Source organism: Heterodontus francisci, chromosome 7, assembly GCF_036365525.1.
Source record: "Heterodontus francisci isolate sHetFra1 chromosome 7, sHetFra1.hap1, whole genome shotgun sequence".
NCBI lineage: Eukaryota > Metazoa > Chordata > Chondrichthyes > Heterodontiformes > Heterodontidae > Heterodontus > Heterodontus francisci.
The window spans coordinates 57,364,762-57,653,119 of record NC_090377.1 but is presented as its reverse complement, the minus strand read 5'-3'; the positions used below and the strand labels follow the sequence as shown (position 1 = coordinate 57,653,119).

Genomic DNA, 288,358 nt, shown 5'->3' with positions numbered 1-288,358 from the left:
GATTGTAGTAAAAACCCATCTGGTTCACTAATGTCCTTTAGGGAGGGAATTCTGCTGTCCTAACCTGGTCTGGCCTACATGTGACTCCAGAACCCAGAAATGTGGATGACTCTTAAATGCCCTCTGAAATGGTCTGGCAAGCCACTCAGTTGTACCAAACCACTATAAAGTCAATAAAAAATGAAACCGGACAGACTACCTGGCATCAACCTAGGCACCGGAAACGACAATGGCAAACCCAGCCCTGTTGACCCTAAAAAGTCCTCCTTACTAACATCTGGGAGCTTGTGCCAAAGTTGGGAGAGCTGTCCCACAGACTAGTCAAGCAGCAGCCTGACATAGTCATACTCACAGAATCTTATTTTACCATCTCCGGGTATGTTCTGTCCCAGCGGCAGGACAGACTGAACAGAGGTGGCAGCACAGTGGTATACAGTCAGGAGGGAGTTGCCCTGGGAGTCCTCAACATCGACTCCGGACCCTATGAAGTCTGATGGCATCACGTAAAAGATGGGCAATGAAACCTCCTGCTGATTACCACCTACCACCCCCCCCTCAGCTGATCAATCAGTACTCCTCCATGTTGAACACCACTTGGAGGAAGCACTGAGGGTGGCAAGGGCGCAGAATGTACTCTGGGTAGAGGACTATAATGTCCATCACCGAGTGGCTTGGTAGCACCACTACTGACCGAGCTGGCCGAGTCCTAAAGGACATACCTGTTAGACAGGGTCTGCGGCAAGTGATGAGGGAACCAACAAGAGGGAAAAACATACATGACTTCGTCCTCACCAATCTGCCTGTCTGGCAATGACCATATTTGTAGGAGTGACCACCGCACAGTCCTTGTAGAGATGACGTCCCATCTTCACATTGAGGATACCCTCCTTCGTGTTGTGTGGCACTACCACCGTGCTAAATGGGATAGATTTCGGACAGATCTAGCAACAACAAACTGGGCATCCATGAGGTGCTGTGGACCATCAGCAGCAGCAGAATTGTACTCAACCACAATCTGTAACCTCATGACCCAGCATATCCCCCATTCTATCATTACCATTAAGCCTGGGAATCAACCTTGGTTCAATGAAGAGTGTAGGAGGGCATGCCAAGAGCAGCACTAGGCATACCTCAAAATGAGGTATCAACCTGGTGAAGCTGCAACCCAGGACTACTTGCATGCCAAACAGCACAAACATCATGTGATATACAGAGCTAAGCGATCCTACAACCAACAGATCAGATCTAAGCTCTGCAGTCCTGCCGCATCCAGCTGTGAATGGTGGACAATTAAACAACTAACTGGAGGAGGTGGCTCCACAAATATCCCCATCTTCAATGATGGGGGAAGCCCAGCACATCAGTGCAACAGATAAGGCTGAAGTATTTGCAACAATCTTCAGCCAGAAGTGCCGAGTAGATGATCCATCTCAGCCTCCTCCTGAGGTCCCCAGCATCACAGATGCCAGTCTTCAGCCAATTCGATTCACTCCATGTGCTATCAAGAAACGACTGAAGGCACTGGATACTACAAAGACTATGGGCCTGACAACATTCCGGCAATCGTACTGAAGGCCTGTGATCTAGAACTTGCTGCGCCCCGAGCCAAGCTTGACACCATCCAGGACAAAGCAGTCCACTTGATTGGCAACCCATCTGCAAACATTCACTCCCTTCACCACCGACACACAGTGGCAGCAGTGTGTACCATCTACAAGATGCACTGCAGCAACACAGCAAGGCTCCTTAGACAGCTCCTTCCAAACCCACAACCTGTACCACCTAGAAGGACAAGGGCAGCAGATGTATGGGAACACCACCACCTGCATCTTCTCCTCCAAGCCACACACCATCCTGACTTGGAACTATATCGCTGTTCCTTCACTGTCGCTGGGTTAAAATCCTGGATCTGCCTCTCTAACAGCACTGTGCGTGTACCTACAGCACATGGACTGCAGTGGTTCAAGAAGGCAGCTCACCTCCTCCTTCTCAAGGGGAATTAGGGATAGGCAATAAATGCTGGCTTTGCAGTGACGCCCACATCCCATGAATGACTGCATCTACCCTTCCCCACTTGGTCACCTATTGGTGTGTGTGTGTGAACTTCGAGTGTGTGTGTATGCGTGTATGTGTGTGAAAGTTGGAGCGTAGTTTATTATTTTAATTAAATCAGTTTAAGTACAATAAAGCTAACCTCTTTCTTTGTTATACGCAAGAAAACCTGTCCAATCGGTTCTTTTTATGATCATAGCATGTATATAATCAAACACTCACTGAATTGGCAAGTGCATTCACTTTAAACAAAAATTAAACCTGTTGTGGTCAAACAAGGAGAGGGAAAAGAGGGAAGCCCTTCAACCCCTCCTCACCTGACCATAACAGCATACAAAAATAAAATTGCAAGGGACACTGAGATTGCAAGGTTTTATAACTATATTAAGAGAAGGAGAATGACTAAGGGAAATATGGGGCCATCAAGTACAGACGCAGATTATACTGTAATCAACAGTGAGAAAATAACAATGGGTGCTTTGCAGCTACCATCACAGTAAAGGAAGAGGGCAAAATAGCAGTGATACAACGCAAGCCAAAAAAATCAATAAGAGGAACTGATTAGGGGTTAAATTAGACTGAGTAGCACCTGTTGCCTCGGGAAACCCCTCGAACTGTATCGTTAATATTCTCAATTGCTGTAAATGTAAAACTGTAATTGACATGACAGTTGTGAAACGGAAGGGTTGGGAAGAAACTCATGACAGTATTGAAGGAAACTGATCTTCCTTGCAATGTTTGTATTTTTTGGTGCTGTTTGGAAACTGTTTGGCAATGTAATTTTTACAGATTTTTATGAATAAAGTATATTTTGGAAATAAAAAAAAAGCACCTGTTGCCTCGGTGTTATGCGGTTACCTAAAGTTTAAAAATGGGGCCTAAGATGTGGGTGCACACCTTTGACTGGAAGTCCGCAGCCCGCCACCCTTAGTAAAAGGGTTTCTGCGCACCCACTAATGAGAGCCAACAACAAGCAGATCATGACGTGAATCAGTGTGCATTGCTGATTTGGAGCCCCCATTGTCATTTTGGAACTCCATGCTCCAGCCAATGCCCTGTCTTTACCTCGCTCAGCTAAACATGGTGTTAAATTGCATGAAGGAACTCCACTGTCACTATTTAAAAGAATCATAAGATGTTTACAGGTTAGTTGCTGGACTATGTTTTCTGGCTGCTGGTTGACTTCTAGGGGTTTTTGGACTTGGCTAAAGTTACAGTACTCTACAATGAGCGGTCTGGCAGATCTCGGAGTCCTGTTTGTGGCATTTAAAATAATCAGGTAACAGAAGCTGCCTCTGGCCAAGGGTGACCTGGTAGGACTACCACTGGGAATTGAACATGACTGTGAGAATAAAGAAAGGCCATGCAGAGCAGGACAAACAGGACAGGAGAGGAAGATCAGGGCACTCAGCAGGAGGCCATATCCACAGAGAGTCTTCGAGGAGCAATTCTCTTATCTCAACTTCAGCTAGGACCAATGTATAAGGCGCCTTCACTTCACCAAGGAGGTAATCACTGAAATCAGTCAACTGCTGAAGCCACAACTGCAGCCTCAATGCAGGGCAAGGACAGGATTGCCTGAGGCTGTCAAGTAACCGTAGCTCTGAATCTTCATGCCACTGGCTTCTTTCAGTCTGTTACTGGCAATATAAGCAACATCTCAGTTTGCAGTGCACTGCTGTACAAGACAGAGGACGAAGGCTCTGTATACAATGTGAAATATGTACATCTCTATCCCACTTACTAGAAACAAGCAAGAGAAGTGAACATGAGGTTTTGTGCTAATGGCAGGCTCACTTTGATATCACTTGTCAGATCATTAAATGCCTTCCTGCACTGCATCAGAGTTCTGGAACTAACATTGACCTCCTCTGCTATTTTCTCCTACTGTCTCCTTGCCATATGTTTTGAGGCCCTCCTGCTTCCTGCCCCTGCAGATACAGGATATTTCTCCTTCTCTCCAACTTCTGCACCAAGGCCTTCAGTGCAGCATCAGAAAACCTTGGTGCACACTCTCTTGCATGCTGAGCTATTTTTCAAAGATTTTTTAAATTCATTGATGGGATATGGGCATCTCTGATAAGGCCAGCATTTATTGCTCATCCCTGAAGGCCCTTGAGAGGGCAGTGGTGAGTCACCTTCTTGAATACAACTGAGTGGCTTGCTAGGCCATTTCAGAGTCAACTTCATTGCTGTGTATTTGGAGTTTCATGTAAGGACATTAAATTTACCTTCTTAAAGGCCATTAGTGAACCAGATGCGTTTTTATGACAATCTGTTCATGTCATGGTTTTCCTTTACAGATACTCGCCCTTTATTTCAGATTTATTTAATTACCTGAAATTCAATTCCCCAGTTGCTGTAGTGGAATTTGAACTCATGTCTCGCGATCATTAACCTAAGCCTCTGGATTACCCGTCTGGTAACAGAACCACTCTGCTATTGTACCCTATTAAAGAACAAATTAAGTTCTTAAAGGACTCACATCACTTCTTTCAGCCACAATGCACCACCCCTTTAAGAGGTGCAGGCTATCTTTAAGTAGCACTGGCCACTTGGGACATCAGCCCCCTGCTGATGTGTGCAGCCTATCAGGAGCACGGGTGATGTGGATGCATACAGAAATCAGTCAAATCAGCAAACCGCATGAATTTAACATGCTGCCTGCAGCACAATGAATGAACCGAGTTAATTGCATACTGCAATCCCCACGTCTGTCTTCAGGGGTTATTCAATTTAACCCCATTGGATTTAATATAAGTTTAAAAATATTGTATGGATAAAATAATGGGCTTAAGATGGACAAACATCCAGGGTCATTGGTTTCCACCACAGGGTGTTAAAAGAAGTAGATAAGGAACATTTAGGTTTGTTTGTCATAATCTTCTGAAGTTCTCTTAATTTGGCAATTGTGCTGCAGAGTTAGAAAATTGTTAATGCTGTTCCGTTATTTAAGAAGTGTGGGACAGAGAAACCAGGAGCCGGAGTTTTGAAGCACCTCTGCTACGTCACTCTCACAACGCTATTTTTATATGCTAACACTCTAATGGGGCAGTAGGCTTGTATGGTGCCCAATTAATGGTGCCAAGCACCTCTAAAATGTGGGAACTGCCTGCCTGGCACCAGCATCAAAGGCAAGTGGCAGCAATGATGGGGCCTGCTTCTGCTTTGCCGAAGAGAGCAGCCAGCTCCTCAGAAGGTCAGCAGCAAAAAGGGATGAGATGGAGTAGAAAAGGCCAAAACAGAGGTATTACACATGTCCTGATGCAGGATACCAGAGGGCCCGATAATTTCAAGCATTAAAAAACAGACATTTCCTTCACCCCACAGCAAACCTGACAGCTGAGCACTAACATGCACCAGATTGTTTGGGTTCACCAAATCTCCATTAAAGATTGCAGCGCCAACCTCCCCAGCCTATTAACAAGCTCCTAAAAGAGCTTAATGGGCTGTTAATTGGAGGTGAGCAGGTTCCCAGTCCCTCCCCCAGCCAGCACTTTGAATATTGCGGACAATCTGGGAGGCATCAGGATCCAGAGACGACCTCTGGGACAACAATTTTTAAATCACGCCCACACCGGGTCTCGACCTTGATGGCATTTGAAAATCTGGCGCCATGTCACTACAGACTTGTCAGTCTAACATGAATTGAAGTGAAGGTCCTAGAATCTAACATTAGGGACACAGTAAATGAGCAAATAAAAGCAAAATACTGCAGATGCTGGAAATCTGAAATAAAAACAGAAAATGCTGGAAATACTCAGCAGGTCAGGCAACATCTGTGGAGAGCAGAGTTAACATTCCTGGTCTGTGATGAAAGGTCACAGAGTAACTGAGCACTTGGACAAATATGAGTTGATTGGAGAAAGTGAATAATAAGGTGTGTCTGACTAATCTAGATGAATTTTCTGAGGAGATCACTAACATGGTGGATAAGGAAATGTCTATGGATGTTAGCCATAAGGACTTCCTGAAGGGATTTGATAAGGTTCTGTACAAGAGGTTAGTAGCAGTAATAAAAGTGTACAGTACTGGTGGCAACCTTCTAACATGGATTGGAAATTAGTTGGAAGGTAGGAGACAAAGGGTAGGGGTAAAGGGCCCAGGATATGGCAGGATGTGGCAAATAGTGTTTTCCAGGGATTTTTAGTGGGGCCTCAGATTTTAACTATGCTTATCAATGACTTAGATGAAGGAATAGAGAGACGTATACCCCAGTTTGCCCTAAATTGAGAAGCACAGTAAGTGGTGCAGATGGGACCAGGAAGTTACAAAGGGACATAGATAAATTAAGTGAGTGGGCAAAACCAACAAAGATAAATATTTTCTAAATAGTAAGAAACTGGGAGCTGTGGAGGACCAAAAGGATTCGGATGCCCACGTACACACATTATTACAAGTGTTATGACTGAGGCGGGAGGAGTGTACTGTCTTTTCAAGTTTTACTTCTCCACAGGTCACAACATATACTTAAATGTTTACCCAGTTACCGATATAGTCAATCATATACTCTACTCTTTATCCCAGAATAAAATACACCAATCAGGTTTCTTTAATAAATAACAAAATTATCAGTTTATTATAAAACAAGACTTAGCAGGTAAAGAAACAAAGCATTAACACACAGGTAGAAATATGAAAGTTCCTTTTTTAAATACCCAACACGCACACACTCACACATACACTAGTTAAAGAAAAATAAAGAAACTTTCTCTGCAGAGCTCTTTTACAAAAAAAAGACAAAGAAAAATACTTTGGCCAAATACTTGAAGAAAAGGGATGAGATATGTTGTGTCCCAAAATGGCATACAATCTGGCGTCTGAGCACATGTAGACGGGTCACTGGTATCTTTTCTAGAGCAGTTCTTTTCAGGCGGCATTGAGGAATAATTTGGCAGGCCTCCCAGGAGCGTCACGTGAGAACTGCGGCATCAGGGGTTTTGACTCTCACACACTGGACCTTTGCAGGGTTTCCACAGAAACAGGAGGAAAGAGATGAGCTGGATGGTTTTCTCTTTTCGGCAGGCTGATCTCCAACTGATTTCAACTGCATCAAAACAATATCTCAGAAGTGAAACCAACTTCTGACCCTCATAAATCGTGACATGTCGCTTCTCTGTAAACATCTCCCTCGAGTCACCAAGGTTTCTGTTGTTTATTGAGCTTAAGACATGTGATATTCAGCAAAGGTTTGTTTTCAAACAAGACTTCTCAGTGACCCTTGTAAAAAACATCCATGGACAGCCATTTTTAAATGCGTTTCATTACAAAGAATGGAAAAACAGAAGATGAAAAAATATTAGAACACATTTACACAAACATTCTCATTCACCCTTTACCTGTAGCTAATACAGTTCTGCTTTGTACTATCTTTGCACTCAGATAACTCAAAGCAAAGGTAAATCCTAGATAAAGCATCTGCAATTACATTATTTTTCCCCACATTGTGGATCATCTTTAAGTGATAAGGTTGCAATAGTAAACTCCATTGGAATAGATTGGCATTTTGGTTTTTGAATTTTGCCACAAAAGCTAAGGGGTTATGATCAGTATATATCAGTGTCTCTCTGTAGTTGTGGCGGACATAAACTTCAAAATGCTTAAGAGCTAGTGATAAGCCCAGGGTTTCTTTTTCCACTGTTGAGTATCTCTTTTGGTGTCAATTTAGCTTTTTGGAAAAGTATCCACTGGCCTTTCTATACCCGATTCATCATCTTGTAACAGGACTGCACCAACCCACAGGTCACGAGCATCAATTGCTCCCTTGAAGGGCTTATTGAAATTTGGAGCAGCCTCAACACTGCTTCATTAATAAAAATGGCTTTCAACCTCTCAAAAGATGTTTGACACTCCTCTGACCGCCGACCTTTTTTGGAGCAAATCCGACAGTGGAGCAGCTATAGTACTAAAATTTGGTACAAACCTACGGTAGAAACCACACATTCCCCAAAACCTCATGATTTCTCCTTTAGTCTTAGGGGTAGGAAACTCCATCAATGCTTGTACTTTTGCTGTTCTTGGCAACACTTATCCTTGCCCTACTATATGCCCGAGGTAGGTTGCTCTTGCTTTAGCAAATTAACTTTTGGCAAGGTTTATTACTAAATCAGCTGACTGTAATTTTCTGAATAGAGCCTCTAGTTTTTCCAAGTGGTCTTTCCCAGTGTCACTGTATACCAGCATATTATCAAGGTAACCCACACAGTTAGAAACACTGGCTACCACGTGGTTCATTAGTCTCTAGAAAGGGGCTGGGGCATTTTTTAGCCCGAATTGCAACACTTAGCATCGGAAAAGACCATCTGGTGATGAAGGCCAATATTTCTTTAGCTCGAAGTGTTAAAGGAGCCTACCACTATCCCTTTAACAAATCTATTTTTTTAAGAAACGTGTCACTGCCCGCTCTGTCAATACAGTCTTCCAAGCGAGGAATTGGGTAGGAGCCTGCCTTTGTTACTGTATTAACCTTTTTGTGGTATATTGTTTTGGAATTTCCATTTTTTGTGTTAAGATTTGGGAATCTATATTTTAAAAAAAAACTAAAAAAGGATTTCATGGACATTGAAACATCTGGAGATAGCTGAACTTTATGAATGCTTTTTAAAAAAAGAGGAAGGTCAACAAGATGTTCCGGGTTTTGACCAGTAAACAAATACTGGAAAACAGGTGATTTCAAGTAAGCACCACAGGGGGGTGACTTAAGAGCTATTCTTTGTCGTGACAATAGAGAATTTATGACTAGCATGAGACTTGCTTAGAAAAGTTTCGTTTCACTTTGAACTGTTAAAAGATGCTGGTTTTTGGACTAAAAGCAGGCAGTTGGAATCTTCATAAGGAACTGCCAGGAGATCAAAAGAAAAACTAGACAACTATTACGTCTCTTTAAAGAATCCCTGCTCTTGAAAAGCAAAAGCAAGTTGTATTGTTGTCTCCTGAATTTTTGAAGACATTCTGAATGCTTGCAGAAACCTTGCATCTTTAAAAGGACTTTTGCATTGAATGTGTGTGAGAATTGACACCTCTGTTGCTGCACACCTACAGTAAGACTTATGTGAAGCCTCCTTCAGTTGAATTTTTTTGAACACCTACTCCAAACAGACTGTTCATCAACCTCGCCTGATAAATTCCTCGTGGCAGCCAACTATTCGACTTTGGGACACCTCTCCAAACTTCCTTCCAGATCATTGCAGCCAAAGTGTTTTTTATTCCTTCTATTCCTTTGCAACAGCTGTAAACAAAAATCATTAACGATCTCAGCTGCCTGTCTGGCTGCTGAAACCTTCTGGTTCCCTACATGGGTTCTTACTAACGAAGGGTGTGAATTTTTAAATACGTCCAGAAGAATTATTTCCATAAGGTTCTCACACGTGGCCTCTACGTTTAGTGCCTGCATCCAACGCTCAAAGTTAATTTGCTTTACCCTCTTAAATTCTATATAAGTCTGCCCAGACTGTCTCTGGAGGTTCTGAAATTTCTGCTTGTATGCTTAAGGGACCAACTCATAAGCAGCGAGAATAGCCTTTTTTGCCATCTCATAATCTGTAGAAGCCTCCTCAGAAAGCATGGCATAAATCTCATGAGCTCGGCTCATCAATCTGCTTTGCATGAGCAGTGTCCAGCTTTCCTTCAGCCACTTCATCTGTCTGGCTATCTTTTCAAAAGAAATAACAAATGCCTCTACGTCCCTTTCCTCAAGATTCGGGAGGGTTTGCACAAATTTAAACAGCAATCCACTGGGTCCTGGGCTGCTCGCAGATCTTTCTTCACCAGAATTTTCCCTGAAGTCAAGGCCACTCTTTTATTTTAGTTGCAGATTTTTTAAAAATAGAATTCCCTTCCTTCTCTTTCTCTTTCTTTTTCTCTTCCTCTTTCCTACCACTCTGCTTGCTCCCTTTGAATTGTTAGTTCAAATTAACATTTTTTTCATTGCCAATTCTCTTTCCCATTCAAACTCTGTTTTTTTCATCTCTTTTTCCTGTTCAAGCTGCTTTAACATCAACTGAATCCTAGCTAATTCAACTGAACTATCATCTGGATTGCCTTTTTCTTCTTCCAATTTCAAATGCTGTGCTATTACTTCAATTATGTCTGCTTTCTTAGCCCCTGGTTTTAACTCTAATGCCAACATTTCTGCCAATTCTTTTAGCCTAGCCTTGGTTAAGCTTTTCATATCACTCAGGGATAAATCTTCCTTTCCCAGAAAAGTCGTAGCAACTGAAAAGTCCATTCCGGTAGTATAAACTTTACTCTAATGCACAAGAAACCTGGTTTTTTACTTTTCCTCTTTTCAATTGTTATTACCCCACTTACAATTGCATGTCCTCAGCTTTGGGGTATCCCGGATAAGCCCCCAGTTATATGGTATGACCAAGGTGGGAGGAGTGCACTGTCTTTTCGGGTTCCACTTCTCCACAGGTCACAACATATATTCAAATGTTTTCCAGTTACCTATACAGTCAATCATATACTCTACTCTTTATCCCAGAATAAAATGCACCAATCAAGTTTCTTTAATAAACAATAAAATTATCAGTTTATTATAAAACAAGACTTATCCAGTAAAACACAGATTGAAATATGGAAGTTCCCTTTTTAAATACCCAACATGCACACACTCACACATACACTGGTTAAAGAAAAAGAAAGACATTTTCTCTGCAGAGCTCTTTTACAGAAAAAGACAAAAAAAGAATACTTTGGCCAAATACTTGTGAATTCTTGAAGAAAACAGATGAGATATGTTGTGTCCCAAAATGGCAGACAATCTGAAATCTGAGTACACGTAGACAGTTTCACAGAGACAGGAGGAAAGAGATGAGCTGGGTGGTTTTCTCTTTTTGGCAGGCTGATCTCCAGCTGCTTTCAACTGAACCGAAACAATATCTCAGAAGTGAAACCACCTCCTGACCCTCATAAATCATGACATGTCACTTCTCTGTAAACATCTCTCCCAATCACCAAGGTTTCTGTTGTTTATTGAGGTTATGGCATGTGATATCCAGTAAAGGTTTGTTTTCAAACAAGACCTCTCAGTAACCCTGTTAAAAAACATCCATGGAGTCTTTTCAGTTTTCCCAAATGGAACCCTCTGTCAAAAAACTGTGGATGTTGGGTCAATCAAAACTTTCAAGACTGAGTCTGACATTTTTTTGTTTGTTAACGGTATCAACGATATGGAGCAAAGGCAGGTAAATGATTTTGAGTTACAGATCAACCATGATCTAACTGAATGGCAGACAGGCTCAATGTCTATAATTCCAAAATGCAAATTCTCAAAAAAAAAGCAAAAAAACTGAAGCACTTTCATAATACAATCTAATGGTCAAATACAAAAAGCAATCAAACCAGTGAATAGTAATGTTAGCCTTTATCGCAAGAGGGCTGGAATACAAATTCATTGCAAGCAGCCGCAAACCTGTCGATGAGACTCTGCAGGCACTCTTCAGTGTGAGATGTTAAGGCAGCATCATCAGCAAAGAGGAGTTCTCTGATGAGGACTTTCCGTACTTTGGTCTTCGCTCTTAGACGGGCAAGGTTGAACAACCTGCCCCCTGATCTTGTGTGGAGGAAAATTCCTTCTTCAGAGGACTTGAACGCATGTGAAAGCAGCAGGGAGAAGAAAATCCCAAGAAGTGTGGGTGCGAGAACACAGCCCTGTTACACGCCACTCAGGATAGGAAAGGGTTCTGATGAGGAGCCACCATGTTGAATTGTGCCTTTCATATTGTCATGGAATGAGGTGATGATACTTAGTAGCTTTGGTGGGCATCCAATCTTTTCTCGTAGTCTGAAGAGACCACGTCTGCTGACGAGGTCAAAGGCTTTGGTGAGATCAATGAAAGCAATGTAGAGGGGCATCTGTTGTTCACGGCATTTCTCCTGTATCTGACGAAGGGAGAACAGCATGTCAACGGTCGATCTCTCTGCACGAAAGCCACATTGTGCCTCAGGGTAGACGTGCTCGGCCAGCTTCTGGAGCCTGTTCAGAGCGACTCGAGCAAAGACTTTCCCCACTATGCTGAGCAGGGAGATTCCACGGTAGTTGTTGCAGTCACCGCGGTCACCTGGGGTACTGCTCCCTCGTCCCAGCACAGGCATAGCAGTTCATGTAGTGCTGAGAATATAGCAGGTTTGGCACTCTTGATTATTTCAGGGGTAATGCTGTCCTTCCCAGGGGCTTTTCCGCTGGCTAGAGAATCAATGACATCACTGATTTCCGATTTGGTTGGCTGTATGTCCAGTTCATCCATGACTGGTAGAGGCTGGGCTGCATTGAGGGCAGTCTCCGTGACAACATTCTCCCTGGAGTACAGTTCTAGGTAGTGCTCAACTCAGCGGTCCATTTGTTTGCGTTGGTCAGTGATTATGTCCCCTGATTTAGATTTGAGGGGGGCGATCTTCTTGATGGTTGGCCCAAGAGCTCTCTTAATGCCATCATACATTCCTCTGAAGTTTCCGGTGTCTGAGGCCAGCTGAATATGACTGCATAGGTGTTGCCAGTAGTCATTTGCACAGCACCTGGCTGTTCTTTGTGCAGTGCTTCTGGCTGCTTTAAGTGCTGCGGATGTTAAATCGCTGGGGGCTTTCTTGTAGTTCAACAGTGCAATGCGCCTAGCAGCTATGACAGGTTCCAGCTCTTCATTATGAGATTGAAACCAGTCTGCATTTCTCCGCACTTTTGCCGTAGGTGTTCAAAGCTGACTCATAGATGGCGTCTCTGATGTGGGCCCAATTGGTCTCAGCATCCCCTGTGGGAGAGTTTTGAAGGGCTGTTACAAGTGAATTTAGAAATTTTTGTAACAGCTGTGGGTGAGAAATTCTGCTCGTGTTGATGCGCGGGTGGCCCTTCTGCTTGGAATGATGCAACTTCTTTCGTCTGAGTCTAACCTTGCTGCACACCAGGGAGTGGTCGGTGTTGCAGTCCGCACTGTGAATGCTGCGTGTGATTTGAACACTGTTTAAGGCGGCTTGCCTTGTGACAATGAGGTCCAGCTGGTGCCAACGACGCGATCTTGGGTGCCTCCATGAAACCTGATGACAGGGTTTAGTGTGAAAGAACGAGTTGGTGATGCAGAGGTTATGATAGGTACACAACTCAAGCAGTCTCTGCCCGTTCTCATTCATCCTTCCAACACCATAGCGCCCAAGGCAAGAGGGCCATGAATCATGGTCAGCCCCAACCCTGGCATTAAAGTCCCCCAGCAGGAATAGGTGTTCGGTGTTGGGGATGCTGCTGATGATGCTATGGAGTTCCTCGTAGAACTGATCTTTAGCTTCAGGTGGGGAGCAGAGTGTTGGAGCATAAATGCTGAGTAGGTGTACTGGACCAGAGGTGGTGAGCAGTCGGATGGACAGTATGCATTCCGAGCCATTTGAGGGAGGCTCTATCATGCTGAGCAAGGAGTTTCTGATGGCGAAGCCCACTCCATGTTGTCTTGGTTCTTCAGGATCCCTACCCTGCCAGAAGAAGGTGTAGTCTTGCTCTGCTAGAGATCCACTCGCGGGGAGGCGACTCTCCTGAAGTGCTGCAATGTCCACATTGAGACTACTGAGCTCGTTGTTAATGATGGCGGTCTTCCGAGAATCGTTGATTTGTGTAAGGTCTTCCGACAGGCCAGGACACAAAGTTCTGATGTTCCAGCTTTCAAAGCGAAGAGCTGGTACCTTCTTTCCTTTTTTCGTGTTGTTTGGTGCGGTGTATCAGTCCACCTTTCGGGCAATGACCCTGAGCTCCAAGCACCCATTGAAGCAGGTAGACTGTGGCGGGACAGAACCTTATTGACCGGGGGCTGCCCGGTTTGAGGCGGGCGGTAGCTGTCCAGTGAGGTGCAATGACCTCTCCCACCGCCAAAGGCAACCCGTGGCGCCCAGTTTCTACACCAATTTATCTGGACTTATAACCCGTAACTGCTGCCTTCTGTGTTGTTTCAGTCGCTGTGAGGCAACTATGGAGTGACCTCTCCATGGCGCATGCCTGGGCGAATTTATGGAGGTTGAGCGTTGCCCAGTCGTCAAAACCCCCCTCTCGCCCTTTCTGGTGGGGTCCAAAGGAGTGCAGAGCATGACGTTTGCCACCGGTATGGCTGCAGGAACTGCCGGAAACATGCCAAAGGTGACACATGACCGCCTACGGGGTTCCGCTCCGGATTATATAGAGTAGATACAGAGAAACTATTCCCTCTGCTCTGGGGATAGAATTCCAGAACAAGGGAGCATAATCTTAAAATAAGAACTGACCATTTGTGAACTCACGAAGCACTTGTTGCCACTTTGGGTACTGCAAAACTGGAACTCTCTGTCAAAAGACTGTGGATGCTGGGTCAATCAAAACTTTCAAGACTGAGACTGAGACAAATTTTTGTTTGTTAAAGTTATCAACAATATGGAGCAAAGGCAGGTAAATGATTTTGAGGTGCAGATCAACCATGATCTAACTGAATGACAGACCAGGCTTAAGGGACTGGATTGTCTATTCCTATTCTTATGTTCCTAATCAGTACTTCTCCATGCTGAACACCAATTAGAGGAAGCACTGAGGGTAGCAAATTCACAGAATGTACTCAGAGTGGGGGACTTCAATGTCCATCACCAAGAGTGACATAGCAGTACTGTCACTGACCAAGTTGGCCAAATCCTGAAGGAGACAGCTGCCAGCCTGGGCTTGCAGCAGGTGGTGAGAGCATAACATGAGGGAAAACTTACTTGTCCTCACCAATATATCTGACCTAGATGTGTCTGCCAATGATAGATCTGGAGGACTGACTGTCCCACAGTCCTTGTGGAGACTACATCCCATCTATACACTGAGGATACTCTCCATCATGTCATTTGGTACTACCATTTGGTTAAATGGGATTGATAAGAACAGACCTAGCAGATCAAAACTGAGCATCCATGAGATACTATGGGCCATCAGCAGCAACAGAGTTATATAGCATCACAATCTGAAAACTCATGGCCTTCTATCCTTCACTCCTCTATTACCATCAAGCCAGATGACCAACCTTGATTCAATGAGGAATGTAGAACAGCATGCTACCACCAACACCAGGCAGAGCTGAAAATGAGGTGGCAACCTGGTGAAGCTACACCACAGGACTGTATGTATGCTAAACAGCAAAAGCAGCATCCTATAGACAGAGCTAAGTGATCCCACAACCAACGGATCATATCAAAGCTTGATAGCCCTGTCACATCTAGTTGTGAATGGCAAACAATTAAGCAACTAGTGAAGAAGGAGGCTCCATGACCATCCCCATCTTCAAGGATGGCAAAGCCCAGTGAAGACCAAAGGCAAGACTAAATCATTTGTAAACATTTTCAACCAGAATTGCCAATTAGATATTTTTCTCAGCCTCTTCCCAAGGTCCCACCATCACAGATGCCAGTCTTCAGCCAACTCTATTCACTCTTTGTGACATCAACAAACAGCTCAGTGCACTGAACATAGCCAAGGCTATGGGCCTGACAACTTCCTGGATGTAGTGCTGAAGACCTGTGCTCCAGAACTAGCTGTGCCCCTAGCCAAGCTGTTCCAGTATTGCTACAACATTGGCAATGTGGAACAATGGCCAGCTATACCCTTTCCACAAAAAAGCAGAAAAAATACAACTAGGCCTATTACCACCTATCAGCCTACTCCCAGTCATCAGCAAAGTGATGGAAGGAGTCTTCAACAGTGCTATCAATGGCACTTATTCAGTAGCAATGCTCAACCACCTACAATGGTAAATCTGAAGTATGATGGGATACTCTCCACTTTCCTTGATGAGTGCAGCTGCATTAGCTCGCAAGAAAATCAACATCATCCAGGGCAAAGCATTCAGCTTGACTGGCACCTCATCCACTAGTCTAATCATCACAGCCCTCCTCCACTGGTGTACTGTGGCTGCTGGGATATAATGTTAAGCATGCTGTTACCTTTGATGGCCTTAAATCTTTGTTTTTCTCTGCTTACGCAACTCTCACTTATGGCTCCAAGTAGCTGTTTGTGCTTGGTAGCAACCATATCGTGGGAAGTTGCATCAGCTTACAGGCTAAAATGGATGAGGGTATCCCACAGATTTGTATCCCAGGTGATAAAGGCACCCATCTCCTCACTGCATGAGGACTGCTTTGGCAAATTAGACAGATTGGGTAAGATTGTTAATTTCTTTGCTAAGCACAGGTTTTCAATATGGGAGTGACAGATACTGCAGGCCATTCACTGCAGCCTTCCCCATCTTCAGATGCCTTGATTTCCATCTTGCCATTGTAGGACAGAGACAGACAATCTGTGCACAAATTACCCTCACTTAAATCAATTTCATGCATAAGTGCTATTCCTACAATCTGATCATGAAGGCACGACATGGCTGTTGTAGTTAGGTCATGGGGTGCAAACATCTGATGATCAAATTTGAAGAAAATTTTTTATGGTGCATTGAAAATTCTGAAGCAATTTTGTGGTGGATGGACAGAAAAAGAGATATAAAGACTGCTTAAAAGCAACTCTGAAACAATGCAAAGCAGATGCTGTAAGTGGGAACAACTTGTTCAAGATAAGAAAACATGGGGAAATAACATCCATGAAGGCACTTCCTACAATGAAGCTCGTTGTGCTGCTGATGCGAAATGTAGATACTAGCTGAAAAATCAAGATTCCCAACTCATAAGTTTGGGGTCCATTGTTCACTCTATGGGCTTTCATTTTTAGCAAAAATTGGTCTCGTTAGTCATCAAAATAACTCATTGCAAAAAATGAAACGGTATTCTGGCTGTCTTCTTCAATGTCAAAAAACAGACAAACAGTTGCTACAATGTGTACTATTTACAGTATTGCAGCAACTCATTATGACTTCTTTGGCAGCAGCTCACAAGCCCATTACTTTCATCACTTCAAAGGACGTAGATGACAGGTGCATGGAAACACCATTACTTCTAAGTTCCCCTTTAACTTCTGACTTGGATATGTGTCACCATTTCTTCATTGATGTGGGTTCAAAATCCTAGAACTCACTACTTAACAGCATTGTAGCAGCATCTTCACTATACAGACTGCATTAACAACAACTTCCACTCATATAGTGCCTTTAACATAGTAAAACATTCCAAGGTGTCTCACAGGAGTGTAGTCAGACAAAAATTGGCACCAAGCCAAAGAGGGTGACAGTAGGACAGGTGACCAAAGAAGGTCCAGCACCATCTTTTCAGAGCAACTGGGGAGGGGATGTAAATGCTGGTCTCGCCATCAATGCTCACATCTTGAGAATAAAAAATATGTCTATAGCAATTATACTTTCCAGAAATCAGGAATAGGATGCCCAGCTGATTTCTTTTCCACTCTTTGGCCCAAAAACAATTAACAATTTCCCCCTCTGTAGCCTGAAGACAATTGTAGCATTGTACAATTCCCCTCGTTAAAATCCTTTAATTTCATGCAGACCTTGAATCAAAGCCTGGATCTCCCTGGTCTGTTTGTTTCGGTGAATTTACCAAACTGGGGCAGTTTACAATCTTTTTTACTTTAGATTGCCACCACAACATACAGTTTGGCTGCAACATATATGGCAATCGTATTGCTCACATATAAATCGCTTTCATCGTAACTTCGAGACGCTTTGTAAACAAATGCAATTTTGGTAACTGGATAAATGCACTGTTGTATTGTTATAAACTCCTGTCCAAGCAAGAGGTCACTACACTTCTTAACTAAATGTATTTTGAAATGTATTTTGAATTAAAAGTGACTCTATTTAAGACTGTAGGCAACAGCTTTTTTAAATATATCATGCTTGTGTGAGCTAATCAATTAATTTAGTTGAATTAATTTTTTGGGCAGCAACACCGTTAATTGAGTTTTTCCTGTGTCAATTAATTGTTAATAGTGCAGGGATGGATTGTAGACAGGTGTTCTTTGTGGGAAAACTGTACCTTTGTCATGATAGCAAGGAAATGCATGTATTGAAGAAAATGGCAGCAAAAGTATAACTGACTTGAGAAAACAGAGAAATACAGGAATGCTGCCATAGTATCCTTGAGGAGAGATAACCATCAGTGAAATTAATACATCTGTCTCTAGGTCAGGTCATTAGTTCTTGATTTGTATGTACTTTAATAAAATTCTGTTGAGTTAAGCTTCTCAACAAATGGTGTCTGATGTCATTGACATCGCCTCTCTCGACTCCTCCACTGTTGCTAAATTTTCAGACTGCATCCAGTATTGGATGAGCAGAAATTTCCTCCAATTATATATTGGGAAGACTGAAGCCATCATTTTCAGTCCCTGCTATTGCTACTGACTCCATCCCTCTCCTGGCAACAGTCTGAGATTAAGCCAGTTCATTTGCAACCTTGACAGGAGCTTCCGACCTCATATTTGCGCCATCACTAAGACCACCTATTTCCACCTCCGTAATGTTGCCTGCTTCACCCCATCTCAGCTCATCTGCTGCTGAAACCCTCATTCATGCCTTTGTTATCTCCAGACTTGGCTGTTCCCATGCACTTCTGACTGGTCTCCCACATTTTACCATCTGTAAACTTGAGGTCATCCAAACCTCTGCTGCCCTTGTCTTAACTTGCACCAAGTCCTGTTCCCCTATCACCCCTGGTCAAGCAACATCTTGATTTTAAAATTCTCATCCTTATTTTCAAATCCCTCCATGGCCTCACCTCTCCCTATCTCTGTGATCTCCATCCCCACAGCCCTCCAAGATATCTGCGCTGCTCTAACTTTGACCTCTTGAGCATCTCCGATTTTAATTGCTCCACCTTCAGTTGCCTAGGCCCTAAGCTCTGAATTCCCTACCATACCTCTCTGCCTCTCTACCTTGCTTTCCTCCTTTAAGACAGTCCTTAAAATTTACCTCTTTGACCAAGCTTTTTCTGACCTAATATCTCCTTATATGACTCAGTGTTATATTTTGATTTATAAAGCTCCTGTGAAGCGCCTTGAGGCGGTTTTATTCTGTTAAAGATGCGAAGCTGCTATATAAATATAAGTTGTTGTTGATTACATAAATAAGAATTTGTGTTGTCAACAGATTGATTGATATTTGCCAATTGCTCATCATTAACTTGAAGTGCCTTAATACTGAGCCCTTCTGTACTTCAGGTTCAGAGAGTGATGCCTGTTTGCTGCCTCTTCATGCTTACATTACTAAAGTCAGTTCTTCAATCCTGATGGCAAAATGGTAGCTCTATGAAAATGTAGGTCTATAGCTCTGTATTCAGGTAAGAAGGCTGGTTTTAGTAATGCAAATGCAAGGACCCAGCTCAAGCAGATCAATCTTTTGAGACCCCAATTGCAAGGACACCATATGTAAAAGTACATTTGGTTTACGGTTACAAATGAGAGATTGGTTGTTTCAGTACCTTTATAAAAAGAAGGTCATTTAAAAGGCACAAATCTTCTACCAACTCTGGCTTTGTTATCTTGCTAAGTAAAACTCTTTCTCGTTCTGCGTAACTTTTACAGTGGTCCACCTGAAGTAACAGAGCCATCATAGTTTGAATAGTATAATAGGGCTCTGTGATATCCATTTTCCCCAATTCAAATGGTAACACCCTGTATCAGAGATAGAATGAAAAACTGACTATTTAAGTTACATTTACATTAACATTTCATTACGTTCTTGATGTACAAAAGGTATTACAGAATTGTAGGAAGGGAATTTTAATTAGGAGCAAGTTGTGGGTAGGCAGGGGGTGCAGCAATTTCCACCTCCCCACCATCATCAATTTGCAGCCTGGGCTAATTTTTACTCCTGTTTCTCAGTTACATCTGGCTGGCCAACTGCCTGCCTGAAACAGGCAGAAACGGTCAGCTGACTTTAGTGTCGTTCTTGTAAAACAATTTGGCCACATGCAATAATTTCTAGAAGGTTCTCTAGCTGATGTGAATAAACTATCCATTTAATATTTAACACAAGTAGGATTAAAGATTATTTCAAATATTTGTAATGAAAAATTGTAGTTGAAACACAAACCTCATTCCTTCTGCTTGTGATGTGCGGATGATTTCAGCTAGAAGTCTACTTTTTCCATACCCAACTGTCCCCTCATACATAATAACCTGGCAACTGTCAGAAGAACGATGGCTCCTTGCTGAAACAAATCTTCTCAGGGCCTTGTGAAAAATCTTCATCTCTTTATCACGGCCTTAGAAAATGCACAAGACTTTTGTTAGTCAAACCAAATAAAACTAATATCTTCTAAAGTCCGAGTTAAAAACTAGAAATGAACTGTTCCTATTTTTTAATTGTTCATTGCCAGGTATTTCCTTAGGATTTCTCCCACTCCACCACTATAACTTAGGTGGAAGTTTGGCAAAAACACATTTTTTATGCTTAAACAGGATTCTGCCAAAGTTATGGCAGTAAAATGGAAGGAGCCCCAAGAAATTCCTGGTAGGTAACTTTTTAATACAACCTAACATCATAGGGAAGATATACTTGCAATAGTGCTCCTTTTGTTGGTATTAATGTTTTTTCAATATGTACGTAATTCAACAAAGATGAATAAAACACTAATTGAGCCAACCATTTTGGCATGAATCCAATTAAATTACATAAAGTGCCAGCTCCTGGTATGAGTCGGCATTTTAACCATCACAAGGGAGTTATTCAAGCCCCGGAGATGGTGTAGCTCCAGAGGATTACGTTATGAGGAAAGACTGGTAAAGCTTGGGCTTTTCAACCTTGAAAGAAGGTGACTGAAAGTTGACGTAATAACAATAACTTGCATTTACATAGCACTGTAACTCAGTAAAATCTCCCACAGTCTTTCACAGGAATGTTATCAAATGAAATTTGACAACGAGACATATAACAAAATATTCGGACAGGTGACCAATCGCTTTGCCGGAGAGGTAGGTTCTGATGAAAGGTCACAGACTTGAAAGGTTAACTTTGCTTTTCTCTCCACAGATGCTGCCAGACCTGCTGAATATTTCCAGCACTTCATGTTTTTATTTGTAATATTACTTGTTTGTTCCTTTGCTATGTGAACTATTGTAAAACTCACAGGGCTACAAGAAATATCCAAAGAAAATGTGGGTTTTTATTATAACTTATATACAGTTACTACAGCAGCCACACCAACACACATTTCACTCTCTTGCCCCCAGCCCCACTTCACTGGCTTAAAACCTATGACATTTCTAACCTTTGCCTGTTTTGATGAAAGGTCACAGACGTGAAACGTTAAATCTGCTTCTCTCTACACAGATGCTGCCAGACCTGCTGAGTATTTCCAGCACTTTTTGTTTTTATTTCAGATTTCCAGTATCTGCAGTATATTGCTTTTAAATACACATTTCACTCTGTCGGGCTACACCCACAACTCCCTGGTCATGTGTGATGTGACAACACTTCTTCCAGTGATCTTCACTTACAGCTTCTTAAGGTGGTCCTCTTAAATTCATCCCACAACATCCCCCTTTATTCCAAATGTTTTACAATATACAACGATGTTGCGGTTCGGACTAACTATATGTGATTAAAACAAAATGTTATTTACAAGTAAGCAAGTATAACATTCTCTAAAACGTACTGGAGGTTTGCTTATTCATCCCAATCTTGTTATCATAAACCTCTTCCCAGAGCTGAGCTCATCTTGATGACTCCTCTGTGACTCGGAACTCTGGTTAGCATGTTCTTCCTCTGTGCTCGTAGCCTCCGTACGTTCATCTTCAGACTTTGTCTTTGAACATGTCTGTGATGCCACAGGATTTTCACATGTAGTGTTGTTGTACAGCTCTCTTAGTTGACTTTGGTTCTGTCTGAGAATCGCACAGTTGGGTGTCTGGACCTCGTACTATCTGGGCTGGTTGCATATCCTAGCAATCACTGCAGGATACCAAGTTCCCGACGCATGATTGGGACTCTGATCTTCTGTCCTACTCGATATCGAGCCAGTCCTGCTTGCCTGTCATATGATGCCTTCACCTTACCTTGTTTAGAAAGTTTAGAAAAATAATGACTGGCAACATCATCAATGGTCTCCAGATACTTGCTGCAACAAACTGAAGCCCGAGGAGAGACACCCAGTCATATCACCTCTTTGTGTCAAGACTTCCAGCCTTTGTGTCATCCTTTACAGGGACTGCCCCAATATACTCAACCTAGTCATTTTCGACCATCTTGAGTGTGTTACTGACTTCATGTATTGTGACAATTCATAAACCTTGGCATACTGGAAGTTCTGTGACAGCTGGTCCAGTTGTGTCTACAATATAAAACATTTGTGGTAGCCATTTAGAGCTCCCATAGCTGCACTGCAAGGTTATCATTCCAATGCAGTTGACTGGACAACCATTGTAGGCAGACAGCCTAGCCGTGATGGGTCGTACCATAGATTCATATTTCGTTAGATACATGTCTTTCAGAATTTGAATGGGCAGAATGTTTGCACTTGCTCTGGTGTTGATTTTTACTCTGAGTTTATGCCTGCCACTCTTCTGTGGACATATAATTCCGATCATGGCAAATGCCTCAGATTGCAAGATAGCATTGACATGTTGATCCAAGTTAACCATGTGAAATGCTTGCCCACTGTTCGCACGAGTACATTCTTCATCCATGTCCCCCTGACAATCTCTCTCTCTGCTGACCTGATGTACCTACTTGAGCTTTTGTTGTGTGTTGGTATACCTTTTGTTGCGTTTGCCAAACTGTCTTGCAGACATTCTCTCTGCATGTGATCTGCCACCATTCCTGTGTGATGCATCTTAGGTCAGATAACTGTGAATTGGGTTAGTCAGGCCACATTTGTCACAAGTCTTAGCAGACTTCTGAGCTTTCTGTTTCCTTTTTTAGACAGATTCATTTTTGCAGGCCTGCCTCTTTTAAGAGTGAGAGACTACAGCTGCTTTGTTTACACAGCTTGTTTTTTCTTAAATAGAGAGTGCAGTTCTTTGTTTACACAGCTTGTTCATTTTTTTTAACTGACAGCAGTTTCTTTTAAGAGTTCTGCCACAGCCTTTTACTTTGTGCTCGTCCTCCAGTGGCACTGTTGAACACTTACTGCTCTTTCAGCTTAGGCACTGCCCATGAAGCAGAACAAAAACATGAATGTTATGGGTTGTACTACTGCTATTCAAATTTTTTGACCCACTGCCAGAATAATTGAAAGCTCTGATCTCCTGGCAAATTGCCTCCAGTACTCACATAGTTTCAATACCTCCTGTCTGTGCTCTCTTCCTGAATCTTCAGCCACTCCAGGTAGGCCATCAGCTGTTCTTTGTTCTCTATTGGTGTGTTCTTCAGAAAAAAATCAAACATTGCCATGATGTAATATTTGGTGATCTTCAGAAAAATAAATCCCAAATGTTGCCACCATGTAATATTTCTTGTTCCTTTGGTATGTGAACTATTGTAAGACTCACAGGACTACAAGTAATATCCAAAGAATATAAGGGGTTTTATAATAACTTAACTGGAACATACATAAACACAGATACTACAGGAGCCACACCAACACACCTCACTCTGTTGGGCTACACCCACAAGTCCCTGGTCATATGTAATGCGACAACACTTCACTTACAGCTTCTTAATATGATCCTCTTAAGGTCGTCCTGCAACAGGTTTGAGAGAGCTTCTGAAACAAGCAGAGGGAGGTAAAGCAGCTGAGAGGTTTAGAGAGGGAATTCCAGAGCTTAGGGCCTAGACAGCTGAAGGCACGGGCGCCAATGGTAGAGCAATGGGAATCAGGATGTGCAAGATGCAAGAATTAGAGAAGCATGCAGATCTCAGAGGGTTATGTGGCTGTAGGAGGTTATAGAGATAGGAAGAGGTGAGGCTGTTGAGGGATTTGATAGCAAAAACGAGAATTTTCAAATTGAGGCATTGCCAGACTGGGAGCCAGTGTCGATCAGTGACCATAGGCGTGATGGGTGACTGATATGGTGAACAAAGTTTTGATTGAGTTCAAGTTTACAGAGGGTGCAAGGTGGGAGGCACTGGGATGGCCAAGCCTAGCGGTATCAAAGGTATGGATGAAAGAGAAACCATGGGCAGAATTTTAACCTTTTGACCCGCTCACAGAAGGGGTGGTTGGCAAGGGGACGGCAACTGAAAGTTCTGGAGCAGGTTTTGCTGTGGCATTTTATCTCAGCCACAGTCTTTCTTTAAGATTCTTCTTAAAACCAACCTCTTTGTCCAAGCTTTTGGCCATCTTCCCTAATATCGCTTTATGTGGTTGGGTGCCTAATTTTGCTGTATAATGCTTCCGTGAAATGCCTTAGTGTTTTATTATGTTAAAAGTGCTACATGAGTTGCTGTTGTTGAATGAGAGGTGATCTAATTGAAACATATAAGATTCTTAAGGGGCTTGACAGGGTTGATGCTGAGAAACTATTTCCCCCGGCTGGGAAATTTAGAACATGGGGTCAGTCTCAAAATAAGGGCCATTTAGGACTGAGATATGGAGAATTGTCATCACTCAAAGGGCTATGAATCTTTGGAGTACTCGAGCCAAGAGGTTTGTGGATGCTCAGTCATTGACAAGACAGAGGCTGATAGATTTTTGGGGACTAAGAGAATTAAGGAATATGGGAATAATGCGAGAGATGGAGCTGAGGAAGAAAATCAGCCATGATCTTGTTGAATGTCAAAGAAGGCTCAAATCAAAAGGACCAAACAGCCTACTCCAGCTCCTATTTCTTATATCCTTACACTAAATGACCTTCAAAGTCGTGGAAATCACCACCAAAGCATTGCAAACACATTCTCAAAACAAGTACTGTGAGCAATAGCCCTTCACTTCGGCACATAAGCAGCCTTCGTACTTCACTATTTCAAGGCTTTCCAGCCTGTCAATTTCACCGAGCAATGAATCTCTGCTGTGCTCTAGCCTTGTTGTTCCTGGCAAGTTTTAGACAGCCTGATAAACTCATATACTGATAGTTAAAGCCAGAATCCAGTGTTAAATCTGCAGTTAATCGCCTCTTTGCATATTTAAATCACAGACCTCTCTGTCCTATTGGGGTTTGTCTCACGCTTAGGAAAGCGCACCAGTTAAATGTGGAAGTTGGTGGGTTCTTTCCGGGATCTCGGCATGCCAGCATTTTTTCCTTCTTTACCCCCCACAACATGCATCAACACCTGCCCCCACCTTGCAGGTTAAAACTCCTCCCAGTGTTTTGGACTCAGTTTGCTGTTGAATTATCATCAGTCATCAAATGGTTTGGCAACTAGCAGCACCTAGAGCTTGAAATTCACTGCTACTATTGGATTACAAGCAACACTAATATAGTAACGCTTATCTGGATTGCCATTGTTGTTACTAAGTGGTTGATACCAAGACATTTATAAGGATAGACAAAATACACATAACTGATATGCTTTTCATGTTAAACTTCATGCTCATAATGCATCATCTCGCATTGATTTCACTATTACCTTCACTAGTGCTGGGTCAATTCCTCATCTAGGTGCTGTATAGCAAAAAATGCTAGTTTGGAAAGACAAAATGTAAAATTTTATAGTTGAGCTGAGGCAAGGGCAGACACAGGCAATAATGTGGTGAAAGTAGGCAGTCTTGGTAACATAAAGGATATGGGGTCAGAGCTCAGCTCAGGATGAAATAGGACGCTGAGGTTGTGAACAGTCCAGTCGAACCTCAGAAAGTGGCCGGGGGTAGCAGGGGGTGGGGGGTGGTGCGGGTTGGAGTTGGTAGCTACAGAACAGAATTTGTGGTGGTCACCATCCACTACTGGATTTCAGACTAGCAGAATGTCAAACTAGAGGCAGTGGAGGGGTTGAGAGAGGTGGTGATAAGGTTGACTTGGATGTGATGAAAATAGTTGCTATGGTCAGCCAGGACAAAGCTGTAGAAGGATGAGGAGGGATAGCTTACCATGGTCACATTCACATAGGATGTAATTTGTGACTTTGATAAGAGTAATTTCAGTGCATTGGCAGGGGTAAACCTGAATGGAGGAATCAAACATGGAGCTGTGGAAAAGATGGGAATAGATTTGAGGTAACGACGTTCAAGGACTTGGGAGAGGAAATGGGGGTTGGAGATGGGGCAATAGTTTGTAAGGATGGTGGACTCAAAGGTGGATTTTTTGAGGGGGGAGTGATGACAGCAGATTTGAAGGGCAGAGGGACAGTACCTGAGGAGAAGGAACTGTTAACAATATCAGATTATATGGGGAGCAGGACAGGAAGCTGTGTGATCATCTGTTTCGTGGGAATAGGGTTGAGGGAGCAGGAGGTGGGTCTCATGGACAAGATGAGCTTGGAGAGGGCATGAGAGGAGATATGAAAGAAACTAGAGAATGATTCGAGTTCATGGCTAGGGCAGGGAGGAATCTTGGGGGAAATTTGGCTTGATGAACTGGTAATGGGAGAGAAGTGGTAGGGGCAACTAAAAGGATGACCTCAATCTTAGTGACATAGACGTCCATAACCTCCACACAATTGTTGGAGGTGAGGGTGGAGGGGACCCAAGAGAGAGGTTTAAGAAAATGGCTTGTAGTTGAGAAGAGAATCATATTGCAGGTTTCTCCATGGTGCAGGGTGTCATTGACTGCACATGTAATGCCTTGCGTGTTCCTCATGTGAACGAGACCATTTACATGAACCAGAAGGGATTTCACTCCCTCAACGTGCAGCCAGTGTGTGACCACAGGTGAATGCTGGCTATCTTGGCAACAATCATGATTCTTTTATTCTGTGGTTGTCCTTTGCACCACTAGTATTCGATCCACCACAGCAAGTCCACTGCTGGCTACTAGGTGACAAGGGTTATCCACTAATGTTATGGCTCGCCACTCCAGTCCAGAACCCATAGACACATGCGCAGCTGGCCTACACTGAGAGACTTGTGGCCATAATTTTTTTATTCGTTCATGGGATGTGGGCATCACTGGCTATGCCTGCATTTATTACCCATCCCTAATTGCCGTTGAGAAGGTGGTGGTGTGCTGCCTTCTTGAACCGCTGCTGTCCATATGGGGTAGGTACACTCACAGTACTGTTGGGAAGGAAGTTTCAGGATTGAGACCCAGCAACTTCTGTTATGCACCATTTTCTCCTGCAGCAAAGAGGGAAGTGTGTCAGTGAGTGTCCTACGACATATTTGGGTAATGTGGCTGTCATGGTTGAAAAGCTGCGGTATGAGTGAATTGTGAGTTGTGGGTGCAAAAGTGCAAAGTGCGTGAGGGTGAGGTAAAGATTACGAAATGAAGGGTTGAGTATTGATTAATAGAGATAGTTGGTAGTTGGGTGATAGATGTAGTGATTTGAAAATTGCGTTGTGCATTTTGTCCACTCAAGGCAATCATGCACACATATACCAGCAGAGGGTGTCTGTAAGGGAATAAAAGAATCCATGTTTTTAACAGCATGCAGCAGTTCTGTGCCTTAGTAACTCTGAATATTACTGTTTATTCACAAGAACATCACAATGACGACAGGGATGGGATCCAAACCCACACTTACAGAGCGCAATCGTTTGATCTGGTGTACCACCTGTTTGTATGATTTAGTCCACTCTCACTTGGTGCTCTCTTTTGTCAGATCATGTAGGGGGGCAGATAACATAGCGAGGTCAGGAATGAAGCAACTACAGTATGTGAAGAGTCCTATCAGACTCCGGACTTCCTGTAGGATTCGCAGTGTTTGCAATGGCTTTAACTTTCCGTGGATTGATGAGAATGCCATCACTGATGTTCAGCATACCTTCAAGTCCTTGAAGTGTAGACTGAATCATGTGCTGATATACCTCAGCTGCTGAGTTGACTCCAAAGTTGAACCACTTGTAGTGAACAAGTCCAATGTGAGTATTCTTCTTAAACCTTGATTGCTGTAGGAGACTTTTCTCTCTTGGGGTTCATGTGTCTTCAGTGGATTCAGAGGCTGTGAGAAAGAGATGGGAGCAGACAGGAGAAAGATCTTCTCAGTCCAGGAGCAAAAAGCTTTCTGCCCAAACTGTTTGTACAAATTCAAAAAACTTAGTTTGTCCAGCATGTTAGTCATGTGACTAGCTGGTTTGTCCATGACCGTTTGTGTATTCGGCCATCTTAGCAGTCAACCTGGAATGCAAGCTCCCCCACCTTCAACGTTTGGTGAACAAAAGTCCATTTTGGGTTGAATGTTAGGGAATGGCTGCTTTGTCCTTCCAAACACCATCTGCCAATATGCAAATGTCTCTTCCAGCTATGGCCGATCTGTTCAACAAGTCCTCCCTTCACTCCTGTAACAGTTTAAAATCAATGTTCATGACCAAATTAATGTGCCTCATTCTTGGGGGCCGAGCATGACAAACCCCAAGAGAAAAAAGTCTCCTACAGCAAACAAGGTTTAAGAAGAATACTGGGCCCCAATGAAAAGCAAGATCTACCTATAATCAAGGCCTCTACAATGAGCTCGAAGAACCGTAACAACAACTCTTCAGATATTGCCACAAACTTTTCCACTTTATTTTTCTTCTGCTCTTTTCTGTCTCTATTTGCATGTGTGCAATGTATATGCATGCTAGCGTGGGCGCATCATGTATCCATAGGCATCAACCAAATTAGAGTTTAAGTTTAAGTTTAATAAATTTCAACTTTTCTTCTTTAAACCTAAGAAAGCTTGTTTGTGCTGGTTTCTTTGCCTTTGGAAAGCGGTGAACAAGAATTCACCAAGGGGGAGCTAAAAACACGGTGTGTTTAAAATTAAACCCTGTTATGGTAAGACCAGGTGAAGGCTGAAAGGAAACCCTACACCTCTTTCCCACCGGGTTGTAACAGTTGGTTTGGTGACTCCATATCAATGCAGATTCTAATCTGGTTCTTGTTTCTTGATAACTTGTATGGGTGAGATTCAAAGGGAAGGGTACACTAGATCAAATGACGATTGTCAGCAAGGTGCACAAAGGGCTATTTTGACCCTGAGAAAACTACCCAGCTAGACATGGATGCAATCCTGGTTGGCTTAGGTGCAGTACTCATGCAGAAAGACAAGACAGGTAACCCATCAATTGTTGTGATGATACACAGATCGCTAACACCTGGACAGCAACGTTACTCTCAAACAGAGAGAAAAGTGCTCTCAATCACTTGGGGTATCTTACACTTTCATCTCTACTTCTATGGAAGTGCATTTCAAGTAATAACCGATCAAAGACCACTAGTAAGCTTCTCAACAGACCACGTAGCAAACCACCCACTCGCATAGAGCATTGGATACTCAAACTACAAGAGTACGAGTTTCACGTTGAGTATCATCCAGACAAGCTCAACCCAGTGGACTATTGTTTGCAACATCTGTTGCTGGCAGTCAGTCCTACTAGTCCTGAGGAACAGGTTGCCAATCAGCATCTTAACTACATAAGCCTAAATGCGATGCCAAAGTTGCTAAAACTTGCTGACATCAAAGTGGCAACAAAGTAAGATGAGGCATTGCAACTATGTTTGAAGGCTACAGAATCAAGAAACTGGAAAGACGTGATCGAGAAAGCGTCTACAAACAAAATCTCTCACACTCTACAAAGTCTTCACAATGTTCAAAATGAGCTCACAGTTACAACCATATCTGATCTCATGTTACGGAGCAACTGTATTGTCATTCCACACTCATTGCGAGAATGTGTTGTTGACAGGGAACATGAAGGTCACCAGGAAATTGCCAAAACCAATCAAGTCCTTCGGGAAAAGGTATGGTTCCCAGGAACTGACCACATGGTAAAGCATAAAATCAATCACTGTTCGCCATGTCAAGCCACCACAAAAGGATCAATGATCACTGCTAAGCTCGGTTCACAAATCATCACACTAAATGGGTCATTCTTCAAACCACTCGCCAGCATTGAATCCGATTCCGAAATCGACATCTCAGATGAAGAACATGAGTTAAATGAGACTACATCTGATTTCAGATGATACCCTACCCGTGAGAGAAAACGATTATGTTACGATGTGAACTATTGCCAGTTGGTGGACAAATCTTTCATCTCATTGTATATGACTGAGTGCATTGTTAGATTAATACAAAAATTAAAATATGTAATACCATTATTGGTGAATTTTATGTTCAAGCTGTGCTTAACTTTATTGTTTACACTTTTGGAAACAAACCATTGAAACATGCTATGTCTCTCATATACTTAGAAGGGGAGGATTAATTGTTCTGAAAATTGCATTGTGCATTTTGTCCACTTAAGGACACCATACACGCATATACCAGCAGAGGTTGACTGTAAGGGAATAAAGGAATCCGTGTTCTTTGTCTTACTAACTCTGAATATTACTGCTTATTCCTGAGGACATCAGAATGGAGGTGTAGAGAATTGAGCAGTGGATGAGGCTGGTGGTGCAGTTAGTAGGTGATGCCATTTGGAGATGAACTCACTCACTTTTACAACTTGTGTGAGATTGTTAAACCTCTTCTTGCGCTGCAGCCATGATTTTGGGGCACATATTGCCCTTCTCTGCTACTTCTTCCTACTGACTTCTGATCATAGGTCTGGAGGGACTCCTGCGCTCGTGCCCCCCCCCCCCCACCGCTGTGGATACAGGCCTTTTGTCATTTTTTTTCCACCTCTGGAACCAAGACCTCCATCCAATGCATTGTCAGGAAATATTGGTGTGCGCCCTCTTGCATATCCAACCATTTTTCAAAGTTTCACAGCCCAGATTAGCTTTTGAAAAAAAAACTACAACTTCTTGCAGCCACAATGCACCTTCCCTTTAAGAGGTACCAGCTGCCTTTAAGTAGCACTAGCCACTCATGATATCATGCCCCCTGGTGATATGTGCAGCCAATGAACAGTGCTGGTAGTGCTGGCTGCATGTAGAAATCATTCAAAACAGCAGGCAGCACCAATTTAACGTGCTGCCTGAAACATTTTGAATGGGCGGGGTTAATCGCGTACTGTGATGCCCTTGCTTCTTTTTGGGGTTAGCCAATTTAACCTCCTGTGTCCGTTAAAATGACCAGTTTCTTGCATATAACCACCAGTTTCTTGCATATAACATTGTTAGAGGAAGCAAAGGGACGATTTTGTTTGCATCAGCACCACATTGAGAAAATGATTGATGCACTTTTCCAGAAGGCTGGAAGTTTTTTTTAATTATTTAAGAAGGAATGCAGAAATTTTAACTGTATAGCGAAGATTTAAGCCATTGTTGTCTTCCCAGAATGCTGAGTATTTTTGACTGTACCCATATGAAGATTAATCACTCAATCCTCTTGAATCACACATTTATTCCCCAATTATTTGAAGATAACCAAATGCAAGGCTAACTTTTGTGAAAACATGTTTAGCCAAATACTAACCAAAGATTGACGTGAACAGGTGCATATATACACTCAGTGACAGAATAAACCAAATGATTCTGAAGATGTCCTACAGTGTGGGTAACACAAAGCCTGAAAACTATTACTAGCAAAATAAATTGGAACTTCTTTCTAATGACACAACTAATGTACAGTCACCTGAAATTCCTGCAGGGCTTCTCCCAATTAACAGCTATAACTTCGGTGTGTACTTCTGGTGCAGAACCTTGCTACTGGAAGAGCATATCAGGAATCACAGGTGCATCACCCATGATTTTGCATTCATTAATTTTCTTAATTTTAATGGACAAAGAAATGTGGGAAGACCATGTGCAACTTTTCAATATGTGCTACAGGTGGGTAAAGTTCAGCATTGGATGTGTGCATCTGGAACATCAGACTTTAATTATTTTCCATATCATATAACTGTCAATATTTAATCCCAGGTCATTCACAAGATATCACTAGATACTGATGTTAATGCATTCAGCAATTTGATACTTCAGGATTATCCTGCTTTTTTCTCCTGTTTATTTGCAATAATATTTAATGGAGATTTATTGATTCTTAGGAACTCTAAAAATTCCCATAAATGGTAATGCTAAAATTTTTGTTCCAATGCTGGGGCAAACTTGAAATATGTAGCATTTACTATCACTACTAAAATGTTAAGTATAGCTTTCTCCTTAAGGTACAGTGCTAGACATTGCCATCAACAATTTCCTTTTGTTAAAGAATATCTGTTACAAATTATTCTCTAAACATGTCAATGCATTTGCAAATTTTCTCTGACATTGTACATTAATATTTTCCCTACATCATGAGGCTGCAGTATATACATCAGCTAGAGAAATATTGACAGAAAATACTACAAGGCATTCTTTTATGAATTTCAACAAGTTGGTTGCATGTCTGAAATAACAATAGATCAAACAGCTCAGCACAAAGGAAAACAAGAACATTTTGAAAAAGGTTTCCTATTTGAATGTAAATGCAACTAATATTACAACAGTTTGTTTCTTCATCAAACATGCAGTCATACCCTAAAATCAATATTCAAATGCATTATATGGATGGCACATCTATGGTTGTGCAATGTGATTACTATAAACTCACCTAAAAGAGGATAATCTTCTTCTTTTTCAACAGAAATTCGAGGTTTCCCAAGTATTCTGAGGAAAAGTACAGATATGATCTCTAAACTGATTTATTATCAGTATTAAAACATAACCTTTGAGCTATACACCAATTAATAAAACTAGCAGACCGCACTCAGAAACAAGCCCAGGGCATGCACTGTGCACATCTTAAGTATTGACTCAAGCAGCAAGTAATGTTTGTTCTGCTTTATGATTATAATAACGCAGGTGAGTAACCAGTGCTACCCGCACTACTCTTTGCTGCATGCTTATCTAGGGGAGTGGGGGCTAACGTATGTCCAGCATCATTTAAAGGCAGCCAGCACCTTTTCAAAGGGGAGGTGCCTTCCAGCTGCAGACACCAAGGAAGGACTTCTGTTGAAGAAATGGCTGAAGGAGAAAATCAGTGGACACCAAGTTTCTCCAATGCTGCCTTGGAGGCCCATGTGCAAGCCGTGGAGAGGAGGAAAGATATCTTCTTCTGTTCAGGGGGCAGGATATCCTTCAGGCCTCTACTTCACTGACAGTGGGAATAAGTTGCAGAGCATGTCAATGCCAAGAACACTGTACCCAGGACGTGGCTGCAATGCTGCAAGAAATGTAATGATCCAGCTAGAATTGTTAATGTAGGAAGACTGCTCTCATACTCTCTGCTCGCAGCTGCACTACTTACAGCTTCATTAATAATGACACTGACAGCACTTACAGACTCCCCTTCACTCTCCTACAAGCACTGCACCACACTCCCTTCTCTTCATCCTCATATACATGTCAAAGACCAGGGTAATAGATCGGAGAAAAGCTGATTTTGAGGGGCTGAGAACAGAACTCGGGAAAATAAAATGGGCTACAATATTGGCAAACAATGATGCAGAACAGAAATGAGAAACATTTAAAACAGTGTTCAATAGAGCCCGGGAAGAATATATTCTGCTAAAAAGCAAGAACAAACTAAACACTGATGAGACACCATTGACGAATAAAGACATGAGGGAAAAACTGAGGGTAAGGAAAAGACATACAATAAATACACGAATACCGAGGAGAGTATGACAAGGAAGAATATGAATAGATTAGGCAAAAAGTAAAAAAAAATTAGGAAGGCAATGAGGAACTAGGAAATTAATTTATCAAGGGGCATAAAATAGTAAAATATTCTACGGTCACATAACTAAAAAAGGAAAGTCAGGATTGGAATAGGGCCACTAAGGGATGGTTAGGATAAAATCATAGGCAGCAATAACGAAATGGCAGAAATATTAAATAATTATTTTGCTTCAGTATTTACAAGGGAGACGGATCATGTAGGCATGACATCAGAAGACGAGATCAGAAATGATACGATCACCTTTAAAATAAAAGGAGGAGAAATATTAAATAAACTAATCAAACTCAAAGAGGATAAAACCCCTGTCCCGAGACAGATTGCATCCAAGCATTTCAAAATAATTTAGGGAAGAGATAGCAGAGGCACTCCTGCAAATATTTAATAATTCATTAGAAAAAGGTGTAGTGCCAGAAGACAGCAGATACCTAATATTATACCTATATTTAAAAAGGGGGATAGAAAATGTCCAGGGAACTAAAGACCAGTCAGATTAACATCAGCCGTGGAAAAAATAATGGAATCCCTACTAAAGGAGAAAATAGAAAAACATCTAGAAACCAAAAATATAATAATGAATAATAATCAACATGAAGTTCAAAAGGGAAAGTCTTGCTTGACCAACCTCATTGCATTCTTTGAAGAGGAAATAAAGAAAGAAGACAATGGTCATGCAGCAGATGTAATATTTTACACACAAGAAAAGCCCAAAAGCTAACGGGCAGGTTGGAATGACAAACTAGTAACTAATCAGTAAGTAGCATATTATCCCTTTAAATATCACCGGGGAAGAGTCCTTCCTGCCGGTTAGTGCCACAAGTTGCTGACAAGTTCAGCACATTGCAAATCAGATGCTAGGACATGCAAAATTCAGAAAAGGGCCCTGCAAAAATCACTGAAACCTAATTTGAATATTTTATTCATTATTTCAAATAGTTCTGGCATTCACTCCTGATGCCAAAAGGAGACATTCTTGATGAAATGGAAGCTAAGGCAACCATTTATGGTGCCATCAAATTTCGCTTCCATACTACGGGTCTCAGATCACAGGTACAGCTGGCAGATTATCTTTCCTGAATGGCTTTTGTGAACCTGTTGTTTTCATGGTATTTTCTGTGCTAGCGCAAAAATTACCATAGTTTTTGAATTCAATTTCACATTTTGCCATGATGGTGTTTAAACTCTCAACATCCGGGTTGCTGGTCCAGCTCCACAATTACTTGGCTACTATGTTATAGAGCTTGATTTTAACCCATTTACTCTTTACAAAAAGATGAATATAATTTCACAAAAAATCACTAACTAAAATGTGAACAAAGCATAATCATAAATGAGAAAGAAAACAACGTTACTAATTGAATAAAATGCCTGGGGTTTTTATGTACATAAGAGCATAAGAAATAGGTGCAGGATTAGGCAAATGGCCCCTCGAGCCTGCTCTGCCATTCAACAAGATCATGGCTGATCTGATCTTAGCCTCAACACCACTTTCCTACCTGTTCCCCAGAAACTCCCCTATTGTTCAAAAATCTATCAAACTCAGCCTTGAATATATTCAATGACCCAGTCAGAGAACTCCAAAGATTCATGACCCTCTGAGAGAAGAAAATCCTCATCTCCATCTTATACGGACAACAGTTTATTCTGAAACTGTACCCCCGAGTTCCAGATTCCCCCACAAGGGGAAACATCCTCTCAGCATTTACGCTGTTAAGCCCCCTCAGAATCTTATATGTTTCAATAAGATTAGAGTCATAGAGTCATAGAGACGTACAGCATAGAAACAGGCCCTTCGGCCCACCGCGTCCATGCCAACCATAATGCCTATCAATACTAATCCCCCCTGCCTGTATTAATTCCATATCCCTCTATGCCTTGCTCATTCAAGTACCTGTCCAGATGCCTCTTAAATGTTGCTACTGTTCCTACTTCCACCACCTCCTCAGGCAGCTCATTCCAGCTACCCACTATTCTTTGTGTGGAAAATTTACCCCTTTAAACCTCCTCCCTCTCACCTTAAATCTATGCCCTCTAGTTTTAGTCACCCCTACCATGGGAAACAGACTCTGGCTATCTACCCTATCTGTGCCTCTCATAATTTTATGTACCTCTATCATGTCCCCTCTCAGCCTCCTTCGCTCCAGAGAAAACAGACCCAGCCGATCCAATCTCTCTTTATAACTCATGCCCTCCAAAGCAGGCAACATCCTTGTGAATCTTTTCTGCACCCTCTCTAGCTTAATCACATCTTTCCTGTAGTGCGGCGACCAGAACTGCACACAGTACTCCAAATGCGGCCTAACCAACGTTATATACAACTGTAACATGACATCCCAACTCTTGTACTCAATGCCTCGGCCAATGAAGGCAAGCATGCCATACGCCTTTTTCACCACCCTGTCTACCTGTGTTGCCACTTTCAGGGAACTATGTACTTGCACCCCAAGGTCTCTCTGCTCAAGAACACTCCCCAGGGCCCTGCCATTCACTGTATATGTCCAGCCCTGGTTTAACTTCCCAAAATGCATCACTTCACACTTGTCTGCGTTAAATTCCATTTGCCACTCCCTTATCCACTTTCCCAGTTGATCTATATCCTGTTGTAACCTTAGACAACCTTCTTCACTGTCCAATATACCACCAATGTTGGTGTCATCTGCAAACTTACTAATCATGTCCTTTACATTCACATCCAAGCCATTAATATATATGACAAACAACAGAGGGCCCAGCACCGATCCCTGTGGCACACCATTGGTCACCGGCCTCCAATCTGAAAAACAACCCTCCACTACCACCCTCTGCCTCCTATCACCAAGTCAATTTTGTATCTGATTTGCTAGCTCACCCTGGATCCCATGTGTTCGAACCTTCTGGACCAACCTACCATGCGGGACCTTGTCAAAGGCCTTGCTAAAGTCCATGTAGACAACGTCCATCGCCCTGCCCTTGTCAATCCTCTTGGTCACCTCCTCGAAAAACTCAATCAAATTCGTGAGACATGATTTCCCACGCTCAAGCCATGCTGACTATCCCTAATCAGACCATGTCTTTCCAGATGCATATAAATCCTGTCTCTCAGAATCCCGTCCAATAATTTTCCCACCACTGATGTAAGGCTCACCAGCCTGTAGTTCCCTGGCTTATCCCTGCTGCCCTTCTTAAATAAAGGCACAACATTAGCTATCCTCCAGTCTTCCGGTACCTCGCCCGTGGCTAACTATGATACAAAAATCTTTGCCAGGGCCCCAGCAATCTCCTCCCTTGCTTCTCATAGCATCCTAGGATACACCTCAAATACCCTCTAAACCTCCTGCCCCTTACCTTAAATCTATGCCCCCTGGTTATCCATCCCTCCACGAAGGGAAAAAATTTCTTCCTATCTATCCTATCAATGCCTCTCATAATTTTGCATATCTCAATCCGGTCGCTCCTCAGCCTCCTCTGCTCTAAGGAAAACAATCCTAGCCTAGCCAGTCTCTCTTCATAGCTGAAATGCTCCAACCCAGGCAACATCCTGGTGAATTTCCTCTGCACCCTCTCCAGTGCAATCACATCCTTCCAATAGTGTGGTGCCCAGAACTGTACACAGTACTCCAGCTGTGGCTTAACTAGTGTTTTATACCACTCCATCATAACCTCCCTGCTCTTGTATTCAATGCCTCGGCTAATAAAAGCAAGTATCCCATATGCCTTCCCAACCACCTTATCTACTTTGCTGCTGCCTTCAGTGATCTATGAACAATCACACCAAGGTCCCTCTGACCCCCTGTACTTCCTAGGGTCCTACCATCCTTTGTATATTCACTTGCCTTGTTAGTTCTCCCAAAATGCATCACTTCACACTTCTCAGGATTAAATTCCATTTGCCACTGGTCCGCCCATCTTACCAGCCCATCTATATCGCTCTGTAATCTAAGGCTTTCCCCCTCACTATTTACGACACCACCAATTTTCGTGTCATCTGCGAACTTACTGATCATACCTCCTATATTCATGTCTAAATCATTAATGTACACTACAAACAGAAAGGGTCCCAGCACCAATCCCTGCGTTACACCACTGGTCACAGGCTTCCACTCTCAAAAACAACTCTCGACCATCACCCTCTGCCTCCTGCCACTAAGCCAATTTTGGATCCAATTTGCCAAATAGCCCTGGATCCCATGCAGGACCTTATTAAAAGCCTTACTGAAGTCCATGTAGACTACATCAATTGCCTTACCCTCATCTACACATCTAGTCACCGCCTCGAAAAATTCAATCAAGTTTCTTAGACACGATCTCCCCCTGACAAAGCCATGCTGACTATTCCTGATTAATCCCTGCCTCTCCAAGTGGAGATTAATCCTGTCCTTCAGAATCTTTTCCAATAGTTTCCCAACCACTGATGTTAGACTCACTGACCTGCAATTACCTTTGATAGATTTTGGTCAGACATTGATAGATTTCGGTAAACAGATGGTTATTCAATGAAGCAATATATCGTGGACTTTAACAGACTGCAATAAAGATTGAGGAAATTCAATTTGGAGATCCCTGCTTTGGTGCTAGCTTTTAAATTGCTAGATTGTGCTAGGGCATCGCACATGGATAGTCTCCTGGTTCTAACTGTGATTCAGTTCTTGGACAAAGACTCCCTGTTGGACCAAATGTCCACGGCCTTAAAATTCCTGGGGAAACAGTCGTTTCCTGCTGTCCTGGTAGAACACATGGGACACTCTGCGGTGACGCAAAGACTGGAGGACCCGATGTTTACAAGATTTAGAAATAATCCAGGTATTGGAAGCTGGCCTAAGTACAATGGAAGAGTTAAAGACAGGAAGAAGGAGGATGAAAGCACCTTTAGTAGTTCTGAATATTACAGTGGAAGACAGGGTTGGAACAGCAATCGAAGGCGAATGAATCCCAGGAATGCCCAAGGAACGGTTAATATGTGCTTCAGATGTGACTCAAAATATCATTATGCAATGAACTGCCCAAAGCAGAGGGGCAGACTCTTCAAAGTAACACATGATGCAGAAAATTTTGAGGCAGAAGAGGAAGATACTGATGGATCTGAAGGAATTGTACTAATCACAAGGAGTTTTAGTCCTGTGATATGTTGGTTGTGGATTCGTTCAACTGTGCAGTACTGGATAGAGCTTGTACATCGACAGTATGTGGAACTGATTGGTTACAGTGTTATCTGGATTCACTCAGTCGTGAGGATCGGCGCAAGGATAAGGAGTGTAGAAGTACTACCAGCTTTAGGTTTGGTGATGACAACACATTGACGCCACTGAAGAGAGTAGTAATTCCATGTAAAATAGCTGGGGTAAGCCACTTTATCAGTACTGATGTAGTCTCCAGTGAGATTCCTTTGCTCTTGAGTAGGCCCTCAATGTAAAAGGCACAAATGAAACTTGATATGGAGCATGATAAGGCAATTGTTTTTGGGAAGGCAGTGAATTTGCAATTTACCCAGTCAGGGCATTATTGTATTCCCTTAACAAAACTTAATATTTCTAGTCAGAGTGTTAGAGAAGTGTTGATGGCATCAGGTGTTACAAATCAGAGATAAGAGGCTAATTGTCTTAAAGTTACACAGACAATTTGCTCATCCTTCTTGTCAGAGATTAAAAACCCTACTAAAAGATGCAAGTGTAATTGATGGAGAGTATACAAGGATAATAGAAGAGAGTAGTGAAAAGTGCGAGATTTGTAAAAAGTATTGGAGGACACCATCACATCCTATTGTCAGCCTTCCATTGGCACGTGACTTTAACGAGGTAGTTGCCATGGAATTAAAGGTATGGGACAAAGACAAGAATATTTTCATTCTACATTTTACGGACTCAGTGACTAGATTTAGTCTTTCTACAATAATAAATAGTAAGGACAAAAGGGTGATTATGGATAAAATTATGGAGAAATGGATAGGGATGGAACTTGTGGCACCAGCTAAGTTTCTGACTGATAATGGAGGGGAATTTGCCAATGTCGAGTTCAGGGATATGTGTGAAAACATGAACATTACGATTATAAATACTGCAGCTGGAAGTCCTTTCAGCAATGGGCTTTGTGAAAGGAATCATGCAGTGGTGGATGAAATGTTACATAAAATCTTGGCTAACCAACCAATTGCAAGTTGGCAACTGCCGTGGTATGGGCGGTTAATGCAAAGAATTCACTTCAGATGGTGGGATGATATTCTTCTCTTCTTTGGCCTCCTTATCTCGAGAGACAATGGGTAAGCGCCTGGAGGTGGTCAGTGGTGTGTGGAGCAGCGCCTGGAGTGGCTATAAAGGCCAATTCTAGAGTGACAGGCTCTTCCACAGGTGCTGCAGAAAAATTTGTTTGTCGGGGCAGTTACACACTTGGCTCTCCCCTTGCGCCTCTGTCTTTTTTCCTGCCAACTGCTAAGTCTCTTCGACTCGCCACACTTTAGCCCTGCCTTTATGGTTGCCCACCAGCTCTGGCGAACGCTGGTAACTGACTCCCACGACTTGTGATCAATGTCACAGGACTTCATGTCGCGTTTGCAGACGTCTTTAAAGCGGAGACATGGATGGCCGGTGGGTCTGATACCAGTGGCGAGTTCGCTGTACAATGTGTCTTTGGGGATCCTGCCATCTTCCATGCGGCTCACATGGCCAAGCCATCTCAAGCGCCGCTGACTCAGTAGTGTGTGTAAGCTGGGATGATATAGTCCCTATCAATTGAGTGCAATCCCAAATTGCCTTCTGTACTATGCGACAGTCCTCCTGCTCTAGAAGGTACAATTAATTCCATTTTTTCCACACATTTGAATGCTTTACATACAGGGAAATGTGATTTCATCAAGGCTGAGGTCTCTGAGAAAGTTCACAGAGCTCTGAGGCATCGTATAAGGCCATCTGAGGTGGAATTTAGTTCAGGAGATTTGGTCTATTATAAAAGAGAGGGCCATAGGGAATGGAAGGGTCCTGGTCAGGATGGTAAGACAATAGTTATCAAGCATGGAAATCAAATTGTTAAGGTTCATTCTTCATGATTAATTGGGGTTGATTACAAAATCTCAGAATCTGAGCAGCTGATAGAGGGAACAGAGGCACCTTGTACCTCAAATACTCATGTGTTTTGTGGTGAAGGTTCTGAGGCACAGGTAGATCAAGAGTTGGATAGTAATGTAACTGATCATGCTCAGGAAAGAGCTATTGCATCCAAAGGCCAATTGCCTCGAGTACGTACTCGGGTGACATATATTCCAGAGGGGTCTGATAAATGGAGGGATATGACAATTTTGGGACATGCAGGAAAATCTACAGGCAAGTTTAAATATTGGTTAAATGTTCAAGATGATGGCCAAGAAGCCAGAGCCATGGACTGGCAGAATGGAGTGACAGTGGAGGGTAAGAAAGCACAGTGCAAGTTTTGATAGTGGGTCAGAGACGTGTGACCAGTGGTGTTCCACAGGGATCGTGCTGGGACCACTGTTGTTTGTGATATACATAAATGATTTGGAGGAAAGTATAGGTGGTCTGATTAGCAAGTTTGCAGACGACACTAAGATTGGTGGAGTAGCAGATAGTGAAGGGGACTGTCAGAGAATACAGCAGAATATAGATAGATTGGAGTGTTGGGCAGAGAAATGGCTGATGGAGTTCAATCTGGGCAAATGCGAGGTGATGCATTTTGGAAGATCCAATTCAAGAGTGAACTATACAATAAATGGAAAAGTCCTGGGGAAAATTGATGTACAGAGAGATTTGGGTGTTCAGGTCCATTGTTCCCTGAAGGTGGCAACGCAGGTCAATAGAGTGGTCAAGAAGGCATACGGCATGCTTTCCTTCATCGGACGGGGTATTGAGTACAAGAGTTGGCAGGTCATGTTACAGTTGTATAAGACTTTGGTTCGGCCACATTTGGAATACTGCGTGCAGTTCTGGTCGCCACATTACCAAAAGGATGTGGATGCTTTGGAGAGGGTGCAGAGGAGGTTCACCAGGATGTTGCCTGGTATGGAGGGCGCTAGCTATGAAAAGAGGTTGAGTAGATTAGGATTATTTTCATTAGAAAGACGGAGGTTGAGGGGGGACCTGATTGAAGTGTACAAAATCATGAGAGGTAAAGACAGGGTGGATAGCAAGAAGCTTTTTCCCAGAGTGGGGGATTCAAATACTAGGGGTCACGAGTTCAAAGTGAGAGGGGAAAAGTTTAGGGGGGATATGCGTGGAAAGTTCTTTACGCAGAGGGTGGTGGGTGCCTGGAACGCGTTGCCAGCGGAGGTGGTAGACGCGGGCACGGTAGCGTCTTTTAAGATGTATCTAGACAGATACATGAATGGGCAGGAAGCAAAGAGATACAGACCCTTAGAAAATAGGTGACAGGTTTAGATAGAGGATCTGGATCGGCGCAGGCTTGGAGGGCCGAAGGGCCTGTTCCTGTGCTGTAATTTTCTTTGTTCTTTGACTCTTGCATAAGGATGCGATCACGTACTGGGGAAAGAGCCTCTGATAAAGTACGAAGAAGATCTTCGAGCAGTAGTTCTGAAAGACATCAAAGTGCTAACAGAGGCTGTAGTATGAACAGATTACACAATGAAACGAGGGCAAGAGGGTAGTCTCTGAATAAATCTCGAAGCAGAAGTCCTCATGATCGTGAAGTTTTAGTGGCTGCCAATAAACTTGAGGATAAACTAATAAAAGAAGCAAAACATAAGGAATTAGAGTTGGAGAGAGTTTGGAGTTTATTCTGAGGTACCTGATAGGGGACAGCCGGCCTTGTCACATAGATGGATTTGTACTGAAAAAGTCCTTCCCGATGGAACTTATAAGGCTAAAGCGAGGCTAGTTGTGAGGGGTTTTGAAGAGCGATTGAGGGATACCGATGTTAGAGTGGACTCTCCCACAGCTGGAAAAGTAATCTTGAAAATCTTTTTGGCTCTTTTGGCCATATATTCATGGGAATGTAGATCCATTGACATAAAAGCTGCATTTCTGCAAGGTGATATTTTTAAGAGAGAAGTGTATCTGAAACCACCTAAAGAGGCAGTAGATATGGAATTAAACTATGAAACTGAACAAGTGCATCTATGGCCTTAATGATGCTTCCAGGGTGTAGTATTTCTGGGTGAGATCTGTTTTGCTGAAAATTGGTTGTGTTCAACTAAAAGCAGATTCTGCGATGTTTTATTGGTATCATAAAGGGAAACTTTCAGGCAGCTTCATGACGCACGTTGATGATTTCTTATAGGGTGGTATTGCGGATTTTGAGAAATACGTTATTAAGATTAAGGCAGAATTTAAGATTGGGAGTCAGGTTTGTGGGGCCTTTAAATATATTGGTTTAGATATTAAGCAGACTAAGTCTGGAATAAGTCTGAATCAACAATCCTATTTAAAGAGTGTTACTCCCATCCTGGTTAATCGTGTTAGGTCATCCCAGAAGGATGATGAACTATCTAAAGCAGAGATTGAGCAAATGCGAAGCCTGGTGGGTCAGTTAAACTGGTTGGGCTCTCAGACTAGGCCTGATGTTAGTTTTGATGTGCTGGAGTTAAGCAAGATGATGAAACATCCAAAAATTGAGAATGTTTTAAGGGCAAATAAAATGTTGAAAAAACTAAATCTGGAGAAATGTGTACTGAAGTTCCCATCCTGAGGTGACCCAAAGAACATGAAGCTAATAATTCTTAGTGATACTTCACATGCTAATCTTGCTGATTGGGTATTCGAATGCAGCTGACTTCATAATATTTCTGATGGGTGAAAATAGGAAATTTTGTCCTTTAGCTTGTGAGGCTAAGAAAATAAAATGGGTTATTAAAAGCACATTAGCTGCAAAAACACGGTCTTGTGGAGGCAGGGGACATGAGGTTCTATTTGTCACATATTTTGGGTGAGATTCTGAGCAAGGGACATTCTGAAGATAGGATACCCATTGAATGTTATGTGGATAATCGTTCTTTGTGGGACAATGTGCACTTTACAAAATGTGTGAGTGAGAAAAGACTATGTATTGACCTCGCTGGATTGAAACAAATGCTGGAAAGAAAGGAAATCTCCAAACTCAAATGGGTAGAAGTAAGTCATCAGCTATCTAATTGTTTCACAAAGATGAATACGAGTGCAAAGAAATTGTTGGAGGTGATGGATGAGGGGGTTCTCACAATATAAAGAACCATAGAAAAATTACAGCACAGAAGCGGGCCATTCAGAGAGTTGTGTCTGTGCCAGCTCAAAAAACTAGCCGTCCAATTTAATTCCACCCTCCAGCACTTGGTCCATAGTCTTTCAAGTTATAGCACTTCAGGTGCATGTCCACATACCTTTCAAAAGAATTGAGGGTTTCTGCCTCCACCATTCCTGGCAGTGAATTCCAGACACCCACCACCCTCTGGGTGAAAAAGTTTTTCCTCATATCCCCTCTAATCCTTCTACCAATCACCTTAAATCTATGCCCCCTGGTAATTGACCTCACTGCTAGGGGAAATAGGTCCTTTCTGTCTACTCTATCTAGGCCCCTCATAATTTTGTACACCTCAATTAAGTCACCCCTCAGCCTCCTCTGTTCTAAGGAAAACAACCCTAGCCTATCCAATCTTTCCTCATAGTTGCAACTTTCAAGCCCTCGCAACATTCTTGTAAATCTCCTCTGTACTCTCTCCAGAGCAATTATGTCCTTCCTGTAATGTAGCGACCAGAACTGTACGCAATACTCCAATTGTGGCTGAGCCAGCATTTTATACAGTTCCAGCATTACATCCCTGCTTTTGTATTCTATACCTCAGCCAATAAAGGAAAGCATTCCATATGCCTTCTTCACCACTTTATCTACCTGTCCTCCCACCTTCGGGGACCTGTGGACATGCACTCCAAGGTCTCTCATTTCTTCTACACCTGTCAATATCATTCCGTTTATTGTGTATTCCCTCACTTTATTTGCCCTCCCCAAGTGCAATACCTCACACTTCCCCGGACTGAATTTCATTTGCCACTTTTCCACCCACTCAACCAAACCATTGATATCATTCTGGAGTCTACAGCCATCCTCTTCACTATCAACAACACAACCAATTTTTGTCATTCGCAAATTTCCCAATCATGCCTCTCACATTTAAGTCCAAATCATTAATATATACCACAAACAGCAAGGGACCCAACACTGATCCCTGTGGAATGCCATTGGAAACCACTTTCCATTCACAAAAACATTGGTCGACTGCTACCCTTTGCTTCCTGTCACTGAGCCATTGTTGAATCCAACCTCCCATATTCCCCTGTATCCCATGGGCTTTCATCTTGCTGACCAGTCTGTCATGCGGGACCTTGTCAAATGCCTTACCAAAATCCATGTAGACCACAGCCACTGCACTATCCTCATCAATCCTTCTTGTTACTTCCTCAAAGAAATCAATTAAGTTAGTATGACATGGGTAGGCGGTGGCGCAGTGGTATTATCACTGGACTAGTAAACCAGAGACCCAGGGTATTTTTCTGGGGACATGGGTTCGAGTTCCACCACAGCAGAAGGTGGAATTTGAATTTAATTAATAAATCTGGAAATAAAAGCTAGTCTAATGATGGCCATGAAACCATTGTCGATTGTTGTAAAAACACATCTGGTTCACTAATGTCCTTGAGGGAAGGAAATCTGCTGTCCTTACCTGGTCTGGCCTACATGTGACTCCAGACCCACAGCAATGTGGTTAACTCTTACATGCCCTCTGAAATGGCTTAGCAAGCCACTCAGTTGTAACTAACCGCTACGACGTTAATACAAAGGAATGAAACTGGACGGACCACCCGGCATCGACCTAGGCACCGGAAACGACAATGGCAAACCCAGCCCTGTCAACCCTGCAAAGTCCTCCTTACTAACATCTGAGGGCTTGTGCCAAAGTTGGGAGAGCTGTCCCACAGACTAGTCAGGCAACAGCCTGACATAGTCATACTCATGGAATCATACCTTACAGGCAATGTCCCAGACACTGCAATCACTATCCCTGGGTATGTCCTGTCCCACCGGCAGGACAGACCCAGCAGAGGTGGATGCACAGTCGTATACAGTAGGGAGGGAGTTGCCCTGGGAGTCCTCAACATTGACTCCGGACCCCATGAAGTCTCATGGCATCAGGTCAAACATGGGCAAGGTAACCTCCTACTGATTACCACCTACCGCCCTCCCTCAGCTGATGACTCAGTACTCCTCCATGTTGAACACCACTTGTAGGGTGGCAAGGGCACAAAATGTACTCTGGGGGATTTCAATGTCCATCACCAAGAGTGGCTCGGTAGCACCACTACTGAACGAGCTAGCCGAGTCCTAAAGGACATAGCTGCTAGACTGGGTCTGCGGCAGGTGGTGGGGGAACCAACACAAGGGAAAAACATACTTGGACTCGTCCTCACCAACCTGCCTGCTGCAGATGCTTCTGTCCATGACTGCATTGGTAGGAGTGACTACCGCACAGTCCTTGTGGAGACGAAGTCCCACCTTCACATTGAGGATACCGTTCATTGTGTTGTGTGGCACTATCACCATGCTAAATGGGATAGATTTCGAACAGATCTAGCAATGCAAAACTGAGCATCCATGAGGCACTGTGGGCCATCAGCAGCAGCAGAATTGTACTCAACCACAATCTGTAACCTCATGGCCCGGCATATTCCCCACTCTACCATTACCATCAAGCCAGGTGACCAACCCTGGTTCAATGCAGAGTGCAGGAGGGCATGCCAGGAGCAGCACCAGGCATACCTCAAAATGAGGTGTCAACCTGTTGAAGCTACAACCCAGGACTACTTGCATGCCAAACTGCATAAGCAGCATGCAATAGACAGAGCTAAGTGATACCATAACCAACGGATCAGATCTAAGCTCTGCAGTCCTGCCACATCCAGCCGTGAATGGTGGTGGATAATTGAAGAACTAACTGGAGGAGGTGGCTCCACAAATATCCCCATCCTCAATGATGGAGGAGCCCAGCACATCAGTGCGAAAGATAAGGCTGAAGCATTTGCAACAATCTTCAGCCAGTAGTGCCGAGTTGATGATCCATCTCGGCCTCCTCCTGAAGCCCCCAGCATCACAGATGCCAGACTTCAGCCAATTCGATTCACTCCGCGTGATATCAAGAAACGACTGAAGGCACTGGACACTGCAAAAGCTATGGGCCCTGACAATATTCCGGCAATAGTACTGAAGACCTGTGCTCCAGAACTTGCTGCGCCCCTAGCCAAGCTGTTCCAGTACAGCTACAACACTGGCATCTGCCCTGCAATGTGGAAAACTGCCCAGGTACGTCCTGTACACAAAAAGCACCACAAATCCAACCCGGCCAATTACCGCCCCATCAGCCTACTCTCTATCATCAGTAAAGTGATGGAAGGTGTCATCAACAGTGCTATAAAGTGGCACTTGCTCAGCAATAACCTGCTCAGTGACGCTCAGTTTGGGTTCCGCCAGGGCCACTCAGCTCCTGACCTCATTACAGCCTTGGTTCAAACAGGGACAAAAGAGCTGAACTCAAGATGTGAGGTGAGAGCGACTGCCCTTGACATCCAGGTAGCAATTGACCGAGTATGGCATCAAGGAGCCCTAGCAAAACTGAGGTCAATGGGAATCAGAGGGAAAACCCTCTGCTGGCTGGAGTCATACCTAGCAGAAAGGAAGATGGTTGTGGTTGTTGGAGGTCAATCATCTGAGCTCCAGGACATCACTGCAGGAGTTCCTCAAGGTAGTGTCTGAGGCCCAAATATCTTCAGCTTCTTCATCAATGATCTTCCTTCAATCATAAGGTCAGAAGTGGGGATGTTCGCGGATGATTGCACAATATTCAGCACCATTCGTGACTCCTCAGATACTGAAGCAGTCCGTGTAGAAATGCAGCAAGACCTGGACAATATCCAGGCTTGGGCTGATAAGTGGCAAGTAACATTCGCGCCACACAAGTGCCAGGCAATGACCATCTCCAACAAGAGAGAATCTAACCATCTCCCCTTGACATACAACAGCATTACCATCGCTGAATCCCCCACTATCAACATCCTAGGGGTTACCATTGACCAGAAACTGAACTGGAGTAGCCATATAAATAACGTGGCTACAAGAGCAGGTCAGAGGCTAGGAATCCTGAGGCGAGTAACTCACCTCCTGACTCCCCAAAGCCTGTCCACCATCTACAAAGCACAAGTCAGGAGTGTGATGGAATACTCTCCACTTGCCTGGATGGGTGCAGCTCCAACAACACTCAAGAAGCTCGACACCATCCAGGACAAAGCAGCCCACTTGATTGGCACCCATCTCCAAACATTCACTCCCTCCACCACCGACGCACAGTGGCAGCAGTGTGTACCATCTACAAGATGCACTGCAGCAATGCACCAAGGCTCTTTAGACAGCACCTTCCAAACCCGCGACCTCTACCAACAAGAAGGATAAGGGCAGCAAATACATGGGAACACCACCACCTGCAAGTTCCCTTCCAAGTCAACACCATCCTGACCTGGAACTATTTCGCTATTCCTTCACTGTCGCTGGGTCAAATTCCTGGAAATCCTTTCCTAACAGCACTGTGGGTATACCTACCCCACATGGACTGCAGCGGTTCAAGAAGGCAGCTCACCACCACCTTCTCAAGGGCAATTAGGGATGGGCAATAAATGCTGGCCTGGCCAGCGACGCCCACATCCCATGAATGAATAAAAAAAAAAGATCTTTCCTTAAAAAATCCATGCTGACTATCCCTGAACAGTCTGTGCCTTTCCAAGTGGTAGTTTAGCCTGTCCCTCAGAATTGATTCTAATAATTTATCCACCGGTCAGACTGACCGGCCTATGATTATTTGGCCCATCCCTCGCACCCTTTTTAAACAATGGTATAACTTTCGCAGACCTCCAATCCTCTGGCACCTCGCCTGTATCCAGTGAGGATTTGAAGATGATTCTCAGCGCATCTGCTATTTCCTCCCTGGCTTCTTTTAACAACCTGGGATGCAATCCATCCGGCCCTGGTGATATATCCACTTGCAAGGATGTCAGACCCTCTAATACTTCCTGTCTCATTATGCTAATTGTATCTAATATTTTACACTCCTCTTTAACTACAATGTCTGCATCGTCCTTCTCCCTTGTGAAGACAGAGGAAAAAAACACATTAAGAACCCTGCCCACATCATCTGCATCCATGTGTAAGTTCCCTTGTACAGCTCTGATTGGCCCTACCCTTTCCTTAGTTATCAGCTTGCTCTTAATGTACTGATAAAACATCTTTGGGTTTTCCTTGATCGTACCTGCCAAAATTTTTTCATGTACTCGCTTTGCTTTTCTAATTTCCTTTTTTACTTCACCCCTGCACTTTCTATACTCCTCTAGGCTTTCTAAAGTATTAAGTTTCTTGTGATCATCATAAGATTTCTTTTTCTGCTTCAACATACCCTGTAAGCTTCTAGATAACCAGGGGGCTCTACATTTGGCCGTACCATCCTTTATCATTGTGGGGACATGCATACACTGTGCCTGTAGAATCCCACTGGTTTGCCGCTGATTTTCCTTCCAGTAGCAGTATCCAGTCCACTTTCGTCAGATCGCCTCTCAGTTTCGTAAAATTTGCCTTCCCCCAATTTAGAACTTTAACTCCTGTCTTATCTTTGTCCTTTTCCATGATTATGCTAAAACTAACTATTATGACAGCTGTCTCCTACCGAAACTTCACCTACTTGCCCAGCTTCATTACCGAAGACTAACTCTAGACTTGCGCCCCCTCTCATTGGGCTTGTTAGGTGGTGACTAAAAATGTTCTCTTGAATGCAGTTCAAGAATTTTTGCCCTCTGTGCCCTTCACACTGTTTGTATCCCAGTCGATATTAGGGTAGTTGAAATCCCCAACTATTATTGCCCTATAGTTTTTAAAATGTGCCTACATATTTGTTCCTCTATCTCCCTCTCACTATTTGGGGTCCATAGTATACTCCTAGTAATGCTGCCCCTTCTTTATTTCTGATCTCCACCCATATGGCCTCATTTGATGATTCATTTAGCATCTCATCCCTCCTCACAGCTGTTATTGATTCCTTAACCAATAATGCTACACCCCCTCCTTTTTTATCCCCTTCTCTATCCCACCTAAAAACTCTATATCCAGGGATGTTGAGCTACCATTCTTGCCCCACTTTAAACCAAATTTCCATTATAGCAACAACATTGTATTGCCATGTGTCTATCTATGCCCTCAGCTCATCGGCTTTATTTACTATACTCCTTGCATTTAAACAAATCCCTTTTTAACACTGCCAAATTCCTGTGCTGCACACTTTTTAACTTTGTAAAAAAAAACTTTGTGCGCAATATGGAATTTAAGTTTGATTTATTTTGAAATATTCTTTGACCATGTTAATCTATGTTGTATTGTATAAGAAAGAAGGGAATCCATTAATTGTGTGATTGTCTGCAGGTGAAGGGAGTTAATTGGGTTTTAGTTGGGCACTTAAAAGTAGACACTCGCTGGGACTGGGAGAGGGATTTGTGAGAAGAGTTACATGTTCGTAATCCTTTTTTTCTGCACAATAAATGTGAAACTGAGTAAATATAGGCTCCAGCCTAATCCTTCTATAACAAGCTTTCTAGAGTTGAACAGGATGTTGATAGTGGAGGATTCAGCGATGGTAATGCCATTGAACATTCAGGGGAGATGGTTGGATCCTCTTATTGGAGATGATCATTGCCTGGCACTTGTGTGGCACAAACATAACTTGCCACTTAACAGCTCAAGCCTGAATGTTGTCCAGGTCTTGCTGCATATGGACACAGAGTGCATCAGTATCTGAGGAATTGCGAATGGTGCTGAACATTGTGCAATCATCAGCGAATATCCCCACTTATGACCTTATGATGGAGGGAAAGTCATTGGTGAAGCAGCTGAAGATGATTGGACCTAGGCACTGCCCTGAGGAACTTCTGCAGTGATGTCCTGGGGCTAAGATTATTGACCTCCAACAACCACAACCATCTTCCTTTCTGCTAGGTATGACTCAAACCAGCAGAGATTCCTCTGATTCCCATTGACTCCAGCTTTGCTAAGGCTCCTTGATGTCATACTCAGTCAAATGCTGCTTTGATGTCAAGGGCAGTCACTCTCACCTCACCTCTGGAGTTCAGCTCTTTTGTCCATGTTTGGATCAAGGCTATAATGAGGTCAGGAGCTGAGAGGCCCTGGTAGAACCCAAACTGAGCATCAGTGAGCAGGTTATTGCTAAGTAAGTGCTACTTGATAGCAGTGTCGATGACACCTTCCATCACTTTGCTGATGATCGAGAGTAGACTGATGGGGCAGTAACTGGCCAGGTTGGATTTGTCCTGCTTTTTGTGTACAGGACATACTTGGGCAATTTTCCACATTGTCAGGTAGGTGCCAGTGTTGTAGCTTGGCTAGGTGCGCAGTCAATTCTGGAGTACAGGTGTTCAGTACCATTGCCAGAATGTTGTCACTTTAGCCTTTGCAGTATCCAGTGCCATCAACTGTTTCTTGATATCAAGTTGAAGGAATCATTTTGGCTGAAGACTGGCATCTATGATACTGGGGATCTCAGAAGAGGGTCAAGATGGATCATCCACTCCGCACCTCTGACTGAAGATTGTTGCAAATGTTTCAGCCTTATATTTTGCACTGATGTGCCGGGCTCCCCCATCATTGAGGATGGGGACATTTGTGGAGCCTCCTCCTCCTGTTAGTTGTTTAATCGTTCACGATCATTCACGACTGGATGTGGCAGGACTACAGAGCTTTGATCTGATTCGTTGGTTGTGGAATCACTTAGCTCTGTCTATTCCATGCTGCTTCCACTGTTTGGCATGCATCTCATTTTGTGTTTTAGCTTCACCAGGTTGACGCTTCATTTTGAGGTATGCCTGGTCCTGCTTCTGGAATGCCCTCCTGCACTTTTCATTGAACCAGAGTTCAATTCCCAGCTTGACAGCCATGGTAGAGTGAGGGATATGCCAGGGCATGAGTTACAGATTGTGGCTGAATACAATTCTACTGCTGATGGCCCACAGTGCCTCATGGATGCCTAGTTTTGAGTTGCTAGATCTGTTCAAAATCTATCCCATTTAGCACGGTGTTAGTGCCACACAACATGAAGGAGGGTATCCTCAATGTGCCCTGGAAGGGTAGAGGAACAGCTGTCTGCAGCACCTCTCAGGGTGCTCCTGGTGTGGACAGTGGTCGTCCCTTTGCCCCTCTAACGGTGACACAAATGTCTCAGTAAGCCACGATGACAGAGGCGGTTCCAACACCTGTGCAGGAGGCCCCCAATATGCTTGGGCCTTGAAGGCCTCAGGCAACCAGAGGACAATTGCCATGACAACTGAAAAATACAGAGTACAAAGGCCAGCAGTCTGCCTCCACCTCAACTGACAGTTCAGGGGGAGAACCACATAGGAGCACCCACAAGTGTGTAAAGAAGTCCACCTAGCTGCACTTAGGTTTCACAGGGTTATATTATGTATACAGATGTTGCCTTGCTGTTTATTTGCCTGTAATGAATTCTGATATGCTGCACCACAAAAATTCCTTCAGTTATTTAAACACTACTGGATCATGAAAAGATGGATGGCTCTTGCAAAGGGTGTGATGGGAAGAAGCACACCAGATGAGATCCATAAATTTCCCATTTTGTGGCCTCATATGATGATGGGTCTAGGGATATAGAAAGGGAATTCAAGGAAAGGACATTTGGGTTATAGAAGGTGGAATATATAGTGATTGAATGGGTGTGTAAGGAAAACTCATGAGAAACGTGTCTGTATTAGTGAGTCACAAACCTCCTTTGTGCATATCTCATTGTGCTTTGCCTGCTGTCCCTTGGGGTCTTCATCAAATTGCGCCTGGTCACCGTCCCCCTCCATATTCTCATCCTCAATGAGGCTTCATGCTCCAGGATGTCCTCATTGTTCAAAACTTCTCCCCTCTGTAGCGTCAGGTTGTGCTGAGCACAGCACACCACTACGATATGTGAGACCCTTGCTGCTGACCGGAGTTCTTGGAGAATGGCAGTCAGGGAGGGCGTGGAAAAAACAGAGGACAAAAACAACCAGTTGGCAGAAAAGAGAGCCCAGCGAAAGGAAAAATATCAGTCAACCTCGGGCCAACGACATTCCTCTGTGCTAGCTGTGGAAGGGATTGCCACTCATAAGTTGGCCTCTACAGCCACAACAGCTGATGTTCAATTCAAAAGAAACATACATCCTGGGCACAGTCCAGCATCTTCCGAGATGGATGGATGCCTATTACTATTGATGATTTCAAAGTTTTTCTCAGGGTTTGCTGCAGAAATTTGTGTACACAGTATATTGTATTTCTTGGGAAAAGTAGCAAAGACAGCTTTTCGATATATATTTACAGTTCCTCCAACTATTCCATTTAACTTTTCAAATATCTATATAGCACTAAGCATAAACCATTAATCTTTCAGTTCTTGAGACAATTAAACTCATAATAGTAAAATAGTTCCTTTAGACTATGGATCTTCATAAGACATAAGAAAGATCTTAAAACAATTATTACAGTAACATCTTATCATATGTTTAGTATATTTGCACGTTCTGATTTATCATTTTGCCTTCATTGGTGATTTCCATTGAGATATATACTGCTGTATAACCCAGAGATTGTTACTTACTTCTGATGTTTTTTGGACAGGTACTGGTAAATGGTACCTGGGTTTGCCACACCTTTCATAGTTCGTTTAGGAAGTTCAATAAAGTAGGAAGCTGGCATCTTGGCATGGTAGTGCGTCTCTTCATCACAGGAAACCATGCCAGGATAGGTCATCATCAGTCGTGCTGCCAAGTTAACTTTCCGCCCAATCACTTTTCAATTAGGAATGACATAAGAAAGATCTTAAAACAGTTATTACAGTAACATCTTATCATATGTTTAATATATTTGCACGTTCTGATTTATCATTTTGCCTTCATTGGTGATTTCCATTGAGATATATACTGCTGTAGGCCCAAAATAATTTGGGTGCATAAGTTAGTTGAAGGAAAGTTTTACTTTTGAAAATGAATATCTGGATGAAACATGTTTCTAAAATTTAGAGGGGAACCAGTCATTACAGCTATTCTTGTATTCATGGTAAGATGGCAGTTCCAAAAGCAGGAATAAAGCTTGCTGTCATATTCAGGGCCATATACTGGATAGATTGCCCAGGTTAAAAATTAACCCTTAATCGTGTAGATTTTTCATTGAAGCATGTAATATCTCACCAAGTTCATCCTTCAGTTCCAAAGGCAGAAAATAACATATTGAAGAGCATTGATTTAAAGAAGAAAAAAATTGCTTGATCAAACTTATTCACAATTATAATAAATGAAAAGTTAAAAGTGACAGCAATGAAAGTACAATAACCAGATGTACACAAAAAAATTGTTTCAAAACAAAAACATCTAAAATGCTTGTAGTCCTTTTCATCAGCTCATAATTAACTCTCTCTAATAGTAAGTTACATAGGGAATGTTGTCGCACAAAACTCTTCTTTGTCCTTTCAGTTATAGAGGTGCAGAAAAGCAGTAAATTCCAATCCATAAGAAAATCCATGAGCTTTATAAGCTTTGGTCAAAAAACAGACCCTTTCAAGATTGTTCTTGAAAAACATAAATCACAGTAAACCATGTGTTATTAATCTCACCTTTGGCACTGAAGAATTAGATTGTCAGATACCCTTGCTGAAGCTTTCAATTTCAGCAGGTGGTATAGAGTTGTGAAGGAAAATCGAACGGGGTGTATAATAGATGGCCAATCCAATATCACCCATTTTCCAAGTTGCTGAATTTGAAAGTTTAAGTCTATCCCATGGGGTTGCTTTTAACTTCTGGTGGCTGACTGGCAGCCCACCCATTCCAGCAGCAAAGAGGTTGGAGCCATTTTAAGGACCGGATCTCATCTAAATGGCAGCAGCAAGCTGCCTGCCCCAAATAGGCATCCTGATGCAGTTGTCCAGATTCAGGCTTGCCTAGGCTGCCAGGACAGCAGGAACGTATGTTTTTGGCATGTCACAATCATGTGGGGAGGTGAAGAGCTTGGATTGGTTGCAGCCCAGATTATTTTTACAAGGTTTGGAAGAGCACACCTGCTCTTCCAACATAATTAAAACAATTAATTATTCAGGGCAGTATCACCAGTGAAACTGGTTGGAGAATGCACAATGCACACTCCGGCTGTCCATAAATGACAATGTACATCATAAAATCTTGATTTACAGATTAAAAGAGGCCTACTAAGTGAAACAGGCAGACAAATCAGGCACCTATTGTTAGGCCCCTGCAAAATTGTCAGCAGGCAGAACGTATTGGAGTGGTAACTCTACTGAGCCCATTATGAGGCTCTCAGCGCCGCATTAACACTAACTTCAGCAAGTTTAAAATTTCTGTCCATCACCTCAGGAAGCATGCAGGAAACAGCTTCAATTGGAACAAGGCTAGCTTGCTCACAGAATCACAGAATTGTTACAGCACAGAAAGAGGCCATTCAGCCCATCGTGTCTGCACCGGTTCTCCGAATGAACAATTCACCTAATGCTGTGCCCCAGCCTTCTCCCTGAAACCCTGCACATTCTTCCTGTTCAGATAACAGTCTAATTCCCTTTTGAATGCCCGTTTACCTGTATATTCATGGCGTAGGGGATGCCCAACTACTCCACAGAATAAAGGACCACTTGCAACTCCAATAGATGCTACACTGAAAGCACAGTAAAATATAATAGGTAATATTTTGACCAGTGCCTTACAAGTTCCAACTGAATACATTTTTTATGATCCTTCTAGTACGACTAAACAATTTTAAATGCTTACCTGACATATCTAAGTTTTTTACAGAATTCATGAACATTGTGTGCACATTGTAAAGCATTTGCACATTCATCTTCTCCTTTATCACCAGGAAGGCCAAAAGCACAAAGAAAAGTACATCCCTGGAATGAACGAAAAAATATAGATGACAAAGGCATATATGTTACATTCGGAGTTAAATACAGATTTTTAAATGCACATTGTTTTACCATTGAGCTGTGATGATCAATATACTTGCATTCAAAATGTTGTCAGATTCAAAATGCAATCACTCTATTACTCTGCTCTGTCTCATAAATTAAAAAGTACATTTTGAAAAGATCAACATATAAATTGATAATTAAAATACATCTTCTATCAAAAAAGACCTACAAGCAAAATTAACAGTTAGATTTTGATGGTGCTGGTTGAAGGAGGCATTTTGGCTAAGACACTGGAGAACACTGGGCGGCACGGTGGTGCCTTGGTTAGCACCGCAGCCTCACAGCTCCAGCGACCCAGGTCCGATTCTGGGTACTGCCTGTGCGGAGTTTGCAAGTTCTCCCTGTGTCTGCGTGGGTTTCCGCCGGGTGCTCTGGTTTCCTCCCACCTCCAAAGACTTGCAGGTTGATAGGTAAATTGGCCATTGTAAATTGCCCCTAGTGTAGGTAGATGGTAGGAGAATGGTGGGGATGTGGTAGAGAATATGGGGTTAATGTAGGATTAGTATAAATGGGTGGTTGTTGGTCGGCACAGACTCGGTGGTCCGAAGGGCCTGTTTCAGTGCTGTATCTATAAATAAATAAAACTCCCTACTCTTTCTCTAATGTTATCCATTCGCCCACTACAACAGGCAGACTGAGGGCTAAAATGTATTTGTACCCTGTTTCAGGCACAGGGGTTGTGATTCACAATCAGTCCACACTGGGTTCTGTTGAGACAGGCAAGACACAAACTTTGTGCTGCTGCCTCATTTGACTGATTGTAGTGTTCAGCCGAGCATAACCTGCACTGCTGGCTGACTGAAAGTTCAACAGGGCACCCAGCAGTGTGTGTGGCCAGCACTTAAAGGTAGCCTGCCCCTTTAAAGGGGGCTATACTCATTATAAGGAAGCTGCTGTTGACTGCCTGTAGTGCAAGTGGCTGTAAGGAGAAGGACAGCAAATGGAGCAACCGCCAAGAGAGGGGGCCTGGGCATTTATCCACTTTCAAAGATGTTAAACCCTTTAATACTTCCTCTCTCACTATGTTAATTTCATCTAATATTTCACACTGCTCTTCCATGATTGTAATGTCTGTTTTATCCCTCTCTTTTGGGAAAAAAGACGCAAATTATTCATTAATAACCATACCAACATCCTCCATCTCCACACACACATTAGGCATATGGTTCCCTCCTCGATCCTGCTCTTTCTAAAGTTATCCTTGCTTCTAATGTATTTATAAAATAGCTCTGGATTTTCCTTGAATTTACTTGTCAATATTTTTTCATGTCTTTTCTTTACTTTCCTAATTTCATTTTTAATTTCATCCATACACTTTTTAATACTCCTCTAGATTTTCTATAGCATTGAGCTCTCGGTATCTGTCATAAGCTTCCTTTATTTAATCCTCACCTTTAAGCCCCTTGACATGCAGGGGCTCTGGAGTTGTTAGTCCTATCCTTTTTCTTTAAGGGAACATACTTGCTCTGAACCCTCACTATCTCTTCCTTGAAGGCCTCCCACAGATCTGGCACTGATTTACCCTCAAGTAGCCATTTCCAGTCCACTTTAGCTAAATCACATCTCAGCTTCGTAAAAGTAGCTTTCCCTAATTGAGAACTTTAATTCCTGGTCTATCTTTGTCCTTTTACATAACTACCCTAAATCTAACTGAATTATGGTCACTTCCACTGAAGTTGTCCCCAACTGATACCCCTTCCCCCTGCTCAGTTTCCTTTCCTAAAACTAAGACCAGAACCGCCCCCTTTCTTATTGGGCTTGCTACGTACTGGCTAAAAAGTTTTCCTGAATGCATTTCTCGACATAATTGCTCTTCTATCTCCCTCTGACTGTTTGGTGGTCTATATTACACTCCCAGAAGTGTGATTGCCCTTTTTCTGTTCTTCAGTTCAACCCATAGGGCCTCATTTGATGATCCTTCTACCATAGCATCCCTCCTCACAGCGATAATTTTTTCATTAATCATTATTGCAAACTCCCCTTTTTTATTCCCCTCTCTATCTCGTCTGAAAACCCTGTAACCATTTCTGCCCTTCTTTCAGCATGTCTCCGTAATAACTATAATATCACACTCCCATGTGTCAATCTGTGCTCTCAGCTCATCTGCCTTATTCCTTAGACTTTTTACATTGAAGTATATACCATTTAGCACTGCCGAACTCTCTTCTTGTCGATTTTATAGCCTTTGTTTCCTCTGCCTTCCAATACGCTTACTAATTTTCTGCCTTCCATTTCCAACTTTTCTTCTCTCCCTTCTTAATCTACTCTCAGGTTCCCATCCCCCTGTGAGCTAGGCTAGCTAAACCCTCTCCAACAGCACGAGCAAAAAGGATGTTGGTCCCATCCAACTGAGGTGCAACCTATCTGGCTTGTACAGGCCCCACCTGCCCCAGAAGTGGTTCCAATGTCTTAGAACCTAAAGCCTTCCATCTGCTCCATCTCTCCAGCCACATATTCATCAGATCCATCTTCCTATTTCTGTACTCACTAGCGAGATTACTACCTTTGAGGTCCTGCTTTTCAATCTCTCTCCTAGCTGCGTAAACTATGCCTTAAGGACCTCATCACTCTTTCTGCCTATGCCATTGGTGCTGATATGGACCATGACCTCTGGCTGTTCACTCTCTCCGCTCAGAATATTCTGCAGCCATTCAGTGACATCCTTGACCCTGGAACTAAGGAAGCCACATACCATCCTGGAGTCACATCTGCGGCTGCAGAAGCACCTTTCTGTTCCCCTCACCCCCTACCACTATTGTTCTTCCACTCTTCTTCTGCAAGAAGTTCAATGACCTCACATGAATGGTCAAGGTGAATAAATCTGTCATTAAATGTCACATCCTAGCTTCACACATTGCTTAATGCACAACTCCTCCATCATTCACCTGCCAGCAATCTCCATTAATTATAACTCAGACCTAATATTGATAGCTTCACCTCATCCTCACACACTTAGCACTCCTACAAGCCTTACACCTGCGTCTCACAGTTTGTACATACTTCCAGCTATTCAACCATGATAGCCATATCATCCAAACATATTTCACCACATCCACTGACACACCTCCCTCTCTTTTGCAGGACAAAACGGAGCATAACCAGAGGTAGCAGGAGTTAACCGGTGGGGTCAAGCATGCCTGCATGTCCTTAAGCCAAAGGAGGACACCGTGTTCACCATCATTGGAGCAGCCATGACTGAGGCTGCGGCCAGCTGCATCAAAGATAACAGAGTGCTCATAATTAATCTTCCTTCTCACATCCCACATTCCCCTCATCCCACAATCTTTTCTGATTTACAAGCTGCAGATGTTGTAAGCATGCACTTCTTGCTTTCCCCCTCCCCTCACCACAACCTTACCCTTCTGCCTTTCTCCTTTCACATAAAGAACTGCAATCTGGTTGGGTAATGGTGGAAATGAAAAAGGTGGAAGAGCAGGAATCCATTGATGAGGAAGAAACAGCCTCACTCGCTCTCACATTTGCAGCCACAGGCTCAGATACTGACACTGCGGATACCTTAGACGTTGGCTTTGAGACTTAGAGGACCTGCACATGATGAGACACTGGGCACGAATGGCTGCAGCCAGGGCAGGGGACAAGGGTACCACAGATGCCAGAGGACGAGATTGCACACAGGTTCTGCTGCAGAGGACTTCAGTGGGATGGACTAGAGGCCATGATGCGCTGTGGGCCATCAGCAGCAGCAGAATTGTACTCAACCACAATCTGTAACCTCATGGCCCGGCATATCCCCCACTCTACCATTGTCATCAAGCCAGGAGACCAACCCTGGTTCAATGCAGAGTGCAGGAGGGCATGCCAGGAGCAGCACCAGGCATACCTCAAAATGAGGTGTCAACCTGGTGAAGCTACAACCCAGGACCACTTGCACGCCAAACTGCATAAGCAGCATGCAATAGACAGAGCTAAGTGATCCCCTAACCAACGGATCAGATCTAAGCTCTGCAGTCCTGCCACATCCAGCTGTGAATGGTGGTGGACAATTAAACAACTAACTGGAGGTTTGGCTCCACAAATATCCCCATCCTCAATGATGGGGGAGCCCAGCACATCAGTGCGAAAGATAAGGCTGAAGCATTTGCAACAATCTTCAGCCAGAAGTGCCAAGTTAATGATCCATCTCGGCCCCCTCCTGAAGTCCCCAGCATCACAGATGACACACCTCCAATTCAATTCACTCCGCGTGATATCAAGAAACGACTGAAGGCACTGGATACTACAAAGGCTATGGGTCCTGACAATGTTCCGGCAATATACTGAAGACCTGTACTCCAGAACTAGCCAAGCTGTTCCAGTATAGCTACAACACTGGCATCTACCCGGCAATGTGGAAAATTGCCAAGATATGTCCTGTAAACAAAAAGCAGGATAAGTCCAACCCGGCTAATTACTGCCCCATCAGTCTACTCTCAATCATCAGCAAAGTGATGGAAAGTGTCACCAGCAGTGCCATCAAGCAGCATTTGCTTAACAATAACCTGCTAAGGTTAGTAGTTATCACTGATACACAGTTTGGGTTCCGACAGGGCCACTCAGCACCTGACCTCATGACAGCCTTGGGTCAAACATGGACAGAAGAGCTGAACTCAAGAGGTGAGGTGTGAGTGCCCTTGACATCAAGGTAGCATTTGACTGAGTACTGCATCAAGGAGCCCTCCAACAAAACTGGAGTCAATAGGAATCAGGGGAAAAACTTTCTGCTGGTTAGAGTCATACCTAGTGCAAAGGAAGATGGCTGTGGTTGTTGGAGGTCAATCATTTGAGCTCAGGACATCACTGTAGGAGTTCCTCAGGGTAGTGTCCTAGGCCCAACCATCTTCAGCTGCTTCATCAATGACCTTCCTTCAATCATAAGGTCAGAAGTGGGGATGTTCACTGATCATTGCACAATGTTCAACGACTCCTCAAATACTGAAGCAGTCCATGCAGAAATGCAGCAAGACCTGGACAATATCCAGGCTTGGGCTGATAAGGTGCCACACAAGTGCCAGGCAATGACCATCTCAAACAAGAGAGAATCTAACCATCTCCCCTTGACATTCAATGGCATTACCATCGCTGAATCCCCCACTATCAACATCCTAGGGGCTACCATTGACCAGAAACTGAACTGGAGTAGCCATATAAATACCATGGCTACAAGAGCAGGTCAGAGGCTAGGAATCCTGCGGCAAGTAACACACCTCCTGACTCCCCAAAGCCTGTCCACCATCTACAAGACACAACTGATGGAATGCTCTCCACTTGCCTGGATGGGTGCAGCTCCAACAACACTCAAGAAGCTCGACACCATCCAGGACAAAGCAGCCTGCTTGATTGGCACACCATCCACAAACATTCACTCCCACCACCACCGACGCACAGTGGCAGCAGTGTGTACCATCTACAAGATGCACTGCGGCAACGCACCAAGGCTCCTTAGACAGCACCTTCCAAACTCGCAACCTCTACCACCTCGAAGGACAAGAGCAGCAGATGCATGGGAACATTAGCACCTGCCAAGTTCATGTCCAAATCACACACCATCCTGACTTGGAACTATATCGCCGTTCCTTCACTGTCGCTGGGTCAAAATCCCAGAATTCCCTTCCTAACAGCACTGTGGGTGTACCTACCTCACATGGACTGCAGCGGTTCAAGAAAGCAGCTCACCACCACCTTCTCAAGGACAATTAGTGATGGGCAATAAATGCTGGCATGGCCAGTGACGCCCAGGGAGGGAATTCCAGGATTTTGACCCAGCAACAGTGAAGGACCAGTGTTATAGTTGCAAGTCAGCATGGTTTGTGACTTGGAAGGGCATTTGCAGGTGGTGGTGTTCCCATGTGTCTGCTACCTTTGTTCTTCTATGTGGCTGCCATGCAAGCTCAGATTGCTACCATTATGACTGCGAATACCAGTGTCTTCTAACACATTGTTAGGATTGTAAAGATGCCAACCTGTTAGACTGACAGTGGCTCAATGGAGCACAAAGCTGCCATCCATTTATCCCACCATCACTGCCACTCTGCCAATGTGCTTGCTGTCAGCCAGCAATGCTGAGGTGGTGTAGTCCAAAGTGGGACTTTCTAGGGCTAGAGCTTCTCATGGTCATCCTCCAAGGCCATCTGCAGTCTCCGTCACTGAAAGTCAGCAGCCTTCCATCAGCCATGCTGCAGCCACTGGGGTAGCACTGTGCAGGAGCATTAGGACAGCCAAAGGCAAATGGAAGACAGGCACTAAGGGAATGCACAGGGTGATTAGTTGATTTTTTAATGAAATATTAGATGATTTGATTTATAAAGTTGGTTAGGAATGTTTGTTTTTTGGAGGCTTGTATTTTGGCATTGTAGCCAAGAGGACACTGTGATTGTCAAAAACACAGGGAAGGTGTGGGACTTTCGGTGAATGGGCAATTGGAGTTGCATTCATAGACAGTCTGGCCAGAAAGGGATGTGTTGGTTGCCTCCTCCCTTCCTTCTCCTCCTCCTCTTTCTGTTCCTCCTTCTCAGCTGCTCTCCGCATACCTAGTGGCAAGCAGAGTTCCCTTATGATGGCGAGATTGTGCAGTAAGCAGCAGACCATGACCAATCATGACACAGGCTTTTATGTGTACTGCAGGGCTCCTCCAGAGCGATGTAGGCAGTGGAAGCATTGCCAATGGCATGATGACATTTTGTGTGACAGCATGGCTTTTGTTAGGTTCCTATGGCCCGTGTGTGCATGGGTTGCACAATAGAGTCATGAGCCTGGTGGTCAACGAATAGCCCTTGTCACCCAGTAGCTACCCTCTGGTTTGTCACGTTGGCTCAAATGCAGATCATACAGTGGACTGCCACAGAATGAAAGCATCATGACTGCTTCCAGGATACCAGGTGTTGACCTACAAGATGCACTGAATATGGTCGCACACCAGCTGGACTTTGAGGGAGTGGAATCCCTTCCAGTTGTGGTACATCTCAGAAGTTATATGTGGCACCTGCAAAGCAAAGCATATGCAGTCAATGGCACCCTATATTATGGTGAAACCTGCAACCTTCTTCTCTCTGGCCGAGAGAATGAAATGTATTCAGCTGTCTTTGCCTACACAGCCTGAGTGACCTCTCTTAAGCAACTGGTGAACTGGAAAATGCTTCTAATATCCTACCACCTGGCAATACAAGTGACCACTTAAGTGAGATACTGGAAACAATAGCACTTCAGAGAACCAGTGCCGTCAGAATTGGCAAATTGGATGTTGCCTAAGCTGGGTCTTTTTGAATTTATAATATTTTGGTAATGCATTTTTTTTCAATAATACTTTATTAAATCATGTCTTAATTTATTTTTCAAAGGAAAGATGTTTGCATATAATTACAAACATTGCCAGCCTCTTGTGAGAAGGTTGTGGCTTTGTGACATCTGAGATTCCAAGTGTCGATGCATTCATTCACACAATACATGGTGTCAAAGTAAGATGTGTGGAAGCCTGTTGCTCATACATCAAAGAGATAGACTCTCACCTCGGGATAGGAACTTTGATTGACAGTTCATGATAAAGTTTGAGATTTCAAGATATCAAGGAAAAATCTGCTTCATGCATTTTCAGAATTGGTTATTGAAATAGAAGACATTTGGAAATTTTGGTCAGAGAGAAAATGTAACAGATTATTTTTAAAAAATCTGTTAAAGATTCCTGGAAGTGGTTCAAAATGATTTAAGAATATTACTTAACCAGGAGTGTAAAACTCTTATGTTGAATTGGATGCAGGAAAGGGCAAGACATTCCCTACATTCCACGAACAATTTTTAAAAAAATCTGCCCAATCTCACAACCTGAAGCACAGTTACCTACACAATTACATTATGTGAATGATCAAAACCTTGTTTCCCCTTGCAAAACAGCCCATAACAAAAAGGAATTCCATTCCATGAATGTGTAACTGGTCTGTGACCATGGGCGGAGTCATGCATGCTAATTCCCTCTGTTATAACTCCTTGAAATAATTATTTTCAGTGCCAGGAAGACTAGATATGTGGCAGCTAGGATGTCACACTTATTCACTGGAGTCCGAGCTCATGATCATTTTGAAACTTCTAAGATGAGAAACAATGAGGTAAGAGATAAGGAGGCACATGGAGCAAACTACTGAGATGTTAAAACACAGGTTTCAATGCATTGGTGGAGCCTGATCCTAGTATCCAATTTAGTCCTGCACCCAGCATAACTTTAGCTATAAGTGAATGGAAATTTTATGAACTATCCCAACATGTGGTGAAAACATGTTTTATTCTGGCGCTTCTTCTTTGTGAAAGTGTATGCTGGCCTGGATTTTGCTTAGTGATACTGCCTGAAATTGGGGCTGCTGCTGACCTCTTCTTCCTGACTTGGCATATCTAAATGGCAGGAGTGGTGAGGCCACAAGATTGTCCTTGTTTGCCTGTGTTACCTTTGTTTCCTGTGGCTGCCAGGAGCAGGAGTAGGCCACTCGGTCCCTCACGCCTACTCCGCCATTCAATAAGATCATGGCTGATCTGATTGTAACCTCAACTCTGCATTCCCCCACCTCCGATAACCTTTCACCCTCTTGCTTATCAAGAATTGGTCTACCTCTGCCTTAAAAATATTCAAAAACTCTGCTTCCACTGCCTTTTGAGGAAGAGAGTTCCAAAGACTCACAACCCTCTGAGAAAAAAAAATTCTCCTCATCTCTATCTTAAATGGGCGACCCCTTATTTTTAAACAGTGACCCCCTAGTTCTAGATTCTCCGACAAGGGGAAACATCCTTTCCACATCCACCTTGTCAAGACCCCTCAGGATCTTATATGTTTTAATCAAGTCGCCTCTTACTCTTTTAAACCCCAGCGGATACAAGCCCAGCCTTTCCAACCTTTCCTCATAAGACAACCCACCCATTCCACGTGTTAGTCTAGTAAACCTTCTCTGAACTGCTTCCAACACATTTACATCTTTCCTTAAATAAGGAGACCAATACTGTACACAGTACTCCAGATGTGGTCTCACCAATGCCTTGTATAACTGAAGCATAACCTCCCTACTTTTGTATTCAATTCCCCTCGCAATAAACAATAACATTCTATTAGCTTTCCTAATTACTTTCTGAACCTGCACACTAACCTTTTGCGATTCATGCACTCAGACACCCAGATCCCTCTGCATCTCAAAGCTCTGCAATCTCTCACAATAGAACCATAGAACAATTACAGCACAGAAGGAGGCCATTTAGCCCATCGTGTCCGTGCCGGCCGGAAAAAACTAGCTGCCCAATCTAATCTCACCTTCCAGCACCTGGTCCATAGTCTTGCAGGTCACAGCACTTCAGGTACATGTCCAGGTACCTTTTAAAGAATTGAGGGTTTCTGCCTCCACTACCATTCCTGGTAACGAATTCCAAACACCCACCACCCTCTGGGTGAAAAAGTTTTCCTGTCACCATTTAGATAATAGGCTTCTTTTTTATTCTTCCTGCTAAAATAGACAATTTCACACTTTCCCACATTATACTCCATTTGCCATATCTTTGCCCACTAACTTAAACTATCTATATCCCTTTGTAGCCTCCTTATGTCCTCTTCACAACTTAATTTCCTACCTATCTGTGTCATCAGCAAATTTAGCAACCATACCTTCGTATCCTTCATCCAAGTCATTTATATAAATTGTAAAAAGTTGAGGCCCTAGCACTGATCCCCGCGGCACACCACTCATTACATCTTGCCAACCAGAAGATTAAAACCAACACACCAACTCTCTCACTAGCCACTTCTTTTAGGACCCTAGGCTGAAGTCCATCAGGATCTGAGGACTTGTCAGCCTGCAGTTCCAATAATTTACTCAGTACTATTTCCCTGGTGATTGTAATTTTCTTGAGTTCCTCCCTCCCTTCCATTTCCTGATTTACACCTATTTCTGGGATGTTAGTTATATTCTCCATAGTGAAGACCGATGCAAAATACCGGTTCAATTCATCTGCCATCTCCTTATTGTCCCTTATTAATTCCCTAGACTCACTTTCTATAGGACCAATGCTCACTTTGTTAACTGCTTTTTAAAAAAAAATATCTATAGAAAGTCTTAATATCTGTTTTTATATTTTTAGCAAGTTTTCTCTCATACTCTAATTTTCCCTCATTATCAATCTTTTAGTCATTCTTTGCTGTTTTTTATATTCTGTCCAGTCTTCTGACCTGGCACCTATTTTTGCACAATTATATGTTTTTTCTTTAAGTTTGATACTATCTTTAACTTTTTTAGTTAACCACGGGTGGTGGGTCCTCCCCTTGGAATTTTACTTTCTCGTTGGAATGTATCTATTCTGTGTATTCTGAAATATCCCCCTAAATATCTGCTACTGCATCTCTGTTGATCGATCCCTTCACCTAATTTGCCAGTTCACTTTAGCTAGCTCTGCTTTCATGCCCTCATAATTTCCTTTATTTAAGTTTTAAAAACTAGTCTTAGACCCATTTTTCTCTCCCCCAAACTGAATGTAAAATATTATGATCACTGCTTCCTAGGGGAGCCTTCACAATGAGGTCATCAATTAATCCTATCTCATTGCACAATACCAGGTCTCTCATTTCTACCCAAACCGCGTCTACATCCTGGTTTCCTGAACTTAGGTCATCCATCTCCAATGTGCTAACACCATCATTAATTAACAGAGTCACCCCACCACCTTTTCCCAGCTTCCTGTTCTTCCTAAATGTCATGTACCCTTCAATATTCAGGTCCCAATCTATGTCAGCCTGCAGTCATGTTTCTGTAATGGCTATCAGATCGTACTTATTTATTTCTATTTGTGCTATCAGTTCATCTGTTTTGTTTCGAATGCTATATGCATTCAGATACAGAGTTTTTAGCTTTGTCCTTTTATTCTAGCCTTGGCTGCTGATTTACTTTTAGATTTGTACTCTCTGTCACTCCCTGTCACAGTCTGTTTATCATTTCCCACATCAATATCTTTCTCTCTTGCCTTGCCTCTTCTCTTTGATTGACCATATCTTTTGATCCCTTGCCCCCACTATTTAGTTTTAAATCATCTCTACTTCCCCAGTTATGTGGCTCGCTAGAACACCAGCCCCATCACAGTTCAGGTGTAGACCCTTCCAATGGTACAGCCCCCCTTTCCCCAGGACTGGTGCCAGTGCCCCACAAACTGGAATCTACTTCTACTGCACCAGTCTTTCAGCTATGCATTCATTTCTCTAATCTTATTTGCCCTATGCCAATTTTCACATGGCTCAGGTAATAATCCAGAGATTATTACCTTTGAGGTTCTGCTTCTTAAGTTGGTGCCTCGCTCCTCATACTGACTATGCAGAACCTCCTTCCTTCTCCTGCCTATGTCATGGCTCCCTACATGGACCACGACGACTGGATCCTCCCCCTCCCACTGTAAGTTCCTCTCCAGCCCTGAGGAGATGTCCTGAACCCTGGCACCAGGCAGGCAACACAGTCTTCTGGACTCTCACTCTTTGCTGCAGAGAACAGTGTTAATCCCCCTCAATATACTATCCCCTACTACCACTACATTCCTTTTTGCTCCCCCCACATGAATGGCTTCCTGTACCACAGTGCCATGGTCAGTTAGCTCATCCACCCTGCAGCTCCCACTCAAACCTATTGGACTATCATAAAGGCTGAGGTTCCTGCACTCCTGCCCTCTGGGTCCCCTTACCTGCCTCAGCTGCAGCCACACCCACCTGTCCCTGACCACTGACCAAATCAGATGACCCTATCCTAAGATGTGACTGCCTTCTGGTACAAAGTTTCAGGTAACTTCCCTCTCCCTGATATGTCGCAGTGTCTGTAACTCGGCCTGCAGATCACTGACTCTGAGCTGATGCTCCTCAAGCCACAGATGCTTATTGCAGACATGTTTGCTGTGGATTACACTGGCATCCACCAGCTCCCACATACAGCAGCTGCAACACATCACCTGTGCTGCCATCTTTATTGTGCTTTAAATATTTGATTAATTATTAATTTAATTAATAGGAAATACTAACTAACCAATCTATTAAGCTTTACTACTATTCGTCAATAAAACCTAATTATTACAATTACCCAAGTATTTGAAAGACAAATGAGAAAAACTCTCACCAACCAATCAACTACCTGTTTTCCTGTGACACCACACGGATTTTCCACACTGATGGCCTGGACTGGCTAGCTCTTTTATGGCCGCCGCTGCAGTCTCCGGGTCCTCCTCTCTCCCGCTCTTTTATGGCCTCACTTGGCAACCCAAGCCTGCATATCATCCAGTTCCCGTTGTAAGCTGGCATGGGCGGCTTCATTATCAGAATTGTGAATGGAGCTGAACACTGTGGAATCATCAGTGAACAGCCCAATTTCTGACCTTATGGCAGAGGGACAGTCGATAACTTGGTGACCATAAGGCCAGCTCGTGGGTTCAGCATCTACTGAGCCCAGGGATTCAGACCTCACAGGACTTGCCCTGCTGTGATGATAGCAGCGGCTGTATTTTTCTTCGCATATACTGCAATGTGTGGTGCCTGGTCATAGCACCATATTGTGTCGATGACAATAAGGTCTGAGGTCCAATACCTCAGGAACCTGGACCTCACTATTGTGATACGGAGTATTTACCTTTTGCCCATGACTGACCAAAAATGGGCACTCCCGAATTTCTAGGCCAATGATTCTATAATAATTTTTTATTAAGTTATAGAATTTATTTGAAATTGGAAACTGTTCACCAATTGGATGTGTTCCTTTCATTCATATTAACAATACTTAATTAACATTTCCTCAATTCCTTCTTTCCCTCAAAGTTTGCCATAAACAACAAAATCCCAAATTTTCAGTTCCCCCAGGTAGCCAAGATGTGACAATATTCCACGGGCATCCGCCATTGACATGTAAATGAGTTAAACTTTTCTTGACCTCATGTACGCATTGGGGCCAGAAGTGGATTAGCACCAGCGCTCTCTCCATTGCACTTCTTCTGGCAATGGATTTTCAAATAATTACCTTGAAACCAGGCCTTGTTGTCAACTGACTATTTCAGGCTAAATTGGGATAAAAATTTTGACAGACGGAGAGAATTATTGCCTCACTTGTCCCATACCACTGCATCTATTATTCATTGGCAAGGGTGGTGGGGATAGAAGGAATGAGTCTGCATTGCAGCACTGACAAGAAGTGTTTTAAAGAAAGTTGTAAGTGTATATTGTACATATTACTGCCATCTGCTGGTTACTTTACTTACTTTGTCAAACATAAAGACCTTATTTATTCTTCCCTGATAAAGTTTGAATTCATTATTAATTCCAATACAACAAGCCTGTATGGATTGACATTGATGATACATGGTTGCATTCTCCACAAACTGTAGATTCACAAACACCACTGTTGCTGGCCGCATTTCAGACAAATAATCCAAAGGCACCGCATCATCAATCTAGATAAGAAATTCACAATATTCATTCATAGTTATGTGATATATACAGTTCAGGTTAGATAGCTTTTGGTATAAGATGAAGTAAATTATACAATGGATATAATTTACCTGAATTGTCAAAAGATACTTGATGACCTATATGCAGGGTCATTATGGAAGATTAAGGCTCATTGAATTAGCAACAAATTAAATGATTGCTTTGAAAGTTGTTTGGCAAAAGATGGTGCTGATAAATGCAAATAGCTTTAGCTGGGAAGCAGTGACTAGTGAAGTTTCATGGGGTTTGTTCTGGATTATGTTATTGATAAATCCTACAACTCACACTATTCTACTTTAACCAGTTGCATTTCATAGATAGCTCATTAAATGATCCAATAGCAAAGAAACCATTTTTTAAAAAGAACATTTGATCATCTATGTCTATTCTTGATTTGGACATTTATTCAACCAGGTATTCCACAGATCACCTTCTTAATGGAGTGAAAAATCTTCCTGTCTCCTGGGGCATATTAATCTTGTACTCATTTCTTCTGGTTCTGCAATTGCTGGGCCTAAATTAAATGATCTGCATAAACCTACATGAGGTTTCTTATCATTTTAACAGTCTCCTTTGAATTCTCTTACCTTCAGCAAGGAAACAAAGTTCAATTCTAAAGGCAAATTCTAAAAATACATTCACATCTGTAAATCTATCCCTATAACTTAATGTCCCAAGTCTCAAAAGCTCATTTTTGTTTTCCATCTCTGAACCATTTAAAGCATCTTGAAAACAGGATTCCCTGAAATTATGTAGCTCTACCTACCATAACTTCAGCAGGACACCAGTGGAAAACCAAGAGAATTTGCAGAAATAGGTGAAAATGGCTGTTTATGCTTCACCTGTGACCTTCCCACCAGTCTCCCACAGGTATTATAATTAGAGACTAATGGTAACCTTGGGGATTCCAGGGCCTGGATGTCCAAAATGCACACAATGGGCAGAACTTAATGGGGCCCTCGGGAGCAGGTCGGAAGGTGGAGGGGGGGTGCCTAATATGGTAGGGAACGTGGAGGGCGGAGTACCCGTTGCCTTTCCGACAGCATGGCATTTTACCGGTGGCGGGGAAGCTGGACGATGGCCTTCCTGCCCAGAGGCCAATTGAGGCTCCTAAGTGGCCAATTAAGGACCTCTTCCTACTGCCTCTGGCGTTTTACCAGCGGAAGGTGGACCCTCTGCTACGTGGGAGGACTGCAATTTAAACCCTGGCAGCCACCCTGCAGCTCAGTGGTGGTGGGGAGCGCCCTCCTGATCAGGCACTCTGTGGCCCAGGGAGGCCCCCACCCCGGCGGCAATGGCTGCCTTGGTGGCAATTCCTCCACCACGCCGCTCTCACCAACCACCACCACTGTCCCTCACTGGGACCTGCCTGACAGGCCTCGGCAACCCTGATCACACTTATCTTAGTCTAAGAGTGGTATTCATGCTGCTTCTCTGGACTGGGTGCAGTCCCAGCAGTGGCCATTGCTCCCAGTGGCACTTCTGAGACTGAAGAGCTTACAGCCCTCTGATTGGCCAGCAGCTCTTGGAGGCGGGCTCCCATCTTTTAAAGGGATGGGAGCCCTGGCGCCAAGCAGTTAATTGCCTGAGCATCGAAAAATGCGGCCGGGGGTCCCCCAAATGGCCAAGACGGGGTTGCCCCCAGCTTTACAGCCCGGAAAGCTGCTCCAACAAATTTGAGCCCAATATTACAGCTATAATCTTACCAATGATCTATAGAAATATCAAATAATCAAATATCTTTAAGTTATCCTAGACCTTATATACCTGTGTTGATAACACTTTATATTGGAGGACTGCGTCATGTCAATAATAATTACTTCCTGTGGTAGTGAGTGCCACATTCTAACCACTCTAAATAAAGAAACCTTCCCTTTTTTCCCTATTGGATTTATTTGTAACTATCTTGTATTGATGGCCTCTAGTTTTGGATTCTCTCCACATCTACCCTGGCCAACTCATTCATAGTTCTAATTATTCTCATTTCTAAAGGTAACTACCCCAACCTTTCCCAATAACTGTCTCATTTCTGGTACCATCCGTGTAAATCTTTTTTGCACTTTCTCCAGTGCTACTATGTCTTTATTATGGAGACCAGAACCATGCACAGTGTGAGCACGGCCTGACCAGAGTCATGCAAAAGTTTAACATAACTTCACTACTTCTGAATTCTATACCCCTAGAAATAAAACCCAGGATTTTGTGAGCATGTTTAATTGCTTTGCTGACTTGTGATGCTGCCTTTAATGATTAATTCACCAGTATCCCTAGATCCCTTTGCTCTTCCACCCCATTCAGTTTTGATTTTCTATGGTGTAGGTGACGATTCTGTTTTTCCTATCAAAGTGATTCACCTGATATTTATTTATGTTAAAATTAATTTTCCACTTAACTACCTGGTCTGCAAGTTTTCTCATTTCTTCTTGTATTATAATGCATTCTTCCTCAATGTTACCTATACCAACCACCGCCACCACTCCCACAACCATCAGTTTGGTATTACCTGCAAATTTTGATATTAAGTTACTTATTCCTAAATCTAAATTATTAATACAAATTATGAATAACATTGGTCCCAAAACTAATCCTTATGGGACAACACTTTCTCCCTTCCTCCAATCTGAATAGCTACCCTTTGTTGCTACCCTCCTTCAATTTTTTAGCTAATTTGCTATCCATTCAGATACTTATCCACAGACTCCCCATATCTTAACCTTTGTCATGAGCCTATGTGGTGCCTAATCAAAGGCCTTTTAGACATCCAAGTATATGACATCTACTTCCTATCACTGATGTTTTTTTGATTGGTCTATAGTTTTCAGGTTTTGTTTTATCTCCCTTTTTTATATGGGAACAACATTAGTTGTCTTCCGGTCCTCTGGCGCTACCCCCTCTTACCTGGAACTTTTGTATATATAAACTAGTGCCTCTGCTATTTCCTCCTTAGTTTCCTTGAGTATGCATGTGTGCATACCATCTTTTAGTTTTGTAAGTTTGTCAATTATGTTCTCCCTTCTATCCCAATGGCATCAATATTGTTTTTAAGCTAATCTTCTAGTGACATGTCTGTTTCATTATCTTCTTTAGTTAAAAATTGAAGTGAAGTTGTTTCTCAACACCTTTGTCATTTATCTGCCGTTACTCAGATAACAGTTAAACCCAATTTAAAATGTGTCTTTGTATACACATGCATTCACCTTTCCTGTTCCAGTATTGATCATGCTACATTTCTCTCCACAAAAAATAATCTGCCATTCCCAAGTCTTTCTGCTCAATTGATTAATATTATTTTGAATGCTATAATTCTCCCTTCTGCTCATTTCCTGTTTACATTGTTTTGAGTTGCTGTCAAATTTATAGAATATTAAAAATCTTACATTTGTGCACATTTTGGGTAGATTTCTCCTCCCAGCAGCAGTGTTCCTGGTGGGGCAGGTCTTCCATTCACTCCTCCAAAACTACTGGAACGCTGACTTAGTTCTTATAAGAACATAAGAAATAGGAGCAGCAGTCGGCCATTTGGCCCCTCAAGCCTACTCCACCATTTAATAAAATCATGGCTGATCTGATTGTGTATTTAACTCCACTTTCCTGCCTGCCTACCATAACCCTTGACTCCTGTGTAGATCAAAAATCTGTCTAACTCAGCCTTGAATGTATTCAATGACCCAGCCATTACTGCTCTCTGAGGAAGAGAATTCCAAAGATTAACAACCCTCTGACAGAAGAAATTCCTCCTCATCTCTGTCTTAAGAGGGAGCTCCCTTATTTTAAAACTGTGCCCCTAGTTCTAGATTTCCCCATGAGGGGAAATATTCTCTCAGCATCTACCATATCAAGCCCCCTCAGAATTTTAACGGTTTCAATAAGACCATTTCTCATTCTTCTAAACTCCAATAAGTATAGGCCCAATGTGCTCAACCTTTCTTCATAAGACAACCCTTTCATCCCAGGAAATAGCCTACTGAACCTTCTTTGAACAGCTTCCAATGCAAGTATATCCCTCCTTAAGTAAGGAGACCAAAACTGTACGAGTACACTAGGTGCGATCTCACCAATGCCCTGTACAGTTGTAGAAAGACATCCTTACTTTTATATTCCATCCCCCTTGCAATAAAGGTCAACATTCCATCAAAGTGGATAACCTCACACTTTCCAACATTATACCCCATCTGCCAAACTTTTGCCCACTCACTTAACATATCTATATCTCTTTGCAGAAACGTTATATCCTCATCAAAACTTGCTTTCCTACCTATCTGTTTATCATCCACAAATTTGGCTACAATACACTCATTACCTTCACCCAAGTCATTAATATAGATGATAAATAGTTGAAGCCTCAGCATTGATCCCTGTAGCACTCCACTGGTTACAGTTTGTCAACCTGAAAATGACCCATTTATCCCAAATCTGTTTCCCGTTAGTTAGCCAATCATCTATCCATGCTAATATAATACTGTGTGCTCGTATCTTGTGTAGTAACCTTTTATGTGGCACCTTTTGAAAATCCAAATACACTACATCTACTGGTTCCCCTTCATCCACCCTGCTTGTTACATCCTCAAAGAAATCTATTAAATTTGTCAAACCCGATTTTCCTTTCATAAAATCATATTGACTCTGCCTGATTGCATTATGATTTTCTAAATGTCCTTCCACTACTTACTTAATAATGGATTCTTAAATTTTCCCAATGATAGATGTTAGGCCATCTCCCTCCTTTCTTGAATAGAGGTGTTACATTTGTGGTTTTCCAATCTGCTGGGACATTTCCAGAATCTAGGGAATTTTGGAAGATTACAAAAATGCATCCACTATCTCTGCAGCCACTTCTTTTAAGACCCTAGGATGCAAGCCATCGGATCCAGGGAACATGTCACCCTTTAATCCCATTAGTTTTCCAAGTACTTTTTCTCTAGTGACAGTGATTGTTTTAAGTTCCTCTCTCCCTTTTGCCTCTTGGTTTTCTGCTATTCTTGGGCTGCTTTTTATGTCTTCTACCATGAAGGCAGATACAAAATACTTGTTCAAAGTCTCTGCCATTTCCTTGTTTCCTATTAGTAATTTCCTCGTCTCATACTCTAACAGACCAAAGCTTACTTTAGCTACTCTCTTCCTTTTTATATATTTGTAGAAGCTTTTGGTGTCTGTTTATATATTTCTTGCTAGTTTATTTGCATCCTCCAATTTCTCCCTTTTTTTTAGTCATCCTTTACTGGTTTCTAAAATGTGCCCAATCTTCTGGCCTATCTTTACAGCAATTTGATACCATCCTTAACTTCCTTAGTTAACTACGGATGGTGCATCCTTCTCATAGAGTCTTTCTTTGTCAATGGAATATATCTTTGTTGAGAGTTATGAAATATCTTCTTAAATGTCTGCCACTGCTTTTCTACTGTCTTACTCTTACCTTTTAACTTATTTTCCCAGTCCATGTTAGCCAACTCTGTCTTCACAATTGCCTTTATTTAAGTTTAAGACACTAGTTTCAGCCCCAAATTTCTCACCCTCAAACTGAACATGAAATTCTATCATGTAATGCCAAAAGGATCCGTTACTATGAGGTCATTTATTAATCCTGTCTCATGATACATTACCAGGTCTAAAATAGCCTGCTCCCGGGTTGGTTCCAGAATGTTCTTTGGGCCTCCTTATCTCGAGAGACAATGGATACGCGCCTGGAGGTGGTCAGTGGTTTGTGAAGCAGCGCCTGGAGTGGCTATAAAGGCCAATTCTGGAGTGACAGGCTCTTCCACAGGTGCTGCAGAGAAATTTGTTTGTTGGGGCTGTTGCACAGTTGGCTCTCCCCTTGCGCCTCTGTCTTTTTTCCTGCCAACTACTAAGTCTCTTCGACTCGCCACAATTTAGCCCTGTCTTTATGGCTGCCCGCCAGCTCTGGCGAATGCTGGCAACTGACTCCCACGACTTGTGATCAATGTCACACGATTTCATGTCGCGTTTGCAGACGTCTTTATAACGGAGACATGGACGGCCGGTGGGTCTGATACCAGTGGCGAGCTCGCTGTACAATGTGTCTTTGGGGATCCTGCCATCTTCCATGCGGCTCACATGGCCAAGCCATCTCAAGCGCCGCTGACTCAGTAGTGTGTATAAGCTGGGGATGTTGGCCGCTTCAAGGACTTCTGTGTTGGAGATATAGTCCTGCCACCTGATGCCAAGTATTCTCCGAAGGCAGCGAAGATGGAATGAATTGAGACGTCGCTCTTGGCTGGCATACGTTGTCCAGGCCTCGCTGCCGTAGAGCAAGGTACTGAGGACACAGGCCTGATACACTCGGACTTTTGTGTTCTGTGTCAGTGCGCCATTTTCCCACACTCTCTTGGCCAGTCTGAACATAGCAGTGGAAGCCTTACCCATGCGCTTGTTGATTTCTGCATCTAGAGACAGGTTACTGGTGATATACTGGTGACAATACAAGTATTGTTCTAAGAAACTGTCCCTAATACACTCTATGAACTCCTCCTCCAGGCTACCTTTGCCAATTTAAGTAGTCCAATGTATACGAAGATCAAAATTGGTCACAATTATTGCAGTACCTTTCCTTCAAGTCCCCATTGTTTCTTGATTTATATTCTGTACTAAAGTGTAGCTACTGTTAGGTACTTCTACTACTCCCACCAGTGACTTCTTTCCTTTGCTATTTCTTATTTCCATCCAAACTGATTCTACATCTTGATCTTCTGAGCCAAAATCATTTCTCACTACTATACTGATCTCATTCTTTATTAACAGAACTATTTTACCTCCTTTCCTTTTCTTCCTATCCTTCCGAAATGTCAAATGCCCTTGAATATTTAGTTCCCAGCCTTGGTCACCTCACAACCACGTCTCTGTAATGGCTATCATATCATACCCTGTTTATTTCGTTTGTGCTATCAATTCATCCATCTTGTTAAGATCTGTGCGTTCAGGTAAAGAGCGTTTAATTCAGTCTTTTTACCATTTTTCCCCACTCTGACTTTATTTGCTGGTGCACTCTTATGTTTGTATGCTCTGTCCCTTCCTGTCACACTCTGGTTAACATTACCCGTGTTGCTACCCTGCAGTATTGCCTTGTACTTTCTTGTTAACTTTATAAATTTCCCCTCACCTGAAACCTCCCCGCCAATATTTAGCTTAAAGCCATCTCTACTGCCCTAGATATATGATTCGCCAGGACACTGGTCCCAGCGCAGTTCAGGTAAAGGCCATCCCAGTGGTACAGCTCCCTCTTTCCCCAGTACTGGTGCCAGTGCCCCATGAATTGAAACCCATTTGCCCACATCAACCTTTGAGTCATGCATTCACCACTCTGATCTTATTTGCTCTATGCCAATTTGCTTGTGGCTCAGGTAGTAATCCAGAGATTATTACCTTTGTGCTTCTGCTTTTAAATTTAGCCCCTAGTTGCTCATACTCCCTGAGCAGAACCTCTTTCTTCATCCTACCTATGTTATTGGTAATCACGTGGACCACGACAACTTGATACTTCTCCTCCCACTCCAAGTTCTTCTCCAGCCTCAAGATGTCCTTAACCCTGGCACTGGGAAGGCAACACAGCCTTCAAGACTCACGTTTTCAGCTGAAGAGAACAGAACAGTATCTATCCCCCCTAACTATACTGTCCCCAACTACTACTACTGCATTCCTTTTCAATCCCCCCATTTGAATGGCCACTGCACCTCATATTAGGGTTCAAATGATGTGCATTCAGGGATGGGGGTTCTTCTGGGATCCCTGCATGTGCATCACACGTAAGATTTTTAGTATTATATAAAGTTGACAACAATCTTCTCCCTCCATTTTGGTGCCTCTGGGTTTTCTGTTCCGTTGAAGCACCAATGGCTTGGCCGCAACATTCTGGTGGTGTGCTGCAGTGGAACAGAAGAGACAGAAGCACCACAAGATCAGGACATTAGGAGCCTGAAAGCTGTACTTGATATGGAGAACAAAGTAGATAGGTGTGAAAATGAAGGGAGAAGATGATGGTACAACACCCTCTCCCACCACAGGTAGACCTTAGGCCTATTACTGCTGTTTCCCAGGTCCTATTGCCACCATCACCCTGGCAGTCCTGAGAAGCAACAGTAATGGAGCAGACAGAGGGAAATCTACCAACCCTAAATGCCACTTTACAGAAAGGACAAGCCAGCAGGTCATGATTACTGGCAGAATCATATCAGGACAAAGAGAGCTGATGCATTATTGTGCAAAGAAGTAGGTAGTGGAGTCAAAGGTTTGACAGAGGAGAAGACTTTTGAGACCTGTCCTCCCTGCAGCAGTCAGCAAGGAATTATCTAAATGCATAACATCCTGGTGGCCTGCTCCATGAAATTCTGGATCTACAGTCACCAGGGCCTCCTTCTCAGCTATGACAAACTGTAGTCCTTCTTGAATCACAAGAGAACAACAGCCTATTGTTATTCTGGATACCTGATTTGGATAATACCGCAGATATCCTCCCAACCTGTGCAGGCAGCAAAACCCCAAAGGTCCTCTTGATCGGCAGACAGGTGTCTGCCTGTATCTCAACATCGCCCTCCACTACTGCTGTTCAAGCCACTTTGATTAGGATAATTAGATAAGAGAGTAGGGAGTATGTATGGTTGCCCAGAAGCCATCCATGGATATACTTCTCTCCACTGAACGTTGAAGCATTATGGCAATTTTTGGAACTAATATGGAGGATCCTATGATTGTTGTCAAATACTATCTGAAGGAGCAGAATCCCTTCCTGATGAGGTAGATGGTGGGTGTTCTGCGTGTACCCTCAATGCAACATGTACGTCATTGATTACACCCTGGACTTTCAGGTAACAAATTTTCTGCACTATTTTTACACTGCCATTGGACTGAAAACAGAAAGGCAATTCACTGTTCACAGTTCTGATAGAAGGCCACAGACCTGAAACATTAACTGAGGGACAGTACACAGATAAAAAATAGAAGGGGGCAACAATAGATCTTTGGGGGACTTGGGTGCAGGGTGGGAAGCGAAACCATACAGAAGATTTTCTGGCTATGACTGAATAGGTATGTAGGTGTTCTGATGTAAGATCACAAACCTGAAATGTTAACTCTGTTTCTCTCTCCACAGATGTTGCCTGACCTGCTGCGTATTTCCAGCATTTTCTGTTTTTATTAAGGAAATTCACTCCCTTGATTTCCAGTTTAAATATACAAATTTCCAGATAGTTCACTCCAAACAATAATATCTGGTCCAGAATCAGACAGATGGCAACCCTAATTTAGGAGTATTTCTGTTCTATTTAATACAAAGCTCCTATAATAGCAGTGAAGCACATATTCTATTACCCAATATACATACAGGCTTTTAGCTGTAGCAAATGTTAGTATATTATATGGTACGAGGCCTAGCACGCTGTCATGTTTTGCCCTTTTCGCAGTAAATGAAGGAATAAGAGTGATATGCAGAAACCTTTTTGGAACATAGGAAATAAGAGCAGGAGTAGGTCATTCAGCCCCTTGAGCCTGCTCCGCCTTTCAACTAGATCATGGCTGATCTTCTACCTCAATGCCATTTTCTCGCACTATCCCATATCACTTGATATCTTTAATATCTTGGAACAGTTGGTCAGATTAAAAAGACAGAATGGGAATAAGACTGAAAACTGTAATTCATACAATGTGAATATTCATATACTACTGAGAAACATGACACAAAATAAAGCTAAATTGCTAAAGACTTCAAGGTGAACAAGGATTCCAAGTATCAAAAAATGTACACAATCCTTCAGATAGGTTTAACAAACGTAGATATTACAATCTGATTATGGACATTAAAAATGATGCACAATATCTTAATATTTCATACCTTTAGTAAAACTGTTTTCAGGAGATATTTACGGAGGACAGATTCAAGCTGTAAGTTTGGCAATAACTTTGATGTTTTTCTTATTGCCTCTGTAAATGAATCAAAAGTCAGCTTCTTGTATCCATGAAGGCCAAAATATAGTAGCTAGCCAACCATAGAAAATAGAAACTATGGAATGCACATACTTTTACTAACACCAACTTCTTGATACTCCAAATGAGTTCCAAAAGATTTTACATAGTCTTCAACTGAATAGTGAGGATCTCTCTTAATGTACCGCACCTGCATTAAAAGCACATTTTAAAATTAAAATATCTATTTATTTTACAACTATTTATGCCAATAGACAACTAACTATTATTTTGAATTTACATTTTTGCTACATTACTATTGCTAACCTTCACTGCAAACAGTGTAAGGATAATTTCAAGCTGTTTGAAAATTATTAGTTTCAAACTAAAAACTGGTAAAGTAATTGAGATATTTTAGTGTTTGAAAATTCTCATAGCAACATCGTTCAAAATATACTTTCGTAATTAACATTTTTTACAGTGGTATATGTCAAAATTGAAAAAGGGGCAAATAACCATTTCCTTCAATCAATTCATAAAGCCAACATCTTAATTTCTTGAGAAACCGTATGGAACTGCTTACCAAGTATACCAAGAAAGTAAGATCTGGTGACACAAGCAGAAATTGGTGAAATTTAAATTTGGACAAGATATCAGGAACATTTTTTTAATTGAAGGATGACAGATATTTGAAATATATAACAAAGCAAAGTCATAAAGTCAAACACACTGAGGTTATTAAAATTATAATTCATTGCAATGATGAACCAAAGCATGAAGACTATTTTATTTACCCTTACAGATCTTTCATTGTCTATCTTTTCAACAACTAGATTTTCTCTGTCACACAGCTCCCAGGCATTTGGGGATAAAATAATCGTATTGGCTGAAGCAAGTCCTTCAGCTTTCCGAACTTCATCTACTGCTCGACCAATCAGTGCATAATAGCGAGATTCCTCATCTCCCATGACTACTTTGGAAAGCTTTCCTGCTGAAATACCTGCAAAGAAAGTGCGCATTTAATTATGGCCTACTGTTGTTCTATGCACCCTGGGCCTTAAAAAATGTATGATGGAAAAATTGACTACGCAGATAAGGAAATCAAAGCCACAGTTATGCAGTTTTCATAGAATAGGCAAAATTATGTAATTCAATCCCAAAAAACACTGGCAAAAAGCCAAAAATGCTAAGTAATAGAAACAAAATTTTTACTTATTGGGGCCTAAATAATCGGCATGCTAAACTTGTGCGCCCGAAGGGAGAGGCCCAGTTGGAGACAAACGGGAGGTAAAGGCAAATGGCCCGCAATACTAATGTGGTTGCAGTAGAAGCAGTCCAACTCCTCCTTGTTCCGCACTAATGTAAGATAAAAAAAACTTATTGGTTATTGATATCACTTAACACTATTTAGGCCCTTGCCGAGTATGAAACATTAACCAGAGCTTGCTCAGGACAAAGTCCAACTGAATACAACAGTTTTTTTGAAAATGAGCACAGGATCTTTAGTTCAATATTGAGTGTATTAGGCGAGGGCCACTAAAAAATAAAACTCTTAAAAAATATAATGGCAGCCCAAACACCTATGCAAAGAGGGTGTGGGCTGTCACTCTGCTAAATTAGTCATGTAGAAAGATTCCAGTGCTGGAATATGCCACTAAAAACAGAGTGACAAATCATAAAACTAAAAGATGAGCTTCATTTAAATACTGTTGATCATATGCTCGCCCATTTACAAGAGAAAACAGTATCTGACTACTAGGGTGCGGACAAAGATCATGGGAAGATACCAAGAGAAGGAGCAAGTTAAGTGCAGGAGGGTCTTGCTTCCAGGAGAGGGGGGAACCCAGAGTACAGAGGCATTCCTACCCTGAAGAAGGGTCACTGACCTGAAACGTTAACTCTGCTTCTCTCTCCACAGAGGCTGCCAGACCTGCTGAGTATTTCCAGCATTTCTTGTTTTCATTCCTACTCCTCTTGGCCATACTAAGAATTTTTTTTAATTTACATTCGAGGGCCTTGCTGGCTTCCTGACAGCTTGACCTGGCATGCATGCCAAGCTCAGGAGTGGATTAAAATGCAGGAGCCTCATCCCAGACCAAAACCATCATTTTAAAAGGAAGATTCAGCAGGAAGTGGAGCCTTTCCATTTCAACTGCTCTTTCGCTCCTTTACCTCTGATCGGGGAAGAGTTAAAATTTTCCCTTAATTTCTAAAAACTAATCATTTCACCAAAATAAGCACAAAGTAATAAAATATAATGAATTGAAAGGTATTTTAAAAACGAATAACATATTTGAAATAGTACATGAGCACAAAACTTGTGTGCTTAGGAATCAGGTTTAACAGTCAATGATATGTCTATTCCTGTTTGTTCGAACACAAAAGATCAACATTCACGGTAATACATAAATTGAATAGCACAAGATTGCAATTTATCATCCACCAATAGGGTTGAACACTTAGTAGTTACCTATTTTTACTCTGAGTTTGACTCCTACTTCAGTATCCTTATTATCACATTTGTCCTGGATATTTAGACTGCATTTTACAGCTAAAGTGAGAATCTCACTCAGTTCTTTCCTTCTCTCTCTCCATAATGCCAACATTGCATCACCTGTGGGAAAGAAAGTGATCATACCCAACATTAAACAATAATTTTGTTGTGTCATTCAAAATAAACATTGGTTACATTATAGAATATGTTAATTAGCAACTTCTTACCTGCATAGTTCACAATATCTCCCCCTGCTCGAAGAATATCTAAAAGAAATTAGGATCGTTAAGAATTATTTACAGTTATTGCAGAGTGGAATAAGTCAAAACTAGAAGACTATAGAGAACATTTCAATACACTTTACCTTATTTAAAAACTATATTACTATATTAGGGCAGGATTACTTTCTGAATTACAATACATTTTGGAATGGATTAAAATGGGTGGCCATCTCAAATATACCACTACAAAATTGTACCCTTCCCAACGGAAACAAAGAATGAGAGAGTGCTATTCACTTCTAGAAAGTGCCAGGATTCCTACAGGTGTAAGAAGCAATTGATGGAATACATTTGACACTCAAAGCCCTATATATGACAATTCTGTTGACAGGAAAGGCTTTCAATCGATTAATGGTCAGTTGATGTTCCACAGCCAATTAGTTTATCTTGTATATCAGTGTCAGATAGAAAATTAGAAAATAGGAGAAGGCGTAGGCCATTCGGCCCTTCAGGCCTACTCCACCATTCAAGAAAGATCATGGCTGATCGTCTAATTCAGTATCCTGTTCCCGCTTTCTCCCCATATCCCTTGATCCCTTCGGAATTAAGAAATATATCCTTCATGAATATATTTAATGACTTGGCCTCCACTGCCTTCTGTGGTAGAGAATTCCACAGGTTCACCACCCTCTGACTGAAGAAATTTCTCCTCACCTTGGTTCTAAATGGCATACCCCGTATCCTGAGACTGTGACCCCCTGGTTCTGGACTCTCCAGCCATCGGGAACAACCTCCTTGCATCTAGCCTGATTAGTCCTGCTAGAATTCCATAGGTTTCTATGAGATCCCCTCCCATTCTTCTAAACTCTAGTGAATATAGGCGTAGTCGACCCAATCTCTCCTCATACGTCAATCCTGCCATCCCAGGAATCAGCCTAGTAAATCTTCTTTGCACTCCCTCCAAGGCAAGAACATCCTTCCTCAGATAAGGACACCAAAACTGCACACAATACTCCAGATGTGGTCTCACCAAGGCCCTGTATAACTGCAGTAAGACGTCCTTGCTCCTGTACTCAAATCCTCTTGCAATGAAGGCAAACGTACCATTCGCCTTCCTAACTGCTTGCTGCACCTGAATGCTTGCTTTCAGCAACTGGTGCACAAGGACACCCAGGTCTCGTTGCACCTCCCCTTTCCCAATCTATCACCATTCAGATGATAATCTGCCTTTCTGTGTTAACAACCAAAATGGATAGCCTCACATTTATCCACATTATACTGCATCTATCATGCATTTGCCCACTCATCCAACTTGTCCAAATCACATTGGAGCCTCTTTGCATCCTACTCACAGTTCACATTCTCCCCCAACTTTGTGTCATCTGCAAACTTGGAAATGTTACATTTATTACCCTCACCCAAGTCATTAATATATATTGTGAATAGCTGGGGCCCAAGCACTGATCCCTGCGGTGCCCCACTAGTCACTGCCTGCCACCCGAAAAAAGACCCGTTTATTCCTACTCCTGTTTCCTGTCGGTCAACCAATTCTCAATCCATGCCAGTATATTACCCCAATCCCATGTGCTCTAATTTTTCACACTAACCTCTCATGTGGGACCTAATCAAAAGCCTTCTGAAAATCCAAATACACCACATCCACTGGTTCTCCCTTATCTATTCTACTGGTTACATCCTCAAAAAACTCCAGTAGATTTGTTAAGCATGATTTCCCTTTTGTAAACCCTTGCTGACTTTGTCCAATCCCGTTTACGCTTTCCAAGTGTTGTGCTATCACATCCTTTATAATAGACTCTAGCATTTTCCCCACTACAGATGTAAGGCTAACTGGTCTGTAATTCCCTGTTTTTTCTCTCCCCTTTTTAAATAGTGGGGTTACATTTGCCACCCTCTAATCTGTAGGAACTGCTCCAGAGTCTATAGAATTTTGAAAGATGACCACCAATGCATCCACTATTTCCAGGGCCACTTCCTTTAGTACTCTGGGATGTAGATTATCAGGCCCTGGGGATTTGTCAGCCTTTAACCCCATTAATTTCCCTATCTCTATTTTTTTACTAATACTGATTTCCTTCAGTCCCTCCCTCTCATTAGAACCTTGGTTCCCTAACATTTCTGGGAGGTTATTTATGTCCTCCTTTGTGAAGACAGAACCAAAGTATGTGTTTAATTGTTCTGCCATTTCTTTGTTCCCTATAATAATTTCTCCCATTTCTGAATGTAAGGGAGTTACATTCGTCTTCACTAATCTTTTTCTCTTCACGTATTTATTGAAGCTTTTACTGTCAGTTTTCATGTTCCCTGCAAGTTTACTCTCATACTCTATTTCCCCCGCTTAATCAACCTCTTTGTCCTCCTTTGCTGAATTCTAAACTGCTCCCAATCGTCAGACTTGCTGCTTTTGCTGGTAATTTTATATGCCTCCTCTTTGGATGTAATACTGTTCCTAATTTCTTTTGTAAGCCACGGTTGAGCCACCTTTCCATTTTTATTTTTGCACCAGACAGGAAGCTGCCACAATGCTTGCATCATGTGACAATCCACCAAACTAGCTCTCATGACTTACAGCCATATATCAGGATTGTTAGGTAGACAGGGATTGTGATGCTTGTAAGGATTGTACAGATGCAGGAGGATAACAGCCAGATTGTAATTGTAATGACAGTCATGCCAATGCAAGAAGTGCCACAGAGCAAACCATAGGAACAAGTCACATTTTAGGTCTCTCAATAGATCTGGTGGAGCCCTAATATACAGCCCAGCGAGAATATCAAGAATAGTTGTAGCTTGGCACATTCTATATAATATTGTAATTAAGAAAGGCTTGCTGCTTCCAGCAGCTGAATGCAATAATGATGGAGTGGGTGGAAGTTCCCCAAAATGAGAAGATGGCAGAGGCAGGAGAGAACATTCGACAGTGCAGCCAGCAGCCAAAGAAATGCAGCTGCCAGTGATAATCCAATGCTTTCAATGAGTAAAGGTTGAATGAGGAATAGAAGTCATTTCACACCTGCCTGCTTCTCCCCTCTACACCTTTACATGGTCCCTTCATTATCAAAGGCATCTGCCAAGTTTCTTCTTAAGACAGAAGTCTTGATTGCCCTGCTATCTTCCAAACTCCCTCCAATTGAAAGTATACACGGAAATGAACTCAGAGCCCTGTATTTAATTTACAGAAGAATATTCATCAAAAGATAGTCAAAAATTCTAATCACCTTTGCTACAACTGTGTAACACCATCTCTACCATTTCTGCCAACAAGCTTACGTGCTTGTGTTCCTATTTGATTCCTCCAGTGATTTGCCCACTAAGTGAGATCAGGTTGAAGTTGGAATCGTTCCCAATGGAACCTGAGGTGACTCTAATCTCAGGGAAGTAGCTGTTCTAAAGTGATCAGCTTCTCCAGTCCTTTCTCTTGCAACAGTAAGCAGTTCCTGGCCCTTGTCTGAACCTCCCTCATCTGTACACATTGAAGGAAAATTTAAGACAGCATAGTCAATGCCATTTTCCAGACTGAGAATATCTGCAACCACTCCTTGCAGTTCCATAGTGATGGGCACAGAGTCAGAGATTCTACTGGTCCGTGTCATCATAGACCAAATAGGACCAATCAGCTCTTGCAAGCCCAGTGACTGTTCTATAGAAGCCATTCTGGAAGCCACCAATGTTTTTAGCTCTTCTTCTCGTCTTTATACTGTAGCAATCTTGTTGTACGACACTGTCTCCAGGGAGTTCTGCACGCCATGAGATGCTGCTGTATCGGGTTATTGATTCTTCCCACTTATCCAACAACCTCACAGCATCTACATGAGATTAATGCTGTCTAACAACTGGTATTTTCAAAATTCGGCCTCTGATATCTGGAACCTTGATCCCTCAACTGAAGGCAATGGTTCTCCCCTCTTCATGGAGGTCCAGCACTCTCCCTTTCATCCAGTCTCAAGTCCTCATTCTCATTAGTGCTCAGTGTTTCACTCAATAACAATCCTTCTAGTTTACTCACTAATTCCTTTTGGAGTTTGTGAGGAAGCAACAGGGAGTGGGAGCAACTATTTGGAAATTTCCAGGTGTTGATTAGAATAATTGACTGCTTCCTGAAAGGCTCCCCCTAAGAAATGGAAGACATAGAAGCTTAGAGTAAGATAGTGAGACTGACCCTTGAAGAACAAGTCGGGACTACAAGGACATAGCAATAGTTTGAGGAAGTACGTGAAGCCGAAAGGAGTTCTGATACGTTTTATCTGTTTGCTGTCAGCTTGCAGACTCCAGGCCTTCCAGTGTAGTGGTCATCCCCCAGTGATATTTCTCTGGCACTGGTTTTCTTTTGGGGGAAATAAGACAATATTGTAGACCTGTGAGTGACATGCATACTTTTAAATAGAAAAGGACTGAGAAGACAAATCATCACTATGCATTTAAATTCTGCCAGTTCGTTTGATACATGGTACAGATCATAAATAATATTAATAATTATCTGTATAGATTTTCAGCCAGTGCTGACTTAGCCACTTCTCACAAACCAACTCTCTTTTACTTACGATCCACAATCTCTGAAATGTATCCGTTAAGTGTTCGAGTCAGGTGGTCGGCACCACTGCCTTTCTTGCTGTTCCGCGTGTATGTCTCAGTGAGGCTGGTGAACCCTGTCGCAGAATCAGACAGAGGGAGAGAAGCCGACATTTACTTTGGTTCACGGGAACACGTTAGCCTTTCCTATCAGTTCGCACTGCTGCTGCTGCTGCTTTTACCTGAAATGTCAGCGAAGAGCAGAACTCCATGGAAATGTTCCACATCAGGGATGGGCCGGTCCACCCCTTCATACACCACAAGGTCAGGCACGTTGGCAGCGAGTTTGCAGATTTTATAGGTGCCAGCGAAGATGGTTTTCTGTTTGCCGACCCTCAGCCGGGTGAGTGGCCGGACAAAACTGACAGTACGCCTGTTGGGAATGGATTCCATCTCTCTTTCTATCCACCTCCTTCCTCCCCTTCCCCTCCTTCTCCTCTCAACTGATCTCTGTGTGCCTCCGTTTGAGTTTTCATCTCCTTATGACGGCTTGAGCACCGATTGTGACTTCACGGGACCATTCACTGTGAACGCACATTTCACATGCCCTGCTAACTGGTCTGGGGGGTCAGCATTGGCATGTTAACCCTGCAGCGTTATCCCTTCACTTGCCTATCATGAAATGCAGCAGGGCATTGATTAAATAGATTAAATACATTTACAGCCATCCTATTTTTGCTATTTTAATTGACTTGCCGCAGAATTTCAAAAAATGTAATCGGGAAACGCATCTAAATTTATGTTTTATATTTTTTAAAAAACAGTTTTAATACCTTTTTTAATTTTAACTGCATTTTTAGGCAATCAAAAATTTTTGAACTTTATTAAATTTTTATATTTTTTAAGTAAATTTATTTGCAATTCCGCGTCCCCAGCCGGCACGGTGCATTTCAACAATTTTCAGCTTCACAGGTCGGAAATTCATGGCCAGTGCAATATGTTTTCCCACAATGTGCTCTTCACATTAACTCTCAAGAAGAATGACTTTCGAACTACAAGTTTTTATTCCACTGCCTGTCGCTGTGATCTGGACACATTGCAGTCCAATTGACTTGTTGGTTAAGTTGAAGGAAAAAATGGACATGGCAGGAAGTAGGTGAACGATTTTGGTCGAAAACAGTAATAGTTGGAAGTTTACGTTTGTTATTACTACGAGTCTTGCTTCCATCCTACAGTGGGTGCACGAAAAAGTGGGAAAATTAGTCGGTTTGAGTCTTGAGGCACTTAATGCATTGTCTCCTGTTGTGAACAGTGCTAGTGTGCTAGTGCTGTTGGGCAAGGATTAAACTAGCTTGGCAGGGGGATGGGGACCTGAGGGTAGCCTCAGTTCGGACAGAATGAGAAATGAAAATGGAAGGCAGAAAATTAATGGATAAGTCTGGAAGACAGAGGAAACAAAGGTTAGAAAATAAAAAAAGTTTGGCAGTGCTCAAGGGTATCTATTTCAATGCAAGGAGTAAAGCAAATAAAGCAGATGAGCTGAGGGCACAGATACACACGTGACAATATGATATAGCTATTACAGCAACATGGCCTAAGGAGGGACAGGAATGGCAGCTCAACGTTTCTGGTTATAGGGTTTTCAGATGCAAGGGGGATAAGAAAGGAGGGGGAGTGGTAATTTAAAGCTGTGAGGAGGGATGATATGTTGGAAGGTTCATCAAATGGGGCCATATGGATTCAGCTAAGGAACAAAAAAGGGGCAATCACACTGCTGGGAGTGTACTATAGACCCCCCAAACAGTCAGAGGGAGATAGAAGAGCAGATATGTAGGCAAATCTCTGAGAAGTGCAAGAACACTAGGGTAGTAGGGGATTTTAATTACCCCAATATTAACTGGGATAGTTTTAGTGTGAAAGGAATTGAGGGAGCAGAATTCTTGAGGTGCCTTCAGGAGAATTTTTTTGCTCAGTATGTAGCAAGTCCAGCAAAAGAGGGTGCAGTTTTAGACTTAGTTTTAGGAAATGAAGATGGGCAGGTGGAAGGAGTGCAGTGGGAGAGTATTTTGGTGGTAGTGAACATAATTCAGTCATAATTATGGAAAAGGAAAGAGATAGAACAGGAGTTAGAGTTCTCAATTGGGGCAAGGCCAATTTTACTAAACTGACGAGTGATTTAGAGAAAATGGACTGGAAACAGCTACTTGAAGGTAAATCAGTGTCAGAGCAGTGGGAGGCATTCAAAGGGGAGATTCAAGGGGTTCAGAGTAAACATGTTCCCACAAAGAAAAAGGGTGAGCTAGCTAAATCTAGAGCCCCATGGATGTCAAGGAACTTACAGGGTAAGATAAAGCAGAAAAGGAAAGCTTATGTCCGACACTGAGAACTCAATACTATGGAAATTCGAGAGGAGTATAGAAAGTGGAGGGGTGAAATCAAAAGGGAAATTAGGAAAGGAAAGAGAGGGTATGAAAGAATATTGGCAAGCAAAATCAAGGTGAACCCAAAGATGTTTTATCAATACTTAAGAGTAAGAGGATAACTAAGGAGAGAGTAGGGCCCATAAAAGACCAAAAAGGTAACCTATGTGTAGATATTGTGGGTATGGTTCTTAATCAATACTTTGCGTCTGTCTTCACAAAAGAGGGGGGTGATGCAGATATTGTAGTTAAGGAGGAAGAGTGTGAAGTATTGGATGTGATAAACATAGGGAGAGAGGAAGTATTAATGGGATTAACATCCTTGATAGTTGATAAACCACCATAGCCGGATGAAATGTACCCTAGGCTGTTAAAAGAAGCAAGAGAGAAAATAGCAGAAGATTTGACCCTCATTTTCCACTCCTCACTGGATACAGGTGTGGTGCCGGAGGATTGGAGAACTGCTAATGTTGTACCTCTGTTTAATAAGGGACCGAGGGATAGACCAAATAATTACAGGCTAGTCAGGCTAACCTCAGTAGTGGGCAAATTATTGGAATCTATTCTGAGAGACAGGATAAACTGGTTAATCAAAGTTAATCAAGGATAGTCAGCATAGATTTGTTAAGGGAAGATCTTGTTTGACCAACTTGATTGAATCTTTTGAAGAAGTAACAAGATAGATGAGGATATTGCAGTTGATGTGGTGCACATGGATTTTAGCAAGGCTTTTGACAAGGTCCCACATGGCAGACTGATTAAAAAAATAAAATCAGATGGGATCCAGGGAAACGTGGCAAGGTGGATACAAAATTGGCTCAGTGGCGGGAAACAAAGGGTAATTGTTGACGGGTGTTTTAGCAACTGGAGGGCTGTTTCCAGTGGCGTTCCGCAGGGCTCAGTACTGGGTCCCCTGCTTTTTGTGGTATATATTAACGATTTGGATGTAAATGTAGGGGGCATGATCAAGAAATTTGCAGACAATACAAAGATTGGCCGTGTGGTAGAGAGCAAGGAGGTTAGCTGTATGCTGCAGGAAGATATTGATGGGCTGGTCAGATGGACAGAAAAGTGGCAAATGGAATTCAACCTGGAGAAGTGTGAGTTGATGAATTTGGGGAGGTCAAACAAGGCAAAGGAATACACGATTAATGGGATTATACTGAGAAATGTAGAGGAAGTGAGGGACCTTGGAGTGAATGTCCACAGATCCCTGAAGGTATCAGGACAGGTCAATAAGGTGGTTAAGAAGGCATATTGGGGCGGCACAGTGGCGCAGTGGTTAGCACCGCAGCCTCACAGCTCCAGGGACCCGGGTTCGATTCTGGGTACTGCCTGTGTGGAGTTTGCAAGTTCTCCCTGTGTCTGCGTGGGTTTTCGCCGGGTGCTCCGGTTTCCTCCCACATCCAAAGACTTGCAGGTGATAGGTAAATTGGCCGTTGTAAATTGCCCCTAGTGTAGGTAGGTGATGGGGAATATGGGATTATTGTAGGGTTAGTATAAATGGGTGGTTGTTGGTTGGCACAAACTCAGTGGGCCGAAGGGCCTGTTTCAGTGCTGTATCTCTAAATATGGAATCCTTTCCTTTATTAGCTGAGGTATAGAATATAAGAGCAGGGAGGTTATGCTGGAACTGTATACCTTATTAGTTATGCCACAACTTGAGTACTGTGTGCCGTTCTGGTCAGAAAGGATGTAATTGCACTGGAGAGGGTACAGAGGAGATTTACAAGGATGTTGCCGGGACTGGAAAAATGCAGCTATGAGAAAAGATTGGATAGGCTGGGGTTGTTTTTCTTGGAACAGAGAAAGCTGAGGGGAGATCTGATTGAAATGTACAAAACTTTGATGGCCCTGGATACAGTGAAGGTGAAGGGTCTATTCACCTTAGCAGAGAGGTCAGTGACGAGGGGGCAGAGATTTAAAGTGATTGGTAGGAGAATTAGATGGGAGATGAGGAAAAACTTTTTCACCCAGAGGGTGGTGGGGGTCTGGAACTCATTGCCTGAAAGGGTAGTTGAGGCAGAAGTCCTCAACTCATTCAAAATGAGTCTGGATATGCAGCTCAAGTGCCGTAATCTGCAGGGCTACGGACCAAATTCTGGAAGGTGGGATTAGAATAGGTGGATCATTTTTGAGCTCGCACAGACACAATGGGCCAAGTGGCCTCTTTCTGTGGCTTAAACTTTCTATGATTCTATAGTATCAAAGAATGAAACAGCACCAAAGGGGGCTGTTCGATCCATGGTGTCTGTATCAGTTCTTTGAAGGAGCTATCCAATTATTTCCAATCTATTTATTTTATTTAGAGATACAGCACTGAAACAAGCCCTTTGGCCCACTGAGTCTGTGCCGACCATCAACCACCCATTTTATACTAATCCTACACTAATCCCATATTCCTACCACATCCCCACCTGTCCCTATATTCCCCTACCACCTACCTATACTAGGGGCAATTTATAATGGCCAATTTACCTATCAACTTGCAAGTCTTTGGTGGTGGGAGGAAACCGGAGTACCCGGCAAAAACCCACACAGACACAGGGAGAACTTGCAAACTCCACACTGGCAGTGCCCGGAATTGAACCCGGGTCACTGGAGCTGTGAGGCTGCGGTGCTAACCACTGCGCCACTGTGCCGCCCAATCCTCTGCTCTTTTTGCATAGCCCTGCAAATTTTTCTTTCAATGCCCTATCAAAAATTATTCTTGAATCTGCTTCCACTGCCTTTTCAGGTAGTGCATTGCAAATCATAACTCACACAAAAAAAATGTTTTCCTCCTGGGGCTCTTTTTTTTAATCAGTTACCTTTATCTGCGTCCTCTGGGTGCCAACCTATCTGCTACTGGAAACAGTATCTCCTTTACTTACTCTATAAAAAGTCCTTTAAGATTTTGAACACCTCTATCAAATCTCCCTTTAACCTTTCTGCCCTAAGGGGAACAACCCCTGTTTTTTTTTAATCTCACCATGTAACTGAGGTCTTTCATCCCTGATACAAATCTGGTAAATCTCCTCTGTATCCTCTCTCAGGCCTTGACATCCTTCCTGGCGTGTGGTTCCCAGAATAGTCTACGTTATTCCAGCTTGGGCCTAACCAGTGTTTTATAATGGTTTAGCATAACTGCCTTGCTTTTGTACTCTATGTTCTATTAACATAGCCAAGGATCTGTATGTTTTTTTAACAGCCTTCTTAACTTGTCCCGTCACCTTCAAAGACTTATGTACGTAAACCCCCAGGTGTCTCTGTTCATGCACCCACTTTATATTACCTCCCCTTATTCTTCCTACCATAATGAATCACTACACATGTCTCAGCAATAAATTTTATCTGCTATATGTCTGCCCATTTCACTAGTCTATATCCTCCTGAAGTCTAACTAACTTCAACACTGTTTACTACATTTCCGAGTTTTGTGTCAGATACAAACTTTGAAATTATGTCCTAAAGACAGAAGTCCAGGTCATTAATATAGATCTTTATAAAAAGAGGAGCGGCCCCAATACTGACCCCTGGGAAACAACATTGCGCATTTCTCTGCAGCCTGAAAAACTTCCCTTCCATCCATCGCAGTGACCCGAACTGAACACTGTACTTAAGGTGCAGTCTGAGCAGAGTGCTATACAACTTGGTGGTGATTTCCTCTGACTTGTATTTTCCTGTTTCGGTCCTGTAGTTTAACACTCTAATGGCTTTACCAATTGCTGCCTGCATTGGTTACATGTATTGAGTGTTTCACTCATGCTTTTCTATTTCAACCTCATCCTTAGTTATTAAAGCATATTATTTTTGTGCTGTCCCCTTTGAGTCCCCTACCCTTTGAGTCCTCTGCCCTTCCTAGTTTTGCATTAGCTGCAAATTCAGAGAGATTAAATGACAAAAGACAAGGGGAGTGGTAATGGAACAAGTAAAGATACAAAATTGGTGTAAATGGCAGGATAGCAGCCATCCGAATACAAAGTAAAGGGTTTAAGAAAGAAACAAGAGGTGGGGAGAAAATTTCCCACCCTTCTGTCACCTTTACACGGTCCATCTCTGGCTCTTCCCTTCCCTTCCTTGACTTTTCTGTCTCCATTTCTACAGATAGGCTATCAAACAATATTCACTATAAGCCCACAGACTCCCACAGCTACCTGGACTACACTTCCTCGCACCCCACTTCCTGCAAGGATTCTATTCCTTTCTCCCACTTTTTCCATCATCATGGCATGTTCGGACATTGCGGCCTTCCATATTAGGGCTTCCAATATGTCTTCCTTTTTCCTGAGCCGAGGATTTTCCCGGCACCGTGGTTGATAGGGTCCGCTACTGTGTCTAACCTATTTCATGCACTTCTGCTTTCACCCCTTCTTCTCCCTCCCAGAACCATGATAGGGTTCCCCTTGTCCTCACCTTTCACCCCACCAGCCTCTGAATTGAACAGATTACCCTTTGTCATTTCCGTCACCTCCGGTGTGATGCCACCACCAAACACATCTTCCCCTCCCCTCCTCTTTCAACATTCCGAAGGGACCGTTCCCTCCGTGACCCCCTCAGTCACCCCCAACACATGCCCCCTTTTCTATGGCATTTATCCATGAAAGGCAGGAGATGTAACACCTGCCCTTTTAACTTCTCCCTTCCCACCGTCCAGGGCCCCAAAAACTCCTTCAAAGTGAAACAGTGATTTATTTGTACTTCTTTCAATTTAGTATACTGTATTCGCTGCTCACAATGTGGTCTCCTCTATACTGGGGAGACTAAACACAAACTGGGTGATCACTTTGCAGAACACCTCCATTCAGTCCGCAAGTGTGACCCCGAGCTTCCTCTTGTTTGACATTTCAATTATCCAGGGCAGGAGAGATTAAATGAGAAAAGGTTTCATGGTACAAAGCCAAGGGGAGTGGCAATGGGACAAGTAAAGAACAAAAAATGTGTTGGGATGAGGTGTAAATGGCAGGATAGCAGCCGTCTGAACACAAAGTCAAGGGATTAATAAAGGAACAAGAGGTGGGGTGTGATGGAGTATTTGTGTGTAGACTGAGTTCTATGCAGCTTGTGTTTGATTTTTTTTGAGACAGTGCCTGATTTGGAATTGAAACTAGAGGTTTCCAGGTTCTGGGAAGTCAAATCCAGGTTAGACAAACAAACAGTCCTGTGACTGAGACAAAACAGTTTTTTTTTTGAACTAAGGACATGTAACTAGAGGTTAAGTTTCAGTTTATTTTTTTCTGCTATCCTGCCATTTACACCTCATCCCAACACATCTTTTGTTTTTTACTTGTCCCATTACCTCTCCCCTTGGCTTTGTACCATGAAACCTTTTCTCATTTAATCTCTCCTGCCCTCCACCCTATCACAAACCTTCCCTTTTGTTCTTCTTCTCTCCCTCCCCCCTTTCACTTGCTCAAAAGCTATAACATTTCCAACTTTCGCTAGTTTTGATGAAAGGTCACAGTGGCGCAGTGGTTAGCACCGCAGCCTCACAGCTCCAGCGACCCGGGTTCAATTCTGGGTACTGCCTGTGTGGAGTTTGCAAGTTCTCCCTGTGTCTGCGTGGGTTTCCTCCGGGTGCTCCGGTTTCCTCCCACATGCCAAAAGACTTGCAGGTTGATAGGTTAATTGGCTATTATAAATTGCCCCTAGTATAGGTAGGTGGTAGGGAAATATAGGGACAGGTGGGGATGCGGTAGGAATATGGGATTAGTGTAGGATTAGTATAAATGGGTGGTTGATGGTCGGCACAGACTCGGTGGGCCGAAGGGCCTGTTTCAGTGCTGTATCTCTAAACTAAACTAAACTCTGTTTCTCTCTCCACAGATGCTGCCTGGCTTGCTGAGTATTTCCAGCATTTTCTGTTTCTGTTACATATATCTTAATGCAGATTTGCCACCATTCTTGGCTCCCAGTTATCTGCCTTTTCTTGGTCTCAGATTCATTTACGTATCACTGAGTTATGGTGTCCATATTTAACTGCTAACTACCAACTGCCCTACATTCATTCTCTTTTGGGATCCAGTTTCCTCCCTGCCTACTTCCCAACTATCTAGTTTAGATGATTGTCAATTGCTGTCTCAAATACCTGACAAATTTCTTTCTCCCTACTTGAGTCAAGTACAAGCCATTTCTCGTGTTGCAGTTTAATTCTGAAAGTAACACTAGTTATTCATGAAGATTACACTCGTGTTTTTACACCATTTTGCTAGTCACTTGTTACGTCTTTGACTTTCTTGATTAATCCTTCTTTTATAAACACTGGAAGCAATCCAGAGAGTACTACTTTGCATTCGCTACTTTGATGTTTTGAGGTGATCCTCATGTAAGTGATTTTTAAGGCCGCTACGTTACTTCTCTTTTTATGTTGTTTACGCCAAAATGGACTACCATTACGAGGTCTCTTCCTGTCTCCTTCAATATCCTTCTATCCTTTCTTTAATATGTATTGCTCTAGCTCCAGTCAGCTAGTTCACCATCCTGTAGATATTACCTTTACAATGCATGGCTGCATCTCGGCCACCCTCTTTCACAGCTCACCCCCATTAACTCCCCTGAAAGCTGACGGGAAGTTGAGCTATATAGGAAACCCTAGCAGGGGACGAGGGGCTGCCACTAGCAGAACTGTCATGTTGATCTTTCTGCAAGGTACGACTATCTTCCTCTTTCCCTTTTCTAAACAAAAGGGCCCATAACAGGAGGGAGACATCACAGACTGGCTGAGGGATACCAGACATCAGGCCTATCTCCGTGGCTGAGGAGGAGGCACTTGAGCTGGTGGGTACACAGGGTGGCTGCTGCATAGCAGATGGCGAGATTGGAGTCTCCGTGCAAGAGAGTGAGGATTCACTTCCATCAACATACAGTTCACTTCTGAAAACCCCCATGACGTATGATTGGCATGTCACGATCTGCTATTCCTAACCCACCCATGTTAGTGTTCTCTCATGCAGGTCACCATTCGCAGGCGACTCCAGTGGAAGGGGGCAAAATTCCACCTCTGAGGAGGATCAGCAGTTGAAGGATTCACTGTCCCATAACTCTCCTCCACCTTCCACCAGCACAGATACTTTGACCTCAATGGGTTTCCTCTCAGCTGTAGAATCAAAGTCACAAGCTGGTAAGAGCACCACACATGCACCCGAGCAGCTGGCTGAGGCTGACAGCCAAGGCCTCTGACAGTCGGAAGACAGTGGTTGACCATGCCCATGCTGAGCCGTAGGCTGTTGATGAGCCTCTGATGTCGACAGTACCAGGCATTCTGGGGCTGTAGAGATAAGGCAACATTTGGCAGAGATGCCCGAGGCAGTGCGCAGCCATGAGCAGATGATGGAGGAGTCCATCCATGCCGTGAGTGCTGCCATGTCTCAGTCATGCGAGCGCATGGTTTCCTCCATTGAGAGGTTGGTGACCCTAATGGAGAGGCAGATCCCACAGATGTGCGCAGAGCTGCACATCACATTGGCCAGGTGTCTTCTCCAGCTCCTCGTCCTTCTCTCGTCAGCAGGGAGGTTCAAGCAAACCTTGAAAGGAAGGATGAGAGGCTGGCCTCTACATCTGGGGACTCCCCTCAGAGCACTTTGAGTCTAGACAGCGACTCCTCAGCCCATTTCGCAGAGAACCCAAATCCAGCAGCCGCAACGCCTAAAAAGAGTCTTGTACCAGTGAAGGACACCCTCAGGTTGCTGGGGCCCTTCAGGCCTCAGGTAGCAAGATGGTGGCCGCCGAAATCATCACAGGCCAAGAGGCAGCCTGATCATCAACTTACCTGCAGCCTAGCTGCTGTTGCTGGGATCATACATCATAGGAGCACTCACAAATGTGGAAATAAAACCATCTAGCCGCACTTGGGGAGTTACGGGTGTCTGTCATTTGAAATGTAATGAATAATATAAAGTTCTTTTCTTCAAGTAATTAAAGATCATTGTGTAGCGGTCATTATTCCATTATGCCTTAATTGTGAGCTGCTGACTTCACCCTTCCCCTTCATGAAATGCCAGTGTGACCACAACTCTCATTAACAGTTAATCTCCCATGGGCACGAGTGTGGTTTGCAGCCGGGTGCAAGTCAGGGAGCACAAATGGAAAGGAGGCGACAGACTGCGTGCATTGAGGTGAGGCTTTATTGGTTTCTCTATGAGTGGACATCAGGGATGCTGGAAGCAGGTGATTATGAGATTGTCACTTGCCTCCTTGGCACGTCACTCAATCTGCCTGGTCTCCGCTGCAAGGGCTTCAACATGCAGGGGCGCTTCATCCTCTCCTTCCTCTGCACTTTCCTCGTCGGTGGAGGAGTGACACTCAGGTATCTCATTGTCATGCAAGGCCTCCCCCCTCTGCAATGGTAGATTGTGCAGGGCACAGCAGACCACTATGATATGTGAAATCCTTGCTGGGGCATACTGCAGGGCTCCACCAGATCAATCGTGGCAACAGAATCTCATCTTCAGCAGCCCAAGGCCTGCTCGTTTGTTGCTTGGGGGGAGCCGTAGCATGTGTTGTACCTCTTCTCCACTACATTGCAAGGGTTCCTCACAGGTCAGTAGCCATGTCTTCAATGAGTCACCCTTGACCCTGAGAATCCAGCCCTGAAGGCAAGCGGGGGGGGTCTGAAAAGGAGGGGCACCCTCAACTGTGGAAGTAAGTAGGCGTCATGACTGCTTCCTGGAAAGCGGGCACAAAGCTGCAGGAAACACTTTTGGTGGTCACAGACCAGTTGAACTTTGACTGAATGGAAGCCCTTCCTGCTGATGAAGGCGCTTGGCTGGTCCGTGGAAGCCTTGATGACCACATGCGTGCAGTCTGTCACACCTTGCACCTGGGGATATCCATCGATGGCTCCAAATCCAAAAGCTCTCTTGCCCTGTCAGGGTCGGTCTGGTAGCGCACATAGTCACCAGCCCTCTTGAACAGGGCATTGGTCACCTCCTTGATGCAGTAGTGGGCTGCTGCTGGTGTGACCCCACGCATGTCCCCAGTGGATCCTTGAAAAGATCCAGACATGTAAAATGTAAGTGCCATCGTGATCTTCAGGGCCATGGGCATAGGGTGACCCCCAAATCCCATACCCACAACTCGTCCTGCAGCAGGGTGCATATGTCAGTGACAGCCTCCCTGGAGAGCCATAGACTTCGCTGACAATGCCACTCGGACATTTGAATGTAGCTGATCCAAGAATGTACACTGTCTGGCGCAGGTGGGCCCTTCTTGGCATGGGCAACTGCTGTTGCTCTCGTCATGGAGTAAAGGGAATAAAAAAGAGCAAGAGCGAAAAAAACAAACCAGCAAAGAAAAAGGAAACAAATGGGAGGTTACAATCTAAAATTATTGAACTCATTGTGGAACCCAAAGGCTGTAAAATGCATAGTTGGAAGATGAGGTGCTCTTCCTTGAGCTTCATTGGAACTCTACAGGGGGCTGAGATAGCAAGATCAGAGTGGCAGCAAGATGGAGAATTAAATTGACAGGCGACTGGAAACTCGGCATCATAGTTGAGGACTGAACAGAGGTGTGCAAAACGGTCACCCAGTCTGTGTTTGGTCTCCCCAATGTAGAGGGGAACACATTGTGAGGAGAGGATACAGAATTAAATTGAAAGAAGTACCAGTCCTCTGCCATTTCTGCCACCTCCAGCATGATGCCACCACCAAACACACTATTCTATCCCCTTGCCTTTCAGCATTCTGAAGGGACTATTCCCGCAGTGACACCCTGGTCAGTCATCCCCCACATCCCTTCCCCTTCCCATGGAACCTTTCCATGCAAGTGCAGGAGATGCAACACCTGCCCTTTTACCTCCTCCCTTCTCACTGTCGATGGCTGCATGTTGTTGATATAGACTTTAAGAAAGCCTTTGCCTGAGCACCACATAAAAGGCTGATTTACAAAGTGGAGGCTCATGGAATAGGAGGGTCAGTGTCAGCTTGGATAACAAATTGCCTTGAGGACAGAAATCAGTGAGTTATGGTAAGTACTTTTTTAGACTGGAGGATGGTGAACAGTGGTGTTTCACAAGGTTCAGTGCTAGGACCACTGCTATTTTTGATATATATAAATGGCTTGGATATTGGAATACAGAATAAAATTTCAGAATTTGCCAATGATAGCAAACTTGGAGGTGTGGCAAGCCGTGAAGATGATACCAATCCACTGCAAATGGACAGATAGGCTCACATAATGGGCAGACAAGTGGCAGATGAAATTTAATACAGAGAAGTGTGAGGTGATGTATATTGGCAGAAGGGATACGGAGAGGCAATATAGACTAAACAACACAGTTCTAAAGAGTGTGTAGGGACAGAGAGACCTGGGGGTTCATGTGCATTGATCTTTGAAGGTGGAGGACATAGTCCGAGAGTAGTTAGCAAAGCATATGGGATCTTGGGTTTCATAAATAGAGGTATTGAGTACAAAACCGGGAGGTTAGGCTGAACCTTTATAAAGCTCTGGTTAGGTCACAAAGAGTATTGTGTCCAGTTGGTCACCACACCTGAGGAAGGATTGAGGGTCTTTGAGAGGTTGCAGAGGAAATCTACCAGAATGGTTCCAAGGATGAAGGATTTTAGCTAGGATATTAACGGCAGCGGATGGGCCCCCCGTTGAGGCCAAAGCCTGGCAGGTGCCTGGGGGCCAGCAGGGCTTCCTTTGAATTTCCGCCCTCCCCGCCGGCGACGCCAGAGGGTCACGGCTGTGGCCACAGGCCATCAAGTGGAGGGGTTTACCCTCCACAATGATGGCCTGGCACCTGTGGCCATAGTTAGTTTTTAATAATTGTAATGAAAATGTGCCATGTCAAATGATTTTTAAGCTGGGGGAATCAACCCTAGTTAAATAAATAGTGCAGGAGGGCATGCCAGTAGGAGCACCAGGTATACCTCAAAGTGAGGTGCCAACCTGGTGAAGCTACAACCCAGGACTACTTGCGTGCCAAACAGCGTAAGCAGCATGTGATAGAGCTAAGTGATCCCACAACCAACGGGTCAGATCTAAGCTCTGCAGTCCTGCCACATCCAGTCGTGTATGGTGATGGACAATTAAACAACTAACTGGAGGAGATGGCTCCACAAATATCCCCATCCTCAATGATGGGGGAGCTCAGCACATCAGTGCAAAAGATAAGGCTGAACATTTGCAAAAATCTTCAGCCAGATGTGCCGAGTTGATGATCCATCTCAGCCCGCTCCTGAAGTCCCCAGCATCACAGATGCCAGACTTCAGTCAATTCAGTTCACTCCGCATGATATCAAGAAACAACTGAAGGCACTGGATACTGCAAAGGCTCTGGGCCCTGACAACATTCCGGCAATAGTACTGAAGACCTGTGCTCCAGAACTTGCCGTGCCCCTAGCCAAGCTGTTCCAATAAAACCACAACACTGGCATTTATCCAGCAATGTGAAACATTGCTCAGGTATGTCCTGTACACAAAAAGCAGGACAAATCCAACCCAGCCTATTATCGCCCCATCAGTCTACTTTCGATCATCAGTAAAGTGACAGAAAGTGTTGCAACAGTGTAATCAAGCAGCACTTGCTTAGAAATAACCTGCTCAGTGACGCTCAGTTGGGGTTCCACCAGGGCTACTCAGCTCCTAACCTCATTACAGCTTTGGTTCAAACATAGACAAAAGAGCTGAACTCAAGAGGTGAGGTGGGGTGAGAGTGACTGTCCTTGACATAAAGGCAGCATTTCATCGAGTATGGCATCAAGGAGCCCTAGCAAAACTGGAGTCAATGGGAATTAGGGGGAAAACTCTCCACTGACTGGAGTCATACCTAGCGCAAAGGAAGATGGCTGTAGTTGTTGGAGGTCAATCATCTCAGCTCCAGGACATCACTGCAGCTGCTTTATCAATAACCTTCCTTCAATCATAAGGTCAGAAGTGGGGATGTTCACTGGTGATTGCACCATATTCAGCACCATTTGTGACTCCTCAGATACTGAAGCAGCTGGTGTAGAAATGCAGCAAGACCTGGACAATATCCAGGCTTGATAAGTGGCAGTAACATTCACACCACACAAGAGCCAGGCAATGACTATCTGAAACAAGAGAGAATCTAACCATCTCTCCTTGAAATTCAATGGCATTACAGTCACTGAATTCCCCCCCCCCCCCCCCCCCCCCCACACCCCACTGTCAGCATCATAGGGGTTACCATTGATCAGAAACTGAACTGGAGTAGCCATGAAATTGTAGCTGCAAGAGCAGGTCAGAGGCTAGGAATTCTGTGGCAAGTAACTCATCTCCTGACTCCCCAAAGCCTGTCCACTATCTACAAGGCAGAAGTCAGGAGTATGATGGAATCTCTTCACTTTTCTGTATGGGTACAGCTCCAACAACAGTCATGAAGCTCGACACCATCCAGGACAAAGCAGCCCACTTGTTGACACCCCATCTACAGACATTCACTCCCTCCACCACCGACGCACAGTGGCAGCAGTGTGTACCATCTACAAGATGCACTGCAGCAACGCACCAAGGCTCCTTCGGTAACAGCTTCCAAATACACGACCTCTACCACCTAGAAGAGCAAGGGCAGCAGATGCATGGGAACACCACCACCTGCAAGTTCCTCTCAAAGCCACATACCATCTATATCACCGTTCCTTCACTGTCACAGGGTCGAAATCCTGGAACTCCCTTCATAACAGCAATGTGAGTGTACCTACCCTACATGGACTGCAGCAGTTCAAGAAGGCGGCTCACCATCACTACTCAAGGGCAATTAGGGATGGACAATAAATACTGGCCCAGCCAGAGATACCCACATCCATGAATGAATAAAAATAAATCCAGCAGCTGGAAACCTGAATTTAATTTTAATAAGAAAAAGGAACAGACAAAATGTAACTCTATAATAGCAGCTAAAGTTGGCATCCTAATTTGCATCACTGCACTCCACATTCCAATGCATTGAGGTGGAGATGGATTGTATGCACAGACCCATCCAGAACAATGACATGGGGAATCTGAATGAACTAGCTATCCTGTTCCCATTAGCATGGCATCAAGGCCATCACCTGAATATTAAACTGGTGGAGACGAACCACTCAAACCTAATCACTTGAACAATGGGACCCTGGTTGTGAGAAAGGAATTCCTATACATGGATCAATTAAATTGCAAGAGAGAATACAAACAGGTAACCATCCTGCTTTAATCACTGGGTGATGGTCATGTGACAGGCCCACCATCTATGTGCTAAAGCTGGTGTTTTCTGTGCAGCAACCAGACAAGCAGCTAGACACGGACAAGAGAAGACCCAAGTGTGGGCCCTCCTTCCTCTCTCTCTCCCCAATCCGCCTTGCAAGCTACGAACCCTAGCAGCTGACTGTAACCACCTAGGCATTTTCCTGCTGCAGACAGAGACCCTTTGAGGAAAATCAACCATATTTCCGTCTCCCAGAGCACCACCGAATCAGCTGTCCATATCTTCAAACCAGAAGCCTCAGGACCGAAGGAAAGTCACATGACCACCAAATTCAGGCTGAAGCCAGCCAAATCACCAACCTCTACTGACCACCCCTTTTATTTCTCTGGACTCTAATTCAACTAATCTATTCTTCGCCACTCTGTAATCTATTTGTGTGTGTGTGTGTGTGTGTGAACTTTGAGTTTGTGTGTGTTTGAAAGTTGGAGCATAGTTGATTATTTTATTTAGATCAGTTTAAGTACAAAAAAGCTAACCTCTTTCTTTGTTAAACTCGAGAACACCTGTCTGATCGGTTCTTTTTATGGTCACAGTGTGTGAACAGTTAAATACTCACAGATTTGGCAGGTATATCCACTTCAAAAAGAAATAAACCTGTTGTGATCATCAAGGAGAGGGAAAAGAGGGGAACCCTTCAACCCATCCTACCTGATCATAATATCATGTAAAAGTCTTCTGAGGGCACATCCATCTTGAGGCCCCCTTGCAGTATCACACTTACAGCAGCAGTGCCCACCTCTCCTGTTGGGGCTGCCGGCCACCCAAAGCCTCAAATGTTCCACTGGCACTCTTACCTGTCCTTTATTGGTCGGGGCTCTCAGAGGCAGCCTGGTAATTGGTTGCCTCTGGGAAAATCATGCAGATGGGAGGATCTTATAAACAATCATGGTCAGGATCTGGAAATGGTCCTGTCCCTTGTTTAAAACCTAAGGCTATAAGATTCCACCCATATTGTGCCTGAAACTTCAACTCACATTGATTGGCCTGATTTAGTTCAGTTTATTTGTGAATACCAAGTTTGGAAGGGAGTACAGCTTACAAATTGTAAGATCTTCAAATTAGAGTAAGCACTGAATTCTGGGAGACAATTGATCTCACAGAAATATTGTACAGGAGGGACAGAGAAAAGAAGACTCTGTGTAGTAGTAATTCATTTCATAGATTTAATAGAAGTGTACAAGATTATGACAACCGTAGACAAGTTAGACAAGGAGAAACTGTGCCTATTGTTACAAAAGTGCCCAGGTGTTTTGTTAAATATATTTTTTGAGCATTCATGTTTGAAAGATTGAAGAAATATTCAACTTTGGGTTTTTCAAAGAGGGTCACGTAAAGGCCACTTGACTTTGAAAAACAGTCCTTGAAAATGTTTTTTAAAAGGGGCACTGAGAGGTCTCATGAGGAAAACAAGCCTTTACAGGAAACCACTCAACTTCCAGCAACAACAACAAGCCTTTCTGGGAAACCTCCTGACTTCCAGCTCAATAAACAACAGAGAACTTTGGACACCTGGAGAAGTTGTTTACAAAGAAGTGACAGGTCAAGACTGATGGAGGTCAAAAGGTTGCCCTCCTGTAGTCGGTTTCGCTTTTGTATTGCTTTGAGTTAGGGTTGAGCTGTATAAAAAAAGGGAGAGAACTTCCAAGGAGAGGAGCATTTACAATGAGAGAAGAGAACTTCCAAGGAAAGAAGAGAATTCCCAAGGAAGGAGAGAAGACCACAACACAGCTTTCCAGAACCTCTCTAAAAGACCCTGAGATGTCCACTGTGTCAACTCATCTTGTCTCCTGTCTTTGAAGCAAAGCCTGCTAAATTAATTCTCAATGCCGCCTGAAAAGAACTGTTCTTAAAGATCCCAGTGACCTGTCTACGTGTACTCAGAGGCCAGACTGTATGCCAGTTTTGGAACACACCTATCGCATCTGCTGTTTCTTCAAGAATGAGCAAGTATTCATTCATGTGTTTTTATTTGTCTGTAATAGAGCTCTACTGTGATTTATTTGCGATATTTTCTTCTAGGATTCTTGGGATGAAATTGATCCTGCCAGGTCTACCCCTCACTCGCTGCACCAAGGATTTTGAGGAGCAGGGGCTTTTAATGCCTTTTACTCTCCATGCAGGGGGTGGGGGAGGTGTGGGGGGTGAGCTGGGAAGGGGGTGTTGGGGCGAAGGTGGTGTAGGGGGGAGATGTCCAGCGGGGTTCGCGACCCTGGCGAGCAGGCCAGCCCACAGCCTGCACAGCCTCCTCGATATCAACGTCCTCCAGGCTGACACTGCGCTTGTGTTCGCCATCCAGCTGACCGCAGAACTTCTTCCCCGGCTCCCAGCAGTGACGGTGGAAGGACGACTGATAAATTTAATTTTTTTAATTTTTAATTTTTTTTTAAAATTAGACCAGCAAAATTTTATGTCGAGGTTGAAACTACACAAGGCGACTCCAACGTTTCATGGGGACCGCATTGTGTGGGAGCTGATGAAATGTTTTATTCCCTGCACCCACTTCCCCCAGCCCCTCCCCCCCCACACCCACTTCCGAGCTCCCCCTCGCGCCCCCCTCCCAGCTCACCCCCTCACACCACCTTCCCCTGCACCCCCTCCCCCATGCACCATCTTCCCCTCGCACCCCCTTCCCCTGCACCCCCTCCCCTACCCGCCTGCAGTCCCCTTCCCAGCTCCCCCTTGCACCCCCTTTCCTGCACCCCCTTCCCCCCACCTCCTCCCACTGGCATCCACCTATCCCTGAGCAGCGGCCTAACAACCCCACTGCCTTGTGGGCATCTCAGGAGAGACCAAGGCTAAGGGAGTAAACTGTAACAGAAAATCCAGAGCGGAACCCAGAAGGCAGTCATGTGTCACTTTTGGCATGTTTCCGGCAGTTCCTGCAGCCATACCGGTGCCAAACGTCATGCTCTGCACTCCTTTGAACCCCACTATGAAGGCCGAGTGGGGGGTTTTGACGCTTGGGAAACTCACAACCTCCATACATCTGGCCAGGCATGCACCATGGAAAGGTCACTCCATAGTCGCCTCACAGCGACCAAAACAACACGGAAGGCAGCAGTTATGGTCATAATTCCAGCTCAATTGGCATAGAGATGCGCCACGGGTTGCCTTTGTCGGTGGGAGAGGTCATGGCATCTCACTGGACAGCTACCACCCACCTCAAACCGGGCAGCCTCCAGTCAGTAAGGTTCTGTTCTGCCACAGTCCACCTGCTTCAATGGGTGCTTGGAGCTCAGGGTCATTGCCCAACAAGTGGACTGTAACACCGCACCAAACAGCATGACAGAAAAGGAAGGAAGGTACCAGCCTTTCGTTTTGCATGCAGGAACATCAGAACTATGTGTCCTGGCCTGTCGGAAGACCTTACACAAATCAACGATTCTCGGAAGACCGCCATCATTAACAACGTGCTCAGTAGACTCAATGTGGACATTGGAGCACTTCAGGAGACACGCCGCCCTGCGAGCAGATCTCTAAGAGAGCAAGACCACACCTTCTTCTGGCAGGGTAGGGATCCTGAAGAACCAAGACAGCATGGAGTGGCCAGTGGGCGGCACAGTGGCGCAAGGGCGGCACAGTGGCGCAGTGGTTAGCATCGCAGCCTCACAGCTCCAGGGACCCGGGTTCGATTCCAGGTACTGCCTGTGTGGAGTTTGCAAGTTCTCCCTGTGTCTGCGTGGGTTTTCTCCGGGTGCTCCGGTTTCCTCCCACAAGCCAAAAGACTTGCAGGTTGATAGGTAAATTGGCCATTATAAATTGTCACTAGTGTAGGTAGGTGGTAGGGAAATATAGGGACAGGTGGGGATGTTTGGTAGGAATATGGGATTAGTGTAGGATTAGTATAAATGGGTGGTTGATGTTCGGCACAGACTCGGTGGGCCGAAGGGCCTGTTTCAGTGCTGTATCTCTAATCTAATCTAATCTAATCGCCATCAGAAACTCCTTGCTCATGAAAAGCCCCTGGGAAGGACGGCATTACCCCTGAAATAATCAAGGGTGCCAAGCCTGCAATACTCTCTGCATTCCATGAACTGCTTTGCCTGTGCTGGGATGAGGGAACAGTACCACAGGACATGCGCGATGCCAATATCATCGCCCTCTATAAGAACAAGGGTGACCCCGGTGACTGCAACAACTACCGTGGAATCTCCCTGCTCAGCATAGTGGGGAAAGTCTTTGCTCGAGTCGCTTTAAACAGACTCCAGAAGCTGGCTGAGCATGGCTACCCTGAGGCACAGTGTGGCTTTCGAGCAGAGAGATCCACCAAAGATATGCTGTTCTCCCTTTGCCAGCTACAGGAGAAATGCCACGAACAACAGATTCCCCTCTACGTTGCTTTCATTGATCTCACCAAAGCCTTTGACCTCGTCAGCAGACGTGGTCTCTTCAGACCACTAGCAAAGATCGGATGTCCACCAAAGCTACTAAGTATCATCACCTCATTCTATGACAATATGAAAGGCACAATTCAACATAGCGGCACCTCATCAGACCCCTTTCCTATCCTGAGTGGCGTGAAACAGGGCTGTGTTCTCACACCTACACTGTTTGGAATCTTCTTCTCCCTGCTGTCACATACGTTCAAGTCATCAGAAGAAGGAATTTTCTTCCACACAAGATCAGATGGCAGGTTGTTCAACCTTGTCCGTCTAAGAGCGAAGCCCAAAGTACGGAAAGTCCTCATCAGGGAACTCCTCTTTGCTGACGATGTTGCATTAACATCCCACACTGAAGAGTGTCTGCAGGGACTCATAGACAGGATTGCGGCTGCCTGCAACAAATTTGGCCTAACCATCAGCCTCAAGAAAACAAACATCATGGGACAGGACATCAGAAATGCTCCATCCATCAATATCGGCGACCACGCTCTGGAAGTGGTTCAAGAGTTCACCTACCTAGGCTCAACTATTACCAGTAACCTGACTCTCGATGCAGAAATCAACAAGTGCATGGGAAAGGCTTCCACTGCTATGTCCAGACTGGCCAAGAGAGTGTGGGAAAATGGCGCACTAACACTGAACACAAAAGTCTGAGTGTATCAAGCCTGTGTCCTAAGTACCTTGCTCTACGGCAGCGAGGCCTGGACAACGTATGTCAGCAAAGAGCGACGTCTCAATTCATTCCATCTTCGCTGCCTCTGGAGAATCCTTGGCATCAGGTGGCAGGACTGTATCTCCAACACAGAAGTCCTTGAGGCAGCCAACATCCCCAGCTTATACACACTACTAAGCCAGCGGCTCTTGAGATGGCTTGGCCATGTGAGCCGCATGGAAGATGGCAGGATCCCCAAGAACACATTGTACAGCGAGCTCGTCACTGGTATCAGACCCACCGGCCGTCCATGTCTCCGCTTTAAAGACGTCTGCAGACGCAACATGAAGTCCTGTGACATTGATCACAAGTCGTGGGAGTCAGTTGCCAGTGATCGCCAGAGCTGGCGGACAGCCATAAAGGCGGGGCTAAAGTGTGGCCAGTCGAAGAGACTTAGCAGTTGGCAGGAAAAAAGACAGAAGCGCAAGGGGAGAGCCAAATGTGTAACCTCCCCGACAACCAATTTTATCTGCAGCACCTGTGGAACAGTCTGTCACTCTAGAATTGGCCTTTATAGCCTCTCCAGGCGCTGCTTCACAAACCACTGACCACCTCCAGGCGCTTACCCATTGTCTCTCGAGACAGGGAGGCCAAAGGAGAAGAAGAATAGAGCTGTAAAAACAAAAATCCCTTTATTTTTCTGGTTAATGTGCATGTGAGGGGCTAAGCTAAAAAGGGAACTTTAATATTTAAATCTGTGTGTTCATGCTTTACTTCATTACTGGTTAAGATTTGTTTTATAATAAACTGATAATTTTGTTGTTTATTAAAGAAACCTGGTTGGTGTGTTTTATTCTGGGATAAAAATAGAGTCTGTGCGTGACCGTATTGGTAAGTGGGAAAAAATTTAAATATCTGTTATGAACCGCGGAGAAATAGAACTAGAATAAACAGTGCAGTCCTCAGCCTTGGTTATAACACCATTAATAAATGATACAAGGACTAGGGGACACAGATTGAAAGTTTTGGGCAGAACATGCAGGGGGAGCAGTATGAGGAAGCACATTTTTACACAGCGGGTGGTAATGACCTGGAACTCACTCCCCACATGGGTGATGGAAAAGGAGACAATCAATGACTTCAAGAGGACATTGGATGGCCAGCTGAGAGAAAAACCTTGCCGGGTTACGGAGATTGAGTCGGGGAGTGAGACTGACTGCGTAGCTCCATGGAGAGCCGGCATATATACAATGGGTCAAATGGCTTCCTTCTGTGCTGTAAATGACTCTATCAATAAACTTTGCACTGAAAAATTGTTTTTATTTATTTCTTTATCAGAAGATTCAAAAGGGTAATTAATCCCTTATATTGGCATTGGAAAGTGCAACACAATTATTATATTGTTCAGATACTGTCCAATCCTAATTCTGATAGTTTTTTTTTGTATGCTTTGTCCTGGTTTGATATTTTCCCACTATCAGATGACTGAAATGTAGGACAGGTTTGCATAACATCTGCAAGGGCAGATTGTGTAAAATGCACAGTTTTTGAGAATTAGGTAACAAAAATGTTACTTGCTCTTTTTTTCAAAGAGAGAAAAATATCGCCCCAAGATTCATCGAAAGATTAGGAACAGAAGTAGCCCATTCAGCCTCTTGAATTGCTCCCCTATTCAATCAGCTCATGACTGATCTGTACCTCAACTTCATTTACCTACATTTGTGCTATGTCCCATTAGCTCACAAAAATATATCATTCTCAGTCTTAAAAGAAAAACTTGCATTGATATGGCACCTTTCACAATCCCTGAACGTCGAAAAGTGCTTTACAGCCAATGAAGTAATTTTGAAGTGTAGTCACTGTTGTAGGAAACACAGCAGCCAATTTGCACACAGCAATATCCAACAAACAGCAATGTGATAATGACCAAATAATCTGTTCTTCTGATTAAAGGCCTGCTACCCGACCCAAACCCGATGGGACTCGACGACACGCGTCAGGTTCGGGTCGGGTCGCACTTCTGGGTCCGGCATTTGGGCTCGGGTCGGGTCGGGCCAGATCGGACACACTCTATCACCACCTCAGGTAAGTAACTTTAATGTTTATTGACTTTTTGGACTTCAAAGGTGGCTTTGCTACTGTTATTTTAAGCTTGTGCAGGTAAGGAGCAAAGTGAAAAACAGAAGGTAAGTTAACTCATGGTTGGGTTGTGTCGGGTGTGGGCAAAAATGGAAGGACTCAGGGTCGGATGGGGTTCTATCGGGTTCGGGTCTCACTTGCAGACCCATACTTCTGATGCTGATTGATGTCTAAATGTTGGGGATAACACCCCTGCTCTTTATTGAAATATTGCAGTGTGATCTTTGATGTCTATCTGAGAGATTAGATGGGACCTTGGTTTGTATCAAATACACCCCTCTGGCAGTGCAGTACAAAGTTTATTGATAGAGGCATTTACAGTGTCACCTTTTGATTTTTGTGCTCCAGTCCTGGAGTAGGAACTTGACCCCCCAACATTCTGACTCAGAGGCAAGAGTGCTACCAGCTGAGCCACAGCGGCCACCTAGTTCTGCTGGTTCTTGCATCCACAGCCTTTTGTGGTAGAGACTTCCAAATTTCTTCAACCTTTGCCTGAAAAAGTGCTTCCTGATTTTTCTGCTGAAAGATGTAGCTATAATTTTAAGATTATATCCCCTCATTCTTGATTCCCCTACCAGAGGAAATAGTTTCTCTATGGACTGGATTTTAAGGAGCCCTTGACGTTGGGATCTGTGGTGGGGGGTAGGAGGGCGGGAGCCTGAGGATGGCCCTGGATGAGGCCTGCCACACACCCAAACACCGGCAGGGCCCAACCCGATATTATCGACGGTGGCGAGGCCTCATGACGGCCCCCCTGTCATTTGGCGACGGGACCGCTATTTAAATAAATTAAAATAAGTGAATTAATTTAGCTCGCGTCGCCTCCTGATGTTCCGCTGTGATCTTCAGCGCAGCGGCCGGCACTCCCGTGCCTTCGGATCCCCATCCAGGGAAATGAGGCGCAACACTTGTGGAGGGTGGGGGAGGTATGTTTATCAGTGTGGATTGCGGGGGAACCCAGGGTCAAATTAGTGCCATGCGTGTAGGGGATGGTAGGAAGGGTTGAAGTTGAAAATTTGTGCAGTTTGGGGGTAAGGTCAGATAGCAAATGTAAGTGTTTTTGGGGGGGGAAGGGCAAATAATTGTTATTGAGGGGTGGGAGAGGGGCAAAAAAGATGTATTTATTTATTTTAATTCCATTTCCCTTTAAATTTCCCAGTAGGGCTGACAGCCCTTTAAAAATGGCATCAGCGCCTGCGCACAGGCAGCTGACGCCATTGCCGGGGATGGACAGCCCGCCCCCTCCATGTGATCGGGGGAGGGGGGTAGGTGTACCCTGGCTATTTAAATGAGCTGCTGCAATTAGAATCACAGCAGCTCTTTGGCCTGTGCCCCATGCGGGCAAGCTGCCATTTTCTTCGCCCGCCACCAATTTCAGCCCTATATCTTTTTAACATTTTGAATTTGTTTAACATTTCAAAGAGTTAGAGTCATAGAGCCATCGACAGTACAGAAGGAGGCGATTTGGCCCATCAAGTCCATGCCTGCAGTTCTGTCAGATTGCCTCTCAATTTTTTACACTCAAGGAAATACAAGCTAAATTTGTGCAAATTTCCCAACATTCTTTGCTCCTCTATAATTCCTAGTTTCTCACCATTTCAGACATATTCTGATTTTATCTTTCTTGGGTCCAAAGTGGATGACCTCACACTTGCCCATATTGAATTTATTTACCATACCACTTACTTAATCTGTCTATGTCCCTTTGCAACTTTCTGCTGCCATCTGCACTACTTCATGGCCCTCCGAACATCGTGCCATCTGTACACATGTATATGCATTCTCTACTCTTTCATCCAAATATATTGAAACGTTGACGCCTCAGAACAGATGCTTGGTGAACATCATTAGTCACTTGCTGCACACCCTTTGAACATACCCACAATTAATATTCCTAATTAACAAAATTGATAGCAGAATTCAAACCATGGTCCCTTCACTGCCATGATGCAATCCTACCCCAGTTTTGATATGGTGAGAGGTATCAGCTTGAGATTAAGTTGTATCTTTTATTGGCTTCTTCTGTTGCATATTCATATTATTCTTGTCCATTTTTATTTGCATGGAAGGTTACACCCCATTTGAGACTCTTTACCCATCACATTCCAATAAATAACATGGTACTGAGCCATATTACATTGATTAATACATTTGGACTATTCTGTCCAGGTTGTCCTGTTTCACAGTTTGCCCATTGTTGTATTTGTAATATTTCATCAACATTTGATTGAGCTTTGTTTCCCATTTGTTTTAGCTCTGTTCTAAATTAGATTAATTACGTCACTGTTTTGGAAAAAGAGAGAGCCTATATGTAGAATACATGTTAGTAGTTGCAAGATTGGAAGACAATGGAGACAATGGACAATGGAAGGCATTATGGATTGTAAGGTTATGGCTTGACATTTTGTCATTTCACAGTTTATTTTACCAAATAAAGTTACAAATTGCCAGCTAGGCTCAATTAGTAGCATGTTCACTTCTAGGCTAGTACTTCCTGGGTTCAAGCCCCACTCCAGAATTTGAGTACATAATATGGGGTGACACTGCAGAATGGAGGAGTGCTGTGTTATCAGAGCATTTGATCAGAGCAGAGTGAAAACATTTGGTTCCTATTCAAAGCAAAGAGTGTTCCCTTGTCGTCATACTGGTCATTCCTCCCTCAGCCAGCAGCATTGTATTGCTGTTTGTGGGATGTTGCTGTGCAAAGATGGCTGCTGCATATATAATAAAAATCATTGCATTTCAAAAAGTAATTCACTGCATGTGAAACACCATGAGAAGTCTCTGAGATACCATACAAGTGAAAGTTTCCCTTGTGGGTTTTTCATTCGTTCTTCTGGAGGTGCTGCGATTTCTTTTTTTTTGTCTGGCAGAGACTAAAGCACAGGACGAGAGCATTTGGCCTTCTTTTGCCCATTCTGGTACTAGCTGTTCAACTGGAACCATCTACTCTAATCCCATTTCTCTGTCCATTCCCTGTATTTTATGATCTTTTTCAATTATTGTCCAATTCCTTTTCAAATGATGTAACAGTCTCAATCTCAATATCCACTTGTGATAAAACTTTCTGTTCTCACTTTTCCCTTTATTCTCCTGGTGATAATTCTGAGTGTGCCCCCGGTTACTAAATTACCAACTAATGGAATACTCATCTCAGTATCAACCATAGTCTTTAAAGAACGTGCTATGACAATGTTAGTTTCCCTTTAGATTTATTAAATTGTTACTATGACTGGTGCAAATCCTTTTTTGAAGGTTTGTGGATTTGTCATCTGCTCAGCAAGTTGTGAAGACCTTTTGCAGGACTCTCTTTGTTTTCAGTACGTAGTTCATTTATGTTGTGACCATGGTGGTAGGTTGTGATACTCCATGTGCAAATAGTTTAGTTCTTTTTCTTGTAGCACTGAGTCCCATACTTAAAATTAATAGATGATTCAATGTCTTATAATCAGTCCGATTTTTCAGTATAAGGTTTACTGTGTGCTGTTAATTGTATTTACCGTGTGTGATATATCATGTGTGAGAGAGTCTTGGTCTTTTTAGTCCTTAAAAATATGTTTATTTGATTTGAGTGTCTTGAACAGTGTGCAATGAATTACATATGGGATATTGTTAACAGTTAATAAAATAATGTTAAGTATTTGGCCATGTCTGTTGCTATGTACTTTGTTTAAACAACAGAATTGAAATGTGTGGTCATATTTTTCGTATCCTGAAATTAACATAATGAAAAGTCTGTAAAACTGAATTTCAGATTCAGGTATCTTGAAAAGTTTTATTCATACTTACTATTTATGCTTAGAAGCTTTGCATTTCTTATTAGCTTAAAACATGCTTTATTTCAAACTGGGACATAACTTGGAATTCTTTGTTTAAAAAGACCTTTTAAACTAAACCAAAGGTCCTAAATATGTATTAGTTATACTTATTCATTCAAATAAATACAAATTATCTTATTGAAAAATAATTTCCTAAAATAAATCTAAACAGATAGCTTTGGTATTTTGTACCATACAGAATTGCTGAGATGATGCTATAGTGCTCATACTATTCATTTTAAGTATCCTTTTGATAGCATTTATTTACTTCAAATCCTACTTCAAAACAGCACATTACATTTTGAGTCATTTTTTTCTTTTGCATGCAAAGCATTATGGCTTCATATAACATTCTGTGTCACTTGCGGAACAAAAAGCTGTAAATATTTTATCAACACGTGGCCAATATTGCAACACGAAACACTAGACTGAAATCAGTCTCTTCTTTTACTTGTACTCGCTGAAGAATTCTATTTCAGAGTCCCTGGGGAGAGAGCAGCAGTTAGATTCTTTGCACAATAGTAGTTGTGAAATTAAGCTGCATATAGACTCATGGATCACATTACCCAAATCAAGCAGCAAATATAGTCTGCCTACAGCTCAGATCCCAACCTTTTAAAATTGGCAAATATATGCATTCTAGCTTGGAAAAAGACAACCCATGAGTACTAGCAACGAAAAATCAAAACAGAGCCCAACCTGAAATGTTAGTCACCATTTCCTTTTAGATGCTGGCTAATCTGCTGCTCATTATCCAGCATTTCCTGTTTGGATTTCAGATATCCAGTGAGATATATGAAATTACCCTTTCAAACTTGGGGACTTTAACTTATGATAGCAAGTATGAATGACAAAAACAGCCATTTAAACAAATTATGCAGACTTGAATGTATTCCAAACTAAACTATTCAAATAAAAGGTATTTTTAATTACTTTGGTAGAAACTTGGTTAAGCTGTGTTGCTCTGAGCACAGCTAGCTGCTTCAACAAATATGATGCTGTTTGACTATGAATTTGGTGCTAAATTTGTGCTGGTATCAGCATAAATTTTTAGCATAACATAAAAAAAACATTGTAGCATTAAACAAAAGGAAATATTAAGTGGGCTTTCTCACAAGGATCATCTATTCAATATTAATGAGGTAATCAAAGGAAATGAAAACTGGGCGGATTCTGCAACATGCAATGGTTACTCCATCAGTTTACTGTCGAAAAAGTGAAAGTGAAAATTAGCCCATAATAAAGTGAAGCACAGAACTATTCTATACCTTTGTTATAGCAATGCTCCAAGTTTCTTCTTATATTACTATTGCGAGAGAACCATCTTAATATTACTTCTATTGTGTTTAACGCTGAAATGATTTTATTGGCTAACTTATTGGAATCTCATGGCTGAAAATAAAAATTAATGGACCAATTAAGTATTACATTTGTTGCAGATTTAAAATGTGCAGTATTAGATTTAGTTTACAGTAGTTTCTTGCTTCTTACCTTGACTGGACAGTTTTGGAGTTTAAGAGCCAATTCAAAAACTCCTTGGCAGCAATGGTGTCCAAAACAATATTAATTTCACTGGTGAAGGTGCCATCAGCATGTCTTCTATCCATTTCCTCAGGGATCACTTCATTCAAAATTTCATTAGTTTCTTCTGGAAACCTGAAGATGTAGAAAGAACTTTAGAACAGTAATAATCAATAAGTTAAAACAAAATTGAGGCAGTTTAGCTCGCTAGGATGTTACAAAATGATGCAATGAATAGCTGTTTCGTTATAATAATACAAAACTGGATCAATAATAACATAACCATAAAAGCAATGTAATTTCAATAATGGAATACCAGGCCTTCCTTTTCTGCTTCATCATTACATTATTAACCTGTAAGTATGAAGGAATCTGGCCATAATAAGGGGTTATTATGTTAAAATAGTTATTTTCCTATGAATTAGGGATTAAAAAATTGGGACCAACTGAGCTGGATTATAATCTTATGATGCTGATACTACAATATCATTATCTTAATATCTCCTGTTTAATAGTGGAACAATTTTATTGGTAAATTCATTGGAGCTACACAGCTGAACATATAATTTATAAAACAATTGAAAAGTAAATTGCTCCTATATATTGTGCTTGGCGTAAAATGCAGCAAATGTAACTACTTGACAATGATGGGAGTGCTTTGTAGTAAAATAGCTGCACTAACAATTAATTGTGAATAATTTAAAACACTTACTCTCTTCTGCCACGTCCCTTTATTAGCCAGTTAATGAAGTCCTTTGCTGTCTTTGCCTCGAGGTAAGCTCTTATGTCATTGCTGTAGCTCTCTTCTGTGTGTCTCGTAGATTCAATGTGTCTCTTAGAAATGCCCCTGCTAAATTTAATCAAAATTTCTCTTTATATAATGCACGCAGTATCTACAATAATGTTAGCATGTCATATATGTTTTGATAAAGATATACCTGTATGTCGGTCAAAGGTATTCTGAAATACTAAAATTAATATAAGACTTTTGCATTGGTTCCGCTTACCTAGTACATATCATGCTATGTTTACGAAAGTTAATTATACTCATTGAAACAGGGATAAAGACCATAAATGAGAGCAGCATAATTCTATGAGCTGTGTTTCACTATTAGAAAACTAATGCATTGCATCTTGAATGTCGGTGAGATCAATAACTTACCCATTTTGACGCTTGCTGTAGCTTTTAAGTGAATCTACAAAGCGTTTTGCTTTGAAGTAGTCAGAAAGAGAATCTACATCACTTGTGTAAGTTCCTTCAGCATGTCTCTTGGTTTTGTCACTAATTGAACAGAAAGTAAATTCCATATAAGTAGCACTGTACATATCAAAATTGCATTTGCATAACCTTTTAGCCCAGTAAGTATTACGTCACATTTTCAGCTTTCAGAAGAAGTGTACCATTCATAAAATGTGATTCTTGTAAAATAAATAAGTAAAAGGTAGCTCGAATTGGGCATTTACAGCAGAATGAAATGTCATATTAATTCATTAAAGAATAGCAGTAAATGGAAATTGGTTTAAAACCAGAGGACAGGCATAAATGGGAACTGTTCAGGTTGGCAATAAGTTATTAGGAGGGTACCCCAGAAGCTGATCTTATATAAAGCAGATAATGAATAACACAACTAGATTCAGAAGAATTTAGATCTGTTAGACAACTGGATCAATGGATGTTAGATACAATTCCAGCCAGATAATGGTAAAATAATAAAGTAATAAAATGGCGCCATTTTTAAAGTGCTTCAAGCCCTTCAGTAGCATTTGAATTTTTAAAGAGACATTAATTTTACATTGTGCATAAAAAACTAAATAAAAGACAGAATCCCCTCTCCCACCCTTCCCCCCAATGTTTGTTTTTGGGCCTATCCCACTAAAATAAACTTTATTCCCAAACCCAACGAGATAATTGGATTGCCCTAACAACCCCTGGACTAGTGGAGGAAATCATAAGGAAACAGCGTGGGCAACCATTTTAGCTGACTGGAAGAATCTCTCAATGTATTTCTGGAGAGAGACAGGTTTGAGGATTATGGTGAGGTAAATGGTTTGATCTGTGGAAAAAGTAATTTGTTTCTTTGAGCCTAATGCTCTTTTTCTGTTAATAGAAATTCGTAGAGATATTTTTGGGAACAAGATGCAACTCTAGCTCTCAGGATAAACTGAGATTTTGATATTTAAAAGTATTGCTCAAATGCTGATTTTTTTATGGCAAATGGAAATATAGTAGTAGTTATAGAGTCATAGAGTTAGTTGCAGTCAGCATAACAAGGAACAGCAGTTTTTATTGTCTAGTGGTAAACGAAACAGAAAGAAAGGAAGAAAATATACATACAAATGCAGCACATAGCTGAACATTACTGGCAATATTCAATGTAGATCTTGAGAAATCTTTACAGAATCTAGTTTACCCATTTCGTTTTGTGCTCATCAGCCATTGTACAAAGTCTTTTGCACGTCTGTTGTCCATATATTTACTGTAATCACTGGTGAACGTGCCTTCAGAATGGCGTTTCACATCCTCCAATGGGTTTGATTGTTTCTCCAATGTGCTGTTTAGAAATACATAGCTATATATTACCTGTAGTTAACTGGGGAAGCATACAGTAACTGCTATTATATGGTTAATATTTCTGCCTTAACAACACTACAAAATAAAAATTAACTGGTCATTCATTTAACTTTCTGCTTCTGGAACCTTGCTGTGTGCAAAATTCAGTGTCATAAAGGGGTAGAATTTCTGCTTAGGGGGTAGTTAGCAATCTTGGTGCAAATCGTGCTTCAAATTTCATTGGTTTTCCAAAGCTATGGGGTTGGATTTTACCAGTCCCTTGGTGTCGTGGATCATGGTGGGGAGGCCCGTAAAATGCTTGCAGGAGTGGGCTGCCACCACCCACGATGATGAGAAGGCCCCACTGGATATTAGCGGTGGTGGCGAGGTCTTGGTGGGGCACCCCCGCCTCTTGGCGGTGAGGCCTTCGGTAAAATATTTAAATGAGGCTAATAAAAATGCTAATTAACTTACCTGCTCCCGGCAGTCGTCCCATGCCGATTTTACGGCTGCTGGAATTCCGAGGCGAGACACTGGTGGGGAGGGGGGGAAGGAGACAAATTATCAGGGCGGGGGGAAGTGGGAAAAAAACTTTTTCATTGGCTGTGGGGATGTGGGAAGGGATTTAAGTTCAAAGGGAATAAAGTTTGGGGGGTGGGGGGGAAGGTCATCCCTGATAACATTTTTTTCGGGTGGGATAGGCCAAAAAACTATTTATGCTTGGGGGGGGGGGGGGTGGGGGTGGGTACGTGGGAGAGGGGATTGCAGGTATGGACAAATCTTTATTTAAATTTTTATAGATGCGGCACTTTTAAAAATTTAAATTTCTCCTGAAGGGTTTGAAGCCTTTTAAAAATGCCGTTGCGCCAGGGCGGTTGTACCGGACGCTGTTGCAGGGGATGCGGTGGCTGCCCCCTCTGCGTCATCGAGGATGGCCGCTCCAACCCCTCCATTTAAACGAGCCCCCGCGCATAATATTACGGGGGCTCTACAGCGGCGCTTTCGTGTCAGGAGGCCGCCGACTTCACAGCGTGCTGTGCGCTCTGATAAAATTCAGCCATGGTTCATATTTATGTTTAGGTTCATTTATATGGTCACAAATGTAAAATTTTCCATGAACCAGTGCAATTGGGCAGCATAATAGATGTAATAATTTATTTTTTCTTTGCATTAAAAAATATTCCTTGATATATTTAAGAGCATTAATCCGGTGGACTTTTATTAATAAAGCTAAAAATCTACTACCTGTGAATAAACTGATTTTAAATGACTGAAAATTACTTTAGAAAACTATACTGAGCTATTTGCCTGTTTTATTGGTGTACACCAGTCAGTTTCTTAATAAATTAAAGTTTTTTTGGTATTTGGAAACTTTTAAAACATGCCAGCTACTAGTGCCTATGCGCCTAATAAAAATGCTTCATTTGAAGAGCTTCCACAAATGGTTACAAACTGATGCAATCGGCAGAAACATGCCACGCTCAGGTTTCGATAAGGGGGCGCGGCCTGTTTGTTGGTTGGGACCGGCTTCTCGTGCTATATTTATGAACCACCGTAAAAGATTGCAGAAACTTGATTTACGCTCAACGTAATGTGCATTTGAAATTCCTCAGTCTTTTTATGCTGGTTTGGTTGATTTCAGACAAATAATTAATAGAAATTCTGGGTCATAAAGTTTAAATCCATGTTCTTAATGATGTACATGTTTCTTAAGCTCTCATGCTGACAGATTATGTTCTAATTTAGGCTTTATCCATTAATGAGGCAACATAAATTATAACCTGTTGCTTGCCATTTCAACTGTCCCCATGCTCTCATACTCACATCTCTGTCCTGGGATTGCTGCAGTGTTCCAGTGAACATCAATGCAAGCTCGAGGAACAGCATCTCATAAATTATAACCAACTCTCCAGCCCACAAAATTCAAAAAGGGAAAACTAGTGAACAATACAAGCACAAAAGCAATGAGTTGCTTAGACTTTGTTCACTGGGTTACCAGGGCCCACACGTTGCAGTTTGAACATCCCTAAATGTATACTTCTCTTAACCGCATATGACGGTGCATAACAACAATACTAAATATGTAGTGTGCACATTTTTAATCCTTAAGAGTTGCCATAGCAGCTGTAGCAGAAACTATCCATGCAATAATTTACAACAATAATAAAACTTAGCTATTAGCTGTGGATGTGAATGTTCCATTTTATGTAAACTGTAATAAAAATTGCTAGACTTCCTGAACAGGTGGTCAAGTTGATAGAACACAATTTATGTTGGTATAATGGATTTTAGTATGGGACTTTTAAAATAGATCAATTTAGTATAGTGTTCAATTTAAAGGGGTGGGTGATCTGTAAGGTTCCAACCTATGTGCTCATTAACAGTTATACTTCAGTTTTGTGGATTTTATCTTACCTGGATGTTTCTTCTGTGTCCTGCACTGGATTTTGGCAACTATTTTGTACTAGCATCAAAAGCAACAAAACAGTTATGGAGCCAACACCTTTCATTTTATTCTCCTGCACAGAACACACATAATTCAAACATATACATTGAATATATCTGATTTCCTGATTGAAGGAAAGTGCACAGAAAAATGTTGAAAATTGCATAGAGTTACATAGAAATTACAACACAGAAACAAGCTAATTGCTCCATCCTTGTTGGCGTTTATATTCCACCTGAGCAGTGGCCCTAATCCCATGTGCTTGCCTTATTTCCATATTTCTTTATTCCCCAGTCTCTCAAAGTTGTGAAAGTACTTTGCCCAATCTAGCAACAGCATCACACAAACAGCCACAGGAAATATGAGACCCCAATTTCATTAATAGAAAAATTAGAACAAACCTGAAATCAATACTGCAAGCAGCATTATAAGACTATTAGACAAACTAGATAAGAAAGATCAATGAAACAACCAGACAAGGGGCAATAAAATTGATTAACTAAACGAAAACAAGTAATTGAAATCTTATAACTATAAAGTCTATTACAAAGAACGAAGGACTGAGAAGGGAGCAATTTCTTTGATAATGGAACAACCCATGCCAGTTTACAGTAGGATGCGGACAAGGTCCAGGCTTTCAAAGGCAAATGATAGTACAGTACTGCACCGTTGAGAGTAAATCGTTCATAAGCCAATTGAGAATCTTTTTGTAAATATCTTTCAAATCCCATTTCATTTTCGACTGATATTCTCCCCAGGCTTTTAAGTTCATTCTTACCTTAATTCTGATGAACCACTTGAAATCTGAATCGATCCTCTGGAGAAACTGAAGCTTCTCTTTCTCCAAGAAGTTTTGAATGCTCTTGAAGCTTATCTGCATTTCTACCAATATCTGCCCCCTTATATAGTCAAAGGTGATGGTTGGGCAATATGGGGAAGAATATCGTCACTTCCATTAAAAAAAACTCAATCTGTGCTGTTGTCATCCTCATTTCTCTGACATTTTGGATTACCAATTGTTGAATCATCCTTTTTTTTAAACTTTGTTTTCCACCTGATTTGAAAGGTTTCAGGTAAATCGCTTAGTATTATTTGATTTTTACTCTTCCGGATGAGTTGTATTTTCCAAACAATTGCACACTTTTAACTCGAAGTGAATTGTGCATAAGAAAACCATTCCACTTCCTAACATTATGAAATGTTTGTGTTCAGTGATTCTGACGACGTAGAGAGAAACAGTGTTAGTGAGAGATGGATGGAAACACCAGAGATTGCTGTCCCGGAAACTGGACAATATGTTACACTTAAGAAAGAAAATGCTAGCTATATTCAGATGATAAATAATTTATATACAGCAGCTAAAAGGGAAATAATTGTACTAAATCTGATTTTTGCAGTGGTTTAAAACATTGGTGTATTGTTTTTATATATTTTCTAGGAAATTTACATTTTAACTTCAAAAACACTAATTTCATATCACTGCTGACATTCATCCCAGTAAAAGGCACATGCTCTTGATTTTAGATTTATTTTGTAAAGAGTTATTTAAGGGTTTTCACATTTTTTCTTGTGCTTTTGTTAATTAAGTATATTAGATAGAACAAAGGGGAAGAACTTGTTACATTTAGAACATTTTATGACACAAACTTTGTTTGTTTGATTAGAATATTGATCTGACCTGTATTTAAAGTTTTTCTTCCAGCTACTTGTTATTACCCTCCCTATCTCTCTAATCTCCTCCAGTCCACAACCTTCTGAGATACCCCCGATTTTAATCACACCACCACTGGTGGCCGCACCTTCAGTTTCCTAGGCCCCAAGCTCTGGAATATCCTCCTATACCTCTGCGCCTCACCACCTTGTTTTCCTCCTTTAAGACACTTCTTAAAATATACCTCTTTGACCAAGCTTTTGGTCATGTGACCTGTTGGCTGAATTTTACCAGCCCTCTGACGTCGGGGGTCGTGGCGTGGGGGCCTGGAATATTCTGCAGGAGAGGCCCGCCCCTATCCCCAACGCCGGGAAAGCCCCACCGCATTTTACCGGCAGCGGCAAGGCCTCAGTGCGGCCCCGCCGCCACTCGGCAGCACAGCCTTTATCGAAATATGATAATCATATTACAATTAATGAATAAACACTTACCTGGTAGCAATGGCTGTCCCATGCCGATATTCCAGCCACCGGCCGGAACTCCCGTGCCGTTGTATCTCCATTCGGAGATCCGAGGCGTGACACTGGTTGGGGGGCGCGGGGGAGTGAAACTTGCAGGGCGGGGGGTGGGGATTGGTGTTGGGAAGAGAACGGGGAAAACCACTCCAATTGGTTGTGGGGAATGGTGGGAAGGGGTTGAGACTCAAAGGTGTTGAAGTTGGGGGGTGAAAGTTCGGCATATTAAAAAGTGTTTTTCTGGCGAGATGTGTCATTTTGTTATATTTACTGAGAACTCAGTGGTGGGGGGAGAGGGGATGCAAAGTGTAAATAAAACTTTATTTCCAATTTTCATTCAATTGTCCCTTTAAACTTTTAAATTTACTTGGAGGGCTTGAAGCCCTTTACAAATGGCGCTGGCACCTGCACGGTGGCGCCTGATGCCATTGCCAGGGACAGAGCAGCTGCCCCCTCTACGTTACCGGGGACGGCCGTTCCGCCTCCTCCATTTAAATGAGACCCCGCCCGAAATATCACGGGGGCACAGCGGCGCACCAGGATGGTGGCGAGCTTATAAGGAGATTCTGGGCTGAATTTTATGTGGCCCGGTGTTATATTTTGTTTCAAAATTCTCCTGTGATGTGACTTGGGACATTTTATTGTGTTAAAGGCTCTTATGTAGGCTGTTGTTACGAACAAGTCAATTTTAAAGTTGACGAGTCATAAGTGTAATATGGGACAATTTGTAATTTTTGGTTTGGCAGATATCCTGGATTAATTTTTTCCCCTGTCTATTTAGGACACATAATTAAGTGGATTACTCTCCAATAAACTTTCACCAGGGTAATACTATAATATTAAATGAATGCCACAAAGTATTTATTGATTTTTAAAATTTGTTTTATAACAATGTATTTAGAATCAATATCGTATATAATGTTAATGTTACTTCATGGATTCCCTTGTATTTTTTTTTAAATTTACAGCAAATGTAATAACACTGGCAATAATATATTGTTAAATCATAAAGAACATAGAACATAGAATATTACAGCGCAGTACAGGCCCTTCAGCCCTCGATGTTGCGCCGACCTGTGAAACCATCTGACCTACACTATTCCATTTTCATCCCTATGTCTATCCAATGACCACTTAAATGCCCTTAAAGTTGGCGAGTCTACTACTGTTGCAGGCAGGGCGTTCCACGCCCCTACTACTCTCTGTGTAAAGAAACTACCTCTGACATCTGTCCTATATCTATCACCCCTCAACTTAAAGCTATGTCCCCTCGTGTTTGCCATCACCATCCGAGGAAAAAGGCTCTCACTATCCACCCTGTCCAGCCCTCTGATTATCTTATATGTCTGTATTAAGTCACCTCTTCTCCTCCTTCTCTCTAACGAGAATACAATAAAAGCAACCAAAATGAAAAATAAGACTATTCACTGCCACTTTTTGATTTAAAAAATCTTAACAGCAAGGGTGTGTGTTTTCAAAATGGGTTTAGAATTCTAAGGGCTGAGTTTTCTGTGCCTACCGCCAATTTTGGTGTTGGGCGAAAAGAACTGCGGCAGCCCCTAAGAGCTGCATGTCGCGGAGCTGCTGCAATCTTCCGTTCAGCGGCTCATTTATGTATTCGGGTTGGGCCTGTGCGCAGGCGCTGACGCCATTTTTAAAGGGCTGTCAGCCCTACTGGAAAATTTAAAGATTTAAAGGTAAAGTAAATAAAAATAAATAAAGACATTTCTTTTGCCCCTCTCGCAACCCCCAATAACAATTATTTGCCCTCCCCCACCAAAACACTTCCCTTGTCCATCTGACCTCCCCCCCCACCACCCCCCCCAAACTGCACAAACTTTAAACTCCAACCCTTCCCACCATCCCCTACATGCATGACATTAATTTGACTCTGTTCTCCCCACCCTCCCCGCACTAATAAACTGACCTCCTCTCCCCTCCCCACCAGTGTTGCACCTCGTTTCCCCGGATGGGGATCCAAAGGCGCGGGAGTGCCGGCCACCAGGCTGAAGCTCTCAGCGGGACATCAGGTGGCGTCGTGAGTGTCATTAATTAATTCATTTTAATGTATTTAAATATTCAAATTGGGGTCCCATCACCGAGTGGCAGGGGGGCTGTCATGAGGTTTCATATTAGGCTGGGCCCTCCTGGCATCGTGGTGCATGGCCGCCCTCTCCCAGAGGCATCTTCAGGACACCCCCCCGCCCCCCCCCCCCACCCCGCCCTGGACCCCGATGCCTGGGGAGAACAAAATTTAGCCCTAAGTATTTATTAATCTCATGGAGTTCTTTTCACAATGTTTAGAAGTAAATTTTGAGCTATTTTCAGACTGTTGGAAATGAGGATACTTCAAACAGTTATGCAGTGGGTACATACATGCACTTCTCACAGCTATAAGTGCAACTCATTCCAAGATTTTCTGGTCGATCTTAAACAAAAGGAAAACATTCTGGATCTTGGAAACCTGAAAGGAAAACAGAAAATGCTGGAAATATACAACAAGTCAGACGGTATCTGTTTCAAGTCAATGACTTTTACACAAAACTGGGAGAAGTTAGAGATTCAATTATTTATAAGCAAGCACAGAGCCCACTCCCAGGGCTGAATTTTACCTGCTTCTCGACACTGCGGATCGCGGCGCAGGGGCAGTAAAATTCTGTGGCAGCACCCCAATTGCAATATGTTAAACGGTGCTTACCTCTGCAGATTATGCAGCTAACTGCCTCTCCATGGACACCTCTGGATTTTTCGCTAAACTGGCGGTTGTCACGTGCCATCCCGTTCACGATTTAAAAAGCCAGTAGGTCCTCAGAGGCAGAAGGTTTTGTGGCAGAAAATAAGTTCCTTTTCAGAGGTCTCACTCTGCTTTCTTAAAGGGAGGAGGGAGGGGAATTATGGGGTCCCACTCAGCATACTGGAAGAGAGGGGGGATACACAGGAGTCTCACTCTGCATACTGGAAGGGAGGAGGGTGGGGGATATTCAGGGGTCTCACGCTGCATACTAGAATGGAGGAGGGTAGGGGATATTCAGGGGTCTCACGCTGCATACTAGAAGGGAGGAGGTTAGGGGATATTCAGGGGTCTCACTCTGCATACTGGAAGGGAGGGGGGATACACAGGGGTCTCACTCTGTATACTGGAAGGGAGGAGGGTGGGGGATATTCAGGGGTCTCACGCTGCATACTAGAAGGGAGGAGGTTAGGGGATATTCAGGGGTCTCACTCTGCATATCGGAAGGGAGGAGGGAGGGGGTCTGGGATTAATGGAGGGAAAGCTCTGGAGTTATGAAGGGAGGTACTGTGTACCTTCTTTCCGCAAACAGTGTATGCTCTGCATTTATTCGTGTTTGTGAAGGAGCAATAGCACTCTAGTCACCCTGTGTGTGGGGAGGGTGCCAGAAAGGGTAGGAGCATTAAGGTTATATGGATGGTGGGGGCAATCGATTCAGCTGGTAGGATCCTGATGTGGTCATGCTCTGCCACTCTGTTGACCAAGATGGGCAATGCCATGGCACTTCACATAGTTGATCCATGAAAGCAGCTGATGTACTCATCAACACCAATCCCTTCCCTGTTAGGAACCTTCGAATACATGAAGGGTTCAACTTATTTATCACATGGAAATAGGTATGGCTCATCCTACATTGTGTGATCCTCTGCTCCTGAGGATCCGTATGCGCCAGACGCAAAAACAACAGGTAGGTCTGATCCACGTAGAGGCCCCGCCGTGAGCAGCAGCCCCCAAGAGGAGCTCGCTATTACGATTGCCATGCATCTACAGGCTCCACATGACATGCCATCGGATGTCAGAGCACCAGTGTCAGAACTGATTGTGCATGCAGAGAGGGTGGCCTGTCTCTGTGCCCTGCTCAAAGATGACCTGCAGCCAATGGGCTTCGGTGGACATCCTATGCCTTTGGTCCTCTTAGTGGCAGTGGTTCTCAAGCTTGATGCCTATGCAACTTTTCAGGGGACCACCAGAGACCTTTGTGGGATCACACAGTCAGCAGTGCACCGCTGCATCAGGGAGGTCACCGATGCCCTGCACTGGAGGGCCAGTGAGTATGTCCGCTTCAGGACGGACTCTCACAGCCAGGCCCAGAGGGCCATCGGTTTCAGCACCATTGCCAGAGAACCATAGGTTGTACTGTTCATAGACTGCAGCCATTTGGCCATCAGGCCTCCCGCCAGGCTACCACCTGCAGATGTCACCATTAAAGGAATCCTCTTAATTTAGTTGAAGCTAGCATGTGATCACCGCAGACGCTTCACAGGCAGCTGTCATGACACCTGGGTCTTGTGCCAGTCCCAGCTGCCACCATTGTTCACTGAACTGGCTCAGATGGAGGGCTGGCTTCTTGGAGATAAGGGCTATCCCTTGCAGACATGGCTCCCGACACCAGTGAGAGACCCCACCACTGCTGAAAAGGAGAGATACAACGCCAGCCACTGAGCTACAACAGCCACCATTGAGCAGGTGATCGGCATGCTGAAAGAGCTCTTCCAATACCTGTATGGATAGGGTGATGCCCTGTACTACAGGCCGAAAAGGCCAGCTCCTTTCTTTGCTGCTTTGCACAACTATGCACCGAATAGGGGCTAGGCCTGGCATGATGAGGAGAGACATCAACAGGATTCCTCCTCAGACTATGAGGTTGCTGAGGACCTACAACATGAAAGGTGCATGGGAGGGCAGATGGCACCCAAGCTCTGCATGCAGGGCTAGCAGTGAGCTAGGGATGTACGGCAGTGGCTTATCAGACAAATGCTCTCTGCTCCATAGGAACCGACATGAGCTCTGAAAGCCACACATCACCCTCACTCACCTGCTGTGCACCAGTCCACATCTGCAGTTTCCCTGTGTAAACCATTAGAGGCAGCAGCTGACTGACCCAATGTCCATCTCACTGCGTCCATGGAGACGCTCATGAGTAATGGTGGCATGGCAATGATGTTATTGCATATGTTGGCACTCCTGAAGGGTCAACAATGCAAAGGGATGTGACATTGACGCTACATGCTGGCACACATCATTCACACAGAGAAAAAGACACACATGCACACATGTTGGTGAGGAACATTTAGTGAAAGACGTATTTACTTTGTTGTGACACCCGTGCTTTCCCATTTTTGTCAGTGTGTTCTCAGTAAACCTCTAATATCTTTTCTGGTATATTTACGTCTCACATCCTGGAATGTGCAAAATTAAGATTATTCACCCAGGTGCAGCACGCCTACAAGAAGAGACCAATGCAGAGTGGGTGACTGATTTACTTATCACCTCTGTTCAGTCAGCAAGCATCATCCTGAGCTTCCAGTTGCTTGCCATTTTAATTCCCTGTCCCACTCTCACTCTGACCTCTCTGTTCTCAGCTTTGTTACACCATTGCAATTAAGGTCAACAGATGCTTGAGTAATAGCACCTCTTCTTTTGATTAGGCACTCTACAAACTTCTAAACTCAACACCAATTTCAATAACTTCAGATCATAATCAGTTCCTTGAGACTTAAATATTGCTTCCTTACTTGCCCCATTGCCACTCCATGTTGCATTGCAACATCATCCCTTTCATTATTTAATAACTCCTGCCTTACCTGTTGTTCCTTTCTCCCAATCCTTCCCCTTTTTCCCCCAGGCTCTGTACATGCTTATAAACTGTTAAAGCTCCAACTTCTCACAGTTATGATGAAAGGTCATCAACCTGAAACGTTAACTCTGCTTCTCTTTCCACAGATGCTGTCTGACCTGCTGAGTATTTCCAGCATTTTCTGTTTTTATCTAAGACTTTAAGGTGCACTTGTGCTCCACCAAGTCAACAAGAGCAAATTGCTTTGGAGCTTGTTTCAGGTTTGGACAGCCAATTCACATGGGTTCTTCAAACATACGAGCTGATGTTCCATGATGAATACAGCACACTGTCGCTATAGTCAGGTGGGGGCGAGACGGATACACCATAATCTAGACCAGGACTTGGACATGCAGACTGCCAGACTTCCATGCCAGTTTCCATTGGGCCTTGTTTGCAGTGCAGACTCCAACTAGCCTAAACAAGGACACTGGCAAGTCAAGCAGTATGGCCAAGGAAGGCGACTCCCAATCTGGGTGTTTCCTTATTCCCAGTCTGTGACAGGTTGCTACACCTAATGAAAGCAGATGTCAGTGGAGTTAGGATTGTCAACTCCAGTTGGATGTATTCCTCAAAGTTTGATCGTATGACATTCAATCCCATTACCACCCACAGGACCGCCTCTATTTAAATCTTTAAAGAGTGAGAAGGGAGGAATCCCTGCTCCACAAATACTTAAATTAAGGTCAGACAGGTTTAAAAAGAATTCAGAGGTCTAAAATAACCCCTATGTAATTTCTGAACTGGGCTTTTCACTGCACTCAAGTTACACTCCATGCAATGTCAAACAAAAGTAGCATGAGACTGCATCGCTGCTTTATTCTAGAGTTGTATCCTTGCTCCAAATTTACACTGCAAGTTTAGTCTTAGTGCCAAGTGATTTCTGCTTTATATAAAGTAAGAAAGACAAGAAAGGACATGCATTTATAAAGTGCCTTTCATGATCTCAGGACAACCCAAAACACTTTATAGCCATTGAAGTACTTCTGAAGTGTAGTCATCACTGTTGTAATGTAGGGAATGTGGCTGGAAATTTGCATGCAGCAAGGTCCACAAACCATGATGTGATAATCATCAGATAATCAGTTTTTTAGTAGTGTTGGCTGAGAGATAAATATTGGTCACTGGAGAGAATTTCCTATCGTTTGAAATAGTGCAATGGGATCTTTTATGACACGTGAGGGCTTCCGTACAGGGCCTTGATTTAATGCCTCAATCAAAAGACAGCACCTCCAACAGAGTAGCAATCTCTCATTAGAGCACAGGAGTGTCAGCCTAGATTACATGCTCAAGTCTCTGAAATAGGGGTTGAACCCACAGCCTTCTTATTCAGATGCAACAATGCTACTACTAAGCCACAGCTGCCACACCCATAACAACACTAAACTTGCACTATAAATACATCCCATATAGACCTAAGAGCACTGGTATTTCCTTTTCCAGCCCATGGGCTGAATGGACTCTAGTGCAGGCTCACTTCCTGGCAGGGCATGCACTAGAAAAAAACTGGGAAGAATGGTGAAAGGAGCTGCAAGCTCTCCAACCGTAGCAAAAGATCCAGGGCAATTATCTTTGCTTGAGACCTCTCATAATGCAGAGTTTTATAGAAGTGCTAAAACAGGTGTAGGACCCTGATTTGCATATCAAAGCAGCCTCCTGCTTGTTTTGGACAGAAGTCCAGGGTAGTCATTTAAAGGGTTGCCTGAAAGTTGATTTTTACAGGCAGATGAGTGTACAAGGTTCCCACCAGACCTTCAACTGTAGGTCACCCAATTTGTCAGGTGAGAAATGGCTGACCAGCAGTTGAAAGTCTCCCCCTTTGCATAGAAAAGTGGGTGAATTCAGGCAGGATAAAGAAAGTATTACTTCAATGAGAGGGTGTTGAGTTTTTGGAATAGCTTGCCAAGGAAGGCGATAGAGATAAGTAACATAGATCTATTTAAGGTGAAATTGGACAAGTATTTTGAAGAGAAGCACATCATTGGTTGCAACTGCTGAAAGACAGATTAGATAAACCTAAGAGGGAAGATTTTTCTGTTCTGAAACTTGGGCAACTTCGATTGCTGGGTGCATCACATGAAAGAAATTCAGCTGGGATGGATTGCGCATCCCAGTTAAATGTGATTCGTTAGTCCACCAGTATGCATCATCACTACAAGTGGCACAGACAGAAACATCTAACATACACTTTGTATATTGTGTATGGGCTAAAATAATAAAGTGGACACTGAAAAAATAAACATGTACCATTAATTTGAAGAAATAAATCATTCTGTATTATACTCTTTCACTGATGTATGTTTGTTTAATTTTCTGTGTAATTATTCATATAAAACTAACCCATTTGTAGATGAGATTGCAGTAAATACACGATGTTCAAAGATGAAGACAGGTTATGTTTATTTTTTAGCAGTGGTTGGTGAATGATTTAAGATAACACGAAATGGGCAGAACCTGTGCTTCCCAGCAGTCACTAGAGTGGGAAAGTCCCTCAATGGAAATGGGGATGAGAGACACTCTTGTGAACCTCCTGTGCCAAAGTTGGCCATTCCTCTGCTGGAACAGGTTACCATAGTCTTTTCTCAGTGATAGCCAAGCCAAGACTTTTAGTTACCTGGAAAGGAAGCTCAATAATTTCCATCTTCACTGTCTGAGGTGCACTATGGGTATATACTGGCAGGGCAAAATCACAAATGCGGCAGTGCTCTCAAAGGCAGAGCTCCCATGTGTGTTGGCATTAATCAAACAGAAGCTGCTTCGGTGGATCGGACACGTCCGCAGGATGGAAGACGGTCGCATACCCAAGGACCTTCTGTATGGTGAGGTAGCCAGGGCCAGATGACCAGTGGGACAGCCAAAGCTCCACTTCAAGGATGCTTTGCAAGCGCGACATGAAGGCCCTAAATGTTGACTATCGCACCTGGAAGTCACTAGCTGGTGAAAAAGGGAAATGGCAACGCATCCTGTGGATTGGCGTGCACTACCATGACGACCAGTGGCTACAGTAGCTTGGCAACAGGCTCCAACTTCAAAAACAACAATTCACAACATCACTTGGTAGTTTGACGTGCGTCACTTGTGACAGAACCTGCCTCTCAAGGATTGGCCTTCACAGCCATCAGCAAAGATGCACCAAGAGAAGACACCCCACCTAAGTGGATTGTTTGCTGTGTGACCATCATCTTTCGTAGATGGAAGGATGCCAACAACAGCTAAGACACAGGACTGTTCCTCATTCTCGGTGGAACCCATCTGAATGACGAGGTTATTCATCATGCAGCTCTTGCAAAGAATGAATGCATAGGGCAGAATTTTAACTGCCAAGGATTGAGTGGTGGGGGGCGGGGGTGGGGGGGGGGGTGGTGTTGGTGGAGTGCTGTGGAGGGAAGGGTGGGTTCCAGTGTGAGCATGGGCGGGGGTGGTTAAAACTCTGAAAAGTCATGTCAGGTCAGAAACCCAACATGATCCTGCCCACTTCCAGGTTTAACTGGGATGGGTTTGCAAGCGAGTGGGGATCCCCATGATACTGTCGGATAAGTAATTAAAATATTTAATCCCCAATTAACTCAGGATTTAACCCAAAATTCTGGCTTTAGCAGCCAGCGGACAGCTTTTCCGAGCTGTGTGGAACTTGTCAGGGTCAACCAGGAGAGTGATTGTTCAGTGAAATGAATAGGTTGGGAAGCCTTTAAACAGTGAAACTGAATAGCCGCAACTGTGCCTAGGTAAGAGGTAGGTACTTGACAGGTGATTTCCAACTTCTTCCAAGTCAGCTCACCTGTCTTGGACTTCACTTACCTTCATCTGTACTTCCCTGCTGTCAGCCTTCATTGTGGCACGGGAACAGGTTAGGCAGCTCCATCTTGCATCTCTGATAAGGCGGAACAGCAACACCAACAGCAGTCTGCAGTGAAGCTGCAAAGTGTGTTTGTCGTCCTTGAATCCCCTGGAGCACTATCTCCAGGTTTGAGAGACCACACTCCTGCAGCTCACTTCCTCGGCTGCTTCTGTCCATGCCTGCTTTGTTTGAGAGTCTGGGCCTCTTCCTTTCATCCTTGGAAAACATGACCTCAATTCAGTCCCTCAGATCCTGCAGCAGACCTCAAGGTAAGAGTCCGAAATCTGGGGGCAGCGTTCCCAAGGCTTCTTTCGATTTCTGTGGTTGCTGAAATCTCAGAAATCAACCATTCTGACCCCTACTAGGGTCCCTTTAGCTAGAAATTCATCCTTTGACAGATGTGGTGTGCCATCATGATTGTTTGGGAAACCCAGAAGTTGGGTGCTAATGTGGTAGCTGAGTTAAAGAGCCCGCTTTAATGACAAATGGGTTCCCAACCGGTTACAGACTCCCCTGCTGCATGCGGGAATGTCATGGTAAGACTCCACCCATAATGCTTTAGACTATATCTATGATTCTCCCAGAAAGCATCCGTGATGTCGGTTATCTCATTCAACAAACCCCACGCAAGAAAATGGCTAGGAATGTAGGAGCAGGAGTAGGCCATTCAGCCCATTGAGTCTGCTCTGCCATTCAGTTAGATCATGGCTGATCATCTACCTTAATGCCACTTTCTCACACTATACCGATATCCCTTGATGTCATTAGTATCCAGTTATCTATCAATTTATCTTGGACATGCTCAATGACAACTTCCACAGCCCACCAGGGTAGAGAATTCCAATGATTCACCACCCTCTGAGTGAAGAAATTCCTCCTCATCTCCATCTTAACTGGCTTATCCCTCATTCTGAGACTATGTCCCCTGGTTCTAGACTCAACAGTCAGGGGAAACATCCTATCTACATCCACCCTGTCACGCGTAAGAATTTTGTAAGTTTTGATGAGATCACCTCTCATTCTTTGAAATTCTAGAGAATGCAGGCCTAGTTTCCTCAATCTCTCCTCATAAGACAATTCTGCCAGCCCAGGGATTAGTCTGGTGAACCTCTGTTGCACTCCCTCTATGGCAAGGATATCCTTCCTTAGATGAGGACACCAAAACTGTACACAATACTCCAGGTGCAGTCTCACCAAGGCTGTATACAATTGCAGCAAGACTTCATTACTCCTGTACTCAAAACCCCTTGTGATGAAGGCCAATGTACTATTTGCCTTCCTAATTGCTTGCCACACCTGCGTGCTAGCTTTTAGTGACTCATGAACAAGGACACTCAGGTCCCTTTGGACATCAACACTTCCCAATCTCTCACTATTTAAGAAATACTCTTAACTGTAAGGGTATCATATACTGATTCCATGAACTACATATTGCCATCAGGTCCATTTACTCTGCATTGCAGCCACCCATATATTGAAGGAACAGGAGGATCTATGTCTGTTGTTTGCAGTCAGATGATTAGGAAGCTAGACAAGCATATGAAGCAATAGGGAATAGGGGGATATGACGATAGATTTAGATGAGAAAATATGGGAGTAGACTTGAGTGAAGTATCAATGCCAGCATGGATTGGTTGAGCCGAATGGCCTGTTTCTGTGCTGTATATCCTATGTAATCCTACATAGTCCTGTGTAATTATTAGCATCTATAACTTCTGTGTATCCAATTGAGAACCTTCAATACTCTGAGTGTCAACAATGTCATAAATGTATTGCTGTCACCGCTTCTCTGCTCTCTTATGGAAATGTATGAATCCATGGCTTCCAGAACAATGCATGAGTTACCTTTTGAATAAAGTCAATATGATACTTTTCTCACTGCTCAAAAGTTCTCTCCCATTCCTGAAAAGACCCAATGACTAGAAAATAACGATTGCTGTCCCATTGCAGCTTCAAGCAAGCAGTTAGGAACTTAGGAATGAGGAACAGATGTAGACCATTCAGCCTCTTGAAACAAAAACAAGAAATGCTGGATTCACTCAGCAGGTCTGGCAGCACCTGTGGAAAGAGAAGCAGAGTTAACGTTTCGGGTCAGTGACCCTTCTTCGGAACTCAGCCTCTTGAGCCTGTTGCACTGTTAAATTAGATCATGGTGGATCTGATTCTTAATTCCATCTACCCAACTTGGTTTCATAACCCTTAATATCCTTACCTAACAAAAATCTATCAGTCTCAGTATTGAAATTTTCTATTGACCTGGTTTGAACAGCTTTATGGGTGAGAGAGTTCCATTATTAAGTGCTTCCTAAATGGCCTAGCTCTAACTTCAAGGTTATGTCCCCTTGTTTGTGACTCTGCCACCAGTGGAAATAGTTTCTCTCTATCTACATTATCAACTCTTTTAATCATCTTAAATACCTCAATTACATGACTCCTTAATTTTCTACATTCAAGGTAATACAAACCTAGACAATGCAGCTTGTCCTCTTACTGAAACACTCCTAGCCTCATTGAGGTCAATAATAGTCTCCTTAAAATGGTTTCCAGTATTGTATGTAGCTTAGGCAATATCTCATCCCATCCCCGCCATAATGATGAACCTATGGTGCCGCCATATAGCTTCAGTACTTAGGGTTAAAAAATACTTAGATGAATAACTTTGGATAGAGAAGAGTTTTCATATTTTGGCATTTATTAGCAAGGAAACAATTTACATGAATTTGAACATGTTCTTAAATCAACAGTTTTCTTTATTGAAATGATTAAAATGATGTGGAATCTGATAAAATGTTTACAAATAGGTGTAAATAAAACATTATGATTAAATGGAACTGACAATAAAATGCAATAGAAATGTGTATAAATTGACACACAATTTTCTGAATGTTAAGTTTCTTGGCAGTGAATACAGTCTTAAATAGGTTGGCCATTTATACACAAATAAGTTTTTATATTGGTGACATGAATCAACGGTTAGTGTCATTTTCCTAACATGTTTATAATAGAGTACAACTGATCCATTGCTAGTTCCCACGTAAAAATGAGCAACCATTTAATTTCACATGAACAAAATAGTGTATACAGGGCAGATTAGAAAACATTACATCACATATTCTTTTAGATGTTTCTAATCATCAAATTGCATCAAAGATCCAAATAATATAAGCACAGTCCGGAAGGTCAGGTGTCCTCACCTCCATTCTGCTAAAGGACAAGACAGATCAAGACTTTTTTTTGAAAAAAATCGAGACTGCAGGGTAATACCTGAAGAACAATGGGTTTTGCCCTCCCAGATTTTCAGATCATAAACAAGGAAGTCAGTGATTCTGAAGATGCAAATGCACCAAGCAGCTGTTAACACCTGGGAACGATGGAAGGCCCAAGTGACTGTGAAACCAGACTTCTAGACTATGCATATTGAAACAGGACAATAATCTGTTTCGAGTCCAGATGTTCTGAAGGCAGGTCGGCTGTAAGAGAGGAAAACAGCAGTTGCTGCCTCAGGGAAGGCTGTAAGGAAGACAACCAGTGGCTGCAGCCTCAAAAGAGAGAGAGAGGGGACACCTGATCTCGGAAGCCTGATACAGAAAAAGGCTGCAAAGACTTGAAACAGTTTTGAAAGTTGAAGCTTGTGGAGAAATAAGAGACCAGCAGGATCACCAAGAATCCTTATTCATGGACGTCCAGATCGGAAGTGTTCGGAGAAGTGAGCAAAGACGACATTGATTTTTGAAAACAGCAGGGAGATCCAACCCATTGCATCTGGGAGGAGTTTGAGACTTTTAACCATCAAAGATTTCACTATCAAAAAGGACTGTGTAATGTAAAAGTATGGTGTGAGGTTTTCAAGTATTTAATAAGTAAAGAAAATACCTTTCTTTGTAATCGGAGGTATTGGCTACTTACAAAGTACTATTTAGTTAATGGGGATGTCTTTTAGTTTAGTTGTTACAAGTCTTAAAATGTGAAATTTTGTCATGTAATTTTTAAAATTTGTTTGGGGGTTCATATCTTATATTTTTAAGATTAACAGTCTCACTGATGTCCTAGCATTCAGTCAGTTCTAAGCTCTGCATTGACCCAAGAACCAAAAAAAAGCCTCTGAATGACTTTTTTTATTTTTACTGTGACCTGATGATTTTTGGGGTGTAGGGAATGAGGTTTTTTTTACATTTTGGAATATTCTGAATAAAATTCACATAAAACATTTCAGCTATCCCCAGGATTTGGCACTGGTGACACATTTCAGGAATCTTTTCATAAATGTTGAGTCCTGCAGAAGGGAGGGGTTCCTGAGTGTCCTTTGCTTGAGTGGAAGAGCCTACATAATGTAACAATAATGGTGAGATATTTTAGTTATAAGGTGTATCTTGAAATCTAATGAGTGTACTACACAATAAGGAACTGTAATTATAGCAAATAGCTGCGATAGATCAGATTTACCCTCATTGCACTGAGCAGAAGATTCTGGGAAGTGGAAGTATCAGTAATAGTAAATCATTTTCAGGGATGGAGTCTGATTGGTTAGCGATCGGATACCAATTTCTGGTAAGGTACAAATGTCAAAGCAGTACCTCAGAAATTTGGAGTTCTTCATTAATGGCCTCGATGTTACTGTTGGAGATATTAATGGATGATGCCTGACACATTTGCACACCATTCCTCCATCTACTATTTTCATAGATATATTAACATATTTATTTTAAATGGGTTAATGCCACTGATAAAGTAACAGAAAAAAGAATGTGATAGGAATATGTCAAGCATCTGTCCACTAATATTGCTAACAGTAAATAATGTGTTAGCGTGTATTTGTGCTTTAATTAACTGCCTCAATCTTACTATGGACTTAGAAAGTTTCAAATCAATATAGAGAAATAATTATATTGTGTAAACATACTAGTTCTATTTTGAAATTGTGGTACCTCAAGTTTGATGTGAACAGTTATGCCCTGTTTCATGCTTTAACAGCTCTATTCCTTACACCAGCAATGACCCAGTATGGTCCCAGCATGGAGCTCTAGTAAAATAGCACACTGAGGAAAACCAAACAATAATAAAAACACGGCCCTAAAAGTCCATGTCTATTTCAGTATAATCTCACCATAGCTTTGTTTGGTGTTCGCTGAAACAGCCAGAATCAAGCCAAGACCTGGTTATGTTAACCAAAATTTCCCCCAGAGTTTCCTCTGTTGTCTATTGAACCCCAAAGATGGCTATCGCTGTAAGAGTTTCCGTGTCTACGGCTTTCAGTGGTGAACTGAGGTGCATGCAGTCAGATCAAGTGAGCTTTCCTGACAGACAGAAAAGTGGGATCCATCTAAGAGTCCAATTTGGGAGCAGGATCTGGATTCCCAGAGAGGAACTGAATTAAAAATGTTACCCCCTTGCCAAGGGGGCTGCTGGAGGCACTATTTTTTTCTGGGGAATTCAGAACCCCCACAGTTGGGCACTCTTTGCTAGACTTTCCAGTATGTTGGATGCTAGAGATGCATGACTAATGGCTTGGAGTGTACCATAGCTAATTAGAAAACCTGCCCCAACTCTGGACAGCAGCAGGGGTTCCCAGAGAGCGCAATCCCAATGCAAGTGCTGAGAGAACTGGTCCACCAATTTTTGGGGCTAATAGGTTTTGTGGAGATTACTGACTTGAGTCCAAGTGGCTGGTAAAGGGCTTAAGATTCATTTTACCATGCAACATAAATGACATGAATTTTCACTAAGATTTAAAAGAGAACTGAGACCTGGAACACACTACCTGAAAGGGTGATGGAATCAGATTCCATAGTAACTTTCAAGGGCAATTAGACATATACTTGAAGAGGTCTAATTTGCAGGATTATGGGGAAAGAACTGGGGAGTGGCACTAATTTGGATAGCTCTTTCTGCGAGTCATCATAGACACAATGGGCTGAATATTCTCCTTCTGTGCTGTAAGATTCTATGATTCTAGGAATGACAGTAAGAAATGCCATATAGAACAGGACACAAATGGCACATTTTTCAAAAATCTATAGCTGAAATTACACCAAATTTGAGTGTAGTGTAACCAGCATTTAAAATGACAATAGACAACTTTTTCTATTGCCTTCCAATAATCCTTCATGCCTTCTAAAGGCAAATTGATCAATCTTACACTCCTGACAGGGGACAACTTTTCAACCGAACATAGATCAGAGAGAAGTACAACAATGTGAGTACGGAATCTCTGACCTGCATGCTCATTGAGCATAGCTTCCTGCTGGGAGAGGAGGATCAATGAATTTACTCTTTAATGAAACTTCTAAATGTCAGTTGCAAGCTAATTCCTGTTAAGAAGTATCAGCTGTGACAGATTATTTTGCAAATTAATGGCAAATTACAAGGGAATAAAGCTTGCACAATGCAAAAATTGTCATTATGTAGTGGTATGAAATTTACCAGGTTGTTCAATTTTATTTTGTTCTTGATGCGACCTGTAATTATTCCAACATCTTTACAGAGATCCGAAGTGCAGCATTTGTTTGAAATAGGTAATATTGTAGATTGGAATGTGCACAAAAACTGCAAATAATATGCTAATAACCTCATATATCAAGATGTATTCATAATTTTGGCGAGAACAAAATAAAACACTCTTTAAAGACCTGGATTGTTATATTTTACCAAGACATATGCTTGAATTAGTAGCTTGATGGGAATAGTCATTTTTTTGTTCACTTTAAAATATTTTCTTCCATTATTGATCGGGAGCGAAGCATTGTTGGAGGAAATGGGTCATATGGATGTACAGATGACTGTAGGCAAAACCACTTAAACCATGGTCCTTGTCTGTATACCACTGAAATATAAAGGCAAAAGAATATCAGCATTAATATTGTTTTGAGATTATAGTTGATTTTTTCAAATCCTCCCACGAATCAACTGCTTACAGTACTGGCCTTTTAAAATTCTGAAACTACACCTGCATTGTCATGGCTTTTTCTATTTAAAGTTGATGTCCATACTTTGCTTTGAGCTAAAATATTTTCTTTATAATATTTTTAAATGCTAAGCCTGAAATCTGAAACTACATTTTAATATTCAATATTTACCTTTGATATCTGAGGGGCATGGAATGGTCCATTTCGATACTGACAGCTACAGGTTGAGAATTGCATGCAAAAATACAAATTTATCCCCTCAGTGCCCTATCCTTCCCTCCGACCTGCTCTCCCTTTGAGCTTGGCTTGTTGTTGGGCGCATGGGATTGAAAGAGACAACTCTGACATCTATCAAAATTATTACATAAATTGATTAATGTTTTCTCTACCCATTCCATTCTCATATCCTTATAAGTGAAATATCTACTGTTTTTCAGTCACTCCTCACAAAGCCATACTCATTTTTGAGCCACAAAGAAACATAGGAACAGGAGTAGGTCATTAAGCCCCACAAGCCTGCTCCATTATTTAAATGGTATCATAAGTACATTCACCCATCTTGGCTCCATATCATTTTCTACCCTTGTCTAGCCAAAACCTAATCGATCTTAGATTTAAAATGATTAATTGAGCTAGTATTACTGCTTTTTGTGGACAGAATTCCACACTTTTACCTCCCTTTGCATGAAGAAGTGTTTCCTAATATCTTTCCTGAGGACCTGGCTCTAATTTTAAGATTATGTCCTCTTGTCATAGACTACCCCACCTACATAAAAAGTTTCTACCTACCCTATCAATTCCTTTCAAAATCCTAAAAAAACTCAATCAATTTGCGATTAATCTTCTAAAATCCAGCGAATACAAGTCCAGTATATGTAATATCTCCTCATAATCTTACCCTTGGAACCCTGGTAACACTCTGGTAAATCTGCACTGCCCTCCTTCTAAGGCTTATTGTCCTTTCTAAGGTGCGGTGCCCAGAACTATACACAGTTCTCTAGCTGTGATGTAACCAGGACTCTGGAGCAAAATTTCCTCCCCTTTTATATTCTAGCCCTCTAATTATACAGGCTAATATTCCATAAGACTTTTTGAATATTTTGTGTACCTAACTACTACATTTTAGTGATCTGTGTACATGATCTCTTTGGGCCACCACTGTTCCGACCTTTTCACCATTTAAATAATATTTGAATCTATAATGTTTTGGTCCAAAATGATCATCCATACTTAACCTGTGCTGAAATCCATCTGCTACAGTTTTGTCCACTCACTTAATGCATCAATGTCCCTTTGTGTCATTGGCAATCTTGGATATATGGTTCTCTATTGTGCCATCTAAGTTATTCACAAGTCATTAATAATAATATTTGAGGCCCCAACACAGAGCCTTGTTAGAATCCGTTAATCAACTTCCTTCCAGTTCGAGTATATTTCTATTATCCCTACTCTCTGTCTTCTGTTGCCTAACCAATCTCCTAACCAGGTCAATAATGTGTCTTCCTATGAGCTTTAATTTTAACTAATACTTTCCTTTAACTTTGATTGTTTTTCAACTATATTAAGTTTATATCATAGCAAGCAATGGAATAATTAGCTGGGACAACTTGAACAACAGGCATTCAAAAGTCTGCTTTATGTGTAGCAAATACTGCTGTACTTTTTAAGATTGATGATGAATACTCTTTACCACAATATGCTGCCTTTGTATTATAGGTATGATGTGGGCAAGGTAATATGTGAAAGATATGTGCCCAGAATGTATAATACATTTGATGTACATCAGTGCAAAACAAACTGTTGTCTAAACATCAACATGCGCGATACTACACAAAGCAACAGCAAAATAACCCATCATTCCAACCTTAGTACTGAAATCAAATTTGAATTAAAAGCAAACTTATTGACATGGAAAATAAAAATTAATCTCAATGCATCAGTCATTTAGATTCACGAGTTTTTTTTTCTTTGCATAGATCACTCTTAAGATACTTTTTTAGGTCACCTGAACCACACAGCAAAAGGATAAGCAGGAGTACATCTGCCATTGCTACTATTCAAGTGTGTAAAATTGGTTCAGGATGACTTTCCAACAACTTTCCCTGAGATACTTATCCCAGCATGATCAATATCTTCCTATATACATTCACCAGGAATTTTCTCAGAGCTTTTCCCACTTTGCGACCATAACTTTGGCAAAGGTTTAGTGAACACCCTGCTCACACACATAAATGGGGATTCCGTTGAACTTCTGTTAAAGTTGTGGCAACGGAGTGGGAGAAGCTCTGAGGAAATTCCCAGTAATTGAATCTATATTAATCGGCTAGTTCTTGCTGGAATGGGTATCTTGCTTGAGTGTTAGACATGTTTTCTGCATTTTTAGTTAGACATTCTTTCTGCACCCTTCAGCTCAAAATTGTTTTGCTGTGTAAGTTGCTGGAATGTTGTGATGAGGGAAACAATGCATCTAGCACCTCAGCAATCGCCAGGACCAACAGTGTATCTCTAAAGGAGATTTAAGGAAGGAGAAAGAAACTGAGGGACTGGTGAGAAAAAGGACGAATTAGAGTCAAATCATGTACAGAAAAAGAAATAAAATAAGGGAAAAAAGATTGGATTAAGAGAGAAAAGAAACAGAAAGGAACAGTAAGGCAAACTTTTTAAAATTTAATTAGGCTAATAACAAATTTAGAATTGATATCTTTAATAACTCAAACAGTTGTATGCCGGAATGAGATTGAACTCTTTAAATTGTTCACATTGTTAAAAAGGAACTTATGCTCTTAATTACCGGACATAACTTTCTAAGGCGAGCTTAATGGGCAACTAATATGCAAATCCAGCAAGTTCTTAAAAATAATGCAGAGCCTAAGGGTGAGATGGCATTTTTGTGAAGCAAAACAGAGTGGTGTAAATCAACTACAAAGCTTTTGCCATGGTCCCACATCGCAGGCTGGCCAAAAAAAAAAGCCCTTGGGATCCAAAGGAGAGAGGCAAATTGGATCCAAAATTGGCTTAGTGGCAGGAAGCAAAGGGTTATAGTTAATGGGTGTTTTTGTGACTGAAAGGATGTTACTAGCAGGGTTCCACAGGGTTTAGTACTTGGTCCCTTGCTTTTTGTAGTTTGTATTAATGATTTAGATTCAAATATAGGAAGCATGATTAAGAAGTCTCACAGCTCCAGCGACCCGGGTTCAATTCTGGGTACTGCCTGTGTGGAGTTTGCAAGTTCTCCCTGTGTCTGCGTGGGTTTTCTCCGGGTGCTCCGGTTTCCTTCCACAAGCCAAAAGACTTGCAGGTTGGTAGGTAAATTGGCCATTATAAATTGCCCCTAGTATAGGTAGGTGGTAGGGAAATATAGGGACAGGTGGGGATGTGGTAGGAATATGGGATTAGTGTAGGATTAGTATAAATGGGTAGATGATGGTCAGCACAGACTCGGAGGGCCGAAGGGCCTGTTTCAGTGCTGTATCTCTAAACTAAACTAAGTCTGCAGATGATACAAGAATTGGCCGTGTGGTTGACAGTGTTGAGGAAAGCTTTAAACTGCAAGAAGATATAAATGGCCTGGTCAGTTGGGCAGAAAAATGGAAAATGGAATTCACTCTGGAGAAGTGTGAGGTAATCCATTATGGGAGGTGCAACAAGGCAAAGGAATACACAATAAATGGGAGGATACGGTGTACTGTGGAGGAACAGAAGGACCTTGGAGTTTATGTCCACAGATCCTTAAAGGTAGCAGGATAGCTCAATAAGATGGCTAAGAAGGCATATGGCATGTTTCCTTTATTAGCCGAGGAATAGAATATAAGAGCAGGGAGGTTATGCGAGTACTGTATATAATACTAGCTAGATCACAGCTTGAGTACTGCATCCAGTTCTGGTTATCACATTACAGGAAAGCTGTGATTACACTGTGGAGGGTGCAGAGGAGATTTACAAAGATGTTTCCAGGACTAGAAAATTTTAGCTATGAGGAAAGATTGGAGAGATGGGGTTATTCTCCTTGGAAGAGGAGGCTGAAGAGTGACTTAATTGAGGTGTATAAAATTATGCGGAGCCTAGATGGAGTAAATAGGGATGACCTATTTACATTAGCAGAGGGGTCAAAAACCAGGGGTCATAGATTTAAAGTAATTGGTAGAAGGATTAGAGGGGAGATGAGGAAACATTCTTTTTACCCAAAGGGCAGAAGGGACCTGGAACTCACTGCCTGAAAGGATGGTAGAGGCAGAAGCCCTCACCACATTTAAAAAGTACTTGGATGTCGACTTGAAGAGCCGTGACCTGCAGGGCTACAGAGCTAGTACAGGAAGCTGGGATTAGGCTGGCTCTCTCTTAGTCGACTAGTATGGGCACAATGGGATGAATGGCCTCTATGATTTCCATAATTTCTATGAAGTTCTGGAGATTCACAATTCACAGCAAATCTCTTAATCCCCTGAAATTGCTGGCCAATTTTCCCATTAATAAAGGTGACATCAACATGCCATTATCTTTCCAGCAAGAACCGACTCAATATATTCCATGCGGTTATATTTAATGGTTTAATACAAATAATTTCCACAAAAATAATGAACCATAAAGCACATGCGGTGACATTTTGTAAACTGCTAAGCCTTAACGTACCATTGCTTGGAAATCTACTTCTTTGTCAACCAGAGCCTTTGAAATCTGTGCTGCTTGCTGGAAATGAACGTTATCTGAAAAACAGTGTATTAGTGAAATGATATTCCAGTCTGCTTGATATGTTAAAGCTAAGGCAAACAAGTTGCATTAGCTGTAAGTGATAATTCCAAGTGACACATTCAAAAAATCTGACATTGACATCTTTAGGCAAGCATTATATGGCATTAAATTGTACAAATATGCATTCTATAAATATATAGAGACAATTACTCAGATGTTAAATAGGATGTCTAATGTTTCATAATGAAGTATTATTGCTTGCTCAGTATTTGCTCTGCAGATTGGTTTCCAATCTGCAGTTTAAATATAACAATGATTTACTTAAGCTATTGGATGATCCAGAATCTATCAAGCTCACCATCTGCTGTTCCATGGATGAGGAGGTAATTAACAAATCTGAAGTTTTCAGCTCTTTCCATCACAGTAGAATTCTGGAAAGCAATTAAAAGATTACAGGAAAACTCTCCAATCAGAAACTGATGACTAAGCGCAAAATATTAAAAGGATTACAAAAGGCACATGCACAATAATTTCTGTTGATTTAAACTTTGAAATAATTTGAAACAATTTTTTTTTTAAATTGAGAATTCTGGTAGTGTTGAATGAAAGATCCATGTTCATTCTGGTATGAGCATTTAAAAGAGAGTCAGATGAGTTTGTGGTTATGGCTAATACAGAGCACAAAAACAGTAGATGGAGTATTGGGAGATATGCCTCTTGGTCAGTGTGGTCTCCTGAAATTCATTTTAATCAACTTCATAATTTGAAAAGAAACCTCCCAAATGTTTTTTTCCCTGAATTAGACAAGGGTTTTTTTCTGGGTTTTTTGCCTCCCCCAGTTGACTGTGTGTCTGCTGATGGGTGGAAGGCCTTGGGGATTATGATGCTCAATTGCACCATGACCGTGTAGGATAAGCTGAATGGATCTGTTCGTCTATTTCTGTTCATAATTTTTGTGTTGATAATATTCTAAGTCTATCCGTATCGCATGCTGAGAAGTTTCTGTGTTAATTGCTTATGACACAAGCTTTGGGGAATTAATCAAATCTGTATTTATTTTGAATTATCATCTATTACAAGCATATCATAATGATTAGACATAATTGGAAGAAAATCCAGAGTAAAATTTTCTTCTTTCTTTCTTTTGGAGACCCATATGGATTTGAAAAAGATAGTTCAACTCATTGGGTCAGATTTTATCTCAGCAGCGGAGATCCTGACGGTGAGCCAGAAGGCGAGGGCAGACCCTGCCTCGGCCCTCTGTCGGACCCGCTGTGAAATTCTAAGACATATGGCCAATTAACTGCCTGCTGTCAGAAATGCCATCCCTTTAAGGGACAAGCTCCAGACTCCAAAGCTGCCCGCCAAATTGGAGGGACGGTAGCTCTGCAGTACAAGCAGCACCAGTGGCTATTGCCGGTTCTGCAGGAGGCCTGCAGTCACTAAGATAGAGAAGACCTTAGGACACAGGTAAGTGGGGTCTGGTTCTCCAGGGTCAGTCAGGCAGGCCCCACCGAGGAGCTGGGGGTGTTAGTGGGTATTATGCCGTGGGGGCAACCACTGCTGCCCGGCAGGGGGGGGGGGGCCCTCAGTAGCCATGGATTGCCCCCAGAGGAGGGCACACCTGCTAGGAGGCCCCAGGTCTCACCTGGTCGTGTCTCCACTCATTGGTCGGTCTCTCCAACTTCAGTAAAATGGGTGACAAGGCGGGATGCTGCCCTTAAGTGGCCATTAATTGCCCACTTAAGGGCCTCAATTAGCCTCGCCAGATGGCCATCCTCGAACTTCTCCACCTCGGACAAAATGGCATGGGGGCAGGACAACATCGGGCACGCCATCTGACGTCACCCCATGCCATTTTGTTTGCCTCCCCACCTCCGTTCCCATCTCAAACGGCAGGATAAAATTCTGCCCATTATATCGGGAAGCATATAATCAATGTTCCCTTTGGGACGAGTTGTTTTTTCAATCATGCTCTATTCGCAATTACGTACTTACTGAGAGAGACAAGGGTCAGGATTTTATGCTTGTGACGGTTGTCTCGACGTCCAGAAAAAGCAACGCCGAGAATCTCGCGATACCTCTTCTCTGGAAGGCCCGCCGAATCGAATGTCGATCAGGCACTTAAGAGGGCAGTTGTGGGCCTTCCACAGAACCAGAGGCCGGCAGCTCTTCCATTGAGCAGCGTTACTGTGGAGGTGGTGGTTGCTGCTGGAGGACCACCTACTGGAGGCCCAGGAGCGGTGAACCCAGGCCACAGGTATGTCAGGGCAGAAGTGGTTTCGCGGGGTGGGGGCCGTGGGTCAAGGGGTACAGAGACTTGGCTGTCAGCGAGCCCCTCCACTTCTCGATACCAGGTCCCTCATTCAGGCACTAAGTGCCTTTTAACAAGGGACCCACACCCCCACCCCCTGGAGCCGGGAAGCAGCTCGCATGGTTTTTTTGTGTCGTGCTTCCGGTGTGGTAACAGGGCAACCCACCATACAGCTAATTGCGGCAGCAGCAAAATGAGGTCCTTAATTGGGATTAATTGTTCAGTTAAGGGCCTCAATTGGCGGTGGGACAGGAAGGCCATTCACAGGCCTTCCTGCCCTGGACTAAATTTTGTTGGAGGCGGAATGGTGGTGGGGAACCCACCACCCTGCCACACCACCCCGCCACCATCTCACCCAATTCTACGCTCTCCTCACATCCAAACCTGCCCTGGGGGAAGAGCATAAAATGCCCACCTTTCGCGAAATTGATGAAATCAGGGGCAAAGCTGCTTTCAACCCCTTCTGAATTACTTTACATTGAAGTCGGCAGACAGTTATATCGGGCAGGGTATAGTACCGCATTCCATCTGATCCTGTGGGTTTCCAGCCTGGTGAGTAATGTTAAAATCACCCCCAATGTGCTTGAAACTTGAGTGTGGCTTACCTTGTAGAACTGAAGATTGTCGTTTTCAGTTGGGTAGCCCATGTAACGTTCAGTGTACATATTATCTGTAATGTTCAAGATACAGTGAATTTTTGTTCAAAGGAACCGTAAGAAATACACTCAAACAAATCTATGAAAACAATTATTTTCTATTTTAGGATATGTGTTTTAAATAAACTACTTCAACTATGTTGAGTACTTGTATGCTATGTGCTGTGCATCTCCTGCATTTTATTTCATTTGTTACAATAGTTCTTCATTACTTTTCTGATATATGATAATTTCTGATACAACTCATTACTTAATGGATCTCTCTCTGTTTGAAAAAATCAGATAAAATATGTCTTCCACTTGCTGAAACAAAAATGTTTGTCTGGCTTTCAGAAACAGAGTAATTTTCTGTGATTATTATAGAACATTGTGACTTTAGTTTTAGCATCAAACTTAATACTTTTCAGGGAAATCATATATTGTTAAATCACTTTCTAATCCTCAAGGTACATTTTAACACATTGTAGCCTCCTGCAGTAAATAGCACACATGAAAACTAATTTGTGAAACTTCAATCATATATAATCAAAAGAAAGCCTTGGATTTACATAGCAGCTTTATTACATCTCTGAGCACATCACCTTTTATGAAACAGGGTGACTTACTGGGCTGACTTTTACCATTTGTGGGGAGGACGGCACAGTGGCGCAGTGGTTAGCGCCACAGTCTCATAGCTCCAGCGACCCGGTCCAATTCTGGGTACTGCCTGTGCGGAGTTTGCAAATTCTCCCTGTGACCGCGTGGGTTTCCGCCGGGTGCTCACACAGCCAAAGACTTGCAGGTTGATAGGTAAATTGGCCATTGTAAATTGCCCCTTGTAAATTGCCCCTAGTGTAGGTAGGTGGTAGGAGAATTGTGGGGATGTGGTAGGGAATATGGGATTAATGTAGGATTAGGATAAATGGGTGGTTGATGGTCAGCACAGACTCAGTCGGCCGAAGGGCCTGTTTCAGTGCTGTATCTCTCTATGACCTGATAGCAGGGTCATATCCAGGTCGTCTGGCCACACGGGCAAGTGGCGAGACTTCCTTGTTGATCTGCAAGGCAGCCTGTGGAGGAATGACTGCAGTGTGAGGAAGGGTAGCTACAAGATGGCCCCCCATTGCCAAATGAAGCCTTCATGGGGATGAGCCTGTCAAGCACCTAGTCCTGTCTCCAGTCACTGCAGTGGACCTGGGAGACCCCTTCCACGAGCAGCCTTTCACTCTGCCTTCACCCTCTGCACTGTCTCCAAACTTGCTAGCCCTCACTTCTTTGCCACACATCCTGTCTGTTTTAACAGACAGCTGCAAGCAATGGCTGCCATTTCCCTCCACCACTCACCTGCTGCTGAGCCCACTGACACTTCAAGCAACCCGTACACCCCTTGCAAAAGCCCAAATTGCTGGAAAAATTGCTGCCATCTGGCTGATTAACAATCTTAATTACCTGCCTGCTGCCGTTCAATGTATGGCTGATCTGTCTGGCGGCCTGTATCTGGGATGTTTGGCTGGTGGCAGGACAACATCAGGGAGCCAAGCCCATATGGACCTATGCCATTTTTCTGGCCCCTCCGCCCCCACCTCTGATCTCGCTGCTATGGAGTTGGTAAAACTCTACCTAATACTGTGTTGGCAAATGTGTTTTTGCTGGTTTGCATGATTGAAGAATATTGACCATTATCAAAGAACAAAGAACAGTACAGCACAGGAACAGGCCATTCGGCCCTCCAATCCTGCGCTGATCTTGATGCCTGCCTAAACTAAAACCTTCTGCACTTCCGGGGACCGTATCCCTCTATTCCCATCTTATTCATGTATTTGTCAAGACGCCTCTTAAACGTTGCTATCGTACCTGCTTCCACCACCTCCCCCGGCAGCAAGTTCCAGGCATTCACCACCCTCTGTGTAAAGAACTTGCCTCGCACATCCCCTCTAAACTTTGTCCCTCGCACCTTAAACCTATGTCTCCTAGTAACTGACTCATCCACCCTAGGAAAAAGCTTCTGATTATCCACTCTGTCCATGCCGCTCATAACTTTGTAAACCTCTATCATGTCGCCCCTCCACCTCCGTCGTTCCAGTGAAAACAATCCGAGTTTATCCAACCTCTCCTCATAGCTAATGCCCTCCAGATCAGGCAACATCCTGGTAAACCTCCTCTGTACCCTCTCCAAAGCCTCCACGTCCTTCTGCTAGTGTGGTGACCAGAATTGCACGCAATATTCGAAGTGTGGCCTAACTAAAGTTCTGTACAGCTGCAGCATGACTTGCCAATTTTTATACTCTATGCCCCGACTGATGAAGGCAAGCATGCTGTATGCCTTCTTGACTACCTTATCCACTTGCGTTGCCACTTTCAGTGACCTGTGGACCTGTACGCCCAGATCTCTCTGCCTGTCAATACTCCTAAGGGTTCTGCCATTTACTGTATACCTCCCACCTGCATTAGACCTTCCAAAATGCATTACCTCACATTTGTCCGGATTAAACTCCATCTGCCATTTCTCCGCCCAAGTCTCCAACCAATCTATATCCTGCTGTATCCTCTGACAATCCTCATCACTATCCGCAACTCCACCAACCTTTGTGTCGTCTGCAAACTTACTAATCAGACCAGCTACATTTTCCTCCATCATTTATATATACTACAAAGAGCAAAGGTCCCAACACTGATTCCTGCGGAACACCACTAGTCATATCCCTCCATTCAGAAAAGCACCCTTCCACTGCTACCCTCTGTCTTCCATGACAGAGCCAGTTCTGTATCCATCTGGCCAGCTCACCTCTGATCCCGTGTGACTTCATCTTTTGTACCAGTCTGCCATGAGGGACCTTGTCAAAGGCTTTACTGAAGTCCACATAGATAACATCCACTGCCCTTCCTTCATCAATCATCTTTGTCACTTCCTCAAAAAACTCACTCAAAGTAGTGAGACACGACGTCCCCTTCACAAAACCATGCCGCCTCTCGCTAATAAGTTCGTTTGTTTCCAAATGGGAGTAAATCCTGTCCTGAAGAATCCTCTCTAATAATTTCCCTACCACTGACGTAAGGCTCACCGGCCTATAATTTCCTGGATTATCCTTGCTACCCTTCGTAAACAAAGGAACAACATTGGCTATTCTCCAGTCCTCTGGGACCTCACCTGTCGCCAATGAGGATGCAAAGATTTCTGTCAAGGCCCCAGCAATTTCTTCCCTTGCCTCCCTCAGTATTCTGGGGTAGATCCCATCAGGCCCTGGGGACTTATCTACCTTAATGCTTTGCAGGACACCCAACACTTCCTCCTTTTTGATAATGAGATGACTGAGACTATCTACACTCCCTTCCCTAGGCTCATCATCCAACAAGTCCTTCTCTTTGGTGAATACTGATGCAAAGTACTCATTTAGTACCTCGCCCATTTCCTCTGGCTACACCCATACATTCCCTTCTCTGTCCCTTAGTGGGCCATCCCTTTCCCTAGTTACCCTCTTGCTCTTTATATACGTATAAAAAGCCTTGGGATTTTCCTTAATCCTGTTTGCCAATGACTTTTCATGACCCCTTTTAGCCCTCCTGACTCCTTGCTTAAGTTCCTTCCTACTGTCTTTATATTCCTCAAGGGATTCGTCTGTTCCTAGCCTTCCAGCCCTTACGAATGCTTACTTTTTCTTTTTGACTAGGCTCACAATATCCCGCGTTATCGAAACTTGCCAAACTTATCCTTCTTCCTCACAGGAAGGTGCTGGTCCTGGATTCTAATCAACTGACGTTTGAAAGACTCCCACATGTCAGATGTTGATTTACCCTCAAACAGCCGCCCCCAATCTAAATTCTTCAGTTCCTGCCTAATATTGTTATAATTAGCCTTCCCCCAATTTAGCACCTGCACCCGAGGAGTACTCTTATCCTTATCCACAAGTACCTTAAAACTTATGGAATTATGGTCATTGTTCCTGAAATGCTCCCCTACTGAAACTTCAACCACCTGGCCGGGCTCATTCCCCAATACCAGGTCCAGTACGGCCCCATCCCTAGTTGGATTATCTACATATTGTTTCAAGAAGCCCTCCTGGATGCTCCTTACAAATTCTGCCCCATCCAAGCCCCTAGCACTAAGTGAGTCCCAGTCAATATAGGGGGAGTTAAAATCACCCACCACTACAACCCTGTTACCTTTACACCTTTCCAAACTCTGTCTACATATCTGCTCCTCTACCTCCCGCTAGCTGTTGGGAGGCCTGTAAAAAACCCCCAACATCGTGACTGCACCCTTCCTATTCCTGAGCGCCACCCATATTGCCTCACTGCACGACCCCTCCGAGGTGTCCTCCCGCAGTACAGCTGTGATATTCTCCATAACAAGTAATGCAACTCCCCCACCCCTTTTACATCCCCCTCTATCCCACCTGAAGCTTCTAAATCCTGGAACATTTAGCTGCCAATCCTGTCCTTCCCTCAACCAAGTCTCCGTAATGGCAACATCATAGTTCCAAGTACTAATCCAAGCTCTAAGTTCATCTGCCTTACCTGTTACACTTCTCGCATTGAAACAAATGCACTTCAGACCACCAGTCCCACTGTGCTCCACAACATCTCCCTGCCTGCTCTTCCTCTTAGTCTTACTGGCTTTATTTACTAGTTCCCCCTCATTTATTTCACTTGCTGTCCTACTGCTCTGGTTCCCACCCCCCTGCCAGACTAGTTTAAACCCTCCCGAGTGACGCTAGCAAACCTCGCAGCCAGGATATTTGTGCCTCTCCAGTTTAGAGGCAACCTGTCCTTCTTGTACAGGTCCCAGCTGTCCCTGAAGAGATCCCAATGTTCCAGATATCTGAAACCCTCCCTTCCGGCACAGTGGCGCAGTGGTTAGCACTGCAGCCTCACAGCTCCAGCGACCCGGGTTCAATTCTGGGTACTGCCTGTGTGGAGTTTGCAAGTTCTCCCTGTGTCTGCGTGGGTTTTCTCCGGGTGCTCCGGTTTCCTCCCACAAGCCAAAAGACTTGCAGGTTGATAGGTAAATTGGCCATTATAAATTGCCCCTAGTATAGGTAGGTGGTAGGGAAATATAGGGACAGGTGGGGACGTGGTAGGAATATGGGATTAGTGTAGGATTAGTATATATGGGTGGTTGATGGTCAGCACAGACTCGGTGGGCCGAAGGGCCTGTTTCAGTGCTGTATCTCAAAAAAAAAATCTACACCAGCTGTTCAGCCACGTGTTTAGCTGCATTACCTTCCTATTTCTAGCCTCACTGGCACAGGGAATAATCCCGAGATTACAACCCTAGAGGTCCTGTCTTTTAACTTTCTACCTAACTCCCTAAACTCCCCCTGCAGGACCTCATCACTCTTCCTGCCTATGTCGTTGGTACCGATGTGTACCACAACCTCTGGCTGTTCACCCTCCCCCTTCAGAATGTCCCCTGTCCGCTCAGAGACATCCTTGACCCTGGCACCAGGGAGGCAACATACCATCCTGGAGTCTTTTTCACGTCCACAGAAGCGCCTATCTGTGCCCCTGACTATAGAGTCCCCTATAACTATTGCTCTTCTGCGCTTTGTCCCTCCCTGAACAACAGTGCCAGCCGTGGTGCCACTGCTCTGGCTGCTGCTGTTTTCCCCTGATAGGCCATCCCCTCCCAACAGTATAGTTGTTAGAGAGGGGATTCCTAGTAGAATTCTTTGCTTTCCTTCAATAAAGGAATGAATTTTCTTGTGGTGATTTGCCAATGGAAAAAAAGATGCAAACTGACCAGGGTCAGGAAAAATATTTCCATGAGATTTTCCTGAATCATTTGTATTCTCATTGGAATAGTCAGTGGCTAAATCTAGTGTAAACTGGATGTAATCTCCTGGAGTTCAGCCTTTAAAGACAGGTCTGGCTGAACAATATACTGGTGGACAACCAGGTACGAAAAGGTGCAGTGCTTAGGTTGCTCTCTGGAATTTCAGATAACTTGATTGCATGCTTCATCAATATTTTTCTCGTACTTCTCAAGAATAGAACCACTCTGACCAAGCCTGTACTAACATTTCTTTATCTGTCTAGGGCTCAAATTTTGTTTGATAATTACTCCTTTGAAGCTCCTTGGGATGTTTTACTACATTAAGGGCACTATATAAATGCAAGTTGTTGTTATTGTTGAAGGAAAGAGTTAAAAAGGAAATGAAGTTGGTGTTTCCTTCAACCCATCAGCTCTTTAGTTAAATTTGCCCGATGCACTGGGGGAAGCTGTTAAACTAATTTTCTTCAGTGTAAAGTTACACCCATTGCTGAAGTGGCATAAATCCATGAAATTTCTGTCTACTTGATCTGTAAGGCTATGCAACTGAGCCCTGATGCGTTTTGACAGGCATAGGGTTTATACTGTCAAGAGCAAAAAAAAAAAACTTGTGCTTCACGCAATAAAAATGTAGACAAATGCGCTAAAACATAAATTTCTTGATGTTTTCTGTCAATAGTGGCATAGCTATGGCTTAATTGCTGAAGGCAACAGAAAAATTCAAGGCTATTGACCTTTAAGCATGCTTCAAGTGACAAGGCTCCATTGCTGTTTGCTTTTAACAGGGAATCTTGCTAAAAAGTTGCCATTTTCTGGTCCATTAGAATGAGTGAGCCTAACAGACCACATGGGTTGTCTGACTCCATTTTTTAAGGTTCTAAACAAGAAGTATATTCGGAAGGTACGAAAAAGATCCTTTACCTTTTCCAAGTATTTCTTAGCTTAGTATAGAATGAAGCATGCTACACTTTTCATGCTTATATTTATTATATAGTCATTTATGATTGAATTGTAAAAGAATTTGGGTGTGGAATTGTCTTCGTAGCGATGCTGACGCCCCTGCTACGGAGGCCCCAGGTCCTCTGAGTACGAGGCGCAGCACCTCCGGCCACATCAGGTTCAGCCCATGTGGTGTCTCATGTTGGGAAGGGTGCTCTCACGGTCATTGAGTGTTTCTTGGAGGTGGTGTGGTGAGTTACTAGATTTGGCCGGAAATGTTGCTGCATCCTCACAGGGAGGGTAAAGGATTTGGTGATCTGCTCATTCAAAAGTTGCAACAGCTGCACTGCCCCTGCGTCTGCAACAGGACAGGGAGATGGAGCAGAGGCTGCAGAGAGGGGAAGCTCTGGGTGATGCCCTCTGCCAAGTTGTAGCTGGACTCCTTCATGCTCCTTGACCGTGACAATAGGCTGTCTAGCAGGCCAGCCAATGCACCCAGTATCTCAGTGTGCATGTCCACCAGCACTGTCCTGTGTGCTGTTCCATATATGTCCTCATCTGAGACCCCTGTAGCAGAACTTGTGTGTGACATTGCCCTCTGGTAAAGCACATGAACTATCCTTTTATTCCATCCTAGCTGCAGCCCATTCATGTCCTGTGGTTGACCATGTACAGATACTGACTCTATACTAGCCTGTAAGGTATGTGCAGTACCAGTTTCTGAGCTGATGGCTGAGAGTGTCAGATCAATTGACCTCCTCATCATTGCTATGGTGTTGCTCTCTATCTTGCTCCTGGGTCTGCTGTGACTGGGCAGGCAGCAGATCTTGGGTGTCTGAAAGCAAAAGATCAGAAAGGGAAGCTTGGTGTAAGGGAAGAGGGGTGGGATGGAAAGCAAGAGGCCCATGGTCACACAATCAGCAGCTTGTTGATCATGCTAGATAGGGTGAGGTGGGAGTTGAGAAGGGGCATAAGACAGGAATATACGGTCATCCTCAATGTTCTCAGCAACGTCGGGTGCCTGGGCTCTGTCACCACAGATCCCTTAATGTGGACAACCATCTCCGCCTTAGGGCTAAGGTACTGCGAGTGTTCTTGTTCCCAACTGCTTCTGCTCTGCTCCTGGCAGTTATGGGTGACCGAGTCTTGCAAGAAAGTAGGCAAAATATCAGTGATTGTGTTCTACACTAAGGTGATGTGCTTGCCATAGCTGAATAGCTGGAAGTATGTGGAAATATTGGGAGCTGGTGTGCAGCTAGCATCATTGGAAAGTCTGTGAGGGTGAACTGGAGTGCCTAGATGTTAGGAGTGAATCCTAAGTGCCAGAGACTGCTGATGGGGGTGTGGTGGATTGAGCAGTGAGAGGGGTTGGTGGTGTGGTGGTTATGAGGTCCTTTAAAGATCTATTCATGGACCTTGACCACCCGTGTGAAGTCATTAAACTTCACGTGGCACTGCTGCCAGTTCCTCAGAGCCAGATTTCTTGCATTGACCTCCCTGGCCACCTGCCCCCATTCCATCTGGAGGGTGGACTTTGGGACTCCAAGACTCTGGGGAAATATGAACTCTCTCCTCCGGTCCACTTGCAGGACTAAGGCCTCCAGTGCTGCATGCGAACCTGGAAAGCCTCTCTCTTCCCTGGTGCTCCATTTGTGCAGCTTCTAAATGCTGCCACTGTCAGTACAAGCAGCCAGCAGCAATTCCCAATCACTTAGTGCAGTTCCCCTTTAAGAGGGGCAGACTGCCTTTAAGGGGAGCAGGCTGGCTGCAGCACCTGTCAGTGCATAGTGCTCAACTGAGCACTGAAGCAGTTGGCAGCACAGGCCTTGCTCATATAAATACAACAATCTGGTAATTGAGCAGGCAGCACCAAGTTTGCTTCCTCAATGGCAATGGATGCAGGCAGGTCACAACCGATGACCCCCGCATCCGAAAACAGTGCATTATGAATTTTTAGCCCTTTGAGTTTTTAATTGAATTGTACTCTGTTTGTTTGGTTGGCTCTTTCAATCATGGGCAATCTTTCTTCTTTTGTCTTTTCACAAGAACTCAAGATTGGCATTGATGGTCTTCATGGTGACTGTATTGTCTATTGCAGCTAATTCTACTTGATTCCTACCTTTCAGTGGATGTTTGCTGTCGCAGATCCATTTCTTTGATGCCACGGCAGGTTTCAGATTTTATCACTTTCAGCTGATTTATATTTTCTATCAGTAAGTCTACTGGACACAATTAAAGCTTTTTTCTTACTATGTGGTACAACCTTAGCAATGTGTTCTGCCTTGGGATCATGTGCATTTAATCAAAGCATGCTGTTTTGATTATATTTCCTGCTGTGCTGTTTCCCTGCTGTCAGGAACTGCAAACACTCATCTAATAACCATAGACTGGAATTGACTGTCAGTGATGTTATCATATGAACACTTAATGAACTTGAAAACAAATTCTTCTCTCAATTTTAACAAAGGCATTACCCATTTATTTTTAGTATTCCTATTAAAATTGTGGAGATTAATTTGATACAAGCACAAGTGTTCATATAATTATATCGCCAACAGTAATTTCTAGTCTCATTATTTAGCTGTACTGTTAACTCAGACATTGACATTATTTACTGGAGGAGTTATTTTGGCCAAAGGAGCTAAATGGGTGCAGTGCCAAAAAAATTAAACTATTTGAAAGTTGGGATTTATTAAATAATTTTGTTCCTAAGTGATTACCATAATTTGAACTTGCCTGGAGGTGCTAAACAGACACCTGCAGGTTTAGCACTCAGGTGCTGATTAGGCACCATTTTCGTGGAGCAGTGTAAGTGGGCTCCACACACCAACTTTCAGTGTAGGTATGGAGTGCTCTGGCTGGTACATAGCAGCATATTGCAGGATGGCTCAGAGACTGAGGAAGAGTGCACACAGTTTCTCGGACATGCCACTGGAGGTCCTCGTGGAGGTGGTCTAGAGGAGCAAGGATGTCCTGTACATGCAGTGGGGCCACTTTGCCCTCCTATCCCCCTCTCTTGCAGCAGCTGACCCTGCTCTGCCTGGCCTCATATACTCCTCCCCTAGCAAGATGCCCATGACCAAGCATTCTCTTTCTTCTGGTAACTCCTAATAAGGTGTCCAATAAGGTGGGGTAGCACAGCACTTACCGTTTTTAGGTGAGGCCCTCAGAAAAATTCCAGAATAAATGTTATTTGAGCATTGGTGAAGTCTTGACAAGTGTTCCAGATAGTTTCACAATGTCTTTTAGAGGACCTCTTCACAGCTTCAGCAACCATGACCATGAAGTGGTGAGTATCTCTAAGTAGCACTTGCAATCCACATCAACACTATGTTTACTCCCAAACAGCTAGTCACTGTTCAGAAAGGATGTTAGTTGCAGCAAATCCTTTTATGCTGGGCTGTATGACGCGAAGCCCACAGACAGCAGAGCCTCCCAGTCCTTCCTGTCATCTATCACAGAGGTCTTAGATGACAGCAGGAGGGAGAGACTGGACAAGCCGCTAACTCTGGACGAGCTGACAAAGGCCGTCGAGTATCTCGAGACGAGTAAAACTCCCGGGAGCGACGGCTTACCGGTCGAGTTGTACTCGGCCCTGTGGGACTGGGTCGGCCCGGACCTGCTGGAAGTATACGAGAGTATGCTCCTGGCCGGCAGCATGTCAGAATCCATGAGAAAAGGCATCATCACCCTCATTTACAAGCAGAAGGAGGAGAGGGCAGAAATCAGAAATTGGCGGCCCATCTCACTGCTTAATGTTGATTACAAGATTCTGTCCAAAGTCATAGCCAGTCGAGTCAAGTCTGCTCTGGAGTTGGTGATTCACCCCGATCAGACCTGTACTGTACCCGGCAGGAAGATCTCTGATAGTCTCGCGCTACTCAGGGATACGATCGCCTACGTACGGGACAGGAGGGTGGACACCTGCCTCATCAGCCTGGACCAGGAGAAGGCTTTTGACAGGATATCGCACACCTACATGATGGACGTGCTTTCCAAAATGGGGTTTGGGGAGGGAATCTGCAATTGGATCCAACTGCTCTACACAAACATCAGTAGCGCAGTCTCAATCAACGGGTGGGAATCGGAAAGTTTCCCGATCAAATCTGGAGTCAGACAGGGCTGTCCTCTCTCCCCGGTCTTGTTTGTTTGCTGTATTGAACCCTTTGCTGAGTCTATTAGGAAGGATGCGAGCATAAGAGGGGTGACAATCCCAGGTAGCGGAGGCACTCGGGTCAAAACCTCCCTGTACATGGATGACGTCGCCGTTTTCTGCTCGGATCCGCTGTCCGTGCGCAGACTGATGAGCATCTGCGACCAGTTCAAACTGGCCTCGGGAGCCAAAGTTAACCACGGCAAGAGCGAGGCCATGTTCTTTGGCAACTGGGCTGACTGATCCTTTGTCCCCTTCACCGTCAGGTCAGATTACCTGAAGGTGCTGGGGATATGGTTCGGAAGGGCCAGGGCGTGCACCAGAACATGGGAGGAGCGAGTAGCCAAGGTACGACAAAAGTTGGGCATGTGGGGGTAGCAATCTCTCTCCATTGTGGGTAAGAACCTGGTCATCAGGTGCGAGGCGCTCACGTTGTTGCTCTACGTGGCGCAGGTCTGGCCCATACCCCACTCCTGCGCCGTGGCAGTCACCCGAGCCATTTTCCGCTTCATCTGGGGATCTAAAGTGGACCGGGTCCGGAGGGACACGATGTTCAAATCTCTGGACAAGGGCGGGAAAAATGTACCCAACGTGGCCTTCATCCTGATGACCACCTTCGTGTGCGGCTGCATCAAGCTGTGTGTAGATCCCCAGTACGCAAACTCCACGTGTCACCACGTGCTGAGGTTCTATCTGTCCCCGGTTTTGCGAAGGATGGGCCTGGTCACATTGCCGCGGAACGCTCCATGCAGTTGGGCAGTGCCTTACCACCTATCCTTCGTGGAGCAGTTTCTGCGGGAAAACACCTTTGACCACCGGTCCATCAGGCAGTGGTCTGCACGGAATGTCCTCAAGGCCCTACGGGAAAAGGAAACGGTGGATCCTGTCGGATGGTTCCCCGAGCAGACCGTCAAAGTCATTTGGCGGAATGCCTCATCACCAGAACTTTTAAACAAGCACCAAGACGTAGCTTGGCTGGTGGTGAGAAGGGCCCTCCCCGTCAGATCCTTCATGCACACCCGAAGTCTCGCCCCCTCCGCACAGTGCCCCCGCGTTGGCTGTGGTGGGGAAGAGACGGTCGCCCACCTCCTCCTGGAATGTGCCTTTGCAAAGCAGGTGTGGAAAGAGATGCAGTGGTTTTTGTCAAGGTTCATCCCAAGCAGCTCTGTAACACAGGAGTCTGTGCTCTACGGGCTGTTCCCAGGGACGCACACCGAGACAAACATCAACTGCTGCTGGAGGACTATCAATTCGGTGAAAGACGCCCTTTGGTCTGCCCGAAACTTGCTGGTCTTCCAGCGCAAAGAGTTGTCCACCACCGAATGTTGCAGACTGGCACATTCCAAGGTCCAGGACTACGTGCTGAGGGACGCACTAAAGCTTGGGGCAGCCGCAGCAAAGGCTCAATGGGGAAAGACCACAGTGTAAGGTTCCCCCACCAAGCTGGACTGAGGGGCTGGATCAATGGGAAACCCCTCGAACTGTATCGTTAATATTCTCAATTGCTGTAAATGTAAAACTGTAATTGACATGACAATTGTGAAACAGAAGGGTTGGGAAGAAACTCATGACAGTATTGAAGGAAACTGATCTCCCTGGCAATGTTTGTATTTTTTGGTGCTGTTTGGAAACTGTTTGGCAATGTAATTTTTACAGATTTTTATGAATAAAGTATATTTTGGAAATAAAAAAAAAGTTAGTTGAAACATTAACCACCAAAATGCCATGCAGCCTCTTGAATGAGCGCTATCAGGCATTTTTGAGGGGCAATCATCTGTTTAAGGAGCTTCTCAGTAGACGTTCCTAGCGCTGCCTTCAAGCCTTTAGCCCAACTGATGTTTCAGCTTAAGACCCCATTGTGGCCACCTCTTTGGCACCTAAATTATTTGCAAAAATCACCCCCCTGGAACTTTAGCTTGGTCCTGGGTTCTAGAGTTTATTGGGCCACATATCAGATGGTAAAGTTCCTTAATATTGTCGCTCTCTTGTCTATGGTTTATTCAATTCCTCCATCAAGATGTGAAAGAAATGGCAGATTCACCTTTTATATTCTTACACTTTTTCCTCACTGACTGGTAAATGAGAAGTTATTTATCTTGGTGAATATTCCTGGCAGTATTATACCAGAGTCTTATATACAACATTGATTTTTTATTATACAAAAAAGAAAAAAAAAATTACAAATTTATATATTCACTGTAAAACTCTTGTGTAATCCAATTTATATTCTGTAAACTCAGAATTATGAACATTAAAAAGCACAATGTGTAAAAGTAATGAAACTTAGTATCAGAGCACTGGCCAAAGGAAAATTAAAATGCTATTTGGCACTGTGTTCAAACAGACAGCAAAATAATCTAACAGTTCGAATAGGATTATATAATCACTGATAATATTTCAGCTTTCTGGGTAAATTCAAAACAGAAAAGACTTTCTCTAAAAGAAAAGATCAAAGAACAACATGACCACAACACTGCAGCATTTTGAGTTTACACTACTGGAATCATTGAGACTCAGCTGGGATTTTGCATGACAGTGCTCCTGATGAAGGTTGGGAATTAGTGTTGTGAAATTCTGTACTTCCAGTCCATGTTTTTCCAATAATTAAAATTAATGGGCAGAAAATGGTGGCTTGGGTTTTAAATTTCCCAATTGCACTCTGGGTATGTGACAGGACTGCTAATGCAGACAACCTGATTATTTCTAAAGTCGGATAACAAATCTTAATGTAGCAAAATATTAACAAAACCACAAAAATGCGTAATAACACAAGTTCATGCTTTTGGACTCCACTTAAATTTCATAAGCAAAACCAAAGATATGATCCTAATTTTGCCCAAAATGTACAAACTCATGATGTGTTTCACATGATAGCCAACATTTTAGAGGCCTGTTCTGCACGTTAGCATTTGCTGACAAGGTTCAACATGGAATGGGCTACTCTCTTGTCAAACCTACTATGACAAGTCCCACTGCTAATGAAAGTGACTCTGGTTACTGAATATTGCAAGCAAGAATTCTCATGAGAACAGGAATTTCCCTCTACTGTATGCAGTGTTACATAAAGTTAGATCGGGGGTAAAATTGGATCACCCCCGAAAATGGGCCCAGGGATCATGAAACATCATGCTTATTACCATGATTGTAGCGTTCAGCCAGTGGCCAACATGCTGTTAAGTGGCTGCATACCTCAGAGGGGAACCCAAGTTTGTGCGAGGCCAGCACCACTCAAAGCTATCCTGCACTACTTTTCAGAGTACTCACAGTTTCAAAATAAGGGATCTCCCTTTTAAGATGGAGAGGAGGAAGAATCTCTTCTCTGAGGGTCGTCAATCTTTGGAATTCTCTACCCCAGAAAGCAGTGGAGGCAGGGTCATTGAATATACTCAAGGCTGAGTTAGACAGATTTTTGATCTACAAGGGAGTTAAGGGTAATGGGGGCCAGACAGGAAGGTGGAGTTAAGGCCACAATCAGATCAACCACTATCTTATTGAATGGCAGAGCAGGCTTAAGGAACAAAATGGCCTAATCCTGCTCCTATTTCTGATGATCTTTCATTATGAGTCCAGTGATATCACCACTATGCTACTGTACCATACTGGGAGCAAGTGGTCTGAGGAAAACCCTTGAAATCAGAACCAAGGTCTTCACCACATATCACACCACTCCTTGTGGTCTTCAACAACTTTAAATAGCAGTACAAGCCACCAAACACTTCTATAAACTCAGAAGCAGACAGTAGAAATCAATCAGCAACTAACCTAAAAGTAGTTGATTATCCCTTTAAATAGTGCTGGTGGGGGGACCGTCCTGCTGCCGAACGCATGTTCAGCTGTGCAAGGCTAAGAGAGGGCATTGGCTGCAATGTTCAGATCGAAAATGGAACTGCTCGAGATAAATCAACCTTACATGCTGACTGATTTCATGATCTGCTACTCTGCATATTTCCAGAATCAGCTAACACCTACCCAAAACAACATCTGATGTGGCTTGCGGGAGAAATGAGCTTGCACAGTTCAGATGCCATTTTCATACCAAAATGGCACTCAGTGCTGAAAATACAGGTGCTGGGCAGCTGAATTTTGCACCAATTGAATCTACAGCACAGAAACAGGCCCTGTAGGCTAACTGGTCTAGGTCAGTATTTATGCTCCACACAAGCTTCCTCCCACCCCTCTTCATATAACCTTATCAGCATTCTTTCTATTCCTTTCAGTTTCATGTGCTTATCTCGCTTACCCTTAAATGCATCGAGTGGCCAGAGGCACATCCATTAACACTAGGACTTGAGTAATAGCAGCATTGACCCAAGAAGAAAGAGGTCAGGGGAAAGGGAAGAGGAAGAAAGAATAGCTCAGAATTGGAGAGGGAAATGGGAATGGATGGCGATGAATGAGAGGGAAGTGGGCCGAAGCTTGGAGCTGTGATTAGGAATGAAGGAGGAAGTAGAGTGACAGAATTTATGAGTGGGGAGGGGAACTTTCAGGATGGGCTAGAGAAAGATGGCAGTGGGGGCAGGGGGAAGCGGTGGAAGAAGACTAGCATGAGACTGCCATTTGGAATTGAAGGAATTTTAAATGCCACATGAGCTAAGGGAGGGAGAAGAGTACCAGGTTCAATTGAAGGAGTTGGAGGAAGAACTAATGTCAGTTTGAACTGGGGCTGAGTGGTGGGTGTTGTAGGGAGAAGAGTTATCCCAGTTTGTAGTGAGCAACAGAAGATTATGGCCGGCATTTCACGCCAGCCATCAAGTGAAAAGTCGGTGGTGAACCCACTTCCGCCTCGCCTGGGATCCGACCCACATTTTATGGGTCCCAGGCTTTAATTGTTCCGAGGCGGGAATTCCACCCACTTGAGGGAGGAAGTCCTGCCTCCTTGAGCTGCTGGCCAATCAGCAGGCCGACAGCAATAATTCCCAGCAGCGCCACCATGAGCAGTGGCCACTGCTGGGACTGCAGCCCAGCCAAAGACATGGAATTGGGAGTCCAGTGGTTGCCTCGCCAGGGGTAATCGGTAGGGCCCTGGCGAGGCAAGGGTGGTTGGATGGGTGGGGGGGGGGTGGGGGGGAGAAAGAAGGGGGTCATATTGGGTGTTGGGGGTGGTTGGAGTAGTGGGGGTGGCCCTCCATCGACCACCCTATGCCCAACGATGAGGGTCCACCCCCGGGGCGATCAGCAGCTGCTTGGTATATCCAGGCGGCTTTTCTGGGTCCTCGGCTGCCCGCTTGCCACGCGTAAAATCTGCGTGGAGGCGGGCGAAGGCCCTTAAGTGGCCACTTAAGGGCCTTGATTGGCCTGGGGTGGCCGGCCCGTTTTTCGCCCCCGCCGCCCTACATAAAGTGTCCCGCTCGCTAGGGTGGCGTTAAATTTCAGCCTATGATTCCAATAGAGTTTGGAGGGGGCGAAAGGAGAAAAGGGGGAGACAAGAGTTCCACATTAACTGGAGGTCCAGATTGAATTGCAGATGGAAAGGGAGTGCCAGCATGAAATGGGAGATGTGGAAGAGCAGAGTGTGTCTTTATAAAAAAGTGGGTAAATTGGGTTAACGTATTTCTGTGGACTAGGCTGAGATGGAATAGAGTGTCTCTCTGAACTGGTTGGAGGGATTTTGATGTGGGACAGTTACATTAACATAACTTTTGGGAAGTGATAGTCTGTTGAAAATGTAAATGTCTTTGTTTTTCCATTTTTAGATTAAAATGTATCAACTGTGAAGTATAAAAGTTTTGATAATGAATAGAAAGTATAATTTCAATGTATAAATTTAAATTTTCAAGGGAGCCTATCTTTGAATCCTCCTTAGAAATGCACCAACAATGTTGTGCCTTCACCATTTATATTTTCCTCTTAAAGCTTTCACGCAAGACTTTTTTCACTCTTAAAACAAATGAAGGAATGCTGGGTGTACACACAACTTAAATTACAAACTCATATAATTACTTGTTTTCATACAGTATAAGCTTATCACCAGGGCTGATCTCGAGTTGTCTCATTTTGGAAGATGTGCCAACTCTTTAAAGCGGTTCATCAGATTTACACCAACTTACAAACCTATCAAAAACAGAAACATATCACCTTCCCAGTTATACCATTGGAGGAAATTGGAAGTTTATTTTTCTTTTGGGACTTACTACCCAACCAATATCACCAGCAAAATCAGATGCATACTATCACACTAGACCAAAGACCAGACATGTCTCCACTAAACCACCAGATATACGCACAACTTTTCATTCACTTTTAAATTGTATATATTTACTTGGTACATAAAAGTTATTATGGTTTACATATAAAGATTTATTAGAACATACCATAATATGTCCAGTTTGACACAGGGGCGACTGCAATTCCACATCTGAACACCTTACTGTCAGCTCCAAGTACCATAGATGTGACATATCCTCCATAAGACTAAAGATGATTGAAAGCAGTTAGTCACATTTGAATTACCATACATTGATTGGTTGTAAGTAAATAAAATGAGTGAGTACTTAGATTTGTAATCAAAGGCAGATGAGATAATCAAAACTCTCAAACAATATAATTAATAGTAGTCAAGAATTGACAGAGGCTCCGTCATTAAGACATTTACTTGACATTTCCTTTTACAGATGATTAGTCTGCTGCATATTGCATAATGTTTCTGCTTTTGTTTCAGTAATCAAAATGTTGGACTTCTGAGACTTTGGGCTAAGTTATTTTTGAAAACTGTTGTGATATAATTTCAAAAGTTTTACTTTGGTGCAACTTTAAGTATTTTTCTGAAAGCACCGATGGTCATGGTAGGTAGAGCCAGCAGCCACGGAGGCAGAGGATGACCAGATGTCACCTGAACAGTAACTGAATGAAAACTCCATGACCAACTTTCATAGAAAGGGTTATGAAAAGTCATGATGCCCATATGGGTGCCATTTTCAATACCCTATACTTGTGGGAACACTGCCACTCAGAAAAAGTTGTGTACCTTGTCTAGCTGATGCTTCCTTTCCACAGGAAACGTAATGAAGATGTTGCTATTAACAAACATACTGTAATTTGCTTTTTATAGTCGTGCACTGCAAGCTACCCAATGCAGTGGATTCAAAGGATAAGTAGTATAAAAGCGTCATTTGCAGTAGCATTGCCTTATATGGTAAGAACCATCCAAGTGTTGTCTGCAGATTCTCCTGCAGCAACAGAGGGAGGCGGTGGCATAGTGGTAATGTCACTGAACTAGTAATCCAAAAGCCCAGGCTAATGCCCTGGGGACATGGGTTCAAATCTTACCACAGCAGCTGGAGGAATTTAAAAACAATTAATTAATGAAAATCTGGAATTGAAAGTCAGTCTCAGTGGTTGGTTAATGAAACTATTGATTATTGTAAAAACCCCATCTGGTTCACTAATGTCCTTTAGGTACGGAAATCTGCTACCCTTACCTGGTCTGGCCTACATGTGACTTCAGACCCACAGCAATGTAGTTGACTCTTAACTGCCATCTGAAATGGCCCATCACATCACTCAGTTCTTCAAGGGCAATTAGGGATGGGCAACAAATATTGGCCTTGCCAGTGATGCCCACATTCAATGAAAGGCTAATAAAAAGGTACAACTCTGAGGCAACTGCTCTTATGATGCAGAGGCACTGAAGACAAGTTTCCTCCGATAACTCCAGGTCCTGGGCTATTGCTGAGAATTTACATAGTCCTTAGACCTTTACACCTGAAGATGGTGTGCTGTCATGAATATACCCCCCTCAACCAAGTCATGCATGATTGGATTACACAAAAAGAGATTCCTATCTTCTCACATTGCTTAGCAGTACTATGTATAACAGCAGTAATGGCCATTACTGTTGGTAGCATCTCATGGAAAAACACCCCAAAAATTGAGCATAACTGAACTATTTAAGATACAAAATGCAACAGCGCAGAAGTGCTCAAGAACCAAAACTTTCACTGGAATTGTCAATGCAAAATCAAGAACAACCTAGTTTTAAGAAAAGCTACTAAGCAGGCTAACCTATTTTGCCTCAAAACGGCTATTTTGTTTGGATGAGTCAATAATGTAGGCAGAACCTTGCTCAAACTTGAGAAATTTGGCATGGAACCACATTTGAATAACTTGAGTATGTAAAAAGGGAGGGGTTTGCAGACCTTCAGTGAGACCTATTTTTGAACAACAAAATTATCTGGAGTGGTACTATTACAATGTATGAGGTCAGAGGACCAGTTTCCCAACTTCCGCCTAGTACCGGTGAAGCTCCATGTCGCATGTGGAAAATCTACCGTATTGTGCGGGTATCTCACTTACCAAAGAATGCTGCAACTTTAATTAACGTTTTCTTTTGGTTATAAAACTTGAAAGTATAGTAAATAGTGAGGAAGATTGTAATAGAATTCATGTTTACATAGACAGACTGATAGAATGGATGGACACATGGAGATTGAAGTTCAATGCAGAAAAGTGCATTCCTACATTTTGGTAGGAAAAATAAGGAGAGAAAATACATGCTAAATAGTAAAATTTTAAAGGGGGTGAAAAAACAGAGACCTGTGGGAGTTTGTGCCCAAATTTTTAGCAGGGCAGGTTAACAAAGCTGTTTATGTTACCATCTTTGTTTCCAATTTCCACCCTTCTCTCACCTTTTCATTGGTCCATCTTCGACACTTCCCTTCCCTTCCTCGACTTCTCTATCTCCATCTCCATCTCTGGGAATAGACTGTCCACTAATATTCATTATAAGCCCACTGACTCCCACAGCTACCTCGAATACACTTCCTCACACCCTGCTTCCTCCAAGGACACCATTCCATTCTCCCAATTTCTCTGTCTCCGACGCATCTGCTCTGATGATGCAACCTTCCACAACAGCGCTTCTAATATGTCTCCCTTTTTCCTCAAACGAGGATACCCCCCCATTGTGGTTGACAGGGCCCTCAACCATGTCCTACCCATTTCTTGCACTTCTACCCTCACCCCTTCCCCTCCCTCCCAGAACCACGACAGGGTTCCCCTTGTCCTCACTTTCCACCCTACTAGCCTACACATCCAAAGGATCATCCTCCACCATTTCTGCCACCTCCAACATGATGCCACCACCAAATGCATCTTTCCCTCGCCTCCCGTGTCAGCATTCCGAAGGGATCGTTCCCTCTGTGACACTCTGTTCCACTCCTCCATTACCCGACACCTCGTCCCCTTCCCACAACAGCTTCCCATACAATCGCAGGAGGTGTAATACCTGCCCTTTTACCTCCTCTCTGCTCACTATCCAAGGCCCCAAAAACTCCTGTCAGGTGAAGCAGTGATTTACTTGTACTTTCAATTTAGTATACTGTATTTGCTGTTTACAATGCGATACGTTGGGGAGACCAAATGCAGATTGGGTGACTACTTTGCGGAACACCTCCGCTCAGTCCAAAAACAGGACCCCGAGCTTCCGGTTGCTTGCCATTTCAAAACATACCTCTGCTCTCATGCCCATATCTCTGTCCTGGGCCTGCTGCAGTGTTCCAGTGAACATCAATGCAAGCTCAAGGAACAGAACCTTATTTTCCAGTTAGGCATGTACAGCCTACCGGACTGAACATTGAATTCAATAATTTCAGAGCATGACTGGCCCTTTTTTATTATTTTATTTTGTTCCAACTTTTTTTAACCATGTGCCTGTCTACTGTTTTTTCATGTTTGTGCTTTTGACTAGGGCTGCTCATTATTCTGTCATTAACAGCCCCTCTGCATTAATGCTTTGTCTTTCATGACACTATTAGCACACTCTCTTTGCCTTTGTCCCATGACCTTGTCAGTTAATCTCTCCAGCCCTCTGTCCTATCACACATCTTCCCTTTTGTTCTCTTCCCCCCCCACCCCCTACACCCACTCTACTTGTTTAAAACCTATTACATTCCTAACCTTTGCCAGTTCTGATGAAAGGTCACTGACCTGAAACGTTAAGTTTAGTTTAGTTTAGTTTAGAGATACAGCACTGAAACAGGCCCTTCGGCCCACCGAATCTGTGCCGACCATCAACCACCCATTTATACTAATCCTACACTAATCCCATATTCCTATCACATCCCCACCTGTCCCTATATATTTCCCTACCACCTACCTATACTCGGGGCAATTTTTATAATGGCCAATTAACCTATCAACCTGCAAGTCTTTGGCATGTGGGAGGAAACCGGAGCACCCGGAGGAAACCCACGCAGACACAGGGAGAACTTGCAAACTCCACACAGGCAGTACCCAGAATCGAACCCGGTTCCCTGGAGCTGTGAGGCTGCGGTGCTCGCCACTACGCCACTGTGTTAACTCGGCTTCTCTCTCCACAAATGCTGCCAGACCTGCTGAGTTTTTCCAGCACTTTCTGTTTTTATTTCAGTTTTCTTATGGGATCCTGGACTTCATAAATAGAGGCATAGAGTACAAAAGCCAGGAAGTTATGCTAAAACTATATAAAACACTAGTTTGGCCCCAGCTGGAGCAATGTTGCCTCTAAACTGTAATGCCACACAACAATCCCCTAAAGTTCCCACACATGCTGCACATGAGTTAGCCCCTTTAACCTATCACTCATGCATGGCTATGCAAAAAAATTTAAAGGCGCTGCGCACTTAAACAAATCACCCACGCACTCCCAAAAAAGAATTAGAGGGTAAGTTGAACTGGAGTATTGTATCCAATTCTGGGTACCACACTTTTGGAAGGACATGAAGGCTTTGGAGAGGGTTCAAAAGTGATTGACTAGAATGGTTTCAGAGTTGAGAGATTACAGTTACATAGTTAGACTGGAGAAGCTGTGGTTGTTCTCCTTACAGTAGAGTAGGCCAAGAGGAGATTTGATAGAGTTGTTCAAAATCATGACGGTCTAGATAGGGTAAATAAAGAGAAAGTGTTTCCCATGGCTAATGAGTCAATAACAAGAGGTCACAGATTTAAGGTGATTGGCAAAGGAACCATAGGTAACATGACGAAAAACTTTTTTAGGCAATGAGTGGTAGGATTTGGAGTGCAATGCCTGATAGAGTGGTGGATATAGATTCAGTGGTGGCCTTCAAAAAGGAATTGGATAAATACTTCAAGAAAAGATACACATTTCAGTGATATGAAGACTGGGGGAGTGGGACTAACTAGATTGATCTTTGAAAAAACCAGTGCAAAATCAATGGGCCACTGGCCTCCTTCTGTGCTGTACTATGATTCTATGAATGTTTTATCCTATATTGAAGTATTTTCTTCACAACCAGAAACTTGAATGATAAAAGAAATAGAAAAGCAACATGTATATTACAACAGCAAACTCCAAATTGTCTGGTTTAATAACAGCTAACTTTTTTGGCCTGTAAAAAAATTGAAAAATAAAATATTTCACCCAGCTAGTGTCAGTGGTTTCACAAATACCTGCAATAATGTGGGATGGGAATTATACAGTTCAGGAAGGTCACAGGTTTGATCCCTTTTCAGTGCTAAATTAACTGATTTTGCTGAGAAATTGTAACTGTACTAAAGTGGTAGGTGACCTGCAGCAGAAAAAAAAACAGCCAGGGTTTCTATTTTTGAGCACTCACAGTGACTCTCACAAAATTGTCTGTGCAACTAGAAGGTCCGGGAAGGTAGAATTGAATATGGCTATGTTGTCCTTTATAGTTGAATTACTCATTTTCTAGGCTCACACAATTAAAGGGAAAGTAAAAATGCATTTTCTGTTTGGTACATCTGTCTTGACTACCCAAGTGTCCTGCTGAATTAATATTGTTGCAAGGATGCCTGTTGTTTTTATCAGTAGGGTGATACAAAACAAATCATAATATACAAAACCATAAGAGAATCATACTTTTGCCACAAATAATTTGAGAACTTACCCATCCCCAGATTGCTATTCTTGCCTCATCAATGAATCCCATTTCAATGAATTTTCTACAAAGAAGCAAAATATTGCTCAGTTTTATTGAACGTGTAAGTAATAAATTGTTTGCATATTCCAATACTTTTTCAAAGTCAGTATTTTAAATATTTTATACATGTGGAACACTTGTAACAATTTACGTTAATAAAGAACAAAAGTAATGCGCAATACATTATTCTTAGCTCTGACTAATTGTGCACCTTGTTGCTCTGATTTGATCTTCCACTTCATAAGTGCCCAGCCTTCGATATAACGCATGCATTATTTTGTCGCCTTGATAGCCACTTCCCCTTCCATCAAAACTGGCAACAATAATCTGCTCTGTGCTGGCGAGATAAGTTGCCCAGTCAATTGAGAAGCGGGCATCAGCTTTCTGACTGCAAGGCCCTCCATACCTGAAAGAAATGTCACAGCAACATTCATAGTTCTGGTTGTGAAGAAAATACTTTAATATTGGCTTAAAACATTCAAAGAATCTTCTGAAAATGCCCTACAGGCTTCAATTATTCCTACATCCCTAAATATTTTCCCACCAAATTTATTTAAAGTAACAAGTCTGAATTAATGAATAGAAGAGATTTCTTTGATTTTATAATTTGCCAGATATAATATATATTTCAGATTTTTTCCAAAGTTTCAAAGCCTTTGAGTTGACAAGATTTGTGTAACTGTACCTATAAACTCAGTAAATTAGTATTTGTATCCAATGATGCTGCAGAATAGGTGAGATAAAGTTAGAGCTCACTACATTTATAATTACATCACAATTTGCATTTGCACTGATAATGCTTGAAATTGCCCCAAAGCACAAGCGATTTTAGGGGCTGGGCTTCGTTAGCATATCACTTGCCAAGATGTCAACAGAGCAAGAGAGGCTCAAGGCTTCCTTTTGGGACTCAGAGGAGCATTCTTGCTTCTCGTGGTCTGCAAGGAAGGAAATAAAGTCTTAAAAACTTATTTTACTGGGCTTGGCTCTGGCTGCTGTTCCTACCAGTTTTAGCCTGGTGAGGAGCCATCACTCTTTCCTTGCTCAAGCCTCAGGTTAAAGAAGCAGATCTGGCCCTGTTGACATTATTGGAACCCAATCTGTATATTTAAAGAGGGCTTTGACAACTTGGGACAGGTGTCATTGCTGCCTGCAGATCAGGCAGTAAAGCAATGGCCAAGTCTCTTGCTCCAATTTAACTGCTTCCCCCCACTACCCACCCCAACTAAATTTTGCCAGTCGGAGGAGCAGTGGAGTTAAAATCAAGGCCATGGAATCAGAACGAATTTGTGTATTGTGTAATTAAGCCAGAATCAATATAAGGAAGTTACTGTTACAAAGAATCCCTCAGCTTCTACATAGTACAAATCTAGACTTTCAATGCCATATTCTCTGGATAAGATTATTTTGGCAGTTTAAAATAAGACATTAAGAAAAGTGGGAAGAGAGGAATAGGTCATACTAGATGTCATTGCTTTCAGCAGTTTAGTTTTTTAGGGAAAAGTAGACTTTGGAATTACACTTACACATCGATGAGCAGAGGATACTTTTTTGATTTATCAAAATGTGGTGGAAGTATCATCTGATACCAATAATCTGAAAAAAAATTAATTTAGTACCACTTAACACAATTGTCTTTAACATAGAACACAATTTGTATTGGAATATGACAAAGATAAAATATTGCCACTTTTTATTTTTTACTTATCAGACTTTAAGCAAATATTGATGCTGGATAAGCCACTTCCCTGTAGGTACACATAGGTGATTTATTTGTAATGCTTATCAGTGCTCTCAACCTACATATTAAACATTAACCAATTTCCAAATAGAATATTTTAGAAGTGTGCGCTATAGTTTCCGATCAAGCTGTTTTCTTGGTGAGTCAAGAACAAATATCATTTTGCCACTTTCACGGTTTGCTTCATTTTACCCTTGGATTAGATATACTTTTGGAAGACTACTGTGATCCCGAGAGATAATCCAAATAATAGTGGCTTCAAATGAATAAATAAGAAGTGTGTAGCACTTTACAACCCCTTAATATTTGCTTATTAAAGTGAAACTTTTATGCTGGATACTAATGTGAGTAATTGTTCACTTAAAGAGCTCAAGCAAACTTGGAGGGTGATGCACACATGGGCTAAATTTAATGAGCCTGCCCCCAGGCCCTGAAAAGGGCACTATTCCAGATCACATGGGCGGCCGACCCATTGCAATTATGCAGCGGGTGGCCATTTTGCATAGTGGAGGTGCGGGTCCCCACACCCCCAATTACGTGGCGGGGGTGGAATGCGTGTCGGCGATTATGGCGTCTGGAGTAGGTGCTGATGCCATATTTAAAGGCCTGCCAGCCCTTCATTCACTCTTGCCGTAGAGTCATTTGCAGCTTAACGCTTTGCTTGACTGGTTCCTGGACACCAACCCCCCCACCCCGAGAAGGACAGAAGATGATGGCCAAGGCAAGACAAAGGGTGGCCCCATGGTTCAGTGATGCCTCCCTGCAGATTCTCCTCCATGCTGCAATGGAAAGGCGGGAGGTTCTCTTCCCCAGCGATGGCAAGAAGAGGTCCTACCACCTTACCAAGTAAGCCTAGGTGGAAATCGCAGAGGAGGTCACTTGGTGTCTCCCAATGCAACTGGCTCCAGTGCAGGAAGAGGGCCAACGACCTCTTGCGTTCTGCAAAGGAGAGTGCTCCGTACTACTCGCCTTTTTGAGAATTGTATGTGACTACGCGGGAGGGTGCACGACATGGGGAGGGTAGCATTGCAATGTCTAGGCTTTCATTTTAACCTGACAGATGCATGGCTGCATCTCGACCACAGACCACCTTCTTTCATAGCTCACCCCCCTGAACTCCCCTGACAGCGAGTGTCAGCATGAGAGGGCTGGATTTAATGCGGCCAGCAGGCGTGCTGGTGGAGGCTTTCAGGGTCAAAAAAAAATCAGGATGGACGCGCACATCTAAAACTCAACATTGTGCTGTTAGTTCCACATTTTGTCAGCAGTGGGAAAGCTCCAAGGCAACTTTGCCACCACAAAGTGGCAGGATTGCAATTTGGATTGGTAAACAGCTGGTTAGAAAGTATTTGCATTGAAGTGAAGCAAACTTTATGGGGAGGAGTGGGGTTTCATATTTAGTCATTGGCACACAAGCATCTCATGCCTTCAGATCCCCGGCCATTTAAAGGTGATGCACCAAGGCAAGGCCTCAGAGCCACCAGGCAGCCATGGGGAATAGTGGAAGGGGAATGGGGGGTGTGGAGGGCATTGTTGACCTGTGGTTCTGGGCTCTCTGCAAGGGTGGGTGCAGTATTGGGTGCAAGGGTGGGGTGGGCACAGTCTCAGGTGCAAGAGTGTGAGCACTCTCAGGTGCAAGGTTGGCACAGTCTTGGGTGCTGGGCTCTCTGCAAGGGTGGGCACTGAGGGGCATTAGCACCTTTTCAGCAGGGAGTAACAACGGGAAGGTCCCAAGGCAAGTTCTTCCCTGCAAATCAGCTGACGTGGGTCTCATACACTCAGTCTTTGACCCATGCCGTGCAGCGAGGGAGGGCCAGGATGTAGCTGCGCCCGCCTGTGAAGTTCCAATAGGACAACAGCAGCAGCCAGCCACACCAAGAAGGACCTATCTACACCAGAGAATGTACTGAGTGTACTGAACTTGCCTCAGCGTCAGCCACGACTGCGGTTCTCCAGGGAGGGCATCACCAAATTACACACCATGCTGCAGGACTAGTTGTGACCTGTGGGCATTGGTAGATACCCAATGGCCGTGGTCCCGACGATCATTATGCCACTCATTTTTACATGTCTGGCTCGTTCCAGGGATCCAGAGGGGACATGTGTGGGGTCTCCCAGGCAGCAGCTGATCATTGTATTAAGGAAATGACCGATGCCTTGTTCAAGAGGGCCAGTGACTATGCATGGTACTGTATGTATGGAATGGAGGCCTGTGACCAGTGGTGTACCGCAGGGATCGGTGCTGGGACCCTTGTTGTTTGTAGTGTACATTAATGATTTAGACGTGAATATAGGAGGTATGATCAGTAAGTTCGCAGACGACACAAAAATTGGTGGTGTTGTAAATAGTGAGGAGGAAAGCCTTAGATTACAGGAGGATATAGATGGGCTGGTAAGATGGGCAGAGCAGTGGCAGATGGAGTTTAATCCTGAGAAGTGTGAGGTGATGCACTTTGGAAGGACGAACAAGGCAAGGGAATATACATTTGATGGTAGGACCCTAGGGAGTACAGAGGGACCTTGGGGTGCTTGTCCATAGATCACTGAAGCACAGGTAGATAAAGTGGTTTGGAAGGCATACGGGATACTTGCCCTTATTAGCCGAGGCAGAGAATATAAGAGCAGGGAGGTTATGCTAGAGCTGTATAAAATGCTAGTTAGGCCACAGCTGGAGTACTGTGTACAGTTCTGGTCACCACACTATTGGAAGGATGTGAGTGCACTGCAGAGGGTGCAGAGGAGATTCAGCAGGACGTTGCCTGGGCTGGAGCATTTCAGCTATGAAGAGAGACTGAAAAGGCTAGGGTTGTTTCCCTTAGAGCAGAGAAGGCTGAGGGGGGGGGGGGGGGGTGGGGGGGGACATGATTGAGGTATACAAAATTATGAGGGGCATTGATAGGATAGATAGGAGAACTTTTTCCCTTAGCGGAGGGGTCAATAACCAGGGGGCATAGATTTAAAGGTAAGGGGCAGGAAGTTGAGGCGAGTTGAGGAAATTTTTTTTCACCCAGAGAGTGGTTGCAATCTGGAACACACTGCCTGATGAGGTGGTAGAGGCAGGAACCCTCACAACATTTAAGAAGTATTTAGATGAGTACTTGAAACACCATAGCATACAAGGCTACGGGTCAAATGCAGGAAAATGGGATTAGAATGGACGGGTGCGTGATGGTTGGCATAGGCGCGTTGTGCCGAAGGGCCCGTTTCTGTGCTGCAAAACTCTATGACTGCCCCTGACAGTCAGGCAGAGAGGGCAATTGGTTTTGGGGCCCTCGCTGGATATGCCCAGGTGCAAGACGTCATCGACTGCACATGTGACCATCAAGTCTCCCACAAAGCAGCCAGCAGCCTTCATCAACAGAAGGGCTTCCATTCCATCAGTGTGTAACTGGTCTGTTACCACTGAAGGTGTTGACTGTAGGTTTGTGCCCACTTTCCGGAAGCAGCCACAACGCCTACATACTTTGACAGTCCCAGGTGCCACAGCTTTTCAGGCCTCCTGTTCGCTTTCAGAGATGGATTCTCAGGGACAAGAGCTACCCAATGAAGACGTAGCTGCTCAAGCCTGTGAGGAACCCTTGCACTGCAGCAAAGGAGGAACACCACCTGCCATGGGTCCACCCAAGCAGCCATTGAGCAGGCCGTTGTGCTTCTGAAGCTGAGGTTCCAGTGCATTGATCGATCCAGTGGAGCCTTGCAATATGCCCCAGCGAGGGTCTTGCCTACTGTGGTGCTCTGTTGTGCTCAGCACAATCTAGCACAACAGAGAGGGGAGGCCTTGCATGAAGGAGACATGATTGGTCACCAGTCCTCATCCGACGACGAGGATGTGGCAGAGGCCACTGAGCAGACAGCTTTGGATCTTGATCCCCTTTCACCAGAGACCCTTAAGGGAGGCACAACACAATCTCGATACATACATGATTCCTGCCACCATGGTGGCCTCTCAAACAGAACTCAATAAAGACTCACCTCATTGTATTCTGCCTGTTGCCTCCTTCCTATTTCACTCCAGTGCCTAGCGCCCAGCTTCACCACACGGACTGACACATCAGAGATGCTGGCTAAATGCGGCCTGTGCCTACACTGGCCGCCCATTGAGGGAGCAATCTCCTCATGCCACCCATGCGTGATGTAGGTCTCCAGAAGTGTGCTGGAGGACACATGAACACAATGTCTCCTCACTCTCTCGCATGGATACTCCATAGAGTCATAGAGTTATACAGCACAGAAACAGGTCCTTTGGCCCATCGCGTCTGTGCCGGCTATCAAGCACCTATCTACTTTAATCCCATTTTCCAGCACTTGGCCTGTAGCCTTGTATGCTATGGCATTTCAAGTGCTCATCTAAATACTTCTTAAATGCTGTGAGGGTTCCTGCCTCTACCACCCCTTCGGGCAGTGTGTTCCAAATTGCAACCACCCTCTGGGTGAAAAACGTTTTCCTGAAACCCTTCTAAACATCCTACACCTTAACTTGAATCTATGCCCCCTGGTTATTGCACCTTCCGCTAAGGGAAAAAGTTTCTTCCTAACTATCCTATCAATGCCCCTTATTATTTTCTATACTTCAAACAGGTCCCCCCTCAGCCTTCTCTGCTCTAAGGAAAACAACCCTAGCCTATCCAGTCTCTCTTCATAGCTGAAATGCTCCAGCCCAGGCAACATCCTGGTAAATCTCCTCTGCACTCTCTCCAGTGCAATCACATCATTCCTATAGTGTGGTGACCAGAACTGTACACAGTACTCCAGCTGTGACCGAACTAGCGTTTTATCCAGTCTCACTGTCCATGAGTGCACAGCCGCCCTGGCCCCCACTAGCTCCAGAGCCTCTTCCTCTGCTGGTGTCAGAGGACACACATCAGGGATCCAGATCCACATCATGGCCAGTCCTCAATGTCTCCATGGTATTATGGGGCCGTTTCTCATGAAAGCAGAAAGAGGGACTCAGTTAGACCTCTCACGAAGAACAACAGGACACCACTGCTAGCGGCAGCATCTCGTCACCTAATGGAGTCTCCCAAATGGCTCCTCCCCATGGCCACTCTCAGGGAAGATAATGGCGGCGTTACAGCCATGTGATGTGACACGGGTAGTTCCCACTGTTCAACTCCCCACCTGACTGCAGCAAGTATATTTGTATTAAGAGTTTAGCCCCTTGGTGCTTTATTTTTCAAATAAACAGATAGTGACAGGTTTTCTTGTAGGTTTTAAAAAGAGAAGGCCAATTGCTTATTGATCCATATGCCTCATCCCGAAATTGTCACAACCGCATCCACTCATGCATTCGCTAGTACATGCGCACAGACACACGCATAAGAACCACAAGATAGAGAAGAGGAAGGGTTTTTTTTAGTGGGGGAGGAAGGTTACAATAAACCTGTTCAATTCTCGAGACTCAAGTTCTAGATAATTGCAGGCCTGAAATGATTGTCGATTTCTCTCTTGATTGAAGGTTCTGTTGAACATGATGGGTCACTTCGAGTTCTCTCTGCTGTATATATGTCAAATTTTTGAGCAGGGCATCGGCTTTCTGGCTTGCTGGAATGCCAGCTGTTACAAGTAGCTTCACATCTGGGTCAGTCTCTCTCTCTCTCTCTCTCTGGCTGGCTTTTTATAAGGTAAAACTATATCATTTCTCACCTCCTGTTAGCAGACAATCTGGTTTCTGCCCCATGGTGATTGCACAATGGCCCAGGACGTAGCTACTTCACATCTCCTTTGTTTTATAAGACATTCGATTCTGGAATGCTTTTAGGATAGGTGTAAGATGGGTTTCATTGACATCTTTTGGCTTTGAAGATCTGTCCTTTGTCAGACTGTTTGGTTACACAAAAGGCCAATCCCCTTTCTCTTCGGTGGCCATTTTGGACAATTGTTCCCTTTTTAAAATAAAGGTTAGCTTTTGAAATACAAAGTCTGTTTTTTCATAACTCTTCAGAGTTAGTCCATGAATGTTTTATCATCGCATTTCTGATGTGCTTGACACCTCCCCCAAAAGGGAAAACATGAAATTCCTTGGATTTCATTTATATGGGTTTTTTTGGGTTTAGAAAGAGGGAAAAAAAGAAACAGCAATACAGTTTGGGGTCACACCACTTTACACATTCATTCACTCCTCAGGCTTCCAGCCTCTGATTTTTTTCATCATCCTTTCTTTGGATGAGGTACCATCAAAGAAATTGCATTTCTTTTGGTAACATGCTGTTAAATGGGGTTTCTCTCACACAAGTTTGTACTACTTTAGGAATGTTAATCTCCAGAACCATGTGACTGTTGGTGAAGCCTGTAGAATGCAAAATTCTGTTACTGCTTGTGGAAAGCATCTGACAGAATGTGGTAATGCCTCACCACCTTTGTGGTCACTCCTTTCCTTTGTAGTGCCCCCTCCCGTATAGATACATACAAACCCCAAAGAGGACAGGGATATGGAGGACTCACCTTGGCAGAGTGAAGGAAGTCATTGATCCTCTTGTGGCACTGGACCTAGTTCCAGGGGTGGGGGGAGGTGACCCATGGCTGCTGACCTCCTCTGAGATCTCCATCCAGGCTTGCTTGCTCAGGTGGGAAAGTCTCTTCTTGCCATCCCTTGGAAAGAGGATCTCCTCCCTTTCCCTTGAAGCCTGGAGAAGAAACTCCAGGGAGGCATCACTAAACCGTGGGGCCACCCAGTGTCATGCCTCGGACACTGCCCCAGTTGGCTCCCGCTCCATCCAGTCCAGTCCTGGAGCAGGGGCACAGAGAAGTGCAGGAGACGCAGCAGCATTAGAGGGCGGGGTCCAGCAACAGCAGCAGAGGGAGTTCCAGGAATGTCCAGCAGCAGCAGTAGAGGGGTGGTCCAGGAGTTACAATAGCAGCAGCAATAGAGGGGGTTCCAGCAGCACTCCAGATTCACTGTATCAGTGAAAGGCAGAAGTAGAAGCAGGGCTGGCAGCATTTTAAAGATGGCACCAGCACCTCATGGCCTGCCCCCAACAATAGGATAAGCCCAGTTTTTGGTGCCACCACTGGGACCTGCAACCAACTAACAAAATTCAGGCGTATGGATCATAAATATAAGATAATCAGTAAGAAATACCATAAGGAATTCTAGAGAAACTTCTTTGCTTATAATGGTGAAAATGTAGAGCTTCCAACCACATGAACTGGTTGAGATAAATGGCAATGATGTATTGAAGGGCAGCTTGATAAGTAAATTGGGGGAATGGAATAGAAGGATATGGTGATTGAGCGAGATGAAGTAAGGTGGGAAGAGATTTGTGTGGAACATAGACACTGACATAGACCCTTTGTGCTTAAAGGTCTGTTTCTGTGCTGTAAATTCTATGTAATCCCTATAAAATCTACAATTTGTCATCCTGTGTTCTCTCATTGTCACCAAATACAGATGATTTCAAAGTGAAAGGGGAAAAGTTTAGGGTGGATATGCGTGGAAAGTTCTTTACGCAGAGGGTGGCGGGTGCCTGGAACGCGTTGCCAGCGGAGGTGGTAGATGCGGGCACGATGGCATCTTTTAAGATGTATCTAGACAGATACATGAATGGGCAGGAAGAAAAGAGATACAGACCCTTAGAAAATAGGCGACATGTTTAGATAGAGGATCTGGATCGGCGCAGGCTTGGAGGGCCGAAGAGCCTGTTCCCGTGCTGTAATTTTCTTTGTTCTTTGTTCATTTAAAACAGGGAAAAGCTAACAATACATCTATGCTTGACTCAGTACTATCTAATGGACTTGTGGGTTGTAAAGTGGATAAATTGTAAGTCCATCTTAACAGATGGATTAATATTTAAGGACAATACAATAGACAGACGAGCTGGTCTTTTATTGTTCAACATTTAACCTAAGTATGCCTCCTAGACAAATAGGGCAGACATTTTCCTGGGCCTGCGATGGCAGGCTGGGAGATGGTGCTGGGGGGCTGATAAAATAGCAGGGAGCTGTGTCAGGATGGCTCCCTGACCTTTCCTGCTGCCAGGGAGGTTTCCCAGTGGCAAGCTGGGAGCTGGACTGGTTGCAGGCAGGTTATTTAAATAATTAAATCCCCTATTATGGTTGATCTTTTGGGGCCACGGGCATTTTGCTGGCAGCAGGGCAGTTCCCCGCCGTGGATGGAGGCTGCCAGCTTTATCGAGACAGTCTCCTTGTGCCAGCTTGGGAGGTAATTGGAGCCAGAGGCTCCATGGCCCATAGAAGGGGCCACTGGGAGGAAAGACATTGCCCACTGCCCTGATACTGTACTGGAGGGGGTTCTCTCTCCAATCCACAGCGCCTTTCACCTTGGCCATCCAGAATATTAAATTAAAATTTCCTCAGAGGGTGCCCACCTCTCTCATGGGGATGCCAAGGCTTCAGAGCTGCCAGCCCTCTGATTGGGCCAGCAGCATCTGCATCCTGTCCAGCTCAGAGGTGGCCAATTACGAAGCTGCTTCCAGGAATATTACTGAGCTGGTCCTGCTGCCAGCAAGTATGGGCTCGGGACTCCAATTTGGTCCTGGTGTCAGTGTCCTGAAGCCGCAGTAAAATTCAGCCTATAAAGCTAATAGACAAAGTGTACTTAATAGATACCGCATTAAAAATAGCCTGTTTGAATAAATAAGATAGTGCTATAAAAATTATTTTCTTATTTCAACCAATAATCTCTGAATGTGTTAAAAAGTTTAAACAAATTAATAGCCCATAATGGGCATCCCCAACTGAGCCCTGCCCTGCTCCGGATCCACCTGAATGGTTTGCTCCCTGGCTGAGTTCAGATCTATCCAACTGCCCATCTTCCCATCTGAGTCTAGGTTATCAGAGTGTTGTAAATGGGAATATTATTCATTGCAATAACCCAGATCAGCAAATCAGTGTTGTTTGCAAATGCATTAGAAGTTACTACCTGCAGGAATGACACTGCACAGTTTCAAGTACATACGAACATACAAATTAGGAGCAGATGTAGGCCACTTGGCCCCTCGATTGTGTTCCACCATTCAATAAGATCATGGCTGATCTAATTGTAACCTCGACTCTACATTCCCGTCATCCCCAATAATCTTTCATCCCCTTTATCAAGAATCTATCCACCTCTGCCTTAAAAATATTTAAAGACTCTGCTTCCACTATCTTTTGAACAACGAACAAAGAACAAAGAAAATTACAGCACAGGAACAGGCCCTTCGGCCCTCCAAGCCTGCGCCGATCCAGTTCCTCTATCTAAACATGTCGCCTATTTTCTAAGGGTCTGCATCTCTTTACTTCCTGCCCATTCATGTATCTGTCTAGATACGTCTTAAAACACGCCATCGTGCCCACCTCCACTGGCAACGCGTTCCAGGCACCCACCACCCTCTGCGTAAAGAACTTTCCACGCATATCCCCCCTAAACTTTTCCCCTTTCACTTTGAACTCGTGTCCCCTAGTAATTGAATCCCCCACTCTGGGGCAAAAACTTCTTGCTATCCACCCTGTCTTTACCTCTCATGATTTTGTACACCTCAATCAGGTCCCCCCTCAACCTCCGTCTTTCTAATGAAAATAATCCTAATCTACTCAACCTCTCTTCATAGCTAGCGCCCTCCATACCAGGCAACATCCTGGTGAACCTCCTCTGCACCCTCTCCAAAGCATCCACATCCTTTTGGTAATGTGGCGACCAGAACTGCACGCAGTATTCCAAATGTGGCCGAACCAAAGTCCTATACAACTGTAACATGACCTGCCAACTCTTGTACTCAATACCCCGTCCGATGAAGGAAAGCATGCCGTATGCCTTCTTGACCACTCTATTGACCTGAGTTGCCACCTTCAGGGAACAATGGACCTGAACACCCAAATCTCTCTGTACATCAATTTTCCCCAGGACTTTTCCATTTATTGTATAGTTCACTCTTGAATTGGATCTTCCAAAATGCATCACCTCGCATTTGCCCGGATTGAACTCCATCTGCCATTTCTCTGCCCAACTCTCCAATCTATCTATATTCTGCTGTATTCTCTGACAGTCCCCTTCACTATCTGCTACTCCACCAATCTTAATGTCATCTGCAAACTTGCTAATCAGACCACCTATACTTTCCTCCAAATCATTTATGTATATCACAAACAACAGTGGTCCCAGCACGGATCCCTGTGGAACACCACTGGTCACATGTCTCCATTTTGAGAAACTCCCTTCCACTGCTACTGTCTGTCTCCGGTTGCCCAGCCAGTTCTTTATCCATCTAGCTAGTACACCTTGGACCCCATGCGCCTTCACTTTCTCCATCAGTCTACCATGGGGAACCTTATCAAACGCCTTACTGAAGTCCATGTAAATGACATCTACAGCCCTTCCCTCATCAATCAACTTTGTCACTTCCTCAAAGAATTCTATTAAGTTTGTAAGACATGACCTTCCCTGCACAAAACCATGTTGCCTATCACTGATAAGCCCATTTACTTCCAAATGGGAATAGATCCTATCCCTCAGTATCTTCTCCAGCAGCTTCCCGACCACTGACGTCAGGCTCACCGGTCTACAATTACCTGGATTATCCCTGCTACCCTTCTTAAACAAGGGGACAACATTAGCAATTCTCCAGTCCTCCGGGACCTCACCCGTGTTTAAGGATGCTGCAAAGATATCTGTTAAGGCCCCAGCTATTTCCTCTCTCGCTTCCCTCAGAAACCTGGGATAGATCCCATCCGGACCTGGGGACTTGTCCACCTTAATGCCTTTTAGAATACCCAACACTTCCTCCCTCCTTATGCCGACTTGACCGAGAGTAATCAAACATCTGTTCCTAACCTCAACATCCGTCATGTCCCTCTCCTCGGTGAATACCGATGCAAAGTACTCATTTAGAATCTCACCCATTTTCTCTGACTCCACGCATAACTTTCCTCCTTTGTCCTTCAGTGGGCCAATCCTTTCTCTAGTTACCCTCTTTCTCCTTATATATGAATAAAAGGCTTTGGGATTTTCCTTAATCCTGTTTGCTAAAGATATTTCATGACCCCTTTTAGCCCTCTTAATTCCTCGTTTCAGATTGGTCCTACATTCCCGATATTCTTTCAAAGCTTCGTCTTTCTTCAGCCGCCGAGACCTTATGTATGCTTCCTTTTTCCTCTTAGCTAGTCTCACAATTTCACATGTAATCCATGGTTCCCTAATCTTGCCATTTCTATCCCTCATTTTCACAGGAGCATGTCTCTCCTGCACGCTAATCAACCTCTCTTTAAAAGCCTCCCATATATCACATGTGGATTTACCTTCAAACAGCTGCTCCCAATCTACATTCCCCAGCTCCTGCCACATTTTGGTATAGTTGGCCTTCCCCCAATTTAGCACTCTTCCTTTAGGACCACTCTCGTCTTTGTCTTGAGTATTTTAAAGCTTACGGAATTGTGATCACTATTCCCAAAGTAGTCCCCTATTGAAACTTCAACCACCTGGCCAGGCTCATTCCCTAACACCAGGTCCAGTATGGCCCCTTCCCGAGTTGGACTATTTACAGACTGCTCTAGAAAACCCTCCTGGATGCTCCTTACAAATTCTGCTCCATCTAGACCTCTAACACTAAGTGAATCCCAGTCAATGTTGGGAAAATTTAAATCTCCTGTCACCACCACCCTGTTGCTCCTACATCTTTCCATAATCTGTTTACATATTTGTACCTCTATCTCACGCTCGCTGTTGGGAGGCCTGTAGTACAGCCCCAACATTGTTACCGCACCCTTCCTATTTCTGAGTTCTGCCCATATTGCCTCACTGCTCGAGTCCTCCATAGTGCCCTCCTTCAGCACAGCTGTGATATCCTCTTTGACCAGTACTGCAACTCCTCCACCCCTTTTACCTCCCTCTCGATCCCGCCTGAAGCATCGATATCCTGGGATATTTAGTTGCCAATCATGCCCTTCCCTCAACCAAGTCTCAGTAATAGCAATATCATACTCCCAGGTACTAATCCAAGCCCTAAGTTCATCTGCCTTACCTACTACACTTCTTGCATTAAAACAAATGCACCTCAGACCACCAGTCCCTTTGCGTTCATCATCTGCTCCCTGCCTACTCTTCCCCTTAGTCACACTGACTTCATTATCTAGTTCCTTACAGGCTTTAGTTACTACCTCCTTACTGTCAACTGACCTCCTCATTTGGTTCCCATCCCCCTGCCACATTAGTATAAACCCTCCCCAACAGCGTTAGCAAAAGCACCCCCAAGGACATTGGTTCCAGTCCGGCCCAGGTGTAGACCGTCAAATTTGTAATAGTCCCACCTCCCCCAGAACCGGTCCCAATGTCCCAAAAATCTGAACCCCTCCTTCCTGCACCATCTCGCAAGCCACGCATTCATCCTGACTATTCTTTCATTTCTACTCTGACTAGCACGTGGCACTGGTAGCAATCCTGAGATTACTACCTCTGAGGTCCTACTTTTTAAACTTGGCTCCTAACTCCCTAAACTCTGCTTGTAGGACCTCATCCAGTTTTTTACCTATATCATTGGTGCCTATGTGCACAACGACAACTGGCTGTTCACCCTCCCTCTTCAGAATGTTCTGCAGCCGATCTGAGACATCCCTGACCCGTGCACCTGGGAGGCAACATACCATTCGGGAGTCTCGTTTTCGACCACAGAACCGCCTATCTACTCCCCTTACAATCGAATCCCCTATGACTATGGCCCTTCCACTCATTTTCCCACCCTTCTGAACAGCAGAGCCAGCCACAGTGCCATGAACCTGGCTACTGCTGCCTTCCCCTGGTGAGCCATCGCCCTCAACAGTATCCAAAACGGTATACTTGTTTTGGAGGGAGATGACCGCAGGGGACTCCTGCGCTGCCTTCCTGCTCTTTCTCTGCCTTTTGGTCACCCATTCCCTTTCTCCCTCAGCAATCCTAATCTGCGGTGTGACCAATTCACTAAACGTGCTGTCCACGACTTCCTCAGCATCGCGCATGCTCCAAAGTTTTGAGGACGAGAGCTCCAAAGACTCACGAACCTCAGAGAAACAAATTCTCATCTCTTTTAAATAGTGACCCCTAGTTGAAGATTCTCCCGCTAGGGGAAACCTCCTTTCCACATCCACCCTGTCAAGCCTCCTCAGGATCTTATATATTTCAATCAAGTTGCCACTTACTCTTCTAACTCCCAGCAAATACAAGCTGAGCCTGTCCAACCTTTCCTCATAAGATAATCCGCCCATTCCAGGTATTCGTCTAGTAAACCTTCTCTGAACTGCCTCCAATGCATTTACATCGTTCCTTAAATAAGGAGATCAATACTGTACACAGTACTCCAAATGCGGCACAGTGGCGTAGTGGTTAGCACCGCAGCCTCACAGCTCCAGCAACCTGCGTTCGGTTCTGGGTACTGTGCGGAGTTTGCAAGTTCTCCCTGTGACCGTGTAGGTTTCTGCTGGGTGCTCTGGTTTCCTCCCACAGCCAAAGACTTGCAGGTTGATAGGTAAATTGGCCATTGTAAATTGCCCGTAGTGTAGGTAGGTGGTAGGAGAATTGAGGGAAGGTGGGGATGTGGTTGGGAATATGGGATTAATGTAGGATTAGTATAAATGGGTGGTTGATGGTTGGCACAGACTCAGTGGGCTGAAGGGCCTGTTTCAGTGCTGTATGACTCAATGCTCTGTATAACTGAAGCATAACCTCCCTACTTTTGTATTCAATTCCCCTTGCAATAAACAATAACTTTCTATTAGCTTTCCTAATTACTTGCTGATTCGTATGTTCGTATCAAGGGGGTGGAAGGTTATCAGGGGTAGGTGGAAATGTGGAGTAATCAGTTCAGCCATGAACTTATTGAATGGAGGAGCAGGCTCCAAGGGCAGAGTGGCCTAGCTCCTAATTCCAGCTCCTAATTCGTATGTTTGTTCGTAACCTTTTGCGATTCATGGACTAGGACACCCAGATCTCTCTGCATCTCAGAGCTCAGCAATCTCTCACCATTTAGATAATATGCTTCGTTTTTATTCTTTCTGCCAAAATGGACATTTTCACATTTTCCCACATTATACTCCATTTGCCAGATCTTTGCCCACTCATTTAACCTATCTATATTCCTTTGCAGCCTCCTTATGTCCACTTCACAACTTACTACCTTTCATCAGCAAATTTAGCAACCATACCTTCATGGTCCCTTCATCCAAGTCATTTATTTAAATTGGAAAAAGTTGAGGCCCCAGCATTGATCATGTATTGATCACCTGTTACATCTTGATAACCACAAAATGACCCATTTATGCCTACTCTCTGTTTCCTGTTAGCTAACTAATCTTCTTTCCTTGCCAATATGTTACCCCCTGACACCATGAGCTTCTATTTTCTGCAATAACCTTTGATATGGTACCTTATCAAATGCCTTCTGGAAATCTAAGTACAGTACATCCACCGGTTCCCCTTTATCCACAGCACAAGTTACTTCTTCAAAGAACTCCAATAAATTGGTTAAACATGACTTCCCTTTCACAAAACCACGTTGACTCTGCCTCATTACCTTGAATTTTTCTAAGTGTCAAAGAACAAAGAACAAAGAACAAAGAAAATTACAGCACAGGAACAGGCCTTTCGGCCCTCCAAGCCTGCGCCGATCCAGATCCTCTATCTAAACATGTCGCCTATTTTCTCAGGGTCTGTATTTCTTTTCTTCCTGCCCATTCATGTATCTGTCTAGATACATCTTAAAAGACGCCATCGTGCCCGCATCTACCACCTCTGCTGGCAACGCGTTCCAGGCATCCACCACCCTCTGCGTAAAGATCTTTCCACGCATATCCCCCCTAAACTTTTCCCCTTTCACTTTGAACTCATGTCCTCTAGTAATTGAATCCCCCACTCTGGGAAAAAGCCTCTTGCTATCCACCCTGTCTATACCTCTCATGATTTTGTCCTGTTATAATGTCTTTAATAATAGCGTCTAACATTTTCCCTAAGACAGATATCAAGCTAACTGTCTCCTCTTTTTGAATAAGGGAAGTACATTTGCTATTTGCCAATCTGATGGAACATTCCCCGAAATCTAGGGAGTTTTGGAAAATTAAGACCAATGCATCAACTATCTCAATCACCACTTCTTTTACGACCCTAGGATGAAGTCCATCAGGACCCGGGGACTTGTCAGCCCGCAGCTCCAACAATTTGCTCCCTTTCTGAGCTGGAGAGGTTGTGTGGCATTGCAGGAATATAAATCTTGTTATTAAAAAGCTACTCATGCTGTTAAATACCAATCCTAGTGTTCTGTAGCCAGTTTCATTGGAAATTAACGTGCAAATGCAGCAATTTCTTGAAACTCAGAGAGGTTAGAGGGAAGCTGCCATTTTTGCAAGGCTAACAGCAGAGCTGCACAAAGCATCTGGCGATTCAAAATTCATGGGTTATCTCTTCCTCAACAGAAGTTGCTGGATGATTTACACATTAATAATGTGTGCATATTAAACTCAGTTATTTTGGCAGCACATCCTGAGCTAATGTCCATAATTCATTGCTATATATTACTATATGAATTGAGAAATATTGCTATACAAGAAATAGATTATAAAGAAATTAACATTCTGATCTACTAAGGAGGTGCACAGCCACACAAGCATGAACCATGGACAATAGGAAGGTTTGTTGCTGTACTCTTTGCTAGCAGCATTAAATAGTGAGTTCCAGGTGTCATACTAAACTTGTTTACATAAAATCACTCTGTGGTGCTTCCTGTTTCTCAATGCAGACACAAATTATAACAATATGCTCGCTGTGAGAACTGCTCTCTACTAAGAACATGAGATGGAAATCAGACCTCAAATATCCGCTCTCAAGTCAGATTTTAGATAGCTAGCTGCAGAGAAAAGTCCTTTTACTTTGCTTCATAATGTACTTTAAAACCAACTTAAGTTTTATAATGTTGAGAATATAAACCTAATGTGATAAATAGACTAGTAATTGAGAATGCTTCAAACAATTGAGAGAGTATCTAACTTGTACTTACTTTTTGCTACATTTTAATATGAAACAGCTGTAAATTCAGAACAAATCTAAAACCCCAACTGCAGTTTAAACAGGAAATCAGCAGCATACAAAAATGAGCAAATGAATTTATGAACATATGAAAAATGAAGAACAGGAAAAGACCTAACGGCCCACCCAGCTCATTGCTAAACATAATGTTAATTATTTAATTGTGCCTTCTAATCTATCATTTCTACAAAGGAAGCACCTCTCTAGCAAATGTTGACTCTTAGAACAATTCCAGTGAAATTCCTTTGCGTTCAGCTTCAAGTTTTGTCACATTTACACCCATGGCAAGATCTCAGAACTATTAAATATAAACATAAAAGTGTAATTCGCAAAATGTAATGGGCATTATAATTGTACTGTAGTCACATCAACATACTGCCCCACTCTTTCCAGGGAACAGGCAAAGATCAAAGGTTTACTGATATTGCAGATGATTAGTACCTCAACTCCACTTTCTCACCTTTGTTCCGTATCACTTGATGCTCTCATCTAACAAAAATCTACCAATCTCAGTCTTGAAAATATCAATTGACCTTGCCTCAGCAGCCTTTTGTGGAGCAAATTCCACATTTCTGCTACCCTTTGCATGAAAACGTGCTTCCTGATTCCACTCCTAAATGTGCTAACACTAATTTTAAGATTATATCCTTTTGTTCTTGATTCCTCCACCATCAGAAATAGTTCTTCTCGATCTTATCATTGAACCATAAAATGAGAAAACAGAGAAGGAACCCATTCAGCCCATCATGCCTATGCTTATCTTTAGTAGAGCTATCTAATTTGTCCTACTCCTTTGTTCTTTCCCCATAGCCTTGTAAATTTTTCCCTTTAATTTCTTATCAAATTCTCTTTTGAAAGTTACTTTTGACTCTGCTTCTACCAGCCTTTCAGTTAGTGCATTCCAGGTCACAACAAAAAATATTAGTGAGGCGATTTTCACCATCTCAAGCCATGAGCTGAAAACTTACCAAATGTTTTATTTAGCTAATCTTAACTATTAAAACCTGCTGACAGTCTCTTTGTTAATATTACCACATTGATTGGTTTAATTACAAAGTTCCTTTTAAAATTTGCTTGTTGTGCATGGTGAGTTTTTGCAGAGCATGGTCTCTAAGTTTTATTTTGCACAGCCGTGCATGTGCAGAATTTATCACAGAATAAGGCCTGCATAGTACCCCCCAGGCTGCTACACGGAGGTGCACTCACGCTGTTTAGAGGGAACACTGCTTAGCTGCTCACATTGCTATTGAAAACTATTGCTATCAGGATGATTGGGTTTCAGTTTGTGAAGCAATATATTGGTAGCATTCAGGAGTTAAAAATACATCAGACTTTTCTGCACAATAATTACATTGGTTTAACTTACTTGTACCATCTAGTTCCAAAGGCTGGAGAATTTTTGTTGGCATCTGAATATTCTGAAGATGTTCTTCCAATTTTTGGTTATCTTCAAGCACTTTTACCTCTTAAAATAAAAAAATATGTTTTTAGTTCCTCGAACTTCTAAGATGAGATTCACCTTACCATCAAACAGGGTCTACTTACTAGCTAAAATAAAATAACTGGCTGTACAGTTCAGAAATTACTGATAATAATAAATCTAGTTTATCAAAAATGCAGAAAAGATTTTGTGGTTGTGTAATAAAGCAATATTTTTACATCACATGGCAGAAGATAGGATTAGATATAATATAGGCTGAGTAAAGCAGGATGCCCTCTTTCTGAGCATTAATGCAGCTGTTCTATGATACCATGATGAGTGCTTAATGTGAAATTTTCCACTGGTTAATATGTTCACGTTTTCAAAGTGAATTGTCCTTGACTACCTGAAACCTAATTTCACTCTAAACACTATAATGAAGGGACAAAGTGGTCGGTAAAAAATGGACAGCAGCAGGCGAGTGATGGTAAATTTAAACAAGTCACCATTTATGAAATAAGGAACTCTGAGTGGTAATAAGATTTAATTTATGGAGTGTCTCCTGACAAAGCAGAGCATCTGCAGAGAAATTGCCGACGTCATCAGTACATCCAAACATTTGCCAGCTTGCCAGTATGAATCTGTGCATGCATGCACTAACGTCACCACGCAATAACGCCAGATGTAATGGCGTCCAAGCGTTGACTCGCACCTCAATGGCTGCAATTGCTGCCACCGTTCCCCCTCAACAGTACCTTGCATTGGTTGCTCACTTCCCGCCCAACTCGCCGCTTCAGCTGCTTGCTTCCGGCCTCTTTGCTCTCCACCCCCCGCAACCCACACCCCCCCCCCAACCCTCGGCTGCTCCCTCCTGGCCTCGCCGCTACCCCCTGGCCACTCACTCCCGGCTTTGCCACTTTCGCCCTCGGCCAGTCGGGGGAGGTGGTGGTGGCATAGTGGACTCGTAACGCAGAGACACAGGGTATTGCTCTGGGGACATGGGTTCGAATCTCACCATGGCAGAAGGTAGAATTCGAATTCAATTAATAAATCTGGAATTAAAAGCTAATCTAATGATGGCCATGAAACCATTGTCGATTGTTGTAAAAACCCATCTGTTTCACTAATGACCTTTAGGGAAGGAAATCTGCTGTCCTTACCTGGTCCGGCCTATATGTGACTCCAGACCCACAACAATGTGGTTAACCCTTAAATGGTCTAGCAAGCCACTCAGTTGTATCAAACTGCTACAAAGTCAATAAGGAATAAAACTGGACGGACCACCCAGCAACGACCCAGGCATCGGGAGCAACAGCAAACCCAGCCCTGTCGACCCTGCAAAGTCCTTCAGACTAACATCTGTGGGCTTGTGCCAAAGATGGGAGAGTTGTCCCATAGACTAGTCAAGCAACAGCCTGACATAGTCATACTCACGGAATACAATGTCCCAGACACTGCCATCACCATCCCCGGGTATATCCTGCCCCACCAGCAGGACAGATCCAGCAGAGGTGGCAGTACATAGTTGGGAGGAAATTGCCCTGACGTATGCAATATCAGCTCCGGACCCCATGAAGTCTCATGGCATCAGGTCAAACGTGGGCAAGGAAATCTCCTGATTACCATCTACAGCACCACCAACACCAACCCCCACCCCCCCAGCTGATGAATCAGTACTCCTCCATGTTGATCACCACTTGGAGGAAGCACTGAGGGTGGCGCGGGCACAGAATGGGTGGGGGACTTCAGTGTCCATCACCAAGAGTGGGTCAGTAGCACCACTACTGATCGAGCCCTAAAGGACATTGCTGCTAGACTGGGTCTGCGGCACGTGTTGAGAGAACCAACAAAAGGGAATAACATACTTGAACTCATCATCACCAATCTGCCTGTCGCAGATGCATCTGTCCATGACAACATTGGAAGGAGTGACCACTGCACAGTCTTTGCGGAGACAAAGTCCCATCTTCACATTGAGGATACCCTCCATCAGCGTGTGTGGCAATAACACTGGGCTAAATGAGATAGATTTCGAACAGATCTAGCAACGCAAAACTGGGCATCCATGAGACACTGTGGGACATCAGCAGCAGCAGAATTGCACAAAACCACAATCTGTAACTTCATTGCCCGGGATATACCCCACTCGACCATTACCATCAAGCCTGGGGATCAACCCTGGTTCAATGAAGAGTGCAGGAGGGCAGGCCAGGAGCAGCACCAGGCATACCTCAAAATGAGGTGTCAACCTGGTGAAGCTACAACACAGGACTACTTGCATGCCAAACTGCGTAAGCAGCATGCAATAGAGCCAAGCGATCCCATAACCAACGGATCAGATCTGAGCTCTACAGTCCTGCCATATTCAGTGGTGAATGGTGGTGGATAATTAAATAACCAACTGGAGGAGATGGCTCCACAAATATCCCCATCCTCAAGGATGAGGGAGCCCAGCACATCAGTGCAAAAGATAAGGCTGAAGCATTTGCAACAATCTTCAGCCAGAAGTGCCGAGTTGATGATCCATCTCAGCCTCCTCCTGAAGTCCCTAGCATCACAGATGCCAGACTTCAGCCAATTCAATTCACCCTGCGTGATATCAAGAAACGACTGAAGGCACTGGATACTGAAAAGGCTATAGGCCCTGACAATATTCTGGCAAAAGTACTGAGGTCCTGCACTCTAGAACTTACTGCACCCCAAGCCAAGCTGCTCCAGTATAGCTACAACACTGGCATCTACCCGGCAATGTGGAAAATTGTCCAGGTATGTCCTGTACACAAAAAGCAGGACAAATCCAACCCAGCCAAGTACCGTGCCAACAGTCTACTCTCAATCATCAGTAAAGTGATGGAAGGTGTCGTCGACAGTGCCATTAAGCGGCACTGGCTTAGCAATAACCTGCAAGTGACGCTCAGTTTGGGTTCCCTCAGCTCCTGATCTCATTATAGCCTTGGTTCCAACATGGACTCAAAAGTTGAGGCGAGAGAGTGACTGCCCTTGACATCAAGGCAGCATTTGACTGAGTATCGCATCCAGGAGCCCTAGCAAAACTGGAGTCAATGGGAATTACTGGGAAAACTCTCCGCTGATTAGAATCACACCTAGCACAAATGAAGATGGTTGTGGTTGTTGGAGGTCAATCATCTCAGCTCCAGGACATCACTGCAGGAGGTCCTCAGGGTAGTATCCTAGGCTCAACCATCTCTAGCTGCTTCATCAATGACATTTCTTCAATCATAAGGTCAGAAGTGGGGATGTTCGCTGATGATTGCACAATGTTCAGCACCATTTGCAACTCCTCAAATACTGAAGCAATCCGTGCAGAAATGCAGCAAGACCTGGACAATATACAGGCTTGGACTGATAAGTGGCAAGTAACATTCGCGCCACGTAAGTGCTGGGTAATGACCATCTCCAACAAGAGAGAATCTAACCATCTCCCCTTGACATTCAATGGCATTACGATCATTGAATCCCCCAATATCAACATCCTGGTGGTTACCACTGACCAGAAACTGAACTGGTCAGAGGCTAGGAATCCTGTGGCGAGTAACTCACCTGTCTCCCCAAAGCCTGTCCACCATCTACAAGGCATAAGTCAGGAGTGTGGTGGAATACTCACCTCTTGGCTGGATGGGTGCAGCTCCAACAACACTAAAGAAGCTCAACACCATCCAGGACAAAGCAGGCCGCTTGGTTGGCACACCATCCACAAACATTCACTCCCTCCACCACCGATGCACAATGGCAGCAAGGCTCCTTCGATAGCACCTTCCAAACCCGCGACCTCTACAACTAGAAGGACATGGGCAGCAGATGCACGGGAACACCATCACCTGCAAGTTCCCCTCCAAGCCACACACCATCCTGACTTGGAATTATATCACCGTTACTTCACTGTCACTGGGTCAAAATCCTGGAACTGCCTTCCTAACAGCACTGTGGGTGTACTTACAGCCCAAGGACTGCAGCAGTTCAAGAAGACAGCTCACCACCACCTTCTCAAGGGCAATTAGGGATGGGCAATAAATGCTGGCCTAGCCAGCGATGCCCACATCCCAAGAATGAATGATATATTTTTTAAAGAAATTGCTCCCTGCCTCGCCACTTCAGCCGCTCGCTCACTGCTTCCCCGCCCCTTCCCCGGGCCGATTTCTCCCCACCGTGCCACCCGGAGAAACAGTGGGGAATCGGCCACCAAGGGTGGAGCGAGCCTCCGACGGCTGATGGGGCAACACGAGGAGTGAGGAGCCAAGATGGGGGAAGCAGCGACACAGGGAGTGAGTGGCCGAGGGAAGGCAGTGGCAAGGAGGGGAGCGAGTGGCTGAGGGAAGGCAGCTGTGGGGCAGGGAACGAGAGGCGGAGGGGAGACAGAGGGGAGCAAGCAGCGAGTAGCCAGACATGGGAGGGAGTGAGAAGAGAAGTGTGATGGTAGGATGGAGCAGGATACTGTTGGGGGTGGGAATAAAGGTGCAATCACAGCCATTGAGGAGGTTTGGGTTTAATTCATTTTTGTGACCAATTGAGCAGCCTCATCTTTAATACTGGCAGCTGCCTGAGACATTGCAGGCAGTGACGTATCAGTCATTGAGGCTGCATTTGCACACATGCCAGTACTGCGTCACCTTGTTGTTGCATTGTCAGCAAACGCAGCCTTTAATTTAGTAATCTGAAATGTTACTGCACTTAGTATCTACACTTTTTATTTGTTTTTTGGTGAGAGACACACCTTTTTTAAAGTTATGTTTCCTTATCTCCAGTCGGGTCTCCAAACACCAATCACACCCTGAAACTGGTTGAATAATAACATTTCTGCTGTGTTCAGGTTTCAATTCAATGCCTAGTGGTAACTTTTGCTAAACTCATTAAATCTGTTCTATTTATAAGTTATGAAATTAGACATTTGAATTAATTGAAGGGCAGGGGCTCTGTCAGATAGTTACTATACAAATTTTCAGATACTATCAAGTCATGTTAAAAGGTAATAAAATAGTGATTACCTTTACTGTTGGAAGCATTGTAAAGTATAAAAATAGGCGTTCCAGGACCTGCATAGAACAAAGAGCAGAGATAAAAACTATCTTAATAAGTTGTATTTTATTTTGGAGAATTAGTTTTCATGGTTCACTTACCATAGCAGGATACCATGTAATATTTTCCATTTCTACTGAAGTACACAGAATTGTACTGACACCGTTCCTTCATCAGCTCACAGGTAATACATTGAGACTTCAGAGAACTTGTTCCAATTTTAATCCTACAAATAAAAAAAAACAAGAAACCTGATCCAAATGGATTCTTACAAATTTACTTCAAGAATAGCTGTGAATTCAGTCATGTCCCTCTTGATGTTCCAGTTACAGAGTGAGACTAGCATGTAGTCACATGATTACATACTGGTACTTGGTCCATTAGCATACTAAGCTCTTAAAGGTGCATTATTCTAAAAGGCAATCACACAACAATGTCCTTACTATTTTTCAAAAAGCCTCAAAATTGGAAATAGTATCTGAGGATTAGAAAATATTGCAATATCAATATATAAAAAGAGGAACAGGATTACATAGCGAACTGCAGAACAATTAACTCTATATCTGATGTGGGTAAATATTAAAAGACATCCTAAAAGAGGTTGAATAATAAGAAGGATTGAGCATAATTCCCATGTGGTGATAATGGGTACAAGCATACCTGTAGTACTGTATATAATTTTGGTCACTGTACTATAATGAGGATATTTGGGCACTGAGAGTGCAGAAAAGGCAACTAAACTTAGCTTAAGACATCTGATCTAGGAAGAGAGGTTGAAGCATCTATGATTGTTTCCACTAGAGAAGAGAAGATTCGGGGAGATATTATTTAAGTATTCGAGATGTGTAAGGGAATAGATAAATTGAACCTTGGATAATATGTTTAAGATCGCCATAAATTCTAGAACTGGGAGCATGGCTCAAGCTTAGAAGAGGGATGAATCACAGGCACTTTAGATTTAATTACCTTAAATGGAGAGGAATCACGTGGAAAAAAAGGTGAAGGATCACAGTAGAGGTAGATAAAGGGCAATTGGATAGATATTTGAGGGAGTGCATAATTGAGGAGTAGTAGATTTTGGGAGGCCAGCTGGACTGTGGAGTCTTCTCTGGTTCTGTACCTTCCAGTGTATTACCACTTTGAATATTTGGGAAAAGTTGGAATGTAGTGTTTGCACCTTTGTAAACCAACAACAACTTGGATTTATATAGCACCTCTAATGTAGTAAGCTATCTTAGGATGCTTCAGAGAGGTGTAAGGAAAAACATATCACTTGAACTATAAAGGATCTGCCTTCCCATTAAGTATCTGAATACTTTAAGATGGTGGTAGGTATTGTTGGTGATAGAATTGTTAATGCTGTGATTCTACCACCAACTATCTGAGAAATTTAAAAAAAAACTTATTTGAAGTGGAGCAGTACTTTTGTTACCCTGTCAGTGCTGTTTTGTAAGTAGGAGGTTTCAACAGACTGCAGCGATTCAAGCCCAACTCTAAAGACAAGCTCAGTTTCCCAAGGAACTGAGTAATTAAGGGGTGTGAAGTATGACTTTTATTTCTGATTTTCCAGTTATCCTGGAAAGAGCTGCCAACTGTATTGAGTGACTGCTTCATAGATTAGAATAAAATTTTTAGTTAAAAGCTTTCTATTATGGAAAATGAGAATAAACCAAACATTCCTTTAACATTTTTTTTAATAAGAAATATATATAATTCTTTCAACCATCATACATATATTATTTATAAAACTTACTTATATAGGTTTCTTCGCCCTGGATACTGTTCGTATTCATTGCTAATGTAGTAACTGTAATGCAAACATATGTATAATGAAAATCAGGCAGTTCAAATGGATAATCAAGAATTCAAATATTATGTATTCTTCCTAAAGATTATTTTCGAGAAGGAAGTGTTGCTAATGATTATAAGAAAGTAGTATAATATCAACATATATGGAACTTTAGAACATTCTTTATTCACAGTACCGTGAAATAAACCTAAAAAAGAAAGATTTGTTATGTTTTTGATGGTGATGCAGAAATATTATTGGAAATCTCAAAATATTAATAACCTGTGTACCCTTTATACAAAGTTACTTCAGAAGTGCACATCCACCTATATTTCTGTAAATTTCTGTAAATCAGTCTGCAATATCATATACATAATATGGGGATAATGCACATTTAAATTGTTCTATATTCTCTTTCCAAATAGTCAAAAGGTTTGTCAATTCCTTTTAATAATAATGCCAGTTGCTGAAATAAAAAGAGAAAATGCTGGAAATACTCAGCAGGTCTGTGAAGAGAGCAACAGAGTTGGACTGAATCTTATGAACCCCACTGAGATGATGTCGGAGGCGGGAGAAGGGTGGGGGGGGGACATATTCTGCCCCCAGGAAAATCACTTATCAATGAGGCAACAACGGGCCTTCCGAAGCTCTGCCCATAGAATCGCGAAGGATGGCAGAGCTTCAGAAGGCCTATTGTCGCCTCATTGATAAGTGATTTTCCTGGGGGCAGGATATGTCAATGACAGCCTTCCCTCCCACAGGCCAATTGAGGCCCTTAAGTGACCTATTAACGGCTACTTGAGAGCCTCCTCCTGCCACCACTGGGATTTAACTAATGGCGAGGGGTGCCTCCACCATGTTTGGAAGGCGCCTTGTAAAACGAGGCACCCTCTCTGTGGGCTTTGCGGGGGTGGGGGGGGGGGTCGCTCCTTCGTGGGAAATCTGTGGGCCACGGAGGACCCTGCCGGCAAAACCTACAACCTCATCTATCCTCCCTCCTCCCCCTGGACTTCGACCTCACACCCCCACCCTTCCTCGCTGGGGCTTCAGGATTGGCCCTGGTGACGCTGCCTCACTTACCTGAGGCCCCGTGATTGGCCAGCAGCTCTTGGAGGTGGGGTCCCTGTCTTTAAAGGGACAGATATTGCTGCGCTGGAAACTTTGCCTCCGGAACAAAGGAGGATCGCGCTGAGGGGAGTGGGGGAGTGGGGGGGGAGTGGGGGGGGGTGGCACAAAATGGCCGAGGTGGGGCTCGCCCCCACCTTTTCGGCCCGGCCCCAGGAGCCCTGCCTCCTCCACAAAATCCAGCCCAATGTTTCAGGTCTGTAACCTTTCATCAGAACTGGGAGAAGTTAGAAATGTAATAGGCTTTAACTAGATCAAATGATGGAAGGTGGAAAAAGAACAAACGGAAGGTCAAATGGAAGAACAGAAGACAGGAGACATTGGTGGGTAGAGCCAAAGGGAGTAAAACAGGATAAGTAACGAGCCAAAAGATGTGTCCAGAGGAGGTGTGAATGGCAGAATAATGAACAGCTGCTGTCCGAAAGCAAAACAGAGAAAACAAGATGGAAACATGCAAAGGGAGAAAAAAATGGGGGACAAAGATTGCAGTCTGAAATTGTTGAACTCAGTGCTGTGTCCAGAAGGCTGTAAGGTGCCTAACTGAAAGATCAGGTGCTGCCCATCGAGCTTGCGTTGAGCTTCATGGAACACTGCAGTATGCTGAGGGCAGAGATGTCAACGTGAGAGCAAGATGGAGAATTAAAATGGCAGGCCACCAGAAGCTCAGGGTCATGCCTGTGGACTGAATGAAAGTGTTCTGCAAAGCAGTCACCCAGACTGCGTTTGGCCTCCCCAGTGTAGAGCAAACTGTATTGTGAGCAGCAAATGCAGTTTACTAAATTGAAAGAAGTACACGTAAATCATTATTTCACCTGGAAGGAGTGTTTGGGGCCTAGGACGGTAAGGAGAGAGGAGGTAAAAGGGCAGATGTTGCATCTCCTCTGCTTGTATGGAAAGGTACCATGGGAAGGGGATGGGGTGTTGGCAGTGATTGAAGAGTGGACCAGGGTGTCGCAAAGGGAATGGTTTCTTTGGAATGCTTAAAGTAGAGGGGAAGATGTGTTTGGTGGTGGCATCATGCTCAAGGTGGTGGAAATGATGGAGGATGATCCATTGAATATGGAGGCTGGTGGGGTGGAAGGTGAGAACAATGGGAATCTTATCGTGATTCTAGGAGGAAGGGGAAGGGGTGAGAGCAGAAGTGGGAAATGGATCAGAAATGGTTGAGGGGAATACATGGTTGATGAAGAAGGAAGACATATCACAAGCACATCAGAACACATGCGACCGGGATGGAGAAACTAGGAGAATGGAATGGAATCCTTATAGGAAGCAGGGTGTGAGGAAATGTAGTTGAAATAGTTGTGGGAGTCAGTAAGCTTATATGAATATTTGCTGATAGCCTATCCCCAGAAACAAGAGGAATGGAAGGGAACAGTCAGGGATGAGCCATATGAAGTTTAGAGAAGGGTGGAAATTGGAAGCTAAGTTGATGAAGTTTTCCAGTTCAGGCGAGAGCAAAAAATGGCATCAACACAGTCAACAATGTACTTGAAAAAGAGTTGAGAGAGGAGGTCTGAGCAGGACTGGAGCAAGAAATGTTCCACATATCCCACAAAAAGGCAGGCATAACTAGGACCATGCAGGTACCCATAGCAACACATTTTATTTGAAGGAAGTGAGTGGAGTTGAAGGAGAAGTTGTTCAATGAGAGAACAAGTTCAGCCAGGCCAAGGAGGGTGGTGGTGGATGGAAACTGGTTGGACCTCTGTTCAAGGAAGAATTGGAGAGCCCTCAGACCATCCTGATGGGGGATGGAGGTGTAGGGAGATTGAACGTCCATAGTGAGTTGAAAAAGATTGGGGCCAGGAAATTGGAAACTGTTACAGTGATAGAGAGAATCAGAAGAGTCATAGATGCAGACGGGGAGAGACTGGACAAGGGGCAGGAACAGGCTGAAATGATTGGTCTACCAGGGCAGTCCTGTTGTGGATTTTGGAAAGAAGGTAGAAGCAGGTTGTTTAGTGTTGGGGGACTATGAGGTTGGAAGCCAAGAAGGGAAGATCTCCAGAGGAGAGGAGGTCAGTGATAGTCCTAGAAACAATGATTTGACTAAAATAAAAGCAAAATACTGTGGATGCTGGAAATCTGAAATAAAAACAAGAAATGCTGGAAATACTCAGCAGGTCTGGCAGCATCTGTGGAGAGAGAAGCAGAGTTAACGTTTCAGGTCAGTGACCCTTCTTCAGAACACAGATGCTGCCAGACCTGCTGAGTTTTTCCAGCATTTCTTGTTTTTATAACAATGATTTGACGTTTGGTGGTGGGCTCATGCCCAGGGGAAGGTAGGAGGAAGTGTCAGAGAGTTGACGGTAAGCCTCTGCTAGGTAGGGGTCAGCGTGCCAGACAACAACAGCACCACCCTTGTCAGCAGGTTTGATAACAAAGTTAGGGTTGAAGTTGAGAGAATGGAGTTCAGCATAAGACAGGTTAGAGTGAGTGAGGGGAGCAGAGAAATTGAAACAGCTGATGTTACACTGGCAGTTCTCAATGAAAAGAGGGTAAGAGGCCAGAAAGAGGGGTCCAGGTGGAGGGAGAATGTTGTCTGTGGGCGAAAGGGCATGCAATTTTCTGAAAGCTTGATAAAGAGACCAAACTTGGATAAAAAGGATGTTAAAATAAAAATGATTGAAGAAGAAGCTAGATACTGAAAGAATAACTCTGTATAGGTTCTACTGGATATTTAAGGTAGTTAGAATGTTTGAAATGAATTATTTTTTTTTCACTTAAGCAGTTTAAAAAACACAGACAGAGATTGTTAATGGGGCAGGAGCATTTGAAGGAAACTTCAGTCATCCACTCAGTCCACTGAGATTTCTTAGCACATACAGACCCAAAGGCTTCTCAAAGTGCACCGGAGCAACATGCTTCTCATTTATTCCTCAGATCATATGGGAGTTGAAAGGACTGACCAAGTGATCTCTTCTGCCAAAACTGTAGGATAGTCCTATGAAAATTTGTCTCTCCACATTAAAAGGAGCATGACTCCTGCTTAGCATCTATGTACAGCAATATAATTCATATCTGAAATTTAACAAAATGAGGAGAATTCTATGGTTTGAGACATAAAGGGGAACAGATAGGGTAGATTGAAAAAAAAATATTTCCGCCACATGGCGAGTCTAGAACTGGGGGGCATAGTCAGAAAACTAGAGCCAGACCTTTCAGGAGTGAAATTAGGAAACGCCTCTTCACGCAAAGTCTCTTACTCAAATTACAACTGATGTTAAATCAATTGTAATTTTAAAATTGAGATTTATAGACTTTTGTTAGCCAAAAGTATGAAGGGATATGGAGCAAAGGCGGATATATGGAGTCAGGTTGCAGATCAACAATGATCTCACTGAATGGTGGAACTGGCTAGAGGGGATCATCTATATTGCCAATGGATTTGGGAGGCCTTAGAAGTAAGATTGCAACAGCACCATCTTGAATAACAAGCTTGGAGAGCTCAATCACAGATCAAATTAATCGTGACAGGAACGTGTGACAGAAGTAGCTTTGATTGGAAAACATCATAAGGAATAAGTGTAGCCATTACAGGAATTATGTGCTAGGTAAAACACTGTTAATATGTTATATTAATTCCAACACAGAGAGAGTTAGCAATGTCTAGACTACATGACAGTACAAAAGATTATGCATATTTTGTACATTTGGATTATTTTCCACCAGTGCTTAATACAGGTCCACCTGGTAAATGTGCAAGCAAACAAGATTACATTTTGAAGGATGGTGAGGTTAAGTGCCTTTGACTAACTTTTGTATTAAAATATACATTATATATGCAAAGCTTAATGTTGGTTTGGTGTTAAATGTTTAGGTGAGACAAAAATCAATATAAATTTTTTAATTTCGTGATATTTTTAAAAAATTCAAATCTGCTGACTTTAAAGAGTTTAAACTACAATTTTGGGAAGGTTGCTGCAACTAAAGTTGAGAATTATATTATTACCAAAGTAAAAATTTGTAACATTGTCTAAACTAACAGAGATAACACCAAGGCCTCTGGGAGTTGTCTCTGATAAACTCAAAAACAAAACCACCTTGCTGGCTTGCACAGTTCCTAGTACAATATTGCAGGAAAAAATATGCTGTCCATTTGACCTAGCCTAACTTGGACAGATACAGACAGATACTGATAGACCTGGCCTAACAGATACAGTTGAAATTATTTTTAGACCAATACACTATGCTCTACTTAAATAAAATGATCTGCTAATTTGAATTTATTTTGGGAAAAGCTGATTTTGAATTAACCAGAGTAGACGGCAATCAAATTTGGTTATTTATTAAAAGATCATAGTGCAAACAAACTAAGTGGTACAATATCTTAACAATGTATTGCGTATTCTGGAAAAAGTGTTCTTGTTTTATTCTCTATATACTTACAGGGTATTCTCTGCCAGAGTTACAATGCTTGTGACTTCCCATTTTCCACTTGTAATTTGTGTTGCACTAGGCTTTAAATAAAAATTGAGGGACGTTAATCTGAATCAGTTTAGAAAAACTTTAAAAGGATTTTAATTGTTTCATCAAAATTCATGTTCACATACCGGAGTACCAGCCACCTTATGAATATGCTTATATCCATCTTTGTCACTAAGTACTTTGTAGAAACTAATGTTGTCTGCTTCAAAGAATGGTTCCGAAGGACGAAACTACAAATATTTCAAATAATCAATATAAAAATATTAGAAATACAAAATGTGAATATTTAAATAAGTTATTTTTAAGGAATCAAACAATTAAAAATATACAACAGCTTTGAAGTGTAGCAAGTATATTTCAAAGTTTTCTTCATTTTAATTATTATTTAATTTCATATTTAAAGCTTAACGGCATATATTCATCTTCCCCTTTTGCTACCACTGGGAAATGTTCTTTCTGGAACAACCTACTCAGCGATGTCATAGAGTTATGCAGCACAGAAACAGGCCCTTCGGCCCATCGTGTCCATGCTGGCCATCAAGCGCCTAACTATTCTAATTCCATTTTCCAGCATTTGGCCCGTAGCATTGTATGCTTTGGCATTTCAAGTGCTCATCTAAATACTTCTTAAATGTTGTGAGGGTTCTTGCCTCTATCACCCCTTCAGGCAGTGCGTTCCAGATTCCAACCACCCTCTGGGTGAAAACATTTACCCTCAAATCCCTTCTAAACCTCCTGCCCCTTACCTTAAATGTATGACCCCTGATTATTTACCCCTCCGCTAAGGGAAAAAGTTTCTTACTATCTAATTTTGCCCCTCGTAATTTTATATACCTCAATCATGTCCCCCCTCAGCCTTCTCTGCCCTAAGGGAAACAACCCTAGCCTTTTCAGTCTCTCTTCATAGCTGAAATGCTCCAGCCCAGGCAACATCCTGGTGAATCTCCTCTGGACCTTCTCCAGTGCAATCACATCCTTCCTATAGTGTGGTGCCCAGAACTGTACACAGTTCTCCAGCTGTGGCCTAACTAACATTTTATACAGCTCCATCATGTTAAATGTTAAGTTACTTAACAAAAAATCTGTGAGCTTGAGTATCTGGCACTAATGTGCATGGCAGACCTTGTTGAGTTGACATTGACTTGTTTGAAACAAAGGTCTTCCGGGATGCCTTATTCTATGCTCACTTTATTTACTCAGTTCCTAACCCAGTGCAACTCTGCCCAATTTTCAACATAGGAATAAGTCATCTTAAAGAATTTATTTACTTTTGCACTTTGAAGGAAAAATTTAAAAAAATGTATGCGCAAAGGTAAAAAGGATTTTTCATTCTTAGCTTGGGATCAAAATCATAATTGTTTAACTAGGCAATCGCCTGTGGCCAAGACTAAATGTAGTCTACCTTTGCAGTGGTGGTAGAGGGTGGGTGATATTTGGACCAGGATGTGCAGACATAATTCACTAGCCATTTTAAAGTCATAGGTCCAGATATTTTGAGAGTGCCACTCCACTGGCTCAAGCTCAGCAGAAGGAAATCCCCATCCACTCATGCAGTTTGGTTGTGGGCTCCATTTGCATGTAATGGATAGACTGCCTGTATCTGCAAGAGTGCTTCACCAGAACCCATCAGAAATTGCACTTGTAGAGCAGGACAGCCAACGTTACTCTACCTGAGGTGCGCCCACATCCTTTTAGGCCAAAGATATAATTACTTCCACAATCTTAGAGCTTCATGTGGAGCCGTTCTGATTCAAGCCAAAAGGAGATTAATTACCTTAGTCTGGGTAAGGTTTGGAGCCTTTCAAAAGACTTCCACAGGACTCATGCCAACTCTTTGTTTTGTTACAGTCTTATGAAACTGCCTTATGTGAAGGCATACGTTTACAATATGAGGGGACCCCCTTGGATGTAAAAGGAGCAGGTAGAAGATCTTCCCATGACCCCTACCAAAAGATGACTGACTAAAAGAAATGGGCCGAACTCCAGCAGAACTGGGTTTTGAACCAAATCCACTGGTGGGCAAGTCACTGGTCTGTCCTTGATCTGAGACATAATTTCAAGCTAATACATTGTGTCCTTATTTTTATACCATTAAAAATTCCTATATCCATATTTATAATGCAAACTGCCCATGTAAAGATATCACACAGAAATTAGCATTACTGGTGGTGTTTCAGTGTCCCCACTGTCTGAAGAATGTAATTGCAATATGACCACTTTCCATTGTAGGAATTTGTAATGGAAAGTTGATGAGAAGAGAATGCAGGAATAGCAGGGGGTGTGGCGGGGTGATGGGGGGAGAAATTTGTCTCGGGCGGTGGCACAAAATGGGCGGTATCAGATGAGGTGAACGTTATACGCTGTGCCTGATATTCAATTCAATTGCAGTCAATGGAATTTATCAAGTCCCTGTTTAGAGCCACCACTGAGGTGAATTTCTACCCCAAGATTTTTAATATATAAACATTCAACCAAACAAAGTAATTTAAACAGTACTACATACCGCACCAATCCATCCAGTTGTACTCATTTCAGGAAACTCATGATCCTGGTATAGGAGAACAAATATCCAGAAAAAACAATGATTTAGGATGACTATGTGTTGAAATATAATAGTTATTGCAAATATGAGGATATTTTAAACATGGTGGTTGAAACCAGTCACCTTTAAACAACTCCATCCGTTGGATGTTTTCAAATCACATATTGTTAAAATGGAATGATTTTGTCTTCGTTCAATCCACTGCACGGAGATTCGTTCATCTGTTACCCAGTTTATTACACTTAGATAATAGTCACTAAAAAAAGTAAATAAAAAAACTTAAAATACCTGATGCATACATTTTTGAAAAAAAAAACAGCTGGTTAGGATGGATAAGGCCACATTCGGTATACATTTTATATGATATATGCTGAAGTTAATTTTGAAAAATTATTGATTCTGCTATATTATCTGCAAATTTATATTGTTGATCTGAACCAAGAATAATTATGCTGGCTAAAAATTTCCATTATTTAGTAACTAACATGTTTGTTGGATATTAAGAACAACATGTATTTATGTAACCTTTTACCATAGAAGAATATGAGCCAGAGTATTTAGAACAGGTGACTAAAAAATTTGGTCAGAGAGGTGGGTTTTAAGGAGAAGGAGACAGGCCGAAGAGTAAGGGATGAAATTCCAGATATTGGGGCCTAGAATGTTGAATGTATAGCAGCCAATGACAGGACTATGGGAGGGGAGATACACAAGTGATGAGAGTCAGAGAAGAATTTGGGGAGCTTGTAGGGGTGGAGACTACAGAGCTAGGGATGGGCAAGGCCATGAAAGGACTTAAATATAAGGATGAGAACTTTACATTTGAGGTATTGGGGCACTGTGATCCTCTGGAAGTAAGTAAGAACTTGGCGTGGGATAGGATAATTGATTCTGCTATATTATCTGCAAATTTATATAGTTGATTTGAACCAACAGTAATTATGCTGGCTAAAAATTTCCATTATTTAATAACTAACATGTTTGTTGGATATTAAGAACAACATGACTTTAGGATAAGCTAAAGCTTTCTCCCAGATTAACTGATCAAAACACCTCAGCAATTTTGAATACTTCTATCAGATATCCCTTTAACCTATTTTACCAATGAAAATTGTCCAATTTCTTTTGTTTCCATGACTAAAATCTCTCATCGCTGATGTCATCTTAGTGAAAAAACTTCCTATATATATATTTCAATAACCACATACCAGTTAACACCACACACCTCCATTTTATCTACAAGCCTCCTTTGCATCACCTTATTAAACATCTTTTGAAAATCCATATACATAACACGAACACCTTTATCAATACAGTCTGTTATTTCCTCAAATAACTACTAATATTGTCAGATACTACTTGTTATTTTCAAAGCTATATTGGATGTCTTTAATTAACCCATGCCTTTCTGGGTAAACATTAATTTTGGTCTGAATTACAGAGCAGAATTTTCCTTCTGGGGCAAAACAGTCATCGGCCTCAATTTTCATGGCCCTTAATTGGTCTGAAGACAGGATTGGTGGCCAATCAGCGGCCACAGGGATGGGAGGCGGGCCAAATTTAAACACACCCATTCATTGCTTTACCTTCAGCTTGAAAGATGTCTCAGGAGAGGCAGTGCTTGAAACCTGGGGCAGGGCAGCCTCTTGATTCATGAATGCGGACTTGGAGGTTTTCCTGGAGGCCTTGAGGAAGAGGAGGGAGTTCCTCTTCCTGGAGGGTGGCAGGAGGAGGTATGGATGAAGATAGCTGATAGAGTCAGCAGACGGAGCATGGTGGGCAGAAACTGGGTACAGTGTAAGAAGAGATTTAATGAACTGGTATGCTCTGGAAAGGTGAATGCAATGCCGAAATCTCCAGCCGGCACAACAGCTGAGGAGCCTCAGGACAGGTGCTGCTCCTGAACATGGGAGGAGTATGTGCCCAGGATACTTAATGACCCCTCAGCAAGGCTCAGAGCCATGGTGCTGCTGAGAACCTGCCAGCACTGAAACATGCAACTTCTAATGAATAGGATCAGCTGGCACTGGCCATGGAGGCCAGCAGTGCCTTATCCTTCTCTCTTTTGTCTTTGCAGGAGAAATGGGCTCATAGGGCTTGGGAGAGGGCCCAGACTGGAGGAGGGGCTCCCTACCTGCACAACTATAGAGGAAGGTGCCATGGATATGGCTAGGGTCGCAGACAACAAGGAAGTCGAGCAAGGCAAAATGGGCATCCATGGTGGAGATAGTGATGAGAGAGTGCAATGCATTCATTAAGTGGGGTGCATTGCAATCCACCCCGTCCGACAACATACCGAAGACTGAGTTGCATTAGGAAGCCTGAACATGCAGAGGCTTCTGCTCTCCAAAGCTACTTCTCAAGATTACTTCTTGTGTCTCCCACAGGTGCAGACGTCGAGGCTATTAGACCAACTCCTTTACCATCTTCAGACCAAGCGCAGACACATCAGAGCTCAGAAGAAGCACCATCACACCTTACAAGCACACCCATCAACACTCAGATATCATCACCTTGGTGGGTCCTTGTGTGTGGTTAGACAGGGTGGCACTAAGTGATGAGCACAGCACTAGTGTGTACGAGGAGGTGCCAGAGGCAGAGACAGCTGCAGGTAGCCCCCTAAGAGGATGGAGGACAGACACAGCCCTGCTCAGCTGGGCACAGATGCAGGGCCTTGGGAGTCACAGGAAAGGAGGCTCTACCAAGACCAGCAGATGTGCTCCCACATTGAAGTTCCCTGAGACAGTGCAGGGTCACAGGCTGAGAATGGAGCAGTCCATGCAGCGGATGTGCGCCACCATGGCTCAGGGCTATGAGCACATGAGCTCCTCCATGGAGAGATTGTCCAACAACATGGGGAGCCCTGTGCAGTAGCACTTGGAGTTCATGCCAGAACTGCACATTGACATACACACTATGTAGCATGGACCGGTCAGTGGTGCTGATGGAGCAAGGATGTTTGGAGGAAATGCCAGTTGTGCCTCAGCTGGTGCTCCCCTCCAGCCATCCAGGGTGCCAACCAAGGGCTGAGGCTCTCACCGAGGAGGGTGAGAGTGCCACCTTCATCAATTGCTTCCTTGGCTCCTCTGACAAAGGGAGCATTTGTACAGCAGGTCCCAGTGACGGACGCTGCCCCTGCAATAATGAAGGTGCAGCAACCTCTGGAGGCTTTCCACCCCGGTACCTTCATGATGAGAATGACCCCCCTGGTGCATCTCAGCCACAAGCAGAGATAAGTAATCAGGCTGCCTCCACCTCCTCTGAAGCCACAAGGGGAGCACTGTGTAGAAGTGGTGAGAGCAGAGGTCACCACGTCAGGCAGAGCACTAAGTGGGTCACCAGGCTGTTGTCTACCTGTAACTGTGCACTGTTGTCTTCATGAGCACTATTTAAATATTGATACATGAAGCCAGACATATGGGCATCCTTTTATTAATGGCTGGACATGAAAAGAGTTATGAAGTGGTGAAGACAAGCAAGCGTCTGTCAATGGTAATGGTGAAACCTCTGGCAGATGTGCATCCTTCACTGGCAGTAAGAGTTTACATGTTCCAGGTTGCATCTTCAATGGAAGTGTTAGCAAAGGCACCCCAGGGCGAGTTCCAGGCCATGCTGTTCCTCCTGGGTCAGAGGAGCTCAGTTGAAACGAGCCTCAATCAGATGATTCCTTATGTTGATGGTATCCTGACAAGACCCTGGAGTCCCACGCACCTCAGTGTTCTGCATCCTCGCCCTCCGCCTCCTCTTCCTCCTCCTCTTTCACGCACTACACCTCCTCAGCCTCTGTGAAGCTGTGTCCTTCCAGGGCCTCACCCTAAAGCCTGGCTTGGATATAAAATTAAAACCTGGCCCGACCACAGCCAACCCAAACCCAACCTGGACCCAAGTCCTTCAATTTTTTTTCATGCCCAACCCGACCTGAAAATATCAAACATTTTATTAGCACAGAAAAAAAATCACGTCAAAATGTAGATTATAAAGAAAGCAATACAAAACAAAACCCGACCACAGCCAACCCGAACCCAATCCGACCCGAACACTGTATATGTAGTCGGGTTTGATTAGGTTCGGGTCAGGTAGCCAGGCTTTACCTCACCCTCTTCAAGGTCCACAACTCTCTGGAGTGCCATGTTTTAGACAGCGCAGAAGACCATCACAATGAGCAACACCCTTGCAGGAGTGTATTGCAGGGTGCCAACTGACAAGTCCAGGCACCGGAACCATATCTTCGGAAGCCTGATGGACTGCTCAATGGTGATCCTAGTGAACAGATGGCTTCGGTTGTAGCACCTCTGTGCCTCTGTCTCGGGCTATCATAGAGGGGTGAGCAGCCACCTCTTCAAGGGATATCCCTTGTCCCCTAGAATCCATCCATGGAGTTTAGAGGGTGGAATGAAGAGCTGCGGCATCCTGGACTGCCGGAGGATGAAGGAGTCATGGCAGTTACCAGGAAAGCGAGTGCACAAATGAAGGGCACTCTTGTCGTGGTCACAGACCAGCTGAATGTTGAGGAATGGAAGCCCTTCCTGTTGATGAATCTTACCGGCTGGTCACGAGGTGTCTTGATGGCCACATCGGTGCAATCGATGATGCCATGCACCTGGGGGCATCCAGTGTTGGAGGCGAAACTCACTGCCTGCAAGGCCACCTGTGTCTGGAATTGAATGTACTGTGCAGCTCACGCAAATAGGGCATCAGTGCTGTGCAGCTGTTTGCAAGATGCGACCAAGCCGCAGCTAATCCTTGGAAGCAGCCAGAAGCGAAGAAGATCAAGGCACAGTGATGGCTACTGGCAAGGCATGGCGAGCAATGCTGTCAGGTGTGAAGTCTTCGACAATGAGGGCATAGATTTTTGTGACTATCTGCTTGGAGAGTCGCAGTCTTCTCCGGCAGTGGGTCTCGGTTATCACTGGGTATCTTCTGCTTTACCAGTGAATTCTATGCTGGGGGTATGGCCTCCATGTCCTTCCTACCCCTTGTCCCTCTCCTCTGCCCTCCTGATGTCCGGAGTTCTGTCATTCCTGCTGAGTGTGTTATTCCTCATCGTCACTGGACCCAAAATCTGAGAGTTGTACTCCCATTGGCAGCTGTTGCCTTCCTTGCACAAGGTGCCCCCCACAAATTGTGTTTGACAGCCTTTCCCCCTCCTCTTATGAATCCATGATGCCAGCAGGGTGATGACTGCCTGCACTGCCTGAGTACATTTTGACCACTCTCCCCGCAACATGTGCTGAGCCGATAGCACCTGTTGGCGCATGGCTCAGCTCCTCTCTGCACCGTTCTGTCTTTCATGGGGCCCACCTAATTCCATGGAGCAGCTATGACTACCTCCCTGCTGTGCATCCATCTCCAGTCACTTGGTCTGTCCCAGACAGCGCTGTAACCCGTGCACCCTGTCAAAATCAGAATGTGTCCCTTAACAAGCTCTCAATGAGCTCTTTAAGCATCTTAATTAGTGTTGTTAATGAATCAAGCAGGATCTCATGGCTGCCCTTCCCCCAGCCTTGGAGAGCCTTGCCAGCACTGGAAATGGTGTCAAGAATGCTGGTCAGCGCCAGTATTTGTATCTCCCGGCAGGACCTGAAAATTCAGCCCATGGCCTCTAAAAGTGTTCCCACTACTGATGTTAGGTTGTATAGTGTACAGTTCCCTCGCTTTTCTATTTCTTGATTGTTGAACAGTGGTGCTACATTGGTATCCCTCAAGTCTTCTGGAAAAATTGGTTTCAGGATCTTTGGGCTAGGAAGGGGGAAAATGTCACATAGATGTCCTTGCCTTCACTATTTGGTAACCACCACAGGGAAATGTTCATGTGTGAGAAATGCATGAGGAAAGAAATAAGTGTGACTGCCATGCTCACCACAGTTAAATAGCTTTCTGATACTTACTACCTGGACTGATTAAAGAATGATGACTTAGGAGTAATAACTGGAGAAAAGAGGAGAAAACAAAAGAAAAAGTATACCTTGAAAGAAATTCTTTTGGGGCTGAAAGTTCCTGAGCTGTTAGGTTCTTGGCATCTACAATATACAACCTCACCGTAGGAGCAACAGAACCAGCCTAAATGAAAAAAAAGTTTTTTGGTAACAAATATTGGCTAAACATGTCAGCAATATGGTTCCTTGCTGATGCCATATACTTGGAAAATGTAAATTATTTTGTACAATATAATTGCTCTACTTTGAAACACTTTTCACAAAGAACTTAAATTTCACAAATGTAGATCATAATTTAGCTGAGGTTATTATGAATGTCCTTCATCATACTTTTTATAAAGTATTTATTTCTTAGAATAGACAGGGCAAACCTGTACTTTAATTTCTTTGCATAACAAAAGGTTTCAAAATCTAAGGGGATGGAATTCTCCTCTTTGAGGTGGAGTTCCAGTAGTTGGGTGCTTCTGCTTGCCCCTTCCATACTGGTCCTAACTCTGACATATGTTCTCGGTTGAACTTATTATATATACACAGAGGATTCCTGGCAGGATTCCTCCCACCAAGAGCGAGCCCATTAGTGTAAGCAAGAATACTTTGACTGTGCCACAATGGAAGAGGCAGACCTTAAAGGAGCAGAGGCGCCCAAAGATCAAAATTGAAGGCTCTCACTGAAAGTATTAACTGAGACCGAAGCCTTCTGTTCGGGTAACTGTTCAGTGCTGAGTGCACTAGAAAACCATCTCTCTCTATCGGACGATCTGGGCCCATTCCCATCTCTCCACTATTATTTGAATGCATCGTGTTGTGCAAGGGGTGGGGATGTGGTGGCTGGGAAATAGTGGCCAGCAGTGTTTCTGGTTTGGGCCAGGGGAGAAAAATCCTGGCAGTTTTAGGCCTCACTACCTAACTTTTCTGATATTTTCCACCACTTTTGCACCTAACTTTGGCCAGGATGCAGAGGTGGGTTTCCACTTAAGTTTCTGGAATATTATTTTTGAAAAACATTTTGTACGGAAACTGATTAAGGGAATTGTACCTTGGGGTATGGAATCTCTACTGTTTTTGGGTACTGTCCATCGCCATAAAACGAATACTCTATAAGTGGAACCAGTGTATCGTTGAATTCTCCATAGGCAAAAAACCTTCCATTTGGTGACCACCATAAAGCGTTATTTGAGGATAGCATTTCCTCTGTGAAAATGGAAAATACATTACTTTCTTTGTGATCATTTCAAGCACTACACAAATAATTATGACAATGGGACATATTGTGATCATCTAACAGCAACTGAAGCTAAATGTGTAGAACTGTGACCGTAAATCACCAAAGTAATAGATCAGTCCTCAAGCGTGACCCCGAGCTTCCAGTCGCTTGTCATTTTAATTCTCCACCTCGCTCCCATTCTGGCCTCTCTGTCCTCAGTCTCCTGCAGTGTTCCAATGAAATATCCAGTAGCTTCCTGGGAGGGGAGGGGAAGGGGGGGTGTGGGCAGCAGCCTTGGTTTCAAGAAGCTCCATTCCCCAAAGATGGGGCCCCCGGCAGTAATGGCTGCCCCCACGGCTCCGCCGCTGCCACTGGAGGGATTACCCCTCCGATCTCCGAGGCCCACCTGCCTGGCCCCAGTTCAGAAATGTTTCAACTTCCTTGTGAGGGTGCCTCAATATGGCACCTCAGTCTTTCCCCTTGCAGCCTCAGCAGCGGCCATCTGTATTGGTGACACTGCCGAAGCTGCAGAGCCTCCGGCCCAGAAGAGGCAGCCCATTGGATGGTGGGCCCAGCATTGGCTTCTTTATTGGTCATCACCAGGAAGAATGCTACTATGTGATTTTGCTGCCAAAGATTAAGTTCCAACATTGGGACCCAATGCCGGTCAGCAGCTGAAACCAAGAGACCCTGCACCAACCCCCCTCTCTGCCCTAGGAAGCTGCTGGAAGGCCGCCTCCATGCAGTTATGCAGCTGGTGGCCTCCCCACAAGGTGGGGGGACGGGGTGCTGTGCTGCTGCTTGCAAAATGCCAGCACCCAGGAAAATTGTCATTAATTGGCCTTTTAATTATTTACTTGGCCGCCTGCCTCTGGTCGGCGGGCAGCCGGAGCCACTCCCATTCCCACCTCTGGGAATATCCCCTGGCAGTGTAAACACATCGAAATTCCCTTCCAATTCCTTTCACTGCCATTTTCCTGCTCCTCCTGCCTCCCAGCCCATCTCCAATGGGCTGGCAATATCCAGGCCTCTGTTTTTTGCTCCACAAATGCTGCCTCATCTGCTGAGTATTTCCAGCATTTTCTGTTTTCTGTCAGATTTCCTGCATCTGCAGTATTTTGCTTTTGTAAATAATAATTCAGTTTGATTTGGAAGCTGATATACCAGGCAATACTGACACCAATTGTCTCTCACGCCATTAACAATGCCATAATTGATTGTATTTTGCTGTAGTATGTTATGATATTTCATAGTTCAGAATGCTATTATTTTTGGATGCATTTATCTGACAAAAAGCAAATTAAGAGCAAATTGTTCCGAATTTGTTTCACGTTTGGACAGCCAACTTACTCAGGCTCTTCCAAAAATCTTTATTTGTTGGTGTTGAAATCATTTTTAAACTTTTTGCTCGATTGTCAAAATGCCATTATTCCAAATTGTCAATTACTTTGACAATGCTTTAGTAATCTTTTGTAACATGTGTTACACAAAAAATCTTAACTCTGCTTACTACTCTGCATTTTTGGCCTAAGCTGCGGAAAACCTTTTTTACACAATGGTCGGGGATATGTAGTTTAAATGTGAGACCTCCAGCTTCTGGAACATTAACATCTACTGCTCTAGTGCAAACCACAGTGCTATCACTTCATTAAATCCTTATTTATACACCACCTGCAGCATCATAGGAAGTAGAAGCTACTGCAATGCTAAAGTTAGTATGTAAATGGGGCAAGCTTTGCTTTGTTTGCTATCTGTAACAAAACTATAAATATTTACAGGATATTTTCTCTGTTGATTATTTACAGAAAATTTATAAATTTCATATTAAAGAACACATTTACTGTTTATAATACAGACCTGAAGAAATCTCTCCCCAGAGGATTCATATGGCTCTTAATATATAGCATTATTAACAGGAGATATGTAGGTTACCTGACACTGGTGCTTAAAGCAATTTTTCCTCTAAGGGACTGAGTAGCCTCTATCACACATTTTACAAGACTATGAGATTCACTGCATGGAGAAATCCTATTGGAGAACATACATTCCTGCCATTTAGTGGTAGGACATGTTAATATAACAGCACGCTGCTCAGATGGGTCACTGATTTTGTTTTAAAGTTTTCAGTCCACACATCATGTAATGGAATATCAAAACATGATTTCCAATGATACATATAATACAGAGTAATCTTATTCCTGATCATGACATAGCAAATTCTACTGGAAATTTGTGTGTGTAACATAAGATAAATGTAGGTGCAAATGGAACCCATGATTGGATAGCCTACCAGCATTCATGGTCGTGGTTTATGCTATATAAATAATCCACTTGGACAAGGTACTGAAAGGTTTCTGTTGCCCAATGAAATTGCGGTCTCATTATTTACAGGGAGGGAGCGGGGGCAGGGGTGGGGGCTGAGATCAGTCTTACAGTCGTATGGGTTGCCCTCAATTTAATGGCAGGATCTGATTAGCATTGTTAGAATCTGTTTCCCAGTTGCAGCCAGCCAGATGGAGAGGCAGGCTGGCTGGCTGTCAGGTGCATAGGCCTTTGACACCAGGCCGCAGTTAGGTAGCAGAGAAGAGGGATTGGGGTCAGGTTGGATGGAGACAATGATAGGAGGAAGGCTGGAGAGATCAGGTGGGATTGGGTGGGGGGCTGGAGGTAGAAGATCACTGGGTGCCGTGGTGAAGATTGCAAGGGGTGGGTGGTGCCACGAGAAGATTGCAGGCCGAGGAGGACATGGTTGGAGGCGGGGGGAGAGCCAAGAAGCAGGGGGAAGTTCCAATCACTGGAGAGGTTAAACAGGTAACTTGGAGGACTGGGGGGAAGCACTCCTGCTCCTGCTGGTCCACAAGCAATGCTGGAAAGGCACTTACCTATTCCATCTGCCAGTGTTAAACTCCAATGCAGATAAAATCTTGGGCATGCAACCTCCTTAAAATATTTAAACAAGGGATCTGTGTCCTGAGAGTGGATTGGTCGCCACCCCCTCGTCCTGCCTCTGTTAAACCCAAAAATAGGTGGAATCGAGACAGATTGGGTTTTGGTTTTAAATTTTTTAAATTTAAACTCCCCACTTGCCCCAAATCCACCATTTCAGGGTTAAAATTACCACCTGCATGTCAGGATGGGCTATCATCTAATCAATGAAAATGAGAAAGTGGAAGGAAAAGAGCAGAAAAGTTATAGCAAGTCAAGCAAAAAATGTTCGACAACTAAAGGCTTATTTAGTCTGAGTGTCAGCTCTAAAGTGTCAATACATTAGTTTACCCTCATAAATCCAGTCAGGGATCCCATTGTAAATTTTATTTTCCTCTCCATTGTCTGTTACTGATCTGGCAGAGCTTGTGGGATCAGTTATAAAATAAATATTGTTATTCCAAACATAGACCTAAAGGAAGGAAGAGAATCATGCTAAAATGTAGTTTAGAAATTCTCTCAATGCTTTAGACCTTAAATAATAAACAAATCTACCATTATTTCAGCAGTTAGTCCAAACATCCAATTAAAATGTCAGAAGTGGAAACATGCAAATAATTACTATATTTGACCTTTTTACAAATACATATATTATGAAATGTTCTACATGACAAATTATTAATATATTTAACTCACCACCAGTTTTCATACTATTCATTATAAATTATTAATGCTTCATTTTACATAATATTAAAGATGCACACATTCAAGTTTGATAAACATAGTTAAATACATTCAACTAACCAAGGTGTGACCCACTGGAGCCCATGTTATGTACTGTATTTGCTGAGGGAGACTTGTCTTCACAAAGGTACTATGAAAGAAAAGATTTTAAAAATAGAAAATTGACATATTTTTGTGATGAAGTACAAATAATAATGAAGAAAACAGGGTTCAGTATCTTTATCCAAAGATTACTAACCTTGAATTCAAATCAAAAATAGAATATGAAGCTGTATAAGAATATCTCCATAGCTGTAAATAAATTAACAGAAAACATTAGTATACAAAAAAGTGTATTTTGTGTATTTAACATAGTAAAACATCCCAAGGCACTTCACAAGAGCTTAAGCAGACAAAGATTTACATCGTGCCAAAGAAGGAGACATTGGAAGAGCTCATCAAAGCGTTGGTCGAAGACATAGGTTTTAAGAAGCATCTTAAAGGTGGAGAAAGAGGTGGAGAGTCTGAGAGGCTTATGGAGGGAATTCCAGAGCTTAGGCCCTAGCGCTGAAGGCACAGCCACCAATTGTGGGGATGCAAAGTGGGGGATATACAAGAGGCCAGAGTTGGAGGACCGCAGAGTTCTCGGAGGATGCTCTAGAGATAGGCCATGAATGGATTTGAACATGTGAAAATTTTATTTGCTGGATCGGGAGCCAATGTAGATGAACAACCGCAAGGGTGTTGGATGAACAGGGTTTGGTGTGAGCTAGGATTAGGCTCAAGTTTATGGAAGGTCAAAGATAGGAGGCCAGCCAGGAGAGCATTGGAATAGTTGAATCTGGAGGTAATAAAAGCATGGATAAGCAGTTGGGTTGGGTGGAGGTAGGTGATATTATGAAGATGGTAGTTAAGTCATCTTTGTGATGGAGGGGATATGGAGTTGGAAGCTCAACTCAGGGTCAAATAGGATGCTGAGGTTGCGAGCAGTCTGGATTGGTCTGAAGCAGTGACCAGGAGAGGGATGGGATTGGTGGCGAGGGAATGGAGTTTATGGCGAGAGCTAAAGACAATGGCTTCTGTCTTTCCAATGTTTAACTAGAGAAAATTTCTGCTCATCCAGGACAGCATGTAGCACAAGCTGTCTGACAACACAGATGAGTAACATCAGCAGAGTCTGATGTGTTTTCAGATGATGTCATGGAATGATAGAAATTTACAGCACAGAAGGAGGCCATTTGGCCCATTGTGTCTGCGCCAACCGGCAGGGAGCCAATCAAGCTAATCCCTCTTTCCAGCTCTAGGTCCGTAGTTTGTAGTTTACCTTGTAGTTTACAGCACTTCATCTGCATATCCAAGTACTTTTAAATGTTATGAACGTTTCTGCCTCTACCACCTTTTCAGGGAGTGACTTCCAGATCGTCACCACCCTCTGGGTGAAAAGAATTTCCCCACTAATCCCCACTAAACCTCCTACCTCTTACCCTAAATCTATGCCCCCTGGTTATGGACCCCTCAACCGAGGGGAATCGGGCCTTCCTATCCAGTCTATCTAGATCCCTCATAATTTTATACACTTCAATTAAGTCTCCCCTCAGCCTCCTCTGTTCTAAAGAAAACAACTCAAGCCTATCCAAACTTTCCTCATGACTAAAATTCTGTAGTCCAGGCAACATCCTCGTAAATCTCCTTTGTACCCTCTCTAGTGCAATTACATCTTTCCTCGAGTGCAGTGATAAGAACTTCATGCGGTACTCCAGCTGTGGCCTAACTAGTGTTTTATACAGTTCCAACATAACCTCCCTGCTCTTATATTCTGTGCCTCAGCTAATAAAGCCAAGTATCCTGTATGCTTTCTTGACCATCTTATCTACCCACCTAGCCAACTTTAGGGATCTGTGGAGATAAATTCCAAGGTCCCTCTGTTCCTCCATACTTCTCAGTACCCTACCTTCTATTCTGTATTCCCTTGCCTTGTTGGCCTTCCCCAAATGCATTACCTCACACTTTTCCGGATTGAATTCCACTTACCACTCTTCCGCACCTCCTCTCCCCACCGCCCTCCCCCCCCCCCCTCCTCAACTAGTTCATTGTTATCTTTCTTCAGTTTACAGCTTTCTTCTTCATTATCAACCACATGGCCAATTTTTGTATCATCTCAAAACGTCTTAATTATACCCTCTACATTCAAGTCCAAATCATTGATAGATACCACAAAAAGCAGGGGCCTGGTACTGAGCCCTGCAGAGGCCCACTGGAAACAACCTTCCACTCACAAAAATACCTTTACTTTTTGCTGCCTGTCTCTGAGCCAGTTTTGGATCCAACTTGCCACTTTGCCTTGGATCCCATGGACTTTTGTTTTCTTAACCAGTCTGCCATGTGGGACCTTAGCAAAAGCATTGCTAAAATTCATATGGACTACATCAAATGCACTATCCTCATCAACCCTCCTTGTTACCTCCTCAAAAAATTCAATCATGTTGGTCAGACATGGCTTTCCCTTAACAAATCCATGCTGACTGTCTTTGATTAATCCGTGTCTTTCTGAATGAAAATTTATCCTGTCCCTCAGAATTTTTTCCAACATTTTCCCATCACAGAGGTTAGGCTGACTGGCTTGTAATTACTCAGTCTATTCCTTTTTTCCTTTTTAAACAATGGTACAATGTCCTCCAGTTCTCTGGCCAGAGAGGATTGGAAAATGATGGTCAGAGTCTCCACTACTTTTTCTCTTGCTTCCCTTAATAACTTAGGATACATCTCAGCTGGGTCTGAGAATTTATCTACTTCCTCTCTCGCTATGTTAATTTCATCTAATATTTCACACTGCTCCTCCCTGACTGCTTTGTCTGTATCGTCCCTCTCTTTTGTGAAAAGAGGCACAAAGTATTTTTTTTATTCATTCAAGGGATATGGACATCGCTGGCAAGGCCAGCATTTATTGCCCATCCCGAATTGCCCTTGAGAAACTAAATGGCTTACCAGGCCATTTCAGAGGGCATTTAAGAGCCAACCACATTGCTGTGGGTTTGGAGACACATGTAGGCCAGACCAGGTAAGAACAGCAGATTTCCTTCCCTAATGGACATTAGTGAACCAGATGGATTTTTACAACAATCAACAACAGTTTCACAGTCACCATTAAAATAGCTTTTTTTTCATTAAGAACCATACCTACCTCCTCTGCCTCCACTCACAGGTTACCCTTAAGGTCCCTATGTCGTGAGGAACATTACATAGATAAGAAATAGGAGGGGACCAATGACAGATCTTTGGGGGACTTCGGGTGCAGGGTGGGAAGATAAACCATTTCTGGAGATTCTCTGGCTATGACTGTATGGGTAATTAGGTGTTCTGATGAAAGGACACAGACCTGAAATGTTATATCTGTTGCTCTCTCCAGAGATGCTGCCTGACCTGCTGAGTATTTCCAGCACTTTCTGTTTCTCTTTCAGATTTCCATCATCTGCAGTATTTTGCTTTCCTATATTATATACTATTATAGATAAGAATCGAACCAGGTGAGGGCAGTCATGCTCAGCTGGACAATGGAGGAGAGGTGCGGAGGAGGATGGTGTTGTCACCATTTCAAAGCCTGCAGACGGGAAGGATGAGGAAGGAAAGGGCACCATGGTCTTAGTCACATAGGATGTAATTTGTGACTTTTCGTCAGGATGATTCAGTGCTGCAGCAGGGGCAGAAACCAGATTGGAGATGTTCAATTTGCAGGAAAGTTAAACTCTGATTTGGGAGGTGAAAGCACACTCAAGAACTTTGGAGAAGAAATAGAGGTTGGAGATCGGATGATAGTTTGCAAGGACTGCAGGGTCAAGGATGAATTTTTGGGGGGAATAATGATGGCAGATTTGAAAGGGAGTGGGATAGTACCTGAGGAGAGGGAATCATTTACAATATCAGCTAGCATGAATAAGCATGGTAAGTTGAATGTTCAGTCATTTAAAGTCAAGAGAGCAGGAAGTGGGTCTCATGGACAAAGATAAGCTTTAAGAGGGCGTGAGGGTAGATAGGAGACAAACTAGAGTACTGCATATCCACACAGAAAAAAATCTACCCAGCCACAGGAACAAGAATTCCAATTATACACATAATGGGGATATCATTTTAAATAAGAGATCCAATGGCATCTCATGGACCATAATGATAAATTTAAACAAAAACTGGCTTTTTGGGGAAATCAGTAAAAATATAAATATGAACACTCATCCAAATATTTTCAAAATTTAGCCTAAATAAATTATGAAAAGTATTTGGATATATTGTTAGTGTACTTATTGTGAAAGGACAGAGACTGGGCTGTCCCAGCACTTTTTTTTCCCTCAAATACATTCTACAGTCTTTATTACCCATTCATAGAGTGGAAAATCTAATTGTATATATTAAAATTACTGGAGGAGTGGAAGGATTTGCAACATTATGCTTCAAAATGAATGTAAAACTCAAGTCAGGCTTCCTTTATGGAAACATTCATTGTAAATGTGTCTACATTTACCTGAAATACCAATTTTGGTGATGCTGTGATAGGTCTTTACAAACACAAAAAGACCTTTCATGTAAAATTAGATGGAAGATTTATCACTGGTCCTGTATTTTGGCCATGACAGCTAGCTTAAAGTTTCGGCACCGAGTGCAGGAATCTGCTAACCCTTATCACAACAATCAATGTGACAATGAAAGGTCATGATTTTGTGAATAAATCAAATTTTAATTTAATTCTAATTGACAAATGTCAGTCTTCACTTATGCTTAAATTTTAGGTCCAACATGTCTACTGCATTGTGAAATTTTCATGGGCTACTCCCAGAGCAGTTTGACCCGCTGCACACTCATCCATATCCAAACAGCCCAGCTGTTAACCCGACTTCAGGACATGTTCTGCCTGTCTTTATAAAGGTTCAATAGCCCCAAGTGAGCTTCCCCCTACTCCCAAATATCTTCAGCATATACTGGGAGATTTGCTGCTTTGGTCATTACTGTACTTTCCCCATCTGTTGTCAGCAGTTATTTCCCAACAGGTGATTTGATATTTTTGCAGGCCCATATCCTTCCCCTTCTCACCTATATCCTGCCCTTCTGCCACCTGGTCCAATGATTTCCCCCTCATCCCCTGCCTTTCTATGCTGCTTGACCTAAATCTGCACTTGTACTAACTCATAAGTGCAGTGCCATGGGGGATGTCTAGTATATTATTTGTCAGACCACTGGGATATAGAAGCTATGTCATTAGCCCTACCATACAATAAGATTCCTATAAAAAGTTTCCTTTTCATATTTGCTGTATGATTCTCAGAATTCAAGCTCAATTCTTTTGTTCTTACTAAAACAAGAATAAATATTATTTAAAATGTCATATGTTACCTTTGAAAAATTACTTTCCAGAAGAGCATACTTTTCATCAGGTGATACCATATAATAACCAGCTTTGACCTGCTCCTATATATTGAAAGTTAAAGGCAAAATTAAAATTTAAGAAGACTACCTTGCCTTTTATGTTAAAATTGCTTTATTTCATCAGCACAGTACACAAGATGCTAGCTTTTGTAAATGAGTAAACATGTAACAGACATTCAACACATTATAAAACCAATGGAATAGGAAAATGAAAAACTGTATTTGTGAGCATATTCATCAGCAACCAGTGAGATGTACCTACTGTCACATATAGCAGCTTGAACATAATAAAACATCTCAAGGTGCTTCCAAGGAGAAGTATAAAACAAATTTTGACACCAAGTCACACAAGAAATATTAGGTCAGATTTCCAAAAGCTTGGTCAAAGAGGTAGATGTAAGACATGTCTTAAAGGAAGAGAGAGAGAAGTTGAGAGGCAGAGAGGTATAGGGAGGGAATTCCAGGGTTATCAATAGTGGAGCGATTACAATTGCAGATGTACAAGAGACCAAAATTACGGGAGGATAGAGATCTTGGAAGGTTGTGGGGCTGGAGGAGATTGCAGAGATAGGGAGGGTACAGGCCATGGAAGGATTTTACAAAATGATGGGAATTTTAACATCAAGGCATTGCTTAGCTGGAAACCATTGTAGGTCAGTGAGTACAAGGGTGATAGGTGAATGGGACTTGGTGTGAGTTAGGACGTGGGCAGCAGAGTTTTGGATGACCTCAAGTTTATGGAAGGTAGAACATGGGAGACCAGCCAGTAGCATATTGGAATAGTCAAGTCTAGAGGTAATAAAGGCACGGATGAGGGTGTCAGTGGCAGGTGGGCTGAGGCAAGGATGGAGTCAGGCAATGTTGCAGAGGTGGAAATAGGTGGCCTTAATGAAGACACAGTTATGTGTCTCATCTCGGGATCAAATATGACACCAGAGTTGTGAGCAGTCTGGTTCAGCCTTAGACAGTTGCGAGGGAGAGGGATGGAGTTGGTGTCTAGGGAACAGAGTTTGTGGCAGCGACTGAAGACAATGGCTTCAGTATTCCCAGTATTTTGTTGGAGGAAACTTTTGTTCATTTTCTGCATTTCCTGCAAATCCAGTTCTGCATTTTGGACAAGCAATGTGACAATTCAGAGACAGTGAAGGAGTTGAGAGAGGGGGTGGTGAGGTCGAGGGGGTGTCATAAATGTACATGTGGTAACTGATGCTGTGTTTTCAGATGATTTAGATGAGAAATAGGAGAGCGCCAAGGATCTATCCTCGGCTGACATCAGAGATAACGGTGCGGAAGTGGAAAGAGGAGCCATTGCAAGTGATTCGCTGACTACGATTAGATAGATAAGAATGGAACAAGTGAGTGCATTCCCACCCAGCTGGAAAATGGCGAAGAGGTGTTGGAGGAGGATGGTGTGGTGAACCGTGTCAAAGGCTGGATGCCAGGTCAAGAAGAATGAGGAGGGAAAGTTTACCTTTGCCACAGTCACATAGAATATCATTTGTGACTTTGATAAGAGCCGTTTTGTACTGTGGCAGGATTGGATTAGAGGGATTCAAACATGGTGTTCTGGGAAAGAGTGTGCAGATTTGGAAGGTGACAGCATGTTTAAGGTCTAAGTGACTACATGAACCCAAAATTGTGGGGCTCTGTAGGTAAGATTAAGACTCACTAGTGACAAGCAGGGTCACAAAATTAGTGCGCCTGATTCTAAGTGAGCTGTATTTTGTAGCAAAGAAAATCCTGGCATTTCCAACGGGAGCTAAGGGCATAAGCCTCATTATTGCTACACTTAATGTGTTATTTAGGCACCCATTCTCATCACAGGTTCAAAATTTGCTTGCCACTAGTCCACAGACTTTCTTTCATGCTTCATTACTCAATAATTTCACCTCTATTTTGCCATGTATTTTTTACATTTCTCACTCAGCCCTGAATTCTGAGCAAATGCAGGCAAATATTTCCAATCTATTTGGACTTTCTAACAGTTGAAACAATAGGCTGAATCATAACAGGGGAAGGTTATGCAGGTGAGAAGATGGAGTTCCTGTCAAGAAGCACAAAAGTTTGAGTAACCCCATCACAGCATGTGCAGTTTTTGTTTGATAGGTTTCCCACCTGGAAGTCAGCCTGATTGATTGGTTTCGCATCCACTCAGATGGGGAGCATCTCCAGAGCCGTGTAAATAAGTCAGCTGCTGCTGCTAGTGGCCGTGTTGTGGGGGTGGGGGGATGTGATGGTGGGGGGCACTTTGGGGCTTGGGGGCTTTGCACTCATATTCCCCCTAGTCCACAAGCAGTGCTGTAAAGGCACTTACCTTCTTCCTGAAGCTGACAACACCTCCCTTCAGCTGCTAGGGCTGGGAATTTACGCGGAAAAAGCGGACGGTGATAGAGGCGGTGGGGGTGTCGTAAGATCGTGTGAGATAGCGTCGGGTTGGGCCCCGACATCATCACACCGGGACACAATTTCACAATCAGCAAACAGCAAGTCGCGTGGGGACTCTGCTTGTGTTTCGAAAACAAGCAATTAAAAGCTAATTTAGATGATTAAGAAGGCAATTGAAACTAATTTTACGGGCCCCTGCAAATTTTTTGAGTAATGCATAGGCGCCAAAGAGGGTCAGAGCCTCGGCCTCGGCCTTGGCAGTGAATATAGCATACTAAATTGAAAGAAGTACTCGCTGCTCACAATGTGGTCTCCTCTACACTGGGGAGACCAAACATAGATTGGGTGACGGCTTTGCGGAACACCTCCGCTCAGTCCATAAGCATGACCCCGAGCTTCTGGTTGCTGGCCATTTCAAAACACGCCCCTGCTCTCATGCTCACATCTCTGTCCTGGGATTGCTGCAGTGTTCCAATGAACATCAATGCAAGCTCGAGGAACAGCATCTCATTTACTGATTAGGCACACTACAGCATGCCGGACTGAACATTGAGTTCAATAATTTCAGAGCATGATGGGTCCCCCCTTTTTATGCTTAGTTATTTTTTTCCTTTTTTCTTTTTCGTTTTTATTTGACTGTGTTCGGGGAGCCCGTCCACCAGAGCAGTGATGGACGATCCCAAGATCCAAAATTCGTTTTCCAGCCCCAAAGGCAACCTGAGGGTTTAGGCGGCTCCTCATCTTCTTACTTTTTAAAACTTTTAATAAACCTGCCTAAATCAAGTTTGTAGCTTTGACTCTGGGTATTTGCAGCATTTGCAAACAAGAGCTGATGAAATGTTTTATTACCTGCACCCCCTTCCCCCAACCCCTCGCACCCCCTTCCCAGCACCCCCCTCGCACCATCTTCCTCTCGCACCCCCTTCCCCTGCACCCCCTCCGCTACCCCCAGCAGCCCCCTTCCCAGCTCCCTCTCGCATCCCCTTCCCTCCACCCCTTCCCACCGCACCCCTCCCACCCCCCTTCCCTCCCGCACCCCTTTCCCCCCACCTCCTCCCACCGGCATCCACCTACACCTGAGCAGGGGCCCGAACAACCCCACTGCCTTGTGGGCGTCTTGGGAGAGACCAAGGCTAATGGAGTAAACCCTAACAGAAAATCCGGAGCGGAACCCCGAAGGCAGTCATGTGGTCACCTTTGGCATGTTTCCGGCAGTTCCTGCAGCCATACTGGTGCCAAACGTCGTGCTCTGCACTCCTTTGGACCCCACCAGGAAGGCCGAGAGTTGGGTTTTGACGCTTGGGCAACTCACAACCTCCATACATCTGGCCAGGCATGCGCCATGGAGAGGTCACTCCATAGTCGCCTCACAGCGACCAAAGCAACATGGAAGGCAGCAGTTACGGGTTATAAGTCCAGCTCAATTGGCGTAGAGATTGGTTGCCTTTGTCGGTGGGTGAGGTCATCGCATCTCACTGGACAGCAACTGCCCGCCTCAAACCGGGCAGCCCCTGGTCAGTAAGGTTCTGTCCCGCCACAGTCTACCTGCTTCAATGGGTGCTTGGAGCTCGGGGTCATTGCCTGACAAGTGGACTGTAACACGGCACCAAACAGCACGACAAAAAAGGAAAGAAGGTACCAGCCCTTCGTTTTGCAAGCTGGAACGTCAGAACTATGTGTCCTGGCCTGTCGGAAGACCTTACACAAATCAACGATTCTCAGAAGACCGCCATCATTAACAACGAGCTCAGTAGACTCAATGTGGACATTGCAGCACTTCAGGAGATACGCCTCCCTGCGAGCGGATCTGTAAGAGAGCAAGACTACACCTTCTTTTGGCAGGGTCGGGATCCTGAAGAACCAAGACAGCATGGAGTGGGCTTCGCCATCAGAAACTCTTTGCTCAACATGATAGAGCCACCCTCAAATGGCTCGGAACGCATACTGTCCATCCGACTGTTCACCGCCTCTGGTCCAGTACACCTACTCAGCGTCTATGCTCCAACACTCTGCTTCCCACATGAAGCTAAAGACCAGGTCTACGAGGAACTCCATAATATCATTAGTAGCATCTCCAATACCGAACACCTGTTACTGCCGGGGGACTTTAATGCCAGGGTTGGGGCCGACCATGACTCATGGCCCTCCTGCTTTGGGCGCTATGGTATTGGAAGGATGAATGAGAATGAACAGAGACGGCTTGAATTGTGTACCTATCATAACCTCTGCATCACCAACTCGTTCTTTCATACTAAACCCTGTCACCAGATTTCTTGGAGGCACCCAAGATCACGTTGTTGGCACCAGCTGGTGAGCCTCTTTAAATGGTGTTCAAATCACACGCAGCTTCCACAGTGTGGACTGCGACACTGACCACTCCCTGGTGTGCAGCAAGGTTGGACTCAAACCAAAGAAGCTGCATCACTCCAAGCAGAAGGGCCGCCCACGCATCAACACGAGTAGAATTCCTCATCCACAGTTGTTACATAAGTTTCTAAATTCACTTGAAAAAGCCTTTCAAAACACTCCGACAGGGGATGTAGAGACCAAGTGGGCCCACATCAGAGACGCCATCTATGACTCAGCAATGACCACCTATGGCAAACGTGTGAAGCAGAATGCAGACTGGTTTCAATCTCACTTTGAAGAGCTGGAACCTGTCATAGCCACTAAGCGCATTGCATTGCTGAACTACAAGAAAGCCCCCAGCGAGTTAACATCCGTAGCACTTAAAGTAGCCAGAAGCGCTGCACAAAGAACAGCCAGGCACTGCGCAAATGACTACTGGCAACACCTATGCAGTCATATTCAGCTGGCCTCTGACACCAGAAACATCAGAGGAATGTATGATGGCATTAAGCGAGCTTTTGGGCCAACCATCAAGAAGATCGCCCCCCTCAAATCTAAATCTGGGACACAATCACTGACCAACGCAAGCAAATGGACTGCTGGGTTGAGCACTACCTGGAACTGTACTCCAGAGAAAATGTTGTCATTGAAACCGCCCTCAATGCAGCCCAGTCTCTGCCAGTCATGGATGAGCTGGACGTACAGCCATCAGAATCGGAACTCAGTGATGCCATTGATTCTCTAGCCAGCGGAAAAGCCACTGGGAAGGACGGCATTACCCCTGGAATAATCAAGAGTGCCAAGCCTGCTATACTCTCAGCACTCCATGAACTGCTTTGCCTGTGCTGGGACGAGGGAGCAGTACCACAGGACATGCACGATACCAATATCATCACCCTCTATAAGAACAAGGGTGACCGCGGTGACTGCAACACTACCGTGGAATCTCCCTGCTCAGCATAGTGGGGAAAATCTTTGCTCGAGTCGCTGTAAACAGGCTCCAGAAGCTGGTTGAGCGTGTCTACCCTGAGGCACAGTGTGGCTTTCAAGCACAGAGATCCACCATTGACATGCTGTTCTCCCTTCGCCAGCTACAGGAGAAATGCCGCGAAAAACAGATGCCCCTCTACGTTGCTTTCATTGATCTCACCAAAGCCTTTGACCTTGTCAGCAGACGTGGTCTCTTCAGACTACTAGAAAAGATCAGATGTCCACCAAAGCTACTAAGTATCTTCACCTCATTCCATGACAATATGAAAGGCACAATTCAGCATAGCGGCGCCTCATCAGACCCCATTCCTATCCTGAGTGGCGTGAAACAGGGATGTGTTCTCGCACCTACACTGTTTGGGATTTTCTTCTCCCTGCTGCTCTCACATGCGTTCAAGTCTTCAGAAGAAGGAAGTTTCCTCCACACAAGATCAGATGGCAGGTTGTTCAACCTTGCCCGTCTAAGAGAGAAGACCAAAGTACGGAAAGTCCTCATCAGGGAACTCCTCTTTGCTGACGATGTTGCATTAACATCTCACGCTGAAGAGTGTCTGCAGGGACTCATCGACAGGATTGCGGCTGCCTGCAATGAATTTGGCCTAACCATCAGCCTCAAGAAAACGAACATCATGGGACAGGACGTCAGAAATGCTCCATCCATCAATATCGGCAACCACGCTCTGGAAGTGGTTCAAGAGTTCACCTAGCTAGGCTCAACTATCACCAGTAACCTGTCTCTAGATGCAGAAATCAACAAGTGCATGGGAAAGGCTTCCACTGCTATGTCCAGACTGGCCAAGAGAGTGTGGGAAAATGGCGCACTGACGCAGAACACAAAAGTCCGAGTGTATCAAGCATGTGTCCTCCTACCTTGCTCCACGGCAGCAAGGCCTGGACAACGTATGTCAGCCAAGAGCGACATCTCAATTCATTCCATCTTCACTGCCTCCAGAGAATCCTTGGCATCAGGTGGCAGGACCGTATCTCCAATACAAAAGTCCTCGAGGCGGCCAACATCCCCAGCATATACACCCTACTGTGCCAGCGGCACTTGAGATGGCTTGGCCATGTGAGCCGTATGGAAGATGGCAGGATCCCCAAGGACACATTGTACAGCGAGCTCTTCACTGGTATCAGACACACCAGCCGTCCATGTCTCCGCTTTAAAGACGTCTGCAAACGCGACATGAAGTCCTGTGACATTGACCACAGGTCATGGGAGTCAGTTGGCAGCGATCGCCAGAGCTGGCGGGCAGCCATAAAGGCAGGGTTAAAGTGTGGCAAGTTGAAGAGACTTAGCAGTTGACAGGAAGAAAGGCAGAAGCGCAAGGGGAGAGCCAAATGTGTAACAGCCCCGACAACCAATTTTATCTGTAGCACCTGTGGAAGAGTCTAGAATTGGCCTTTTGAGCCACTCCAGGCGCATACCCATTGTCTCTCGAGACAAGGAGGCCAAAGAAGATTTTAGGTTTTTCAGTTTGTGTCGTTTGTTTCCACTGTGCTTACCCACTGTTTTGCTTTTTTTAATGTGTTTTTTTATGTTGGTGCTTGGCGTGCTCTGTGCTTTACAGTCATTCACACCCTCTCTTTACTAACGCTTTGTCTTTCAGCACACCATTCACATACCGTTCGCCTTTGTTCCATGAATTTCCGGTCAGTTTTCTCTGTGACCCTGTCCTATCAACACCTTCACCTTTGTTATCTCTTGCCCCACCCCCGCTTTACTTGCTTAAAACCGTTCACATTTCTAATATTTGTCAGTTCTGAAGAAGGGTCTCTGACCTGAAACGTTAACTCTGCTTCTCTCTGCACAGATGCTGCCAGACCTGCTGAGTATTTCCAGCATTTCTTGTTTTTATTTCAGATTTCCAGCATCTGCAGTATTTTGCTTTTATCTCAAATTTTACTGTTTATTTAAACTGAGTACATTGTTTTCATTTCCTTTAAAAAAAAATTACCCTAGCTTTGCTGTTCTTATTGCTGCAATTGGCCTGATGAACATTTCATGATAATTGTCACTGGTGACAGGAAAGTATTAGTTTAAAACAGTACATTAGTAAATACCACTAAACATGGCTCATAACTTTTAAAGTCTAAAATAATGACGGTACTCACAAAAGTGGTGTTGAGTAAAATGTTAGTCGATTTCTGTGTTTCAAGATTATAGCGAATAACGTTTCCTTCTTTGTTTTTATGTAGGTATTCATTCTCTAAAAAATATTAACATAGCTATGTAAATTTTCTGAAGTATGAATACAATTTTAAAGAAAATATTTTTAATTTAATAAAAGAACACACAACTCGCAGCTCCTTTCAGAGAACAGAGTCTTCCTAAGAAATAGACTATGAAGGCACCAATCTAATTGGTCTAAGACCAATCTTTTCGCAATAAAAAATCATTTTCTTCCAACTGTCAGTAACTGTAAAGCAAGGATAAGAACTTTGACTCCTTCCTCCTTTCAGTTTCCTCAACTAGCATGTACAGATGGTAGATAGGGTGCAACTTTCAGAAGCTATAAATAGACTACACTATGTAATTCACAATGCAAATGCCGGGTCAAACAAACAGAAACTGCCAAGCAAACACTTCTTCAAGGAACAGAAACCAAGATGGCTAAAAGAACCAACCATTTAATAATAGTCTGCATTATGGGGCAAGGATCTCAGTAACTCTTTTTTGAGGGTTAGTGCGCACCTGGTACACAGGCCCTCAGCACCACACCAATTTCACCAAATCTAGCTGGACCACATCGAGTGTTATCAGGCCTCATTCGCTTCTACCAAAGTGGTTCACTACTCCAGGATCATCCTGTAGAGTAAGGATAACTCCAGACATCTTTTCTCCACTACCAACATCTCTTTAAAACCAAAGACTAGTGTGAGTAGTTCATGAACTTCTTTGTTACTAATGTTAAGACCAGTTGAGAAAGCTGTCTAGGGTTCCCTTTCAGCCTTCACCTGGTCTTACTGTAACAGGAATTTTATTTTTAACACACTGTGTTTTGAGCTCCCCCTTTGGTGAATCCTTGTTCACCGCTTTCCAATTATAAGACAAAGAAATGAGCACAAACAGGCTTTCTTGGGTTTAAAGAAGCAAAGTGAAATTTATTAAAACTTAAACTCTAATTTGGTTAACGCCTTTGGATACACGCCATGCCCTACACTAGCATGCATAAGCGATACGCACAGGCAAAAAGAGACAGAAAGAGCAGAAGAAAAATAAAGTAGAGAGGTTTGAGGCAATATCTGAAGAGTTTCTTGTTACTGTACTTTGAGCTCACTGTAGTCCTTGCTTGCAGGTAGATCTTGCTTTTCATTGGGGCCCAGTATTCTTCTTAAACCTTGTTGAGTGTAGGAGACTTTTCTCTCTTGGGGTTCATGTATGTTCAGTGAATTTCAGTTCTGTGAGAAGAGATGGAAGCAGACAGGAGAGGAAGCGGCGAGCCAGCCATGAGAGCTCTTTTCAGTCCAGGAGCAAACAGCTTTCTGCCTGTTCAAAACTCTGTGGTAAGTTCAAATTTAAAAAAAAACTCAGGTGGGCCAGCAGATTAGTCATGTGACTAGCTGGTGTGACCACATTTGTTTGTGTATTCAGCCATCTTAGCAGTTAACCTGAGCTGCTCCACCCTCAATGTCTGGTAATCAATAGTCCATTGTGGAGTAATTTGGAGCAGGGAGTAGCCCCTTTGTCCTTTCCAAGTACTGTCCGTTAATATGCAAAAATGTCTCTCCAGCCAAGGATCCATTGTGGGTTTTTTTAACCAGTTCTTTCTTCACTCCAGCAACAGTTTAAAATTGATGCTCATGTGGAGAAATTAATATTCCTCATTCTTGGTAGCTAGGGGCCTGCATGACATGAAGATTGAGGATGTCTGTTCAGCTGCCTCTATTGCTTCCCTTTTTTCCATTGCCCACCAATCCCAACATTCTACCACTTCTCGCTGAACCCAGCCATGAGTTTACATCTTTGTCATCTTGTTCATGAGACCCATCTCTTACTCCCTTGACCCTATTCCATCTAAACAGCTAATAACACAACTTTCCTTCTGGCTGACATGGATATAATTCTCTCACCATAAACTGCAGCTCATCCAAAACTCTGCTGCCCAAATCCTATCATGCACCAGGTCCTACTTGCCCATCACACCTGTCCTTGTTGCTCTAGAATGTACCCCAATTTCTCCAATTTAAAAGTCTCATCCTCATGTTTAAATCCCTTCATGGCCTTGTTGCTTCCTATCTTGGTAACCTCTTTCAGCGCTGTAAATTCCAACCATCCACCTCAGAACTCTTTGTTTCTCCAACTCTGGTCTCCTGTGCACTTGCTCTCTCTTCATTCCACCCTTTACGGCTGTGTCTTCATTCATCTAAATCCCACAATCTAGAATTCACTCCCTAACACACTCTGCCCCCACCCTACCTGCCTCTTCTCCTTTAAAACCCTCCTTAAAACCCACCTCTTTGACCAACCTTTTGGCTACCCCTCTTACCTCCACCTTTAGCTCGGTATCCATTTTTGCCTGATTATATCTCTGTGAAGTGAGGGTAGGCGGTGGCATAGTGGTATTATCACTGGACTAGTAACCCAGAGACCCAGGGTATTTCTCTGGGGACATGGGTTCGAATCCCACCACAGCAGAAGGTGGAATTTGAATTTAATTAATCTGGAATTAAAAAGCTAGTCTAATGATGGCCATGAAACCATTGTCGATTGTTGTAAAAACCCATCTGGTTCACTAATGTCCTTTAGGGATGGAAATCTGCTGTCCTTACCTGGTCTGGCCGACACGTGACTCCAGACCCACAGCAATGTGGTTAACATGTCCTCTGAAATGGCCTAGCAAGACACTCAGTTGTATCTAACCGCTACAAAGTCAATAGAAAGGAATGAAACCGGACGGACCACCCGGCATCGACCTAGGCACCGGAAACGACAACGGCAAACCCAGCCCTGTTGACCCTGCAAAGTCCTCCTTAATAACATCAGAGGGCTTGTGCCAAAGTTGGGAGAGCTGTCCCACAGACTAGTCAAGCAACAGCCTGACATAGTCATACTCACAGAATCTTACCTTACAGACAATGTCCCAGACACAGCCATCACCATACCCGGGTATGTCCTGTCCCACCGGCAGGACAGACCCACCAGAGGTGGTGGCAAAGTGGTATACAGTAGGGAAGGAGCTGCCCTGGGAGTCCTCAACATCGACTCCGGACCCCATGAAGTCTCATGGCATCAGGTCAAACATGGGCAAGGAAACCTCCTACTGATTACCACATACCGCCCTCCCTCAGCTGATGAATCAGTACTCCTCCATGTTGAACACCACTTGGAGGAAGCACTGAGGGTGGCAAGGGCACAAAATGTACTCTGGGTGGGGGACTTCAATGTCCATCACCAAGAGTGGCTCGGTAGCACCATTACTGACCAAGCTGGCCAAGTCCTAAAGGACATAGCTGCTAGACTGGGTCTGCAGCAGGTGGTGGGGGAACCAACACGAGGCAAAAACATACTTGACCTCGTCCTCACCAATCTGCCTGCCGCAGATGCTTCTGTCCATGACTGTATTGGTAGGAGTGACCACCGCACAGTACTTGTGGAGACGAAGTCCCGCCTTCACATTGAGGATACCGTCCATCGTGTTGTGTGGCACTATCACCGTGCTAAATGAGATAGATTTTGAACAGATCTAGCAATGCAAAATTGGGCATCCATGAAGCGCTGTGGGCCATCAGCAGCAGCAGGATTGTACTCATCCACAATCTGTAACCTCATGGCCCGGCATATCCCCCACTTTACCATTACCATCAAGCCAGGAGACCAACCCTGGTTCAATGAAGAGTGCAGGAGGGCATGCCAGGAGCAGCACCAGGCATACCTCAAAATGAGGTGTCAACCTGGTGAAGCTACAACACAGGACTACTTGCATGCCAAACTGCGTAACCAAACTGCGATAGATAGAGCTAAGCGATCCCATAACCAACGGATTAGATCTAAGCTCTGCAGTCCTGCCACATCCAACCGTGAATGGTGGTGGACAATTAAACAACTAACTGGAGGAGGTGGCTCCACAAATATCCCCATCCTCAATGATGGGGGAGCCCAGCACATCAGTGCGAAAGATAAGGCTGAAGCATTTGCAACAATCTTCAGCCAGAAGTGCCGAGTTGATGATTCATCTTGGCCTCCTCCTGAAGTCCCCAGCATCACAGATGCCAGACTTCAGCCAATTCGATTCACTCCGCGTGATATCAAGAAACGACTGAAGGCACTGAATACTTCAAAAGCTATGGGCCCTGACAATATTCCGGCAATAGTACTGAAGACCTGTGCTCCAGAATTTGCCGCGCCCCTAGCCAAGCTGTTCCAGTACAGCTACAACACTGGCATCTACCCTGCAATGTGGAAAATTGCCCAGGTATGTCCTGGACACAAAAAGCAGGACATGTCCACCCGGCCAATTACAGCCCCATCAGCCGACTCTCAATCATCAGTAAAGTGATAGAAGGTGTCATCAACAGTGCCATCAAGCGGCACTTGTTTCGCAATAACCTGCTCAGTGACGCTCAGTTTGGGTTCCGCCAGGGCCACTCAGCTCCTGACCTCATCACAGCCTTGGTTCAAACATGGACAAAAGAGCTGAACTCAAGAGGAGAGGTGAGAGTGACTGCCCTTGACATCAAGGCAGCATTTGACCGAGTACGGCATCAAGGAGCCCTAGCAAAACTGAGGTCAATGGGAATCAGGGGGAAACTCTCCGCTGGCTGGAGTCATACCTAGCGCAAAGGAAGATGGTTGTGGTTGTTGGAGGTCAATCATCTGAGCTCCAGGACATCACTGCAGGAGTTCCTCAGGGTAGTATCCTAGGCCCAACCATCTTCAGCTGCTTCATCAATGACCTTCCTTCAATCATAAGGTCAGAAGTGGGGATGTTCGCTGATGATTGCACAATGTTCAGCACCATTTGTGACTCCTCAGATACTGAAGCAGTCCGTGTAGAAATGCAGCAAGACCGGGACAATATCCAGGCTTGGGCTGATAAGTGGCAAGTAACATTCGTGCCACACAAGTGCCAGGCAATGACCATCTCCAACAAGAGAGAATCTAACCATCTCCCCTTGACATTCAACGGCATTACCATCACTGAATCCCCCACTATCAACATCCTGGGGGCTACCATTGACCAGAAACTGAACTGGAGTAGCCATATAAATACCATGGTTACAAGAGCAGGTCAGAGGCTAGGAATCCTGATGCAAGTAACTCACCTCCTGACTCCCCAAAGCCTGTCCACCATCTACAAGGCACAAGTCAGGAGTGTAATGGAATACTCTCCACTTGCCTGGATGGGTGCAGCTCCAACAACACTCAAGAAGCTAGACACCATCCAGGACAAAGCAGCCGGCTTGATTGACACCCCATCTACAAACATTCACTCCCTCCACCACCGACGCACAGTAGCAGCAGTGTGTACCATCTACAAGATGCACTGCAGCAATGCACCACGGCTCCTTAGACAGCACCTTCCAAACCCGCGACCTCTACCAACTAGAAGGACAAGGGCAGCAAATATATGGGAACACCACCAACTGCAAGTTCCCCTCCAAGTGACACACCATCCTGACTTGGAACTATATCGCCGTTCCTTCACTGTCGCTGGGTCAAAATCCTGGAACTCCCTTCCTAACAGCACTGTGGGTCTACCTACCCCAAATGGACTGCAGCTGTTCAAGAAGGCAGCTCACCACCACCTTCTCAAAGGCAATTAGGGATGGGCAATAAATACTGGTGTGGCCAGTGACGCCCACATCCCATGAATGAATTCAAAAAACTTTTTTTAAAGTGCCTTGGGACGTTTCTGTACATTAAAAGGTGCAATATAAATACAGGTAGCTTTTATTATAATATAAAATACACATGTGCAACTGGGAAACAGCAGGACTTAGGTTTCTCTCAGGATACCAACCCTCCCAGTCTCCTGGAACTGAGGATTGATCTCCAAGATCTGCTGCCATAGCCCAGGAGAAAAGTACTTTGTACTGGTGATTCATGTCTGCATTTCTGCATGGAGCTGCATTTCCTGTCTGTCTTCTGTCTCAGCAATTCCTAGCAACACAGAGGCCATAATTGTTGCTGAGGGAGAAAGAGATACCAGTGCAGCAAAGTTCACTTTTAAAATATTTAGAGGGAGTGAAGATTGGAAGAAGAAACACAGAGTGCAAGCTCCTCACCATCTTCTCAGAACCCTGACCAGTCAGTAACACGCTGGAAGTGCAGTGTGCATTTTTTTTTCAAAAGTGTTTGTGTATTAAGTTTAATATGCATTATTTTGATCATCAGAAAATGTATTCTGCTTCTTCTTATGAGGACATGTCTAAACTTATATATTTAAATGCAAAAGAAATTACATTTTATGAAAATTCTAGTTCTTTTTGATCACTGAATTTTTTGATATATTCCTGTCATATTTGAGTGAAGAGGATTTAAATGCATTCTTTGAGTAATGAATTGATTTATTACCATGAGGTATTAAGGAGCTATGCCTTGGCAGCAGAAGAACTACATATAGTCAAATCGGATGAGCTGGGTTATTGTTTGAGAGTTAGACTGGGATTTTAAGACTCTGAAGGCCATTGAAATAACAAGGGCTCTGCTGGTGAAGGGATGCTGTGGGACCTGACCAGGTGCCAGCCATAGTTGCATTGATTTCCAAATTAAATACTGTTGTTACTAGCTTGTAAAAAGAAATGACGGATTTTCAATCATTAACCTCTGTTTATGCATGGTACTGTAGTGAAGATTCAGTTGATGAATAAAGTCGAATGCTGATTCACTTATGGTATTATGCAAAACTTTAAATGAACCATCTGGTTTTCACTGATGATTGGGGGTGGGGGTGCAGTAGCAGAGAGAAAGAAGGGAAAGGAAGAGAAAAATAGTGTTACCCCTGCCAGAGGTTAATCAAACTTGTGACACACATAGCAACTTTTCTTAGGCTTCAGGTTTTAAAGGCAAAGCTGGCAATGAAGAGTGGGAATGCTGGCTGATTGTTTTCCTTTCTAACCCAGGGAAATTGAGTCTAATTGTATTGACCCTCCCACCACCCTAACTGAGGTGACATAATTCAGCACAGACCAGGGATCAAACCTTTGATTTTCCTCGTATGTCTGGCTCAGTTTGTTTACATATTTACACTGAGTGCCTCTGCTTTGAGTTGGCAGAAAGTTAATTAAAACTATCTTAAATGGTGAGGTCCTGGAGACGGTCTAATGATCAAATGTCATGTGCTTTAACGTCACATAATGAGATGTCACAAATTAAATATCACATAATCAGATGCCATGTGATTAAACTTACAGGAATACATCCAACCAGCGTTGGCAATTGATAATACAGGCCACCTGGACCAATGCACATGAACTCTTTGGTCACCAAGAATCAAATTATCAAACCCTATGGAATAGAAATTGGATAACCTCATTTTTTGAGTGTGGGGTTATGATTCTCAACCTACCTGCACCCTTTCAGAGTGAGGTGGGCAACATGCTAACTTGCTGAAACCACCTCATCTGAATGATTGTAGCATTGGTCGGGACCACTCCATTGCTGCTTCTCTCTACTCCATGATGCCTTGGTGACCAGGGTGGACTCCAGGACAGACATTATGCCTCCCTGGGTAGACAGGAAGCCCTCACATACCAGCCTGTAGCGGAAATGGGAGCACATTGCCAGGGAGCTTAATGCCCGGCGTCTGGTCCCCAGGACTTGGCAGCAGTGCTGGGAAAAGTAGAGAAGTTGCTGAGAAGTTGGGACTGTTTTGCTAGGAGAAGAGAAGGCTGAGAGGTATTCAAAATTATGAGTGGTCTGGACAGAGTAGATAGAGAGAAACTGTTCCCACTCGTGAAAGGATCGAGAATGAGAGGGCACAGATTTAAAGTATTTGGTAAAAGAAGCAAAATTGACATGAGGATAACCTTTCTCACACAGGGAGTGTTTAAGGTCTGGAATGCACTGTCTGAGAGTATGGTGGAGGCAGGTTCAATTGAAGCATTAAAAAGGGAATTAGACTGTTACATGAGAAGGAAGAATGTGCAGGGTTACAGGGAGAAGGCAGGGGAGTGGAACTGAATGAGTTGCTCTTTTAGAGAGCTGGTGCAGACACGATGGACCAAATGGCCTCCTTCTGCACTGTAACAATTCTGTGATTCTGTGAAGTACAATGATCTCACACGGGTGGTCAAGATGAGTGAATGCAATGTCATATTACATCTCATACCCACCACACCACCAACCTCTCACTCTGCTCAATACACCACACCCCCATCACCCACCCAGCAGCACTCTCTGGCCCTCAAGACTCACACTAACATTCACATACTGCATCTCACCAACATACCTTCCAATGCTGCCACCTTCACACCCACCTCTTGTTGCCACCATAAGCCTCCAGCTATTCAGCCATCCAAGCCCAGAGCCACACAATCACAATGTTCTCTCTCTTGTAGGAAAGTGCACAACAGACAGGAGACCCAGAGAATCAAGAGCAGGGGGCTCCAAGACTCCATCCCTTGAGCCCCTGGAGGGGGGTACTCAAGATCATGGGCCTAGAGGCAACACAGCCCATGGACTGCCTTATGTCCCCTCTGAACTCCCTCCTCAGCATCATCTTGAGATGTGTCTTCAAATAGAAGGTTCAGATTGTGTTACCATGGACCTCCTGCTTTCTTCCCCATCTATCCTCCCATCACCCTGACCCTCTCCTTCTGCTTATATGCTTTCAGATACCCAAGTCCTGCTGCCTGGACCACCTCAGAAGAGCCAGGAGCACCAAGAGGAGGAACAACATGACAGTGGTGAGGAGGCACCATCACTTGTTCTGGCACGCCCAGTCACCAACTCAGATACTGGCAGCCCATGAACTTTAGAAGTTAGTATAGGATCAGGATCTGTACATGGTGAGTCACTGGGCATGAGTTGGCTGCGGCCAGGCCAGTGGGAAAGGATAGCTTGTGTGTCAGCTCCTCAGAGGGTGAGTTAGTAGATGAGTTCAGGGGACTCAGATGAGGACGTCGATGGGGCGGCATACAGGAGAACGCTGATGACGATGCACACCACATGCTTGGGGTATTGGCAGGCCTGCCAGACAGGCTCCTGTAACTGCCTGGATGCATGGATGAGTTCGGTTCCAGCAGAGAGCATCGTGGAGATCTTGGAGCCCATCCTTTCCAAAGAAAAGAAAGACTTGCATTTATATAGCACCTTTCATAATGACCGAATGTCTCAAAGCACTTTACAATTAAGTATATTTGAAGTGCAGTCACTGTTGCAATGTAGGGAATGCAGCAGCCAATTTGCATACAGCAAGCTCCTACAAACAGCAACATGATAATGACCAGATAATCTGCTTTTGTGATGTTGATTGAGGGATAAATATCAGCCAGGACACTGGTGCTAACTCTCCTGCTCTTTTTCAAAATAGTGCCATGTGATCTTTTACATCCACCTGAAAGGGGCAGATAGGGCTTCAGTTTAATGTCTCATCCCAAAGACGGCACCTCTAACAATGCAGTACTCCCTCAGTACTGCACTGGAATGTCAGCCTTGAATTTTGTGCTCAAGTCATGGAGTGGGACTTAAAACACAACCTTCTGACTCAGAAGCAAGAGTGCTAGCAACTGAGCCACAGCTGACACTGTGAAATTGGTCACCAACTCCATGGTAACAATGGCACACCAACCCATGATGGAGCGTCTGCTAGCCACTGTCTCAGCTTCCTCTGTCGCACAGGTCGAATTCTCATGATGTCTAACTGCTGCAGTGGAAGCTCAGATGGAGGTCATGAGATCGATGGTCACTGCTACGCAAGCTCAGACTGCTGCCATCATGGGTACGGATCTCAGTGTGCAAAGGGGCAATCTACACCAGTCTAGTAATCTGTGCCCCAATAGATTAATTATTATATTATAACCAGGTGAGAACACTGGGTTCGCTCTTAGCCTTCGCCTGGTTTTAGAAACACCGTGTTTTTAGCTCCCCCTCAGTTCACTGCTCCAGTTGTAAGGCAAAGAAATCAAACAGGTTTCCTTAGATTTAAACAAGAAAGGTGGAAGTTTATTAATCTTAAACTCTAATCCAGTTAATGACTACGAATATGCAACGCGATCATGCTAGCATACATACGCAATAAACACACACGCAGATAGAGACAGAAAAGGTAGAAAAGAATAAAGGGGAAAGGTTTGAGGCAATATTGGGATTATAATTACAGTTTTTTAAGTTCAATGTGGAGTCTTTGGTTGCCGGTAAGTCCTGCATTTCGTTGGGGCCCAGTACACACTTCAACTCGTGTCGATGTTGGAGTCTTTTCTCTCTTGAGGTTTATGTGGCCTATGTGGCTTGAGAGAAAGTGAGAGAGAGACAGCCAGGAGAAAGGCTCCCTTGTTCCAGCTTCAACTGCAAACTCTAGTCTCAATTCAAACTGTCCTGTGTCTCATTCAAAAGCCTGGATCAGCTGGTCAGTCATGTGGCAAGCTGGTTTAACCAGTCCTGCCTTTGTGGATTTCAAAACTCTCAGTTGGGGGGGATGTGGGGATGGGGTGGGGTGTAGGATTGTCTCTTACTGACAAGATGTGGAACCATTGCCCAGACCAATTTCTGTTAATTGAATCAGTGTCTCTCCAAGCACTGTCCCTTAGTATGCAAATGTTCTTCCAGCCAAGTGTCTGGTGATCTTCAAACAAATCATTTCCTCAGTCCAGCAACAGTTTAAAATCAACGTTCATATGGCAAAATTAATATGCCTCATTCTTGGCAGGTGGGGGTCTGCATGACAACTAGGTTTGTTGAGGTGCTGCCCCATGGGAATGGCAGTGCTCCATGGAGCACAAACCTGCTGTCCTCTCTCAGGATGACAGCATTCATGCTCCCAACACTGCCAATCCACCTGTGCCCTTGCTTTTGCCTCTCAGCCAGCTAGCCAAGACTGCTGCCTCCCATGCCAAGCTGGTACAGTCTGAAGTCGGGCCCTCAAGGCCCAGAGTTGTTTGAAGGCATCCTGCAAGGCCATCTGCAGTCTACCCACTGAAAGTCATCAGCCTTCCACCAGCCATGTTGCAGTCACTGGGGTTGTACCTTGTAAGAGCACGAGAACAGGCAAAGATACCTTCAAGATAGGTCGTAAGGGAGCACACAAGGGTAATTTGTTCAGTTTTGTTTGTCTAATTGGATGCATTGTTGGATAAAGTTCTTAATGGAAAGGTTTCTGTTGGTGGCTTTTCCTGTAGGGTATTGCCCAAGGGAACATTGCAATTGGGAGAGTGAAGTGATGTGACGGTGGTGAATAGTGGCTCCATGCTGGGATGGGGAAGTTGTTGGTTGAAGAGGAAGCAGACCCCTCAATTTGCTCTTCGACAGTCTGTCCACTTACATGGGATCCAGAATGCCTCCTTCCCATCTCCTCCTTCTCTCCCTCCCTTCTTGCACAGCTTCCCTTTCTGTCTCCTCTGTTCCATTTCCTGGTCAGGTTGCGGACCAGGAGGTGCTGCAACAACTGGCCCCATATCTGGATCAGGTAGTCCTCTCTCCTCCTTGACAGCATTTAGAAACTGGCAAGAAACATCTCCAAGAACCCAGCACACTGTTACCACCAACTGTGCCTGTGTTGAGTGATGCATTAACTTGTGGGCTGAAACTATGTGGTGCACGTTTTGAATCCTTGTGTTACATCAGCTGGTTTGGTGTGTGATGTCGGGATAGCATTCAGAAAGCGTGGTCTGGTTTTTGGTCTGAAACCTGCCTTCTCTGGGAAACTGATTCAGATTGCAATTTTCAAGTGTGAAAACCCTTAATTGGTATGAAGAAGGGGTTCCAGGCAACTTACACCCAGTAGGATTGAAAATGGCAGTGGGTCAGATCAAATGTGGGGCTCATGTAGACTTCTACGGCAGCCATGACTGAGGCTGCTGGTTGTCCTAGGGGAGACATCTGCCTTCCACTGCACCAGAGGGAGGCAAGATGTCAGAGGGGAGCTGCAGGGCTGGCAACAGGAGTGGAGCAGATCCTTGCTTCATTGATGCCCACCTGGATCTAATGCTGGAGGCCGTGAGGGAGAGGAGGAAGGTCCTCATCCTAGAGGGTGGCAGAAGAAGGCCAACCCGTGGTGCAACAGGGACTCTGTTCAATGTTATCCCCCTCCTCCTCCTCCTCCTCTCTTACCTCCTGCTCCTTCCCTGATAAGCTGTCTCCTTCCAGTGCCACACTGTCCTCAAGGTCCACACCTCTCTGGAAGGGCATCTTATTGGCAGCAAAACAGATCACCAATAACCGACCCTTGCAGGAGGGTATTGGAGGGTGCCACCTGATGGGTCCAAAATCCTGTGTCAGGCACCAAAATCGCATCTTCAGAAGCCCGATGGCCTGCTCAATGGTTGGCCTGCAGAGCAGGTGGCACTGCCTCTGCGCCTCTGCCTTGGGATCCCCTGGAGGGGCCAGTAGCCTTCTCTTCAAGGGATTTCCCTTGTCCTCGGATCAATTCACGCACTTTGGGGGATGGACTGAAGATCTGAGGCAGCCTGATCTGTCGGAGGATGAAGGACTCATGGCAGCTGCGAGGAAAGCGAGCACAAACTTGGAGGAAGCTCTAGTGTGGTAGCAGACCGTTTGGACATTGAGGGAGTGGATGCCCTTCCTGTTGATGGATCTCACTGGCTGGTCAATGGGTGTCTTGATGGCCAAATGAGCTCAAATGATGATGCCCTGCATCTGGTGGAATCCAGCAATGGAGTTCTCTGTGCCAGCACAGGCTCACCTGTGTCAAAGTGGGTGTAGTCTCTGCTCTCCTGAAAAGGGCATCTATGAACTGCCTGATGGCCTAATAAGATGCTGACTGCGAGATGCCACCTGGGCCCACAGCTGACGCCTGGAATGACTCAGTTGCAGGGCGCCATGATTTTGAGGGGTGCAGGTAGAGGGCTGCCATCGGGGCTGTAAAGCCTCAGCTCATTGTGGATTACAGCATGTGCCTGGATACGTGCATGCCTCCTATGGCATTGACACTCTATCATTTGTAGGTAGCTGACTCTTGGGCTGTGCACCCGCTGTCTTGATTAGCACCTTCCTCCCCTCGCTGGTTTCCTGCCACTCACCACTGAGAAATTCAACTCTTCCAGCTGCAGCAATAGCCACACTGAGGCACATGGGAAGCAGCTCAGCTTTATTTGCTCCCTCTGCTTTATTTCAATCAGCCCTTCCCATAGCCCTCAGGGCTCTCCACACTGTTCACTTCACAACCCTGTCGTATTCCCCCCATGGCATCATCCTCCTTCCAAGGCTTTAGAGATTGTTCACTGAAACTGACAAGCCTGTTAATGTATTCTTTATTAAGGTCAACAGCCAATTAATTAGACGCAAGCTCCTGACCCATTCTCTCTCTGCCAGCTGCACTTTAAAAATAGCATCACGGTCCAGAAGCGGCGGGACCCAGTGCCGACCTCCGAGAACACAATATTAAAATCGCGCTCGCAGCTGTTCCCGCCCCCAGTGGCCTTTTAAAATTCAGCCCTTGATTCCATAAGTAACTGAGTCCATCCTATTTTGAGTTTGTGTGAACTCATAGTCAGCTCTTTATAATTGGGATATGTCAAGGTTCAGCAAGCTGCTCACTGGGGCATCATGACTGAGCCGGATCCTGACATCTGTACAAACGCTCTTTCTATATCTTCCAACTAAGCACTAAACAGGGATTGAATCTGGCACTGTCTTAATCTGTATGACTCAGTAGCACACTATGCCATACATTTAACGAAGTGGCAATCGGGGAGTTCCATCTATCCCCTTTTTATCCAATTATTCAGGGTGGCACAGTGGCGCACAGGGTGGCACAGTGGTTAGCACCGCAGCCTCACAGCTCCAGCGACCCGGGTTCAATTCTGGGTACTGCCTATGTGGATTAGATTAGATTAGAATATTACAGCGCAGTACAGGCCCTTCGGCCCTCGATGTTGCGCCGAGCTGTGAAACCATCTGACCTACACTATTCCATTTTCATCCATGTGTCTATCCAATGTCCACTTAAATGCCCTTAAAGTTGGCGAATCTACTACTGCTGCAGGCAGGGCATTCCACGCCCTTACTACTCTCTGAGTAAAGAAACTACCTCTCACATCTGTCCTATATCTATCACCCCTCAACTTGAAGCTATGTCCCCTCGTGTTTGCCATCACCATCCGAGGAAAAAGACGCTCACTATCCACCCTATCTAACCCTCTGATTATCTTATATGTCTCTATTAAGTCACCTCTCCTCCTCCTTCTCTCCAACGAAAACAACCTCAAGTCCCTCAGCCTTTCCTCGTAAGACCTTCCCTCCATACCAGGCAACATCCTAGTAAATCTCCTCTGCACCCTTTCCATAGCTTCCACATCCTTTCTATAATGCGGTGACCAGAACTGCACGCAATACTCCAGGTGCGGTCTCACCAGAGTCTTGTACAGCTGCAGCATGACCTTGTGGCTCCGAAACTCGACCCCCCTACTAATAAAAGCTAACACACCATATGCCTTCTTGACAGCCCTATTAACCTGGTTAGCAACCTTCAGGGATTTATGCACCTGGACACCAAGATCTCTCTGCTCATCTACACTAACAAGAATCTTCCCATTAGCCCAGTACTCTGCATTCCTGTTACTCCTTCCAAAGTGAATCACCTCACACTTTTCCGCATTAAACTCCATTTGCCATCTCTCAGCCCAGCTCTGCAGCCTATCTATGTCTCTCTGTATCCTACAACATCCTTCGGCACTATCCACAACTCCACCGACCTTAGTGTCATCTGCAAATTTACTAACCCACCCTTCTACACCCTCTTCCAGGTCATTTATAAAAATGACAAACAGCAATGGCCCCAAAACAGATCCTTGCGGTACACCACTAGTAACTAAACTCCAGGATGAACATTTGCCATCAACCACCACCCTCTGTCTTCTTTCAGCTAGCCAATTTCTGATCCAAAGCTCTAAATCACCTTCAACCCCATACTTCCGTATTTTCTGCAATAGCCTACCGTGGGGATCCTTATCAAACGCCTTACTGAAATCCATATACACCATATCCACTGCTTTACCCTCATCCACCTGTTTGGTCACCTTCTCGAAAAACTCAATAAGGTTTGTGAGGCACGACCTACCCATCACAAAACCGCGCTGACTATCTCTAATGTACTTATTCTTTTCAAGATGATTATAAATCCTGTCTCTTATAACCTTTTCCAACATTTTACCCACAACCGAAGTGAGGCTCACAGGTCTATAATTACCAGGGCTGTCTCTACTCCCCTTCTTGAACAAGGGGACAACATTTGCAATCCTCCAGTCTTCCGGCACTATTCCTGTCGACAATGACGACATAAAGATCAAGGACAAAGGCTCTGCAATCTCCTCCCTAGCTTCCCAGAGAATCCTAGGATAAATCCCATCTGGCCCAGGGGACTTATCTATTTTCACACTTTCCAAAATTGCTAACACCTCCTCCTTGTGAACCTCAATCCCATCTAGCCTCGTAGCCTGAATCTCAGTATTCTCAACAACATTTTCTTTCTCTACTGTAAATACTGACGCAAAATATTCATTTAACACTTCCCCTATCTCCTCTGATTCCACACACAACTTCCCACTACTATCCTTGATTGGCCCTAATATAACTCTAGTCATTCTTTTATTCCTGATATACCTATAGAAAGCCTTAGGGTTTTCCCTGATCCGATCCACCAATGACTTCTCGTGTCCTCTCCTTGCTCTTCTTAGCTCTCCCTTTAGATCCTTCCTGGCTAGCTTGTAGCTCTCAAGCGCCCTAACTGAACCTTCACGTCTCATCCTAACATAAGCCTTCTTCTTCCTCTTGACAAGCGCTTCAACTTCTTTAGTAAACCACGGCTCCCTCGCACGACAACTTCCTCCCTGCCTCACAGGTACATACTTATCAAGGACACGCAGTAGCTGCTCCTTGAATAAGCTCCACATTTCGATTGTTCCCATCCCCTGCAGTTTCCTTCCCCATCCTACGCATCCTAAATCTTGCCTAATCGCATCATAATTTCCTTTCCCCCAGTTATAATTCTTGCCCTGCGGTATATACCTGTCCCTGCCCATCGCTAAGGTAAACCTAACCGAATTGTGATCACTGTCACCAAAGTGCTCACCTACATCTAAATCTAACACCTGGCCGGGTTCATTTCCCAGTACCAAATCCAATGTGGCATCGCCCCTGGTTGGCCTGTCTACATACTGTGTCAGAAAACCCTCCTGCACACACTGGACAAAAACTGACCCATCTAAAGTACTCGAACTATAGTATTTCCAGTCGATATTTGGAAAGTTAAAGTCCCCCATAACAACTACCCTGTTACTCTCACCCCTGTCGAGAATCATCTTCGCTATCCTTTCCTCTACATCTCTGGAACTATTCGGAGGTCTATAAAAGACTCCCAACAGGGTAACCTCACCTCTCCTGTTTCTAACCTCAGCCCATACTACCTCAGTAGACGAGTCCTCAAACGTCCTTTCTGTCGCTGTAATACTCTCCTTGATTAACAATGCCACACCCCCCCCTCTTTTACCATCTTCTCTGTTCTTACTGAAACATCTAAATCCCGGAATCTGCAACATCCATTCCTGCCCCTGCTCTACCCATGTCTCCGAAATGGCCACTACATCGAGATCCCAGGTACCAACCCATGCTGCAAGCTCACCCACCTTATTCCGGATGCTCCTGGCGTTGAAATAGACACACTTTAAACCAGGTTCTTGCTTGCCAGTGCCCTCTTGCTTCCTTGTAACCATATCCCTGACCTCACTACTCTCAACATCCTGTACACTGGCACTACAATTTGGGTTCCCATTCCCCTGCTGAATTAGTTTAAACCCCCCCGAAGAGCACTAGCAAACCTCCCCCCCAGGATATTGGTACCCCTCTGGTTCAGGTGAAGACCATCCTGTTTGTCGAGGTCTCACCTACCCCAGAAAGAGCCCCAATTATCCAGGAAACCAAATCCCTCCCTCCTGCACCATCCCTGCAGCCACGTGTTCAACTCCTCTCTCTCCCTATTCCTCGCTTCGCTATCACGTGGCACGGGCAACAACCCAGAGATAACAATTCTGTTTGTTCTTGCTCTAAGCTTCCACCCTAGCTCCCTAAATTTCTGTCTTAAATCCCCATCTCTCTTCCTACCTATGTCGTTGGTGCCTATGTGGACCACGACTTGGGGCTGCTCCCCCTCCCCATTAAGGATCCCAAAAACACGATCCGAGACATCACGAACCCTGGCACCTGGGAGGCAACATACCAACCGTGAGTCTCTCTCGTTCCCACAGAACCTCCTATCTGTTCCCCTAACTATGGAGTCCCCAATGACTAATATTCTGCTCCTCTTCCCCCTTCCCTTCTGAGCAACAGGGACAGACTCTGTGCCAGATATCTGTACCCCATTGCTTACCCCTGTTAAGTCGTCCCCCGCAACAGTATCCAAAACGGTATACCTGTTGTTGAGGGAAACAGCCACAGGGGATCCCTGCACTGCCTGCTGGTTCCCTCTCCTTCCCCTGACGGTAACCCATCTACCTACTTCTTTTACCTGAGGTGTGACTACCTCCCCATAACTCCTCTCAATAACCTCCTCCGCCTCCCGAATGATCCGAAGTTCATCCAGCTCCAGCTCCAGTTCCCTAACGCGGTTCTCGAGGAGCTGGAGTTGGGTGCACTTCCCACAGATGCAGTCAGCAGGGACACTCTTGGCGACCCTTACCTCCCACATTCTGCAGGAGGAACATACAACTGCCTTAATCTCCATTCCCACTATTCCAAATTCCCAACAAATCTACTGAAAAACCAAAAAAACAAAAAGTCAAAACTTGTTAGGTTAGCAATCAAACGGACAGAACTTCCCAAATAAAAGGTTTACCTTATCAACACACCAGAGTCCTTTTTTTTGGTTAGAGGAGGAGGGTGGGTGGGAGACACTACACGTGTAGTGTCTCGGGTACAGCCACCACACAAATATATACCTTTTTCCTTACCCAGCAGTCCCCTGGAGTTTGCAAGTTCTCCCTGTGTCTGCGTGGGTTTCCTCCGGGTGCTCCGGTTTCCTCCCACATGCCAAAGACTTGCAGGTTGATAGGTAAATTGGCCATTAGCAATTGCCCCTAGTATAGGTAGGTGGTAGGGAAATATAGGGACAGGTGGGGATGTGGTAGGAATATGGAATTAGTGTAGGATTAGTATAAATGGGAGGTTGATGGTCGGCACAGACTCGGTGGGCCGAAGGGCCTGTTTCAGTGCTGTATCTCTAAACTAAACTAAACTTATTATGTAGCTCTTTTTGAAGAGCTTGTCATAAATTTGGTGCCTTATTGAATTAGTAAGTCAGTTAAAATTTAATTAAGGCTACAGTTGTACTATAGTTACCGTTCTTTGATCAATATCTGTTTCATGTTATGCACGGTTGGTGGACAGGAATTTTATATAAGTTCAACACCAAAGAAGCACTGTGATTATTTTAAGCTGTTTTTTAAAGCAAGAAAAGTCAGTCTATTTTATTAATTCCTTTCAAACACAGGCCAATCTGCATTCATATCCTTTCATGACTTTTCTTAAATTTTTGTCAGCAGCCTTGACTTGCAATCACACAAATCTGACATCAGTGTAAGTCATGGAGTGGTAAAACAATCAATTGTTAATAATTACCTGATATCCACCGCAGGTTGTATGACTTATATCTATAATTTCCACTTAAGTAGTCATCTAGCTGAAATGTTGGACGTTGATCTTGTTCTTTCTTTCCTAATTCAAAAATGATAACATAAACAATTGTTATTTTCAATATCAATTATCTCATTTAACTGAATGCTGGATGCCTTGCATAGGAACTATATGATGTTTAAAGATGGACTCAACACAAGCACAATCTGGAAGATTGCATGAAGTAATAAGTCATGAAAACTATCTCACTGCAGTGTTAATATTCCCTCCCAATCACAGTGCCTACATCAAAAATGATTACATAAAATAGGATACAACAAGCAGTGCATCCAAGTGATGTAAGCATTCAGGAATTTCAAATTTAGTGCTCTTAATTACTGACCAAAGGAGGGGGAATTGGGAAGAGATCTCTGGATTCCACAAAAATAACTGTTGTACTGGCACAGTCCACCAGCTGAACTTGCTTATAATTGATTGTGTGAACCATGATATTCTCCTAACCCTCCTACAGGAAAAAAAACTAGAAAACATATCTTTGGAGAAAAGCACTGGTGTTAGCATGTATCCCTGAATACTCATTGGCGACGGGGGAGAAATCTTCCAGTAATTTTTTGTAGGGGAAGGTGTTCAAGCATATATTTTGCTCTTTGGGAATGCTAATGGGCAATGGCTGCTCTTACTGACCTGTATACAGGAAAGATTCCTTCATTAAAAAAGCCCTCAGTTTTTGGAGATGCTGTTAGAGAATAGTGAACACTATGGTTGGAATTGCAATCCAACAATAACAACTTGCAGTTATGTCGCACCTTTAACAAAGTAAAACATCCCAAGCCGCTTCACAGTAGTGTTACCAAACATAATATGACACCAACACACATAAGGGAATATTAGGGTAGATGACCAAAAGCTTGGTCAAAGAGGTAAATTTTAAGAAGCATCTTAAAGGAGAAATCAGAGGTAGAAAGGTGAAGAGGTTTAGAGAGGGAATTCCTTAGCTTAGGACCTAGGCAGCTGGCAGCTGAAGGCACAATCACCAATGATGCAGTGATTAAAATTGGGGATGTGCAAGAGGCTGGAATTAGAGGAGTGCAGAAATCCTGGAGGGTTGAAGGGCTGGAGGTGGATACAGAGATAGGGAGGGACAAGGTCATGGAGGGATTTGAAAGCAAGTATGAGAATTTAAAAATTGAGGCGTTGTTGGACCAGGAGCCAATGTAGGTCAGCGAGCACAGGGTTGATGGGTGAATAGGGTGACCACTAATAACACGGGTCCAGATGTCTGCTCTGCCATAATATTGAGGTTAAATGCAGTGTTCCTACTTCTGCATGACAATGCCAGATCAAGTCCCTTAAATATTTTAGCAGCCCTTCCAATGTGTTGCACATGATATGCTGGAAGAGTGCTGAGGTTGCAGAAGTGTGATTTTCAGTGCCAGTAACTCGTAATAGTCTGCACCATTTTCTGTTGGGGGTGGGGTGGGATACATGGCAAAGATGTCGGCGTCAGAACAACATCGTCTCTTTGAGGCTAAAGTCTAGACATGCTGGTATATGGGCTGGCCCTCGATAAAAGGTCAGGGCTGGCCAGGGAGAAAATTCCAAACATTTTCATGCTTTCCTTTACAATTGTCATTGCCATTGAAAATAATGATAGAGTTAGAGCTAACAATACTAAGGAAAACCATTTGGAATATAGAAAGTGTAGTGGGGAGGTTAAAAAGATTATTAGACGGTCTAAAAGGGAATATGAAAAAAGATCAGATTATATAAAAGGAAATATGAAGAACTTTTATAAGTATGTAAAAAGTAAACAAAAGAATAGTTAAATAGATGGTAGAACTGCTCACTGATGAGGGAGAGAGTCTAATTGTGTAAGGTGATGAAAGTCTCTGACTTGCCATTTGGTGCAGCAGGGCTCTGCTCTGGTTTTCTGACAATGTCACAGGGTAGGTAACTCTGTTACACCTCTGAGACATAGGCTGTCTGCTCTGAGAATATACATGACACCCATCTCCATGACTTGGGACAGGGTCAATGGCCTGGCAAAGTGGTGGATGGAGATTTCATTCTATCACGTTTTTGCCTCATTGAAAGAGTCCACAGACTTTAGGCCCCATACTTTTTCCCCTCACTTATGGCAGTTACTGGAGGAATGGCAGCCCATGGAGATTTTGTTGCACATGACGAATGTCTGCTCAAATTTGAAAAAAAGAGATGTTAAGTGCAGACTCAGGCCGGAAATTTCACAAATCCTTTTAAAGGGACATAAGCCTAATGGGACTTCAACCTACCATTTTGCCAGTCTGTGGACTCTATCCCAAGTAATAGTGCAGGAGGTCACTTACTTAGAATGGGAAGCCTTGCAACAGATGTAGCAGAGGTGCCCATCCCGTGAGGCTTCCGAAAAAACTTGAATGGCATGCTACTACTCTAGAAGTGGGGGTGAGGGAAATGTTTATAGATCCTTATATATTAAACACATTGAAAGCTTGTAGTGATTTTTAAAAAATCAGGATCTTAACATCTTTGGGACCTTTAGGAGACCCACAATGGAACTCATGCTTTCTTGTGGCAGACATAGGATTCACCAGGCCTAACAAGGGTGAACTGGACAGGGTTCTTGTCATTGTCCCAAATGTGCTATTAGGACACAGGTGGGGGAGGGTGGAAGATATATCACCCCTCCGATTGAGATTTTCTTTGCTAGGTAAAAGGGGCATTCCCCCTCTTGAGATTGCACTGCATTTCTGCCCCCTCCAGCCACCAGAATTGTGGGCCTCATGAATGAATCTCAAAGTGGGACTTCAAATAGATAGATTTCTATTCAGCTGCAGGGATGGAGTCATCCCTAAAAGTAGTGAATACCAATAGATTAAGGTAGTCTTTAGTAAGTATAGCTTTGCACTATTTAGAAGAACTGCTGTGATATAAAGTAGGGCAATGTTCTGCATAGATCCTCTTTGTTTTGAAGATTGCAGGTGATTGCTGCTTGACCTAACTTCGGAGTATCATTATTTAAATTACATCTGCTTATGCCTATTCTGTGCTAATTATGCTAAACAGGGATTTAAATCTGCTCTGTAGTTGTTAATTGTCAAATAAGGAATGGAAATTTTAATTGTCTTTTTATCACCATGGTGGCTTTAGAGATGGTGGGCTGAATTTTGTCAACAATGATCAAGTCCCACCGCTGGGGCCGAAAGCGGGAGCCGACCCTGCGCTAGTGGGGAGCGGGATCCTGGAGTAGCATTTTACCAGTGGCAGCCAGTTAACAGTCTGCCACCAGGGCCGCGCCGAATTGTGGATGGGAGCATGCCACCCAGAGCTGCTGGCACAATCAGACGGCTTGCAGTTTGGCAGCCTTGGCTGCGCCACCGTTGCAGGACAAGAGGGTGTCGCCATGCCGAGGCGCCCTCAAAGAGGAAGTAAGTTGCTTTGAGCAAGGCCCTGGCAATCGGCAGACGGGTGGGCGGGCACGAGGGTGGTCATATAACAGCGGCGCGTCTCAGCCGCAGGGGTGGCCATTGCCTGCAAGGGGGCTCCCCTCCATGGGCCATGGAGCAGCCTTTAAGCAAAGCCCCCCACCACCCCTCCCGGAACCCGCAGAGACGCCGCCAGGATTAACCTGGCAGTCTCCCCACTTCATGGCGGGCCCTCCTGACACAAGCAAAATGCAGGCGGGCATTTGACGTGGCCCTTAATTGGGCCCTTAACTGGCTCAATTGGCCACCCAGCAGGCGGTAGTGCTGCTGAGGTTCCCATCACTGGTAATATGCCATGGTGACGGGAAAACATCGGCTTCCCCAACCATATTACCAGCAGGTCCACCTCCCAGCCCATTGGCATAGGGTTGGGAAAATTCAGCCTGCTAATACTAAGGTTGGGTGTGAACAGGGACGTGGGAAATATAAGATGAGTTATAATAGTCAACCAACAAGAAGATGCAGGATTTGAATTAAACTAATAGATTGGCAGAGCACATAGTGAGGCCTTTTGGAAAGAAGATTGAGAAGATGCAATATAAACAATTTTAATCTTACAATTTTAAAGGGAGTGCAGGAACAGAGAAATGTGGGGATTTATGCACTGAAATCTTTGAAAGTGGCAGGAAATGTTGAGAAGGCTGTTATAAGAGCATACGGGATCCTTGGCTTTATGAATAGAAGCATATAGTACAAAAACAAGGAAGTTATGCCAAACCCTTGTAAATCACTGATAAGGCCTCAAATTGAGTATTCAGCTTAATTCTGGGCACCAAACTAAGAAGGATGTCAAGGCCTTGGAGAGGCTGCAGAGGAAATTTATCAGAATGGTACCAAGGGATGGGAGACTTCAGTTATGTGGAGAAACTGGAGAAGCTGGGTTTGTCCCCATTAGAGCAGAGAAGGCTAATGGGATATTTTATAGAGGTGTTTAAATTCATGAAGAGTTTTGATGAGTAAATACAGACAAAATATTTCCACTGCCTGAAGGATCGGTAACCAGAGAACATAATTGGCAAAACAGCCAGAGTTAATGTGAGGAGAAATATTTTACACAGTGAGCTATTTTGATCTGGAATGCAGAATCACAGAATTGTTATAGCACAGAAGGAGGCCATTTGGCTCATTGTGTCTGCATTGGCTCTCCGAAAGAGCAATTTACCTTGTGCTACTCCCCCACCTTCTTCCCATAGCTCAGCACATTCTTCCTTTTCAGATATCAGTCCAATTCCCTCTTGAATGCCTTGATTGAATCTGCCTCCACCACACACTCAGGTAGCACATTCCAGATCCTAACCACTCGCTCTGTGAAAAAGCTTTTCCTCATGTCGCTATTGCTTCTTTTGTCAATTACTTTAAATCTGTGCCCTCTTGTTCTCAATCTCTCCACGAATGGGAACAGTTTCTCCCTATCTACTCTGTCCAGACGCTTCATGATTTTGAACACCTCTATCAAATCTCCTCTCAACCTTCTCTTCAACCTTCAAGTTTAACATAGCTTCCTTGCTAAAGTGAGATCAGAGAAACTGTCCTTGACATCAAAGCAACATTTAACCGACTGTGGCATCAAGGAGCCCTGGTCAAATTGAAGTCAATGGGAATCAAGGGGAAAACTCTCCACTTGTTTGAGTCATACCTAGCACAGAGGAAGATGGCTGTGGTTATTGGAGGCCATTCATTTCAGCCCCAGGACATCGCTGCACGAGTTCCTCAGGATAGTTTCCGAGGCAAAATCATCATCAGCTGCTTTATCAATGACCTTGCCTCCTTCATAAGGTCAGAAGTGGTGATGTTTGCTGATGATTGCACAGTGTTCAGTACCATTCACAACTCCTCAGATACTGAAGCAGTCCATGTCAGTATGCAGCAAGATCTGGACAACATTCAGACTTGGGCTGATAAGTGGCAAGTAACATTTGCACCACATAAGTGCCAGACAATGATCATCTCCAGCAAAAGAGAATTTAACCATCTTCCCTAGATGTTTAACAACATTACAATTTCTGAATCACCCATCATCAACATCCTGGGAGTTACCAATGAACAGAAACTTAACTGGATCAGCCATATCAATACAGTGGCTACAAGAGCAAGTCATAGACTGGAAATTTTGCAGTGAGTAACTCATTACCTGATTCCCCAAAAGCCTGTTCACCATCTACAGGACACTATGACCTTCACAAGGACCGAGACCTTTGCAGGAGGGTGTTTGAGGGCACTACCTGACCGGTCCAGGACTGGAAGAACATCTTCAGAAGCACGATAGCCTTCTCAATGGTTGTCCTACTGAGCAGGTGGCATTGAATGTATCACCTCTGTTTTTTTTTATTTCCAAAATATACTTTATTCATAAAAATCTGAAAAAATTACATTCCCAAATAGTTTAAAACAGCATCAAGTCAAAAAATACAAACAGTGCAAAGGTGATCAGTTTCCTTCTATACAATCATGAGTTGCCTCACAACCCTTCCATTTCATTGTCATGCCAATTACATTTTTACATTTACAGCACACAAAATTTTCCCGATACAGTTCGAGGGGTTTCCCATGGATCCAGCCCCTCAGTTCAGCTTGGTGGGGGGACCTTACACTGTGGTCTTTCCCCATTGAGCCTTTGCTGCCGCTGCCCCAAGCTTTAGTGCGTCCCTCAGCACGTAGTCCTGGACCTTGGAATGTGCCAGTCTGCAACATTCGGTGGTGGACAACTCTTTGCGCTGGAAGACCAGCAAGTTTCGGGCAGACCAAAGGGCGTCTTTCACCGAATTGATAGTCCTCCAGCAGCAGTTGATGTTTGTCTCGGTGTGCGTCCCTGGGAACAGCCCGTAGAGCACAGACTCCTGTGTTACAGAGCTGCTTGGGATGAACCTCGACAAAAACCACTGCATCTCTTTCCACACCTGCTTTGCAAAGACACATTCCAGGAGGAGGTGGGCGACCGTCTCTTCCCCACCACAGCCAATGCGGAGGCACTGTGCGGAGGGGGCGAGACTTCGGGTGTGCATGAAGGATCTGACGGGGAGGGCCCTTCTCACCACCAGCCAAGCTACGTCTTGGTGCTTGTTTTAAAGTTCTGGTGATGAGGCATTCCGCCAAATGACTTTGACGGTCTGCTCGGGGAACCATCCGACAGGATCCACCGTCTCCTTCTCCTGTAGGGCCTTGAGGACCTTCCGTGCAGACCACTGCCTGATGGACCGGTGATCAAAGGTGTTTTCCCGCAGAAACTGCTCCACGAAGGATAGGTGGTACGGCATGGCCCAACTGCATGGAGCGTTCCGTGGCAATGTGACCAGGCCCATCCTGCGCAACACCGGGGACAGATAGAACCTCAGCACGTAGTGACACTTGGAGTTTGCGTACTGGAGGTCTACACACAGCTTGATGCAGCCGCACACGAAGGTGGTCATCAGGATGAGGGCCACGTTGGGTACATTTTTCCCGCCCTTGTCCAGAGATTTGAACATCGTGTCCCTCCGGTCCCGGTCCATTTTAGATCCCCAGATGAATCGGAAAATGGCTCGGGTGACTGCCACAGCGCAGGAGTGGGGTATGGGCCAGACCTGCGCCACGTACAGCAACAACGTGAGCGCCTCGCACCTGATGACCAGGTTCTTACCCACAATGGAGAGAGATCGCTGCCCCCACATGCTCAACTTTTGTTGTACCTTGGCTACTCGCTCCTCCCAGGTTTTGGTGCACGCCCCGGCCCTTCCGAACCATGTCCCCAGCACCTTCAGGTAATCTGACCTGATGGTGAAGGGGACAAAACATCGGTCAGCCCAGTTCCCAAAGAACATGGCCTCGCTCTTGCCGTGGTTAACTTTGGCTCCCGAGGCCAGTTCGAACTGGTCGCAGATGCTCATCAGTCTGCGCACGGACAGCGGATCCAAGCAGAAGACGGCGACGTCATCCATGTACAGGGAGGTTTTAACCTGAGTGCCTCCGCTGCCTGGGATTGTCACCCCTCTTATGCTCGCATCCTTCCTAATAGACTCAGCAAAGGGTTCAATACAGCAAACAAACAAGACCGGGGAGAGAGGACAGCCCTGTCTGACTCCAGATTGGATCGGGAAACTTTCCGATTCCCACCCGTTGATTGAGACTGCACTACTGATGTTTGTGTAGAGCAGTTGGATCCAATTGCAGATTCCCTCCCCAAACCCCATTTTGGAAAGCACGTCCATCATGTAGGTGTGCGATATCCTGTCAAAAGCCTTCTCCTGGTCCAGGCTGATGAGGCAGGTGTCCACCCTCCTGTCCCGCACGTAGGCGATCGTATCCCTGTGTAGCGCGAGACTATCAGAGATCTTCCTGCCGGGTACAGTGCAGGTCTGATCGGGGTGGATCACCAACTCCAGAGCAGACTTGACTCGACTGGCTATGACTTTGGACAGAATCTTGTAGTCAACATTAAGCAGTGAGATGGGCCGCCAATTTCTGATTTCTGCCCTCTCCCCCTTCCACTTGTAAATGAGGGTGATGATGCCTTTCCTCATGGATTCTGACATGCTGCCGGCCAGGAGCATACTCTCGTATACTTCCAGCAGGTCCGGGCCAACCCAGTCCCACAGGGCCGAGTACAACTCAACCGGTAAGCCGTCGCTTCCACGAGTTTTACTCGTCTCGAAGGACTCGACGGCCTTTGTCAAATGTATCATCTCTGTGCCACTGTCTGGGGCTCCTGTTGAGGAGTCAGTAGCCATCTCTTCAAGGGATATCCCTTGTCCCCTAAGATCCATCCATGCACTTTAGGGTGGGAGTGAAAATCTGAGGTAGCCTGGACTGATGGAAGATGAAGAAATTATGGCAGCTGCCAGAAAAGTGAGCATATACATGGAAGAAGCTCTTGTTGTCATCGCAGACCAGTTGAACGTTGAGGGAGTGGAGGTCCTCCTTGTTGATGGATCTCTCTGGCAGGTTGCTGGGTGCCTTGAAGGCCACATGGGTGCAATCGATGATATCCTGCACCTGGGGGAATCCAGTGATGGAAGCAAAACCCACTGCCCTCTGCCCCTGTGAGGCCGTGTCTGTCATTAGATGAACGTGCTGTCCAGCTCTGGCAAAGAGGGCATCAGTTACCAGTGAGATGCAATGGTTTGCAGCCATTTTTGAGACGCCACTAAGGTCGGCACCTGATCCTTGGTAGAATCCAGAAGTGAAGAACTTCAAGGCTACAGCAACTTTGATGGCCGTTGACAGGGAATGGTGACCAGTGCTACCGGGTGCGAGGTTTTTGGCTACGAGGACATAGATGTGTGTGACCATCCGCCTGGAGAGTCGCAGTCTCCTACAGCACTGACTCTCAGTCATCTCCAGGTAACTCCATCTTGTTTTGAGGGTTTGACCTCCATTGCCTTCCTGCCCTTCTTTACTCTCCCATGCCGTCCTGATGCCCGAGGTTCAACCCTTTCTGTGGAAGGTGTTGCCGCTCATCGTTGCTGGTCCCAAAATCAGACAGTTGTGTCACCATTGCCAGCTACAGCCTTCCTTCTGGGCAGGCGGCCACCCAGTTGTCTTTGGCAGCTTTGTTCCTTGCTGCTCTGCGCCAGCGATGCCAAGGGGGGTGCTGATACCATTCAAAGGCCGGGTGTCGAGTGCCCACTCTCCCTGCCACCTGCGCAGCGCCAAGTGCACCTTTGCCCTGCTGACCCTCTTAAGGGGCTGAGATGTTGCCCTGGGGCAGCCATGACTGGCTCCCCACTTTTTACTTGCCTCCCTTTGGCTGATCTGTTTCTAATGGCGCGGGTAACCCATACGCCCCTTTAAAAATTTAAACTTCAAGCCTTGACAAGCTCTTAATGAGTTTTAATCAGCTTTAATTGGCCTCAATTGGGAGGAGAGCAGGATTCCTTTCCCACCCTGGTGACTATTGCCAGCATGGGGTATGGCGTCTTGGAACTGACACACCGCCCGACACTGATATTTTCTGGGCCCCATCTCCCCTCTTCCCAACTTCTGGGGCCCCAAAAATTGAGCCCTATGTTTCAGTTTTATAAACCTGTCATTTATAGAAGGGAAGAAGTTAAGAAGAGCGGCAGTTTTGAGTCATGGAAATGAATGAGTTAGAGTGCTAGACATTGATTTGAACACATTTGGGAAGAGATAGAAAGGGTTCAACAGTACAAGAAGGAGACACTTCTATTTTCTATATAACTAAATGCTTTATTGATATGTAGGGAAGTGTGCACCGTACTTCAAACTGTCACACTTGTAATGTGTCATAAATGCAAAGGTTCATCACTTATTTCATATATGACACTTTTCAATGTGACCTTTTTGACCAAATAACCACTCTGTTCAATTAATCATACAGATTCACTCAAATATTTATAGGTATGAAACTAGTGGATGGGTAGTTGAAGCGACAAATCACAACCAGCAACTCCAACAAACCCAACCAATAAAATCTCTAATTTCTTTTCCTTGAACAAACTATTGCCAGAAACTAAATCAGGCACACCACTCAGATATGGTCTTGACATTGGTTTCAGCCATAATTAATTTCCCCATTGAGGCTTGTATATGTAACAATACCATTTATATAAAATACAAAAATTTGAAAAAAGACATCCACCAAGTTTAATAGAGTTGTTCATTTGCTGTCCATTTTTCCAGTTTGCATATTTTGTATAAATGTTATTGTGGGATGTCTCACAGAGACATTCCATTCTCTCTGAATGCTGCATCTCGATTCCCAAAGTTGGGAATTGTGCCGAGATCTTCACTAGAGTGGAAATGTAGAAAACGTGGGCCGGAATTTTACGTTGGGTGGGAGGCCAAGTCAGGGGGCGAGCCCGCCTCTGCCGGGCCTGGGGAGCTACCCCTGGATTTTTCACTCCCCAGACCCTTAATTGGCCTTGGGTGGGACTTTCACCTCCTTGAGGCAGGAAGTCCTGCCTAATAGAGCTGCCGGCCAATCAGTGGGCCAGCAGATCTTAGTCCCAGCAGCACCACCAGGAGCGGTGGCCAGTGCTGGGACTGCATCCAGCCAACAGAAGCAAAAGAGACAATAGCCACGGAAACAAGGTAAGTATTTGGGGCCCTCGTCGGGGACGATCGGCTGGGCCCCAGCGAGGCAAGGGGGATTGCTTAGGAGTGGGAAGAGAGTGTTGCCCAGTGGGGGCGGTTGGGCCATGTGGGGAGGGCGCCTACGTGGGGCACAAGGTTCCCGATCATGAAGGGCTCCTCCCAGACCTCAAGGAGGCCGCCAAGTTTTACCTGACAGCATTCTGGGGGCCTTTGGTGTCCGGCCACCGCTGTCAAAATACCAGCAGCAGCAGGAGGAGGCCCTAAAGTGGCAGTTAATTGGCCACTTAAGGGTCTAGATTGTCCTGGGGTGGGCGGGCCGTTTCTTGCCACTGCTGCCTGCATAAAATTGCAGCGGGGGTGGGAAGGTGTTTGGAACAGCACCCCCTGCCTCCCACTCAATTTTTGGCCCCGCTGCCCCACCACCAGCCCACTCATGTGGGGGGGGGGGGGGGGGGGGGCTGTAAAATTCCAGCCATTAAAACCATACTCCAGATATTAGACTGTCCACAAGAGGACTGTTAGCACCGCACTTCCTGCATTATATTCAAGTGAGAACACTAATGTTTGTGCTACTTTTACTTTTATTTTAATTATACATTGTGTCATCACATCATTTTATAGAAACATAGGAACAGGAGTGGGCCATTCATCTCTTGAAGTAATTTCCGCCACTCAAGTAGATCTTGGCTGATCTGTACAGCTAATCTAATTAACTGCCATTGCTCCATTTTTCTGACACCCTCATATTGCAAAAACATTATCAATCTCAGTTTTGAAAACTTCAATTAACCCAGCATTCACAGCCTTTCAAGGGAGAGCATTCCAGGTTTCCATTACAATTTATGTGGAAAAGTGCTTTCTGATTTCACTCCTGTATAGCCTAGCTCTAAATTTATGTTGCAAAATATTCCTGAATAAAGCTTTGTCAATAACCAAACAGAATATGAGTTACAAAAACTAGATTGACAATATATACTCTCTGCATTAAACTGTATTACTGCTCTGCTGTAAACTCAAATCTTTCAATGCAACTCAATAATATGTGCTCTGTTTTTGAGAATAAAGATGATCTTAATTAGCAAATAAAAATTATGAATGAACTTGACTTCTTGCACTTACGGAAAACCATGTATTTGTCCAAGTGTATCCATTTAGGTTCTGAAAGACAGGAAAAAGTCCCGTAGAGTTAATATATATTATATATATTTATGTATTATTTGAGGATCTAAAATATTCTTCCAGAGCCCAAAAGGATTGCCATGACAGATATTTTAATAAGATGAAGCTTTGGGGTTTAGTATTTGGACTTGGAGGGTCAATTTTAACTCTTCCCACTTGAGGGAAAATGGCAAGATGGGCAGTTAAAACTGAGCAGGTTAGCTTAATGTGATGATATTTTCTAAATCGAATCCAGGGGCACACAGCCCGATATTTACCCACACCATCCAAGGCCTCCCAGCATGCTCTGATCCAGCTCCCAGGCCATCCACACAACCCAGCTCCAGCTGCTGCTCATTAGTCCGGTAACAGCGGCCCCCATTACTCAGACTTTTTGACTCCAGGGCAGTTTTCTCTTCAGCCAAATTTCACAGGAAAACTGTACGCAATCTGAGGACTATCCGGGGATTTGGTGGTGGCGGAAGAGGGGTGGTGTTCGGTTTGGGGGTTTGAAGTTTAGGGGGGGTAGAGCATGCGCATTGTGATAACAGAGCACAATCTCTGCATAAATGAAGGTCCCTCAGTGAGTCCACCCCTTCTACTGGTTCAAAACAGGAGATTGACATCCATCCCACAAATCAGAACCCATCCCAATGCAGAGCCCCACCCACTTTATCGACTGACTGTAAGCAGCTTGGAGTCACTTGGGAAGGCTGCACCCCAGGTCTTAGATTTTACCTGGAGGTCCTGCTGTGGGATCTGAGGGACTGAAGTGAGGTGATGGTTGCCATACTATGGGCCCTGAAAACATCCCACCTGTAGTACTGAAAACTTGTGCTCCAGAACTAGCCACACCTTTAGACAAGCTATTCCAGTACAGTTACAACACTGGCATTTACCCAACAATGTGGAAAATTGCCCAAGTATGGCCTGTTCACAAAAAGTAGGACAAATTCAATCCAGCCAATTGCCACCCCAAGTCTATTCTCAATCATCAGCAAATGATAGAAGGTGTCGTCAACAGTGGTACCAAGTGGCAGTTAATCAGCAACAGCCTTGGACCAAAGATAGACAAAAGAACTGAATTCCAGAGGTGAGGTGAGAGTGACTGCCTTTGACATCAAGCATTTGACTGAAGGTGACATCAAGAAGCCCTAGCAAAACTGGTTAATGGGAATCAGGGTGAAAATTCTCCACTGGCTGGAGTCATACTTAGCTCAAAACAAGATGGTTGTGGCTGCCGAGGGCCAAGACGTCACTGCAGGAGTTCCTCAGGATAGTGTCCTAGGCCTAACCACCTTTAGCTGGTTCATCTTTTTCTTCTTAGGCAGTCCCTTGGGATAGAGGATGACCTGCTTCCACTCCAGTCCGATGTGCTCTGAGATGGCTTATAAGTCCAATGTGTGATCGGCTAACTCTGCCACATGAGGGGCAGGTGGTGTTTCAAGGGTCAGGTAGATGAATAGCATGAAGGTTTTTGTGCTCCCTCCGAAACCTCGACTTTGCCTCCGCACGTTCCCGATGAATTCCCTCGAGGTGTACGATGCCATCCCAAAGGAGGTTTCTCCATCTAGGACAGTCACGAGCCAGGAACTCCCTTGAGATACTGAAGCAGTCCGTGTCCATATGCAGCAAGATCTGGACAACATTCAGGCTTGGGCTGATAAGTGACAAGCAACATTTGCGCCACACAAGTGGCAGGCAATGACCATCTCCAACAAGATAGAACCTAACCATCTCCCCTTGACGTTCAATGGCATTACCATTGCTGAATCCCACCATCAATATCCTGGGGGTTACCATTGACCAGAAACTGAACTGGACCAGCCATATAAATACTGTGGCTACAAGAGCAGGTCAGAGACTGGGAATTCTGTGAGTAACTCACCATCTGACTACCCAAAGCCTGTCCACTATCTATAAGTCAGGATTGTGATGAAATACTCTTCACTTGCCTGGATCAGTGTAGCTCCAACAACACTCAAGAAGCTCGACACCATCCAAGACAAAGCAGCCCACTTGATCGGCACCCCATTCACCACTTTAAACATTCACTCCCTCCACCACTAGCACACAGTGTATCATCTACAAGATGCGCGGGAACACCACCACCTGCAAGTGCCTCTCCAATTCACACACCATACTAACTTGGAATTATATCACCATTTCTTCACTGTTGCTAGGTCAAAATCCTGAAACTCCCTCCTTAACAGCACTGTGTCTATACCTACACCACATGGACTGCAGCAGTTCAAGAAGGCAGCTCACCATCAGAATCTCAAAGGCAATTAGGGATGGGAAATAAATGCTGGCCTAGCTAGCGACGCCCACATCCCCTGAACGAATAAAAAAAAGGTGGGCTGGTCACTGACCTTTTCTGCTGGTGCGCGGGGCCTCCGACCCAATGTAAAATTCCAGCCACGTTTTACACGCAGAGGATCAGCTCTCTCAACATGTGTGAGCACTAATGCCTCAGGAGGCTTAGGTTTTCACAGCAGGTCATTGCTGATATGTGGAACATCCTGAAACAAGACTTCCTTCCCAGTGGATCAAGTGGGCATGCACTGCCAGTGGTTGACAAGGTGTCTGTCACTGGAGGGCCCCCTTCTCCCCACTTCCCCCCACCCTGCCCTACACATCCCCACCTGCCCTGAGTCTTTCCCTGAAGTTCTTTGCCCTCTTCTCCTGCAAGGAGAGAAAGCAGAGAGTTGTGATTGTGAGAAATGGATTGTGTGGAGAGGATGGATGGGAACATTTGTGTAAGGTGACTATGAGGAACAGATGTGAGATGGCACAAAGATGAAGGTGAATGTGAGTGTTGGCTATTCAGATGGGGATGTGAGGAGGCACCTGGAGAGAGAGGAAAGAATGGAGCTGCAAGGTGCATTGGTCTGAGGAGTGTTGTGCAGGAAAATGCTGGGAAAGTGCTATGCCACTCACCTTTCCCACCGTCCTGAGATCTTTGAACCTTTTGAGGCACTGTCTTCAGGTTCGATAGTCCATTTTGTTGTATGACTGCCTTTAAGAGTGATGTCCCTTTAAGATCTTAGTATGCTAATGAGCTAAGTACCAGGATCCAGTCACATGACTACAAGCCAGAGTCACCCAGCAACTGTAACACCGAGAGGAAGGTTCTGTACTTTAGATAGTAGTTTAGCTGTAATAAACCTGTTTGAGATCGTCAGCATAACTGGACTCCATGCATCTCATTTATCTTGCATCAGACAACATAAAGAGCTCATTACTTCCTCAGCCACTTCCATCCATGACTACTTGGTTTGAGAGGCTGGTCACTTCCTCTTCTGCTTTTGTTTAATTCGTTCTTGGGATGAAGGGAGTACCAGGATTTTGACCCAACGACAGTGAAGAAATGGCGATATAGTTCCAAGTCAGGATGGTGTGTGGCTTGGAGGGGAACTTGCAGGTGGTGGTGTTCGCATGCATCTGCTGCCCTTATCCTTCTAGGTGATAGAGGTCGTGGGTTTGGAAGGTACTGTTGAAGGCGATTTGGTGAGTTGCTGCAGTGCATCTTGTACATGATACACACTGCTGCCACTGTGCATCAGAGGTGGAGTGAGTGAATGTTGAAGGTGGTGGATGGGGTGCCAATCAAGCGGGCTGCTTTCTCCTGGATGGTGTCGAGCTTCTTGAGTGTTGTTGGAATGTGTGTGGGCTTTGCCACGGACAATTAGTGGGGCCCCAGCGAGGCAGGGTGGGGGATTGCCGCTTGAGAGGGGAAGGGGAGGTGCTCTAGTGGGGACAGCTTGTTCAGCGGGGGGAACAGCACCCCCCGCCTCCAGCCCGCTCCTGTTGGTGGGGGTCGGGGGGCGGGTGGGAGGGGCAGTGTCAAATTCTGGCTCCTGTGTGGTGGTGTTGCCTCCTTTCAGCAGGATCTCTGTGTTCATCCCCTCTGTCCAATGGAGCGGCATGTGGCCGAGGAGAAGGCAGATGTTGCTGCTGGTGGTGTTGCTCCTGCTGCTCCCGATGTTGTTACTATTGCTCGTGCTACTCCTCTTGTTCCTCATGAGGGGTGCAAGGTAGAACTGCATATGCTGCTCCCACACCACAGTGAAGGTTGACAACAGGGCCGTGGAGATCAAGGTGAGTGATGTCTAAGACAGGTGAATTGACTTCCAAGAAGCTGGAAAGCACCTGTCAAGCTGTGAAAGCACCCTCTCAGAAGCAGTGCTGTGAGTGGCAGTCTCACACCTAGGCAGGACTGCAGCTATTCAGTTTCACTCTTTGAGCCTTCCCAGCTTGTCCGTTTCACTGGTTATCCCGTGAACGCCACACAGCTCAGGAAATCAATGCGCTGGCTGTAAAAGCCAGAAGTCTGGGATAAATCCTGAGTTAATTGGGAATTTAAATTTTGGGGGTTTTCCACTTGTCTGCAAACCCGGCCGGATTAAAACCAGAAGTGGGTGTCATCATGTTTGGTTTTCACTTTTCTAGGTTTTAACCCCCTGCCCGCTCCCAAACCCACCTACCTTTGGCAGTTAAAATTTTGCCCATTAAATCCATCTATGTCTCTATATAGCTTCCTATTCCCATCTACACAAGTCACTTTGTCTCTTAACTTAATATTGAATAGAGCAGCGAGGAAGGAATGATTCAGTATCAGAGGAACCAGTGGTGTAGGAGCAGTTCAATGTGAGAGGGAGCAATGAGGCAGGAGTCGTACATCAATTAGGTCAAACAGCTGATGACATATAATTAATCAGACTTAAAAAGCACTTAAATTACTTTTATTTAAAAGCCATATGTCTATCCTAGACAACTACAGACCCATTAATTTCATATCGTCTCCAGGACCTATAACTTGGTGACCAGAGTGCCTGCCTGAGTCAGGCAGTAGGCTCTTTTAGTAAGTAAACAGGGGTTGTATAACATACAAAGGATCCTAATTGCTATTTTAGAACCGTGCTGGTGCTTCAGCCAAAGAAGAGCCCAGACGGCAGGTTTTATTGCATTTTGGAAGCTGGTTGAGTCACCTGATGTTGCAGCAATTTGGAGCCATCAAACCAATGCAGGGTGCTCACTTTGCACCTACAGATTATTCCTAATGAGGACCAGACCTGAATATATACCAAGCCTTCCATCAGGATTATCAAGCAGCTGACAGGCATGCTTTACCAGGGTAGAAATTTCCCCCAAGCAATGCGCCCTGAGGAGGAGAGGAATGGACACATGCTCAGCAGCAGAAGTGCAGTATGTTATTTTTGATGCATGACAGCATCATTTCTCCTGAGTGAAAGGCCACAAATTCTCCCCCACTGCCCCTGCGGTGGTGGTGGGGAGAACCCACCCCAGCCAACTACCTGTTGTGAAAAGATCCAAGGTTTATTCCACAGTCTGATGAATTAGTTTATCTCATCAGGAAGTGTTAGTGTTACTACAATTGCCGCAGCGCCCTTCAGTTAGGAAAAGGAAAAACATGCCATGCTTCTTATTCCTGATCACTATCAAGTGAACCCTGTTAGAAGTGTGCTGTGTGTAAATTTTGGGAGAAGGCAGAATCAAGCTCAGGAGTGACAGACTCAACAAACAAATAGCCTGCCAGCATTCACCACTGGAGCTAAAAATAAATAGTGGCCTATGGCAACGTATGAGGGCAAATGCCACCTATGAAACCACATCTCATCTTTGGCGCCAATGCTTTCAGGAGGGTTGGGGGAACAGGATAATTGGTGACAAGGAAAATTAGGAAGCAGAGAGTAGCAGTCAACTAGAGGGTAGAATATAAGGGGGTAGAATTCAAGCTTCAATGATACAAATCCCTGGTTAGACCACACCTGAAGTACTGTGAGCAGTTCTGGACACCACACCCTATGAAAGATATATTGGCCTTGGAGGGAATGCAGCGTAGATTTACTGAAATCATATCTAGGTCCAAGTGTTAATTATGAGGGGAGAGCATAGGATCATAAATACAGGAGTACACCATTGAGCTTTCGAGCCCATTCTGCTATTCAACGAGATCATGGCTAAATACACATGGCTGTATTCACAGGAATTTAGAAGCTTAAGGGGTAATTTGATCAACATTTTTAAGATATTAAGAGTAAATAGAGAGAAACCATTTCCACTGGTTGAAGGGATTGAGCACGGGAGTGGGACTGACTGGCCGGCTCCAAGGAGAGTTGGCATGGACTTGAAGGGCCAAATGGCCTCCTTCAATGCCATAATTCACTCTATGATGTAGAGGCATAGTCTAAAAATTAGAGCCAGCCGTTTCAAGAGTGAAGTTTGGAATCACTTCCACATGCATAGGGTGGTAGAAGTTTGGAACTCTCTTCTGCAAATGGCAATTGATTCCGGGTCAATTGTTAATTTTAAATATGGGATTTATAGTCTTTCCCTAACCAAAGGTATTCAGGGATATGGGGCAAAGACAGGTATATAGAGTTATATCACAGATCAGCCATGATCTCATTGAATGGTAGAACGGGCTTAAAAGCTCAATCGTGTATTTCTGTATCTATGTTCCTATGGTTTGAGTGCAAAGTGTAAATCAGAGTGGAGAGAAGGTATTTGCCACATTCATTACTTATTCTTCAGCTGTTTTTAACCTACATCTGCATGAGTATTGAAACCTAAAGTAGCTATGTTAAATGAAAAGCACTAGGGACCAAGGATGTTAGATTTAGATTGGTTATGTAATCAGACCGACAGATGGAAATAAAATTTAACATTGATATATGTAAAGTATTGTAACAGCTAGAAAAATAAGTATAGTAACAATTGAATCACCAGAGGGAGGCTTAGAAAGAGACTTGGGAGTGATCGTAAATTCACTGCATTTCAACGATATTCCAAAGCAATTAAAAAAGCAAATAGAATGCTGGGATATTCAACCAGAACACCAGGGTGTCCATGTCCAGATATTATAAATCCACATTCTTTCTTCTTTCTTTACAATGTATTGGTCAATATACATTTGGAGCCAGTTCACAAAAACATACATAGGAGAGAGTTTGAAGAGCAACAAGGTTGGTCCCAAGTGCAAACAGGATGATCTATGAGGAAGATTATAAATAGTTAAGCTCTGGAGTCTGAAAAGAAATAAGTAGGAGCCTCACTGTAATTATAAAGTATTAAATAGCATGAATAAGCTAAAGCCAGCACAATACTTCAAATTAAGTCAGGGTTTTCTTGACTGTCCACCATAACCTTAGTGATTACATTGTTTCTCCGGAGTTTTTGCAGATCTTCCACCAAAGTTAACAATGGGTGCTTCGCAGAACATCACAGAAATTCAACCCACGGATCTCCTGAGCTCGGACAGCACAGTGGCACAGTGGTTAGCACCGCAGCCTCACAGCTCCAGCAACCCGGGTTCAATTCTAGGTACTGCCTGTGTGGAGTTTGCAAGTTCTCCCTGTGTCTGTGTGGGTTTTTGCCGGGTACTCCGGTTTCCTCCCACCACCAAAAGACTTGCAGGTTGATAGGTAAATTGGCCATTATAAATTGCCCCTAGTATAGGTAGGTGGTAGGGGAATAGAGGGACAGGTGGGGATGTGGTAGGAATGTAGGATTAGTATAAATGGGTGGTTGATGGTCGGCACAGACTCGGTGGGCCGAAGGGCCTGTTTCAGTGCTGTATCTCTAAAAATAAAAAATTGGAATTTAATTGCTCCTGCTGAGAGAATTTGCAGAATGACAAATGTTCATAAATTCCCTGCTCCAGATCAGAAGAAATTAACATGAAATAACCTTTCTTTAAAAAAAATCCTGTTTGACACTGAAATTTGCTGCTTGAAGTATGATTGATTCAAAATGCGTTTGTGTAAATACCATTGGATACTACAATAGGATGTTTTTATGAATGATAGTGATTTTTGATCTTTGAATTTTCTTTGCTAAGCCACTTATTGTACCCTATCCATAAGTGAAAGCGCAGTATGAGTAAATCTCCTCAGATATTGAAACAATGGACTGAATTTTATTCGGGCACACGCTCCACGGCGGCACCTTTTAAACACAGCGGCGTGCCCGCATTCAGCGGCTGCTGAGCCCCCACAATATTACACGTGGGGGCTCATTTAAATAGAGGGGCAGAGCGGCCGCTCCCGAGGACATAGAGAGGGTGGCTGCCACGTCCCCAGCAACGACGTCCGGCACCACTGCGCAGCCGCTGGCGCCATTTTTAAAGGGCTTTAAGCCCTTACAATTCATTTTAATTTGTAAAGGGAAATCATTAGTGATTTTTATTAAATATAAATTAAATGATGGAGGCCCTTCCCCAACCCCCACATGGTCATTTCATTGCCCGAAATGACCATCAATTAATTTTTCAAATACCCGAACTTCACCCCCCCCAAACCTTCAATTTTTTGCCCTTCAACCCCTTCTCACCATCCCCACATCCAATAAAAATTGATTTGCCCGCTCCTCCACCCCTCACGCCCTGAAATTTTTATTACTCCCCCCTCCCCAATAGGTTCTCACCTCCATGCAGAGTTCCAAAGGCGAGCGAAGGTCGAATGGAGGCCACAAAATCGGTGTGGAACGGCGGGTAAGTTAATTTGAATATGTTTTAGGTCAATTTATATATGGAGATGAAGGGCCCGCTGCCAGGTGACAGGGGAGCTGCATCGAGGTTCCCCCACTGCTGGTAACATGCGGCGGGCCCTTCTCGACGTCACGAGTCGAGGTGGGACTCTCCCTGCAGAATTTTACCGGCCCCTGCACCGTAACCGGCGGTGTCAAGGGGCAGGTAAAATTCAGCGCAAGAACTAAGGCTTTGTAGAGGGTTAACATTTGTTATGGGGAAAATAAATGTTTAGCACAGAAGAGGAAATTTTCTTGGAGATAATTTAAACAATGGATGGGATGTGGGAATTTCATTTGAGACAAGAGAAGATAGTAATATCAAAAATGTCAATAGATTATGAAGCAGTACCAAGATGGAGCCAACGATGAAAGGTTGGTAGCTGTTGATTATACTTGCAACAAACTGTTGCTTGAAAATTACTATTGGTAGTCAAATGTTAAGTAAACATTTCTTAAAATTGTTGAGGATTACACAGCATAACAGATAAATTTATTTTCAGGATGTGGGTATCACTGGCAAACTTGCCCATCCTCAAAATACAACTGAGTGGCTTTGGGTTAATGGGCATTTAAGAGTCAACCATGTTGATGTGTAACTGAAGTCACATATCGGCCAGACCATTTAAGGTCATGTTTCCTTCCGTTAATGACATTATTTAACCAGTTGGGTTATTATGACAAAACAGCAGCTTTGTGGTTACTTCTAACGATATCAGCTTTTCATTTCCATGTCCAATCGGCAAATTGCCAAGTTGTGATTGAAACTCACATTCTCTGGATTATTAGTTTAGGCCTCTGAGTTATTAGGCCAATCACGTAACCACTACACTATGATTCCTGATGGTTTTTAAAGAGTAATACATGATACACTATAACACCCACATAGTTGGTTGTCCAATGGAGCAGCAAGATCAATATTGAAGGCCAGAATCTGTTCACAGTACTAAGAAGCGATGTAAACCAAATAAACAACCACTAAATCCTTTTCAATAGTGCAGGAGACAGAAAGGTAGCTATTAATGGTGCCATATTATTGTGTTATGCAAATTATTAAATAAAGGAATGCCAGGTTTATTAACTGGGCATGGGATGCACTTCTGTAGAGAGTAAGGGAGAAAAATAAACCATTTAAATGAACAAAGTATGGAAGGAATTACAGAAAGGATCAGTACTGTCTCTTGAAGCCAGCTGACCAGGACGAATAGTAAGAAAATCCATTAATGTACGGCAAAAGTACATTATGCGTAGTAAGAGCTGTTAGAAGTCACCGTACAAGAAAGTCTGCTATGAGCTGCTTTAAATCTGATTTTATCAGGTAGTATGGCCTCAAAGTTGTGCGTCTGCATGACATTGGCTCTTTTCCATGTTCCTGCAATAACTCAATACTATTTTACTATTTGAAGGACAAGATGACCTATGATCAGGTGCAGCAACCTTGTACAGGTGGTACAGAGAAATATAGGAATTGCTAAATAAGAAAAGAACAAGGTCCATCTAATCCATCTGGTAGTTGCATGACACAATAATAATGAAGTTGTTGACACTATTTAAAAAAGCAGGGACAGAAAAAACAGAGAATTACAGACCAGTGAGCCTTACATCAGTAGTGAGGAAAATGCTAGAGTCTATTATAAAGGATGTGATAGCAGAACACCTGGAAAGCATAAACGGGATTGGGCAAAGTCAGCATGGGTTTACGAAAGGAAATCATGCTTAACGAATCTACTGGAGTTTTTTGAGGATGTAACTAGTAGAATAGATAAGGGAGAACCAGTGGATATGGTGTATTTAGATTTTCAGAAGGCTTTTGATAAGGTCCCACATAAGAGGTTAGTGTGCAAAATGAAAGCACATGAGATTGGGGATAACATGCTGGCAAGGATTGAGAATTGGTTGACAGACTGGAAACGGAGAGTAGGAATAAACAGGTCTTTTCCCAGGTGGCAGGCAGTGACTAATGGGGTACCGCAGGGATCAGTGCTTGGGCCCCAGCTATTCACAATATATATTAATGACCTGGGTGAGGGAATTAAATGTAACATTTCCAAGTTTGCAGATGACACAAAGCTGGGGAGGAAAGTGAGGAGGATGCAAAGAGGCTCCAATGTGATTTGGACAAGTTGGCTGAGTGGGAAAAAGCATGGCAGATGCAGTATAACGTGGATAAATATGAGGTTATCCACTTTGGTCGTAAAAACAGAAAGGCAGATTATTATCAAAATGGAGATAGATTGGGAAAGGGGAAGGTGCAACGAGACCTGGGTGTCCTTGTACACCAGTTGCTGTAAGCAAGCATTCAGGTGCAGCAAGTAGTTAGGAAGGCAAATGGTATGTTGGCCTTCATTGCAAAAGGAGTTAAGCACAGGAGCAAGGATGCTTTACTGCAGTTATACAAGGCCTTGGTGAGACCACATCTGGAGTATTGTGTACAGTTTTGGTCTCCTTATCTGAGGAAGGATGTTCTTGCCTTGGAGGGAGTGCAAAGAAGATTTACTAGGCTGATTCCTGGGATGGCCGGATTGACATATGAGGAGAGATTGGGTCGACTAGGCTTATATTCACTAGAGTTTAGAAGAATGAGAGGGATCTCATAGAAACCTATAAAATTCTAACAGGACTAGACAGGCTAGATGCAGGGAGGATGTTCCCGACAGCTGGGGAGGCCAGAACCAGGGGCCACAGTCTCAGGATACGGGGTATGCCATTTAGAACTGAGATGAGGAGAAATTTCTTCACTCAGAGAGTGGTGAACCTGTGGAATTCTCTACCGCAGAAGGCAGTGGAGGCCAAGTCATTAAATATATTCAAGAAGGAGATAGATATATTGCTTAATGCCAAAGGGATCAAGGGATATGGGGAGAAAGCGGGAACAGGGTACTGAATTAGACAATCAGCCATGATCTTTTTTGAAAGGCGCAGCAGGCCCGAAGGGCCGAAAGGCCTACTCCTGCTCCTATTTTCTAAGTTTCAATGACATAGCAATCAATGTCTATCAAATAGTCTACAACAGACGCAGACATGATGCAAGAAAAAACCCAGTGCTGGAAGCTTGAGAACCAGAAATCCAATTGTTCCTCTCATGCATTCTACACTTACCAGATGTCTCAAATTACCCATACACTGTATCCCAAAATGTTGTTTTCTGAAAGAAATCTGATTTGCATTTAAATGAATCAATATGAATTGCTTACATCATTTCCTTAGGGAGCCTGTTCCAAAGATTTACCACTAGCTGACTGAAACACTGGGCTGAATTTTACCAGACCTTCGGAAACGGGCTGGGAGGTGGGAAGGCTGGCAAAATGGCGCAGGAAGACATCGGATGACGCACCAGATGTCTTCCTACCCTCATGTCATTTTGCCAGCAGCAGGAAAGATGAGTTGCCTGCCCGGCACCCAATTGAATAACTTAAGTGGTTAATTAAGGGCCACTTCCTGCCTCCACAGACATTTTGCCAGTGTCTGGGGGGCCCACCATTTTGAAGAATGAGAGATAATCTCATTGAAACCTACAAAATACATAAATGGATAGACAGGGTAGATGCAACTAAGATGTTTCCCCTGGTAGAACCAGGGGCCACAATATCAAAATAAGGGGGAAGCCACTTACGACAGAGATGAGGAGAAATTTCTTTACTCAGAGGGTTGTGAATCTTTGGAATTCTCTACCCCAGAGGGCTGTGGAAGCTCAGTCATTGAGTATGTTTAAAGCAGAGATTGACAGATTTCTAAATACAAATGACATAAGGGGATATGTGGGTAGTGTGGGAAAAAGGCTTTGAAGTGGATAATCAGCCATGATCATATTGAATGGCAGGGCAGGCTCAATGGGCTGAAAAGCCTACTCCTGCTCCTATGTTCCTATGTTCCACTGCCGCATGGGAAGACAGTCCAGTGAAACCTGGCAGCCTTCCAGTGGGCTCTGGTGGGGGGATACTTTTTGGGCACTCTTTGGCATACGGAAGGGGCTCCCAGTGACAATGGCCACTCCTGTGACAACACCGCCCCCCGCCCTAAGCAACAGCCCTCTCCAATCACTGGTGCCTTCTTGCCAGGGCCCCAGCTACCTCTAATCCTACTTACCCCTCTTCAAGGGCACCAACAATTGATGTGCTGTTATCCTCCGGGTGCAGCCCCAGCAGTGGCCACCACTAAAAATGACGCTGCTGAGGCTGCTGAGCTGTAGGTCCTCTGAAGTGGCCGGCAGCTCTTGAGGATTGGTCGTTGTCCTTAATAGGGGTGGCAGCCCCTGCGGCAGTCACTTAATTGGCTGCCGCCAGCAGAATGCGACCCTGGGTCCCTCAAAATGCCGAAGCAGGATCACCTCTCACTTCCGGCCCCAGTGGCAGGACAGCTGCCTCCATCAAAACATTCCAACCATTGTTTCTGCAGATTAGTTTTGAATCTACCCCCATGGAGGTAAATGGAACATTCATTTGAGAAAACCTCCTTAAAAATAGCTTTTCACTATCTTTCTTTGCTGGATAAGGAACATTAATGTTCCAGCAGCCCTGGATACATTCTAAAAGGCATTCCCCCTTTTATCCAGTCTACATTGTGATAGGTAAAAGGACAACATTATTGCCCTGTTGTTATCTCTCCCTTTAACCACTCTGCAGATTTCTGGCTTTATCTTGTCTCCACTATTTGGCGATCTATAATGCACATCTAGAATTTCCCTTCCCATTTCTTAACTCTATCCATATGGATTCTGTCTTAATGCAACCGTTTAGGATACACTCGCATTCTAGTACTCCAGTAGACTCTTTCGTAACATGAATACCTTATTCTTTTATCCCCCTCTCTATCACTCCTGCAAATATTATATCGAGGAATATTAACTTCCCAGTCATAGCCACACTTAAGCCACAGTTTCAGCCGATCTTCAGCCAAAATTGCATGGGCAGATTAGGGAACCACTATGTAAATTCTATCTGTATTTGTACAATCCATTTACACACAGCCACATTCCCCATTAACATTAAGTAGTGTATCAAACCTAATTTATAATACATTCCATGTAATAGCAAGTTTTAACTTTCATAAACTTTGTTATCATTTATGCTGCTGCTAAGAAATCTCCAACCTGCTATTAAATGGATAATTATGAATAGTTGTGGCCCATTCATTAATTTATCACTGCCTATTACTCAAACTTGATATTAGATAAATTATTTGGCAACATCTTAAATTTGATTTTGTCTAGCTTCTTTGGAAGGCATTTAAGATTTTCACAATTGAAACTATGCAGCATTGCACACTTCTACTTGTATTGATCCTCATTTTTGAAGAATCTTATATAATAATAGTTTCTGTCTGTCCACATTTTCTGATAGTTCAGTGGATTTAACTGGTGGGCATAGCCTGGAGGACGTGCCTCAGTTATTGGAACCTGGCTCTCTTCACTCCCTGGCCTCGGTTACTGGGCTGACGCCCTAAGAGGAATGTTGAAGCAGTGAACCTCAGAGACATATAATGCATAAAATAGCATAACCCAGAATGCTTCTCTAATGTTAGTCAGGTGAATATGCAAATTTTAGCTTGGCTCTAACCACTCCCCAGCCCTGGTGACTGGCTTCTGGTCCTCGCTACCCCCCAGCCTCCCCTACTGGCCCCCAGCTTCATAATAATTATGATAAAGAGGAATTACAATAGAACAGTAGTCCTCTTCTCAAACATGCTAAGTCTCCTTTTATGAACCTGAATAGATTATCTCTCCCCCTATGGAATCTAAAGAAATGCATCATCTCATGGCTCCGAAAACACAAGATAACAAGTGACACCAGGTAAAGGCATTGTGGGCAGTTATATTCTGATGAAGATCATAAGATTTTGTGACAGTTACTATAATGAGAAGTTATTTTTAAAATTCATGTTCTTAATTATCAGTGATATATATTGAGATAAGTGCCAAACCGTTATTGAAGATGCTAACAGGTGAATGTTTAATAAAGTCATATGCCACTATTTGTACAGAGATTCTAATCCATTTAAAATAAATGGGTTATTTCCTGTGTTGAAGCATGATAATATCATCAATAGTCATTTCTAGTGTCAATAAAGGACTGCAAAATAATACGAAACAACTTGAAACAAGAAACAAGTAGATTATTGTCTTAATAATAGATTACCATAAGATACGTAATTCATCATTATAATTGTTTTCTGTCCAGCTTGATGGACCGTATCCTCTCAGATATAGTCAAATCAACATAAAATATCTACATCTATTCCAAAATCTTCAAAAATGCAACAAATAATGCATCATAGCAAAATTTTGTGGGGCCACATACCTGCAGAGTCTCCCCCATAAAACCAATCACATACAGATATATCCAGGTCTAGAATTTTCACAACACTACTGGGCCTACTCTCTTGAAGTCATAAAAGGCATGCTATAAATACAAGTCCTTCCTTTTCTGAAGTCCATATGGTGATGGTGCTCCCACATGGTATTAGATGGAGAATTCCAGGATATTGTTCAGTAACAATGAAAGAAAGATGATATATGTCCAAGTGATGATAATTTGTGACTTGGAGGGAACTTGGAGATAATGCTGTCCCATGACGTTGCTCTCCTCCCTGGTAAGAAGTCATGGGGATGGATATATGTCAAATAAGGTGCAGTTCTCCTTATAAAAATGTTTAAGGTGAAGTATTTCTAGAATGCTTAATGAGTGCTTCGCATCAGTGCTTATTAAGAGGATGCAGATAAAATATTGGTAGAAGCAGATATGGTAGAAGTAATGGATGAGGTTAAAAATTGATAGGATGTACTGGAAAGACTGGCTATGCTTAGAGCAGATCAGTCACCTGGTCTGATGTCTTGCATCCCAGGTCGCTAAAAGAAGTGGAATGCAGATAGTGGAAAGGCAAAAAATTCTTTTGAGTGGTGCCGTGGTTAGCACCACAGCCTCACAGCTCCAGCGACCCGGGTTTGGTTCTGGGTACTGCCTGTGCGGAGTTTGCAAGTTCTCCCTGTGTCTGCGTAGGTTTCCACTGGGTGCTCTGGTTTCCTCCCACAGCCAAAGACTTGCAGGTTGATAGGTTAATTGGCCTTTGTAAATTGCCCCTAGTGTAGGTACGTGGTAGGAGAATTGAGGGAAGGTGAGGATGTGGTAGGGAATATGGGATTAATGTAGGATTAGTATAAATGGGTGGTTGTTGGTCGGCACAGACTTGGTGGGCCGAAGGGCCTGTTTCCGTGCTGTATCTCTCTATGACTATTTTTGTTCGAGTATCATTATGAAATAATTATGGATTTTTTTGCAATGAATTAGGACCCTGCTCTTTTTGATATATATTAATGACCCGGACTTTGGTATACTGGGCATAATGTCAAAGTTTGCAGATGACATGAAACTCAGAAATGTATTAAACAATAAGGAGGATGGTAACAGACTTCAGGAGCACATAGACAGCTTGTAAAATGGGCAGACCCATGCCAGATGTAAGTTAATGCAGAGAAATGTGAAGTGAAACATTTTGGTAGGACAAATAAAGAGAGGCAATATAAACAAAATGGTACAATTTTAAAGGGGGTGGAAGAACAGAGAAACCTGGAGCTTATGTACACCAATCTTTGAAGGTGGCAGGACAAGTTGTAAAAGTTGTTTAAAAAAAGCATACGTGATCCTTGGCTTTATTAATAGAGGCATTGTATACAAAAGCCAGGAGGTTACGCTAAGCCTTTATAAAGCACTGGTTAAGCTTTGACTGGAAGATTGTGTTCAATTCTGGGCACTACACTTTAAAAAGAGTGATGAGATCTTAGAGAGGCAGCAGAAAAGATTTGCTAGAGTGACACCAGGGATGAGAGACTTCAGTTATGTGGTGAGACTGGAGAAGCTGGAGCTGTTCTCCTTAGAGCATAGAAGTTTAAGAGGATATTTGATAGAGGTGTTCAAAATCATGAATGGTTTTGATAGCATTTCCAGTGGCAGAGGGGCAGGTAACCAAAGGACACATATTTAAGGTGACTGGTAAAACAGCCAAAGGCGACATGAGGAAAAATTTTCTTGCAGCAAATTGTTGTGATCTGGAACGCACTGCCTGAGAGGATGTTGGAAGAAAATGCAATAGGAATTTTCAAAAGGGAATTGGATAAATACTTGAAGGGGAAGAAACAGGGGAGTGGAACTAATTGGATATCTCTGCCAAAGAACCAGCACAGGCACAATAGGCCAAATTACTTCCTTCTGTGCTGTATCATTCTATAATTGTTATAATTTTTTTTCCATTCAGAAGTAGCTGTTTTAATTGTTATGGAAAAGTCAGTTTATTTATAACATTTTTTTTCACAAGCAGGGTGGTTTAAAATCAATCAATAAACAATCCCAATCCTGGAATTATAATTATGATCTAGAGTTTGAAAGGCATCCTATTTATATTCTTCGAAGTGTGGTAGGCCATCAATAACAAGGAAATGACAGCATGTGGCATGTGCCTGAAAATGTCATATACAACTGGAGCAATAAAGAGTACTAGTATTATAACCGTAAGATTATTCATAACAAAATATTTGGGATCTAAAATATGAGACTTCAAAAAATTAGTCACATTTGGTAGGAATAAGTGGCAATATTAAAGATGACATTAAGGATGGACTTGATGAACCGGATGGCCTTCTTCTGGCCCGTTATGACTCCATGACTCTAAGCACTGGATCCTTCTATTTGCAAATAGAATTCACACTGCAGTGACGTCCTCTCCCCAGTGAAGCACACCATATGGGATGAAAGCATCTGAGCTACAGGTATCAGTCAATATTTCCCAAGGATGTGTCTAAAGGAGCATTGACAACCTCTGCAGGTTCAATGCACTGTAACACATTAGATTGACATAATGGGAGCAGACTAAGTGAGCTCTTTGCAATCTTGTGTTTTTCCATCAATTTCTGTTGGTTCATAGAATAATCAAGCCATCTACAAATAAGTACAGAAAACATCATGAATGGCATGCTATAACATCTAAACAACTTTAAGTGCACTTACTGTTTGAGACCACAACTGCAATGGGAACCACTATCACGATGATAACGACAGCAGTTGCAATGACCCCCAACAACGCTTTTAGAATGGTCTGAAATACAAAGGATCCATGGGAGAAGACAAGATATTGGGAGCCTCGTAACAAAACTACACTCCTTCATTCCACATCAAGAGTTCAAATCTCAAAACTCCGCAAAACTAATAGAATTAAAATGGAATTCAGGTTTGCAGAAAGTGAACCCACCACTTTTGTAATTTCTGTGAGATGAATCTAACTTGAACTAAAAACACTACAGCTAAAACTTCGCATCTGACTAGAGTCGTAATGGCTATTATATTAAGCAGCGTTTCGTACTGCGAGGTAATTACACCGCGCTAGTTACTGACCTTCATATTTGGTTCAAGTCTTGTTCTTTGGATGAACGTGTAAACCCCGTTAAGTTTGATCTTCTTTAATCGTGGCAGACAGAGTCAGGGCGGACTGAAAGGCAGCTTAGCTGATCCTTACCCAACGGGTCATAAACTGCTGGTGAAAACTTTACAGCCCTTCCAAATGTACTTAAGCTTTTTTTTTAAGTTTAATAAACTATCGTTAAATATTATCTACAGTATTAAACATTGTGCTAGTCGATCGTTTACGAATCATAAATGCAAAGGTTAACTGATAGCAAGTGCGTTCTTTTGGCATGGCTCATACAAGACGAGAGACGGGTACATAGAAATGAGATAATTATGAAATTCTCCTTGCTGAAATAGTTACTTTGAGTCAGCAATGAAAAACATGTTGGTATGGTAGAACAGCTGCTTCAATAGCAGACTTACCATTCGGTTTGGGTTAACTGAGACGACAGATTCACAACTAGGATTGAAGCCAGCGTATGCTGAAGCGACACCCTATTCTTCGGGTTATTGAGCAAAAATGGAAGTTTTCTTTTAATAAAAAAGCTTTTAAATGCTGCAATCAGCCGAAACGGCAAGATTACACTACACCCTACCTATTCATTTGCATTTGGAATGGGTCAAGTTGTATGATTTGTGGTGTATGGTGTAGAGATAGAAAAAAAAACTTCGTCTCCCCTCCCTTTTTGGAGCGGATGTTTGCAACTGTTAACTGCTGTGCATACTTCAGTTTTAGTTTTAGAGATACAGCACTAAAACAGGCCCTTCGGCCCACCGAGTCTGGGCCGACCATCAACCACCCATTTATACTAATCCTACACTAATCCCATATTCCTACCACATCCCCACCTGTCCCTATATTTCCCTACCACCTACCTATACTAGGGGCAATTTATAATGGCCAATTTACCTACCAACCTGCAAGTCTTTTGGCTGTGGGAGGAAACCGGAGCACCCAGAGAAAACCCACGCAGACACAGGGAGAACTTGCAAACTCCACACTGGCAGTACCCAGAATTGAACCCGGGTCACTGGAGCTGTGAGGCTGCGGTGCTAACAACTGCCGCCCCTTGCACTTCTGTTAATTTAATGTTCCTTATGTTTTTCATGATCGACGCTTCATTAAAAGCAGAATATCAAATCCAAACTCGGAATATCTCTGAAGGAGCAGGAGATACAAAATTTAAGGCATAGAACAACGGAATAAAAACATCACTAATGTGAGAATTAGCAGACCAGCCTTCATGCCTTTTGGTAATAAAATGTTCTTTCCACTCATCTCTTTCATGTAGGAGGTTCCTGAAAAATAAGTGAACCACACAGTCCAAGGAACTATTTTGTCGGGACACCCTTCAGCAAAAACTACAGAATCTGTGGGTAGACATTATTTTTATCAATGTTATTTCATCTAAGCAGTAAAGCAGATGGGTTTTAATTCTATTGCTAATAGGGGAAGAATTCCCCTGGCTGCTGTGTCTTGGTGATGTCATAAACACATTAGTTATGAACCCATTTCCAATAGCACTACACACAGTTGCCAGAGCAATTCTCTGCCCAAAGTATTAACAGCCCATGGCCACTATCCACAGCAGTTCATAGAATCATAGGACCCAATTTTAACTCTTTGCAGGTGGATGGTTTTGAATGGGCTTAAATTGGGTCCATAAAATCTTGCAGCACAGAAGTGGGCCATTTGACTGGTTGTGCCTGTGCTGTCTCATTGAAAGAGCTGTCCAATTTAATTCCACATCCCACCTATTTCCCCACACCCTGCAAATTAGTTCTCTTCAAATACATGAGCAAGTGCCTTTTGAAAGTTCAATGACGAGTGCAGGAGGGCATGCCAGCAGCAGCACCGGGCATACCTCAAAATGAGGTGTCAGCCTGGTGAAGCTACACCACAGGACTACTTGCATGCCAAACAGCAGAAGCAGCATGCGATAGACAGGGCTAAGTGATCCCACAGCCAACGGATTAGATCTAAGCTCTGCAGTCCTGCCACATCCAGTCGTGAATGGTGGTGGACAATTAAGCAACTAACTGGAGGAAGTGGCTCCACAAATATCCCCATCCTCAATGATGGGGGAGCCCAGCACATCAGTGCATAACATAAGGCTGAAGCATTTGCTACAATCTTCAGCCAGAAGTGCCAAGTTGATGATCCATCTCGGCCTCCTCCTGATGTCCCCAGCATCACAGATGCCAGCTTTCAGCCAATTCAATTCACTCCACTTGATATCAAGAAATGACTGAAGACACTGGCAAAGGCTATTGGCTCTGACCACATTTTTTAAAAATTCATTCATGGGATGTAAGCATCGCTGGCTAGGCCAGCATTTATTACCCACCCCTAATTGCCCTTGAGAAGGTGGTGGTGAGCTGCCTTCTTGAACTGCTGCAGTCCATGGGAGGTAGGTACACCCACAGTGCTTTAGGAAGGGAGTTCCAGGATTTTGACCCAGCGACAGTGAAGGAACGGCAATATAGTTCCAAGTCAGGATGGTGTGTGACTTGGACGGGAACTTGCAGGTGGTAGTGTTCCCATGTGTTTGCTGCCCTTGCCCTTCTAGTTGGTAGAGGCCACGGGTTTGGAAGGTGCTGTCTAAGGAGCCTTGGCGCATTGCTGCAGTTCATCTTGTAGATGGTACACACTGCTGCCACAGTGGTGGAGAGTGTGAATGTTTGTGGATGGTGTGCCAATCAAGTGGGCTGCTTTGTCCTGGATGGTGTCGAGCTTCTTGAGTGTTGTTGGAGCTGCACCCATCCAGGCAAGTGGAGAGTATTCCATTACACTCCTGACTTGTGCCTTGTAGATAGTAGACAGGCTTTGGGGAGTCAGGAGGTGAGTTATGTGCCGCAGGATTCCTAGCCTCTGACCTGCTCTTGTAGCTACGGTATTTATATGGCTACTCCAGTTCAGTTTCTGGTCAATGGTAGCTCCTAGGATGTTGATGGTAGTGGATTCAGTGATGGTAATGCCATTGAATGCCAAGGTGAGATGGTTTGATTCTCTCTTGTTGGATATGGTCATTGCCTGGCACTTGTGTGGCGCGAATGTTACTTGCCACTTATCAGCCCAAGCCTGGATATTGTCCAGGTCATGCTGCATTTCTACACGGACTGCTTCAGTATCTGAGGAGTCACGAATGGTGATGAACATTGTGCAATCATCAGCGAACATCCCCACATCTGGTCTTATGACTGAAGGAAGGTCATTGATGAAGCAGCTGCAGATGGTTGGGCCTTGGACAATACCCTGAGGAACTCCTGCAGTGATGTCCTGGAGCTCAGATGATTGACCTCCAACAACCACAACCATCTTCCTTTGTACTAATTATGACTCCAACCAGCAGAGAGTTGTCCCCCTGATTTCTATTGACTCCAGTTTTGCTCAGGCTCCTTGATGACATACTTGGCCAAATGCTGCCTTAATATTAAGGGCTGTCATTTTCACCTCACCTTTGGAGTTCAGCTCTTTTGTCCATGTTTGACCCAAGGGTGTAATGAAGTCAGGAGCTGAGAGGCCCTGGAAGAACCCAAACTGAACATCACTGAGCAAGTTATTGCTAAGCAGGTGCCTCTTGATGGCACTATTGATGATACCTTCCTTCACTTTACTGATGATTGAGAGTAGACTGATGGGGCGGTAATTGGCCGAGTTGGACTTGTCCTGGATTTTGTGCAGAGGACATACCTGGGCAATTTTCCACGTTGCAGGGTAGATGCCAATATTGTAGCTGTACTGGAACAGCTTGGCTAGGGATGCGGCAAGTTCTGGAGCACAGGTCTTCAGTACTATTGCCAGAATATTGTCAGGGTCCATAGCCTTTGCAGTATCCAGTGCCTTCAGTCGTTTCTTAATATCACATGGCATGAATCGAATTGGCTGAAGTCTGGCATCTGTGATGCTGGGGACTTCAGGCGGAGGCCAAGATGGATCATCAACTTGGCACTTCTGGCTGAAGATTGTTGCAAATGCTTCAGACTTATGTTTTGCACTGATGACTTTCCGGCAATAGTACTGAAGACCTGTCCTCCAGAACTTTCTGCGTCCCTAGCCAAGCTGTTCCAGTACAGCTCCAACACTGTCATCTACCCGGCAATGTGGAAAATTGCCCAGGTATGTCCTCTGCACAAAAAGCAGGACAAGTCCAACCTGGTCAATTACCGCCCCATCAGTCTACTCCGATCATTAGTAAAGTGATGGAAGGTGTCGTCGACAGTACTATCAATTGGCACATGTTCAGCAATAACCTGCTCACTGAGGCTCAGTTTGGTATCCGCCAGGGCCTCTCAGCTCCTGACTTCATTACACCCTTGGGTCAAACATGGACAAAAGAGCTGAACTCCAAAGGTGAGGTGAAAATGACAGCCTTTGATATCAAGGCAGCATTTGACCGAGTATGGCATCAAGGAGCCCGAGCAAAACTGGAGTCAGTGGGAATCGGTGGAAAACTCTCTGCTGATTGGAGTCATATCTAGTGCAAAGGAAGATGGATGTGGTTGTTGGAGGTCAATCATCTGAGCTCCAGAACATCACTTCAGGAGTTCCTCAGGGTAGTATCCAATGCACAAATGTCTCCAGCTGCTTCATCAATGACTTTCCTTCAATTATAAGGTCAGAAGTGGGGATGTTTGCTTATAATTTCACAATGTTCAGCATCGTACATGACTTCCTCAGATACTGAAGCAGTCCATGTAGAAATGCAGCAAGACCTGGACAATACCAAGGCTTGGGCTGGTAAGTGGCAAGTAACATTTATGCCACACAAGTACCAGGCAATGACCATTGTTATGACCGAGGCAGGAGATGTGCACTGTTAATTCAGTCCCACTTCTGCACAGGTCACAACATATTATTTTACATTTTTCCACTTATCAATACAGTCAATCATATACTCTATGTTTCTCGGAATAGAACACACTAACGAGGTTTCTTTACTGAACAACAAAATTATCAGTTTAGTATAAACAAGTCTTATCTAGTAATGAAGTAAAACATAAACACACAGATTAAAATTTGTGAGGTCCCAACATTAGATTTTAAAGTCCCCTCTTTTTTACCTTAGCATCTCACACCCACGCACACACACATCTATGTACACCAGTTAACCGAAAAAAATTAAAAGGGGATTTTTGGATCATTATTCTGTTACAGACAAAAAAACACCCAGGCAGATCACTTGCCCACCCCTGAAGAAAACAACAGATGTGACACGCTGCACCAAAACTGGCACACAGTCCAACCTTTGAGCACACATTGACAGGCCACCGAGATCTTTAGAACAGTTCTTTTCACGTGGCGTTGAGAATTATTTTTAGCGGGCTTTCTTCAAATACAGGAAATAAGATGAACTGACACAAAGGACTTCTCAGAGTCTTTTGGGGAATTGCTGGAAAACGAGCTGGGATTTAGTCTTCTGTTCTTCCTTGGAATTCTCTCCTTCTTCTGCAGCAGACTTGACTTTATCTCACTCCAGAAGGTAAAACCACACTGACACACAACCAAAAAGCTTGTCAGTTTGCTGTCCTCCCAGGTGTGCTCTGCTGCTGCTGGTCTTGTCCGATCAAAGGAATGCTTGTGACTTCTCTGCACCCATCCAGGCAAGTGGAGAGTATTCCATCACACGCCTGACTTGTGCCTTGTAGATGGTGGGCAGGCTTTGGGGAGTCAGGAGGTGAGTTATTTGCTGCAGGATTCCTAGCCTGTGACCTGCTGTTGTAGCCATGGTATTTATATGGATACCCCAGTTTCTGGTGAATTGTAACCCCCCAGTATCTTGATATTGGGTGATTCAGTGATCATAATGCCATTGACTATCAAGGAGAGATGGTTAGATTCTCTCTTGTTTAAGATAGTGTTATGAACATGATTCTTTCTTTGTTAAAAATATTTTTAAAGGAATTTATAGTTAAACTGAATAAATGTTTTTTCATCAAGAGGGATGTGGGCATCAATGACTCAGCCAGCATTTGTTGCCCATCCCTAACTGCCCTTGAACAGAGTGGCTTGCTAGGCCATTTAAATGTTAACCACATTGCTGTGGGTCTGGAGTCACATGTAGGCAGATTTCCCTTCACTGAATGACATTAGTAAATCAGATGGGTTTTTACAACAATTGACAATGGCTTCATGATTACCATCAGACTAGCTTTGAAAGCTCCAAATTTATTAACTGAATTCAAATTTCGCAATCTGCCACAGTGGGATTTAACCCTCTATCTCCAGGGCATTAGCTAGAGCTCTAGGATTATTAAGGTAGCGACATTACCACTACACCAAAGCATCCCCAACCTATTACTAGGATTTCTGCCTATCGTCAAACTGAGTCATATGACAACCAGCAACACTGTTGCCAAATTATTTTTTCTGTGCCCTCTTGATTAAAAAACATTTATTCAGCTTAACTATAAATTCTTTAAAAATATTTTTAACAAAGGAAGTATCACTTTCACAACACTATCTCAAACAAGAGAGAATCTAACCATCTGCCCTTGACAATCAAAGCATTATAATCACTGAATCACCCATTATAAGATACTGGAGGTTACTATTGACCAGAAATTGAACTGGAGTATCCATTTAAATAACATGATTACAACAGCAGGTCACAGGCTAGGAATCCTGCGGCGAGTAACTCACCTCATGACTCCCCAAAGCCTGTCCACCATCTACAAGGCACAAGTCAGGAGTGTGATGGAAGACTCTCCACTTGCCTGGATGGGTGCAGCTCCAACATCACTCAAGAAGCTCGACACCATCTAGGACAAAGCAGCCCACTTGATTGGCACCCCATTCACAAACATTCACTCTCTGCACCACCGATGCACAGTGGCAACAATGTGTACCATCTACAAGATGCAATACACCAAGGCTCCTTAGACAGCACCTTCCAAACCTGTGACCTCTACCAGCTAGAAGGATAAGGGCAGCAGATTCATGGAATACCACCACCTGCAAGTTCCCCTCCAAGCCACACACCATCCTGACTTGGAACTATATCGCCGTTCCCTCACTGTCGCTGGGTCAAAATCCTGGAACTCTCTTCATAATAGCACTGTGGGTGTACCTACCCACATGGACTGCAGCGGTTCAAGAAGGCAGCTCACCACTACCTTGTCAAGGGCAATTAGCGATGGGCAATAAATGCTGGCCTAGCCAGCGATGCCCATGTCCCATTAACGAATAAAAAAGTTCTTGTAGAATTTGATTCCACCATCCTTGCAAGTAGTTTATTTCACCCTCTGCATAAAAAAAATTCTCTTCATTGCCCTTCCAGTTCTTTGCCAATTATTTTAAATCTATGGTCTTTTGTTACTTACCCACTTGCCAGGTGAAACAGCTTCTCCATACTTGTTCCAGCAAAACCATTCATAATTTTAGCCAATTTAAAGGTGTCATTACATTGGCTGGTCAGTTAGCTCAGTTTGTTACACAGCTAGCATCTCTTCTTCTCTCTTTGGCCTCCTTATCTCGAGAGACAATGGGTAAGCGCCTGGAGGTGGTCAGTGGTGTGTGGAGCAGCGCCTGGAGTGGCTATAAAGGCCAATTCTAGAGTGACAGGCTCTTCCACAGGTGCTGCTGAAAAATTTGTTGCAAAGGCAACCCGTGGCGCCCAATCTCTACGCCAATTTAGCTGGACTTATAACCCGTAACTGCTGCCTTCCGTGTTGTTTCAGTCGCTGTGAGGCAACTATGGAATGACCTCTCCATGGCGCTTGCCTGGGCGCCGAAAAATACTAGCAGTATAGGTTCAACCCATGTACTGGCTGTGGCAGTTCATGGAGGTCTGCCTTCTCACCTTGCCCCATGCTTGCAGCGCGGTGACCCTCAAGCTATACAATATCAGCAGTTTGTCTAATGGAGAGAAATACTTATGGCCCTTTGAGACTATACCTGGAACAATAACAACATAAAACATTACTTGTTTCTGTTGTTACCCACTGATGACATTTATAGAATCTAATTCTGTATTGAATGGTTGGTGACAATTCATAGTACCATCTTATTAACACCAGCAGCTTGGCACTTTGGATGAAATTAGTTTCCCAAAAACCAGGATCCTTTTGGAAAAATACAGTAAACTGCAGTTAATCTTTGCTTGGAAGAATATTCCTGGCATTTATAAATACACTAAATCAAAACAGTGCAAATTTCATGATCTATAATGGGTGAAATACTGCCTCAGTCATATTGTTGGTGCTTAGACAGCACCTTCCAAACCCGCGACCTCTACCAACTAGAAGGACAAGGGCAGCAGATGCATGGGAACACCACCACCTGCAAGTTCCCCTCCAAGTCACACACCATCCTGACTTAGAACTATATCGCTGTTCCTTCACTGTCACTGGGTCAAAATCCTGGAACTCCCTTCCTAACAGCACTGTGGGTGTACCTACCCCACATGGACTGCAGCGGTTCAAGAAGGCAGCTCACCACCACCTTCTCAAGGGCAATTAGGGATGGGTAATACATTCTGGCCTGACCAGCGACGCCCACATCCCATGAATGAATTTTTTAAAAGTATGATATGAATGCAGGTTCTTGGGCCATTAAAAGGGCAACACAGAGTTCTACTGTCTACCTGCTCCGCACTGGAAAGATCTCATTCCCTAAAGTTCTCAGCGAACATAGCTATGTGCACAAGTTGCCTGCCATGCAATCAGATTTCCATCCATGCATATGCAAATATCACAGTCGTGGATTTTGAAAAAAATTGCATAATTAATGTGCAAATGTAGCAATTTCTTGTAACTTACAGGGAGATTAAAAGAGAGCTGCCATTTTCTTGAGGCTAACACCAGCAGTACAAAAATCATTCAGCAACTTGTGGCAATCCCCACTTCATGAGATATCTCTACCTCGCTACAAGTTACTGGACAATCTACACATTAATAATGATGTGCACATCAAATTCACCCTTAGTTTGCCAGAAAAATCTACGCCAATTATCGTGACTCAGCTTTGTGGCAGTAATTAGGAACTGGGAGAGTTGAATCACATTCACAGCTTTAGTGCAGAAGGTTTTAGTTTAGGCAGGAATCAAGATCGGCACAGGCTTGGCGGGCCGAATGGCCTGTTCCTGTGCTGTACTGTTCTTTGTTCTTTGTTCTTGTTGCTTGAGAGCCAGTTGAAATGGTTGTAAGCTGCAGCATAGGGCTGCAGTTATTCAGGTGCAATCCTTACAGCTGTAGAATAGTCACTGTAATGGCAAAAAGAGAAAGACTTGCATTTATATAGTGCCTTTCACAACCACCAGACGTCACAAAGTGCTTTACAGCCAATTGAAGTGTAGTCACTGGTGTAATATAGGAAGAAACAGAGAGACATGGAAGGAAGAAATGGAAACACTTCAGAGTACAGAATCTCTATATGTTCTTTTGATTTTTGAGTTACAATTGCTACAATCTGGCCTCAGGGTCAATTTCTGTTATATACAACAGATCGCAGATAATTCAGTTTTTGGAAAATTTTCATATGAGCAGGGAAATTTTCAACTGACATGTAGTTCCATAAAGATAATCCCAGTTGAAACTTGAACTATATTGCGAAGACTGTAAAAATGGTGCTGGTACCATACTACTATCTATTTCTTTGTGTTATGACATGCACTGCTACAGTTACTAGTTTTGATATCTGTGCAGGGATTATTAATAGTTTACAGTTCCTGTTCCAGTGCCATTTAGAAATGTCCCTGCATTGGTCCATGCCACTGAATTACTACAAGTGTCAATGGTGGTACATGGCGGTTCCATGATTATTGAGGCATATCATGTAAGTATGATTATGCTTTTGAATTGAATATGTTGGTTGTCCAGGAAAAATACACAATACAGTGGTTCTGTCAAAAAAAATTCCTGCTTGTTTGCATTAGTTGCTGGAATATTATTCCAAGCATCAAGATATGGTAAATTCATCTGTTAAACGATGTCCCATATCTTTTCTGTTCATAGTATTCTCTGATAATTGTTCTTGGAGAAAGGAACAGTGATATTGTAACTTTGAGCTGTCATTGCATGATTAGTTATTGAAAATGTATTTGGTAGGGTGAGAGGGTGGTAATAATTCTAATCAGCTGGAATAAAATTGTATTAAAATTTGAATTGTGCACCTTGAGCAATATCTATAAGAAACAAATTTTGCTTCTGCATCAGCAGTTGAGGGTTTACCTTGAGAGAAATCCATGGGATATGTTTAATTCTGTGGTTTCTGTCTTGAAAAGCAGGAAATGAAATGTGATTTGTGTATTTCGAATCTGCTCTGCTGCAGAAGCATGCAGGTTGATGCTACATTTTGTATCTTTTTAGTTGTATTCAATTGTTTTCGACATTAGCCTTCATCATTACTTGCTGGCACTCCCCTGTTCTTCATGGCGGTTTATTTGCTTCAAATTCATACTGTGAACAAATGTGCTGACGAATCTTTCTGATTTCAGGTTGTTTTTGCAAAATGCTATTCTGAAGTACCTTGTGAAGTTGATTTTTTTTTGCAATCTTCTAATTATTTTTAACCTTTACTAATTGACATAGGCCAGGTGAGATCTTCTGCTTTGGCAGTGAGTCCAGTAGAAGTGTGGTGGGGTGGGAATTTTCACCCAACAACAATAATGACACTTATCCTGCCACATTTTTTAGAGACAGCTAATTACAATATTTTGAGGTGGGTTTCGAGTGGGAGAGGTAGGAAACAGTAAGCAATGAAAGGGAAATCTAATTGAAGAGCGTTTGTCTCCTGAAGCATTTGTAATGTTCACTGATGCCCACGGACAGTGAACATTTTAGACCTCCATGCTTACACTTCATAGTGCATTGTATATTGTTGTTTCTGGATATGTGAAGAAGAGATAATATGCAGAGCATTGTGGTTGAGTTCCCAGGACCCCATGACAAAGTTGCCATGTATCCAGTAAGGAAGCAATAAGAGGGTGGAGCATACACTATAGGAAAGTGATGTCATAAAAAAAGACTTGCTTGCATTTATATAACACCTTTCATGACCTCGGGTAATGTATTATGACCGAGGCGGGAGGACTATACTTTTAATTCAGTCCCACTTCTCCACAGGTCACAGCATAGCAATAAATTTTCCCCAGAAACCAAAACAGCCAATTAGATACTCTATTTGCCCCCAGAATAAAGCACAACAAGCAGGTTTCTTTAATAAACAACAAAATTATCTGTTTATTGTAAAACCAGGTCTTAACCAATAAGGAAGTAAATATATACACGAATCAAAATATTAAAGTCCCATATTAGTATCCTAGCCCTCACGCACATGCACATACATCCAAAAACTGGTTAACCAGGAAAAAAGGGATCTTTGTTTACAGCTGTTTCAAAGGAATAAAAGGGATTTTTAAAAAAACTTAGATTTCGCTGAACTGGAAGGACGTTCTTTGGTTTGATGAAGTGTCCCAAAGTCGAATAGTTAGATGTCACTCAAAGTCTTTTCCAGGCGAGGTTGATAAACAGTCTCTATTGGGTAGACGTTCAAAGAAATTCAACTGTAGAAGGCTTCACATAGGTCTTCCATCAGGGGTGTAGCAACAGGTGTCAATTCTCACATTCGATGCAAAAGTCCTTTTAAAGATGCAAGATTTCTGCAAATATTCAGGGTTTCTTCAAAAATGCAGGAGGCAACAGTATCACTTCATATAAGCTTTTGCTTTTCAAGAGCAAGGATTCTTTACAAAGAGGTAATACTTGTCTGGTTCTTTTTCTGATCTCCTGGCAGATCCATCTCAAATTCCAATTGCCTGCTTTATCCAAACCCACTGGCTCTTAAAGTTCAAAAATGAAACTGAAACTTTCCAAGCAAGTCCCATGGCAATCATAAATTCTCTCTTGTCACAACAAAGAGTAGCTCTTAGGCCAAATGCCCTGCTGGTTTCCTTGAAATTACCTGGTTTCCAGTATTTGTTTACTGGTCAAAACCAGGAACCTCTTGTTGACTATGCTTTTTTTTAAAAAAGCATCCATAAAGTTCAGCTATCTCCAGATGTCTCAATGTGTGTTAATTTTTTTTAGCTTTTAAAAATATAGATCCCAAGTTTTAGCACAAAATATGGACTCTCCATGACAAATGTTCCAAAGTATGTTACTGTCAATAAAGTAATTTTGAAGTGTAGTCACTGTTGTAATGTAGGTAGGTAGAAGCACAATGTACTAGCACTGTTTTGTGTTAAGTAAATAGTTGACAAACTCATCAACAATCGGACAACGTCATTCAGCTTAAGTGATGCTTGTCAGAATAATGGTGTATCCTTAACATAAATGCCTAACAGGATATCTGTTAAAATCTTATAGGATTCTTAGAGTACTGGGACAAATCCAACCGCATCTTAGATATGTACTGCAGACCTTATTAGAGAGTGACCATGTCCCTGTGGCACTGATAGGATCCTGTAAAGCAATCTTAAAATGCAACTGGTTTGTTTGGCAAGAATAGTTAAGTGATTTGTAGAACTGAAGGGCTTTACTGTGCTCAAAATGTAATCAAACCTGTCATGCAGCACTTTTGTTATAATGCAGTTGGTGACTGCAGAATGCAAAAAAGCCCGAGTGTTATTACAAGGGTGATAACTCAATAGCATTATTTGCACAAGATTTACAAAGTATTACTATAAAATGCATGTATGCTTGATGCCAAATATGCTTTTTAATGTCCTTGGAAAGTTAATTACAAGTGATCCATTGAGTTAAATTCAACAAGCAGCATTTGTCCTACTTACAGCTACAAATTGTTTTATGTGCTAAGCACAAGAACATGCAACAAAAGAAAAATGTATCACATGAGAGGTGCCAATACATGATGGCATCTTATTTTAATATCTGGAAAATGTTCTGGCTTTTGTACGCAAACCTTTGTATTTTTGATTAGTGCCAATGGAGAGAATTTTAATCAGATGAATTTAGTGTATTGCTGCCTTGGAGGAGCCATGTTGCTGTGCAATTCTGCTTCCCTGAAGAAGGTTTGAAAAGTATAATTTTCATGCATGTATGAATATGTGGAGGTAGATTATGTATTGTTACAAACACTCTCCAAACATTCTTTATTCACACTGATGACAAAAGGCAGCTTCTATAAATGCACCCAGGCATCCTAAGAACCAAAGCTCAACTTTATATGTGAAGTAATTAGAATAGCATGTTAATAATAATCCACCCATCGCATTTGATGCTAGCAGCATCTGGGGTGGGGGGAGGGGGCGGTCCTGGTAGGCCTTTGCTGACACAGATCAGTGTAACTGGCCTCTAATCCCTTGCACCCCTGACCCTAGCCAAGTTCAATGATGAATGCAATGGACAGGTCTTGCTCCTCTTCTTCAGACCACTTTCAACACTAATGGACTGCAATGTCACCTCTGTAGATTGGAGGTGGGAACTCTCCCCTCAGTCATAGGCTTTTATTCAGATTGTTTTTCAGTTGAATATCATCTTTTGGTTTTTCAACTTATTTGGGGCTGTACCAGATTTTTTGAATCCTTTGTCATTGTTTCTGAGTTTGTTAGGTTGACATATATGGGTTTTAGTGGGGTGAAGTTTGTCACTGAGATATCATCACTGTGTTTCTCCCTCAGCTTCTGCACTGAGCAATTTCTCATCCATGGTGATTTCAACCTCCATCTCAATTCTTCATGCTCTCTTTCTCCTCTGATTTCACTGTCCTCCTAACTCCCCTTAATCTTTCCCTCCAATTTCACTGTCCTCCTAACTCCCCTTAATTTTTCCCTCCATATAAACTCCCCAACCCATATTCACAGTCAATCTCTTGACCTTGCATCTCACATGGCCTTGCTACGCCCATTGTGTC

At 43.7% G+C, this 288,358-nt stretch overlaps 2 protein-coding genes and 1 long non-coding RNA gene across 5 annotated transcripts; 1 reads left to right on the top strand and 2 right to left on the bottom strand.

The window, feature by feature from the left end:
- Positions 1–112,709: 112,709 nt before the first annotated feature.
- On the bottom strand, positions 112,710–119,361 carry gcgb (glucagon b). Its single transcript, XM_068034536.1, has 6 exons — positions 119,267–119,361; positions 116,712–116,870; positions 115,463–115,582; positions 115,013–115,150; positions 114,271–114,435; positions 112,710–113,263 (listed from the first exon to the last, which is right to left on the bottom strand). The coding sequence occupies exons 1-6, from the start codon at positions 119,359–119,361 to the stop codon at positions 113,227–113,229; spliced, it is 714 nt and encodes a 237-aa protein (XP_067890637.1). The 3' UTR covers positions 112,710–113,226.
- Positions 119,362–133,619: 14,258 nt separating this feature from the next.
- Positions 133,620–275,176, bottom strand: fap (fibroblast activation protein, alpha). 3 transcript variants are annotated; one of them, XM_068035239.1, is made up of 27 exons: positions 274,534–275,176; positions 274,150–274,237; positions 256,565–256,603; positions 244,920–245,015; positions 226,304–226,398; positions 218,432–218,506; positions 213,312–213,364; positions 213,134–213,203; positions 212,681–212,801; positions 209,237–209,391; positions 208,230–208,324; positions 202,391–202,523; positions 202,229–202,273; positions 199,851–199,955; positions 199,687–199,757; positions 194,134–194,187; positions 192,482–192,606; positions 192,350–192,397; positions 187,293–187,391; positions 169,733–169,802; positions 168,421–168,615; positions 168,177–168,231; positions 162,642–162,741; positions 145,439–145,503; positions 142,878–142,950; positions 142,460–142,533; positions 133,620–137,748 (listed from the first exon to the last, which is right to left on the bottom strand). In XM_068035239.1, exons 1-27 carry the CDS (start codon positions 274,537–274,539, stop codon positions 137,647–137,649), a joined length of 2,307 nt encoding a protein of 768 aa, XP_067891340.1. In that variant the 5' UTR covers positions 274,540–275,176; the 3' UTR covers positions 133,620–137,646. The 3 variants fall into 3 exon arrangements, with proteins under 3 accessions (XP_067891340.1, XP_067891341.1, XP_067891342.1); XM_068035240.1 differs by having other exon boundaries at positions 274,969–275,176; XM_068035241.1 differs by lacking the exon at positions 256,565–256,603.
- Positions 144,399–235,927, top strand: LOC137372002 (uncharacterized). Its single transcript, XR_010975332.1, has 3 exons — positions 144,399–144,779; positions 201,574–201,740; positions 234,968–235,927. It is a non-coding gene; the product is annotated as an uncharacterized lncRNA (long non-coding RNA).
- Positions 275,177–288,358: the final 13,182 nt, after the last annotated feature.

Bases quoted from the DNA above. Each gene is read 5' to 3' on its own strand.
- fap (XM_068035239.1), bottom strand. The intron at 202,274-202,390 runs GTGACTGGTTTC...CTCCTATACCAG, and splicing joins ACGGATGGAGTTGTTTAAAG to GATCATGAGTTTCCTGAAAT. The intron at 192,398-192,481 runs GTAAGTGAACCA...TGTTCTATGCAG, and splicing joins TTACATGGTATCCTGCTATG to GTCCTGGAACGCCTATTTTT.
- gcgb (XM_068034536.1), bottom strand. From the start codon at position 119,361: ATGAAAGGTGTTGGCTCCATAACTGTTTTGTTGCTTTTGATGCTAGTA. The intron at 115,583-116,711 runs GTAAACTAGATT...CTGTTCAATTAG, and splicing joins ATGAGCACAAAACGAAATGG to TGACAAAACCAAGAGACATG. The intron at 115,151-115,462 runs GTAAGTTATTGA...GATTAAATTTAG, and splicing joins TACAGCAAGCGTCAAAATGG to CAGGGGCATTTCTAAGAGAC.